This window comes from Takifugu flavidus, chromosome 7 (genome assembly GCF_003711565.1).
Source record: "Takifugu flavidus isolate HTHZ2018 chromosome 7, ASM371156v2, whole genome shotgun sequence".
NCBI classification, from domain to species: Eukaryota; Metazoa; Chordata; class Actinopteri; order Tetraodontiformes; family Tetraodontidae; genus Takifugu; species Takifugu flavidus.
The window spans coordinates 2990788-3249244 of NC_079526.1; the positions used below are offsets into that span (position 1 = coordinate 2990788).

The 258457-nt window shown below is 44.3% G+C and overlaps 18 protein-coding genes, 3 long non-coding RNA genes and 1 other non-coding gene across 41 annotated transcripts in view; 12 read left to right on the forward strand and 10 right to left on the reverse strand.

Annotated features, from left to right (window-relative positions):
- The first annotated feature begins 4686 nt into the window (after positions 1–4686).
- LOC130529296 (uncharacterized) lies at positions 4687–11183 on the forward strand. Its single transcript, XR_008951543.1, has 2 exons — positions 4687–6575; positions 8258–11183. It is a non-coding gene; the product is annotated as an uncharacterized LOC130529296 (long non-coding RNA).
- Positions 11184–18167: 6984 nt separating this feature from the next.
- On the forward strand, positions 18168–31159 carry tprg1 (tumor protein p63 regulated 1). 3 transcript variants are annotated; one of them, XM_057038733.1, is made up of 6 exons: positions 18168–18320; positions 18895–19206; positions 20096–20187; positions 21864–22040; positions 28932–29085; positions 30098–31159. In XM_057038733.1, the coding sequence occupies exons 2-6, from the start codon at positions 18913–18915 to the stop codon at positions 30290–30292; spliced, it is 912 nt and encodes a 303-aa protein (XP_056894713.1). In that variant the 5' UTR covers positions 18168–18320; positions 18895–18912; the 3' UTR covers positions 30293–31159. The 3 variants fall into 3 exon arrangements, with proteins under 3 accessions (XP_056894713.1, XP_056894711.1, XP_056894714.1); XM_057038731.1 differs by lacking the exon at positions 18168–18320 and adding an exon at positions 18509–18662; XM_057038734.1 differs by lacking the exon at positions 18168–18320 and adding an exon at positions 18561–18669.
- Positions 31160–45963: 14804 nt separating this feature from the next.
- On the forward strand, positions 45964–51743 carry LOC130529051 (tumor protein 63-like). The gene is made up of 4 exons (XM_057038947.1): positions 45964–46348; positions 49194–49328; positions 49404–49533; positions 51726–51743. The coding sequence occupies exons 1-4, from the start codon at positions 46296–46298 to the stop codon at positions 51741–51743; spliced, it is 336 nt and encodes a 111-aa protein (XP_056894927.1). The 5' UTR covers positions 45964–46295.
- Positions 51744–53702: 1959 nt separating this feature from the next.
- On the forward strand, positions 53703–69394 carry tp63 (tumor protein p63). Of its 2 annotated transcripts, none has more exons than XM_057038018.1 (12): positions 53703–53874; positions 56915–57172; positions 63326–63512; positions 63589–63704; positions 64079–64188; positions 64290–64426; positions 64591–64673; positions 64775–64899; positions 66455–66600; positions 66873–67020; positions 67765–67858; positions 67967–69394. In XM_057038018.1, exons 1-12 carry the CDS (start codon positions 53833–53835, stop codon positions 68261–68263), a joined length of 1743 nt encoding a protein of 580 aa, XP_056893998.1. In that variant the 5' UTR covers positions 53703–53832; the 3' UTR covers positions 68264–69394. The 2 variants fall into 2 exon arrangements, with proteins under 2 accessions (XP_056893998.1, XP_056893999.1); XM_057038019.1 differs by having other exon boundaries at positions 64290–64414.
- On the reverse strand, positions 56828–59461 carry LOC130528529 (uncharacterized). Its single transcript, XR_008951319.1, has 2 exons — positions 59150–59461; positions 56828–57206 (listed from the first exon to the last, which is right to left on the reverse strand). It is a non-coding gene; the product is annotated as an uncharacterized LOC130528529 (long non-coding RNA).
- A 215-nt stretch (positions 69395–69609) lies between the features above and the next one.
- Positions 69610–75825, reverse strand: zbtb11 (zinc finger and BTB domain containing 11). Its single transcript, XM_057038017.1, has 10 exons — positions 75307–75825; positions 74615–74847; positions 74283–74514; positions 72861–73867; positions 72341–72646; positions 71837–72251; positions 71576–71693; positions 71300–71458; positions 70436–70611; positions 69610–70354 (listed from the first exon to the last, which is right to left on the reverse strand). Exons 1-10 carry the CDS (start codon positions 75617–75619, stop codon positions 69825–69827), a joined length of 3489 nt encoding a protein of 1162 aa, XP_056893997.1. The 5' UTR covers positions 75620–75825; the 3' UTR covers positions 69610–69824.
- A 737-nt stretch (positions 75826–76562) lies between these two features.
- Positions 76563–87421, forward strand: LOC130528530 (uncharacterized). 3 transcript variants are annotated; one of them, XR_008951322.1, is made up of 3 exons: positions 76563–76880; positions 79869–79968; positions 86881–87421. It is a non-coding gene; the product is annotated as an uncharacterized LOC130528530 (long non-coding RNA). The 3 variants fall into 3 exon arrangements; XR_008951321.1 differs by lacking the exon at positions 76563–76880 and having other exon boundaries at positions 78928–79968; positions 86881–86952; positions 87044–87421; XR_008951320.1 differs by lacking the exon at positions 76563–76880 and having other exon boundaries at positions 78928–79968.
- Positions 82932–86534, reverse strand: dpt (dermatopontin). Its single transcript, XM_057038020.1, has 4 exons — positions 86178–86534; positions 83849–83974; positions 83658–83765; positions 82932–83559 (listed from the first exon to the last, which is right to left on the reverse strand). Exons 1-4 carry the CDS (start codon positions 86450–86452, stop codon positions 83493–83495), a joined length of 576 nt encoding a protein of 191 aa, XP_056894000.1. The 5' UTR covers positions 86453–86534; the 3' UTR covers positions 82932–83492.
- Positions 87422–96174: 8753 nt separating the features above from the next.
- Positions 96175–103344, forward strand: atp1b1a (ATPase Na+/K+ transporting subunit beta 1a). The gene is made up of 6 exons (XM_057037878.1): positions 96175–96462; positions 99145–99273; positions 100408–100563; positions 100678–100862; positions 101831–101911; positions 101997–103344. Exons 1-6 carry the CDS (start codon positions 96369–96371, stop codon positions 102252–102254), a joined length of 903 nt encoding a protein of 300 aa, XP_056893858.1. The 5' UTR covers positions 96175–96368; the 3' UTR covers positions 102255–103344.
- On the reverse strand, positions 103268–121247 carry nme7 (NME/NM23 family member 7). Its single transcript, XM_057037877.1, has 22 exons — positions 121149–121247; positions 120630–120731; positions 120219–120385; positions 119743–119853; positions 117700–117750; positions 117323–117518; positions 117141–117246; positions 116521–116585; positions 116191–116259; positions 116010–116111; positions 115144–115251; positions 111899–112000; positions 111384–111550; positions 110848–110958; positions 110000–110050; positions 109633–109840; positions 109278–109383; positions 106518–106582; positions 106298–106366; positions 106123–106224; positions 103824–103931; positions 103268–103416 (listed from the first exon to the last, which is right to left on the reverse strand). Exons 1-22 carry the CDS (start codon positions 121245–121247, stop codon positions 103384–103386), a joined length of 2298 nt encoding a protein of 765 aa, XP_056893857.1. The 3' UTR covers positions 103268–103383.
- A 4521-nt stretch (positions 121248–125768) lies between these two features.
- LOC130528774 (serine/threonine-protein kinase pim-2-like) lies at positions 125769–127528 on the forward strand. The gene is made up of 5 exons (XM_057038472.1): positions 125769–125951; positions 126218–126265; positions 126379–126585; positions 126691–127141; positions 127259–127528. Exons 1-5 carry the CDS (start codon positions 125877–125879, stop codon positions 127375–127377), a joined length of 900 nt encoding a protein of 299 aa, XP_056894452.1. The 5' UTR covers positions 125769–125876; the 3' UTR covers positions 127378–127528.
- Positions 127529–130813: 3285 nt separating this feature from the next.
- zgc:172121 (uncharacterized protein LOC337599 homolog) lies at positions 130814–133395 on the forward strand. The gene is made up of 8 exons (XM_057037617.1): positions 130814–131088; positions 131368–131435; positions 131534–131721; positions 132101–132204; positions 132522–132683; positions 132759–132964; positions 133067–133158; positions 133230–133395. Exons 1-8 carry the CDS (start codon positions 130984–130986, stop codon positions 133316–133318), a joined length of 1014 nt encoding a protein of 337 aa, XP_056893597.1. The 5' UTR covers positions 130814–130983; the 3' UTR covers positions 133319–133395.
- LOC130528354 (basic immunoglobulin-like variable motif-containing protein) lies at positions 133345–137527 on the reverse strand. 2 transcript variants are annotated; one of them, XM_057037616.1, is made up of 10 exons: positions 137383–137527; positions 136467–137020; positions 136229–136358; positions 136017–136112; positions 135835–135939; positions 135670–135764; positions 135358–135490; positions 135091–135174; positions 134913–135009; positions 133345–134820 (listed from the first exon to the last, which is right to left on the reverse strand). In XM_057037616.1, exons 2-10 carry the CDS (start codon positions 136966–136968, stop codon positions 134527–134529), a joined length of 1536 nt encoding a protein of 511 aa, XP_056893596.1. In that variant the 5' UTR covers positions 136969–137020; positions 137383–137527; the 3' UTR covers positions 133345–134526. The 2 variants fall into 2 exon arrangements, with proteins under 2 accessions (XP_056893596.1, XP_056893595.1); XM_057037615.1 differs by lacking the exon at positions 137383–137527 and adding an exon at positions 137260–137378.
- A 198-nt stretch (positions 137528–137725) lies between these two features.
- On the forward strand, positions 137726–140134 carry si:ch211-201h21.5 (uncharacterized protein LOC555526 homolog). Its single transcript, XM_057037618.1, has 6 exons — positions 137726–137844; positions 138598–138786; positions 138853–139035; positions 139095–139206; positions 139282–139418; positions 139493–140134. Exons 2-6 carry the CDS (start codon positions 138604–138606, stop codon positions 139856–139858), a joined length of 981 nt encoding a protein of 326 aa, XP_056893598.1. The 5' UTR covers positions 137726–137844; positions 138598–138603; the 3' UTR covers positions 139859–140134.
- A 131-nt stretch (positions 140135–140265) lies between these two features.
- tmem131 (transmembrane protein 131) lies at positions 140266–160271 on the reverse strand. Of its 2 annotated transcripts, none has more exons than XM_057037614.1 (41): positions 159980–160271; positions 158044–158105; positions 157699–157739; positions 156261–156329; positions 155462–155582; positions 153091–153207; positions 152894–153016; positions 152736–152816; positions 152510–152660; positions 152230–152286; positions 152085–152146; positions 151359–151467; positions 150733–150841; positions 150498–150651; positions 150244–150414; positions 149805–149915; positions 149064–149198; positions 147736–147840; positions 147569–147655; positions 147336–147488; positions 147181–147256; positions 146985–147099; positions 146737–146875; positions 146544–146653; positions 146387–146459; positions 146094–146245; positions 145872–146014; positions 144699–144885; positions 144042–144227; positions 143808–143963; positions 143249–143679; positions 142991–143175; positions 142759–142889; positions 142565–142683; positions 142330–142479; positions 142089–142239; positions 141773–141888; positions 141617–141698; positions 141433–141536; positions 141189–141337; positions 140266–141115 (listed from the first exon to the last, which is right to left on the reverse strand). In XM_057037614.1, the coding sequence occupies exons 1-41, from the start codon at positions 160149–160151 to the stop codon at positions 140849–140851; spliced, it is 5412 nt and encodes a 1803-aa protein (XP_056893594.1). In that variant the 5' UTR covers positions 160152–160271; the 3' UTR covers positions 140266–140848. The 2 variants fall into 2 exon arrangements, with proteins under 2 accessions (XP_056893594.1, XP_056893593.1); XM_057037613.1 differs by having other exon boundaries at positions 142330–142482.
- Positions 160272–162826: 2555 nt separating this feature from the next.
- Positions 162827–169093, forward strand: cnga3a (cyclic nucleotide gated channel subunit alpha 3a). Of its 3 annotated transcripts, none has more exons than XM_057038789.1 (9): positions 162827–163749; positions 165080–165204; positions 165290–165379; positions 165645–165815; positions 166183–166233; positions 166644–166826; positions 166960–167061; positions 167143–167249; positions 167329–169093. In XM_057038789.1, exons 2-9 carry the CDS (start codon positions 165104–165106, stop codon positions 168723–168725), a joined length of 2202 nt encoding a protein of 733 aa, XP_056894769.1. In that variant the 5' UTR covers positions 162827–163749; positions 165080–165103; the 3' UTR covers positions 168726–169093. The 3 variants fall into 3 exon arrangements, with proteins under 3 accessions (XP_056894769.1, XP_056894770.1, XP_056894771.1); XM_057038790.1 differs by having other exon boundaries at positions 165690–165815; XM_057038791.1 differs by lacking the exons at positions 166183–166233; positions 166644–166826 and having other exon boundaries at positions 162831–163749.
- Positions 169094–169197: 104 nt separating this feature from the next.
- Positions 169198–175322, reverse strand: ube3a (ubiquitin protein ligase E3A). The gene is made up of 11 exons (XM_057038788.1): positions 175079–175322; positions 174120–174166; positions 173241–173515; positions 172032–173170; positions 171806–171950; positions 171148–171353; positions 170880–171044; positions 170644–170799; positions 170500–170573; positions 170261–170404; positions 169198–170155 (listed from the first exon to the last, which is right to left on the reverse strand). Coding segments are annotated over exons 2-11 (2427 nt in total). The 5' UTR covers positions 174122–174166; positions 175079–175322; the 3' UTR covers positions 169198–170034.
- A 1368-nt stretch (positions 175323–176690) lies between these two features.
- Positions 176691–176762, reverse strand: trnah-gug (transfer RNA histidin (anticodon GUG)). The gene has a single exon. It is a non-coding gene; the product is annotated as a tRNA-His (tRNA).
- A 3133-nt stretch (positions 176763–179895) lies between these two features.
- atp10a (ATPase phospholipid transporting 10A) lies at positions 179896–201458 on the reverse strand. The gene is made up of 21 exons (XM_057038299.1): positions 200251–201458; positions 198163–198367; positions 197586–197671; positions 196220–196326; positions 195999–196130; positions 195720–195850; positions 194704–194956; positions 194407–194624; positions 194139–194333; positions 192430–192988; positions 187872–187975; positions 186765–186891; positions 186488–186672; positions 185902–186262; positions 184547–184623; positions 183596–183721; positions 183316–183516; positions 183144–183224; positions 182935–183039; positions 182190–182377; positions 179896–182034 (listed from the first exon to the last, which is right to left on the reverse strand). Exons 1-21 carry the CDS (start codon positions 200673–200675, stop codon positions 181503–181505), a joined length of 4398 nt encoding a protein of 1465 aa, XP_056894279.1. The 5' UTR covers positions 200676–201458; the 3' UTR covers positions 179896–181502.
- A 9982-nt stretch (positions 201459–211440) lies between these two features.
- Positions 211441–234780, reverse strand: gabrb3 (gamma-aminobutyric acid type A receptor subunit beta3). 6 transcript variants are annotated; one of them, XR_008951295.1, is made up of 12 exons: positions 234209–234780; positions 223919–223966; positions 222979–223070; positions 222838–222905; positions 217186–217406; positions 216520–216602; positions 215862–215999; positions 215288–215440; positions 213732–213976; positions 213198–213272; positions 212302–212778; positions 211441–212267 (listed from the first exon to the last, which is right to left on the reverse strand). XR_008951295.1 is itself a non-coding variant. In XM_057037768.1 (11 exons), exons 1-11 carry the CDS (start codon positions 234301–234303, stop codon positions 212431–212433), a joined length of 1566 nt encoding a protein of 521 aa, XP_056893748.1. In that variant the 5' UTR covers positions 234304–234780; the 3' UTR covers positions 211441–212430. The 6 variants fall into 6 exon arrangements, 5 of the variants coding, with proteins under 5 accessions (XP_056893748.1, XP_056893753.1, XP_056893750.1 ...); XM_057037768.1 differs by having other exon boundaries at positions 211441–212778; XM_057037773.1 differs by lacking the exon at positions 234209–234780 and adding an exon at positions 224472–224582 and having other exon boundaries at positions 211441–212778.
- On the forward strand, positions 223073–238507 carry gabra5 (gamma-aminobutyric acid type A receptor subunit alpha5). Of its 5 annotated transcripts, none has more exons than XM_057037777.1 (12): positions 223073–223326; positions 224711–224818; positions 224959–225063; positions 225574–225658; positions 225819–225937; positions 226921–226988; positions 227068–227288; positions 229588–229670; positions 233027–233170; positions 235352–235504; positions 235631–235842; positions 236577–238507. In XM_057037777.1, exons 4-12 carry the CDS (start codon positions 225576–225578, stop codon positions 236865–236867), a joined length of 1374 nt encoding a protein of 457 aa, XP_056893757.1. In that variant the 5' UTR covers positions 223073–223326; positions 224711–224818; positions 224959–225063; positions 225574–225575; the 3' UTR covers positions 236868–238507. The 5 variants fall into 5 exon arrangements, with proteins under 5 accessions (XP_056893757.1, XP_056893756.1, XP_056893755.1 ...); XM_057037775.1 differs by lacking the exon at positions 223073–223326 and adding an exon at positions 224004–224021; XM_057037776.1 differs by having other exon boundaries at positions 223308–223326; positions 224711–225063.
- A 2744-nt stretch (positions 238508–241251) lies between these two features.
- Positions 241252–258457, forward strand: part of LOC130528429 (gamma-aminobutyric acid receptor subunit gamma-3) — a 33158-nt gene continuing 15952 nt past the window's right edge. For both annotated transcript variants that reach the window (XM_057037779.1, XM_057037780.1), the window contains exons 1-3: positions 241252–241544; positions 241781–241926; positions 254500–254567. In XM_057037779.1, the coding sequence (XP_056893759.1) occupies positions 241492–241544; positions 241781–241926; positions 254500–254567 (267 nt within the window). In that variant the 5' untranslated portion in view covers positions 241252–241491. The remainder of the gene's footprint in view (positions 241545–241780; positions 241927–254499; positions 254568–258457) is intronic.

Sequence of the window (258457 nt, forward strand, 5' to 3'; positions counted from 1 at the left end):
TTCGCTCTTGCTCTGTGGCTCCCCGACCGCTCTTTAGATGAGTTTGAATCACCTGCTGAACAGAAATCCTACACTTACCACAGTCTTCCGAGCGTTCATGTGGGACAAAAGTTTAATTACGCACCGATTTGCTGTCACCTCTTCTTCTTTTTTCTCGGCTCTTTCGTTCCCCCCCCCCCCCCAAATCATATGAGCCATCAGCGAAAGTGCTCAGACGAAGTGTGCTTCCTGTTGGGATCGACGTCAGGGAGGGGTTGGAATAATTGAAAGACTTGCTGAAATTCCTGGAACGCTGCATTCCCGGGACGCGCTTGATTTAATCCTCTCCGTTTGGCCCCTTCGCTGATGCGTTGCAGCGAAGTCGTCGAGCGTTTCGTCTCCCTCCTGCCGGCCGCCGGATGGAGGGAGCAACCAGACCAAGGGAAGGCAAAAAGGCTCTTTTGCTCCCATTAAAGGTGCCGATCAAATCTAAATATTTCTCCGGAACGCCCCAGTTGTCGCTCTGCAGCCAGGATCAGCATCTTTTCTACACCATGGCAGCCATGTGGAGGCTTCCTAGTAGTTTTTCCCTAAATTTGCTCGAGGTGACGCTTGGCCCGCATGTGCGTGCATGCGCACGCACGTGTGCGTGAGAGACAGCGGGCCCCTCCGGCATTTTAACCTAAGACTTGCGTTACTGCTCATAAATCTGGTGTTTACAAACAAATTGATGAGTGATGGGCCCTCCGGCCAACATGATGTATCCTCCAATTTCTTCCTCTGCATAATATTCCTCCGCCGCGTCTCCAGGGCCCTGCTTTAACCCCCCCCTCTCTCTCTCACAATGTCTTCTTCTAATACGCGGAATTATGGCTTGAATTATTTACCGGGAAGCAGCGATCAGCACGAGGGAGCAAAATGGGACAGTATCGCATAATCTCGTGCACTCCGATTTAAATGGAGCTGTCATACGGTCAGATTTACATAACATTACAATGTGGGCCCACATCAGGGTGCACTGAGCTTAATGTTATTAGCTTTAAAGTGAAAACCCACTGTGCATTTACATCAAGAGCATTGATTCCGGGCGTCCTTGAGTTGGCTAAAGGCCGTGATGTAATCTGTGAGTCAGTGTTGCACTCTGTAAAACTTACTCTACGACACAGATCCCATTTGGAACGATGTGAAGAGACGAGTGCTTTTGCTTGTTATTCTGCCCCGCCGTGAGGATCGGAGGGGACACGCCGAAATCGAGGGTGTCTGAAGACTTCTCAGCCCGACGTTGGGCCCGTCTGAACTGCTGCAGATAAACATTACAAGAGCAGTTATCTTCAAGGAAAAGCATCTGAAGCTGCTTCTGGCTCTGCTTTTCTTGTTAACAAGCCGCTTTGGAGCGTCGCGCTGTCCAATTTAAATAGACGCGCGATCCCATTTCTATCCAGCGGAGGCAGCATTGCGCCCACAATTTCGCCCGTCAGATGCTTATTAACAGAAAATTAACAAACATTTTGATCCTGGATGACAAGGTCCAACCAGATCAGGACCTCCGGGCATTGAAAGTAGTTTACGCCTCGTCGTCAGGACCTTGAGAGCTGATCTAATCACTTTGGAACACTTGTTAGCGCCGATACAACCCGGGGGTTTAACCTTTAAACCCATCAGCTCCAGTCCACACAAGCGACTTTATAAAGTGACATTTTCCAGTTTTCACCTTTTTAAAAAAAAAAATTACCTTTAACATTTAGTTAATTAACCGCTGCTGTGATGGTGAATAAACCAGATCACAAGTTCATAATAAGGAAACAAAGACTGTGGGGACTTTTGTGATCCAAACAGGAACGCTCCTGTTCTCCTGTCTGGGGTTGTTGTTCACCAGGAAACCGCTGCAGGAGAGTGGCGAGCTGAGAAAGCCACTTTAGCTCGTTAGGACTGATTCAGGGTGAAGTAGCTGCAGTCGTGAATGCACCACGCTCAGCGTGCACCTCCGCTCCAAACATTCAAATGGACGGAGCAAACAGCCTCAGCATGGAAATGACTGAAATACCACCTTCTCATCCCGCTATTCTATTGCACCCGGCTACTTATTCAAACATAAATTACAATTCTAATGTCAATATAAACCTGCATCTGTAACTTTCTGGCTCCACCTTTTAGTTCTTTATTTTTTTATTGACCATCTTGACAGTGGTGACAAAGCTGGATGTAACCGTGGAGACTCTCATCCCAATCTGACCCTTGTATGACTGGAAGGACAACACCACACCGTCATGTGCACACACACACACACACACATCCTCCCGCTCTAGAGGGGCTCATAAGTGGAAAGCAGCTGATGTCTGCTTTATATGCAGCGCGGGGAAGGCCCCAGATCCGCGTAAGTCCGCAGACTTTACTGACTTAGTGGAGGTGCGTCTCTGCGGCCGCTCTGAAAGGTAAAGCGGTTCTCATGATTTAAGGTTCTCTTTGAGCTGTCACCCCCTGACCTGAGGGTAAGAGGCTGAGTCGTCCGTGGATTTCATGCAAACGCTTGTGTTTCGCCGTGAACTTCCATTCTCACACCGAAGGCGGCGGCCCGATTAAGCCGGCGGAGGTTCGTGAACACCAGGACGCCAAACAAGCGCCACTTCCTTTCTTGTTGCCTTGACGGTTGGTGGGATTGTTTGAGTGCTGCTAATTAAACCTGCAGCTCCACAGAGACTTTATTAACGGTTACCATGTGAACCGAGCGGATTTTTTAGCCTTACAAGCGGTTGATGTGTTAAAAGTGGGGGACTGCACCGCCTCAGATTTACCTCTGTGTGTCCATCAGGTTGTCCGCACCCCTAAAATGTCTTTTCCGATACTGTAAACACGATCGAGCGACTCTCCAGCTATGAGGTATCGAAAGATCGCCCCCGCCCTCGGTGGCTAACCCTAACGAGACGCTCGACTTTACACAACAGCTCGCGTTTATCGATGCAAAACAATCTTTTTTCTTTTCTTTTTTTTTCTCGCCGCGATGTCGGAGTTTCGAGATAGCTGAGGAAATAAGGCGATTTGGCTTTTCTTCACAGGAGGTCGTTTAATTGAAACTCAGCCTCGGGGAAAACACCAGAGAAGTTACCCTCTGACTGAGGCCCACAGGCATCCATCAGTCGATCTCTCTCCGGCTCACCAGCCTTTAATGAAAGTGCATTTGAGGTGCCTGAATTCTCTCAGAAGTGCCGAATTCAAATGGTGTTTGGAAACTCCAGACATCACAGAGTTCAACTGTTGACGCCACGAAACCAGACGCCCCTTGATCGCTCCTGCCCCCTATTTTCCGCGAGTGAATCCGTCTTAATTAACATAGCGTCCGTGTGATGATCACACATGAGATAAGATCGGCTTTCCAGAATTATCTAAACGGAGTCTTTGCTCTTCCAACTCTAGTTTTGCATCTTTGTAGCCGTGGCGGCTGCTGCTGTGTCGGGATGGAAGGAGAGGAAGAAGAAGAAGAGCGTGCATGTGTGCAATCTCTATTTCCTGCCCAGACGCCTCCGGAGCAGCTCTCAACAAAAGAGACCTGCAGATTAAAAATGAACAGAAGAAAGAGCGAATTTGGAGCCCGAGTTGGCTGCAGCGTGCGTTTCCGTGGCAGCTCCGAAATCTGAACTTTTATCAAAGTAAATGCTGGAACGGATGAATGATTGATCAGCGTTGACGGCGGCGGCCGAGACAAAGCTGCTGGTTTTGCAGTATTAACATTAGAAGGTGATGGGGGGGGGGGGGGTCCACGCGGCCTCAATTACTTAGATTGGTGGAAAAAGCCTTTTTTTTTTAATCCCAAGCCTGAGAATTATTTGATCACTCATAATAAGTCCAGCCACAAACGCTATTAAAACTTAAAACCCAGATCCTTTTGGACCCAGAACAAAGGCAGCGGAAACATCAGTGATAAATTATTCACATCAAACTTGTCGCCCCTCCTCCCCATCACAGTTTCACCCAGACACTCCAAACTAATCCAGCTCTGCCTCCCTGGCTTGAACGACTAGAGAAGAGACTTAAGATGTCTGAACTTTTGCACCTCGGCTGTCGTAAAGTTAGCGTGCGCCGCACTTGGCGTCTTCTTTTACTGCTTTTATGAAACTGATTTTGGCTTCTGTCTTGACCGGATGCACGTAGCTGACCCGAGCTTCCCGGCTGCTCTGTTTCTAATGCGGGCTGGGCTCCGGAGACTCCATCCAGCTCCTGATCCGAAATGTTTTAGCCCAGAACTGATGCTAAAGTGTGAGGTCGCAGGTCGCCTTCTGATTTTGCTTGGTCAGATCAGGTTTATTTTGCATTTATTTCCACACGACAACACCTGAAGCGTCTCCACCATGTGGAATTTTATTTGATCTCTCCTAAGAAAGAACTCTTGAATGCTTTAGAACATCCCTCTTCTTTAATCCTCCGCCATTTCTGCTGCGTATATTGAAATTGCTGTGATTTAATTGGGCACTATTTAACTGTACTCAGGTTTCATGTCGTTGGTGGTGACGCAGCTTCGTGTCTGTGAAGTCAAACGTTCTGTTTCAAAATCCTGTTGATATAAAATGCTACATTTTTCATTTAAAAGAAACAAGTCCTGCCCTGGCCCTGCAGCTGGAACCCACCTATAGCTGCACAGCGTTGGGTCTCAGAGTGTCAGAGATCCAGTCAGACAGTCCAGAAGAAGATAAAGGTGTGTTTCCACTGCGTTTATTTCAGGGTAAATGAGTGTCCCAGTAAATGGTTAGCACCACACCGGGATGCACAGGGATGCACGGGAGTCATGGTCTCTGCGGTTTCATTAACCTGCTGCTTCCTGCATCCTCTCACAGACTGAGGTCTCTGTTTTTCACCCCCCCCCCCCCCCCCCCCCAACGAGTGTGTACTTCAGACGGTATTTGATTCGGGATCAACCGGCTGTGATTAAGGGGATTTGGATGAGGGATTTTGTGGATTACCTCGGCAACGTTTGTGTATAAACAGCCGAATGTCACCGGTTGTGCGCGCTATCATCAGCCCGTACATTCAATTTGGAGAGTGGATTAAGTGAAACTGCATCAACACGCGGCCTCTGCCACAGAAACGGCTCCTCTCTGAGAGGAATCATACTCATTCAACACCCCGAGATCAGTTTAAACACATTTAACAGTCCTTTCTTTTCTTTTCTTTGTGAGTGAAGCAGAAACTGTTTCTCGGAGGTGCTCAGTGCCATCGATTTTAGGCCACGCTTCCCTTTCATCTGATTTTACTCTCTTTAGACACCATGGAGAAGATGACAGTTGCTGAATCACTTGTGCCTTTTGTGCTCTGCATCAGTCTTTTATGATACACTTAAGTTCTATTTAGTGATTTACCTTTAAACGTTCTGTTTTTCCCTCTTTTTAATGCCTGTATTGTTAATTTTTTTTAACAAGATTTTATTAATATAGCCAAAACTGTTTCCTCCAGTAGCTCGTTCTCCTACAATCTGCGCATGAGATTGATCAGATGCACTACCTGGTGTGTGTGAACGGACCAGAGTGTTTTCTTGTCTGTCGCCTGGTGACAGCTGGGATGGACTCCAGCTCTGAAAGTGATTCAGAATTAGTGGCACTAAACGGATGATGAATGTCATTAGAATTTAACCGTTGCTGCTGCTGCTTAAAGTCAAATTAAAATTCTATTCATGGCAACGACAGTTGGGTTTTTACATGAAACAGATTCACAACAATACCAGTCAAAATGGCTCTCAGGGGCTCTCAGAAACCAACACTGTTGTGAGTCATGTGGCCGAAAATACATGGAGCCAAACTTTACCGGCTTCCTGGTGATTGATTGGCACTAACGTGAAAGGTCAATGGCTTTTTTCACTCTTCATATTTGGGTTAATTGTGGTTACTTAATGTGCGTGCACGTGGCCCGGCCCTTCTGCGAGTGGTTGTGAGTCAGTGGTGACGGCGGGGCTGTCAGCAGGAGTTTTTGCTGGGTTTTTGGTTTTATTATAGTCTGCATATATTACTTCCATTTCCAGATTGCTGCCCAGCTGTTTTGCTAGGCTTCTGTTTTCTGTGTTTCTTTTATTAAGATGTTCGAGCCATGCGCGCACGCTTCCTTCATCAGACCCTTTCATGGCAGAGTGCTGTAGCTGGAGGCCGACTGTCAGGCCAGAGGAAGCTGGACAGTGAACAGATTGTGTTTAGAAGGTTACTGAATTCTCTTGTGATTATATCCGGTTTTAAATTCTGACCCTAATTAAGGACCTCAGATCGGAATTTCTGGCTTTAAATTGGTTCATTGCTTTTGATTTTTGGAATTTCCACACCATCTTCTAGGAATGGGCAGGGAGAAGAATGCGATACATGATTTCCATCTGTTTGCCCTGTTCTCCGCTAAAGGTCAACATTAATGCCTTCCTTGGGCTCCTTCTGAAACGGTCTCCTAGCAACCTGTTGTTCTCGAAGGTGTTTCAAGGAAATAACAGGAAGGTGTCATCTCCAGCTGTTTCCCTTTGAATCTGAAAGTCAGTGCAGCCACCGAACGCTCAGGAAAAGACTGACAGCAGGGATACGATCGCAGGCGGATCTCACATCCAGTTGCACTGGAAAAGGCTCCTTTCGCCACAGGTGAACATGTTTACGTCTCCAGACGCTATTTATTGTCAACACCATCAATATCTGTCATTTGTGCTGTCGTAAACGACCTAGTGTCGAAGTGGAAGTGTGGTTTCCTGTAAAGATTGACGGCCCCAGTTTGCTCTGTAAACTATTGACGTATGAATCTCTTCATGCTGTGATCAAGTCTGTATAATAATCCCTGATGCAGCAGGTGGGAGACTTGGGTGGTTTCACTTGTTATTGTTCATGTTTGCATGTAAAATCTATAGATTACCAACATGATTACCAACAAATGTTAAACAAAATCCCTTTTTTAACTGATTAATGTTTATCCAACCGCTAACTTTAAGTGCTTTTTAGGTTTCCAGGATGGCCTCTTCAGTGTTGTTCTCTTCCCCCTCCTTTTTTTTTTTTTAAAACTTTAATCAACTCTTTTTGGCCAACCAGGCTCTCCATGTTTTTAGCATCCGCTGCCTCATTGCTCGCAGGCCACGCGTGTTCCTCGCGCGCTCTGTCACGCACATGATCAAAGCCGCGCTGAAGATTGAAGGTCTGCACGGTAGACGGCACGCTCCCGCTCCTGGCGCACTCGCCCATTCTCACAACATCCACGCACAGCGCCGCTCGCAAACCCAATTTCTGGCTTAACCTCAGATTTACAACTTGGAATGTGGCCAGAATGGGCAAGGTGGGGAAAAGCGGGCGATCCTGCCTCGCATTTGAAGAAATCATTAACAATTAAGAGCAGAAGTACGAGAGGACTCGAAATGATCGCAGGGCTGCACGGAAGTAGCGATGGCAGCTGAAATAGTAATGTGCTCTCCTGTGCAGCTGTCAGCTCACTTATTTCATTCTCTTTGAGCGGCAAAGACTTGATGTGGGATTCTGACGCCATGGAGGACGGCCCTGCTCTCACAGTGGCTTAATGGGACTACCCAGCCCAACGTGGACCTCACATACGACATTCCAGTGTAGTTCCACGTCAAGATCTAGTTCCTGCTGATTGAACCGCTGTGCTTGGTGTTTGGAAGAGAGAATCTGGAAGAGCGGAATGAATGAATTATTTGGCCTGTTTCTTTAGCAGCTGGAAATCTTCAGGTTGGAAGGTTAGAAGGTTATAAATCACACTTTGGCACTTAATATTTCGGCTTTTTCCGAAGCCGGTGCTCACCTCTCCCTCGCAGTCGGCTCATGTTTTATACATGTCACCCTTCACATTGTGTCTTCATCTCTCGTGGTCCTCGGGCTTACATAGCAAACCTGGAGAGACGCTTTGTTTGGGTCGGATTTTTGTCTGCAGGGCTGAGTTTGGCCGGTTTAATGATTGTGGATACGAGCAGGAGCGACGTCAAGGTCTCTGAGCACCCGCGGTAATGTGGCCACAGGCCTGTGTTGATGCTGCAGAGGTGTTTTATAGACCTACAGGGAACTCGGAATCTTCAAATCACTCCAACTTTGCTTTTAAATGTAATGAAAGAGTGCATGGGGACTAATCCGCGCACACTCTTGCGTTATGGCTGGAGTGTTGTGAAGCCTCTTTAGGCTGAAGTGCACCTGTCTCATAAAAATGACATGAACACTTAGTTCAAATGAGGTTTAAGTGAAGTATCTACAATTCATGCTTAACATTTTCCTATCATCTAGATATTTTTTTTCTTTTTATCCTCGCCATTGTGTTCTTCCACGCAGAGTGACTCGGTTAAGGTCGTGCTGTCATTTCCAACTTCATGAATGGCTTAAGACGAGGGTCAAACGCTCAAATAACGCCAGGAACCAAATTAACTGAAAAGCCTCAGGTGAGAGGCTTATATTTATTCACTTACGTACTTGACAACAGCAGTAATGTGTGGTTGTGTGTCCTAAAGACGCGATGGGATGAAAGAAGCATCTTCCTGCAGAAAGGCTGAAACCGTGATGTCGCTGAGACGTACTGTGATAATCGATATTTCCTGGATAAATGATGCTAATTGCAGTGAGGTTTTGCGTAAACACTCGGGAGACGACAGTCGTTTTAAGTGACACTCTCCCTCTGCAGCCCTGTGCCGGGTGGAACGCGTTTAAATCCTCAAAATGGGATGTGTTGGATGTTGTATTTGGCCGAGTGTGCACGTGGTTCCTAAACCATCAGCCCCCAGGCACGGATCCCAGAGGAGATGAGGGATAAAGAATAGATGGCATTCCGAGCTCTGCAGCCTCACGCACACTCTTTTTATTGCTACCCTCAGAATTCTTGGGAGCCATCTGTTCAAACATTTAGAGAATACCTTAATCTCGGCAGCCACTGCGGCTTGACCAGCGTACGTTATGAAGGTGCTGTCGAGTAAACCTTGCTCTCGAGGTAGGCGTGTGTACGGGGAGAGGACACAAGCATCTCCTGCTGCAAGACGTCAAAGGATGCGATGACATTACCAAAGAATTGCGTGTTGTTCCGTACGGACAGTTAGATTCAAACAGATTCCTGCTGTTTTGTTTTTTTTACAGAGACGACTTTAATGCACACCATTGTGCATCCAGGAAACCTGTCATGACATCCAGTAAAAAAGGAAAGGAAAGTACATGTTTAATTCAATGTTCTCTGCATATCCCGCTCTGAGGAACAGACCACCTGATCTCTGTAGCAGAGCAGGAATGTACGGCTGAGGAGGGAATATTAAAGTCCTATTATCTGTGCTACTGTAATTGAACATCACTGAAGCTAGTATTGTTATCAGAAGGACTTTCTTCTCCTAAAGACATGATTTCTTGCTTTTCTCTCTTTGTTCATAACTGGTTTCCTTAAGAAAAATGGCAGTTTTTACAGACAAAAATGGTGACACTCGGCACCTCCCCGAAGACCTCTCTTGCACTTTCTGAGAATGCCTCCGAATAGATCCCGACAATCCGCTACTGTTCTCCACTTTCTCTTGTTTATTTCTATTTACAGCAGTTAACAGAATTATTCCCAGTCGTGACCTATTTAGGCGGCGCCTGCTTCCGAGCCATTAGCATTCAGCGAGTCTACAAAGTTACCGCGTTGATGGATTTGAGAAAGGAGGTTGTGTTTTTTAGTGCGAGCGTAGGTGGCGGTTCAGAGGCCTCCTGTTTGTCTTCATTTAACTGATTTTCTGTTGCCATAGGAGCAGGTCGGTTTTTGTTTTTTTTCCTCTCGCTCATGAAAGTGCAGCACTTCAGAGCACGCCGCCTGGATTCAGATCTGCAGAGGTGTCAGGGGAGTTGTCCAGGATTTTACACTTTATCATCACAAACATTCAGCGACTTGCAGCTCGCTTTAAAGGAAGTGTTTAGTTCAGGAGGTCTTTATGACTGCAAGAACAATTCATGAGTACATAGTAATGGGGATTTAAAAGATCTTTGAAAAACATGTGGTGCAACGCGGGGAGAAGATAAATCCGAAACATTGCCAAGTCGATTTCTTATCTCTTGTTTTGTCAGTCGCGCTCTTCTTCTTTTGAAACACTTTTAAGGCTCTCTTTTAAAAGCTCCTCTTCTTGTCTTGCTGTTGATTTATCACTCTGCCCAAGAGGAGTCGATAAATCAGCCAGACAACCAAAGAATGCATCAGCAGACTGCTGGATACATGCCTGTAACCAGTCTGATTTGGGCTGCTCTTTCCTGACCCCAGTGCAGAAACACACACACACCCACACATGCACTTTACTTCTATCTTTGTGAGGACTCTCACAGACACATTGGAATCGCTATTCTTTTACCCCAAGTCTAAACCGTACCACACACACACTCACACACACACACACACACACCACACACACACACACACACACATGCACTATATTATTCACCATGAGTTTTTTTTCATACATTTTGATCTTTTGTCTATTTTGTTGTTTACAGTTTTCCCACATTTTCTACATTTATTTGGTCTTTAATAAAATGAAGAATATTTTTTGTTTTGTTTCATTTTACAAGCACAAAAGATGGTTTGTTTGTTTGTTTAAAACCCATCATCATACTGTGTGTCCATATGGCCTCAATTATTTATATATTTTGGAATCCAGTTGAAGATAAATTGTATTGGCAGATTTTGACAAATCATTGAAATGATTTTCATGGCTAACAAGAGTGGTATGAGCAATTTTGTCTTTAAAGGAACTTCATTTAATTTCAGGGTCATCTCAGGAGCGTGTGCTGCAGCACTGACACTTGACCAGTTTTTGTAGCACAACAGGCTTCAGCGACCAGAGATGGGCTGACATTCTTCCCTTTATTACACATAAGTATAATTTCTCTTTTTATTTTTTTTTGTGCCACACCATGTTTTCAACCTTGAGCTAACTTGGTTTTGAATCACTCCTGTACTGAGTTCTGCTGTCAAGACAAAAGCCAGAATAACTATAACAAAGATGCTTATGAAGCTACTCCTTGGCCCGGTGGCTTCATCCTATTAAGGAACACTTTTCAGTGCTGTCCATTCAAACAGCTTCACGTCAGTGGAGAGGCCAAGATGAAGCCATGACCCTCACAGCAAACCCTCATAACGACCTTTCTGATTGGTGGAGGAATGAGAAGCACGTTACACGAGATGTCACCGAAACCAAAAGAGGAGGACCGGAGGCTTCTATTAAAGATTTGTGCTGTGCAATTTGCTCCTTTTAACAATGCTGATGAATTTCTTGAAGAAATGGGTCAATAGAGCTATTTTTAGTAGCCATCGTGCACAAACAAGCAGGGCTGATGCGTCACCCGGCTGCTCTGAACTAACATTCTGAGGGAACAAAGGTGTTCTGCTCCGGGTGAACTATTTATCTGGTTTCAAACTTTACCTCTGTGTTTGGATGAGAAACTGCGTGCGGGCATGAAATGGCTGAACGTTGGGGTGTGTGTGTGTGGGGGGGGGGGGTATGGGAGGGGGTTGCCTGTTGGATTGACTTTGATAAACTGGGGACTTGTGAGATTTGTAGGAATCTCTGTTCTAAAGTGGGCTTCTGTTTCATCATCTCCAAGTCCCGGAGCCTCGCGTGGCTACCTTGTTGTAATTCCATCTCATTTTCTGGGTTTCTTTCGCACGCTGCCTTTTATTCCCAAAGAGATGGCTTGAAAAGGAAGCGTTTTCCGCCGTCTCCTCTGACAGAAGTGACACTGTGGGCGATGATGTGACAGAGGCGTACCAGAGACAACATCCTCACATGCACCTTCCTGGTTTAATGTTCCACAATTGCACCAAAAAAAGTTTGTCAATGCAGCAGAGCACAATGAGACAAGAATCCAGGCTGAAATCCATTTCAGAGCGAAATGAAGGGAGTGAACAATAAAGATTAGGCTTGTTTCAGCATTATAATTGTTAATTATACCAGGGAAGAAGCACTGGCAATGCAATCAAGCCCAATAAATCACATAAGGCTGTGCACTGCCCCAACAAACGGGGAAGAGAATGTCAGTGGAGCAGAAAGGGATTTTTCGGCAGAGCAGAAAATGCACTGTATTCCTACAGGCATTGCATGACAAATCTGTGAACTTGCCGCTAAGTAGAGGTGGAGCATTGTTTGTTAGAATTCCTAAATGTCTCTTTTACCCCAGGCCAACCAGAGATGATGGGAGCATCGTCCTCCGAGACTAAAGTTCATTTCAGTTTCTCTTGATGTCTGATAAAGGTGAATAGTAATTAAATCTTAATATAAATGATTTACTAAGTGTTTGTACTTTGTACTTGTCCAGTTCACACATGATTACCTCTTACACTGACTGTCACTAACATGCCAGTGACACCTCGGCACCACGAGGGAACCATGTAATGCCATTAATGAGAGTAACATCAGTATCGCTATAGCAGCAGCGGGTTTATTTAGCCGTCCTTCCAGCCTTGGTGACAGAGGCGGCGTGTTTCCTGGAAACCCTGAGAATCTGAACAGTTTCACCTTAAGTGAAATCCTCATGATGTACGATCCAGTAAAGCTGAGAAGTCGGAGGGAAAGGGCAGATCCTGAATATGCAGAAATGAAGGTTCCCACAAACTTGTGTGGCACCAGTTATGACTGCGTTGGTTTTGCGGACGTTTCTGTTGCCCTTTTTCAGCGCCACGCCGGCTCAAGGCAAAAGATATATCGGGATTTATCCCGAATCAGGTGACGTCTTATCTCTGCCTCAGAAAGACTCCGTGTCCACGGCGAGACAGAATGTCAGAGAAGAACTGTTTGGATCTGTAACGACAGCTGCCAGGAGGCCTCGGCTGCTTTACAGTCAGAGGTGACGGGAGAGATACGAGACAGAATCAGGATGGCGGGAGAGGAATGGACGTGCGCGGAAGCGTGTTGACAGTCAGCTGAAACGATCGATATGTTGTTTGTCAGCTTGTTGACTGATGAGTGGATACGTGCTGAACATATTGTAATCACATGTGGGACATACAGTACATGCTGCTCCCGCTGCTCCTGTTCTCCATGTTCCACCGTGTGGCCCCAGCACTGGAACAACACTGCCCCTCAGTGGCTGCAATACCTCCCGCTCCCAACTGCCGAGAACAAAGTTGGATGCAGCTCTGCTGAGTTCATGGCCCTCCCTGGTATTTGCACCACAGTTGAAGCAAGGACAGTTTTAGGTTTTGCCTCATTGGGAGAAGCACTTTGTATGATTAAATGTGGGGCACGAGCAAGAAAGACACGACAAAAGTCTGGTTTTGGCTGCATTTATACATTTACATGACTTTCTTTTAGCAACTTTGTAGTATTTACACAGTCTACAAGTCTGAGTGTTATTTTCTGACGCTGCACTGTAAAATGCATCTAGGGCTCAGCCTCAGGAACAATACCAGCACATTAAAAGGCGTTATTGCTTCTCATCGACTCTTTTCTGGCTCTCATTTAGACATTAATTGTTTGTTTCCTTTGGAACTCGTAGGTGCTGCAAGGTTGACCTGCTCTGTTATTTCATTTTATTATTTTATTTCTGTCACAACTTCATATAGGTGCTTTAAAACTGCTATGTTGTCTGTGTTGAACGCTTCCAAACGCACAAAGCATTTTTTGTTGAGTGCTTTTGTGCCAGTGTGTTTAGTTATGTATTTGAGTTTTTCATTTCCATCGTTCTTTCTCATTTGCTTGGTGTCGATCGGGCTCACAACACCTGCTTAGAGCACCTTGATTTATGTTTTTACTTTAAAATTCTGCACTTGTTCCTCCCACTGACACCCAAAAGCTGCAGTCAGAAAAGTTACATGTTGTTTTTCTTCTTTAAAAATAGTTTCGGAAAAAAAAAGATATCCTGCTGACTTTAGCTTTGCCCTTAATGTGACCCCTGTGAACTACAAACTATTCATGCAAAACTCCATCTGTGATCTGAACACTCGGGGTCGTGACCTTAAACCTTTCGTCTTGGAGAAATGACAGCCGCATGTCACACTGATTTCTGTCTGTACTATCACTTTCAAGCCTGCCGAACTGCCTCCTCTTCAACTCTCCATCATTGACCCGAGACATCCCAGTGAACCGCACCTGACAGGCCCGGTCTCGGCCTGCTGGTCATAATGGCCAAGGTCAAGTGAAACAGTTGTTTGCAGTCATCTGGAAGTGGAGCCCCTGGGTAGTAAACACTGTGGTCACCTCACGGTCACCATGTGCCCACGCCACAACATTGTCTGCTCCAGACGACGCACAGTGGTCGCGAGACGCACGATACTGTCAGATACGATTAAGTGTGGTTCATGTGAAATGCCAAAGTTCACTCCAGATTAAAACTAAAATATTATTTGAAATATTGCAATCGCATGTATTGGTGCGTCGCGTGTGACAATTTACCTCACTTTCACTTTCTGCATCAAAAACGGGAGCTTGGACGCGTATGTTTTGGCATTGCCTCGTATGGCCTCCATGGGGCTTCTCCTCAGCTACAACAGTGAAGGTTAGAAGTTTTCCAGCTCATCAGCCCTCAGCTGAGTTAATGAACCCTCGTGTCGAGCCCCCTCCCCTCTGGTCGGAGCATTATTTCTGGGCTAAGCGGGGGAGAAGAAGCCGCCAGTGTTGTTATGTATTAGGAAGCCACTGCACACACAAAGATCACGACTGTGGAAGTTACAGGGTCACGAGGGCTGCGCAACATCTGCTGAAGCGCTGCGAGATCTCAGAAGAGTTAAATCAGGCTTTGCTGCATTATGGATAAACAAACAAAAACATACTGGGACATAATTGAATTACTTCCACACGACAAGAACATTGAAGATAAAGTGTGGATGCCTGTGGACATTTGTTTGAGCTGTTGAGTCAACTCATGTCATCTCACAGAGAATTCTCTGGCTGAGATTTACTCCACACCATGAAGAAATGTTTGCAGTTGAAACTGTTCCCTAAAGTTTCCTCTTCAGTTAGTCTGCAGGATGGTTTTGCCCCTGTGACACCAACAATGTTTGTGAAATACGCAGTTATTCCACAGCAACTGCAGCACAGCACTTCCTGCCATAACCATTCGGACCAGCATGGGAACTGGAAACGGACATTTCTGGCACCGCCTGTAATGTAAAAGATATTTGGAGGTTATGTGTGGTGAGCACTTTTCTCCCCGATGTCAGTTGCCTGATGAATTTTACCATCTCCTGAGGGATGTTCTTGAGCTGCTTCACATTTTCTTCCCCAGTAATTGTTTTGTCTAAGTCACATTTGTTGAGCGGGTTCCGTGACCTGGCAGTCAGACCGGAGGGGAAAAACAAAGACCTCATTTCTGTGATGCTCCATACAGCAGAAGAGAGGGATTACTCATAAATCTATAGTGTATTATGTATGACCTCTTTTCACATTACGCTATCTAAATAATATAAAGCTTATTATAGCAGATTTAGGTCAGATCACACAGCCTGTACAAGAATTTTTATTTTAGCTCCCTTTTACATATTGGCAGCGCACGCATTATACATTATACTTACATTTTTTGAGACTCATCAAATGCCTACGAACCATTCAAGTAATTGTGAACGTTGACTGCACTTAGCTATAGATGAGAACATGTGCTGTGGTACTTAAAACGTAGGGCACCACATACACAACCATTTCATCTAAAACCTCCACCACAAACACAAAATGTATTATTTAAACTATTATTAATTCATGGTAAATTTCTTAGCTGATAAACATTTATGCCTTTGGAAAGCATCTAAAATGGATGGAGAGACTGTAGCAGAATACCGTATATCAACAAAAACATGTGGAGCTTGGCAGCAGTGAACATTACAGATCTGCAGTGTTGATTACTTGGCCTAGTTACACCCATATGGATTATTATGATCCAGGCATCTCCCACTGAGGAGACACACGAGGGTTGCTAAGTTCACTGGTTTACACAAAGCATCATCAACACAACAGCATGTTATTGCACTGACACACTCAACTTTCTTTAAGACCATCAGGTTTGTGTTTTTTTGCCCCTATTTCGCTGTCAAACATACAAAAGAGAGGAAGTGTTTATAGATTTCACTTCAATTTTTTTTCTCCTCCGTGAACCATCACCTTATCGTGGTGGAGGAGTTTCCGTACCCTAATGAGCCTGGGAGCTCTGCTATCCGGGGCAGTTTGGCATTGCCCCCTGGTAGGGTCTCCCAAGGCAGATTGGTCCTAGGTGAAGGGTCAGACAAAGAATGGTTCAAAACCCATCATGGAACATCTAAAAGGGAAGCCGCGTACCTGGCACGGAGGGTTACCGGGGCCCCACCCTGGAGCCAGGCCTGGGGCTGGGGCTCGATGGCGAGCGCCTGGTGGCCGGGCCTACGCCCTGGGGCCTGGCGGCCCAGCCCGAACCAGCTATGTGGACACTCCCGTCTCCAGTGGACCCACCACCCGCAGGAGGAGCATGAAGGGTCCGGTGCAGTGTGGATGGGCGGCGGACCAAGGCGGGGGTCTTGGCGGTCCGATCCTCGGTATGGGATTGGCTTTTGGAACATGGAATGTCACCTCACTGGCGGGGAAAGAGCTGGAGCTTGTGGGGGAGGTTGAGCGCTACCGACTAGATATGGTCGGCCTCACCTCACACATAGCGTCGGCTCAGGACCCAAGTTCCTGAGGGGGTTGGACACTCTGCTACGCGAGTTGCTCAGGGTGAGAGACGGAGAGCGGGGGTGGGCTTTTCTTTTTGCTTGCCCAGACTCTCTAGTTCGACGTTGGGGTTCTCACGGTCGAGCGAAAGGGTTGCTTCCCTGCGCCTTCGGGTCGTGGAACAGGTCCTGACGGTTGTTTGTGCGTATGCACCAAACAATAGTTCAAAGTACCCGCCCTTTTTGGAGGATCTAGGACGGACGCTGGACAATGTCCAACTGGGGACTCCATCGTGCTGCTGGGAGACTTCAACGCTCACGTGGGCAACGACAGCGTGACCTGGAAAGGCTTGATTGGGAGGAACGGTCTGCCCGAACAGAACCAGAGTGGTGTTCAGTTATTGGACTGTGCTAGTCGCAGTTTGGGCCGTAGGTCAATGATTGACTTCATAGTCGTGTCAGCTGATCTGCGGCCATATGTTTTGGACACTCGTGCGATGAGAGGAGCAGAGCTGTCAACTGATCACTATCTGGTGGTGAGTTGGATCAGATGGGGGAGTACTCTTAAAATACATTGTTAATACATCACTGAAGCAGAAACCCTCTGGTTTTCTTATAAGTAATTACTTGCCTGCATGACTAAAATAAAAGTAAATGAGGTCTGCGCTGAAAGCTAGTGGCCATTCACGCATCAGTAAAAAGCAGCTTGCTGTCCGTGGGAGTAGCTAAGCAACCACTCTGAAAGGCGGCTTTTAGAAATCTGTCTATATTTCTTTGACGGCAGGAGATTAGAACTGAATTGGTTTTTGAACTTCCAACAAGGCACTGGAAAAGCTTCCTGACTGAGTTGTGATTGGGAATGAGTGGCCTTACAGGATGTCAGAGAACATTAGCTCAGACGCAGACTGATGTCTAAATGCCGCTGCTATTCAAGGATTTGTGGGAGGGAAAAGTCTTCCTCGCTTTCACTGATCTGATTCATCCCACAATTGTGTTGTAGTCCAGTTCAATCGCAACTGTCATTCACTGGTATTTTAGGAAAAGATGTGGAGAGAACGTAAGCCCGAGAGAGGAAATCAAAGAGAATTAAATCTTTCATCAACAGTATGAATAGTGTAAAGCAAAAACCTGTGGGGTTAATGTAGGCGACAGCCAAGTCTGCTTCATATTTCAGCCTTGCTTATTATTCTTCAGTCTTGAGCCTGTGACGCCACAACTGTCACCCAAAAACTACTGATGCAAGAAACAAAGAGATCTGGTTGGTGTCTGTGGTGAGTATTTCAAACTCTAATTAGATTACGTGAGTATGGCATAGTTAAAATAGGCTCTCCCACGTATACACAGATAATACCTCACCCATCAGAAAATAAGATGTGATACGTTATGAACAAATCTCCAGAAATTTCTTAGGGATATTGATTATAAATAGCCAAGGTAGCCTACAGTCAACACAATTTCAGTCTGATCTTTAAATCTGTCTAAGCATGTATGTATGTATGTATGTATGTAATCATTGGAAATGTTTACTAATTATCCTAGAGGGTGTAATTTAATTTTATTTCAGTCACCATACTTCCAAATTTTCATTAATCACTTTAAATTTATATCAAAGCTGCACAACCCACAAACTTGGCAGAGACAGGTAAATGTGAGGAAGTAGAGAAAGCGAAACCCTTCATTCTGCATCCATTCGCACGGTTTCCATTTCCTCTTCAGTATTGTCTGCTACTTCACACAGGCCTGGCTCATAGGCACTGGTAGAACATCCCATTGTGCATCTTAATCGGGTCAGTATAAACAGTCCACTGGTGAAAGACCAGATTTTCTACGTTAAAAGATAAGCAGTGGCGATGCTTCCTTTGACTTTTAAACCAAGGATCAGGGTTTGCTTGGGTTAGGCTGCATAATTTAATGGAGGTGAAAGGCTATTTGAGTCTACCTTTGTTGGGTACTTAATACAATACTGGGGCCATGAACTCTTGCTCCTCCGAACCGCATAGTTTCAAACGTTGTTCCACGCATATATCTGTGTTATCTTCATGCGGGTTGCTGCGGGTGAATCAGGCGCTGCTCTGAGAACACACGGAACAAGGAAGTGGTGCACCTGCTGCCGCCTCTCTGCTCTTTAGGTGAGAGGTCTGGTTAATACTTTATTAATATTATATCAAAAACCATCGCTTAAATATGTATGCGGTTCACGGAGCGTTAGTGCGGACATTGCCGGGGTTAAACTCGCCAATTATCGGTGGTAAAAGCGTCTTCGCTGCTTTGACGCACTTGAGTTGAGCGTCCGACGGACGGACGGACAAACAGACGGCGCGTGCTGGATTTAAAAATGTTTTTGTTGTTGTTGTTGAAAAGGTGTCGTGAACCTCCAGGATGGAAGAGCCACAGAAGGAAGCAGCAAACGAAGAGCAGCCGCATCGTTTCAGCTCTTCTCCGGCTGACCCGGAGAACCCAGGGAACCCAGCGCCGGCTGACCCGGGGAACCTAGCGCCGCTTGAGCTGGCCAGCCCAGCGGCAGATGACCCCGGGAAAGCAGCCCCTGTTGACCGCCCACAGGACGAGGGGGAGCGGACAGTGATGGGCGATGAGGACCCCCTGGAGCTGCCCTCCGCCGGCCCCGCAAACTTCCTGCCCCACTTCAAACTCAGGAAGTTCTTCGTGTTGAGGGTAAACACTTTAGCTGGGTTTTCTCCCAAAATGTGTGTGATATCAGTTTTAACACACACTCGCTACACTCATATTGTTACATTAAGTGTAAATATTAGCCAATGTATTTGCCATGCTACACACCTATACTATACTGTACTATACTATAGTATTCTGCACTATTGTTTGGAGGACAACACAAAGTTCTATTAACACTATATATTGTTACAGTGAGTCTAAATATTTGCCCCAACAAATTATCAGCCTATATTTTACACCATTTTATTTGCCACAACAATAGTCTACTATAGTATTCTGTACTTTACAGGACAATATAAAGTTCGGCTGCTATGTTTGTCTTGAAGCCTTTTTGATTAAGAGGTGAAATGTCTTCAAGAACCCCAAAAAAGTCCAGTTGCCTTCACCTCCGGCACTTATGACTGTCATGACCTGGGTGACTGGGAAACCTCGCAGAGACATTATGGCAGCGCTACACAGGCCAGAGGTCACAAGAATAAAGGGTTTGGAATCACATTAAAACTCTCAGGAGCCCTCAGAGTGAACTTTTGATTTTGTTTTTTTCTCTTTTTCTAACTTGGCTCCGAGATAGCAAACCACAAATGGCACAGATACACTTGCGCAGTATAGGAAGTCTCTTTAGACAACAATTCCGCTGCATAGTTTTTTTTGGTTTTATTTTTTTTTAATTTCGAGTCATTTCAATGTGATGTCACATTTGTATTTTTATTTTGCTTGACACAGACGTTGTGACACAGCCTTTCTGACATGGAGTCCCGGTCCCCGCTGCATTCCTGTCTCAAAGATTCTCCCTTTAAGCTTTTCATGCGCACATTGTGATTGTCACAGTGGGTAATTATAAAGTGACACCCGTGCTTTTTCCTCTCCTCAGCCTGGCACTCTGAATCAAGCCATAAAAGACATTGAAGCACTGGTGGATAAAGAAATAGATGGCAGCATTCACAGCATCTGGCTAATGGCAGAGTGAGTTTCTGATCCGTTTTTTCTGTTGAAGGTTGTTATCTCAGTGTTGAATTATGGTTTATAGTTTTACCTGCACTTGTATATTACACGTTTATTGCTGTTTCAAGCAAACACTTTTCAGGTTACATAAAACTCCCTCTCTGAGCCCCACCTATTTTACATTTTAAATACAGGAAAAGAAACTCAACACAACCCCACTAACTGGTTTGTTGGAATGTAGGAAGTATATTGTAATATAAGTTCTTCAAAATCCTAAATTAATTTCACTGTTAGAGCAATGGGGTGTAGGCCATCACACATGTGTATAACCATCACAAAACAAAATAGAATATAAGAAAACCCCCATAGTTTTTTAGTATTGCATAATATCAAAATCTCCTGGTTCCTTTAGAGAAACTAGCAAAGTAAACTTTAAGACTAAAATAATAGACAGTTTGAGAGTAGTGAAACGATCCTAAATGGACAATGTTTACAGTGTCATTGTGCTGCTCATTCATAATCCAGCAGTAGCATACGTACCCTATATCCCACTCCAGCGGGCGACAGCTAAATTATACACACATTTAGACCGTTGAAGCCACGATTGTGGCATGAATCTGTGCAGTAATGGTCTCACTCAACAGCATGGAATCATACATTAAAAAGGGAAACCAAAATGTTATTCTGGATCAAATGATAGTGGAGAAATAGGTTTGCAGAGGCTTTTATCACCGTGAGTGTGATTAATTCAACAGGTTATTTAACAGGATCGCTGCCCGGTATGGCCAACACAACAGTGCTGGAGTCACTTTACCTTCATGTTAGAAATCATGTGTGATGTAAGTCCACCTGTCCCATCAGCCACAGCTCTTTTCCTCTTGAGGTTGTCTTGTCAACACAAAAGCTCCTCAGTCGCACCTCTCCCATGACGTGTTCAGTGAAGTGTCTTTTTGGCCTGCAGCTGCCAGTAGAAATTCTCTTAGAGTGGGCAAAATTAAGTGGGGCGTGAGGAAGAAAGCCACTAGGAGAGTCTCTGCCACCATGAATTAGTCGAGAACATTGCAGTGAAGGACACGAGTTCGAGTCCTGATGAAACAATGCGTTTTGGAGGACTTGGCAATTCAGGCATTTCCACACAGGCGTTCAGGACAAAAGTGCAGCCGGTGCTTTGCTGTTAGAAAGGTGTTTCTTTGATTAGATTTTTTTTTCTCCTTTTTTATTAAACTGGTGGAAAATTTTGCCACTTAGAAACACTTGCATGTATATTGCATGGTCCTCGCCTGCGGCATTTTTGGGAATGCTGAAGCTTTTATGGTACATAATTGAGCAGCTTTGCTATACATGTTTTTTGTACGACCTTTAAATAACTTGCTGAAAATGCACTGAAACTGCACTCGACACAAAAACAGTTGAACACCCAGTTAATGCGTGGGTGTGCCAAGTATATGTGTCTGTCTGTTCTCCAGAGATTAAAACTTAAATCATTCCACAGTTAAATCATTATCACTAAAAACAGAACGTAACCAACCCATTCATTCTCCACCTTGCCTCCAAGTTTGCTAGCAGATCCTTGGTGCGGTATGTTTAATCCTGCTGAAATAAACAATAAACGCAGCGGTAAATCAGCAATGGTGATGAAGGGATTCTAAATAAAAGTGAAATCACAGCCAATGGATCTCTTCTTCTGATGTTTTCAGGGTGGATCACTGGAATAATGAAAAAGAGCGTCTTGTTCTGATAACGGACAACTCACTCCTGCTCTTCAAATACGACTTTGTCATGTTAAGATGCGACCAGATACAGAGGATCCCTCTCAACTTTGTGGACCGCATCACCTACGGAGCCTTTGTCTTCCCAAAGGGCTCACTGCTTCGGTATGTAGCTCTGAACCTTAAAAATCATGTCCAGAACCCTGTAGTCCTTAAAAACACAAACTCTGTGTTCAGTTTAGACCTGCATATTAGAGAACTGATAAGCAAAGAACCAGAAAGTTCCCATATAGTTACATAATTGAATTATTTTCATGGCAAACTAAACAAATCAGCAGCTATCTTCAGGTATCGTCTTGTCTTTTTTTCTCTTGTGTTCTCTAAAGTTCACAACATTCACATCCAACATGCTGACTATTTATATTTTATATTTCTTTACAGTTATGAAATTATTGGCTGACTAAATCAGAAGGTAATTGCTTTCACATCATGTCACAGAAAAAACTAAATTAAAGCCTAATATCTTGTCTGCAGACATGCTAGCATTTAGCAACACTTGTTTATTTTAATTTTACAGAGCTTAATTTGAAACCTACATTAACCCGTTGACATCGCTTCAAAACTCTTAAAAGAGTGTCTGTGAAAATCGGGAAGACAATTAAAAATGTAACAGGCAGCCTTTTGAATAACTTTCAGAAATTGTCAGAGTATGCATGATTGAGTAAAAAGAATGAAAGCTGATTTGAGTCGTCAGTAGAACAGAGAGTGACGCGGTGCTGAGGGCAGCATCAGACGGCTGTATGGTGACAGGCGAACATGCAGAGGATCAGCACAGGGAGCAAACAGGGACACACGGAACAGCTGCGTGGAAGCAGCCGTGGCACAGAGAGGCGACTGAGACCAGGGTTTTTCTGAGGGGAGCGAGTGCTTCGCTGTCACTTCGAGCTGTCGCTTAACTGATTAGTGGCAAAATTAATGTAGTCCTTTCATCTAAACCTTTTAAAGACGGCTCAGGGGATACCAAACCAACTAAAACTAATTTGATGAATAAAACGTAATGTGCTGTGAAGAGCTTAGAGAGCGCTGCCTTTATTGGAGGCTTTATCTCTGCACATTACGTTAAATTATACATAAAACCCTGGTGAAAGCCACTCGGGAGTCCGACAGTAAAGAGACGGCTTCAGATGAGAAAGACTTGAGCCTCAAACACTTCCCTGTCTTCATCTTTGCCACATATTCCTCTTTTTTCCTTGTCTCCCCTCTCTCTCTGGATTTGTTTTCTTTTTTTTCCAGGTCATTCCATCTTACTTTTGACACAAAGTGATTAATAGTGTAAATGAGAATGAATCCTCCCAGCTTCTGTACCAGTGCAGCGCAGGAAACTTTTCCTCATCTCACACAGACAAATCGTGTTCTCACAATTATCAGGCTGCTGCGTAAGAGTGCAGCAGACAAAAACAAAACCACTGATGTCTGCTGCCCAAGTGGAAGAATCCAAATCCAAACTACCCACCCCTTTTCTCCGGATATCCTGGAGATTGTTTTGGCAAGAGTCTGCACTTTATGCACCTTGATTGTTCCCGTCTGACTGAACTAAAGATCTATTCCATCCTTGTGCGTTTGTCAATTGTGCACAGCTGTTTTTATGATATAAATTAGATACAGGCCCAGTAGATGCAGTTCCCCAATGTTCTACATAAAGGTTGCACTAAACTTTGGTTGGCAACTAATAAAACCCATCAAGCATTCCTCAACTCTAACACATACCTTGAGAGCAGATGATTGAGGACATGATTGTGCTCCCTCGTGTTGCAGCTGCTGGAAGATAACAAAGCAACCCTGCAACAGCTGCGATTGCTTCCAGTAATTGTTCTTGAAAACAGCTTGTAGGCCCCATTAAGTAAAGATGCGTCAGTCCTCCACATTAGCTAAATCAGCTTGCTTTTTCAGCCGCCATGTCGGGACGCATCGCTGCCACTCGGAGGGATTGTGGCTCGGTTGGAGGCCAGTGAGATTACGGGATCCCTTTAGGTGACGCTTGTCACTTGGCCACTTGATGTCAGCGTGCACTCAGTGGAGATGGTTCGCGGCCAGATGGAGCCACATCACATTTCCTCATTAGTTTCATGTTGTCATGGGAGACTCCTCGGGTGGTAATCAGTCCGGGATTATACTGTCCACATCAACTTGTTTACATGCAGCATTAACAAATCTGATCTGAAGCTGACAGCAGAGGCGGTTCATGCTTGATGAAGCGCCCAGGCCGTGGAATTATACTGCAATAAAGTGATCAGCTCTCCAGCATAAGGTATGATCGGTAAAGCTGCCTTTCTAAGAAGGAATAGGTGATGTTTCACTCCTCTGCAGGCAGTAGAAGTTTGCTAAGCAGGAAGTAGCCCCTGGCGCTAAAATGGCAAATAATAGAACAAACAAATATGATCTTTTCACATTAAGAGGGAAGGAGAGACTAAACATCATTTGCATTGTTGTAAAGCACATCAGTTTGTTCAGGGGTGGCCTCATGGAGGGATGAAGAAAAGGAAAATTCCCTTTCTTTCCTGCATCATTTGATTGTATCCTGTCTCATAAAGCAAGCTCAGATATTTTTAGCCGTTTTGGACAACGCGCATATGGAATATATCAGATTTGAACTCGTGACATAGAATCGCTGCCACAAACCTTTGACCCCGAGTCCTCAGAGTGTCCCAGCTGTAATACGGAGGATCCCACTCCCTCTGAGCGCCATCGTGCCTGGCAGCTCTGCCTTTGCCCGGGTTTCAGCAGCCTCACCAGCAGCTCTGTGTTGCCAAGTGAAAGTGCTCAGGGAGCGTCAGTATTTTTAGTCCTGATGGTTTTGTTTTCATCACACATCCTCCAGGTGCACCTCTGAAGAGCGTGCACGGTATATTCTGTATCTGTGGGGAGACATGTGCTTTAGGTGCCTTCAGTCTAGACAAACTAATTACCGAATTATATATTTTTTTGCAGTCTGAAAACTTGGGTGAGGAGATTTAAAGAAACCCCACTGAGGTAACTGTGGTTGGGAATGTCTATTTATGAAAGCAGGAAGAAATACTCCCAGCACTGCTCAGCTCTCTCTCACTTGATCAGATGTTTTATTTTATTCATTTATTTTTGTGTGCGTGTACGTGAATAAAAACTCCAGGGTTTATACCATATTTATCACTAACTTTTTCAAACAGTTTCACTGTACTAGACTCCCCCACCCCCCGCCATCTTATATATTTTTCATTTTTATCTGACACACACACCCACACAAAATCTTAATATCCTTCTGAAGACACGCAGTGATTCTCCTCACACCAAGAACAGATGCAGTTCCCACATTCGGACAGTAGAGGGCAGTCAGCACATAGTAATTAAGTTATTACCATCAGTGTGATGTGCTGTGGGGTTATATGAAAGTGGGCAGAGGCCAGGCTGTAATGATGTGCGTGCACGCCGACACGTGTGTGCTGTTTACCCATTTCTGATTGTTGAGGTCGAGGTCAGAGTATTCTTATTGACTTGACACCACAGCTAAATATCAGCACAGGTTATCCAGAGGAGTTGAAGTGCAGCGTTAAAACTTTATTATAATGTTGAATTTTTTTCCCGCTTGGATTTTAATCGAAGCCAACATTTACATTTCATGTCGCCTTTACTGAGGGCAAACTCTGTTTCCAAAGTAACTCGTAATATTCTCTCCCTTTGCCGCGCTATAAATTCATAAGTCATTTGTAGTAGCTGTTAGCATCCATAGAACAAAGGCTTCAATGCCACCTTCAATTTTTTCCTACATTTCCCATAATTCACCCATATTCCTCATGGTTTAATATCAATTTTCTTATAAACCCACGAAGCACAGAGAACACGTCTTTTGGTTCTTTCTGATTAGTTCTGTTTCATTATCCCAAAGGTGTCCACACCACATATGATGATGACATCATCTTAAGACTCCTTTGCCAGGAGTCTTAGAACATGTTTTAGAAGTATGAATTCAGACATCTCCATGGCTGCTTGAACTTGGAGAAACTTTCAGCCATCTGCTTGATGAACCTATTTTAGTCGGCACCCTGCAGCTACTCTGTCACAGCTTTTGCATCTGCACAATGACGGGGGGGTCACGAGTGACGTCTTTGAGACTTAAATACGCCAAGGAATTTTTGCTTCATACGTTGAGGTCTGATTATCCTTTGTTTCCCTGTTTTTCAAGTGCTTTCACATGAATGATACTGTACTTTGCTGGGAGGAAACAGGTATGGATGGCTGACAAAGCTGCAGGCTTTATTAAGCAATCCGACCAGATTTGTTGGCTTGGGAGATGATGTGGGACAACTGCCATGACTGACTTTGGCGTGATATTTATCTTTGTGTGTTTACCTCTGATTTTGAACTGCTTGAAAGCCCTAGGGGAATTTTTCTTCACTTGCCCTTGATGTTTGTGTAGTGTTTCTCCCATGCACGTGTACATTCGGACTGAACTCTGTGGAGGTTGTCGACGTCCGCTGGACACATGGTTAGCAGTTCCTCAGTTGATGCTAAGCTAGAGGATTTTTTTTTTTACAAATATATTGGCTAAAGTCGGCTGATTTAAGAAAGGCGTGAAAAAGAAGGCATAGGCTGCTTTCACCATTTAGGTCTGTAGAAACCTTATTGCTCACTGTTGGGCACAGTGAAAGTCCAAACCCACGTATCTGCAACACAAACATGGTGAAGAACTTCCAAGGCCTCTGGCTGGAAAACCCAGCCCCGCTCTGCCTGTTTGGGCCGGTCCCTTCTCCCGGTGATAGCTTACCTAAGGAATTTACCAAAGCTTTTTAATATCCCTATTTATACTGGGCCAGTAGCTGTGTGCTTGTACAAAGGGCAGTGTGTACAAATGTAAACCCACTATCCTCACCCACTTTTGCTGCAATATAATTGGTCTTTTAGCCCGGGCTTTTCTTTTGTACCAACTTCTCTCTCTCTCTCTCTTCTTTACCTGCTCTATAGTTGACACACAATGCGGAGCATCATTGTGATATTGTGATTGTGGGGGTACTTGTGTAAACAGGGCTGATGATTGCATTATGCTGCCTCCCTCCCCGGGACTGTGACACATCCGCAGCTACAGCACCGTTGTTTCACCTCAGGTATTTCATTTTGAAAAGCAGGAAATGTTCTTGCACAATATGTGCAGTAAAATGAGCACATCTGTGTGATGAAACACACTCAAATCACAGTTGGTAATTTTTAATAGGCGCCTGCAGATGCATTATAGCGTATGTAAAAACTAGAATACAGGAGGTGATAACAAGACAACAAAAATGTCACTTTACGTGCACCTTTTTCACAGTTTGCTTTAAATGGCCTCAAATTGCCTCTTGAAGGTTTCCTCCAGAACCTTCCAACATGATTGTGCACTGAATAAACCCAGGTGTTTGCACATCAATGTCAAATGCAGAGGCTGCACAGGCAGCAAGGACTGACTGATGTGTTGGTTTGTGTCAATACTCCATTCTCTGGGTTAAAAGTATGTAGAAAAGCAAATGACCTATAAAAACATCTCAGGAGAACTGTTTTAACACTCCATAATGCCAACAGATATTGTGAAATCCCACAGGGCGTTAGTGATATTGAGTGTTTGCACTAGGGCACGCTGGGGTATTTATCTTAACTTCCAGCTAATGTGTTAGTTCCCACAAGAAAACATGGTGTTGTCCAAGGGAAGGAGCTGCATCAGATACGGACAAGCCATCACTCATGGTTTCCAAATGTTAAAATAAGTTGAGCAGAAATACACAGTAGGCGTCCGTACGTTTGGGCTCATTTCTGCCTCTTGTTGGACAACAATTGTAACAGTTTCGTTTTGTGTCCTTCATTGTGTTTGTACTGAATGAGGAGTCAGACCTGTACTTACGGGTTTTTCTTGCTTTGCAGGAGTTGTTTACGCACTTTAAACAGCTAAAGATCAACTGGCATAAATGCTGTTACCAGCAGATGACCTGCTTTGTTTTTATGTCTGTAGTGTGAATCAGTGCCTGTCGTAATGGGGCCTAGGGCCTGAGGTAGTGATGCAGTCAGAAAATAGTCCCACCGCCTCAACCAAGGTGGAGCAGCTAATCCAGAGCAATGGCCGCTCTCTGTGCGGCTCTAGTGTTGGTCAGAGACCGATAACGAGATGCAGAGAGGTGCTCTGACAGTCAGGCAGGACCTGAAAAAGACTGTTTGCAGCTAGTTAGCACTGAGGGCCAACACTGTAGTATTCTGTTATATAACCTCTGTTTTGAAAGAATATTAAGTATGATGATTGAATCCTCTTAGCTATTGAAATATCAAACCTGAGACGCTGTTGCAACATCAGTTTTTCAAACAACAAATGTGTAATAGTGCAAATACAAATAGTTTTATTTTAGGCATTTCACCTTAGCTGTAAATGTTCTCCAAAACAAAGACCAATCCTATCCCCCGTGTAAACCCTGGACACTTAAGGTGGGTTTAGCCTAGCCAATTCACCGAGTGCAGCCTCCTTCCAGGCATTCTGCTGTTTGATCCGAACAGCATCAGAGCACAGTTGATGGATAAAGAGAAGAGAAGAGACAACACACACACACTGACTTTTAGGGGGCTGAAATACAAGCAGGCACTGCTCACATGCCTGCTTTTATATCCTGCCATGTGTTTGATAAAATGTGTCTGTTCTTGAAGAATGTCTAGCTTTAAATGTCATTACTTTTGTTTACCTAATACTGTATGACCAGAATGGTCTATAGCTGGATTAATATCGGCATTCATCCCAGATAATCTCTTTAGCTACAATATAAAGCGCTGTCTTCCGCTGACATTCAGTAGTTGGTGTATCTATTGTCATAGCATGCTTTGCCTCTTTAGATCCCTTTGCTACAGACCTGCACCATAAAGGTGACTGAGGATGACGGCGTATAGGTTGCTGCTATATTAAAATGGGACCCAAGGCAGAACATTTATATTCCGTCTTTGCAGTGTGCTCATCATTGGGTAACAAATGTCTTTTTAGAGTCGAATGTGATGTGCTGTTCCCGTCTGTGTGTTCAGGAGGGAGGGGGAAGGGCTGCGGATCTTCTGGGACCGGCTGAGAGAACCCTCCTTTACCTCCAGGTGGAACCCCTTCACCACTGACTTCCCCTACACCACCTTCACCTACCACCCTGTGAAGGACATCAGCGACACCTTCACCACTATCTGCAACGTACGTGCATTAATCAGTCGGGGAAACTACCACAGGTTGGACTTTTCAGGACAGAAGAACGCCACACACTCCTCCTGAGGCTCGGAGTCATGGACCTCTGTAGGAAAGAGAGACTTTAGTTTGGGTTGCAGCTGAGCCGCGGTTCTGTTAATTACACACTGCTAGCTGAAGGAAGGCCGTTCCTCTTTAGTTTAGAAGTCTGCCTTGGTTAGACTGTTATGACGAATCTAAGTGGAGGTGTGTGCTCTGAGCTCCAGGAAGACAAACGCCTTAGCAAACAGCCGCGGTGACATTCATCCTGTGCTCCAGTGATTCATCGCGCATAAAAGACGTTACGGGAAAAACATCCCATCCACGTGTGAGCCATCATATGTGAGCCCAGTGACACATGGAACTGACCGGTTGGGAAACGGATCACCGCCAAAATATACAGCACGAAAGGGAAATAAAAGATATTTAGCAATCTTTAACATGTGACACATGTCCGTTACAGTGTTTTAGGACAGGTTTAGCTGCAGGGAATATCTGGAATATTTGAATTTTGGACACATCAGATGAGCACTTCCAGAGCAACAGTGTGCAGGATAAACGGGAGCTACATGATCTGGTCAGTGAACAGCGCCCGGTCGTGCGCACTAGCTTTGGCTGCTTCAGGTCATGGCAACATTCTAAAGCTAATGGTGAACACAACCACAGGATTTGTGGACAGGTTCTAAAGGGTTGTTTCCACACAGCTCCAGGACACACCCTCCTTCTGTCTTTATTGTTCTCCATCTTAACACCACCATTGTTTTTTTTAATTATTGTTGTTTTTGTGGGTGTATTTACTCAGGTGACCAATTCTTGTCCAATCAAATTTCAACTGGTCTTCCTGCAGTTTGTCAAAGACATTTCACGTCTTATCCAACAGGTTTTTCTCAAGCCAAGAATTCTCCATGACCCAGATGACTGAGAACGTTAGAGAGTGACAGGTGCATTTACCTGACAGATTTGTTGTGTGTCTTCCCCACAGATCAATAAATTCCGCGAGCAGCTCATGAATGCAGCCCAGAAAGTCCACGCTGTGAAGCCTGTTCCTGGGAAGGCCAACGGCATTCTGCTCCTGAATCAGAACATCCAAATCGAGGCGTATGTGGGCCTCATGTCTTTCATCGGGAACCAGAACAAACTGGGGTACTGCATGGCTCGAGGAAACATCGGCTTCTAAACCCGCCTGCATGCTAGGGTGATTTGTCATTGCTTGATTTAGAGAAAAGGGTCCAACGTGTGCCGTTTATACTGTTCATCCTCGTAGAACTTCAAGGGAAGCAAAGACATTAGCAGATGAAGGTTGGCGGTATCGTGAATCCTGGATCCTCCGGATGTTCTGTTTTACAGACGTGTGTGTTCCTCCTCCTGTTATCACCAGTCTGGTGTCTGAGGACTCACACATTCCACCGTTCTTCACCAGCCGATGGATCCCTGCTGTTCACAAGGAGCTTTATGTTTGCGCCTCAGTGATATGGAAATTCATCTCCCCCCAAACGGGACTCCTTTCTTTCCCCCCCCAGCCGTTCTTTTAAAAGCCCGGTCCCAAACCTCTCTGCTCTGTAGAGATTCACAGAAGCGGGGAGCACATTGTCAGTTTAGCTCTGTGCTTTCTGCTGCATTTCTACATTTCCAGCATTTACTGTTCAGGATTAGATTTTTTGTGTGTTTGCATATGCGGAACTCTGTTTTCCTTTGGAAACACACATTCCTCTTGAGTAGATTTTGTCTTTCAGGGTGTTAAATATGCTGATTTTAATACTAATCCCCATCCCATGGTGCCGGTCAACTGTATAACCATCGATTTTGATCATATTTTACATCTACTAAAGATGAGAAACGAAAGGCTGAAGCATAAAAGGTCTCTTCTCTAAAATTACCTTTAAAATAGTATCTGTCATTTTGGTTTCTGCTGTTGTTTTATATGAGTGTTTGAATTTTACCAACACAATTTGATGAGTTATTTCGATATTTTGAATGAAGCTTTTTGGTTGTGCTATTTATAAAAGCCTGTGCTGACAACACAATAAAAGACAAATGTCTTCTATTATTGTCTTCTTTTTTTAATGTTCCAACAGCTCAGCACTGAAAAATACCGATTGTGTAATGTGTAGAATTGTGATCAGATATAAATCGGGTATAATGCTTCAAATGGATCGTGATGAAAATTAGCAAAGCTGTGATGTCATTTATCTACAATTTGGAGCCTGAAGTCTCCATCAAACGTTTCACGTTCCTTCTGTTCAACTGCGGCAAATGAGACCATTAGAAACGGCGTTTTCTGAGTGACAGTGACAAGAGGACATAGAGGGATTAAGGCAGCAATATTTAGTTTCTGTTTTCTCTTCAGGAAACAGGGTTAAGTAGCGAGTGTTGCAGGACTATGTGCAGCTGCAGTTGCACAAGGTAAAGTATATGTTTAAGTTCAGCACCTTTAGTATCACGTATCACGACCTCAGGGTTTATAGGGTTAACATGTGTCCTCCCAGGACCAGGACGTGTCTCTAATCCTGGATCAAGCGCTTCTTTGGCCTGGAGCAAAGTGTCTTTTTTTCTCTCCATATTTTTGCTCTACGAGCTGTAAAAGGTGATCTTTAGGAAACGGGATTAACTGGCACAGAAACGAGCACTCTCGGCTAGCTTAGCACGTTTAGCTCTCTTGATGACTTGATTACTAGGAACAACCATCCCACCGTGCGAATGTAGGTGGCTTCCAACTGAATCTATCCTTTAATTGTTATGAGTTAATGTCACAGCTGTCCCCAGGAACAGCGTCCTGACAGCCGTAATACGCCCGACCTGTCCCGTCCTGTCGAAAATGAGGAAAACCCTGGTCGTCATCGCCTCGTCTCTGTCAGCCCATCTTTATTTCCCAGGTGAAAAGCATCCTTCAACCCAGATGACATTTGATTTAAGGGCTTGCTGTTAATGCCGGAGAGGATTTGGACTGATGTGCGTGCAGATGTGGGTGTGATCCTGGATCTGTCCTCAGACGCTCTTTATTATTTGCATTGGAGACGATTATGTTGAGCCCTTGAGGAATTTCACTGGATTTGTTTGAACGACCTGGAATCAGGGTTTCCTGAAGTTAAGGATTTTAAGTTTTTATTGGTCTGTTTGCCGTTATTGTTTCCCTCTATCACAGTCGGAGTGAACTATGCAGCTGAAAGTCCTTGGATAGACAAAGGAAACTGATGAGCTTCCAAGGAGTCCAAAATGTCCTGGACGTGACAGTTTTCCACATTTTTAAAGAGTGCGTTTAACCCCAGCTGCTCTGATGCAGACCTCCAGGCTCTCGCTTCAGGCCACGTTCTGGACTTTCTGTGGAGGTAATAAGAGAGGAGCATCTCCTCTTCGATTCTGATTGATTGGACCCGCGACCTTCAGGTCAAAAGCCCAATTCTCCAACCTTTAGGCCACCGCTGACCCAGTGGGGTTACAGGCAGAAAGGAGCTGTACACTCCACAGTGTGACCGATACAGACACCTTCGGAAGCTTCTGGGTCGCTTTTATTGTTGTTGTCATCCTATTTACTTGTGGGTTCAGGCTCTTTTTCATAACCAGTCCTGTCAGTTTTCAGCTGGAGGTCAGCAGAGGGAACAGATCCATGGAGATCACACGTTCTCTTCTCCCGTCAGCCGCCGCATTGTGGCTAAACGCCAGATTTCCATCAGCCGGTGACGTCTGCGTCAGATCTCCAGACTCCCAACTGGCTCTTTTCCTTCATGGTGCTGATACCAGTTGGCTTTCACCTGTCCAAAAAAACCAAAACCCGATTCCAAAACTTCAGAGACTTTGCAGATGTTTTTACATAAAGCCTGACCTGACCTTGCTGGAGAAGGTCGGGTCAGGCTTTCAGGCTGGGACGCTTTGCTTTGTAAATGATGATGAACTTCCAGTCATGGACTGCTGATAAGGATTTGCTTTTGATATGATTCAGTTTCCCAGTGGTTTTTATTTGGTTTCTCCTAAAGTGTTGCTGGTTTGGAAATAAATGAGAACTGGCCAATCGTGCATTTAAAAACTCATCAATACGTTTGCAAATGATAACAAAAACTCACAATCATTTAATATTGTTACTGTTGACTTCATAGTTTTATTTCATTTTCTTTACCTTCGTGGTCATTTGAGCCAAACGACTATTTTAGTCCCTCAGCAATAAAACTGATGGAAAACATTAGGAGTTCATCTAAAGTTATGAGATTAAAAGCAGCACTTGAGACGAACGCAGTAATAAACTACTGTTGCCACCATTTAACTGATGGAAAATTGTATTTTTTTAACAAGCAGCCATTTTAACCGAGGTTCTTACGTAGGTTTAAAATATTCTCTGCCGGGTTTCTTTCTTCTCATAATACAGCAGACTAAGAGTGTGTGAGTGCTTTTTTAAAACACACACACACACACACGGGCTCACAAGATAAATGACTTTCAAACATTCCTTTCTGTGAAGGTAGGTCAGGCCCGAGGCAAACGAAAATGACTTTTCTACTTATCATCAGTTGATTATCAAACGAATCAACGCCTCGTTCCTGAGCGGACGTTGAAAAGTGAGAGAAATCAGCGACGGCTGATCTTTTGGGTGGGGGGGGGGCATGAGAAACACAAAAATCCCGTGTGTGGAAAAACAATTGAATGAACAATTACCAAATTAGCCAGCGCAGGTGAAGCCTGTTGGTGGGACAAGTGCTTTTGTTGGAGGTCAACTCGCAGGTCACGTCGGAAGTCTCCATGTGCATCCCGACAGTTCCAAGTGGTTCTTTGGGCCGATTGTGACGCGAGCCTGTTCTCCTGCTGCCCTGAAGTGGAATGTGAGCAGGAAAGTGAGAGGCTTAGAAACTGCCCATCGGTGCCTGTGACCCCGCGTGGCCCCGGCTAACAACCAGAGCTGCTCGGGATGCTTGGGGCGAGTAACATAAGACAAATTCTGCGAGACACTCTTGCGATCCTGGTGTGGCACGCAGTCTTCTCATCTCTCCGAAATACCTTCAAAGCCCTCAAAGATATGCCAGCTTGGCTACCAGGCTTCTTTTCACAGGTCGGGCAACCTCAATTCACCGTTTTCGCCTGCCGCCGCGTGTTGTTTGTTTGTTTGGTAAACACGCTGCACCTGTCACAGGAACGCCGGTTGCTAACGGGCCAAGTCCAACTGCATTTATCTCGCACTTCCTCCTGCCTCCCGCTTTTTCCATCTGTTGCCCCCGCGTCAGTAAGTACGCTAAGTGCGAAGCAGTGAATGTGCGAGGGAAGGCGTGCGCCGCGGCGGAGGCTACCGGGTTGTTGTCAAGACTGCTGTAATGGAGATAGAGATGCTGTTTTTATTTATCCAACCTCCCCCCCAGCTGTCACTGTTGTGTCTGGAGCGAGTTCGCTGAACTCGGGGCTCTGGGTGCACTTGGAAAACTGTCAAATCCACAAACCCTCCCAACTATGCAGAATGTTAGAGGGCAGCACACACCCTGCGCTCTTTTTATGGAAAACAAAAGCTGAGTGGAGGATTTCAGCAATGCGTAACCTTTAACTTCCAACCAGTCCAACCGTCAGAGATGTTTTTCGGGGAAAGAGGAGTTACCCTGTGTGATTTCCTGAAGACCTCAAATGCTCTGAGACTGGCTGGTAGACAGGAAAAAATGCTCATTTTTAAATGATTATCCCTAATATAATACTATTATGCACATGCACTCTCGAAAAATCACCAAAACATTGAGAAAGCACCTTTATTCCCATTTGTAGCAATGACAAAAGAATGAAATCCCCCTTAAGCAAACCATGTTTAGGATTTCACTGCTTTGTGTACTATATTTCCATCAATAATATCATTAATAGGTATAGAGCAGCAGATATATAGACTATTAATGATAAAATTGTTACCACTCTTGCCAAAAAGGCTTCTGAAAATGTCAGAATTGGCCCAAAATGCATTATATCACATAAAGAGGAGAAGCACAAACTAAAACAAAGCATCAAGCCAGAGAAAACATGCACATGAACCGACTCACCTCTGACCTCTGGACCTGTGACAGGACACATGCCACCATCACCTGTGACCTCTGGACCTGTGACAGGACACAGGCCACCATCACCTGTGACCTCTGGACCTGTGACAGGACACATGCCACCATCACCTCTGACCTCTGGACCTGTGACAGGACACAGGCTACCATCACCTGTGACCTCTGGACCTGTGACAGGACACAGGCCACCATCACCTGTGACCTCTGGACCTGTGACAGGACACAGGCCACCATCACCTATGACCTCTGGACCTGTGACAGGACACAGGCCACCATCACCTGTGACCTCTGGACCTGTGACAGGACACAGGCTACCATCACCTGTGACCTCTGGACCTGTGACAGGACACAGGCCACCATCACCTATGACCTCTGGACCTGTGACAGGACACAGGCCACCATCACCTGTGACCTCTGGACCTGTGACAGGACACAGGCCACCATCACCTGTGACCTCTGGACCTGTGACGCAACCATCACCTGTGACCTCTGGGCCTGTGACAGGACACATGCCACCATCTCCTGTGACCTCTGGACCTGTGACAGGACACAGGCCACCATCACCTGTGACCTCTGGGCCTGTGACAGGACACAGGCCACCATCACCTGTGACCTCTGGACCTGTGACAGGACACAGGCCACCATCACCTGTGACCTCTGGACCTGTGACAGGACACAGGCCACCATCACCTGTGACCTCTGGACCTGTGACAGGACACAGGCCACCATCACCTGTGACCTCTGGACCTGTGACAGGACACATGCCACCATCACCTATGACCTCTGGGCCTGTGACAGGACACAGGCCACCATCACCTGTGACCTCTGGACCTGTGACAGGACACAGGCCACCATCACCTGTGACCTCTGGACCTGTGACAGGACACAGGCCACCATCACCTGTGACCTCTGGACCTGTGACAGGACACAGGCCACCATCACCTGTGACCTCTGGACCTGTGACAGGACACAGGCCACCATCACCTGTGACCTCTGGACCTGTGACAGGACACAGGCCACCATCACCTCTGACCTCTGGACCTGTGACGCAACCATCACCTGTGACCTCTGGGCCTGTGACGCAACAATATAATCGGTCACATTTAAGCACTAAAAGCATTAAAAGCATCTAAGTGGACACTGAAGGCCTCCAGTTACTTCACATTAAACTTGGAAATGGACTTTTTATGTTCCTTGTCTGTTCTGTAAAATGTCTGATCCGCATAATCAGCAGTTTTTTGTTAAACAAAAATGTTTGGAATATCCCTACTGGAAAATTTGGTAGTTTTTCTGCCCTTGAATTAGTCATTTGTGACTGTAGCTGTGAAAACATAGTAAGACAAGCATGTAGGTGATGAACGGAACTTTTGCTCGCAGTAACCATGAAGACTCAACAGTTATGATAAACTTAGTGTCAAACAGAAGAAACTGTCCAAAAATACAGGAAGTAAACACCTTCTTCCAGAAACTACAGCCTGAGTGGCCGACACACATGATCCTCATGAGAACGGGTCAAAACTCCAGACTCCTCCGTGGCTCCAGTCTGGCACTAATGAAAATCTCCCGCCTGGCAGGGCTTCAACCCTCGGCCATGTTTCACATGTCAGGCAGTGAATCTGTGTAGCCGTGTCAGTCGTCCAGATACTTGTTTTAGGACGCCCGCATTAGCCGGCGCGAAGACGCTCAGCAGTGGTGAGATGTGAGTGCTGATGAAAGCTGCTGGAGAGGCTGGAGGAAGAGCGTGCACACACACACACACACACACACACACACACACACACACACACACACACACACACACACACACACATTTTAAAATCCCACACATGTTTATCGTAGCTATTTGCAATCTGATGCTCACAATATTATTATTGCCTAAGTACAAAAAAAAGGTCGATTTGTGTATATTTATGTAGAGCCATGATTATACTTGTCTGCTATTTATCTATAATTTGTTTGTTGCTCTTTTTTTCTGTTTGTCCCTTTATTTGCAGGCTATTTTTCATGCCATAAGGTCAGACTGCTGGACATCTTGGTCCTATTCGAGTGGAAAGACGACATATTGACGTTGATTTTCTTCCATAATGTGTTTCCTGAACTCGTTAATGTGACGTTTTTCTCTTTGGCTGTTGGGGACTTGAGTGCATTAGCCTGCGCCAGCGCCTCCACTTGGGCTCTGCATACCCACCGAAGCTCATTTAATGCCGCCAGACCCTCAGAGCGTTTTCATTTAGGGGAAGTTCTCAGCAGAGTGAGGAAACCACATCCACTGCTTGTGAAAATGGGAGTCATACAGAGAACGATCAGCTTTTAATAAAAGAATTTGAATGTTTTAAATGAGTAGAGCATTGGCAAAAGATGACTCAGAGGGAAAATGCATTATTCATGTTTGCTGATTAGAAAGTAGCTTCATGGTAATGTTAGAAGTCCTTAAAGCAGATTTTTCTTCCAATACCTGAGATCAGGAGCTTGTTTTTATGAAAATCATTATGAAAGCAAGAATCAGTTAATTTGATGAAGAGACTGCTGTGATGAACACCTGTTTTTAAACCTTCTGCTGCAGAAGCTTTGACTCGTCTCTATGTAATCTTTACATTGTTATTGTGTTTATATGCCAGAATCTCTCTGGGCTTCAGGATGGAGAGAGTGCAGGTGGAGCGCCATCGTCCTGGCAACGAAATGTTATTTTCAGCACCATTTTCAGGGTGTTTTCTTTTCCTTGCATCTGTCAGACTAGATTGCAAAGTGAAAATGGCGGTACTATAACAGCACGCCAAAGCACACTCTGCCAGTGTGAAAACACACACGAGCTATATGTCAAAATAGTGTTATTATCCCCCAAGAATGTTAATCACACCAGTCAGCGCTGTGGCCATTTCTGCCCCAGGGGCCTGTTTCCTCAGCAAGTGGAGCAGTTTATGAGTGAGTTTAAGATGTCGGCCTGCACTGGTTACAGGCGGCGCTCCTTTAATTGTCCCCCAGCTTGACCTGCGGCCCACAAGGGAAGAATGCGATGGCCCGGCTCTCCATTTCCTTCTGACCTCCTCCACCCAAAACCAGCAGCCCCCCCGGGCAGTTCGCCGAGTCCCAGCCGACCTCTTCCCAAATATGCCCCCGATGTGGCTGGCATTTCGTACGCAGATGTCGCCGCGGCGGGAGATAAATTTGAGCGCAAGGAGATGTCAGACCGCCGACAGCTGTTGGTTACACTTTCACCAGGTGTTGCTAAACCTCAGCAGACGTGAGCTGGCCACCTTCTGGACGCACTTTACACGCGCGGTAAATATTTTTTCAACGCGCTAATTCGAGACGAGAATTTGTTTGTCGCACCTCACGCGGCCGCGGCCTTCGGGAGTTTGATTTACAACATCTGGAGGCGCACGGAGGATCTACAGCCTGTAAACGGAGCTGAGCTCAGAAATAACTGGGGAAAAAAACCCTCAGTCAAGAGCATAGCTCTGCCACCCACCTCATTCTTGATCTCTGTGCATTTACACACACACACACACACGCACACGCACACACATGGATTTCAGAATAATTTATTAGTTTTTAACTATGTTTCAAAACTGATCCACAGCCATTTTAATGAGCCCAATGTTGCCCCGGTTTATCCTACAATCCAGGACCCACCTTCTGAGTAGCACTTTTAATTAAAAAGTTTTTTTGTCTGTTTTGAATCGTAAATCAATGGCACAATTTGCATGAATAATGTCAAGAACGGTGTCATTTGTTTTTGATTCTTCAGTAAATTAAATGAAACCCAGTACAGCACTGACATAGAGGCGTGGTAAATGTGTGAGTGGTGTCAGGGAGATTCGGGCAAAGGTGGAGAAAAGTGAGTCGGGAGATGCTTGAGCAGATTTGTCAAAAAGAAAAGATGCAGATTCTTGTTGTCCTTTGTCCCACAGTCCTGCTGGTGGAGCTGTGATGCCTTGTCATTGGTCAGACGGCACCGGTGTGTGTGGACGTGCTTTACATTCCAGCAGTGTTCCGTCGGGCCCTCGGACGCCGTTGACCCACCGACGCTGCGGCAGCGTTTCCTGCTGAGCGGTCAGGTTCTGACTCAGAACGCGGCGTGGGCAGGGACCCTGCCCCGCTGGTGAAATCCCTGAAGGTACATCTCTGCCCTTCCAGAGATTGCTGAAATCTGTTCAAAAATCTGTTTAGATAGTTGGGATCGTGAAAGGTGGTGAAAGAAAGGCGTCGTTCCTTTGTGCCATGATTCTCTCTGACTAATACTGGCAGGGAGAGAAGAGGTGTGGTGATGCCTCAGTGTGTGTGTGTGTGTGTGTGTGTTTTCACACCTACACCTACACTGAATCACTTAACAGTGAATTCTATCACTTCAAGTTTTTATCTGGAATTCTCCTTTGAGTTCCTCTCCATCAGGAGTGCAGGCCACCTGAGGGTGTTGCAGTGTGTGTGTGTGTGTGTGTGTGTGTGTGTGTGTGTGTGTGTGTGTGTATGTGTGTGTGTGCTGAAAGTGAGCTTTTGGCTAGGGTGGGGCTGAAAAGAAGCAATTTGGCGACGGCAGATTACATGGAGACCTATCTGCCACATTTTCCACTCTTCCACCTTGTTTTATCGTTTTCTTTATGCCGAACAAATCCAACATTGCAATATCAAGTAGCATCCACGACGCCCCTGGACGCATTTCTCCCATCTTACCAGCTTCTCGGCAGCTCCGCGTGTTTTCTTTGGCGGTGAAAGTGTCCAAGGTTTCCAAGTGAAAGTGCCACGAATGACTTGTCGCTGCCTATGAGCGTCTGTCAGGGCTTTGGCATATTTCAGATGGTTCGAGCAGCCCGTGTAGGAGCCTTAGGTCGAGCGTTGTGGAAAAGTGAGGAGAGGCAGAGTGCAGGATGGGATCAACAGGCCCCTGAGGCTCAGCAAACCTGTCCTGCAACCTTCTCAGCCAGCCTGCTGTGGTTTTAAGAGCAGATTTGTTTTTCAGACCTGTTATTTTCCTGCTTGGTTAAATCTGGCTTTTGTATTATCGAGTAAAAACAAACACTGGCGCTAGCACCAATGAATTCTATACTTTAAAGGCATTGAACATTAACTTTTCGGCCAAATTAAACTGTTCCTGTGCGCCTGTACATGTGTTGTTGGTTTATTTGGTGTTTTTATTTAAATGTATGATTGTATTCACACAGTTTCTCCTGGGACCAAATCAGGCATCTCGACTCTGCAGCGTGTTCCTGGAGTTATTGGTACCTCCGGCTGTAACTCACAGCTGTCGCCTGCTGAGTTGCGCAACAAAACAGCAAATATTTCTTGTGTTTTTTTCGAAAGCTGTGTAAAAAAACTGAGATATTGTCCTAGAACCATTTGGGCGTCGTTCGTGTTGAATGACTTTCATTTTATCGTGGATGTTGTTATGATAGATGACTGCTTAAAACGTCTTCTGTGGTACAGAAATGAAGCCATGAGCAGAGGTGAAAACATAACAGAAGTCCAAGTGACACAGAAACAAACTCTTTATTTGGTTTTGATAATTGAACATTGCCACGCTTCAAGGATTACATCCAGTCTATCATCGGCCCACCAGTAGGGGGCCATTAAGGTGGTTTTAACATTACTCAAGCGGGACGGCAATTAATACTTTTGAAACCATCAAACCTATATGATAAAGTTGGACTCACATGTGTTATCGGCTCCATGTGTGTGAGGGGAAACTCCGTACCATCTCTTGCAAATGTCTGGTGGGTGCTTTGAATGCCAAAAAGGAGCAGATGTCTGAAGAGGCAGGTTTGGTGGTGGTGAAGGAGAGATTAGCCATAAGAAGGAGTTTGGCATGAAGTCTCCGCTCTAAACCAAGAACGGTGACTCAGACTTCTTTTTCCCCGTTATATAAGCATCAGATGCGAATGGCTCCTCTATGGATCTGCAGCGCCAACCGTGAAATCCTTTATCAGCAACTCTCTGAGGGAGAGCTCATGCACAGGCTTGGGGAGAGGAAGTAAACTGAGACGCGCGGACCTGCTGTCTAACGTGTTGCTGTGTCTGCTCTCCTCATGCTACCTAAACAGAAGCACTATCACAAACCAGCTTCTCGGTATCAGAGATGGAAGTATGATGTTATCCCACAGGAACCTGGTCTACCTGACACTGCAAACATTCCCGTCCCATGCTGCCGCCCTCTTCCCCCGGATCGCTTTTCATATGCGGTCATCGCAATGTAAATTCTCTAAGCCTATCAATTAGGGAAATGACTACAGTCGCGCCAACGTTGCCACATGAAGAAGTGGCCGGTGTGAAGGAGCGCCAGCCACAACTCCCAAGCACTGTCACCACGGCTTGGACCGAGGCTCGGGCGGCCGAATCGCCGCTTCACCTGCAGTCGCCATGGCGTTGTGAGGAGGCGCATTGTTGTGGGATGTGTGATGGCTGCGGCGTGTCGGAGAGGAACCAACATCCAACCACTCGAGGAAGAAATGCCTCCGAAAGATCCACTTTCATTCATGCAGCCCAGGACATCGACAGCGTGTTTTATTTTTAAAGCATATCCAGTGACAAAGGACACTTCAGTCCTTCACTTAGATTACATGTGGACGAGTGTAAGCTCATGCATGGGGGGGAGGTTAACGTGTCTTTGAGCTGCCCCCAGGCATCATTATGTCCTACATGCTTTTTAATGGCTTGAGGGGCAGACAAATCACACTTGTCAGCCTGTTGCCGGGATACTCGGTGGTGTGGATGCTAAACACCGCTCCACGACTTTTACATCATGGACTATATTTCTGAAAGTTAGGATATGAAAGATCGTGTTACCTTACAGAAGTGCTGAAGCAGGTCCCGGGAACACCTGCTCTCTCGGTGTAAAAGGCCCCACCCTGTTTTAGGCCAGCTCCGAACTGACGTGGTGATCACGACGTATCCTAAGAAAACGTCCGGCTCGGACGGGTCGGCAGGTCAGAAGCACATTTGGATGAAAATCTCCCATATTTGCTTTGCTGGTAATAGCTCAGCACTTATATTTGATAATAACCAGCAAACTGATCTTCAACTTAATGTCAACAATGTCTGTTTTCCTATTAACAACATGAAATGACTCAGCGTTCCAGTAATGGGGCACCGTCAGGGACGCTGACCGACATCAAAAGACCACAAAGACCAGTACAGCGCTGGTTTAGCCCTGATTGATGGTTTGTGGTTTACTGCTTGGTTGGGAAGCTTTGATTTTGTTCCCCAGATGGGATCCTGCTGTTAGCCTCTGAATGGTTTGGGTGCGCTTGGAATGAGTAAGAGTGGGATCCATGGGTGGTTTGAGACATTTTGTGTTTTTGTTTAGTCTAAGTGCCCCATGGCCTGCAGAGTGGACCTCCCTACTTCCTGTAATGCAGTTTTCTGGTCTTTTTGTCATTCCTTCATTATAAGTCATAGCCAGACAGATGAATTTCAAGCACTAGAAAAAAAAGTAAGCTCATTAAATGTAACGTTAAATGTTTTTGGTTGTTTGTGTTCCTGTAGTCCAGAGCTGAGAGATACAAAGCCATATAAACCTCACATAATTGCGGCCTCTTTGGGTTTTTGCTTCAAATTAAATCATTTTGTCTTTTTGAGCGTCTGCTGTTGGCTAGTTCCGTCTGTTAGCTATGCTGTGCTGCGCTATTGGCAGTTTATCACCTGTGATCCCTTTGAAACATAACTCTCAACTGACACTGGTTATGCGGGATTACTCAAACCTGGCCTTCTGCCTTCCTGTCACCGCAGGCAAAATTGATTATTATTACGCCTATTATCCAATCATTGACCAAAATAAAACCAATACGTACACATAAACTGAACCATCCCGTGGGAACACACCAGCCTTTGTGTCAGAATCCAAACATTACTGTAAATGAACAGAAATACAGGTTTAACTGGTCACATTGGAAAACATCTTTATGCTCCAGTTTCCTTCTGCAGGAAGGTTTTTTTTCCCCGTGTACCTTTTCATTCTTTTTCCTCTCCTGTTTTTCAGCATGACTCCTTTTGGCCAGTGAAAATAACGGGCCCCCTGTTGTGAACAATGTCAAGTTGCTGGGCAGTTTAGTCCATAGGCTGTAAATTATCACTTCGCAGACGTTGCAACGGACACTGGTAGTTTTGACTCATCTGGATTTCCCCTGCATTAGTCACCAAGTGGAATATACACACAGACGCACACAAGTATGCCCACATAGCCCCCTCACAGCGAGGGTGATTGGACACAGCGTGGTGTACAGTATATGACTGACACCGATAACACATCTCTCCATAGTGCTGGAAGTGCCAGAGCTGCTTCAGCTGCTCCGCCAACTGCTCCCTGGCATCCCATATGTAAACTCTTGACATTAATAAGGCTTTGAGTGTGAATGGAGGCCTCATAATTCCTTCAGGAGAATGAACACACCAAAATTAATTGAGATATTGGGTTGTATCGTCACACAGGCCGGTTGCCACCTTTGGCGTCACTGCAGAAACGGCACAATTGGAGATTAAACCAGATTAGCGCTCTCAAATCGGAGCCTGGCTGGGATAATAAGCACATTAGGTGCATGTGTCCTCCTACTGATGACAGTCCTGGAGATGTCACTGACGTAGCTGCTAACTCATAAACACACACATGCATCTCAAATGAAGTAAGAGCAGTTTGGTGACTGTTTGGGCCTGAGAGTAATTAATGATGTAATGGTTTCACATGTCAATGTAAATATCAGATTTAATGACTCGAGGTCACTTTGTCCTTGTCATGGTGACAGTGGAGGACGGTCACAGCAGCGAGGTGTGCAAAAGGTTTATTAGTGGAATTTTTTTTTTCTTTAATGAATAGCATCCTTTTGTAGATACAAGATGCATCTGTGATCACAAGACTACGAACCCAACTTGATTGGACTTTTTTAGAGAGGAAGAAAAGGAAGAAAGATGGTTGACCTGTAGTTTGTCTCCGTGAGCGATTTCATTTTATTTGTGAAGGAAGAAAAATAGTTAAACATCGTTGTGAATTATTTCAGCGGTCATATATAACTGTCCAAATATAAATAATAGTGCATTCTTTATCTTTACCTCTTTACTTTTCATCCATATAATAAATAACCTTAAATATCCAACTGTTATTTAATTGTTTCACTTTATCCAAGTTGTTTCCAACAGTGTTCAAATTAATATAAAATATGTATTTTTTGTTGTATGTTGTAGACAACTGTAAATAATACTACGTACATGACTATAAATACTATCATATTTTATGGCAACTTACTGACTTTTGGCACTAAACTGTATATTTTCACTATAAATTGACTCTAAATAATATGGATCCGTTCATGTTACTGATGGGTGTTGAATCAGAATTGAATATAATTCCTTTCAGGTGTCACAACCTCCAACTTTTTTACATCTTTCTAAATAAAAAGCTGTTGAAAATAAATTAGTAAAATCTGAATAAATTGTTACATTATTGACATTATAGATATTTAAGTAACGGTTATTTCAAGTTTCTATTTCAAAGAAATGAGGATTTTATTGGTTTATTGTCAGAGGACATTAAGTGTTCTATGGTTGCAAACTTAATGACAGTGTCAGAGAGACATGGACAGGGACATGGACTTGGACATGGACATGGACATGGACAGCAGAGTGACCTGCAGCCTGTTTCAGACCAGGGCTTCAGAAATCCAACCAGTAGCTTGTGTGTAACCTGGTTTCCTGTTTTGAGGTGAAAGGTGAGGCCTCTGTGGTCGTTCTACATCTCTCGTCTCTGCCTTTTTCATCAGGCATTATACGGTAGTTATTCTGGGTCTCTGTTTCTATACGGTCAAACCTGCATTTGTCCTCTGATCTCTGGCTTCAGAGATCGTCAAAAACAATGTAAAATAATTCAACGCTGCACCTTTGAATGAATCCATGTGTCCACTTCTAGCCATAAACTGATAAAGTCTTTGCTTTTGATGAAATAAACAACAAAACGTGTCTTTTTTTCCTCCCATTTCTTTCCTGCCAGAGTTAGTATGAGCAATGTTAGCACAGCCTGGGCTACTCATTCTTTTGTCTGTGATTATCTCAGACTGGACAACCGCCCAACTGTGGTCATTTTAATACAAAGTGCGGTTCAGCAGCAAACGCTCGCAGCTTGGAGCGACAGCTGTGTTACTACAGCTTGGCGTCACCAGGTTGGCCATGAGAGTGCATGTCTGCAGGGCACAGGTGCACAGAAGGCCCAGTGAGAAAGAGAGAGAGAGAGGCTGTTATGTCTTTATTAAAAGTACAAGAAAGCAGCTTAGACGTTTGTGTTCCCTGGATACACCACATCTATTTATTATCATTCCCCTCGCTGTGACCCTACTTTTTATTATAGCCTGCTGATTCATCTGCAGCTCATCTTTAAAACCACACTTGACCTCTAGCTTTACACTGACAGAGTCTGATGTGGTAAGAATGTACAAGGATGTGGCGCTGTAACTGTGCCAGGAATTTCAAACTGCAATATTTAGATTGTGTGTCCGTATCTCCCCTGAAGCTCCAGACAACGTTAGCGTAACTCATTCATTACACTCCAATCGCACCGGACATCCCAGTCAAAGGACGATTGGCTGTGATTTTAAAAAAAAAATTATTCCTCAGCCTTTGCCGCTTCTTTGCAGATTGTATTCAGTCAGATAATCGACCGTCGCCCGGCTTTCAGAATGTATTTATGGCAATGATCAGCACGCCTTCGCTATGTGGCACTTGGTGAGAGGAATGATGCAACCAGCATGCCATTAATCTGTGAAGCCACTTGAGTGGAAATGTCAGAAGTGGCCAGCAAAGCATGAGGGGAGCTTTTCAGGATAGTGGCAGCCTGTGTTTGTTGGGCGAGAAGGCTCGGGCTGAGGTGCAGTTTCTCGATATGTATATCCTAGCAACTGAGAGCGAGTGATACCTTCAAACCGTAGCTGGGGATTGGTCAGAGAGCTGACACAAGCCCCTCCTCTTTGTGGGTCGCCTAAGAAAAAAATACCTAAATTCAAAACATCTCTGAAACTGTCTCCACTCTGCACTGTCGCTTCTGGCACTTTAATCCAGGCCTGATTGTTTATTTATAAGTATTCCTATTTATTTATTTTTTTTGGTTAGCTGTTATGGCCGTTATGTACTTATGAACATGTTTCTGTGACTAGCTAGGCATTTTGAAGGTCTCAGCAAATTGACGCTTGACATAGCAACATGAATTCACCTTACGCAGCTGTCCAGTGTTACCCAGAATTCCCCTTTCATCGGTAAGTGTGTCAAAACTGTGTGAATTGTTGACTTGCTTGATTATTGTCCTTACTTAAAACATTTGTTTGTTTTATGCGAAGCCTCAGCATTGATTAGTAGCACTACCTGGATGTTTAAATCCATCGCACATGTGCGACACTTGTCCCACTGTTGGTATTATGGTATAGAATTATGTTCTAATAATGTATTTATCATAATTTGGCTGTACGCTCAGATTGAACCATTTCACGGCACAGTTGTCGATGCAGCTTTGGGAATCTCCCTTCCTTTTGTTAGAAGCGGATCGCCGCTTCACAGTCTGGAGATCTGAAGGGACCTGAGAACAGTTGTGTGTGTCTGGGTCCTCAGCTGCTGCTCAATCCTGATATTTTTATAAGTGTAGCACACATAGGGCGGCAGTGCGTGTGCCAAACTGGAGGCCAAACTGGCGGACAGTTGCAGTTTGCATGACAACACGCTTGTCCCACATTGAAAAGGTGCTGCAGACCCTCCAGAACGATGCACGTCTACCACAGCAGCTATCTATCTATCTATCTATCTATCTATCTATCTATCTATCTATCTATCTATCTATATCTATCTATCTATCATCTATCTATCTATCTATCTATCTATCATCTATCTATCTATCCATCCATCCATCCATCCATCCATCCATCCATCCATCCATCCATCCATCCGTAATCATAATCATGTTTAGTAATTAAATAAGGCTTAAAGTACATTCTGACAAATTAAGTCAGATAATTCCAGTCATAAATTCATTATTTAGCCAACTTGACAAAATGTCAGCCTATTTGATAATAAAGTTAAATTGAAACGTCTGCTTCTGTGACTTAGTAATTGATCCAATAAACGGGTGAGCGACATATTTATATCTAACTGAAACTTACAAAAGGCCTTTTAATTGATTCATAAGCGAGAAAATACAGGGTCTGTTCATATTCTTTGGATTTTAATTATAAGCGTTTCAGAATTTAATACACCCTTATTTAAATAACGTCTGTTACAATCAAAATTGCCCCTCTGCGCTTCACAGAAACCCAAAGCCCGACACCCAACGAGCAACAACACCATACAGAATAAAAGAAAGGTCTCATTATTTTTTACTTTGACTTCCAAACATTTGTGCTGGTAAATTTTGCCCCTGAGGGTTTGACTTCAGATAGTTTCGCTTCTATAAACGTAAGGGGATGAGAGGAAGGGAAACTTTGGGGCTTTCTATTGTTTTGTAGTCATGTCCCTCTTCCAGCCGGGGCTGACAGATGAGGGGGGAGAGGGTCTCAGGCCTTTGAACAAGTGATTAATAAAGACACTGGAGAAGCGAGCTGATCGGCTGGGCTGTTTGTTTTGATTGCATTTTCATCGGTCGGTGTGCCCAACCTGCCAGGAGACAAAGGCCGTCCCTGTTTAGAGCTGACCTCTGGCCCAGCCTTGTCTGGAGGCGCTGCAGCGTCTTTAAGTGGATGCTGAACAGCCTTCCCCTCAGGCCAGCTGGAAAACTCTCTGAGTAACCCGACACCCCAAAAAAAAGCAGACAAACAACAGCGACAAGCCACCAATTTCAGCGACTTAGAGAGTAAAACGTCGGATCGTGTTGGATGAAAGTGTTGGATCGATACGGCCCAGGCGGAATTGTTGACGATTCCCTCTGATTATTTCTCCTCTTTGATTTCATCTACCACTAAATAGCTATGACAGTTTATACCTTTTTGGGTTTGGGTCATTAAAATCACATTAGCAAATCCAACAAGTAGAGATCTGACGAGTCCAACTCAGCAGCAAGTGAAGATGCGGAACAACTATTTTTATGACTTTAGCTTTGTTGTTGTTTTGAAAGAATACCACAGGTGTCCGGTGTTTGTGTGGTTAAACTACGATGCTAAAGTATGTCAGAAACAAATGCAGCGATGTATGCTGGACCCGAGAGTTCGCTGATTATATGGTGTCACCATTTAGAATGCGTACATTTTACACCCAGAATAGTTGAAATAGAATTGTGACTATTACCTGTTAATATCTGTACGAATAAATGACTCCGGCAGTCACACGTAATGGTAAATGTTGAAATAACAGCAACACCAGCCCTGGGTTTTGACTGTGGGCCAGATTTATTATTTACTTTAACATTTTTCTTCCATTTGTGTCCCTGAACAAGTGAGATGATTTGCTTCATTACACGTGTCTGTGTTTGTACGGCAGGTATTAATATCATTCATCACACTGCGTTGGGAAATTCCAAAACTTAAAATAGTGCCAGCCTCAGATTAATGTCCCCCCAACGTGCACACACACAGATACACAGCCCCCCCCCCCCCCACACACACACACACACACACACAGAGCCCCTCCAAGTAAGTCCAGCTGTACACATACCAGAAGTTGCAGTAGTGCTATCATATAGAGCTGTTGGGGGTGGCTGGTGGTGGTTGCTGAGGGTGGGGGTGGAATTCCGGTGGTCTCAGACTGCAGCGTGCGCCACTTCAGCAGGAACAATAGCAGGTTGAGCTCTGAAGCAGGTGTAATGTTTCAAGGCAGCGGGTCAAAGAGCCCCCGTCTGAATGGTGCATAATCACCATTATGGGTAGTACAAATATTCAGCATTATGCAGGCGGACTTCCTCACAATGGTAGCACCCCCCCCCCCCCCCCCCCCCCCCCCGGGCAGGACACCTCCTCCCCCACCCGACTGGGTGGTCACATCATTCTGATCTTCCCATCACCGGCTCCGCCGAGTGTTTGCTCACATCGCATCTCTTCAGAAATGCTTATTAAAGCAGAGGGGAAACTTTGATGCGAGCCGGGTCGCCGACATGATGGTGGCTGTCCTCCCTCTTGTGTGCAGGCTCAGAGACCCAGCGTCTCGCCTGTCCTGGAGAGACAGCTCATTCCTCACCACCATGTCCCACAACCAGTCCTCACAAACATCCGACTCCTTCAGCCAAGATGTGTTCAACCAACTCTTTGATATGTTGGATCAGTAAGTGGACGGTGGCACGTTCTCAAGGGCCAAGTGCACGTTTCAAGTTTTTAAAAGGTCCCGTTCTCCTTTCAGATCGGCCATTCATTCAGTCCAGCCCATCGAGCTGAACTTCACCGACAGTCCGAGAGATGGTTCTGCAGGGAACACCATTCAGATCAGCATGGACTGCATCACCATGCATGAGCCCGAGGACACGTTCACTGTAAGTGTGTGACGGTGACCGTGACACCGGCTGGATAAAACCGGTCACGCTTTAACCGGTTTATTTAATCTCTGGACATCTTTTCCATTCTGTTTTATGTGGTCAGTTCATAAACGCACCTTTGATGCCACTTTAACCAAAACAACCACAGTGGGAAATTTCCCATTGTTGAATTATTTTCTTTCGGTTTCCATATTAGTAGTAGAATTTTCTCTGAGCTAACTGTGGTTCACAGAAGTTTGAGGGGTTATTTACAGAAGTCTGGTGCTTTTTTTCCCCTCATTTGGCCCAAGTTGTGGCCAAAACGACCCTGAGATGCCGTCAGGGGGATCTTGTCAGTGGTGTGTTTAAGGTGCAGCGGATCGCAAAGCTCTAACTGTGAGAATGTTTCTCATGGGCCGGGAGGGAAGAGAACCTTATATTTCTTTGATAAACCTCAGTTTTAATACTTATAATGTCGCCCTTGTAAAAGATACTATAACAACTGCCTTTGCAATGTTTTCCCCTCATCTCTGCACTATAATATAAGAATATTACATTTTTAAAGTGTCCGTTTTGTAATGTTAATGATCATTTTGATGCAAATTCCCCAAACCTCAATTGATTTTATGGTGTCTGTTATTTTCTCTTTTCTTCCCTGACTAATACTCTGCTTCAGCTTCCATTCCACCAATTTTGAAAATCAAGGTGCACAGTCGCACCAAACCTCTGCTTGAGTCGTGCTCATGAGCCAACACACAACACTCCCCCAACACTGCCGTTGCTAAGGGATTTACGCTCCAGCATTCCTAACCGCTGGGGCGAATATGGAGCCCTGATTGCTCCAGTTATGCGCTTTTATTTTAAACACTCTCTCAGCAGATATATTGAGAAACTTCAAGCGCTCAAAGCGAAAAGGTGCAAAACAGCATGTGTACCGACGAAGCCCCCCCCCCCCCCGACCTGCAGTGGGGAACGCTTCTCTGCCATTTCGGCAACAGGAGCTGGTGGTGATGTGCACGTTCCCCTCCCACTGTAGGAATGTTGTTGTCCAGCCAAGGTGGAAAAAATAACAATCTTTTTCATGGAGCTAACTAATGCTGCCCTGAACTTCCCCCGAGGGGGGCTGTGCTCTCCTGAACTGGTGATTAATGGCCCCACCCCACCACCCACTTTCCTTTGCACTAAAGAAGGGCGTGGCGCTCTGATTGGCACGCCAGCAATCCTGGCAGCATCCGTGCGCGTGACTGTAGTTCGCCGTTGTGCTGACTTGCCACCAACCCCGATGTTTCTTACTGTGTCAGACCCCCCCTTCCCCCACGCACCGGTGTGGAGGTGTGGCTCCTTCATGTGTCATTAGAATGCAGCTCTCTGTTTGGTACCCTGGGGGGGCTCATTTGTATTGTGTAAGGTTTATGTTTAATCTGAAATTCCTTTTTTTTTTTTTCCCCGTAGCTTCGGGGCAACAATTCTGCACAGCGCCTGCTTCGCTTGCAGGAGTCCCAGCTCTCGTCTATCAGTACGTGTCCTCTCTATATAAAGGTGGGGGTTGGGGGGGGGCAACCAGAGAGTAAAATGACATTAAGGAATGCAGCAGAAATAGTGGCAGGAGAAACGTTATATCCTACCCCAAACAGCTGATTTTGCAGCCAGATAAAGTTCAGATCAGCTGTGTGTGTGTGTGTGTGGGGGGGGGGGGGGAGTGGGGGGTTCTTTTCAGGAAAGAAAGGGGGGAAAAAAGAATTGCAACAACTTTACAGCAGAGTGACTCAATCAACACGCAGCTTCTCAGAGATCTGGTTACACGTTGGTGTTTGCGCCTCCCGCCCCTTCGTGTGCGAACGCTGCTGCATCCTCGTCAGTGTTTCCAGCAGAATCTCAAGCAAATCAAACTCTGTCACCTCTGGAGAATCGGAGCCGTTATTTCCATTGTGTCAGTATTTTAATATAGAGTTTTCAAGTTGCTGTGATCCACCTCCTTGAGTTTCCCTTCTAGATGGCTGCTAAAAAAAATAAATAAAAAAAGCGGCTTCCAAATTACATTATTAGATTTTTTTTTACATTTTTTTAGAGGATGTAAGTAACCAGAGGTGCAACTTAAAGCATAAGTTCATTTGTGCTATTCTCTTAAATCCAAAGTAATCCAAGATAAGTGAGTTGGCTGTGCAGTAATTACGCAACCATAATAAGCTCTCTCTTTTTTGCTCCACCAGTTTGCCTCCAGCACCTGAGCTGTGTAGCGCCAAGAAACAAATAAATGCTCCACCTGAAGAAATGTGGGTCTGTGGATGCTGAGGCATCAGCCCCCTTATCTGTGAACTGAATACAGCTCACATTATTCTTTCCTTTACTACTTTACCTGCTACAGCTGTCATTTAGTGCCTTTCTCAGTCATATTTTGGCCATTTTTTACTTTACTTTTACCTTTTTTTTTTGCATTTGTGCTTGCTTGTTTTAAGAATGGAGAACACTAAGTTGCCCTTGAGATATATTTTTAAAATAGTCAGGTGAGTTTGCAGAAATGCTGAGCAAATTCAGCATTTAGATGCATTTTCAACGTAAATGGAACCTGTAATAAAGTGTGTATGGGCTAACCTATAGGTCCAGGACAGAGCCCATAAGGTAGATTTATTCATGTATTGTGTGACCATAACGGTGTCATTGTTATTCTGTTTAGCCTCACGCAATACACAATTGATGAGTTTGTTTCAATGAATTCACATCTTAATTAACTTAACTCGTGAACCGTTCACACCCGATTGTGAGGGTTTTAAGAGTTACCACCCAGGTGATGCCCTGCGTGGCAGCCGATGGGGGATTGTGCTGCATTCAGGGCAGGTGTCTGTGCTTTTGCAGCCACTGCCGACTGACACTTGATACTAAACTAATCCGGCTGACTTAAAGGGCCGACGCTTTAAAAGGAAAACCTTTAGCAACCCTCTTTTGTCTGAGCCCCTGGATCTGCACACCGTTAGCCACTACCTGCTCTCAGTTTGTCCCTCCCGACGATGCTCCCCGTGTTGGTTCGCTCTCCCTCCGTGTTACTTTTGCACATTCATTTGTATTCGTGCCATCTTAGCGTCAGCTCAGCGTCTCTTGTAGTTACCTCCAGACTCGCGTCAGCCTTGAGTGCTCTAACTTCTTTTCGCATACCAGTGTGGTTTTAACGTAATTAGAAGTTTGTTTAGTTAAACTAATTATCATACTCAGAAGGGCTGACCAGCTCTTCGTGACGCCTGTGTCCCTAGGGAGGCCGTTGAATCGGTCTCCTTAAAGCGTTGATTAGCCTTTGTGACAGACTGACCTGAAGGCTCGAACAGGGTGCGGCTGCTGATTGGAGACACTGACCTCAGGCCAAAGATGTGTTTAAGACTGCTCTCAAATCGTTCTGGCCATAGGGCAAGTGGTTCAACCCCCCCCCCCCCCCATGCTTCAGTTCCTTGACTGAGTTGCACCACACTGATCTCTCTGCTCTCCAGCCTTATTTGCATCACATTTCTCACACAGCTGCTGGTAAAATTATAATCATTTGGTCGGAACGAATGAATCTAAACTGGATTTTATTCTGCGGCCAGAAATAAACCTTCGTTATTTTTGAGGGGCAGTTGGTCCGAGCGGGCTAATTTACACTATCTGAGCGAAGATCATTGTTTCCAAAACAGATCGACATCAGTCATCTCTGATAGATACAAGCATTCTGCGGGAGACATATTGTTCCTCTGGGGCTCCCACATAGCATGGGCAATAGCTCAGAGGCCTGCAGGGGGGATTCTTATGCTAAGTAGCTGCTTCAGGTAGACTTTTCTCTCCCAGGCTTGACGCTCACTCTCAGACAGGAGGGTCTGGTGGACTTTCCACCTGGGGATTTTTAAAAAAAAACCAAAACATTCTTGTCATTAGTTTTCCTTATTTGAATAAACAAGTGGGGGGAAAATCTGAATAAATAACAGCAACACTATAAAAAAAAAATTTTAAAAAACAATGCAATCTGGGTTGTCGCTTAAAATGATTGAGATTTAACGTTCAAAATGTGAGCAGCTGAATAAAGAAACACTGCAGCCGCACTGAAGAGGCCTGCAGAGCCTAGGAGACTCCTGAAGATGGGTGTGGACTCAGGTATTGGACAGGTACCTTCTTAGAGCCCTCCCCTCTCTTCCCGGTATATATGACCATCCCATATTTTCCTATAGAAGCTACTGCTCGTCACTTTGCATCTGTAGATCCCATCACATCACTCCTGTAGAGTGAGAAAAAGAGATCCGTGGAATCCTGGAGCCAGTGGAGCAAACAGCAGCAGCTCTGCTCAATCTCAGCGCCAACATGTTGTACCTGGAGACAGGAACCACCACATCTTACAGCGAGGTAAGAGCAGCGCCGAGCTGCTGAGGAGACATCTGCCGCATTCCTTTAGTTGGTCCCCCAGACTCCCACGGGAGAGAGGACAAATCCCAAGAGAGGAAAAAAGCCCTGGACAAAAGTCGATGTTCCATTAATCTCCTTCATGGTTCTAACTTACTGGATTTATGTTTTAATGTGATCCATAAATAAGAATTAATCCATCTGAAATGTACTTTTTTATAGTGCGTTACCAAAAAAAAGAAAAATGCAGAGGAAATTGGGATGTTTGCATGTGATTTGTGTGTTTTTAGTGCAGCAACGGGAGGATGTGAACAGTGACCTAGCGCTCGGTCTCTTTTGGGTGACATGGCTGCTAATGCGCTGGTTTAGTCAGCGGCTGAGATTTACAATCCTGCTTTCCTGTTTTGTGCCGTGAAACGTTTGGGGTTAGAAGTGGGCAGAAACAGGCGCAGCGGTCCTTCATTTGTTGGGATTTTAATTTATTGGATGTTCAACATTTCTGTCTTTCACTAATGTAATGTTTTACACTGCACAAATTGGATTTGATTGGGTAATCTGCATTTTCAAAATGTTTTATTTAAGATTAACATTGCAGGGTTATAAAGATTGATAATATTACACCAATCTTTAGCATTTTTAATGGATAATAAAGGTACAAACAATGGAATACATTTTTAGATGGATACGTCAGTCTATTGCCAACGAAATATTTATAGCTTTAGAATCAATGTCTTCCTCTTCTGCGCTGGTGGCTGCTCAGGGAACGACGGTGTCGCGCTTCTCTCCTGTTTTTACCAGCTAAATCCTGCAAACGCCGAGCGAGTGAACGGTGACAGATTCTCAGATTGTAGGGTGCAGATAGCAGGTGTGTCAGGTCACTGTCTTTTAAGTTGGTGAGCAGGGGGTCTTTAAGTGGTGTCCGACTCGATCCTCCCAGCGTGCGAGGTATCAGGTTCCCCCGTCCTCAGTCTCCTGGGAGCCGCTGGGGCCATTAGAATGCGACTGGCCAGGCGCTGCTGTTTAGTCCAGGGTCGTAATTGCTTTAATGGTGTGTTGATGCAGATACAATCACCTGCTCTGCCCACCCCAGCAGGTATAAGGTGTAGATAGACCCCCACCCAACCCCACCTACACCCCTCAATCCCTGAGCCTTTAATGCCTCCCTCCCCTGTGGTCACTAAACGGTTTTATATGGTGGCTGAAGCTATATAGAGCAGGTTTGGATGGAATGGGACCCGTTCCCCCCTCAGGCCAGGTCTCCTCTGCTTTTTGTTATCTATCAGCTGTACAATCAGATAATTCTGTGTTCATCTTTAAATTTAAAGCAACTTACTGATGGGATGTTAAGAGCGTGGTTATATTCACACAGATTTAGAGAGACATTATTATACATATAGACAACATTCAGATGAGTCCGAAGGTGGAATGCCTCTGCATTGACGCCGCTCTGTTTGAGCCGGATATGTCGTTTGAATATCGAGGTTCTAACCTGGTAATCTGATGCCATTAATGTGAACTTCATCAGCCTCTCTCGGCTCTCGGTCTGAGATACTTCCCCCAGCATTTATCTCAGACAAACAGACAGCTTAAACCTTCCAAAAAACTTTATTAGAGGCTGTTGAGGATGTCAAAGCTGCTGATTTACTGTGTTCCTGCTTAGCAGCCTGACATCCCAAAGGCCTAAACACAGCGTTGGCTATAAACAGAAGGAATTTTTAAGAGCAGCTAAAGTGGTTATTAGATGGTTGCTGTATTATAGTGGAATAAGATCTGATGAAAGGAAACGAAAGGGAAGGCCTGAAACTCCCTCACACAAACCTTTTCAAGGTTGGTATCCCACTTCCAGTCAATTAAACACTAAAACAAGATGAGTTTGGGTGAGACTCCACTATTGGGCCTCAGTATCAGGTCAATTATGGCTTTATCCTTAACTTTGATCCTTATATTCTCTACAATGGAGCTTTACCAATGGACCCCTATTTGATATGACATATTCGATGTCAGGCCTTTTGCTGTATGTCTCAGCTTTTTTTTTTTTATTATTGCGTGGCCTCTAACCGGCAGAGAGCTTTTCTCCACAATTAGAATTTGACATTGATAATTGGTGCCTGTCACGGGCATCTTTGCAGTCAGCAGCATCAGATACCAGGAAAGTCTGCGTCACGGCTGAATAGCTGAGCACCCTGATGCCGCTGAAGTGAATTATTCCACAGTTCAAAGAAAGTCTGTGATGTCACGCCTGCCTGATCCCACACCGGGAACAACTGGATCGGCAGGAAACTGTCTCATGGCGTTCCCATGAAAAGCTAGGGATAAAAACTTACTGGAACTCGGTTCTGGTCGCCACGGCCCGGATGCACCGGCCGCCCCCTCAGCCAGATTAACCCTTTAGAAGTACATGCGAGCAATCGGCTCAGTGTCAGGAAGTGCGTGTTTTGGGAAGCCTCTCCCTGCTGAAAGCTAAAGTGGAGTTTTTCCTTTCTTTCTTTTCGTCTCCCGTTTGTGTGTGTCCATCACAAAAAAAAAAAACAACACTTGTCTCCTAACACCTGTGTGCCCAGCATAATTGTTCCCCAGACAAGCTCTTATAAGCCCTGTTGTTATTGTTTCCAGGGGGGTTAAGCAGCCTTGCACCACACACTGACCCTTATACTGTGAGCCCCCACCCTCCCGTAGCATTGTTGCACAAGTATGCTGAGTTTGACTCGGCTGACCTCTCTCAGGTGTGCGTGCGTGTATGTGTGTGTGTGTATGTGTGTGTGTGTGTGTGTGGGGGGGGGGGGTGTAATTGTCTCATTCACGACTCTGATAGCTAGTTTGTGGGTGCGAGCTGGACGGCCTTCTAGGATCTGTGGGGGCCAGGGCCTCAGGAAAGAGGCGTTTATAATTGACTGATGATCATGTTGCATTTTTATTATTTCTCAGCGTGACAGAGCAAAAGGAAAACAAAGAAAAAGGCTCTTAAATCAAGTTTTTAATATTTTTCCCCATGTAGTTTCTCCGTAAAAAGTCTCTTTTGTGCACGTTTTCCATTTTTCTGCAGTCGCAGTACACAAACCTGGGGCTCCTGAACAGCATGGATCAGAACATTCAGAACGGAGGCTCGACGTCCACCAGTCCGTACAACAACGACCACGCGCAGAACAACGTCACAGCCCCGTCGCCGTACGCTCAGCCCAGCTCCACCTTCGACGCCCTCTCTCCCTCGCCGGCCATCCCGTCCAACACAGATTACGCCGGCCCCCACACCTTCGACGTGTCCTTCCAGCAGTCTAGCACAGCAAAATCTGCCACCTGGACGGTAAGACCCCCCGCAGAGAGGCCTTCGTTGCCCCCTGTCAATCATAAAAGAGTACATTTGGTTAAATTTAGGGGGTTTTCCATCATTCGTGATGAACATCTTGAATCCACTGGGGTTTTGCTCTCATCTTTTGCTTTTTTTTATATCAATAGAGACATTCTGTGAAATACGCTGACCTATTTTAACTAATAATCAGATTAAATAAATCATTAAAAGCTAAGAGCTCAGAAAGATGTAACTTTGTTGAGGGTAACCAGACCCACCCACACGCATCACAGGAGCTCATCACATTTCAAGTTTGGTCTTGTTTTTGTCCACTTACAGAAATAAAAGTAGAAACGATCAAAACATTGAAAAATACAGTGTCGGGAACTCACCGTCACGTTTATACATTCAGCAATTCAGAAGAGTAATGCTAGGAAGTGGCAAACAGTTTAAAACATAGAAAATGTTCATTTCGTCAAGATTTCCGAGGCATGTTTTTACAACCAGCTGTCATCAGATCCCATCACACCGGGCCATGATTCGTCAGAGGAGAGTTCAGAGAAACCTCTAGTCATAAACTCCTTATCTGAACATCTGCGCTCCAGGCAGGTTTAGGAGCATGTAATGTGCAAATCCTGAGTTGCACAATAACACCTGGCACGGACAAATTTCACTCGAAATGTATGTGTAATCCCCTGACATCGGCTGTGTGGCAACACCTGAGCTCAGCTCCTCTTCCATATTTAACTAAGGACTAAATTATGCAGATGTGATGCTTGAAACTGCTCAGACGTACCTGCTCTGACCTCCTGGTGATTAGGTGTTACTCATGTTCGAGCTCCTCTTTACTCACACCCAGTCAGGGCTCAGCGGTTCTTCGCTGATGACAAAGGCAGCAGGCGGCCCAGGTGTGAGGTGCCCTGAGCGGCTGCATGTCACCCTGTGATGCTCTGGGAACCTGCGCAACCCGCTCTGTCATTATGCGCGGAGCGACAGCTGTTGCGTCACAACTCCGCCTGATTACTTGTTTACTGATGGGCCACGTATGTTCAGCGTGTTAATGCTCCCTAGTGGCCGTCCCAGGTGCCAGATGAGGATGACATCCCCGCCAGAATTGCCTCTGTCACAATAAAGTGATAAAAACATTTGGGTTAAAATGATTTTTTTCTGCTATGTCCCTCTTGGGGGAGGGTCCTGGGGCCTGTCCCAGTTAAATCTGGGCAAATGAAGGGTACCTCCACCAACATTTGGGGGTTTAATGCCTTGCTGAAGGGCATTTCAGGGCTGCTCTGCAGGTGTTCTGGTACCTCCCCCTACTGACAGACACTTTCTGTGTTTTGGCCACACTGGGTCTTGAAGCAAGAACCTTCTGCCTCTCAGCACAGCCAGCTACAGACCAAACTAGCGCCACCTCTGGGCCAAAGTTGTGATGTAGAATTTGAAAACGAGCTGTAAATGATCTCAGCTCGCTTTAACGGGAAATGCACTTCCTGGCGGGTAACCAGGCTGATTCAGGGAGTGCTGGGCAACCTCGCCGTGTTCCTTGGCCACGCCAAGTGTGGGACCGTGACACTTGCAGATTTCCCACAGTGCCTCAGTCATCCCTGTCACAGTCCAAAAACAAAAGTGTTTGCCTGCCACGCAACTGTGAGCAGGTTAGGAGTGTGTTTTGTCAGCGGCACGCCCCACAGCCTGAACAACGCTGGTCTGGGACACATCCCAGTCACAGACACAACCAGCACAACAGACTGGTCCCACAGTCATAACATATGACATAACTGGTTGGTTTGGCTTAGCATGGAAAAGTAAAGGATTTATGTTTTCGCTAAAATCTTGAATTTAAACCAAAATGAACTGAAGACAGGACATAATAACGTGGACATTAGTCAGTTTCAGTCTTTGATCATCTGAAGCAGAGGAAAGAACATGAATCAGGCATCAAGAACTAAGATGCAGCGTGGAACTATGAAGTGGTTCCAGCAGAGTTTTTACCTGTCTGCTGATGGTCCTTAATGGCATTTAGAGATGGTCATTTTCCCCCTGAGCTCCATGTGCAGCCAAGCGATTTGATAAACATTGTGATTATAGCGCTGCTTCACATCCCAGAGAAGTCTCCCCTCACCAGATCTCAGGATGTCTTTCGCAAAGCTCCCATAATCTCCACCTAGTAGCGCGGCTGCTGGACTGACGGACCGATGGCAGAGCGCCACCGAAGGTGACCCCACCCTACAGATTTGCACCGTGCATAGATGTGCTAATTCCCCTTTTTGAAGGCCTTTGGGATGTGCCACAGGATTTAGTGGACTGTGTATTGTGCTTTTTGATTACTGCTCTTCTGGAGACACACCTAATCCCTAACCCACACCTTAACCTCTTCCTGTCTAGGACGGCTGTGACACACACGCAGAGGCGCAACACGTCACCATTCCCCACAACTGCTCCTACTTGGTTTCCTTCTTTCATTATTTGCTTTAAAAAAAAAAAAGCCATCGTCCAGGTGAAACCGCGGGCCGGCGTCTCATCAGCTTGGCTTTACCGAATTAATGGAGTGTCGCGAATAAGGCGGCTATTGTCGGCCACTGATGCAACTATTGTGGAGACGGAAGATTGGTTGTGTTTGCAGAGCGTATTAAGTGCCACCATACATCGCAGTCAAAGGAGAAGACTGTCATGGTTTGAGCTATCGCCGGTGTGATGTAGAGCCGGGAGGATTACAGTAATGGATTGTGGGCCTGTAGATAATACTTGTGTAAATACTGCGTGCCTCTTTCCTGAACCCTGCGCTCCTGCAGCGGGCTCAGCCTTATTGAGAGAGTTAAGCTCGATGGTTGCATTTCACATTGCGCCAGAGGAGGAGAGCGCTTGAACGCTCAAAGGGACGAGGATTCTAGCGAAAGGCCGGCAAGACTCGGCTTGCCCCTGGAACATCTGCGGGCCCGTCCCACGCCTCACGAGATGGGGCTGAGACTTGTTTGTGTCGACGAGCCTGTCCCGACTCGCCCATCGCAGAGAGACAAGCCCTGAAAACTAGAGATGGCAAAAGGGTCGAGGGGATTTCTGATTTTTCTTTTCCTTCTAAAGACAAACTTGAAAAGGGTTGAACGATACAAGGAAGGTGTTTTATTTTCATAATCTACTTTAAAGGTGGAATGTCTGGCAATTCATTTTTTTACCCGGGACGAAGCGTTTCACACCCAGTCATCTGCACCAGGCGTCGCGCTGCAGTCGTATAAATACAAAAACATCAGTCTGTCGTCAGGAAAAGATGATCAAAACTACCAAACTCCTGGATGAGTGTGCGGAGCTCTGCACACCACAACCCATGTTGTGTGTTGACGTTAGACCCACACAAACATCATCACAGGTTCAAAACTCAGGTGAAGGCAGTCTTTTTTCTTAATTAGAAGCATTTAAACTGATTTAAAGGACCCATCCTTTGCTTCTCATGGTTCATGGTTCTATCCTTTGACACTGGGTAGCCTATCAGGACTCTGTGAGCATGGGCTGCCTACAAACATGATGCCACATGTACAGATTTGCCCTCGGACAGGTGTCTTGACTAAGATTGCCCGTCAAAACTGCTGATTTTACACCTTTTTTTGAACAAAAAAGGAGTAAAATAGTCAATCAGTTATATTCAAGTGGGTGTTTTGCTCAGGTTTTAAAGAAGGAAAAAAAAGGCACGAACATAACCTCCTTTGCATTATTGTTGTATTAAACGAGTTTGGGAGTAGCTTCAGGCAAGACATGACATGTCAGGTATGAAGAAGACAAGACCAGAGGCGCCAAACGGTGCTTGTTTAAGGCCTGATGTTTGTCAGGACTTGACTTCTGCATGCGCCCGCAGCGCCTGTCACGGAGAAAAGAACGCTACAGCTGTGGGCCTGCCTCAACCTGCGCCCAACGGGAAGTGTGTGTTTGGGTGTTCAGGTCTTGTAGATGGTAGAAAGTAATTGCACACATGCAGCAACTGTACAGGCATTAGAACAAATTGTACGTTGCCCAATGTCGCATTATGATGAAACATAATTTCATTAATACTCTTACAAGGGAGGTAGCTGTATCCCTGCTGCAGAGTGGACCAGTGTTTCAGCCACACGGGGGGGTCATTCGTTGTTTCCACATGTGCACGTGTGTCACGTGTGCTCCGAGCAAACACTCGGGAGAAGTTTTCTTTCAGACGATTGTGATTAAGCGGCCCCGTATTGTGCTTTTGTGTGTTCTTGGCTGTGCAGTTCACATTGTGACCAGTGAAAAGACTCATAATTACATGTTAACACCTGAGCACCGCACCCTATGCGAGCCACTGAATCCCATCAGTCAACTGGGTGTCCTCCACCTTGAACAGTGTTAGCTTTAGCTCGCTGCTGCTTTCAGCGCTCGCTCGGCGGCAGCAGCAGCGGCGGCGGCGGCTCTGGCTCTCACTGCTGTGCAAACACAGCAGCAGCAGCAGCAGCAGCAGCAGCAGCAGCAGCGGCAGCAGCGGTGGTGCTTAAAGTTTGTGGCTTCAGGGCTGGGAGGGTTCTTTGTGTGTGTGTGTGTGGGGGTGTGTGTGTGATCTAACCAACCTTTGGTTTCTCTGCCTCTATCATCTGTGGTAAAGCCTCACTGCTCCTCAGTGCTGTTTTTATTCGTTTTGGACTTTTTTTTTCTTGTTGTTTGTTGTTTTTTCTACCATTATCTGCACAAACCCAGCATCCTGTAATTATCTCAAACACCACATCCTAAACCCCTCACACAGCACGGCTTCTCTTTGCTTACGTCTGCTGCTTTTGCTCCTTTGCCGTCTCCCGGCTTGGCTTCTCCACCTCATTTAGTTGACTGACAGGGGCGTACGGGGAGTATCAGGTTAGGAACCAGGGGACAACTTCAACCATTTATCTTGGCCTTTTTTTTTTTTTTTTGGACAAAGACCTTTTAGCTTTTGCTTTGATTTTTTTTTTTTTTTTTTTTTAAGGCAGAGTCACTTCTGTGGTTTTGATGACAGACATGTTCCAGGGCTGTGACTTATAACTTGTTAAGTCTGTCTAGTAAAGATAAATCTATGTTCATAAAATCCCCTCCACTAGCTGATTTTTAATATACATAAATATTCAAAGATCACTTGATCGTGTACATACAGTATATTTTAAGGTCAGATGAGGGAACATGTGTAGATGTCTTATTAAAACTTGTTTATTAGAGGATTCCATGTCAGCAGTGTGCGTGTGTGTGTGCTTGTGTGTGTGTGTGTGTGTGTGTTTTGGGTTTGTCTTGATGAAAGGAAAGTTTGTGCCTGGGGAGCAAAGTACAAAGTGTTCACGCCAAGTTTGTAATATTTAAAGGCAACGCAGACAGGTTCTGGGATGAGATCCTTTTCTCTTTAATAATGGTGATTTTATGTTTCGTTGTTCTCCAACGCAGCCTCCAGCACTTTTCCCAATGTCGTCTTTCTCTTTGCTCAGAAACCAACCTGACAAGCAAAAGTTCCCCCCGCCCTGCGCGCTGCGTCCGAGGGGATTTGAAGCTGTGCTAACACAGCAGTGATTTGAATGGCGTGTTTGCACAGTCTTGTTGTTATTAGCAACAATTCTGACTTTCTGAAGGTGCGGTGCTTATCGATTCGAACTGTGTCATGGATCAGGGCGCAGTCGTTACACGGGACGTCTGGTTCACAATTTCTCGAAGCTGAGCCGCTTTGAGGGAGCCATCTTTACGTTCTGGCGCTCCTCTGACACCCGAGTCGACCCCACCAGTGGAAGGAGCGCTCGTGTCGCGCTGCCAGTGTGGTTCTGTGTGATGAGTCGCCATCAGATGCTTCAACAGAATAATCCTCCTTTAAAGATGAAAGCAGGCCCAGTTTAATTGCTGCTGGAGGCGGTCCATTTTATGGAGCTCCTCGGAAGTCCCAGAGGCTCCCTCTGAAACAACTTTGAGGTTTCCCCATACAGCAAATCTGTGCATGTGTGTGTGTGTGTGTGTGTTGATTTAAGTAGGTCATAATCACAGTCTCACCATGAACCCTTTTTTTGCCTTAGGAGAACCAGAAGTAAAGAGTTCGTGCAACAGGTGTTACACAGATCTTAAAATGGAGGCAAAATATTGTTTGGCTGCCTCGCAAAAACTAAATAACACGTGTGTTTTATGCATTTGTGGTTACATTTTTGTCCCGTGTGTCGTCTTTTCCAGTATTCAACCGAACTGAAGAAACTATACTGCCAGATCGCCAAGACGTGTCCCATCCAGATTAAGGTCCTCACCACCCCGCCGCAGGGCGCTGTTGTCCGAGCCATGCCCGTGTACAAGAAAGCCGAGCACGTGACTGAGGTGGTGAAACGCTGCCCAAACCACGAGCTGAGCCGCGAGTTCAACGATGGTCCGTGTTTGTTGCGCTGTATTTTTTGGGGTTCTGCTAATCTCACATTTAACGACCCCGCGGCTGTGTCTTCCAGGCCAGATGGCTCCTCCGAGCCACCTGATCCGCGTGGAGGGGAACAACCATGCCCAGTACGTGGAGGACACCATCACAGGAAGACAAAGTGTCCTGGTGCCGTACGAGCCTCCGCAGGTGAGCCGCCTGTCATCGCGGGGAGAGGCCGGCTGAACGCCCCGTCAGCGGCGCCTCACCACCTCAGCCTGCACTGACAGATAGAACGCTGACAGAATCCTGACATGTAACAACCGCTGTCCCTTAAAGCCCCCTCAGACTGAGCTCCATCACGGCTCGGGGCCCCCAGGCAGCACACGGCCTGTGGAGCTCAGGGGTCACGTTACAATATGTAATTTACAGCCACATGATATTATCGATCTTTGACCACGTGTCTCCGCTCAGAGGCATTCATCAAGGCAGTTTTAGAGAGGTTACAGCCGCGCCCTCTGACCTCTGACCTCTGCGATGAGGACGACGATGTCACTCACACTCACAGTTGTGTTGTTTTGCAGGTGGGGACGGAGTTCACTACAATCTTGTACAACTTCATGTGCAACTCCAGCTGCGTGGGCGGGATGAACAGACGTCCCATCCTCATCATCGTCACTCTGGAAACCAGAGAGTAAGAGATGAACCTGCCCGTCAGGGGTCTCCTCATTCCCCCCCCCACCCCCACCCACGGATCCTTCCTCTGACCTGTTGTGTGTCTCCACCTCCTCCCAGCGGTCAGGTACTCGGCCGCCGGTGCTTCGAGGCCAGGATCTGCGCCTGCCCCGGCCGAGACCGGAAGGCGGATGAGGACAGCATCCGCAAGCAGCACGTGACGGACGCCACAAAGAGCAGTGAGGGTACGAAGCACCGTAAGTAGGGCTGGGGCAGGTGGTGGGCTGACAAGCTGCTGACACCTGGTGAATGCTGCCAAACTGTCCCGGCATGTTTCCCCTCCTGCTCTGCTCTGTCTTAAGCCTTTTTAGACAGACAGTCAGTAGCACTCATCCACTTTTTTCTCCCCCCCCCCACCCAGCCTTTCGCCAGGTCTCCCATGGAATACAGATGTCCACCATCAAGAAGAGAAGATCTACGGATGAGGAAGTTTTCTGCTTGCCTGTAAGGGTTCCTTTCTCAAGCATGTTGTTAAGGTTTAACGTTAAGTTATCGGTGCGAATAGAGTTGTTGATTCGTCGCTGTGTTTTTTACCCTCCTCGCAGATCAAAGGCCGAGAAATTTACGAGATCCTGGTGAAGATCAAAGAGTCGCTGGAGCTCATGCAGTTTCTACCGCAGCACACCATAGAATCCTACAGACAGCAGCAGCAGAACCTGCTTCAGAAACAGTGAGTACCTGTGCAGAACCGTGACCACGACGGCGGTGATCTCTGACTTTACTGCAGGACCCCTCACCCCCGGGAGAGGTTCCTTTTTCCTTCTATTCCTCCTCACCCCCCTCCCCACTCCCACTGAATCATAGCAGCAGGAAAATCCGAATAAATGTAATGTGTTTTTAAATGGGGGCGATTGCGAAACTTTCATGATGGTTCCACTTCAGAGGAAGAACCTTGTAGCCAGAGGTGCTCTGCTCTGCTCTGCTCTCTCGGGACAGGAGCCAATCCGAATGAGAAAAGTGCTTGGCTGCATTTTTTATTTTTTTTGTTAAGGCGAGGCTTCCATGGTTTACGCCTTTGGGTGCCTCCCAAGGTTTTTGCACAACAGCACCTTAAAAAGCCTCGGCTTCATCTCTTCGTTTGAGGGTAATTAAAAGTGCACGCCCACCTCGCTGTGAGCTAGGGGAAAAGATGACAGTGTAAATGATAGTTTGACAAGTCCTGATGATAATTATAACTTGTGTTATAGTTTCCCGTTGGGAGACTGGCAAACAGCCTTGTTGCTATCAGAGCAGCAGATTTTGCATATTGGCATTTGCGGCGCGCGCATCTCGATTGCGGCGTGCAGGAAAAACCTACCCAGCGTGTTATTCTGTGTCAGTGTCCAGTGTTTCCAGCGCAGCCTTTAAAAGCAAAGGTTTTTTTTATTGTCTAAATAGCTGTGAGAAAAGCTGTGATCTGTGTTGGTAGGGCTCCATCTTGTGGACATCGTGAATAGTGCAGTTACACTTGTGTTGACTTCTGGGGGGGGGGGGGGGTCATCCATCGCTTCTCCTTCAGTAAGCTCTTTTCTCTGCTTTCTCTCTCTCTGTTGTTCTGGTTCTTCTCCTGCAGTCTGATAAAAACATGTCTTGGTAGCCAACTCATGGAGCCGGCAGGAGCGCAGAGGCGTCACTGCAGCCCCTCCTGAACTTCTGCCCCCCCACATTCGTCCTCCTCTGGACCTCCTCTGCCTACTTTATGTCAGCCTTGATTTCGCTGCCACTCTCCCTTTTCCTCCTTTCCCTTTCCTCCTCCCTTGGACTCTGCTGAGGACACTCGAGCTCTGCAGTCCCACACGCTGGACAGAGACTTGTTTGCATGCAATATTTGTGTTAAAATAAAGGGGATTTTTGTTGGGTTGCTTTTTGATGACTGAGCCTTTTATCAGAACTACAGTTGGAGCGGAACCAATATGAAGCATCTGTTTTTATATCTTACTTGACCTCCTAATGAATGTATCACGAGCTGGACTCACTCTAATGGCATTAATGTGAAACTTTTCCTAATGCTGGTCATGATTCGGAATGTCCCTGCGGGACAGCTCGTATGTTTAAAGCTGGGATGTCGAGCATATTCTGTTTGAAACAGACTCTTTTGTGGCAGTTTTTGTCTGTAAAAATATAATAAATGATTTTATTGTGCTTGAATTGTTGTCCTTTTATTTAAAATGAGGTGGGGGGGATCTATAGCTTTATTGACAATAGTTGTATTTCTTCGCGGTAACTTCCTGTCCGTCCCTCCCCAGGACGTCGGTGCCGTCCCAGCCCTCCTACGGCTCCTGCTCCCCAACTCACGGGAAAGTCAACAAGCTGCCCTCCGTCAGCCAGCTCATGAACCCCCAGCAGCGAAACACGCTCACCCCCTCCAGCATGTCTGGCGGCCTGACTGACAGTAAGTGTACCTTGTCTTAGTTGAGCTCTGCCCCCGCCCCAGGGCTTCTCATAAACATCTCACCAGCATGTCAGGGCAGGCAGGAGGGGACCAGAACCCTCTCCTCTGTGACAGAAATTTCCCCTATAATAAAGAATGTGATCCCTGTGAGGTCCCCGACCGCCCCCTCACACCCCCGCACACCCAGCCACCCCTCGTGTGTTTCCCTTAGACGTTGTGTAAATCTCAGAGCGGTCGGACGAAGCTCACAGCAGCTCCTCTTGTCTCTGCAGTGTCTCCCATGATGGGCACTCACGTCCCCATGAACGCTGACATGAGCTCACTGAGTCCCACTCACGCACTGCAGCAACAGCTACCCCTGGTGCCTTCCTCCCACTGTACCCCCCCTCCTCCATACCCAATGGACAGCAGCATCTCCAGGTACCTCATCCGTCCGCATGGGACACACGTGCACCTTACCTCAATTTACTCGGTTAAAGGAGATCTCTCTCAAATACGTTAAAAGAAATCAACTGTGCACGTAAATCAAGGAGCACTCCCAAGAGTCATATTTAATTTGGTAAAAACAAAAAAAAAATCACACGATAAACATCAGTATGAGACCAAAGATGGAAGTTTCTTGACTTCCTGTCTTTGTGCTAAAGTGAAGCCACTGATTGGCCGTTTTGTACCAGTGACATCATCCTCGGCCAGCCGCAACCAGGAAGTGCACATACAGCTACTTCCTGTGGTTTATTCGTATGGATTTCTGGCAACAAATAATCACAAAAACAAATGAACTTTGTTCGTTTTTTAAAGAGGCACTTGAACATGTAGGTGACATGTCCCTCTTAAAAAAAGTAGGAACCACGTTTGGACAAATTTCACGGACAAATTTACATTATTCGTCTGGATTGAGGTCAAACTAAAAGAAAAAAGGAACGAGGGAGGAGGGGCTGAATTCCTGTACTGCAGCCTACCACCAGAGGGCATTCCAGATTAATCTATACACAAATTTGGAGCTCTGTTGCCTGCAAACATTCCAACTTGCTGGCCAACCTGCTGTAGGAAATGCGGAGTCAGCTGTCAGAGAGAAGTTCTGCTCTCCTCCCCGTGCTTTAACATGACTGATCTGACCTGAGCCGGTGGTTTTCAGCATGTTTACCTGTCTGGTGTGTTCCACAGCTTCCTATTACGACTGGGCTGCGCCGGCTGTTTGGACTACTTCACAGCACAAGGTCTAACCAACATCTACCAGATTGAGAACTATAACATGGAGGTGAGCCATTCCCTATCCAACACGAGTCATTTGCTGGGTTAGAAAGAAGAGTGGCGGCTCCCTCCCTCCCCCGCGAATACTAACCCTCCCCTGTGTAATGACCATTAGGACTTGTCCAGGCTGAAGATCCCCTCAGAGTTCCAGCACATCATCTGGAAGGGCATCATGGAGCACCGACAGGCCATGGATTTTTCCCCTCCTCCCCACATAGTGCGCACCACCAGCGGGGCCTCCAGCGTCAGCGTGGGCGCCACCGAGGCCCGCGGCGAGCGCGTCATTGACGCCGTGCGCTTCACTCTGCGCCAGACCATTTCCTTCCCTCCCCGCGACGAGTGGTCCGACTTCTCCTTCGATCTGGATTCCCGCCGCAACAAACAGCAGCGCATCAAGGAGGAGGGCGAGTAAAGACGCGCTCCTGCGCTCCGGTTCATCATTTCACCCCGATGGGACGTTTCCACTAAATACTGCTGAGAACCAACCGCATCTTCAGATTTGAGCTGCACTTATTTGCATTTGTTCGAGTTAAAGTGCGTTTTAATGATGTCCTAATTTCTTGAGAGCACTTAAGAAATGCTACGATTTCAGGATTGATTTAAGGTTGTTGTTATTTTTCAAGTTTTTTTTTTTTCCAAGTGTTTGCGACGCATTCATTCCCATATTCGAGCATGACTGCAAACAATACTCACATTAGAGGGCTTAGTTGGGCTTCTGTTTCTGCTATGGGCCATAGCAAACGTGTATTATCATTTTTATATGCATCATTCTTGTTCCCATTAGTCACCTACACTGGTGTTCACGTGTGACACGAGTCAGCATTGATTGTATACATTTCAACTTTGTCGGAAGTATTAATGTTCAGTGACGGGCAGTATGATTTCCTGCTGTATTTTATGTTTTTGTATGTCTTTTCTGAGACCAACATGCGCGCGCGCACGCACGCCAGCCTCTCAGGTGGTGTTTAAGTGACGGATGGAGGCCTACATGCCTGTTACTGCCCCAGTGTTTTGTAGTACTATGACTGATGACCTTTTAGTCTTTGTGGCTCTTTTTTTGTGTTACTGCTGCGCAAATGGCTGGTTGCATTTTCAGAGCAGGCTTTTCTCTTGCTGTATGCTTGGCACAATTATCATTGTTGTTATTTTGTTTTGTTTTTATTCAAATTCATGAACCGTGGTTTGGTAGAGGTTTTTTTTTCATGTCATAACTGGCCAGAATCCTTGATGTTAATGTATATAAATTTGTATAGTTTTTTTTCAAAGTCTCCCTTAAAATGCATTAAAGAACGCATAGTGAAGTGAATATTGCCTACAAATTTTACCGGTGACAAAACAAAAGAAAAATGAATTGAAAACAGCATAAACCCGTGTTCCCGCGTTTGAGATCCTAGTTTCAACTTTTATTTCAAGAAGCCAGAATTGTCAGAAAGCTGAAATTCTGCATTTTCATATTTTTGTATGTTTTGTAAATATATTGCTATACTGAGGGTATTTTGATATAATTGAAATAAATATCAATACTTGTTGTACTGCATGTTAATACTTCCAAGTGTCTGATTATTTTGTCAGATTTATAGAACTGTGAACTCATTTTAACTACAAACCCCAAATCTCAACCACATCTGAGCTTCAGTCAAGTCAAATATATTATAAAATCGGTGGATGTATATAGTTTTTTTTTTGAGTGATATTTTAATTACTCACCCTTGACCACCAGGGGGCGCACAAGCATCGGTAGAAGTCAATCACCAAACGTCTGCAGCGATTCCTTTATTATTCAAAACCTTTGTGTAACCCAGGTTATCCACTTATTTATGTACACAATAAACACGCCACTCGCCAAAATTAACTTATGTACATTACAAAATGAACATTTGCCAAAAAATAGTTAGCTGCTAATAACTTTGAGTTACAATTTTTACAGAGGGTTTGAACAAACATGGATGGTTTTGTGGTGAAGGGAGGAACGGTCACTCCACTTCTGCCACGTGAGCGACCTCCACCTCCATGGTCTGAATCAGGTCAGGGGCCCCTTCCGGTTTGGTCTCCGTCAGGGCGTGCTGGGCCAAAACATAGTTCACCACCTGCATGATTCCCTGATCCGAGAGAGTTGCCATGGAGCCTTCTGCTGCCTGCACGGCCTCCATGGTCTCCACCGTCTCCTCGGTGATCAACACCGTCTCGATCTCTTCTGCGGGTTGGTGCTGGGCTGGTCGCAGCTCTGGGGGCAGATCGGACGCCAGAATACTGACGGCGTGCTCCACCTGCGTGCCCTGGTTGTGAAACTGGAGGGTGTCTTTCTCCAGCATGATCTTTCCGGGCAGATTGTCCACGTGGTACTTGGCCATGTGTTTCCGCAGGGTGCGCGCGTCGATATGGGCCTCCTGGCACAGGGGGCACACGTACGGTCGCTCGCCTGTGTGCGTGCGGACGTGGCGTTTGAGAGAGCGGGCGTCAGCCCAGGCGACGCCACAGGTGAGACACTCGAATGGTTTCACTCCTGCAAACATAAATAAGTAAATAAATAGATAGATAAATCATAAGCAGCTTTCAGTTACTCATGTCAGGCCCAGAGTCTCACCCTGGTGGTTGTTGACGTGGCGTCTGTATTCCCGGAGCTGAGTGAACTTCCTCCCACACTGCTCGCACTCCCTCACCAGGTTCTGTTTGACCCGGCCCTTCTTCCCGTGAGTGGCTTTCTTTACATGTCTCCTGAACAGAGCCTTTTCATAAAACTCCTTTCCACACACGTTACACCTGCAAGAACATACGTGATCAATACGCAGATTCCAGAGCAGGGATCAGTCCCAAGTCTGCTAACAGGTGCTCCTTCTCCTTTATGAATGTACGGTTCTGGTTTCATACGATTCCCGACTATAAAACAGCATTAAAATGAGCCTGAGTGTATCACATTTCTGAGCGAGCTACATCTTGAGGCTAAACTATCACCAGGGCGATATCTTATCAAGCTTCTCGAGTCAGGAATTTAAATACACATATTTAAGGCAGTAGCTCGGTCTGTGGCTGAGAAGCGGAGGGTTGTCGGTTCAAGCCCCGGTGCGGACAAAATTTAGGAGGCGTTCTGGTAGTAGGGAGAAGTGCCAGAACACCTTCAGAGCACAGCTGAGGTACCCTTAAACAGTTTATTCAACCTTTAAATTGCTGACAAGGGGGTGAAACAGGGGTACGCTGCCTTCACCCATATACAGCTGTACATACAAATAAACCAGTAAGAGTAACAAGGAACCAGTATGAGATTAACTGGTGGTATTTCCTGAATGTTATCCTAAAGTACAGTTGTGTAATTAATCACAGTAAATCCTCTCTCGTAACAGCTCAACATAAATGAGAAGCCTGTTTAATAATTCCAGCCACATAATAATGTAACACAATCAGCAATCGTGAGTGTGGGTTTGGATCATGCGGCTCAGACTTCAGGACTTACTTAAAGGGCTCCGCGACGCTGTGCGACTTCACGTGCGAGTACCAGTCCTTCTTCCAGCTGTAGCACTTCCCGCACACCTGACACTGGAAAGGCTTCAGACCGATGTGCTTGTTCATGTGCTGCTGCAGATCTTTTGCCTCATAGAATCTCTTGTCACAGCTGAGGCGGGAAGACAGGACGGCACTTTAATAGATGAGCTCAGTGACTGGCTCAGAGATGATGATGATGATGATGATGATGATGATGCTGCTCGATCCGATGGAAAGTGTTACTCACTGAACGCAGGCGAAGGCGCGCCCGGTAGGTTTGGGCTGGTGCTTCTTCAGGTGTTTGCTCAAGGCCGAGGCTCGGTGAAAAGTCGCTCCGCACGTGTTGCACAGGTACTTTGATTCGCCTGTTATATCCAAGCAGGGAAACAGCAAAAGAGTTTCAACTCAAGACTCAAACCGCAACCGGGAATGTTTGAATTCCTCTTCATTACTGCAATAACAACACGGTTTGCTACTGAGGGATAAAGAACGTGGACAGCAGGCTGACCTGTGTGGAGGCTGGTGTGCTCCTCCATGCCCCTCTTGCTTACAAATAACTTCTTGCAGTATTCACACTGGAACTGCTTGGTGAGCCCGTGCAGCGTGCGGTGCACGCTCAGGCTGTGCTTGTTGGTGAACGACTTGCCGCACACCTTACAGGAGTGAGGCCGCACCCCGGTGTGGTTCAGCATGTGGATCCGGAGGGAGTACAGCTTGGGCAAGGTCTTGCCGCAGATGTCGCAGACGAATTCTCTCTTGGTGTGGGGCGACTGGGCCTTATCCTCCAGCTCGCCCTCGCCCTTCCCCTCCGAAGGGGGTTCTGGCGGGGCTTTGCCGAGCGCCGCGCGGTGGCTGCTCTGCTGCTTGTGTCGGGCCAGGTGAGGGCGGAGCGAGGCCGCATACTGGAATTCCTTATGACACAGCTACAGTAAAGACACAGAAGAGTGGTCAGTGGGGTTTTTACCCCCCCCCCCACAGCAATAATGAACAAAACATGCTGGTTGAAGCTTACGTTGCACTTGTAACCGCGAGATTTCTCGTGCTTGAGCGTGTGCATGATGAGGGAGTATCTCCTTTCGAAGGACATGCCGCAGTCAGGACAGGTGTGCTCGCCGGTGACGGCGCCCTCCCCCCGGCTCTTCTTTGCGGCTGCAGCCTCAGAGTCCGCATCAGTTTTGACCTCTTCCACCGCCTTGCCGTCCACCGAGTGAGCCTCTGGGTCTCCCTCTGGGGGTGCCCCCGTCTCAGACTGTCCTGCGCCCGGACTCTGAACTGGATGCTTCGGTGGTCTTCCCCTCTTGCCCGGTCTCGGAGCAGCCTAAAACCAGATTCTTGTTTAATGTATCTATCTGTGATTACCTTAAGTTTAAACATTGAACAACAGTTTGGAAGATTACAAGAATAAAAGTCTGACAGATGACTGCTGTTATCATTTGTGAGGAACAAACCTTCATTTTAAACCCTGAAAGTGTGTTATGAGACAGCCGTGAGCAGTCTAAATGTAGTTTGGCCGTGCTGGGGTGACAGCATACCTTTGGAGTGACGGCACGTGGAGGAGTTGCGCCCTTCTCCTCCTCTTCCTCCTCAAGCCCCATATGGAGACGAGCATAACCGCCCTCGGCAATGGATCGCTGCCTCAGTCGCCTCCTGTTCAGGTCATCTGAAAGGCTCTCCTGCTGGTCTCCTTGGCTCTCGTCAGCAGATGGGACCTCTTCCTCCACGGGCGCAGGTTCCAGCTCCACATCCTTTTTCACTTTAGCCGGACGACCCCGTTTACGCTTCTGAGGTTTAGGTGCCGACTCGGCATCCTCCAGAGGCGCGGCCGTTCCGGGCGCTGCGGCAGACTCCAGGTTGGCGGCCTCTGACGGAGCCTTTTCTGGGTCCACGTGAATGACAAAAGCTGCTGTTTCGGCGGCTGGGGGCTGCTCCATGGCCAGGCAGGCTGAGACCATGGCCAGAGACTCGCTGGCTCCGGCCTGACCGCTGTGGGTGACCACGGTCATCGTCTCCGCCTCCATTCCCTCAGTGCCGCCTGTGATGAGTGTCACCGTCTCTCCCGGCTGAACCTCGGCGCCTTGAGTCACCAGGGTAACCGTGTCATTTTGCACAGCCTTCCCATGATGCTCTTCGTCCCCGGCAACGGCTTCAGCAACAACCGGTGCGGCCACGATCATCTGCTGCTGGATGTAGGCCCCTTCTGGAGTCTCCACAAACGCCAACTGCTCCCCAGCTACAGCTACTCTGCCCTGGGTCACCACTGCCTGGCCATCATCCTGCAGCGTGACCACGTAGGCCTCGGGTATCGAGTCTTCTACAGGAGCCTGCTGACCCGATACAACGGTGTGCACGTCTCCTTTTTGATACACCTTGATTTTCTTCTCTTCCACCTGTTTATGGACGTGCTCGCATATCTGCAATACTTCCGTCATCAGCAGATGTCTTGCCAGGTTGGCAATATCTGCCATTATACAGAAATTGAATGTGAGCGTGGAGGTGTAGGCAAAATCGAGCAGAGGGAGGAAGCTGGCTTTGGAGAAACCTGCAGGAAGAAAAACATTCTATAAGTCTTCTGTTGAGGCAGGAAAACATTATTTAATAAAAAGCCACTGAACCCAGAAGCCCAGAAGACCACACTTGAGATAGACAGATAAAGTCAGTCACCTTTTACGTTACTTAAAGTTGATTTTATATCGTTAAGAGTATCTACAGATCTAATATTAAAGTTCTATATTATCATCTAGTATTATATGAAGAAGAAACTCCAACTACAGGTTTTCTGAAAATGCACTAAGGTACTGAACTTAAACTTTATTTTAAAGACTTTTACAGACCTTTATTCTTATGGCCATTGTAATACCTCCATATTTTGCTAATTTTTCCATTTTTAAGGTGTCTTGTTGTCAGAATGATGTGGAAATGAGTAGTACTGCAAATAGGACAAAATGGAGTCTCACCAGAGAGGTCCACCACAGCCTCATGGGTGGAAGCAGCACCCCTTTCAAAAAAGAGTTCATGGAAATATTCACTGCACGCCGCCAGAATGGCTTTGTGTGCACGAAACTCGTCTCCTTCAATTAAGAGAGTGATGTCACAAAACTGATTACTGAGGCGTTGGCGGTTGAGCTTTTCCAACATAGTCTGGCTGTGTTTGGGCAGGAACTGATTCACCTCGCCCTTGCTGTCCACCTAAAGAGGAAATACAATCAAAGATTAGTAAAGATTTACTGCAAAGGGCACAAAAGGGCATCTCTGTAATCATAACATCTTTGAACATTTCAGAACGTACAAAGACCAACTCATGTTTGGTGGCTGTTTTGGAACCCTTTATTATTGGCTGAGGTGACGAGTCAGCTGAGAATAAGAAATCCGCCCCCTCCTCTTCCTCGTTTTCATCACTCGCGCCCTCTTTGCTTCGGTCTGATCGAGAGGTGACCCGGAATCCCGAAATATCATCCGCACTCCGTTTGCTCTGGCACTGAGCACAAGCTTTGACGTGGTCTTTGACCTGCTTCAAAACACCTGGGATGTCAAATAAAACAGCAAAATTAGGAGGTAAGTCAAAGATGCAGAATTATACATATTAGGAGCTCTGTCAATGTCAACAATTTCCTACTTAGTAAAAAGGGTAACAGAAAATACACCAAGAATACGCTTAGACAATTCTGACATTATTGTATACATGATATTATTTAAAAACGAGATACTTTAATTTAAAAAAATTCTCATAATTAAGATTTTTTTTATTTCACGATTGACAACCATGCTTTTTTAAATTATTATGGCTGCTCTTGAAGCATAATTTTCGTTTTTGCGGTAAAACAAATAAGGAATGTTTGTTCTGTATCAGTTTAACTCGCCACTAGAGGGAGACATAATTACACCTACAGCTGAAGCTTTATTTCAATTTGTGCCTCCCCTATTTGCGTGCCAAACTCAACTACTTACAAATGCTTTCAATTTTCAATTAATACAGATTACCTCTCCACCAGTACTTGTGCGAAATTGCCTCCCACGTAAGTTGTTGATTGAGGTGCTCCCCTCTCTCTTTCATAACGTGCGCCTCGTCGATAAGTTCCTTCCTCCGGCTGTCCTGCAACACCACCTCCAGCTCCGTGAAAGCATTCTGGCCTTTCAGTCGACGTTGATAATACAAAACACCGTTTCGCACAACATAGCAGGCCGCTGCTTTGCGTATTTTCCTTTTGGTATTATTAGACGTCCCCGGTGCGTATGGCTCTCGATCATCAGTCAAATAGCGTATGATGGCCAAGTAGCTTTCTTCAGACGACATGTCTCTGTCCTCTTCACGGTATCCACGTTGAATTGTGATTTAATATAGAATCGAATGCGACCTAAATTTATTGATGCGATTTTTTAAAAACTACCTCAGGAATAAGAATTCCCCAATACAAACGTTATAAGAACATTTTTAATTGTTTGTCCAAGTGGAACTGCAGTATCCGTCAGACTTGCTAGAACAGACAAAATGGCTGCTGCACAACCGGAAACAGCGTAATCAAAAGCGGATGCGCGTCCTTTGCACAAGCTACCACAAGAGGGCACTTGTGGACTTATTAATACCCCTGCTGTTGAACTTTAATGTTACGTAACGCTTTCTTTTGTATAGCAACAACACATATTATTGTTTTTGAAGGAAGCCAACGATACAGTTTGATGCCTAGTTTCATATTATCGGTTTTTAATATATGTTGACCATTTATTCCTCTAAAAGCAGTACTACACACTGAAATAAAGCTCCATCTTGTTAAGGGGCACTAGCTGCCATTAATCACAGCAGACAGCTACATATGATGACAGTGTAATTTATCCGGTTACTACATTATTTATGATTGGCCTGCATATTAAAATGAACACTGCAGTCTTTGAAATGTTTGAGCATCCTACCCATGCACATTTATGAAGGGCAAAGGTGTAAATATGGTTCATTTAGGATCTCAAAACAAAGGTATTTTTTATCTTCTGAAAACCAGCATCTTTAATGTCTTTCTGCCTGCCTGCCTGCCTGCCTGCCTGTCTGTCTGTCTGTCTGTCCATCCATCCATCTATCTGTCTATCTAATGCTATAACCACTGGCACTGATGTGACACTGCATGTTTTACATTTCTATTTTTTATTTCTTGAGTTTGTTTTTTTGCTCTTTCTGAAGTTTCTCTTGCTCACCCACATGTCACATACCAACCCTGACATCAAACACTGGTCAGTAATGTGTGTCAGCACCGCATTCCACACTGTCTGGGATGATATGCTGAATCTGGTACTACTGGTAGGACAAGTACAAAGTCTTCTGTGGTCTCCACAAGCATATAGCTGCAGACACAAACATGCCATTTCCTCCTTTCTCTGTTCAGATGGACTGTGTGTTTACTGTCAACTCTCACTCAATAAAACTCTCACTGCTGCATGCAAAGTATGTGTTGGACTGCTAGTTTATCTGGTTTCCCTTTTTTGTCTTGTTTAACTGCCTGTAGATGCCAGATCTAATGTTTGTTTTTTTCCTCTTTTGCTGTCGACAGGCACCTCACCATGTGCAGGTGAGTCCTTACACAAACACTTGTTTGTGTAAGAGAGGGTTTTTTTTGCTTCCAGGCTTCAGGTTAGTTATCATAGACATTTGAATGCGATAGCTAACCGTTGGTACTCTCACAATCAGACTCAGCACAACTCATGCCCGTTCTGAACATCATGCTGCAGCTTCCTTGCACTTATTGCCACTTCCTCATCATTGACTTCCTACTCTTTGTGTGCACTCCATTGGGTTTTTAAGCCTCTTGCTTCAAAGACAAAAGGCATTCATGAGTCACAACAGGAAGGCTGGCACATGCGTCAGACTGATTAAAAAGAAAAGGTCGAGCGCAACAACAAATGAAACGTGACTCTCAGCATCTGCATGTGTTTTGTTTTTTAAAATAAGCGCTTATGCAGCATTTCTATTGTTTTTTTATAACGTTTGGTTAATCTTGTGGTGGCTTTGTGGCACAGCTGGAATTAACTTTCTGTCACTGCTTTTTCTAAAACCTTCCGCTCAGTGTGATAAATGTCTCGATTTGTGTGTTCAAGCTATCATCTTTCTCATCCGGTATGTAGGGTTTATATGATCTCTTACACCTCTTCACTCAGTCCTCACTTAAGTCTCTTTGCTTTTTGGCATCACCACTGTCACTTGTCGAATTCATATATTCTTGCATCATCTGTTAAATATATTTACTATCATGTGACATCTAGGAAAAGCAGGGACAGGGTTCACCTTAACCATAACCTTCAGATTATGGATGAGTTCCCCTACTACCCACACGGTTAACCATTTGACATTTGGTTTTATGCTTGGTGCTGAGTATTTTTGCCACCAAGCTGAAGCAGGCTATTGTTGACTGTCCACAAGTACAAAGACATCAAATACCATTAGAGGCCAAGATTTGACCTTCATGTAAAGTGAGTTTTTTCAATCGGAAGAAAATGCCATTTAAAAGTTATTATTTGTCCCGATTTACCGTGTGAAACTGAAACGATTAGAAATAATGTCATTGTGGTTTCTCGGCTTCCATCTCCGAGGCGTTCATGTGCTGAAGACACGGCGTTAAGATGTTCAGGAGCCTGAACCACCACGAATGCTGCAGTGTTTAAATGGCTTTTTTACCCCTGTGTTATTAAAGAAACACCCCCCGAGAGTCCAGATATGCTAAACATCGAATTTCCATGTATTTCCATGGTCCTTGTTTTATTGTTTGCTGTTATTTATTTTCAAATCAAATTTATTTTCTCCCCTGTGAAGCTTTTAAGGTGGCTCTCAGTCAAAAATAAATATTTAAAGTTCCTTTTCTTTGCATCCCAGAGTTCAGACACATCATTTCAATACAATTTGAACATCTCTCACCCTTCACTGGGCTTCAGGGGCTGCTTTTCCTGCCTTCGTGCTAAACTAACTCAATTACTTCTAAATACTACAGACTGCAAAGTGCTACTACTTGCAAGCAAAACTGTAAAGGATGCTTAAAGCAGCACCTAAACGAGTTAAACTGATTTATATGTTCCAAACGGATCTTATTTTCTATGAAATCCTGAGTAGATTGCTAAACCAGATATGAAACCTTTCAGGACTACTTCTGTAATCTACTCTCCTGCCGTTCGTGGGCCCAAAGTGGACTTTAAAGGTAACCAGAAGAATCTTGTGTCTGACCCAGACTCCAGAGCGAGATAAAGCACAAACGCAGCTGGGGGAACAGAGCGAGCGGAGACAGCCTTATCTTTCATTGTCCTGTTCCCGCTGCGTCCAAGGCCAGACAGTAATAGAACGGCTCTTCCCATACTGGAGTACTTTTCCATTACACACAGGCTGAGGAGAGTCTGTGTAGTACAGTACAGTACAGTATATATGAGTGCAGCTTCCTTTCAGACATAAATAACAAAGGACGTCATTTAATATTTCCCTGTGTCTTTATCGCCTGTGTATAGAGAAACGTCAGATCATCTGAGATGAGAGTTACCTTCCACAATCTTTTACATTCTCTCTCCTCTCTCTCATGTAATACTGCTGATTTTTCCATCTCTTCCATCTTCCGTTGCCCTGACCTTTGTGGGCCCGTCAAAGTTTGTTCCTCCCACTCGTCCCCATCACCTGTCAATGTCATGCACACGGATCGATCGGACCATTCAGAGCGTAAATGAATCTCAGTCACCTGTCGTCAACGGCAGACCGGGCAGAAGCCGAAGGAGACACATTGTCGCTGCTTTAATACATCATCCTGCACTTTATAACACCTCTGACCTTCATCTGCGATTACACCTTTCATGACGGTCAAAATCCTGATTTTGGGGGCCAGAACTCATAGCGCAGTCCTATTACATCACACCTTCAAACAGACGTGACCTTGAATTTTGTTGACCGTTGTCATGTAATCAATGCTGCATTACAGAAAAAACTGCTTTTTATAGTTACCTTATTCTTGTCGACAAAGTGACCATCAAAATGTAGTTAAGTGACCTCTGATCGAAGCCTAAATAAGAAATGTCCATTTCAGAGTCTCGCTGTGGGGAGAAACACTTGAAACCTGACTGCACCATACGTGGGTTGTTAATACAGCTTCGATATGCAGAATCATAAAACCACGTTAAAATTACGTAAAGAGAATAATCATAAAGTTTTCAGCAAATCCCAACATCAAGGATGTCATTTCAAATCCTCAAATTTTGAGATTTTTTGTGATATTTTCTCCACCGTGAGAACCTGTGAACCTGTGCACACCGGGTCTCCGTCAGGTTTGACACAACTAAGACACGAGCACGTGCTTGGTGGTGTGAGCCGAGGCCTGTTTTTGTAACACAGTGTTGTTAGACTCCTGCACTTTCCCTGCCCGGGCCTCTGGCCAACAGTCCAATTAATGCTCTATCAAGCCTCAGTGCGTCTTTTACACTCACAAGCTTGACCTTTCACATACGGGCGATGCTACAAAACAAGAGGATCAGCACCCACACCCCTTTTAAAGCAAACACTCTGTCTGACGCTCCTTTTGTTTCGTTTCCAGGCTTCCATGAAATCAGCCACAAAGCCAATAAAGCTAACGAGGGAGGAAAAACTTGTTATTGGAAATACTGCGATGCAAGATTTCCCGCTCAGATGTTAAGGTGATTAATTCATCCATTCAGCTCAGGCCATCACAGGCTGCAAAACTGATTCTGTTTCAAGGCAAGAGTCACTGGTAAAGAATCCAAAAGCAATAAGGACACAGTTGTGTGGATGATCACTGTGAGCGGAACCAGTAGGGAACCAGTAGGTCACTCAGCTCAACTTACACCTCATGTTCTCACAATGCTGCGACCGCCAAATCAAATCCCAAACTTTCCGCTCTACATACCCGGAGGGGAAAAGGTGGGTTAGCTGTTGTTCCTCTTGTTTAATCAAAAGTAGCTCCTATTATCTGTCATCATTATTTGGTTTTCCCATGACAAGCGTAAGTTGACCGTGTAAACAACTGTAAACAAACTGCATAAAGCAGAGCTCCCCCTGAGCACTCGATGCAAAGGCTCTTTCCCACCAGCCACGGCTACACCCGTCATCTTACGGTTCACATTTATTCCCACACACGTGCTCGTCTCAAAAATCATCCGCATTCTTCTCCTCAAGTTTTGCCTCAAATTAAAGTTTGGAGTTTGTTTTAATACCGTGATGAAATCCCGATTGGTGAGCCGTAAAATATCAGTGAGACTGAGTTGTGTTTGCCCGAGCTTCCACTGCTCCATTCGTTGTCCAACATGAAACAAGGCAGCTGTTTTCATCCTCGAGTGAGAGCAGTGAAAGGGGCCAGAGGCTCCCTAAAATAAACAGGCCATCTGTGCAGCCCCAGGGATGGGTCAGGGTCTCGCTCCATGGTGCTCACTCACTAGGCTCTCACTGCTCGTATCCAAACACAGCGGCTCTCCTCTCCGCTGGATGAGAACGTTTTGAATTGAATTAAAAACAGCGTGATGGAAAATGACCAGCCGTAAAGTTTGATAAATCCCTGGAGCCACTGGGATGACTTCTCATTCCATGGCAGGTGATGTTTGGATACACAGTCATTTAATGGAAGAGCACAAGTAAACATCACTGCCAATAATAACTGGAAACACGTGATGGGAGGCCTTACTTACACTCTGTCCACTACCTGTAATAATCCTGTTTTTTTGGCAGCACCCATCCACAACCTCCTTATACGTTGAGTCACTATTTACATTATTATTTTTATTTTCCATAATGCACATAATCATGAAGATTCAAAGGTTTGTATCAGCCACGTACAAAGTATAACAACTGACAGGATGCCGAGAAGTGCACAAAGCCGAATGCTAACATAGCATAGCACGCATCATTTTCAAAAACAAATATTTGTGATTACCAACATCAAACAGATATGACGCGGGTGTTTTTTGCAGTGTGCCTAAGCAATGCCTCTAAATAACATCTGTCACGTTCAACAGCATTTCTCACTGAACACTTAATACTAGTCAAGTCAGCCAACACGGTGTAGCTGTGGCGGCCATGTGTTAACCAGAGTAGACACTACAAGAATGTCACTTAGTGGCCAAAACTATTGTCAGAACATTTTGAAACAATCAGGTCTGGAATTTTGCTCACGTGAAAGTATACAGATCCAGTTTGTGATAGTAGTCCACACGTGGCATGTGGTCGTATACACAGTAACAGCAGACAGACAGGAGTCGGACACGCTCCATAATATGGATTCTGTCAGTTAAGGACTCTCTTTGCATCAAATGACGTAATCTTCCATCATGAACAGCATAATGAAAATCAGAACCTACTGAACTATAAACCACTGACACCAAACTTCTATTTAACCTAATAGAGTTAAACCTAAATGCTGCAGCTAACTAATGACATCACTGTAGCACCTCACATTTCCACATATTTTCACATCATAACAACATTGTTTGAGCTTTTATTGATCTTCAAGAATGTAAAGCTGTTGTGCAGTGTTATGGCAGCATTTTACGGCCGTCGTTTAAACATACATGTAGCTCAAACGTGCACAAAAATGCAAAACTAAAGCCAGCCCAGCCTGCTGTGCTGTTTTACCACAGGGCTAATTCTGGAACATGTCAGATGTTGGACTGTATGTATGTAAATATGCAGTAGAATTGGACACCTGCCCTCTGTATACTCAGGTTATGTATTCTTGTGTCAAAAGTTTGCAGTAGGAGGTATAAACTGCTAATAAAACAGGGTAATATCGCGAACATGTTTTCATAAGGCTGTTGCCATGAATGTAGATATTTAGCTCTTAATTATATGGTGATAAACTCCAGGTCTCATGAGTGATTGCAGTAAGGAGTCTTTTCCAAACTATGTGGTGCCACTCTAATTACAGCCGGTGTGAAGGCTGTTTTGAAAGGATTGTTTTTTATTCAGCTGTAATGAAACACGTTGGAGGGGATTAGGGCTCAGAGCTGGACTCCCTGTGTTTCCCTGCTCAGGCTTCCCGCACAGTCACAGTGAGTCCCTGGGGGCAGGAGGCCTCCGCAGGCGTGTGGCCCGCCACCGTCCCAAGGCTCAGGGGACAGCTGCGTCAGTCTGGCCCTGTGCACCGAGACAGCAGTGGCCATAAACAAACTGTGCTGAAAAGCCACTGGCTCCGTCCACGGATCTTTTCAAGACTGCGCAGTGAGGCGAACGACCTTTGGCCAGCTCCTTTCATTAAGTTTGAATAGACTTTAACCCTTTCTGGGAGAGCTGAGCTGTGAGGAAATGCAGCTTGGCCTGTCCAGATCCAGCAAAATGAGCACAAGGCACTTTATTTTTCCACATGTTGTTACCTTGAATCCACGTATGCAATGGATGTGTTGGTCCAAAACACATTTGTGCTTGAAAGGTTTATAGGAACATTCTTAATGAAGTGGGAAAGTTGGAGGCTGTTTGGCTTTACAGGATGAAAAACTCTCATGAGTTCATGGTCAGAATGACTCACGTTATTGAAAACAAGCCCACCTCACAGTCCAGCTGCTAGCTCTTTCCACAACCACAATTTGCTCCGTTGTCTGTTTTCCACCTGGTCAGATTTGCACAAAGCACAAAGAGTTGGTCTAAGATGAAGTGTAGCGGTAAAAGAAGACTTTAATAAAAGAGGGATATACAGTCAAATGAAAGCAGGTGGGGGCTTTTCTTGGTGCATGCAGAGCTGAGTGTGTTTCAAGTCTTCTAAATTATACACGGTTGTTCAGAGCTTTACTTCCAGGGAATATCAGAATCAGCCCGCAGGATCGGTTATGACTTTAGAAAAAATCCATTTTGTTTGGCTGTAACTTCAGTCTGACCTTGAATAAAAGGACACGGAGATGCAGCGTGTTCCATCACCTCTGTATCAAAGAAGCTCCGTCTTGTTTGGGAAACCTCTTGCAAAGACTTCCTGTTCCTGTCCCTCCCACAGCTATAAGACCCCCCCCCTTCCCGATCCTTTATTGAAATCCACTGCAAGCTCTCAATACTGATGACATTTTGTTAAAACCTCATAAAAACAAGCATATATGACAAGTTTTAGTCACAAATGAAAACACAAATCATCACTATTGCATAATTCCAGGATAATGTTTATATGTGAGAGTAAATGTATTTTAGGAACAAATGTTTATAGATGGGGGGAATAGCTGCCTCTTGACTATAAATTTTGAAATTCACAGTCAAAATCTGTCATTCTGCACAGGGTGTACTTCCACTGTCGGTCTCTGAAAGGGAATACAAAAGATCTGGTAAATGATAATAATGACCATTTTTGTCTGCCAGTAAAATCTGTCCATCTGTCGAGATCTTTTCTTCTACAAACCTCAACACCCCACTGAAGGTGGTCTGAGCCCCACGGATGAAGTAGCCATAACTAGGAACCACCAGCTCCCCCTCCTCTCGGTACTGCTCAGGGACATCAGAGGTCTTCCTGTTAAAAGAAACCAAGTCAGACCTGAGGTTCTTGGGAAGAACAGCAAGAACATTGTGTGAAACTCAAACTTGAGGACGTACATGCAGGAATATGGGCAGCGGCGTTTGTAGAAGCAGCAGTAGAACTGCCATTCCCGGTCAAGGACAGATTCAAAGTACTTGCTTTGCACACCGGCTACCAGACCATTGCGACTGCACGATGAAGTCCTGCGAAGGGAAACAACCACACAGATTTATTACCAGCGTTTATTTATCACCTTGACCAGGATTATCCCACATTCCTGCATTCTTACACAATTTCAGCGGACGGGGTTCACAGTGGGAGGTGGGACTCTTCAGGGGCTCTTAAAACTGTTCTATAAATGCTTCTGTTTCCATAAAGGGGAAATAACATCCTAAACATTTACGATTATATTTAGGGGGAGTATATAGCTTTTCGCCTGATCTCCAAGAGTCTCTGGACAGATCTTCTGCTTTTTTACCCCTAATCTGCGCAAGTGTTCAAGAGAACCATAAATCTCAGGATAAAAGACCATAAGCATGATCACACACATATGCCTCAATGTTAAACTGAGAACATGAATGCTGGTTGCCTAAGAGTGGAGTTTGTTGATGGCCCATACACTTCTCTGTCACCAAAACACACCAGGACCAAGCAGGAGAAGCCGAACAATGGCTGGAAGTTTGTCACGGCAACATGTTGCCATGCACGGGTGTGACTCCCCGTCCTGGCTAGTTTACCTCACACAGATGTCGAAGGGGGGGTATAGGGGTGTGTTAGTGTGATGACAACTAAAGTGAAGACATCCACATGGCAGGAAAAATTCATGGTCTGCTTCTTTGTGTGATCCAAAATTCATGCAGACAGGTGAGGATATAAGCAACACAGATCCTTTCACCAGCCTGTATCTGTAGGAGAGGGTCGGGTGAAGATCTTTATATGAGGCACTGAGAGACAATATTAGAACAAAACTGGAGATCTGCTGTAGAGTTTTGCTTTGTTGCTCTCGGATCTAAAATAAATAATATCTAACCGCTAACATAATCTCAGCCTCAGGCCTGTTGGATTAGAGTCATGCTCAGTGTCTCATATGAAAATAGGCACGGCTGATGTAGAGTCAATCAGACCCAAACGACCTGGTATAAACCCTAGTTTTACAGATTAAGGTGGATGTGTTTGTTTTCTGACTGTCTAATACTGACAAATAATCAAATTACACTTGTGTGCATCCCGTTTTCATGCTTTGTTGTGGTTGCAATGTAGGGATCCATTGGTACGCTTGTTAGAATGAGACATTGAGATCCATCATCTCACCGGCTAAATAATTGCACTGTCAGTGTGTGGAGCAGAACATTCATTTCAGCTGGTCACAGATATTCTCCGGATCATCTTTCATACGTGCTTAGGTCACAATGGATTCTGGACGGCTGCTGTGTGCCGGGTTTGGCAGAAAAAGTGCACAATTTAAAAAGATTTTGAATAAACACAACGATTCTATCCAGGGAAATGAAAATACACATTTTCTTTCTCAAATATTTTCATCACGTACACCATAATCTTCCCAAGTAAATAGATTAATTGTTACATTCAGTTAGTTTCTCCATGAATCCACAAATGTATCAGCGAATCCAGAAAACACCGCGCCATTTGACGACACCATGAGGACATAAATTAGAGTGGCTGGGGAGTTCTACAGTGGCTACACAACGCAACATTAGTATTGGCCCTTTATTGGTTGACATAGTTATGTTAGCTTATCGCCTTCTGTCTTATGCTTGAGATTTAGTTTTGTCTGACAGGAGCTTGTGTAAAGGAAGTAGCAAGTTAGCAACTTTGCTGGTCTGTTGTCTGGTTGCAGCTGTATTATCTTTGGGATCCCCCCCCAATCCCCCTGTAAAATCATGTTTTCCTAATCTCTCAAACAAGCTTCTTGCATTCCCTTGTTGCCTACTAACCGCGATAACCTGCACCCTTGGCCAAATGCATGTGCAGCAGCATTTTTTTGCACTTTGTGTGGATGATTTGAACAATATGGATTGCAGATTTGCACATGACGTCATTGTGCCAACAACCACCCTGTAAGAAATGCCTGATGGGCAACCCATAAGACCAAAGGAACAAAATGAGCAAATCTAAAACAGGCCGCTGGAAACTGCCAAAGACAAGAAATAGTTTACTGAAACATCATCTGCATGTGTGGACTCAATTAGATGTTCTTAAATGACGAACCCTAATGCTAGGATGAACCCTTCTGCTATACTGTAAATATTTAATTTGTTTTTTCCCTGTCATATAAAAGAGGAAATTAAACAGCACGTTGTCAACGAAAATTCGAAGAAAAACTGAATTGCTGCATTCTATCAATTAAATTGTCAACAGTTCAGTAACAGTGTTTGCTGGCACACCTACCATTCCATACCAGCACGGTTGATGTCGTCCCACCAACAGTCAGAGGGCTCCCCCAGACCCTCCGGCGTGGGCTGGCATTCAAATGACCACAAGCGGTCGGATCCATCCTGCTCGCTGTAGTAGCTCCTGGCTGCAACAATGACCTCTCCGTGGGGGCACTGGAAGTTGAAGCCCTGGCGGTAGCCGTTGACCCAGCCCATGTCGTGATGGTCGTGGGACTGAGCTGCCGCAGTCGCCAGCAAAGACAACGCCAACACCACGGGAGCAGGAATCATGCTGAAGAGGAATCGGACCGTCTGCTGAACGTTCACACAGCTGCCTCACTTCAGACTCCTCCAAGACTGTTCAAGTCCAGATGTTTTATACCAGTAGTCATGTGTAATTTCTCTGCTAGCCAGACCAGTCCAAAGGGGGCCGCAGTTGACATTTTAAGGTAGACTCTGAAACACCGCTTTAGAAAGCCTGAGCCCAGTCAAGGGTTTACCTTAAAAGAGCACATTTTACTCTCATGATTAACACATCTGTTTTTGTGACATTCTGAGGATAACAAAAAAATATACAATCACTCCTATTGTTTCACTTATTTGTTATAATGTATGTTGTTATACCTTGATGCCTTTATTATCATCTTAGACGTTAAAAGGTGTACTTTAAATCATACTCAAAAATGCTGTTAGGTAACATTTATTCAAAACATAAACAGGGGGCATCGTCACAAAAGTTGAGTTCTGCTCATGCTGTGAATATTCACCAGACTCCAGTTCTACTGTCAACAGTAAGATTTTTGTTGTTTGGCAAATCACTCACATTTTTAAAATATGACTTTCCTGAGGAGGAGCACTCTTCCATTATTTTATATCCACCAGATTCCTGGATGAACAGATGCAAGAAAAAAATCGATGATCTTCAAACATCAAACAGGTCTGTTTAAAATCAATGAATCCTTTTTCATCCTGGGCCAAACCTTCACTTCTACAGTTGAACATACTTGTTACCAGTCCTCCCAGTCTGTGTGCAAGATGTTCCTTGGAAAACTAGTTTTTTCTTTTCCTTTAAAGTAACTTCAGATTTTTAAGGTTGTTTCCCTGAGCATCTCAATAGCATAATGAAATATTTGGTATAACTGAAATAAATTAAGATACACGGAGAACATTTAATCACCAACTTCATGGCTACGTGAAATAATGAAAACACAAAAAAGTCTACGAGCACTGGCTCCTCTTGATTAAATGTTTATGAACATCCCAGTGATTGAATGATTTATTTAACACTCATGGAACATTCTCCTACATTACAGAACAACACATGTTTAATTCTTACTTATCTATCTTTTGTTCTTGTGTCAAGGTATCAAGGTAATGCTTTGACAACTGTGCAGAGAATGATTTTACACGTTTCTTTTAGTTCTTGTAGCACTGTATCCTTCTTGGAAGTTAAATACGTACAAAAAATGCAAAAAAGATAGAGATTAGTCATCAAGTTGAGACCTGTCCAAGTCCTGAAAAGAGTCTTAAGCCCTGTGTAATAGGGACAGAGGTCAGAGACAGGTCAGAACACAATAAAATGGAAATAAACATTTTCGAGATCTTTTGCTATACATATTATCTTTTTCATGTCTAATTGTATAGGTTACGCAGGAGACTACTGATGTTTTAATAACCTGTACCTGTGAACCTGCAGAATCATGAATCTGTTTTCTTGACTGAAGTAAGAACAGTCCCACACGTTCTCCGGCTCCTGTGAAAAAATGTTCTCAAAAAAGCTGACTGGCAGCCAAGTTAGACTGCAGGATCACGAGTTCATGTTGTTAATGGTGTCTTTAGTTCATGCATACATTAGTTATCATTTAATAAAATGTGTTGGAGTCTATTACTGAGGACTTCCCTGGAGAATAATGATTCCTTTTGATTGTTTAATGGTCCTGACAAGCATGACTCTGATTTCTGTGGAAACTGACCATATCTCTGCAAGCAAATGTCAAACATTTGTCAGTGGAGTTCAAACTGGACGATTCTTTGTGAATGAGTAATGCAAAATGAAACCGATGCAGGCCTCAGAGTTTGTGAGATATGTTTGGATTTGGCAGATCATAAAGTCATTTTTGCTGTAAAATACAAAAGCTTATTAATGGAATATGAATCCAGCAAGAACTTTTATTAGTTATTTAAGATTCTTCTGATTAAATCTTCCATCCATGGACTTAAAGATGTTCTGCTCTATACAAATGATGTTCCTAGACTTGCAGAGCATTAGCAGCTCAAGAGTGTGTGTTGAACATCAGCCCTTCCATCAGAATTACTGGGTACTTGGTTCCCACTTCCCTTCCAGGACCTACTGCGTGCTTCTGTCGTCTCAATGTTGTTTGCATTTCAACAGCAAACACACCCTGAAGACTAAATTTAGTCCAGTAATCTAAGCAAAGAAGCACTGCTGGCTTTAACCTTGGTTCAGTTGTCATATACTCATGAGCAAAATACCTGAGCTTAATCCTGGATGAGCACACGTTATTTAAAGATGCTCTTTATGGTGGCCGATAAACACCTGATGTGCGAATGATAGATTCTGCAATAGCACCTCAGTCAACCGACGGCACCTTATTTACAATGATTGTTTTTGGCGGCTCTCGTGAAGCCAGATGAGATTATTCACCTCTCGTCTGAGAATTTGATCCTATCGTCCCGACATCGTCCTCAAAGTATCTAAAAATAACCCTCAACACATGGTTGGGAATAATGTGTGAGGAGGAGATCCACATTGTTAAAATCAAGAACTAGGGGGGTATAAATAAACCCTGTTATCTATTTAAAAATCTCTATTTAGAGTGGACTTGCTGGTATTTGAGAATGAAGGGCCTCATTCCAAACACTTTGTTCTGACTGACGTGCAGATTGTACTCCTCCTAAGACACGCGGTGGAGGTAAACACATGCAGGTAAACTTACGTAATGTTCATGTAACATCTGCTTGTGTTGCATTCAGGCGCTGCTGAATTTACAGAACTAACGCAGGAACCCTACAGAGGCTCTGAAAATTACACGAAGACAACATATTTGTGTCAGATGTGCGCAAATGAATGCCAGCCTTCTGTTAGCGCAGTGTTTGGGATCTACAATGCACATCTGCTTCGTATTAAGTCAAATACCAGGGTGCTCACAGTCTTGGTGTTACAGCTACACTCATAACTCAAATGGCCATTAGATCAGCTCTCAAAAGTAAAAATAACACATCAAGAATACTGAGCACAAAACTACACAGCAAAGCATGTTTTCACTCAGTGATGGTGACTTCCCTTTCAGTGATGACTTATATGTACAGTACTGACACTGAAACACAAGACAAATGACTCTTTTCAGTTGTTTTTTGGTGTTTTTATTAGTTGCAGTATGTTGGGATCTCTTGGCCACTGTGGAACATCCAGTTGTGACATCATTCACTCAACTTCTCAATCTCTACATTAGGATTGCTTTCAGCTGTTTCGGCCCAGTTTCCATTGCTGCAGTTTTACAAACTTTAAGGTCACTTTAAAAGGACTTTTGTTGGCAAAGGTAGAAAAACAGGTTTTGTTTCAGGCCTTAAATGTATTTATATTATATAAAACCAAGTTTACAAGAAGAAGCAAGAATATTCAAGTTTTTTTTCCCTCTGAAACATCATTAACTGCAGATGAGAGCAGCACATTATATAACTACAAAAAAAAGCACGTGGAGAGCGCAGACTGGCAAACAGCTCATTTCCCCACATATTGTGACTTACACCCATAGTGTATATACAGTATATAACAGACAGGCAAACAGAACCTCCTTGGTAATAAAATGGCAAAAATAATCTGAAGTTGGAAAAGGACACAGCACTTGAGTGTCTAGCATGGACCTGCTCTCTTTTTAAATATCACCACCTAGAAGGCAGGGTAAAAGGAGCGGCGTCGGAGGAGGTGCGAGGCGCAGCTTTGAATAACATCTCTGATCAAACGTCATCAACACCTGCTGAGCAATCCAGCGGGAAAATCACACATTGAGCACAGGTCTGACACTGGAATCCAAAACCTGTCTGGATACAAAGACACATGATTATGGTTAAAAATGACGTTATTCATCTGCTGACAACTCTCTAAATCTTTTTACTGTCTGCCATCCTCAGAAGCAGTGACCCTAAGATCCCCTCGAAAAGTTCTCATCAGTGTGTTATGTATAATAAAACAGGATGATGGACATGCAAGAGGCATAAAACTGTCGTTATGGAGGTCAATTGGTTTCATGCCTGTGGCTCACGAAGGTCAGGCAGGACACATGACATCAACCTTATCTGCATTCAAGACAGAAAAATCATCAGTGCCTCAATGATCGTGTCTGCTGACTGTCAGCAATAAATGTTACAGTAATGTCATCTTCTCGATTACTTCATCTTCCAATCTGCAGCAAACTTACTGAAATCCTGTTTTTCTAACCTGCCTCACATGTCAGTGTCTTTTATAAAAGACACCAATTGTGTAATATTTTGTATCATGTGGCACCACATAAGAAAAATAAGCAGCCAACATCATAGATGAAAATTTGTCTTTTTTAAAAATGCTTAATAATGTCAGAAATGAGAACAACGGGGGAAACATACATTCAGATTATAAACAATACTGACTGGTATTAGAGGATTAACAGTGATGCCAACTGCAATAGAAGTGAAACCCTTGTCACCTGTATTCCCATCTGTTCCTCTTTTTGGGAATATTAAACCTGTCTGAATTACCTCAATATGACAATATACAGGCTTTAGAGGCTTTTTTAAAACCTCATATATTTGCCCTTTAGGGAATAATACTGCATTTATGCCTACATACTATATTAAGGAAAGAAATCTTGAAGCACAAAGACATATTTTCAGAGTTCAATCACTGGCTGGAGCCAACCTTAAATGTTGTTCAGTTCTGTCTTTAGACTCCCGGTGAGGCTGAAACCACCCGACTGGCTAATTACTGTTATTAACAGGGTGGAGGTACGGTAATGAGGTACTAATGGTTCGCTTACCAACAGATCAACAACACTGGACAACGTCACTAATATACACTATAAATGATGCATATTTAGAACTATTTTCCTGTGACACACAGGACATAAACTGTCTAATCTGCTACTAAATTGTCAACTTTTTTTTAACAAATACATTGGAAATCATTAAGGTTTCAAGAGTCACGTCAGGAGTATAAATAATTCTTGAGTCAAATTTTTTGTTAAATCGGATTTTGAGACTGGCTGTGTTGTCAGAGGGATGTTTTTCTATCTTTCTTGCAATACACTTCTCAAAACTTGACTGTGAGTGGAATGCAGGATTACATAAGTGCCACTGTGAGGATCATCCCTCAGCATTCTCTAAAACCTTTGTTGCTTAATAAGGCTTCACTGATGAAATTAAGGGGCCAGCCAAAAGGCCACCTTAATAATGTCTTGAAAACAAATCACTTTACTTGAGGCCTTAACTTCATTAGACCGATGCATCACGGTTGCCGGGAGGATGTGTCTGACCCATGGCCGGTGAGGCAGCGATAAGCCTTGCTGACAGCACTGATAATGGAAGACTAGAATGAATGATGTCGGGAAAATGATCACACCCAAAGCATTCCAGGCGTGGAATACCTGCTGATATATTTGACCGTCACACCACAAAACTTCTCCCTCGTCTACCTTCAAGGTTAGACAATGGACAGGGGTCAAGATGACGGAGCAAGGTCATTATCCTTTCTTCATTATGAACGCCTTTATTTCGTACAGTATGTTGTCGAAAGTCCTTGTTAAACTCAGCGAGTGGGTTCGTTCTGCATGACAATCCTAAACTAATCAATACATTTCTGTCATTCTGTGACAAACCCTGGAATGTAAAACTACAAGCCCTGAAACAGCCTGAATAGTAACATACCGTAGTTGTTGTGGTCTGGGTAATTGTCAGCTAAATTCAAAATAAAAGTGTTAATTAAACATGTGTCTGTTTTGGAGATATTATTGGGAAACTGGGGAATAGAACTAATTAGAAATAGCCAATATTTAGCCCCTCAAATGAGCAAACAAATAAACACTACAGTACAAGGTCGTGAAACAGTGAGTTAAAGGAAAAGATTACAAATGTAACAGATCAAAGAGAAGTAGCCTGCTCATAATTTACAATTAAACAAGTTTCCTACCAGAAAATGACGTGAGAATATTTGTAATCGGTTTAGCTTTAACTAATGACATCAAGGCATCTTTTCTTATGCTGTGTAATGTTTCACATGACTTTACATATTGGCCCGATCCCCCATGATTCATTTCTGCTTTAGAATTAAAATATCAGTAGTTTTAGGCCTTTTTTGGGGTGAATGATGACAGCGAAGATGATGTGATTCGCTAGAAACGTTTATGGTTTCCTGCTTGCTGGTCAGAGACAGAAAGAATGGTCTATATAATATGTATTAAGATGTTTATAATCTAAAAACCTTAAAGTAATGCTTGAATTGTTTGATTACACACTATATACAATAAGGAAACAAAATGGCAAAATCCAAAAGTCCCATCAGTTATAAGGGTTTTACGCCATCATGATTAAAGGTTCTCTGTTTAACAAAACTATAAACCTAATTTTGTGGATTTATAGCCAGTGTTCCGAGAATATTTAACTTTTCCATTAGCAGATAGTAGTGAGTGCAAAGACCTCATTCTTAGTTTTTTCAATCCATTGAGCGGCTGAACTTTTGCTGTGGTCACTGTATGGAAAATAACGTGACGTGCAGCTTATTGATTTTACCATGTAACTCAGACTGTAACTCCCCCATTTCACCCTGCAGGCTGTATTCACCATCGACATGCTCCACATCTAAAAGTGAAGCTGCAACATGCAAAACTACTACACTGTGCAGATCAAATAGTAATTTAAATGTCTGTCCTGCAATCTAGTTTATAGAAATTAAAACCTTTTCAAATTTTCCATATACTATAAAAGGAAATACATACCACTGTGGCCACTGTTTGTTAAAGCTAGATGGGTCTGCATGACGATTACAATGTTCACCAGTTTGGGTACAGGAAATCTACTTGTGTAACATGTTTTTTACTTTGATTAGTCCAGAGCAGAAAATGGCTGAGGCAACATCTATAATATGTATAGCAATAGAATATTTGTACAGGCACATCTAATGTTCTTTGATTTATTTGTTGTAGCTTTTTGAAAGCTGGGTATTTGCATATAATTAGGTGAGGATTGATGCTGTCATGCTGCATTTGCAAGCATTTAACAGTCAATTTAAGCTTGTTGGACAGTTATTTAAACAGATGGCTTCAAAGAGTATAAAGTTTTTGGTATAGACTTAATGCATTTCTACAAGTTGCTTTTATTCAATACATTACTGATGAAGTTTGTAAGTGTATGTTTTTCCCCCAGTAAATAAATGAGCGCTGTGTGTTTTATGGATTTTAGTTTACGTTTAATCCTTGTTGGATTCTTCACGGGCTTCAATTAATGATCACCCTGAACATCAGGAACATTTAATTTAACAAGTGCTGAACTGCGATGAGACTTTTAAGATGTTATTCCAATGTTTTTTGTAGGATTCTTATTGTGTGTATATGTTAGTGTGTATGTTTATGTGATCGTGTGATGAGTTGTGCTTATTCACCTGGCACAGCAAGAACACTGGGACAGGGCTGCTTGACAAATATCAAGGTCAAACGTTATGACCTCAGCGGGCCCACATGTTCAAGAAGTCAAGGAGAAAGGATGTTCTGGCCCCTTTTTGGGTAATTCTTAAACTTTGCATTCATTTCTCTAACAGACACGAAAGGTCAACTGACATGCTTTAGATTTAAAATGAATTTTATCCAACTGTCTTAATTAAGAAATTTAAACACCCCCAATCATTGAAATGAAACAGTTTTTTTTTTTTTTAGAGTGGGGGTATTCTAACATGTCTTGGTATTTATACACTGTGTAGGGGCTATCCTTAGTGCAGCACGCCACATAAAAAGAGCTCACACATGCCAGAATCCGTCCACAACCTGTCTCAGAATGCTGCACCTCCAGGTTAACCTCATATGTGCAAATCCCGGCTAGGTCTGTTGTCACTTTAGGATCAATAATCTCACAAAGCCGTGCACTGCAATGTTTACTTTAAGCAGCCATTGGCTGGTTTTCTCCTGTCTGAATGTTCTGATTACTGCGATAAGGAACAAAAGATACACACGAAGAGTGTTTCAGATTAGGAGTCATTTAGATAAGCGTGTTTATGAGGCCATATAAATTCACAGCTATCAGAGCTGCTGGATATCTGTGACAGCCTATCTACAGTTTTTGGTTGATTTTATCATATTGTTGAGTACCAAAATAATTGATGCTACTCGTGTGCGTTTTGATACATTTTTGTGTTAGACTGGATGAAGCAAAAATCTTACGATATAGCAACGTTATTATGACCCTCTGACTTCTTAGAAGGTCATTTTGCAATCAACAAGCTTGACTACTAACTGATGTGTAATCATTAACGGTCACCTCTTTACAAGTCAAATATTCCTAGTTGTTTAAATCCCCCAAATATTTAGAGACGGGTCAATCTTTTGTGGTGTGTAATTTAGGGTTAAAAGGTTTAGGTGTCTTGTGTGAATTCTGTGTGTAGAACAACAGCAAGTACTACATATCTGTGATGAAAAGGATCGATCATTGTCTGGGGTAAAGATTTTCATCCCCCACTGGCTGCTCATGTAAATTATGGCCATACTTGTTCTTCCAGTCTTAAACAGTGAAACAGGTGCTCACATGCACACTACATGCTACAACCTTTTTTTGTTTTGTTTTTTTTAGCAACCTTGTGTAACTAGACTACTTTTTGGGAAATTAAATGGTTTATTCATATATTGAATGTGCACAAATGAATGGCAAAAGCACCACTATTACATTGGCAGTGGTAAACAGTCACTTAAGTTCCAATACTTGTTTCAGTTATTTGGAAGGATGTAATAGGACTGCTATCACTGAAAGAATGGATGTTGTTTGGTGGCTTAGAACACAGTCGCAGTTATGTGAATGACTAATACTGTATTAAATATATAGTTCTTTCTTGATCCTTGAATGGGATTCATGTTATTTGTAGTTCCTTTAAGGGTATTGTAGTTTATTTTACAGCAAAGATTAATGGATAGTTACTTGTCCTTACAGTACTTACAATGGTGGTAAAATAGAGGATAATGTGACTAAACTAAGTTGTGTGGGTGGATTAGCATGTTAGCAGCACCCCCGGCATGGAGGCATGGCTAACTTTTTGGGAGTTTGCAGGCAGTGTTGCTAACTTTCTCGCTAAATCTGGCGAGTTATATTGTCAACAGCAACTAACGACCGATTTATTGACTATTTCTGGGGTTGTTGGAGACCTTTTTTTAGCTGTTTTGGGGACTGACGTGAAAGCACGTATTGTTCGGCCGTGCCGGTAGCCAACGAGCAGCGGGCGCTGCTCTGAGCTCATCCCCGACATGAAGCGCTCACAGGCGGCCAGGACCTCCCGCAGCAGCCCCAGATGTAGTCAGGGCAGCGGCACACCGCGCATGCGCAACACCACCGCTGATCCCACCCTGGCGTTCAGAGCGGAATCGAACGTAAAAGTACTTAAAAAGTTTCGTCACTGTCACACTGTAATGAGAATTACGGTAAGAATCGTATCCACGATAATAAGAGCACACAAAAAAGTCAACTGAACTTTGATCTTTCAATAATCGAAGGCGTTTTGGGTCCGACGCAACAGACTGTTTACAGCGGTTACATTGCGTTAAATCAGCGCTATCGATTAACTTCGAGCCAGTCTAGAAAGAAACACAACTAACAAGGTGAGCCACAGAAACCAGACACTCTAGGTTGGCATCAACGGATAAAAGTAGCGACATTACTCCTCTCGCCATGTCAATAACGCGCAAACGAAAAAGGGGGAAGTATGCAAATGGGGCGGTGACGTCACCCGCCGAGTTGGAGCGACTTTTGTTCCACCAATGGCGACTTCGCTTGTTGAGGAGTCGGCGACGCCGCGGGGCCGCAGGCGGAGCCGCGTTTCTGCGAGAGGTAAATTGAGTGCGGTACAATTGGAGGAGTCGGCTTCAAAACTGTCCTTTCTCGTTTTCCGGCCAGGCTCCGTCAACAGTCCGCACCGATTAGCCAGATAAGCCGAGAAGCGGGGAAATATCACCGGGAGTTTAAAATGTCCAGGAATAAAGACAACGACGGAGGATGGAGGACATTTGTGTGGAATTCGGAGAAGGGAGAGTTTCTCGGACGAACAGGATGCAGTTGGTGTGAGTATTGTTTCTGCTTAAAATCAGCCGGTTCCTGAGTTATCCGTCCGCGGCTGCTGGGGGACCCTCGTCTCGGTGCTTTGGGGGGCGGATAGCCCAGTGTTGGGGGGCTTTTCTTGGGTGGGTGCCGGCTCAGACAGCACCTGTTAGAGCCTTCTCCGTGATGTCGTGACTTCGCTTCTCAATGGAGGCTGTTGCATTAGAAGTTCGGTTTAATCGAGGGGGGGAAGGCATGGAAGAGGCCCGTGTCACACACTTGGTTCTGGAAGTCAAAGTGGACCTTTGGTTCTTTTTTTTTCTTTTTTTAATTCAGTGAAAGATTCATTCGTCGGAATAAAAAAAAAAAATCCAAAACGCCCATTGTGTGAATTCTTTCTCGTTTTCGCCATTTTCGAATGTTGTGTGGGTTCTGATTCTATCAGACGGCTGGGTTTTCTCCTGGACCGCTGCAGTGGGCCCAGGCGAGATGGGAACGTTCATTAACAATCGTCCTTTATGAAAAGGTCACCCTGAAGGACACTTTTGCCCATCGAAATCAGGGGTGAAAGTTGCGTTTGGTCGCTAAAATCCCTCTGGGAACACTGGAATACTAAGGAGGGTTGCAAGAGAATCTAATTATTTGATGATCTTCATTAAGACTGGACAGCTGATGAATTTAGGCCTGGTTCTACTTTCTCCCTTAAGCAACATTAATGGATCCAGTCCCAATTCGACCCGTTTGGTCGCCTAAAGTGCGGAGGGATCCTCGCTTTACGGCCGCTCCGGTTGATAAAATGGCTCCATGTTATTTTCTATGGCAGCATTTGGGCTGAATAAACCATTTAACAGCGTGTAAATTGTGTTTTCCCCCCCGTGAGTCGTGCTGGTGGAACCGATCACGACTCACATGTGTGACGGGCCGCCCATCTCCATCTTAAACTTGGGTTTTTCTGCCCCTGATGAGGCAACTAAAGGTCGTGCGCGTACGAAACCGAGCGGGTTCGACGTCTTTAATAAAGGAAAGTCTCGTTTGGGTCGCTGTCGGAGGAGCGTCGCCATCGCGGCGAGGCTGGAGCCAACTTACTTTCAGACCCACGTCGGAACCGAGTGTTCTAAACCAGCCTGTGGTGGATGTGGGCTTATGACATGTAGTTACACAGTTATTACGCATCTATCACGACCCGCTGTTGACGAGGCGGCGATGTCGCACCAAGTAACGGAGCCGTAATCACAGCAACAGGTCCCCCCCCCCCCCCCCCCCCCAGTCAGGTATGACTGACTGCAACAGCCCCCCAGTACAACAAGCCGCGGACTTTAATGTCGCTGTTCCAACTATTTGGGTGTGAATTGTCGGGGTGAGCTAACGTGGCACGCGAAGCGCGCCAGTCCGCGGCACGTGGCTGCGCTCTTCCGACTTTTCACGTCGACGGTTTCGGTCGGAAACTGCTGGTAACCTCGAAGTGCTGACGGGAGAAAATGTCCGTAAAAGAGCAGAGACTTCGTTGAAGTGCGAATGTGGCGATGGCCCCCTTCCGACATGGTGCAGAGGTAGTCTGCTGGTGGGGGAGGTGCTCTCTCCATTCAGAAGGGACGATTTTCTGGGCTATTTGCATGTCTCTCTGAACCTGATGTCTCTGGCCGCTCCGAAAGACTTTAGGATCGTGCTATTAAAAGTGCACATCAGTGAACATAGTGTCACTGGGGGGGGAAAAGGCAATTTTGCAGACACAAACCACCCTTCAGGGCGCTGATTGCTATATTTCTTCAAGGGCCACACAATCGACTTGATTAAATGTCTGCAGAGCTCCTCGAGCGTCTCAAAAGGTCTGTATTTTGTCCAGACCTTGAGACACTGCTGAGGAGCTCTGCAGAGTCTCAAATGGTCTGGACCAAAAGCATATTTTATCCTCGTGTCTAAGTTTTTATGTCCGTACATCGTTGTGACAGTTTCCAAAGCACAGCTCTCACCTCCTGTGGATACGATAGAGAAACGGGCCGAAAGGTTGCTCGACATTATTAGTCTAACGCGCCCGAGGCTGTGGACTTGAACTAGAACCTTTCAACCCACCAAACCGGTTTCACCCTGTTGCCTAATTTGAACAGAAAACTGATTGTGATGAGCCCTTTTTTTCTCTTTTGTTAATGTGCCGCGATGAAAAAATGTCAGAGTTTGCTGACGACGGACACCTGGAAGGCGCAGGTAGGTTCGCTATGGCGACGGACCGGGGGCCGGCCCCTGGGTCTGGGGACGCTAACGTCAGCCAACGTCTGTCACAGCAGCTATGCGGATAAACACGGACGGCGGGAGCGAAGTATTGTGACGAGCGTTGAGTTTAGGTGAAACCTGTTGTGTGTGTGTGTGTGTGTGGGGGGGGGGGTCGGTGTGGGGGAAGGGTCCGCGTGAGGCTGATGCTGCCGAGTGACTCATCCTGTTCAACTGGAAACTCCTGCTGTTGTGTAATTGATGTACATTTTAAATCGGGTGGGGGGGGGAAAAGGTTGCTTGGTCCGACTCCATGACAGGAAGTTCTCTTTCATAATGTTCCCAACATTAGTGCTCATTTATTTGAGTTTTTTTCCAGAACTTAATGCAACAGGAACATTTCCTGAGCAAACGCCCTGGATAAAAAAACACTTTAAACCTGTACTGAATTAAAACTTGCTGGCCCATTTGTCCTAACCATCCGACCTTTTCACCCACAGTCAAGATCTTGATGTTCTATGTGATATTCTACCTGTGCTTGGCTGGAATCTTTGCCGGGACCATCCAGGTCCTGCTGCTTACCCTGAGCAACTACAAACCGACCTACCAGGACAGAGTCGCCCCTCCAGGTAAAAAATAGCCTCACTTTTTAGCAGTACTACCTGGTTCCTCGGCTGTGGTTGAAGCTGGAGTAGAAAGAGCAACTTGTTTGGGCCGGGTCACACGGGCGAGGTAGAAAAGCTCTCAGCTGTCAACAGCTGTATGCAGCTCGTGCCGTTAAGAGTGACGGTTTGGGCGTGTCTTTAGGCAGCTATGCTTTCACGGGTGCTTCTGACCTTAAAAAGGTTCGGCCATTTTGTCCTTCACTCCTTTCAGCCAGTCAATGTTTCCCCCCTCAGGCTGTGGCGGTTTACAATCGGACCTAAACGACTCATGTGTGTCGTTTTGTCACAGTGACATGGTTAAATGTACCGCGCGACGCCCGGCGCGTAGGAAAAGACATAATAATACAGTTTATCTGGAGCACGTAATGAAAACAAATGGAGCCTATGAAAAGCTCTGGACTGCTCGGAGACTGGGTGCATTTTAAGAGCTCAGTCTTGTGCCAGCACTTGTTTGCACAGCACATGCTTGAGCCTTAGCTGTATTTTTAGAAGTCATTGTAAATGGCTGGCTTCATACACGGGGGTTCGCTTGCCTCCCGTGGAGTCTGTCAGGAATCAGCGTGGCCCGGCACCACTTTGAGCTCAAGCAAGTTTCCAGTAGTGGCGAGATAAAGGAAGCAGGCAGTAGTTAGATTTTTTTTTCTTTTTTTCTGGCGTTAAAGCCTGCCTCTCGCTCTTGGGGCTAAAAGTTTCCATTGTGAGCCAGACCCACGTGAGAACGGGTGGGGGCAGGGGATTGGTGGAGTTTCACAAGCCACTACTGAAATTCAAATGACAGAAAGTTGGTTCTCTGTCGCGCAGACGCCCGCTGCTGCAGTAAATAAAGCAGACAAGGGATCTCTCCTTTCACTCCTCGATGCCGGTCGCGCTCTCTTCACGCCACGCCTCGCAGAGGCCGGGTGCTCAAGGCCTGTGGAAAATTACTGATATAAAGAGCTGACACCATGTGAGGAAATCCTCAAGACCGCTACAGCGCGTGTCCTCCTGAGATAATAGAACGGGTCTCAATCAAGAATCTCTCTCCACATCCTCAGAGCTCTTTTGCCAACGTGCGTTCTTTCTTGTTGTGATCGTTACAGTGTCTTTTATTCTTAACAGGTCTGTCGCATTTCCCCCGCTCTGAAAAAGCCGAGATTTACTTCAGCCTGTCAGACGCCGGCTCATACCAAACCTACACCCAAAGCATTGAAAAATTCCTGGACTTGTACCAGGACGATAAGCAGCTCGATCAGCTGAACTATGACGACTGCGGAGGCAAGTATGAGTTGCAAGGCGACCGAGAACCGTTCTGAGGCGCTAGCAAGTGCGTGCTGCCAAAAACAAGGCGCTTTGTTGTTTATTTACTCGGGGTTTCCGTGTCATGCGCAGCTGCTCCTGGGACGTACACGGAGCGGGGAAGTTTGGAGAGTACGGAGGGCCAGAGGAAAGCGTGCCGCTTTAGCAAATCTCTGCTTGGTAGCTGCTCCGGGGACGGGGACCCGACGTTTGGCTTCAGTCAAGGGAAGCCCTGCATCATTGTCAAGCTCAACAGGATAGTCAACTACAGGCCAAAGGTGGGTTTGAATGGGTTTGCTGTCCTTACGGGACAAGTGTCCTTACGGGACAGGTGTCCTACAGACTGTTTGGCTTGTGTATATGTTTAGATTTGATGTCACTTGAGGGAAGAATAATCTGTGGTTACAAAACATCAATGCTAAGCGAGAGCTTTAACATATTAGAGGAGCAGGTTCTTTCCATGTTTGAGCTTGTTTGAGATTATTCCTTGTTTTTGTCACAACAACTATGTAAATAAGAGGTTTTGCTGTGTCTATAGATTTACGACACGGGTGTCCAGACCGACTCCCTGGGGGCTGCAATCCAGCTGGGATTTAACTCCTTCTAGGCAAAAAATGCTTTTATCAAAGAAAGTGATCCCAGGTATAATGTCATCAAAGGATTTTCTGCCTGGTAGGGTGGAAATCCCGGCTGGATGGGGGCCCTGGAGGACCGGGTCTGGGCGAGCCGTGAACGAGACCCTGAGGGCTGTGAAACAAATGTTGCGTTTGCCTGAACAGGCTGAAGCACAGGTGTGCTATATGCACAGCGCCCAGTCGATATAATGCACGATAAAGACACTGTAGATCTATTTTTAACGATCCACAGTTGGTGCACGGCTAACAGAAAAAGACGGGGATCCTTCAGGAAAGCTGGATGATGTCTTTTATAGTTCGAAAGAGACTTGCTGATGTTTCTTTTCCCTTAAACATTGGTGGATCATTTTTATTTGTGTCTTTTTATTTAAGCTGGATTGAAAGAAGTATTGCGCAATATGGGTTAGGGTTGCGTTGGCTAACCCTTGGCAAAATAACACAACTACGCTAAGATCCTGTCACAAACAACACAGAAATGTAATTTGATTCCTTCCAATCGTAATTGAATTAGTCGTGCTGCGCTGCTCAGCAGACGCTTTCTGCCTCAAACCTGAACCTCAGTGGCACCATTCTGCAGCAGATGTTCATCCCAAAAATCCTTTTCTTTGTAGCCTCCTTCTAACGAGTCCCTCCCAGAGGCCCTGCAGGGCAAAGTGAGCCCCAACGTGATTCCCATTCACTGCAAACCCAAGGTATGACCAAGTCCACTCTCTCTAGACCGACTGTCTTTAGGATTCTCGTTGTTGAACCAATTTTAATTCCATCTATTGTTTATAGCGAGCGGAGGATGAAGACAGGATCGGAGAGATCAATTATTTCGGCATAGGCAACGGTTTCCCTCTTCAGTACTACCCGTACTACGGCAAACTGTTGCACCCCATGTACCTGCAGCCCCTGGTGGCCGTCCAGTTCACTAACGTCACTTTGAATCAGGAGGTGCGCATCGAGTGCAAGGCTTACGGAAAAAACATCGACTACAGCGACAAAGACCGCTACCAAGGACGCTTTGACATCAAGTTGACAATCAGCTCGTGACCTCAGCCACGATGAGCACTCTCAAATCGAGACAAATAAAATGTAGAGAGAATATAAGAGTTCAGATAAACACCACTAGTCTTTGAACATTCATAATATACAGGACCTACACTTAATCTGTGTGCTTTACACTCGCTTTTCTGTGTGTCTGTCCAGGGTTAGAATGTAAAATAGCAATAGCAAATATTTATTCTACTGTACAATAAAATATTCCTTGAGCCATGGGATGTGTTCATCTATTACTGTAAAACTGCAGTTCCACTACTGATGCGTCATGAGCTGTGTTCCTGTCCCCAAGTACTTCATGCTAATGTAGTTTCTACAGTATAGATTTGTCCGGTGCCGCAGTCCTGTTGTAATCTCTTCTGTCTGCTTTAATGGTCCAAGGTGTGTGTGTGTGCGTGTGTGTGCACTTGTATCTGTGTGCAGGTGTGTAGTTACTGTGAGTGTGAGAGCGTGTCAGTGTGCTCTGACTTACTGAAATAATAGTGTGGTACTCTGAACAGTAAAGGCCCATGTCTGAGTAAATAACTGCACTCCATGGATTTTTCTTCTTTTTTTTTTTGTGATTCTTTATCCAAGTTGTTTGAATTGTCTGTGGAAGGATGCTTGTCCGCCTTTTCTTTGTTGTTCACCTTTAGCTGTAGGATAATAAATGATGACATTTCTGTTTGATATTCTGACATCCGTTCATTATTAATTGATAGTGTAGAGCTTGGTGGGTCCAGCCTAGAAGACTCTCACCTCTGAGGAAACAGTGGCAACTCAGCGCTTTGAAATCTGTTTTGCTGGAGACGTCACACGGCGTCGCGCTACTTACTATTGAATGTTTTAGCCATTTCATGGTGGAATTTTATATTTATGCAGTTGTAAATTTTTTTTTTCAAAGTTTAATGTGTAAATCCAATGCTAAAGTCGCTGGTCAAATTGTCAGAGAATATCAGGCAATGCAGTACCCCGTCGTAAGAAGATGTTTAGTTGGTGTGAAAATAATTCAATGTTGAAGATCAAAACACTTTTCAGGAGACTGTTTTCTGTCACTTTATTTAATCTGCATAAGGCTGAAACAATAAACAGGAAAATGCCACAAGTGTTGATTGTTTGATTCCAATAAGCCGCCTGCTTTCATCTACCCGTCCAGAATCTTAAAGAAATACTCCACCTGTCAAGGGGAAAGAGGAAATGTATCAGCCCTTCAAATCAAAGCGACGTTGGGAAAGTTCCCGTTTGGCACAAGCCGCTCTGGCCCAGTCTTGGGAAAATGGCAGCTCAGTCATTCACAGGCTAATGGTTAACAAGGAGCTGTTTGTCCGAGCCGCAGATCAGGAGTTTTCCTGAACAATGACGTTGGACGGGTCAGACCCACTCCCTGCGAAACAATGGTTCTGTTTCAAATTCTGCCATTCTTTTGCTCCAAAGCAGCATGCCCACAGAGCAGAGTCATGAGACCCGTCTGAGGGCAGCTTCACAGACCAGGTTTTGTTCAAGGCGGTTATACAGGTGTGGGATGAGAGGAGCTGCGTACGTGTGCTCCTGCGGGGGCATCACATGACCCAGTGTGGCACCCACCTCTAACACGCGATCTTCAGGAAGGTCTGTGCAGTGCACGGCGTTTTTCACTTTGTCTTTGCCGAAGAGAGCGCGCAGCGTGTTTGGACGGAGGAGACGTGAGACTTCCTGTTGAGTAAAAACAGCGAAGGTGTGAATCTCCCGCTGGTGAAACGTGCACAGCCCAGTGTCACGCAGGATTACACAAGACTGTCCCAGAGTCGTGTGAACAGACTCAAACACAACATCCTGTTCTGCTATATGTCGCTAAGCAGTTAGCCAGACATGTGATCCAGCAGAGGAAGTGACAGCGCCCTCAGCAGCCTTAAACACATCCGTATACATTTGAACGTGAAATCAGCCTAAAACACTGCTGAGAGCTGTGGAGTTCCCATGCTCGAGGAGATTTTCTCAGCACTACGGAGGCTCTCGTTTCTCAGGGATACTTTTATCCCAAGTGTCTGTTTCCTTTCTGCAGCAGAAACTCTGGAGGTCAGAGCTTTCTCACCTCTGCTGCTGCGTCCCAGCATGAAACATAACCCTCCTCCGACCATCCTACCAAGAAATAACACGCGACCGATATCAGGTGGAGGGATGCACCCAACACAGATTTTATATAGGATTCAAAAACATGAACAGCTCACAGCTGTTTTTAATAGAATATTACAAAATAGTTGACTATTACGTGCGCCTGTGTGCAAGACTTGAAGGCTAGAGTGGCTGGATTTCATGGTCTTTTAATGTGCAGCTCATGAAGCCATGCTCACCTTATTAGGTTATACACAGCACTAAATATAGTTACAAAAATGGAGAAATATGGAAGTGATCAGCTTCCTTGTGGTCGGCTACACGGTCCTGATGTCAGAATCTTTCCTGTTCTTATTATGCTGAAGGTTAACAAGTATTTTCCATAAAGAGATCGTAGCGTTGTATCCAATGTACTGAAACCCGATATAAAAAATAATAGTAAAGCATTTTCTCATGACATTAGCATGCAAATGTCCTAAACCTCAATTCCACAATAAGGAGATACAATTTTTGATTCATATTTTCCCCAACTACATACAGAAACTGGTTTTAAGTAGTCCAAACTTGATTAACTTTTCTTTAATTTGGAGTCGGGCTGTATCCAGTGCACTACTCACACGTCAAACATACGACGCTACGCTAAATTTAGCATGGAGGCCAGCAGGGACAGCTGATAGTTAGGCTGCGGAGGACGGGACGGAGCTGCTTCAGAGCTCAATGAGGGGATCCTGATAGTGGAACACCAGCCTGCAATGGCAGGTTTGAATCTTCATGAAAGAGGAAGTCCTGGCTTCAGCCAACACCTGCGTTACAGCGCCACAACAGCCCAACCGGGACAATCTGACTGCGCAGCACTAAAAATACCGCTAAAATGTAGCACACTGATGCAATATAAAAATCAAACACTCTTTGGTAGCAGCACAAGCCACCACACACACACACAGGCGCTCTCTCTCTCCCTCGGACTGCTGGTGGCCCCAGCTGCTGGTGGTGATCTGCTACTGTCACACTCAGTGACCTGGTCTCAGCAGTTCTCCGCTGGGATTTTCCATTAGTCTTGTGTATTAAATGACAGAGCTACAGTACAGGGACGTGCACAACAGTCCGATTATTTGGGAACTGGCTGATCACAGACGCTGAAAATGTGACGTGAATTTTGGATTTAAACACATCGGAACGTTTCAATGAAAATATCCTGCGCCTAATTCAACGGCTCAGCGCTAAGGACATGAACAGCGCAGTTATTTTGCACAATTGATACGAGGATGGGACAGATATATGGCTTCTAGGATTGTTAGCATCATTCATGTGTGTCTGAGCTTTTCAAAGAAAAGCGGAAATGATCAGCACAAGCTCTCTGCTGGGTACACGACGCGCTGGGATTAAGAGCTTAACTTTCACTACAACATTTTCTAAAAAGGATTAAAGGGGGTTAGTGGGGGGACAAACAACTTATCATAATGGCCAATTTTCTGTTTAGTGAAGTGTAAAATGACTTAGAAACAAAACCGCAAATATCTTTTCATCATATGTCGACGGGTTCGCTGAAAAGGTTTTCTAGAACATTTACAAATGAACACGAATGTGTTTTTCGGGAGGGGAAAGGGCCCAGAGCCACATCAAGAGAGGGCCTTTGTGCCTCTCTGGGACAGATCCTCAGTCAGTTTCTCCTCATGAATGAGGATTCCAGCTTTCGGAGGTTGATCGTTAACAGCAAAAACCGTAGATTACAACCAAGTTTTCAGCTGCCAAGTTATGTCTGAGACTGAACTCTTTAGTCAAGTGGACTCACGGGATCGGCCGGCCCACAGAGGTCTCTGAAGGATTGTTCTTGGTCCGTGTCAAGGATCTCGAGGGCCATGCAGGCTCCAGAACACAGTTCGTTCACCATCCCCTGCAGGGAGACTGGAGATTTAGTAGAGCACGGAATACGTAGGCTATTAAAATGCTCACCGCCGTCTACTCACATTGTATTCTGGGACGACACCTTTGTAAACCTCAAAGAACTCCTCAGCGTTAGCTCGATCCATGTTGAACTGAAAAAAGAGAAAAAGCCTTAAAACATTCATTCATTCATTAATGTGTGCACGTGTGGACTAAATGTGAGCGCAGAACTCAGCTGACATGGTGAAGGATAGTGGCCATATAGTTCCACCCAGAAAGGAATATTACTGGTTTAATATTTACCATCTGTAGCGCCAAAATTTCAAATCCAGCCTCAGAGATGGTGTTTAGGATCTTCCCAGTCAGACCTGCAAATGCATAAAAGCAATTTATCGTTTGTAGGAAGATGTTTAGTGCCGGATCAAACCTTATTTATAGAAAAGGCCAGCAACTGTCCCAAATTTATACCCTGTAATTTACATCAAATGATGACTTATTTAACCTGGTCCGACGCCCACGGAGACATAAATCTCCTCTTAACTGCATTATCAGTGTCATTTCTTTGGCCTAAGGAAGTGTAATGTGAAGAGATGATTGTTTTAAAGCAGAGAGGAGCTGTGCTGTTAATCAGTGTGACACGCGTTACCACGGCAACGGTGAAGGCAGGATGATGAATGTGTGACAAGGACAGTTAAGGTCAAAGTGAGACGGGCACATCACCGAAGGAGCTCCGGTCTGATGATGTCATCCCGACATCCTGATAAAAACGAGCTCATTTAGCTAATAGACAGCAGGTTCTTTCTAAATGCGGCTCCGTGTGTGTGTGTGTGTGTGTGTGTGTGTGCGTGCATGCGGAGGTGTTTGGTCTAGACCAGGTGCTGCAGACTGCCTGGATCCAGAACGGGGGGACTGCAGCAGGTAAGCAACTACCTTTCCGAGCCGCCTGTGGCTGAACAACGTCACGCATCTCAGCTCCCAAAACAGCTGGTGCTGTTGCTAGGAGATCTTATTCTGGGTGCCTGGCAACAGAAGCCTCTCTATTCTGGTCATGTCTGATAAGATTCTCAGTCATCATGTCCTCTGTCAGCGCGGTAACGTCCCTGCTCCCTGCACAAATGGCCACAGCTCCATTTCATCCTCAGCGAGTGACATCCTGAAACCAACTGACCGAGTGAGTTTAGTGGCACCAGTTTGTCGCTGGACAGGCAAACGGTCCCAGTTTGAGCTCCGCTGGCCCGTCCTTTCTTTGATCGGGCTCACTATCTCAGCCTCCGACAGTGTCACCGGACCTCTGAAGGGAAACGTCGCACACAATTGCTGACAGCTATCCAAATAAAATAGGGCGGCTCGGCTTGATTCTGGGAGACGGAAACATTAGATGGACCTGGTGCATTCAGAGTGGTGGGAGCACTCACTGGCGGTCAAACCTGCAACCCGGCGCTGCCACCTGGGAACCCTCAGCTTGAGTCAGGTGACGGTCACGTTTCAGAGGCCTCATTCAAGCATTTAAACCAGTGTGTCATAGACGATGTTATCGTTAATGACGTCCCTCAGTCACGAGGTGGAAGTCTTTGACCTCCAAAATGGAATCAGTCCATTTGGGCAGAAATCTCAAAAAACCCTTTAAGCTTTCTTCACAATACCACATATTGTTCTACCCACTTCTCTAGAAGGAACCACACATCCTGTTTCAAATAGCTTCCAGACTACAACCTTTATATAGAGTCTCATCTACTGCTCCTCAGACCGATGACTTATGACCTTCAGGGACCCGTTTGAATATGGAAATGGAGGAAATGCAATTCTAAATGATTAACCCGACTGTTTGCTTAGGTGTAATGCAGCTTTACTCCAGAGAACGTTGAATAGTTACATGTTAACCTCGATTGTGTGCTGCTCAATTTTTGCCCTGAGGTCAAACGTGTTTTGATGGCTTTTCTCTCACACACTTTTCTCAGGGCAACTATTTTCAACATGTCATGGCAGGAAACACACACAATGCAAGCGCGTAAGAGGATGGCAGCAAATCAGCAAGGTGTGGCCAACAACGTGCACTATACACACACTATACTTCCAGAAACTACGGGTCATATAAAAACCTTTCTATGTGTCGCAACAGTCAAAATGTCTGAGGTTTAGAATGTCTACATACTTGGAACAACCTTCAGCACATAGATATTTGCTTCTTTTGCTCACCTTTATTTATAATGCCACTTGAATAAACATTGCAAGCAGGGACACACATCTCCCAAATAATGGAGCTTCGGCAATTTTTCTCCTTGTCGTCTTTTAGGACAAACAGAATGAGGAACGCTCACCTTCCAAACGAGCTCTTTACTATGGTCACGACCTTCACATGCATAAACAAAAGGGCTAATTTATAGAAACTGAAACCAAGCCTGGTCTAATTCCGACACTAACCACGTATCTTCCAGATAAATCTGATATCAGCTCACGTGAATGATTTTATTAAGGCTTAGATGTCCAGAACTAGCAGCACAGTTCTGGCTGGTCAACAAGTTTCTGTGCGCATACTTCAGCTAAGTCTGGTGAATTCCCATTTCACAGGTCACAGCTTCAGTGGCATGTTCCTTCGACAGGGATCAAGGCTGGGATTTGAATTAATCCAAAGCCAAAGTTGGTAACTACGTGCTTGATTAACAGCCATAGAAAGTAGGGAGAGAACCAGCAAAGGGACATGTAGTTAAATCACTTTATGGGAGTATGATCCTGATTCCGAGGGGTCTGTGTAAAGCATGAATACTACCAGAATGTATGTAATTCATTACAATTAATATTTACACCGTCAAGCTTTGTGAGCCAAGAGTCCATGCAGTTACACCTCTTACGTAAGAGTGTGTGAGACACACAGTACTACACACACCCTTGTCTAAACTCCACCTAGTTGCAAAAACACAATTTTTAGTATGATTTTCGACAATGTTTTATTGATTCTTTACCCTAATTGCCCTCCTGTGTTGCTGGAATCTCATTCGTATCTACAGATGCTGCTTGATTGTTCTGTTACAAATGCAACTGATGAGTTGGGGTACGTTTCCTTACCTTCAGCAATGGCGTGAGGCTTGATGATGCAGCACGTGCTGTCTGTGTAGGTGGCCGTGTTGGGCGGACCGTAGCCAATGGTGGATGGAAAGAAGAACTCAAGCTCCTGATCAGACAAACAGAATAAATATACTTTAAAAAGTACCTGTGGTATCAAAAAAACAAGATTTCCTTCACTATTGTACACTGGTGATACCATCAGTTTGGAAGGTCACTTCCTGTCTGGCACCTGATCACAACACCAGGATGTTTGCCAGATGTGGTTTAGGGACTTAATATCAAACATAAAGGTGGAGTTGAGAGCGTTCAGAGGGTCTGAGACTTGTGTCATCATATAGGTTAGCCGCTTCCTTACTCGTGCTGCTGCAGCGAGGGAGTCGGAGCCGTGGCCAAAATTTCTGATGCCATCTGTTCCAAACTGGGCGCGAGCACTCTGCGGAGCCTCCCTCTGCGCCCCAGAGGACTCAGCAGGACCAAGAAACTTCTTCCAGGCAGATACAGCCTCATCACCCATCAGCTCCATGGCAACCACAGGGCCCGAGGACAAAAAGTGCACCGAATTACTGGAAAGCAAACCAACGGTCAAATCATCATTCGGAGGACTGAAACGCAGGCAGGTGGCCTGAATGAACCATAACGCTACATTATTGTCGTGGGTTCCTGTAATATACAGGAGCTGATATCACAAACGTTGTGAGCAATGAAGCCAAACGGAAACTCACTTAAAGAAAGGCTTTGACTGATGCTCCGCATAAAAGTCTGCCGCTTGGCTCCTGGAACAGAACAAAACCATAACAGAGTTCATACCAGAAGGACAGTTTGTACCAGAAAGACAGTTAAAAAGGAAGTTTGCAGAATCTTTATTCCCATTTTTCCTCTCTAAACAGTAGAGAGACAAAGGAAACAATAACTCTGAGGGGACGAGGCGGGACGGGGAACTATTTTTTTGCATGATTTTTATTTTTGCACTATTTATTACTTTTAATATTAGCTGTTAAAGCGAACATTGACTTGTGCCTGGGATTTTAGCCGTTGATATACTTTGGTATCACATGACTGGGATTAAATTATGCTTTATTGTCATTTAGATGTATATGCAAGTGCAGACAAAATGAAAGGGTGTTTCTCAAAGAACCAAAGAACGAAGGTAATTTCGAGCAAACATACCTATGCTGGCACACCCACACAACCACCCTGAGACATGTAGCAGCAGAGTTGTCAGTAAGGCAGTTTCATGCAGTGAAATGTCCAAAGTCACGCTGGCCAAATAGCTCCAAACACAGCTCCGACAGTCAGAACAGTAATTAGAAATGTGTGCCTCCTCAGCATCACCTTAATGTAAAATTGCTTTTTAATGCGCCTGCTATCAGGCGAGGATAGATTTTATTTTAATAACTAGCAAGAAGAAGCGCCTCATAAACCCCCCAACAACCTGCCAGCCTAAAGTGTGTGAGACAACAGAGGCACCTGAGCAGACGTGGGTTCATGTAAGGACACCAGACAGCCTGTGTCTCTGCAGTCAGAGTCGTAGTTTAATGAAACACTCCCAGCAGGGAAGCGTCGACCTTACCATGTAAGCTTCGTCATTTTAGCTTTGGTCACAATCAGGTTGGAGGCGTAGATCTTTTCAAGGACTTCCCCAATCTTGGTAACCGCATCAGGTTTTATCAAAGCAAGAGTTCTGAGGATAAAGAATAGAGTAAACCCAATTATAAACGAAAGACTCAGCAACACTTCAAGGTATAATTTTATGCATAAGGTATAAATCTATTCAGGTTATCCTTAAACAGCTTGATTTAGGTCACTTTTATATTCATAATAGTGTTTTTCAGGATATATTTACTGTGTGTGTGTGTGTGTGTGTGTGTGTGTGTGTGTGTGTGTGTGGCTGTTTTCTTTGTAAGTAGGTTATTTCCGGGGACCATTTTTGACCAAATATTTTAGGTCATTGCAATAGGACATGGATTTCATCACACGCTACTATTAATTTACCAAAATAGCTATCAGCTAATCTAATTTAACTACATATTTATCACTTTATCAACCAATGGGACACAAAGAATGTAGGTGGACAAGGCCAGGCGTACCTGCCCCACGTGTTCATACCGTTCTTTTTTGCTGCCCAGTTTGTTTGCTGTGTATTCGTCTCCATAGTCCACCAAATTCAGCTGTCGCGAGAACACTTTCACTCGATTCCCAATAAACAGGTCCTTAGGATCAAGGTCATCGTATTTGATCCTTTTCAAGAACTTTTGCTGCTTTTTCATATCAAACTGTGAAGACAAGTGTAGATGAGTTAACAAAACGTATTAGCAGTGGTTCTCAACATATGTAATTGATGCTAGCTGTGCTGAGAAATCACACGGTGGGAATTATCTCTATATAATTAGAACTAGTTTTTCACAATTTAAAAAAAAACAACAAATACAAAATTATTTCGACATTTAAAAAGTTATTAAAAATAAAGATACATTTTCTGTAATTATTTTAAATGACATGAAAATGAATTCTTCTTCTGTAACATAGACCTTACAGCAACAGACATATTATTTTATGTTGGGATCCTCTTTATAAAGTGCTACAGCTACATGCAGATGATTGACAGCAGATTAAACGTGTACCATTTCCACCGAGCCGTCGTTGGGATAGTAAAAGAGTTGGAAACACCGTAGAACAGCTGCGATCGGGTCGAACCACTCGGTCAGGAAAGCATAGCGCTCCTCCTAACAAGAAACATGGTTAAAATCAGCAAAATCAGGCAGGTTTTTAATAATCTCACATTATGAATGAGTGTGAAATTCTCTATTACCGTGTAAACAAACACATGTCATGATTGTGTCATATTTTGATGCTATTATATTTTTAAGAAGCAACTTCATTTAAGATTAGTTGATTGAGTAAGTCTTGGTTAACAGAAGGTTAAAGGTGTTAGTTGAATTGTACCAGGCCTGATTCCATCTCACACATGCAGATAGTGAAAAATGCAACATGTGGCTCAAAATGGAAACTGTTGTGTAGCACTAAAAGGCAAATCCATCCCATAATGTAAGGTCAACTCAGGGGACTTGGGCTGGTCTCAGGTGTGAGTGACTAGACGACCTGTGGCACCTTGTTTTCTCCCCACTGTTGAGTGTAAATAGAATATAACCTGTCTCTTTTACTCTAACTACGCAAATACAGCAATGCTATCAATTCTTTCGGCTGGATCCTGGGCTAAAAGGTTTATTCTGGGTTGGACGGAAACCCATAAAGTACCCATATCAGTGTTTTGCTCCTAAGAAAGAAACATTTTTAAAATTTTGAAAAAGAAAGGAAAGCTTGATTTATCAGACATGTATTACGATTCTGAACCCTGCTAGACTATTTTACAAGACTGGCACTGACCAACGATGCTTTGTTAAATCTAGAAGTTAATAGAAATCCTCAGGGTTAATGTATAGAGACTAAACTTAATAGGAGACGAGTGGAGTTATCGTGTGCTATGCTAGCTAGCTAGCTAGCTAACACGTAATTATTGTTTGTACTTAAGACGACGTTCTAAAACTAGCTAAGGGAAATTGGAAGAATACAACTCACCATTTTAGATAAATGGCAACTTATGTGAAGAGTTATCTGTAGGCCTTACTGTTTTAATACAGTAGATAAATATCAGCCACTATCCTGCATGTTTCGTTTCTATAGTAACTCCCAACCTCACGGTATTTCCCAAAATAGTGAGTCTGCTTTTTGAAGCGAATTGTGATTATGAGTTTACCACTGAGCCAACTGTTTATTTCATTTTATTCGCACCAATAAAATTAGAAACATGCATTTCAATATCAGAGTTATCTCAGGTCACTTTGAACAATTCACATCAAGTGCCGCCTTGAACGGCTGAAAGCATGTTTTTGTCTCAGTCATATTACAAAACAATGACATTCCCACGCTTCTTCAAATTGTTGATTCAAGCATTATACCCGTGCTGTAAATTCGAGTTTTAATGTAAAATTACAATGTAGACTCATTTTAAATTTGTTATGGATCAAAATTGTTGAAGTGAGCTAAATTTTCCTGCTCGTTAGGACGACTTGAATTTCCCACAGAAGCCATGATGCATTTGCGTGTAATAACAAAAATGGAATAATGTTAAAACTTGCTTGACCGAGTATCAATTTCTTAGCCTTGTATTGAAAAAATGAAGTAAAATGCTTCAAATGTTTTAATCCACAGGTAAGATGTGGTTTTGGAGTATTTTCCTTTGGCGAGACCTTGCAACAAACCTTGCAATCAATTACCATTGATTACTTTGCCATCTAGCGGTTGAATAGTATTATCGCGACGTCTTGAATTGGCCAAAAGCTACTTTTCCCATTTTTTTAAACGCACCTTTGATAACCTGGAACAACAACAGCAGTTCATGAGCGCTACGAAGTTTCAATATCTTGGCGAAATTGGTATTATTTGGATAGTAAATGAATCCTAAGGCATATGTATCCAGATGTTCTGGATACATCTGTACTGGGTCATAATCATGTCCAGTTGGTTCAACTGGCCAAACAGTGAAGAGTTTTGTCTCTGAACCTCATCCTAGTAAAACTGCACTGTCTGTCATTATATACATATTCTTTTTTCGATATAATGGGGAAAAATATTACATAATTGTAAATTATGAATTAAGTGATTTTTACATTTCTACTGCTGTCACCTATATAGGATGGACTAGATTCATCTAAGTTATCCCAGAACAGCCTCCTGATTTGTCCAACAAGAAAGGAAAATCTTCCCTATGGTCGACCTGATGACATGCGCAGCATTCCAAAATTATATGCACGGAAGACTATTTGCGTGAAGTTCTTGAGGAAGATCATACGGTGAGAAGACGGCTTTATATGATACAACTTCAAATGGGAATATTCCTTTTGCATTCTACCAAAATACAGAAACATCTCCTGTTTTTTGTTTTCTTCCTCCTTTTAATTTGTCTTGCAATGACTGTTAAGAGCAGCCTTCTGTCCTCTTCACTGCTGTTGGCTTCTACCTATTTTTAGAATAGAAACAAACAAATAGAAACAAACATTTACACCCAGCTTGTGCAAATGGGGCCTTAGTGTTTCATTAAGGCTTCCAACACCTCCTGAGGGCTCAGCAGTCCCAGGTGTCCCTCCCTGACTGTCCTCCTCAGCAGTTATCTTGCAGCCTAGCTGGAGTCCCCATCATGATCCACAGCCAATGGCTTCTTTGTTCCAGAGCTTCTGAGAGTGACTTCCCTGCTTGTCAGTTGACAGTTGTAGTCTTGGCAACAGACCTTCTGCACCCATCTTCTACCAGGAACACCTTGTATGCTACTTGTTTCATTCTGCCTTGAGCTGATATAATGTATAAATTCAATGCTAATGTCGCTGGTCAAACAGAGGCAAAGCAGTTGCAGGTAAAAAGTTTAGTTTGTTTAAAAATAATTTAGTGTTGAAGATTGAACACTTTTCAGAAGACTGTTTTATGTCACCTTATTTAATCTTCTTGTGACTGAAACAAAAACTAGAAAAATACATTTTATATAGAAGTGCCTTTCTGGACACTTGTTTAAAAAAATCAGTAAGTCAAATCAGTGGACAACAAAAGGTATAAATGAAGCAAATGTACAACATGATCAGTTGATTGTTTACTTTCAATCTTCCAACTGCTTTATTCTCATCTATCCATCCAGAATTTTAAAAAAATACTCCACCTGTCAAAGAGAAAATATATCAGCCCCTCAAATCAAAGCAACATTGTGTAACATCTGGCCCAGTCTTGGGAAAATGGCAGCTCAGTCATTCACAGGCTAACGGCTAACGGCACTCCTGCGGGGGCATCACATGACCCAGTGTGTGTGAGGGACAGCACCCACCTCTAACACACGATCTTCGGGAAGGTCTGTGCAGTGCACGGCGTTTTTCAGCTTGTCTTTGCCGAAGAGAGCGCGCAGCGTGTTTGGACGGAGGAGACGTGAGATTTCCTGTTGGGTAAAAACAGTGAAGAGGTGAATCTCCCGGGAATGAAAATGTGCAAGTTGCAAGATGTTTTTTAATTACCACCACATTAGATTATAAACAAAGCTAAATACAGTTACGTAAATGGATAAATATGTAACTAATCAGCATCCGTGTGGTGGATGGAGGTTCCTTCGGTCCTGGTGTCAGAATGCTTCCTGTTTATCTGTATTGCACTTTTTATGCAACAGCAACTCAAAGTGCTTCACAGCAGTGAAACATGCCAACCCTGGCAGCCCACCAACCTCCTGGAATTTAAACTACATACACCATCCACTTTTATCCCGTCAGAATTTAAGTTTTCGTTAATCTGCGGTCAGAGTGTATCCAGTAACATCAGTGTGCCACTCACACATCAAAGCTACAATGCTACGCTAAATTTAGCATGGAGACAGCAGCTGATAGGCTGCAGAGGAGGATGTTTCAGAAATCAAAGAGAATCCTATTAATGGAACACCATCCTGCAATGACAGGTTTGAATTTGTGCTATGTAGAGTGATCATCATAAAGCAGAATGTTTAGATTGAGCTGTGTGCTGTGAGACTGTCAACAGCTTTACTCTTGCTCCTTCAACGTTGAGTTTGTCGCGTCTGAAGCTGGTAGGATTACGCGTTTTCAGTTACCATCCCTAAAAACCACCAAGTTATGTCTGAGGAGAATAGCTGGGCAGCATTTGAAGACCACAGTCACTCTGAGACTGAACTCTTTAGACAAGTGGACTCACGGGATCGGCCGGCCCACAGAGGTCTCTGAAGGATTGTTCTTGGTTCGTGTCAAGGATCTCGAGGGCCATGCAGGCTCCAGAACACAGTTCGTTCACCATCCCCTGCAGGGAGACTGGAGATTTAGTAGAGCACGGAATATGTAGGCTATTAAAATGCTCACTGTTGAGAGCGCACACTCACAGGGTATTCTGGGACGACACCTTTGTAAACCTGAAAAAACTCCTCAGCGTTAGCTCGATCCATGTTGAACTGAAAAAAGAGAAAAAGCCTTAAAACAACAGAGACATTTACAGCTTGATGTGGGTAGGCATATGTGTTACAAAAAGATTGAACTGCTCTAGAAATGTGGATGTCTGTAATGGGACATTAAATAACTTGGGTGGAGCCCAGTCACAGACATTAATGTGTGCACGTGTGGACTAAATGTGAGCGCAGAACTCAGCTGACATGGTGAAGGATAGTGGCCATATAGTTCCACCCAGAAAGGAATATTACTGGTTTAATATTTACCATCTGTAGCGCCAAAATTTCAAATCCAGCCTCAGAGATGGTGTTTAGGATCTTCCCAGTCAGACCTGCAAATGCATAAAAGCAATTTATCGTTTGTAGGAAGATGTTTAGTGCCGGATCAAACACAGCTGATTTATATAACTGGCTAGTTAATTGGAACCTTCCTAATTTATCACCTAATTTATATGAAATGTTTGCTTATTTATCCCAGTGTGATGAAAACATCACGCATCTCAGCTCCCAAAACAGCTGGTGCTGTTGCTAGGAGATCTTATTCTGGGTGCCTGGCAACAGAAGCCTCTCTATTCTGGTCATGTCTGATAACATTTTTAGTCATCATGTCCTCTGTCACCACAGTAACTTCCCTGCTCCCTGCACAAATCGCTACAGCTCCATTTCATCCTCAGCGAGTTAAGTCTTAAATACGCACTACTCAGGCTTGGTTTTGTGCTTAATCCTTTAAAGTAACAAAAGCAACATAACTCAAAGTTGTAAGCAGGATAATCATTGTTTTAGTCATTCTCTACCCTGAATTTTGCTGGAATCTCATTCGTATCTACAGATGCTGCTTGATTGTTCTGTTATAAATGCAACTGATGAGTTCGGGTACGTTTCCTTACCTTCAGCAATGGCGTGAGGCTTGATGATGCAGCATGTGCTGTCTGTGAAGGTGGCTGTGTTGGGCGGACCGTAGTCATTCTTGGCAGGGAAGAAGAACTGAAGCTCCTGATCAACAAACATAATAAATACAATTCAGGATAAATCTTACATTCTGGAAAACCACGTCTACCAGTTTCCTTACCTTAGCTGCTGCAGCAAGAGAGACGGAACCGTGTCCAAAACTTTCAGTGCCGTCCATTACAAATTGGGCGCGGGCCTCCCTCAGGGCATCCGTTGATTCCACATATTCAAGAAACTTCTTCCAGACAGATACAGCGTCATCACCCATCAGCTCCATGGCAACCACAGGGCCCGAGGACAAAAGGTGTACCGAGTTACTGGAAAACAGATCAAACATGCTCATTCTGAGGAGTGCAACACAGGATAGCAGCAGGAAGATCACATGAATTCATGTTTTAATGTTTCATTATAATCATGGGTTCTGTTAATATATGGCAGATGATACCACAAATGCTTTATAAATGAGACCAAAAAAGCCAAACATTCACAAAAACTCACTCAAAGGTTGGTTTTGACTGTTGCTCCGAGTAAAAAACTGCCGCTTGGGTTCTGTAATGTAACAAAACCATAAAACAGATTAATTGCTGACCCACACATGCCTGTAATTATTTGTACCAGAAAATTTTAAAATCAAGGGGCTGAATTTTTCCCTCCACAAAGAACAAACAACAACTAAAACAATTACTCTGAGCTCATAATTCATTTATTTCACAATAAAAACTATTTTCTTTGCAATTCTGGAGACTCCTCCATAAACTGCCACCTTTCTTTTGGTGGAGGAGTTTGAGTGGCCTAATGATCCTAGAAGCAGTGTTTACTGGGACATTTTGCCCCAGGTAGGTTCTCCCAGGGGCCATTGCAAATTGGGGAAGGGAAGGGCCAGACAGTGTGATTCACAAAGACTCTGATGAGAAAATACAAAATCAAGGACAAGTGCACCCTACAGGGCGGGGCCCCTGGGGGGCTAACGGGCAAGCACCTGCTGGCCTGGCTAACCCCAAGGAGAAACATGGGTCTATCATCCAGCAGACCCACCACCTGCAAGAAGAATTATCAGAGACTGATGAACTGTGGATTAGGTGGCAGGCCAAGGCAGGATCCTTGGCGCTCCCAATTCCCAGCTGATGAATCTGGCAATTACAACACGGAACAACACCCATGTGGCAGGAAAGGAGCCAGAGCTTGGGGAAGAGAGGGCAACTTTGAATTGATATCTTCAACGATCCCTCACCATATAGCACTGTTTCTGAAAGCAAAGTCCCCAAGATGGGTTGGACTCTCCTCTAGACTGGAGTTCCCCCAGGTGAGAGATGAAGAATCAGTCTGGGCTCATATTAATAGCCCCCCCAAATATCTGCCAGTATGTTGGAGTTCACTACGGTGGATTAAATGGTAGTTTTCCTGCACCTTTGGGTTGTGGAACGGGCCCTGACTGTTTGTGCAAGTCTCGGAAATTTGGAAATCACCAAAATTTAATCAGCTCTTCCTAGATCCATTATAAACATTTTACAAAAGTTTCATTAAAATCCATTCATAACAGACAGACAAAACAAATACCGAGTTAATTACTAACATCATGCCCAAACTTCAAGATGTCCATAAGTGCGCTTGTCATCAGGACATCCAAGGCCATATATGAATGACTGATTTTGTAATGGTATCATCTGATCTGAGACCATATGCTCTGAACACTGGGCAAAGACAGGAGCATAACTGTCAACTGAGTTGGATCAGATGGAGGGGAAGGAAGTTTGTCAGTCCTCGTACACCAAAATAAATACAGTAGTAAGGCGTTGCTGGAAATGGCAGGCAAAGGAACCTGTCAGGATGGCCTTGAACTCCCATCCCCACTTTCCAAGTATGAGGGTGGACACAGAGACTGGGCGGTGTTTCATGCTGCCATCTCTAAAGTGGCTGTCCATAGCTGTGGCCATAAGACTGTTGGCACTAACTGTGACATTCGATTGGACACCTGAGGTTGAGTGGTCAATCTCAAGGAGGTCAATAGCTCATAATAGCCTGTGGGGTTTTATGAAATAGGGGCCTGGTCCTGCTCAAGGTTTCTTCCTGTTAAAGGTGAGATTGTTCTTGCCACTGTTGCTTAGGGGTCAGGCTTTAGTTCTAGTAAAGCACCTAGAGACAATTTTGATTATAACAGATGCCAGATGGGTGGGAAGAGTTTGCTATGGTTATGAAGAAACACTTTCAGTTGGCACCAACAGTGGAAGTGTCCCTTGAGGATAGTGCTAAGGAACTGAGGGATGGGTGTCTATGGAGCAAAGCTCACTGGGGCAGTTAAGCAACTCTGCAGCAGCAGTAGTGCCCTGCCGGTGGATGAGCTCTGTCCTGGGTACCCTAAGGTTCTCGATGATAGAGGTCAGTCCCTATAAAGGCCTAAAAAAGTGCCATCGTTTTGCCAAATCTTCCTAATGTGTGTGAGACAACAGAGGCCCCTAGGGAACATTGGTTTGTATAAGCAGACACCCTGTGTCTCTGTGGCTGGAGTTGTAGAATAATGAAACAATAGCAGGGAGACTTTACCGTGTAAGTGTCGTCATTTTAGCTTTGGTCACAATCAGGTCAAAGGCGTGGATGAGTTCAAAGAGGTCACCAATCTTGATTATGGCATCAGGTTTTATCACAGCAAGAGTTCTGAGGATAAAGATAAAACAACCCAGATGATAAGTGAAATTCACAGATTCACATAGTTCCCAAGCTATTTGGTTAACTTGGTTATTCATCTAATATTCATTCAGACAGGATACAGACATTTTATGAGAGCCACCACTTTTTAAAACAAAATGCTTGTTATTAAAAATCAGGGGTACTAGTTTTATGGCATTTCCTTGCCAAGGTATTACCAATTTGTCAAAATAGCTAGTAGCTAAGTTGCAAATTACTAGTTGGTATCAACATTTACTGGCAGCATATACAGTCTAATGTAAAGGGAAAATGTAGTAATGGAATTTAGGTGGACAAAGCCAGGCATATCTGCCTCACGTGTCACGCAATCATACCTTTCTTTTTTGCCGCCCAGTTTGTTTGCTGTGTATTCGTCTCCATAATCAATCAAATTCAGCTGTCGCGAGAGCACGTTCACTCGATTCCCAATATACAGGTCCTTTGGATCAAGGTCATCATATTTGACCCTTTTCAAGAACTTTTGATGCTTTTTCACATCAAACTGTGAAGACAAGTGTAGATGAGTTAACAAAAGTATCAATATATAGTTCAAGATTATTGTGATGAGAAATTACATTGGAACTCATCTATATATATTTGGAACAAAAAATATCATTTTAAAATCTTTAGTTAATTCTTATTTGTAACAGAAATTATATCAACAAATATCTCTTATATCGGGCTTCTCATTTGAAAAATAAAGCTACATTCAGATTATTGACAGTATTACAGTATTAAATGTGTACCATTTCCACTGAGCCATCTTTGGGATAGTAAAACAGTTGGAAGGACCACATAAGGGCTGCAGTTGGGTCGTACCACTCAGTAAGGAAAGCATAACGCTCCTCCTAATAAACAAGACAAAAATACGAGCAAAATCTGACAAAGACTCATGATCTCGGATTGGACATTAATGGGATAGTGTCAATTACTGAGTAAACAAGTGTTTATTGTGATTTTGTGAACAAAAGTTTTTACTGCTTAATAACAGTCTTTCCTTTTGCAATAATTTAATCAAGAATTATGATCTGGTGAAATGTAACATAGGACATTTTTTTGAAGTTGTTGGTACTGTTCATTGTTACTTAAGTTACCTCTGGTGTGTATATATATGTGTGTGTGTATAAGCTTTTACACACACATGTATACATTCAGGATATTAAGTATATGTCATTTAGAGACATTTTTCAAACATAAAGGTTGATGAGGTGGAGTTTAGAGCATTCAAAGGTTTTAAAACTGTTATAGGTCAGCTGCTTCCTTACTCTTGCTGCAGCAAGTGAGTGGGAGCTCTTTCCAAAACTTCCAGACTGGGCGCGGGCGCTCTGTGGAGCCTCCCTCCGTGCCATAGCCGCATCACCCATCAGTTCCATGACAACCACGGGGCCTGAGGACAGAAAGTGCACCGAGTTACATCAGATCAACAATAGAATCATTCTGAGTGCATCAAGTTAGCAGCAGCACTTGAAGTAACAATGTTTTAATGTTACACTCTAATCGTAGGTTCTGTTCATATACAGCTGCCGATCCCACAAATGTCCTCTCTTTAAGAAAAGCTTTGACTGCTGCTCTGCACTGGTCAAAGTCCCATGTATACACTCATTTCTAACAGATATTTAAAAATTAAGAATCTGTATCAATGAAATTTTAAGCCGTTTATAATCATGACCTTATCCTTCATTCTAATTAACTCTTTTTAGCATTGACACATTTTTTGTTAATATAAAATGCCTCATTTTTATCCTTCAAGTACATCATCATAGAAGGATGACATCTTCATCACAAGAATTTCCCCTTAAACAGAATGTAAACAATCACAGTATTAGTACTAACCTTGGGACTAAACTATAATTGGGAGACACTTAAAGAATTTGAATATGCAACACTTTTGGAACAATGTGTATTTCTTTCTTCAGATTCTGAGTGTGGGTGAAGTTAATTAATGGCAATGGTGTATAGGGCCTTAACATTGTTATAATTTAGTATGTTGCTTTGAATCAAAGCTCCATTAACCCTTAATCAGCTTTTCTTTTTAAATAATGGTTCTGGGCATACTTCTGAGTCAACTATTTTAATTCAACTATTTTGTTCAATTTTATAGGAATCTATTTTTATGATAGCAGCCCCCCAGCAGAGTTTTGTCACGTACTGTTAAAGAAAAAATAAAAAGCAAGACACCTCCCACTGAACAGGATCACTCGTGTCCTTTGTTTTATTAACCCCGTTTAGTATAGCAACCAGAGTACGTGCTGTAAATTTCAGATGTAAACTAAACTTAAAGTCATTAAGGGACAAAATTACTGAGGTGAGCCTTCACCCTGAGAGTTTGCCTTTCAGACCCATCTCAATTTGTCCATGGTGACAATGAATCCTCAGCTCCCATGATGGAGGACCATGGAGTTCCACAAGGCCTCAAAGACATAAGGGTCTGGATGAACAGAAATTTCCAACAGTTGAACTCAAATAGAACTGAAGTTATCACAGTAGGCCCAAAACATCTGAGGAACATGTTCTCTATTAATGTAGCCTTGCTGAGTGGCATTAACCTGCTCTCAGTACCACTGTAAGGAACCTTGGTGTCTTGTTCCATCAGGATTTGTCGAAAGATATCCATATTAAGCACGCCTCACACTCAATTAGTCGGTGTGTTTATTTCCTCCAGGTTGGATTATTGAGATTCACTTTTATCGAGTTGCCCAAACTGCCCAACTGCTGGTACTTTTTTAATACACTCGCACCTTTCTTTCTTTCTCTGCTTCCCCTACCCTAAACCAATTATTCATGTCACATTAATATACATATTACTGCTGGAGCCTGTCTTGTTTTTCTCTATTCTTGCTGATCCTGGACACAGTCTAGAACAGGGGTGCTCATTACGTCGATCGCAATCTACTGGTCGATTGCGGCGTGACATTAAAAAATATCAGCCTATCATTCATCCCGTCACTTGATTGATATACATGGCAGCCAGTTAGATGACAACTGAATTGACATTCATTTGACCAATCAAGCGCAAACAACGGCGCTAAGTGCAGCAGAACTTACGATGTCAGCCTATCATCAATCCCGTTACTTGATTGACATACAGGGCAACCAGTCAGATGACAACTGAATTTTGACCTTTAGGTCACCGCTCATGTGCAAACAACGGCGCTAAGCTATTCAGTGAATTACCTCTGATTTTAAGCCAATAAGTTAATTATTATGTGTGTTTTGCAATATTGGCTCATTCGGTTATGTTATGTTTTGCATTTTTGTGGTGGGTAGATCATTTTGACAGTAGCTTGCATGCTGAAAAAATGCACAGACTTGTAATGAGCAATATGGATTCATGTAGTTATGCGAGGTACACCAACATATATGGATCATATAAAGAATTCTCAATATATTTATAAATAAATGTATGTTTTGCAAATTTATAGTAGGTAGATCTTGACTTGGTCATTTGAAAAGTAGCTCACATGATGGAAAAGTGTGGGCACCCCTGATCTACAGGTATCGCCGCCTTCAGAGCTGCATACTGACCTCCGACCCCGTTGACCCACTCAACTTGACTCTACTGGAAGCTTACTTTACCTAATATAATGTATTTCTATATGTATTTTCTATTATCTCTGCCTATTCTATCCTCTACCTGTCCTCCCCCTTCTCCTCTCTCTCTACCCAGCCCCCCATCAGCAGGAGGGTCCCCCTACATGAGTCTGGTCCTGCTCAAGGTTTCTTCCTGTTAAGGAGGAGTTTTTCCTTACCACTGTTGCTTGTTTGGGGTCAGGCCCTGGGATTCTGTAAAGCGCCTAGAAACAATTTTGATTGTAACAGACACTATATAAATAAAGACTGATCATAACCTCGTGATGGATGTCTTGTTTTTCCTGTATGAGGAGCTGCAGCGTCCGATAGATACCTGACTGTTCTCTCCAATAAACATCTCTTATAACTAAGTCGGATTCCTTCCTCAACAACACCTCTCTACCACCAGAAGAATAATACCACATACTTCCAGCTACTGAGGCCTCCTGGTGGACGGGGTGGTCAGTCCACAGGAAGACAATGAAAGGGACACTCCATATGACACACGCTCAAACTAATCTCGTGATAAACATAAAAATCTAATTCCAAAATCACAGCACAACGGGGGAGGGGGAGATGTTACCATCCAGGACACCAACACCACGGGCACTCAGCAGCTGAAAGAAAGACAATAAAAACACATTAATACAGAAACAGAAAACAACAAAATCTTACACCAATTAACATAACCAAACCAACCTAAAACATAATAATTAATTAAAATACCGACCTAAACCATTCTTATAAAAACCCTCATCAGGTCACACACTCCTGCACCACGAATTCACACACTCAAACACCCAATGTCCGACTGTGGGCCTGGATTCCGTCGATCCATGAACTCAACACAACCAGAGACCCACGATCGCTGTCCAAGGGATGCAGAAGCTGCAACTTTTACCACCCAATCTGGTGATAAATCCCGCCGCCAACGAGGAGGAGGTGCAAGGAGCCCAACGAACGCACCAGGTCAATGTCCAGCAGGAACGGCAGCCACCAAGATGGGGAACCCCCGGCCACCAGATGAATCCAGCTGTCACCTCCGCACCCACGGGCCTGGAAGCCAGCGAGCCAGCACCAAATCCCTACACGGCAGCCCGCGTTCATCAGTCCTGTAGCCAAAGATCCACAACACCAAAGGCAGCACTCACCGGCAGCCACCCGATCAGGAGCAGCGAGTATCAACGAAGCAGCTACTCTCCTGCGCTCACCTCTCGATGGACTCCACTATACGTCCGGACCAAACCCTCAGGAAAGAAGCACGTACCCAAAGGCGATCACACCAGTGGTCAAACAATGTCTTTCCTGCTGTGACACAAATTACGAATGCTTTAACGACCCGCAGGACATTGTCAACCAGGGACCAAAACGTGATGCGGCACCCAGAAGGCCGACGGAAAGAACCACCCAGGAAAGGTCTCAGGGTGAGAGCAAGGGAGGTCTCAGGGCGAGCGACCGACACGCGAGTGTGTGCTGACAGGGCCTATTATAGCCTCCCCCAAAGACTATTAGGCTAGATTGCCAACTAGAGGCACGTGTCTGGCCGAGCTGGGGGCAGGTACTGCTACACATTCTTTCATTTTGAACAACAGGACAAATGTCTGAGCAGCAACATCCCCCATAACATCCCATTACAGCTCAGCTTTTAATACCATTGTTCCCAACACAAGCTGGTTCTGTCCATAAATGCAAACTGGTCGTCCAAATCTTGCAAAAGGGCTATATTTTGTACCCAGCGAGTTCAGAACTGAAGAAGCCTTCTGGATAGAAGGCGAAACGTCTTCAAAAGAGAAGAAAAACAGTCCAGTTGAAAACTACCTTGAATAGACACGCAAAACACAACAATGGCTGGGATCAAAGCATATAGACTTTGTTCAGAGTCAAAACATTAAAGAAATACCAAAGCCATTTCAAAAGACATACATGAAGACGTCAAAGTCAAGATGAAAGAATCTTTGAATGAAAGATAAAGGTATAGTCAATAAGGTTCCCCTGCTCAATAAACTAACAACTAACAACTGTGCAACATTGGCTGTTGAGCTGTCGTACAGAGCAGAAATGGGCGTCTCTTCACATAAACGCAAACATGAGGAATCCTCAAAATCAGGTGACTGCACCATCAGGGAAGCCAAATCCATGTTTTTCATGCTGGTCTGATTCACTTATACAAAAGTTTAAAGCAGACTGGTTTTACCTCACAATCAGAGACCAGCACCAGTCCAACCACCAGCAGAGGGGAGGACGGTAGGCCGGTGTGCAAAAAGAGGAGGGTCGGCTCTGAGTGCAGGCGAACGGTTTGTAGCAAACCCACTACTCGACGAGGACCGAAGGAGTGTCTAACCGGGGCACAAAAAGAAAGGCCCAGTCAGACCTAGAAGCACCCAGGAAGAGACAGAAGACTGAATCAGTGACGATTCCCCACAATGTGTTCTCTTTCCCCGAGCTGCGGCCATCAAGCACAGCAAAGCCCCAGCATGTCTTGGTGCCCATCAGCAGAGGTGAGGTTATTGTGGAGGGTGTATGTGTGTGTGTGTGTGTGTTTGTGTTTGTGTGCACTACAGCTGTAGTAAATCTGTATTTGCAGAAGAATATGAGAAACAATACAGAGAAGTTTCACAGCTGGGAGAAGGAGGTTTTGGAACAGTGTTTAGTGGTTATAGAAGGCATGATTTATTTCCAGTAAGTATTTTAATTTGAATCACACCAAACACACATACACATATAATCATCACTGATCTCCTTGACACATGATTCTTTCCTGCAGGTGGCAATCAAGCACATTGCTAAAGACTTGGTCAAGTACCAGCCAGTGGTAAGGCTAGCTTTGATGCTACCATCAGCTGTTGAACTTAGTGTGGAGCTGTTCCTTTTTCATTGATTACCAGCAGTAAACCAGAGACGAGCATGTTGTGTTCCTCTCTTCAGGTGATAAACGGTGAGCTCCACTGCGCCCCACTGGAGATGGTACTGATGGTGATGACAGCAGGGGACTCTGTAGGGGAAAATGCAGTGGTATCACCATTAGCATGGACTGACCTGGATGATGAAGTCCTATTGATCATGGAGATGCCAGAGAAGTGTATGAACCTGTTTGAGTACGACAATGGCCAAATAGACGAAGGCCTGGCTAAGGTAATAATGCTGGCTATCATGTTACGGTGGACCGCCTCCCACCGCTGCAGAGCTCAGTCTGATAATATCTTTGGATGTTCTTTAACTCTTCTTTCTGTCCATCAGGAATTCATGAGGCAGCTGGTGGAAGCTGCAATTCAAATACATAAGGCAGGCGTCTTCCACCGCGATCTAAAACTGGAAAACATTCTCATCCAGTTCTCTGATGCTCGGCTCATTCCTCGAGTGCGCATCATTGACTTTGGTTGTGGCTGTTTTGTGATGCCGGGATATCGAAGCTATGCCGGTATGGCTGAATTCATGCTGACGTCTGATTTGGAGCTTTTCAGTGGACACTTTAATTCAAAACCTTTTTCTTTTCTCACAGGAACCCATTGCTTTAGGCCTCCAGAGTTTAACCACCGGGGAACCTATGAAGCTGGCCCGACCACCGTCTGGCAACTCGGCTGCATCCTCCTGGAACTACTGAGTGAAAATACTGACATGTTCACAAAAGGGATGCAGCACTGCGAAAATTTCCTCACCCAGACCATAAAGAAGTTAAAAGTGTCTGAAGGTAAAGAGATGCTACTGCTTCCTTTCTTTATTAATATTTTGCAATTGTCTGAACTTGTAATTAATGAATGCAGCTTTCGTGCTAACGGTCACTTTTCTCTCCATCTACCCTCCTCAGACTGTAAGAAGTTTTTGAAGAGCTGTTTGCTCGTCAACCCTGATCAGCGTATTACCCAGGAACAGATGTTGTGCCACCCGTGGTTCCGTTCAAGTGTCCTGCCAGAAGCACAGCCCTGAGGGCATTTGACAGCTGATGTCCCTCTATTTGTTACTGATGTTACTCTATTTTATTTTCAGGAAATGTGAACCTTATAATGATCTGTAACCATTTATCATCACTGCCTAAATAAACACACTATTCTCCTACATCTCACAATACCTGAGAAAATGACTGGTGTCTGGTCTCTGCTTTGTTTCTAGGTAACTATTTTTATTATACACCCAGCCCAGACGGGCCAACATGGGGACCATGTGGTGGACTTGGGGCTGGGGGAATGCTTTTAGAGGTTACTCAATAAATGCTACCCATGTTTTGGTGTCGAACTGCTGAAAAAAACAAGTCTTCCGAGTCTGAGGCTCTGATCCAAAAGAAACCCAGTGTTGTGGCTCGGGTTTCTCGCCTCCTCCCCCACCTGCAGGATCGGCAGGCAGGGGCGGGCCGACTCTGATGAGCGCGGAGCCTCTGGCGCACCTGCAGCGCATTACCGTAATTCAGCGGCTACTTAAACTCCCCTCTCTTTGCCTCCGGTGCCGGATCGTTGTTTTGCCACAGCGTCTAGCTCCTCTGTGATCTCCAGTTTTTCGCCTCCTGTTTTCCGTGTTTACTTCCAGCGTGTGAGTTTGTTCCACTGCCTCGTCACTGCGTTTTCGTTTGTACTTTTTATCGACGGTTTTTCCCTGTATGGTGATTTTTAGTTCGTACATTTTCTGTTGTTACTTATTTCTGGTCTCAGGAGGCACCGGGCAGAGTTGTTTTCGTTGCTACTTTGATTGATTCTTTCGTATTGCAGCTTTTTGTTGTCAATAAAGAGCCGTATCTTTTACTCTGCATCTGGGTCCAGGCCTCCTTGACTTTCCATAACACCCAGGTGGCCTTGACAGACATTTATTTAGTGTAAATTTTAATAACGGGTCATTAATCATTCTAAACATTGAGAAGAAAAAAATTCAGGCTTTTACAACTGTATGTTGTTAATTCAGTGACCAGAGGAGCATTTGTCAGGACCAGTGTTAAGTGTCTCTCCTGTACAGGTATTTGTCCCTGTCTTCATCACGTCCTGTTTTATTTTGAACTCTGGTGGGTGTCATCTGCATCTTCCTCATGTGTAATTGGGTAACGTCTGTGTTCCGTCTCCCTCCGCCTCCTCTTTTTAAGCCGTTTCTTCCCCCCTTTCATCTCAGATCATCTTGTTAAAGGGGAGCTTTTCCTTGCCACTGTTGCTTGTGGGGGTCAGGCCCTGGGATTCTGGAAAGCGCCTAGAAACAATTCTGATTGTAACAGATGCTGTATAAAGTTTGATTTGCTGTAAAAGCACTTTGATGTGCTGAAACCAAATCATGATTTGATAACCCCTGATTTACATGTCTGTCTGCAAGATAGTGAACCCTAAATTTGGTGAATCCGAAAAGATTATTTCCAGAAAGCTGTTTTTATGCACAACATTTGCTTCTATCGCCAATACAAGCGCAACTTAATAATAAAGCTAAATAACATTTCCTCTGCTAACACAGCAAAACTGTCACTGCAACAACATGAATCCTGCAAAATTTCTTCAAATTTCCTCCTTAATTCAGGAAAAATTGAAGTCGTGGTGTTTGGTCCTGGCGGCACGGTGGTGTGGTGGTTAGCACTGTTGCCTCACAGCAAGAAGGCCCTGGGTTCGATCCCCGGTTGGGACTGAGGCTGGGGACTTTGTGTGGAGTTTGCATGTTCTCCCTGTGCCTGTGTGGGTTCTCTCCGGGTACTCCGGCTTCCTCCCACAGTCCAAAGACATGCATGATTGGGGATTAGGCTAATTGGAAACTCTAAATTGCCTGTAGGTGTGAGTGTGAGAGAGAATGGTTGTTTGTCTATATGTGTTAGCCCTGCGATTGACTGGCGTCCAGTCCAGGGTGTACCCTGCCTCCGCCCATTGTGCTGGGATAGGCTCCAGTCCCCCCGTGACCCTCAGTGGAGGAACAAGCGGTAGAAAGTGAGTGAGTGTTTGGTCCTGAACCTCTCAGGGATAAATTAGATCACATGATCACTCTAGATGGTATCTCATTAACATCTAGTATCTCTGTGAGGAATCTTGGAGTAACCTTTAACCAAAATCTGTCCTTTAACTCACACATTAAAACAGTCTCTAGAAGTGTCTTTCTTCACCTGAGAAACATCACAAAGATCAGGAAGCTACTGACATGGCATGATGCTGAAAAGTTAGTCCATGCATTTGTTACTTCCAGGCTGGACTATTGTAATTCTTTAGTATCAGGGTGTCCAAACAACTCTTTAAGAAGCCTCCAGCTGATCCAAAATGCTGCAGCCAGAGTTCTGACAGCTATTGACAAAAGAGATCACATTACTCCTGTACTGGCGTCGCTTCATTGGCTGCCCATTAAATTTAGAATAATTTTTAAACTTCTTCTTCTGACTTACAAGGTCCTCAGAGGCCTAGCTCCATCCTACCTGGAGGAGCTAGTGATACCTCACCAGCCCAATAGAGCGCTCCGCTCTCAGAATGCTGGTCTACTTGTGGTTCCCAGAGTCTCTAGGAGTAGAATGGGGGGCCGAGCATTTAGCTACCAGGCCCCCCTGCTGTGGAACCAGCTCCCTGTCCAGGTATGGAAGGATGACTCCATCTCTACTTTTAAAATTAGGCTTAAAACCTTCCTCTTTGAAAAAGCTTATTGTCACTAATTCTGTAGTTCCAGTTACTATTATAGACAGACAAATTATCATACTTAGGGGGTCGTCAAATTATTAGGTCAACATCTTAGTTATGCTGCTGTAGGCCGAGGCTGCCGGGGTCCAGAAACATGATCACCTGACAGGCCTCTGTCACCCCACTGGGAAATGGTCTCTTCTCTTCTCTCTCTTCTCTTCTCTCTTCTCTTCTCTTCTCTTCTCTTCTCTCTTCTCTTCTCTCTCTCTCTCTCCTCTCCTCTCCTCTCCTCTCCTCTCCTCTAGAAAGTCTCATAGAATGGGTGGCCAGATCTCTATGAGGACATTTTAGGATGCATGGACTCATTTCTATATCAGTATATATTACTGATGTTATTGTTGATGTTTTCTGTACATGGAGCATATACTTCTCTATCCCAGGAAGAGGGGTCCCACATTTTGGGCTGTAAAAACAATAAACTTAAACCTACCTTAAACTGAGCGAAATTGTCATGCTCTTTAAGATGACCTAAATTTCCCATAGTTCTGGAGCGACAAGCTATGATGCATTCGCGTACATTTACTAAAACTAGTTTACTTTCATTTACAGCATTTTAAGTTTGAGTAGTTTTGATAGTATTATTATATTGGGCAACCTTGCAAGAAGAGAGTCGGTCGTGAGTTAGACAACATCCAATAATTCTATTTAGCTGCATTTTCATTGATTGGTTTGCCATCTAGCGGTTTTACAGTATTACTGCGACGTTTAAACCAGGCTACATTTTGAATTTCCTATTTCAATAAACGCACCTTTTTATGACCCGGAAAAACAACAGTTTATGAGCGTTACGAAGTTGATTTTGAACCTTAGCGATTTGTTTCAGTTCTTTTTTATGACATACGCAGCACATTAGAAACATATTATTTCGGTCTAATATTGTCACCTATAGTGTGACTTTAGTTCCTTTTTGAAAGTTTCCATGGCCTCCTCTCCCCGCATAAGACATTATTTGTATGATGATGGGCCTTTAATTTTGGATGGAGGACTAGCAACTGAACTGGAAACGCAGGGATTCCATTTACAGGTAAGCATGTTATAGATATAACCTGTCAACAGAAAACAGTAATATGACTAGAGTATGTCGCCAAGCTCCAATAATGCATTAGACTAAATAATAAATAATCAAAGCAATTATAAACCATTTTGAATTCAAGCAAATGTCTTGTGGGTGTGATATTTATCTGCTAAATATTGGAGCATTCACATGCCCTCAGGTTCCTGAGCTGTCAATTATATCGATCAGATGCAGAACCCTCAGCTTCTATAATATAAAATCAAAACAATATAACATTTTCTTTCCTAGGGAGATCCTCTGTGGAGTGCAAGGCTTTTGCATACAAATCCTCAGGCAATAAGAGATGCTCATGGCAGGTAGATGCATCACAATCAATAATTAGAAAGTAATGAACATTTTGATGTATACGCAGTCAGATTTTGATGAAGCAAACATGGATGTGATGGGTCAACAGGTTTCTTCTCAGTGGTGCTGATGTTATATCAACAGCCACCTACCAGGCCAGTGTTGAGGGCTTTATCCGTCACCTGCACGTGAGCTCTGAATGTGCCAAAGACCTGATCATGTCCGCCGTTCAGCTGGCCAAAGAGGCGGTGAAGAGTTTTGTCTCTGAAACTCATCCTAGTACAAGCGTGCAGTCAGGTGTGTAATTAGATGGAAGAATATATAAATAAGACTTCTTCAATCATTTAAAATGAAGCAATGGGGAAAGGCGACTGGAATGCAGAATTCTGTAGTGATTTAAACGATTTTAACATTTTTAAATTGTATTTTCTTTGACAGATGAGACTTCCAATTTTTAGTTACAGAATACAGACGAAGCCACAAACGAGCAGCGACCAAAGGCAGCGGTGCTTTTTGTGAAATGTTTCAAATGAAAAGTGGATGTCTGGATTTCAGTCCCATCTTGTTCTATTTCAGAAACATTGTGCGGATTTGTTTCATTTATTTTCTGAAAAGTGAAAAGCTAAAATGATAGACACTGCAGTGCCAGCTTTCCTTCCTTCTAAACCCTTTTCAGGTCAGAGATGTCCCTTGGTAGCGGGCTCTGTTGGACCATATGGGGCCTTTCTGCACAACGGGTCTGAGTACACTGGGGATTATGCAGAGCAGATGAGTGTGCAAGTGAGTCTCTCAGATTTACACAATAGCCATGTTAGAATTTAATAAATACTTTGTGAAACTGAGAATATCGGTATTTGCATAAAGGCCAAGTTTCCTCATTGATTTACTTTTGTTTCGGACACCTGCACCAGTATCAGAGAGACCAAGGAGACAGAAATAACTGGATGTGCTCTGTTTGTGTAACACATTGTCTCAGTTAAACGTTTGACACAGCTCAACACATTTACCGCCTTCCTAATTAAGTGATCAGATATTCCGTTTGTAAAATGCAATTGTAGAACTTCCTGTTTTTCGTTGTGTTTTCTCTCTCTCCCCAGGAGCTCAAAGCGTGGCACCGACCACAGATCGAGTGTCTCGCTGCAGCAGGAGCTGATCTGCTTGCGTTTGAAACCATCCCCAGTATCAAAGAGGCAGAAGCTCTGGTTGAGCTGCTCAGGGAGTTCCCAAACACAAAAGCTTGGCTGGCTCTCTCTTGTAAGGTAGAGTCTGCTGCCGTGCAGGAGCCACCTTAGTCCTGCTGTTGATACCTTCTGCAGGACTGCTGCTTTTTGCAGGACGTGAGGTCTCTATCGGACGGCAGCCCGTTCGCAGACGCGGTGCAGATGGCCAACAGATCACAACAGCTGATCGCCGTAGGCGTCAACTGCTGCCCACCACAACTGGTGGAGCCACTGCTGGAATCTGCCCGGTGCCTCCTGAGACCAGAAATAAGCTGGGTGGTTTACCCCAACAGTGGAGAGGACTGGGACTCAGAGCAGGGGTGGGTCCGTCTGTTAAAGGATGTTCATCTTTCTGGAATGAGCCAAGTTGTGTTTTGCATTGTTTTTCCTTCTTCCCCAATGGTTGCTATTTTTTAACAAAGCTGGCACGGGGCGGAGACGGAGATGGAGACGGAGTCCTCCCCACTGATTGAAATGAGCCGTACCTGGATGAAGCAAGGTGCAGCGTTGATCGGTAAGCTGAATGATTTTCTCCTCAACTTTTGCTGAGTTTTTCCTGCTGAAATCTGCCCGTTTGTCCACCAGGAGGCTGCTGCAGAATCAGCCCCGCTCATATAGCCAAGTTACGCCACCACCTCAAAGGAACCTGTGAGCCTCCATCCTCTGAACCGTGAACACTGATAAAAAGGTTTCAGTTCCATTCATGTAAAATCTTATTTTATTGGAAAATAAAAAAAAGTGCTACAGCAAATGACACAATGTTGTGTGTGTGTGTGTGGGAGGTGCAAACTCCGGCCGTACACAAACAGTAAAGGGAACCATGCAGTTTTAACTTGTGGTTTACAGTTTGACTGATGGCGATTCCATTCGGTCTGCACGCCTCCGATCCTTCAAGTACAAAGGTCGTCTACATGACAGATTCACAAAGCTTCCACAACACCAGAACTTCAGGTTTTTTTTTACTGAACCCATTCAGGTTACTAATAATAGAAATTTACAGCGAGATGTGTCCGTGTGGCGTTTATTCCTGACAGCAGGAGTTTGTAAGGTACTGCCGTAAAGATGTACCATTCAAAGAAATAAGAACTGTGCTTTTGTTTCATGGGATGAAACCAAGAATGCTGCAGAGAGCTACACATACATCAAACAGTAGAGTTCAACAGTTGGTTCATACCTTGTTAAGAGTTTGTGACCCTTTTCCCTTTTTTATAATCCAGCAGCCTGTCAGCAGACTGCAGGTCACTGACACAGTAAGCAAAACTTTACTATTTATCAAGTCAGACCTCATTATAATGGGGTGCTTAAGAAGGGCAACAAACTGAAATTAAACAGTTAAAATGTAGTGCTTATGCATTATTATTTTCTCATGGTGTGCCGCCGTCAATAGTGTGGCTGCAACTATGGCAACAGGCCACAGTGTTACACCAAATTTGTCCATTTTAATTGCAAGCGCGACAGGCTGCAGCACTGCTAGTGTTTTTGGCCACACGTATACTACCTACATGTATATTTAGACCTAAAACAAATTTCTATGGGATTGTCAGAGATTAAAGCCAGTTTTCCAGTCAGTCAGACGCTGAGCGGCTGGTGCACTTTAGCAGTTCTAGTAAATCCTGGAGAGCAGGAAACCTCCAAATAAAGCTGATATTGGAGAACTCGCTGGCAGATGAATTAGGATGTGTGCTTGAAGGAAAAACCAACACACTTAGTAACTGTTTTTACTGCTTGTATCAACTGTCACAAAGTTGTTTGCTGAACGTATTTGAAGTGGTAACGGGCCAATGTGACAGATGTCAGGGGAAATTAGGGGTTGTTCTTGGAGAGGAACTGTATTGTAAATCGGGCCTGCGTCCCTCCCAGATGTGTGTCTGAGCGAAGCGCTCTAACCCGTGACGTCTTCTTCCAGGTCGCTGTCGGGGGAGCTCCTCTGTCTGTACTCGGCCGTGTTGGACAGCCGTTTGCGGTTTGCATCTTTCTGGCTGCCCATGCTCTGTGAGCGGCCCAGGTTGGCCAGGCGCCTGGATGACGGTCTCTCCTCCGTGACGCTGCCTTGGGCCTGCTCGCTGCCAGAGTGATGGAAGTCGTGTCGCAGGTTCTCCAGGTTGAGGGTCCAGGGGCCGAACTTTTGCCAGTTGAACCTCTGAAAGGCCATGATGCAGTGCAGGTTGCCACTCACCTGTGGGCCAAAGGAAAAGCACGACAGTGTTTTCAAAGCCAGAGACACCAAAATGTGCAACGTTTTTAATCAACAGGCATGACTTGGACAACCTTTTTGGTTTTACGGTGCTGAATCCCTCTCTCTGTGTGGCGAATGTCCAGGTATTCGGGGTTTTGCGTGTTCAGATCAGTCACGATGTCAGCCCATCTTTAAGGAAAAGCCCCATGTTCACCAGCTCAAATACAACAGATATATAATATAGCTGGGAGGGAGCGGGACAAGACTTACTTTTTACAGTGGATGGCAGGGTGTTTCCTACTGGGCTCACCAATAAGAATCCAGTATTCCATTTCATTTATAGCAAGGGGTCCCCTTAACACACACAACAAAGCAAATGAGGGTAGATAAGATTAATGAACCAAAAGCATTGAGGTTAAAACCATCCCCTTAAGGCAATGTGTTCTTTTAAAATGAACCTTTGTAATATTTAACTTTCTTTCTACAGCTACACACTCACATACTCCACAGGGTTCTTGCAGCTCTTACGTGACTTACCTGTAAGCTTTGGCTGCTTTGAATGGGGTGGCTTCAAAACCCACGGGGCAGAAGTAGTGGTTCTGGCAGTGGTAGATGTAAGCCATGGACTCATCCTTCAGTCCTTGTGTGAGTTTCATTAATGCTCCCTCAGCTGGAAAGATGTGAACTGTTATTGAGCGGCAGCACCAGCTAATAGCTTTGTTAATCAGCCACCTTTAAAAGTGAATTTCTGGTTGCCTGGAAGTATATTTAAAGACAACAACGCCGTGCTATCTAAAGATGATAAGTGTCTTTTCAATCCTAATCAGATGTATTGGAAAATGGACCGGCCTGTTTCTCCAGCTGTTTTGTGTTTTCCATGAGGTTTGTACAGAATGTAGGAGCAGCCTCGCACGCGGAAGTTGTCATTGAGCTGCCTGAACCACCTGCAAGACAAATCCCCTGATCTGCATGCACTTTTAAAACTGTTGTTCTGTTTTGTTTTAAAAAGCGTACCGCATTAGCGTAGCGTTGCCAGTGAAGGGGCCAAACTTGATTTCCTCAAAAGGTGGCTGAAAACCCAGAATGTGCAGAGCCTCCTCCTGAGAGATGGGTGGAAGGCTTGCAATACAGATAAAAACCAGGATTAAAGTTTCTGCTTGATGGGGCGGGGGGGCTGGCTTATTTATTTTGCTCACCTTCCTGCACCCAGAGTGCTGTACAGGAAATTCCAACAGGACACTAAGGAAGAGATTCCACATGAAGTCTTGTACTGTGGTCGGCTGATGCAGTACCTGGGGCAGAAAATAGACCTCAGAACGTACAATTCCTCAGTAGAAACTACACAGTGACTGCGTTTTATCGCATGTCTTCTGTTGTAAGTCCAAGGATGAGATTTAAATATCTTTACCATCTCCTGAGGTCAAACACTTTCCTCTGTCTGATCTCTTCCAGGGAGGCGTGAGGGGACACGTCTTGCAGATTCCGGCTGGGTCTCTCCAGCGGTTTCATCTTCTTGCTGGCACATTTCTTTAAGTTGCCTGGAACGTAGTATGAAAAAAACACTCCGTCTGGCAATGGAATCAAAAAGATCTGTAGTGTTTTGAAAAGGAACGGTTCCGAAACAAAAAGGTCCTCGTTGTCGTTACCTGCTCTTGTTTTTCGAGTGAGCACTGCATTAAAGTCAGTGGTGTCAATTTCCCAAGCCAAGATCGGCGCCCTGTTGCCAGAGGATACTTCCATCAGGTCACAGTCGACCTCTGGTCCCAAAAGGGCACCACCAGAAGGGGCAGCACCCACCTCAGCAGAAGGCTTGGGCGTCCCAAGTGACTGGGCATCGTCCTGCTTGTTTAACACCAACTCCCTGTTTGTGTTGGGGGGGCGATACACAGAGGCAGCCTGGTTCAGGAGTGCGTGGTCGGAGCACACGGTGTAGAACTTCTCGCGCGAGTGCGTCACCGGGCAGGTCCACGGCAGGTGGAGCTCAGCACTCGAAGCCCTCCTGCCTCTCGCAGCATCCCGAGCAAAGGAGCCGATCAGGCCCCGTTCGTCCTCCACATCGCTGGGCCTGTGCAGCCTGGACGGCTCTGCTGGCCCAGAGAGATGTGCCCCTTGACCTTCGGACGTGTTCGGCATTGGACCGCCTCTCATGTGAAGGTGATTGTGATGCCGATTGTGAGGTTGAGTGGGTTCGCTGTTAGTTCTGTGGATGAAAAGACGTTGGACTTTTAGGGGTGCACACATTTTAAACTCGCAGATGCGAGAGGGACAGATCCCACAATCGATCCTGCAACATTTATCCCAGCAATAACCCCTGGAAACCGCACAGCGACCTTAGACGAGATTTTAGATGGCACATCGCCTCTTTAACTAGTCACCTATTAACAGAACACACAAACAATGACTGATCTCTGCTGTGCTGCAAGGTTACTGGACACGAACTTGTGTTGCATTTTTCTGCGGACGTAGTCGAAAACAGCGCAACCCGCAAGACATCAGTGTTGCTTTGGAGGTAGCAGGTGTAAGAACGACACCTTGTTGTCAGCGTTTTACTTGACACCATACCTTCTCCAATGTCTAAGGCCCGAACATGGCTGAGGAGGAGTAAAAAGTCAAATTGACCGACTCTAGATACACATTAGCTTATGGTTTATTTAAAATGAACGGTAGTAATTCCGAGTCCTGCTGACCCACATCTTCTTCCTGTTCAGCCCTGTAGGACTATACCATTCTACGAATCCGTAGGGGTGTAAAAAGTGTCTATTTGGTATTTAAAATACCAAGCTGATTGAGCTGGTTGAATAAAATTTGACTATGAAAGAAAATTGTTTTGTTCTCATACAAAATATTTTAACTCATTTCTACGAAACGGGGTGGAACCTATATACAGCATTGTCACGGAGTAAACACCCCATGTTAGTGCAGAGTGGCATTAACCTATAATTCGAGCCAATCACCGAAGAGACTGTTGCACGTCCGTGTTGAACGCGAATCAAATATTACTGATTTATCGACCTTCTCCAACATGTAAGTATCTCTGAAGTAAAGTATATCAAGTTTGATTCTACTTCGTTAGTTAGTAGAAGCGATGTCATGTTACAATCCTGAAAACTCCAAACTTTTAGATGGAAACGTTGATCTCCTGAAATACTTTCATAGAAGGAAAAACAACAACCTGTAAATCAGTTATTGCAGGAGAGAGTTTTTATTCTAAGGATCCTCCTTTTCACTAAACTGTACAAACTCTCCTATGATCAGTTTGATTTGAAATGCTTTTCCCTTTGAGATTTGCAAAGAAATGACAAAAGTAATGTCAAGAAACTCATTCTTACCCCTTTATAAAATCCTTGTTTTGATTATTTTTAAAAAGTATGTTTGATACTGGAGAAGCTGCCAGCTGAAATGACCAAAATGCTGCTTCTATAGCTCTGACAGAGAGACAATTTTTTCCCAGTACAGTACTGTCTTTAATTCACTGAGTGCCTCGAAAATCCTGAATAAACTGGTCCTACTCAAGGTTTCCTCCCGTTAAAGGGCAGTTTTTCCTATCATGGCTGCTTCCTTATGCATCAGGTTCCAATTTTCTCTGTTTATAGGCAATTTTAAATTGTTGAAATGTGCATTAAATTGAAGAACCTTCCTATTTTACATACATGGAACTACATATATTCACTCTCAGCAATTTTCCTTTTATATTTTCCCTGTGTCATTTTAATACACTTGTTGTGTTTCATGATAAAGAAATTTAGAGTGACTGTTTCTAATCTGCTGATTTTGCAGACGACCATGTCAAAAAAGCAGGTGATCATCGACACGGACTGCGGCATCGATGACGCTCAGGCTATACTGATGGCTTTGGCAGCGCCCAACATCGAGCTGCTGGCTGTTACCTGTGTGTTCGGCAACACTGCAGTGGAGAACGTGTGCCAGAATGTTCTGAGGGTTCTCTCTGTGTGTGAGCGTGAGGGGGTACGTTTCATTTGAACCCAGAAGAAATACAAATATATCACATAATAACACACACACGCCCTACAGATTCCAGTCTTTCAGGGCTGCGCTGGCCCCCTGGTTGGAGCCAATAATCTGTGTACCGACCACTTTGGAAGTGACGGACTTGGGGATGTGCTTGAAGACAGAGATCCAAGGTGGAAAGAGAAGATCCAGAAAGAGAACGCAGTCAACGCAATGATCCGCCTGGTGACTGAACACCAGAACCAGGTGAGAGAGCGGTCTGCAGGGTGCCGTCAGGCGTGGGGCTACTGACGTTCTCTCTGCAGGTGTCCCTGGTGGCCCTCGGCCCCCTCTCTAACCTGGCCCTGGCAGTCAGACTGGATCCGTGTTTTCCACAAAAACTCAAAGAGCTGTTCATTATGGGGGGCAACATGGAAGGTGACGCCCGCACGGTTGATTTTCTTTATTTTTTTTAACCCACCAACTTTATAAATCAACTTTTTATCTATTTAGGAATAGGAAATGTGACGCTGTGCGCAGAGTTTAACTTTGCGATGGATCCAGAGTCAGCTTACGTAGTTCTGGAGGAATTTCTCTGTCCTACCTATGTGGCCTCATGGGAATATTCCTGCAGAAATTCACTGACATGGGTAGGCTGCTTGTTCTTCTAACCAGGCACCCAAACCTGCAGCCAGGTTCTCACGTTGCTGTCTCTCTCACGCAGGAGTTCTTTGAAGAGCTGATGGGTCAGGACGAGCCTGCCGCAGCCTTTATGAAGAAGATAACGTCTAAATGTTGGGCATATTCTAAAGAGGCTATGAGGAACAAGAGAGACGTCTACTTCAGTCCCGGCTTCGTCTCGTACGACGCCTACGCCATGGCAGCCTGCGTGGACAGCAGCGTGGTGACGGAAACCATCCGCTGTCCCGTCCGTGTGGAGCTGCAGGGCTCCATTTCCCGCGGTATGATGGCACTGGATCGCACCAACGAGCTGAAGAAGAGCCACAGCGTGCACATTTTGACCAAATGCGACGTTGAAAAGTTTGCTCGGTTGCTTTTAGCTTCTGTCCAACAGCCCCAGAAGAAGTAACGGTACTGAAGATACTGGTACCATAAACCTACTTATTTTAAAACATATTAATTAAGCTCCGATTTTTTTCAAATCTGCCGAGGTGTTTTAGGTTTTCATGTTGGATATCGATGAAGTGTAATTATTTATTGTATTGATCAATATGACATAGGAAATCCATGCTGCTTTATCTGACAGTCACTAAAAAAAGGGAAAGATCTTCACGTTATTCATGTAGTGTAAAGAAATGAAATTAATAATATCTTGTATATATGAATAAAACCATTTTTGACACAAGTGTTCGTGTAAAGGTTAATCAAATGCTGGAGAACAGGTGATTTAACAATTGTTCTATACAGTAACTTCAGTTGAAACAAGTATAAAACATCATTTACTGTAACTAAATTTTAAAAACCAAACAAAGCAAGTCTGCTCAAGTCTTTTATTTAAGTCGCTGGCAAACAGAGGTAGTGTACCATAGGAACCACCAACTTAAGTGTTGTGGTCTCATGGCCAATTTAACTGATCCCGATGTAACGTGGGTAACAGTGTTGGAAAGAACCATACGTCCGATAACTAGGATCCTTGTACAGTAGCCAAAATAAAGTTGACAACAAATATTTAAAATCAATTCTAAAAGAAACCAGTCAGAGCTGAAATGATTGTGTTGGCTCCTGATGTTTCTTCCAACATTGTTTAACTTAAGGGCTTTAGGGCCATGAACCAATCGGAGTGCAGCCATTACCAGAATTTCTATGATGGCGACATGTCTGCACTAGCATTAGCATACCATGTTAACGCCACGTTAACACGGGGGCACCTGTTAAAACAAACTCAAATAAAACGCTTTCAACCCCCTTAATAAAAAGCAGCAGAGTACTAAATGTAAAAGTTGATCACATCCAGCACTGCGTTAACAAACACTTCAGGTCACGTTTTCGTTGGCTTTCTCTGATTAGGAGACAATTCGTTGTAGCGTAGAAGCTCCTCTTAAGTGCGCTCAATTGTTGTTTAATTGCCATTGTCGGAGGAGTTGGGCCAGGGCTCCAAGTTGCGCCTGCTCAGGGTGGGCCTCCACATGTTCCACGGATTGTAGGTGCGGCTCATCTCGGCAGAAGCCGGAGGTGACGTGGGGGGGCTGCTGACCAAATCGGTCAGAGCTGCTGAGTTGGTGGCTGCAGGGAAAGGATTTAAGGCTGAATCTGCACTCGTGGACCAGATGGAGTGCCCGAATGGGGTGCCTGTAGACCAGGGGTTGCTGGTGTTTCCCAGGAGTGGCTGGGGATAAAAAAGGAGAAGAGGTTGTGTAAATGCAGCACGGTCGCAGGAAAAGGCAACGGCGGGCTCTTACGGCCGTTGGGGCGGTTGACGGGCTGGAGCTGCTGTGCCAGGAGTGCAGGGAGTCGCTGCTCGGAACGTCCCAGATGGAGGAGACGGAGGAAATCTCAGACCAGCTTTGCCGAGGCTCCAGTGACTTTGGGGCATTCATTCCGCTAAAAACTACACACACAAAATCATGGTGTGTGAAGAACAAAGCGCTGATCAAGGTCCTCAACACGCTTCTGCTTCTAAAACCCTCGAGCTGCAAAGGTTACCTCCTGTCAAGTTGAACGTATTACTGGATCCAAAAGCAGAGAAGGAGTTGGCAGAATGGAAGTTGGGACTACTGGCCGTGTCCATGGGGCTCCATAATCCAGAACTGTAACAGAAACAGAAACCTGCTTACGGGGGCTGTGGGGGGAGGTCATGAAATGCTGCTGTGGTGGTTCCACACATCACCTGTCAGAACTGTCACTCTCCACTGACGTCATGTGGGACAGACTCTTTCCTTGGGTGTCACCTTTACCTGGGCCAGAACCGCCTGAGAAACACCGGGATCAACACACAACGCCAACGGCCTCAACGCTCTGACCGACGGGCTCGTTCCGAACTTACCTGGACTTTTATCGTAACCAGCAGCTACGGCGGCGAAGGTGGGGGTCCCATTCTTGCCTGGATGTGGCGCGGCTGCAGATATCTTATTTCCGGGGGCCTTCTTTTGGCTCACTTCACTACAGGAGGCAGAATTAGAGGATAGTAACAGTTCTACGCACTTTCAGGCCAAACAAGAGCCAATTTAATTCATTTAATTTAACTTCTTGCCTATTTTAAAGCTCTTGAAATCATAGAGCTTTGACAAAAATGAACATTTTATAAGATTATCCTGAGAAATATTGAATGAACGGTGTTGGACTCGAGCGTGCTGGCGGACCTGTTATAGTTGAGGACGCTGCTGTAGCTCCCTCGGGTCAGTAAGGTGGGGGAGGTGGGTGGAGGGGAGCAGGTACCGGCGGGGAGCGCTCGCTTCAGGAACGGGTCCGCGTTTAAGGTCTGGAGAGAGATCTGCTGAAGACTATCTGCTTCTGTGGGGGGGGGGGAGGAAACAAAAGCAAACTTTGCAGCATTCGCAGTGATCGGACGGATTTAACGGCTCATTTGGGATCTTGTCTTACGGAGGCTGTTCTTGGAAATTGGCATGTCCCACTCGGGAGGGGCGAACTCCTTTTCCCCCTCAGAACCGCTGCTGTGGCCCAGTTCTGGCACCGAGCTGCTGGACAACAGCTTGACTAAGAGCGAGGGACGGGACTCTTCCAGCTTTCCATCTACTGTCAGATCAAACATGTCAGAGGCCCATCCGGCGCCGGGGCCAAGGGCCCAAATGGTGTTTAGGTCGCTGCGGACACTCACGTCTCTGTTTCTGCACCGGTCTCGTCTTTGGGATGTTGGCGAGAGGGTAGAGGGCTTTGGATGCAAAGCTCTTGCGTTGTTTGTTTTCCAGGGGGGTAACATAGGGCAGCTCCAGGGAACTGAGATCAATAAAAGAAACGCAAATAAACAAGAAAATAAGGCGCGACTCCCAACGATGTCACATGGACACACACCTGGACTTGTCTGTCTGGGTGTCCTTTTTTGTGGGGGCTTGTTTCTTGGGTTTGGGTTTAATGGGGAAACTTGGAGACTCCTCTTTCACCTTCTCCGAGGCGACGGTCCGGCCTTTCTTTTTCACTGGTTCCTGGAGCGACACCAATTTACATTTTTCCAGTTGACAAACCCAGTTAGACGCTGCTTATGTCACTTGATCTTGAGAGACGCTCGATGAGGAATTATGGGTACCTCTTTGATGTTTGCCTCCACATCTGGGTTGGAGGTCTCTGTGGTGGTGGAGGAGCTGTCGTCATTATCAGCCAGGTTGTCTTTGAGATCGTCTCCCGGGGTCTTTCCGCTTATCTTCTTCTCTCTCTCTTCCTTCTTTTTCTGGGCTTTGGCTTTACCCCGCAGCTTCCCTTTGGATTCCAACCCTGCAGGTGACATGAACAAACATCTTGGTTGCTGCCTACAGAGCGCCCCTCCTTATTTGACGTGCATCGTTACCTTTGTTTTGTACCGTCTGGGGGCTCAGTTCCACTAGACTCTCACTTGTGGGGGGGTCTGGACGATCCAGGTCATTGTCCATGGCTCCTATCAGGCTGGCGTATTCTGCATCTTCAGGACCGCTGCCACTATTAGGCAGCGATGAACTGCATAAACTTTGGCTCTGAACATCCAGCTGTTTGGTATTTCGAGCCTTCCGATTGGTCAGCTGACAGGCCGGAGGGCCATCTGGACCTGAGTTTGTACTTCCTTTGGTCTGCTGTGAGGAAGTAACTTGCATAGATGGGCGGCTGTAGCTGATCCTGGACCTCTTGTCTTGGCTGTCTGTGTCAGATAACAGGCGTCCGTTACTTTGCCGGCCCCGAGCTGTTCCGTTGCTGGTTGCATACGCTGCTCTGGAGTTCTGTGGCGAGTCACTGTAATCATTCAATCTGAATGATGAAAGAAAGAAGGGTGAGACGAATGTCAATGCAGCAAAATGTCATTGCTATTACGCTACATTAGCAGCACGATGTACGTACAGGGGATGTAGAAAAGCCATTTTTACAGAAACACTCACTTTGAATCGCTGTGGATTTGTACTATTTCCCTGAGATTAAAAGGCCTCCCAGTTTCTAAAGTGGAGTTTGATTCCACCGACACGCGTCTCTTGAACGGCTCCCATATGCTGTGGGCCTCCAGATAGGCCGTGGCAATCACCAGCAAAAACATGAAACTGCAGAGACAGAACCGTATATATGATGAGATCCCACTTTGTGTTTCCCCCGTGGTGACGGAGGCCGCAGCATAATACCTCATAATGAGAGACACGACGACGTAGAGCTCGATTTCCCAGTTGGGTCGGGGCAGACTCTCTGCACAGGCGGCCAGCATGTGGTAGGGCAGCGAGGCGTTGAGGACAAACACGAACTCAGAGCCCCCGCAGGATACCAGTTTAAGCTCGCGGATGACTCGTGATGAGCTGAAGTCAGGGGTAAACCTGCCGTAAAAAGGGGGAAAACATCCATTTAGTGACCGGAGTCCACCTCGACCGTGGCAGTCAAGCTGGTCGCGTGTGTGCCGGTGGAAACGTGCACGTCTGACAAAGAGGAGTGCAGCTTAAAGAAGAGCTTTTTGATTCGGGACGCGGAGCAGAACAACAGAAACAAAGCAAATTTGACTGAAATGAGACTGATGAACATCCTAACTTGGATGTGCCACGTGCACTTTGAGCACAGATTGGAACATTAAAGGAAAAGAGAGCCGAGGGGACGGCGCAAAGACACAGAGAGCCAATTCATCCTCTTACCGAGGGCTTACTCAGCGAGAGGATGAAGACACGTATTAATAGACCCTGTGGCTGACGGGGGAATAGTGAAGGCAGTTAGTGCACCGACCTTCCTGGAGCGGCACATGCTCATCAAACTCCAGCTCCATATTAAACACATCCTGGTACTACTGAACAACTTACAGAATGATGAGGTCTTTTGAGGAGTTTGGCTTTAGTGAAAATTCTTGACAGTTGAGGACTTTGAATCCGTATCCTTCGCAGGCTTGTCCATTGATTTCTGTGGATTTGATGGTGATGGGGAGCAAGCCAGTGTTCTCCACTTTAAAGATCCGTTTGAGAGTAAAGTTTGGCTCCTTCACTTTTGTCTCTAGAATAAGAAAAAGTATTAAAATGATTATATTAAACAAGCAAAACATTTATCACCAAAATGATTACAGTGTAATAACAACAGGCCCCTTTTTGCAGTAATAATGCAACAAATGCACATTTTGCTGAAGAAGCTTCGATAAATAAAGCGCAACACTGTATTTGAGCTCTGCTACGGTTGTCCTCTTCACGCAGGGCGATTAGAAGAAATGTGTAAAGTGCATTTGCAATGCAGAGAGGGGCTTCATTGTTCCCACTGAAAACATTAGCTTATCTGATTTCTCTCAAAATTTCCGCCCTGAAGGTCACATTCGGAAGTTTCGCTTTGAGGTCATCTAAAGTCTGTAAACAGGAGAACTCAAACTCTTTGGGTTTCGCGTTAAAACCGCAATTTCACGTCATGCAAATTTAGCCTGAATGTGGAATATTTCACCAATAAAAAGTTTTGTGGCAGAAAACACCTCCATGGAGGTTTGTTTCAATATCAACAAAATAAGTCAAAGGAGGTTGGAATGTATTCTAATGAAACGTATTCCAAATTATATGTATTCCAATTCAAGAAATGTTGATTATGGGCCAAAAAAGAGCTGCAATTTTGGTGATGTTGACAATTCCAGAGGGACTTTAGCCTTTGATCTTCCTCCAAGGGGCTTTAATAAAGCCACCTACTGTATTACATAACCTTGGGTCATCACTGCCTATATATATATACACTATCCTATGGGTGGGAGTCACAGTATGTGGGCTAATGAGCTGCTTGGCTGAGGTCTGTTCTCCCAGTGCTTTATTTTTATTATTCTGTCTATCAGCTTCTGATATAATAAATATAAATGAAGATTTTGTTCCATCTAAGTGTGTGTGTGGCAGTAAATCTGTCCATCCATCTATAAACCTATCATAACATATCCTGTTGGAAGAGATAATTAAATCTGAATGGTCAGGACATCTCAGGACATGAGTGAATGAGCGGGCGAGTGCCAAACTCACTCTCTGTGCAGTCTTTCAACAGAGCCTCGGTCATCTTAAACCTCAGTGAGCTGCCTTGTCCTGGAGGCTTCCCCGCCACTTTCAGGCTCTCGGTGGTGCCTTGACCGTGGAGGACGATTGTGTCGATCACAGTCAGGTTATTCCTAAACGGATGACGGACACGGTATCAGAAATGAGCCCCCCTTGTGTTCTTAAGGGATTATTGGGTTGTTCCTACATTACCTGACTATGAGGAGGGAGGAGACACTTCGGTTACTGATGGGTGTGAATCTCACATTGAATGACTTGACCTCTCCAGGCTGGAGGAGGAGGTTGTAAACAAATGGTCTGGTGGAGCCCTCGATGAAGCCTGTGCTGCTCTTGGTTAGGGATGTCTGACAAACACAGAGTCCTGTTAGTGGTAAGCTGCTTCCGCGTGGTGCCTCTCACGGACGGGAGGACGATGTAATTACAAGGCAGCCAGCTGATTCTCTGAATGCCTGGTTAATGATGGGTATCACGCTCGCGGCACTCACTTGATTTCTGTGAACCTGAAACTCTAAGGTATTAGTGTCAATGTTGATGTTGGACAAATTTCCTAACGGCAACCTGGGAAATCAGAAAAAGATCAGCGTCAGAGAAAGAGGAAGGGAGAGAAAACCAGACGCCGCTGCAGTCGTGGCGACGTCTCACCTGTCGGACAGCTTTCCAGAAAACACCGAGGGGTTGGGCATCAGGGCCAGTGGAAGAACTTGGACGTAGATGGGAACATCGGCGGGATTCTGAAGAGTTACCAGCTCATCCTGCAGGAAAACCTTAAACCTCAGACATGCCTTAAAATACCCCTGCACGTGTTAGTAACAAGAACAGGATTGTTTGTACTCACAGAGGAGCCATTTGTGTTGGTCAGAGGGAACAGAATATGTTGGGAGGAGTTGACCACGGAAGGCCAGGTCAGCTGTGCCGTTACTTTTGCCTGCACGTTCTTCTGAAGGTCCGTGTTGACTTCAAAGACGGCTTCAACCCTTTAACAAGAATTGACAACATCTCGTGACGCTGCATAAATGACCTGCACGGCACAACTAATTCAACAATGCAGCACGACGGCTAAAAGCTAAGTGCCGACACGCGTACTTGTGTCCCGTGTGCTCTTTCAGCTCTTTCCATCGTCGGAGGAGCTTCTGGTGAAGGTCCACGTCAGCGTCCCAGATATCTTCCTGCAAAGCCAGGCCATGGGGCTTAGACTCCGCTGCCAGAGAGAAAGATTTCCCTTTAAAAACTTTGTTCAGGAGATGCACATGCTCCGCAAGGGAAAAAAAGAACCTCTTACATTTAAGCACAAATGGCAGCCCCACATAACAGTGATCACCACACTGCAAGCTGGCATCAAAATAAATATTTGCCACCTGAAAAGGATGGAGGAAAGGAAATAAGCATGTGTTTGTAAAATGTGTGTGGGGCTCACAGACGGGGATGTAGGACTACCTTGGATTTGCGTCTGGGCTCCAGCTCGTCTCTGTTGTTGCGGAGTCGTTTGTAATAGAACCGGATATCTTCTGTCAGGGAGCGGATCTGCTGGAGCCTGACTTTTTGTGTAAAGGAGCTCTGGATGCTGTAACTCTGATGAACAACCTTTCCCTGTAAACAAAGCCGCACAACATGTTGTTATCCTGCCCGCAGGTTTACAACAGGTTTACAAAATCTTAGTGGTTACTTACAGGAAATGACGGTGGTAAAATGATGTGTTTAGGGGCGCTGCTTAAAGTTCCTACTGCAATTACAGCTTTGATTGGGATAGTTAATATCTGAGGGGAAAATGACACCACAATTACAGACTCCATCATTTATTGTTTAAAGAAAACAGAAAATCTGATAGGATACCTACCTCATAATCCGTGGTTATATGTATTGCTCCATCATATAAGCCCTCCAGGGCTTTAGCCACGAGGGTTACTCTAAATGCTGCATAATAGCCAGATGCTAATATCACCTATCAACACAAACACACACTCACAGTTCAAAAGATTCAAAAAGATCATTTGTAAAGAGAATAGCTAAGCAACAAAGATTACTCCAAGACAAATGGTGGAACAAAGGGCCAAAGCATAATGCAGGAACTATAGAACTCTTTCACCGTGGCTATTGAGTACAGCGTCATAAGGAGAAGACAAAACAACCGTGGTTGGGAGGCTGCAGGGGAAAAGACGCAGATCCCCAAATAAAACACTGCTGTGCATCTGTGGTTGGCTACAGATTATATGGACGGGCCGGTTTGCCGTGTTTGGGACCCAAATAGAATATTACAGCTGTCAATTTTAAACATAACATTTCAGAATGTGAAAGAGAATGCGGGCCATTTAGCGAGACAAGAACAAGAACATAGCTGGTTCCTCTCAAAGAATACTTCAAATCGACATTTTGGATGGAGCAAGTTAAGAACTTCATCCAAACACAATTTTGTGAAACCAGCATTTTTCCATGGAAGGATGAGAAGATGAGGCCTTTCTGGTAGCACATGCTGCAGTTCTTCCTCGCCTATTTTATGGAGCCAAAATGCAGAAATCTGCTTTTACTTACAGAATTAAGGGATACGCCAAGTAGGATGTTTCCCCAATGTATCGTATCTCAGCCCAAGCAGCTGGTTCATTCTTATCTGAACTGCAGCCACGACAACATTCAGTGCAGGTCAGGTTGACCGTTGCTGTGCAGGGGCCTTGAAACAGCCCATCCTCCCTTTCTGTGTGAAGCTCTTATCTTTTCGCTCTCAAACATATAAATTAGACACCTATAAACCACCACTCTCAGAAGAAATAATCCCCTGGTATGCCTATTTCCTTTGTAAAGCAACACAGCTACAAAGATGGCAAAATTTAGAATTTTTTTTTTAAATTAACATACTCATTTTATTGACACAAATGAAGCAAGTGCAGTGTTGTTGGTGAGTCCCAGCGCATGTGGGGAGTAGAGTGGAGCAGATTTATATGAATAAAACAAGAAGGTTCTTCTTGCTTGGAATTCAGACACAGCTATGATTTGTAGTAAATTAAATGAAACCACAGATACCCCGTGAGTGATCTGATTAAAAACCAAATGCCAGCCATTGCAACATAATATTAAGCATGATGTTGCATGTTGCAGATAGAACTGAGGATTTGAAACACATGTATTATAAACTTTAAGCTAATCTGATATGGAATCCCCCAGAGGTCTTACCGTTCTGTGACTGGAAGCTGAAATGTTCTGCAGCTGTTCCAGGCGACTCAGGGCCGCCGTTGCGTTTCCTTTCTCAGTCTTCAGCAGCTCCATTGACAGATTTTCTCCCGTAATGAGCCATGACTTGATCTCCAACTGCACAATAAAACATGCACAGAAAATAAGAAAAGCATTCGCTGCTGCTATTCCAAGTTACACGGCGGGTCTGTAAGTGATATCGCTGTCACTGACGCCTGCGTTCCCAAGCAGCTCATTTACGTCTGTGTACAAGGCCTGTAGGAGCCTGTGCCTGATTCCCATAACTTGGGTCCTCTAATTGACAGTATAAGCAGGATAAACATCCCTCAGCAAGGCCAAACTCCTAGGATCTTAAAGCTAATGCATATATGTGGTATCAACCAAAAGTCTTTTTCCTTTTTTAAAATCAGTGAAAGGGTTTATTGTCCTCATGCTACAATAAAAGAAATTACTTTAATTTTTAGTTCTTTTCCCTCTACCTTTCCAACCGTTCCGAGCCGCCTCATAGATGAACCTGCACTCGAGAACAAAATGTTCTTTGTACAAACTGCTTTATCAAAAAATCCCGACAGACGTGAATGTGTTTGCTTTTAGAATTGTTTTGCAATGCAGGCAAGTGTAGAAGAAATAGGAGCAAGTCAGCATATTCAAAGTGCTGTAAGGGTCCGATGTGCCTTCAGTTCAGTTCATTTTATTTCAGTGTGTGAAAGCTCATGATCTCACCTCTATGGGATTACTGTTAACCACCACAAATATGATGCTGCTGGTGTGTGTTGCACTGCGAACACCAAAGTCCAGGAGGTTGTCCTTCAAGCTGGGTGGCAAGACCAGTGGCTGGCAGAAAAACATGCGTTCAGTTTTAGACAGACTGTTTGCTTGAATCTACACAAGGGTTTTACCACATACTGCACCACTAAAACGGCAAAACACCACTGTTAGAGCACACGTTTAGGTGCCCAGGCTACAATATCCAACACCCACCAGAGCGTCTGTGCAACATGTATTTATGACTCAGCCATGATGACTGTATGACTGTATTTTGAGGATGAAATATACAAATTTACATTAATTATATCACCGTATAGAAGTATTTGCCACCAGTCACCTTGGAATATCAACAATTTTCCCTAAATTCTCTGTTAAAAATGTGAGCAACGTGTACCTCCAGGAAGCCCGTGTACGCCCTGACAGGAAGGTGAAACTTTGATGCATTTGTGATGAGCAGGATGTTGCTGTCAATGTGGATGGAGGGTCGAACAGCCCGGAAGAGGAGAGAGAAGATGTAACGGGACTCATGTGGGGGAATAATGATGGGTGCGCTGAAGTTCTGCACCTAGAACAGAATCAGGAAAAATCGTTACGTTTTCATAAAAACTTTGCATCCCATTCGCAATAATTCCTTCTGCGGGACTCCACCGTAAACATGGTTGTAGCCTCGTCGGGCAAGGACACGTCATGTATCCTGATGGAAAAACTGAAGGCATTAGTGAGGAAAATGGGTCTGTCCAGAGGGTCAACAGGACTATCCCTGATGTGGAACAGCGTAGCCGTGTGGTCAAAGCCCAAGTAGCTGACAAAGAAAGAATATCAGAGTGAGATCTTCCATAGTCCAAAAAATACTCCCCGAGCCCATAGAGCTGGTTTAACTCACCCGTCTAAAACTTCTGCTTGGTATGGGATTTCAAGCTTGGAGTAACTCTTTTCTTTTGCTTTAACAGTTATTTTTCCAGAGAACTGATATGATCTTCTTGCTTTTGAGGCTGTGTTTTAAGGAAAACAAGATGAAAACAGTTGATAAATGTGCCCCACCAACAGCAGAAAGTTGTGCAACACTGATCCAACAATAGTAACACATTAACAGAGTGAGAAGCTTTAAAGGAAATGAAACTTTATAGATGCATTCAATATATAGGACAAAATGCTTGTTTTTAATTTTTTTGTGTTTAAAGTAATAAGTTGCACATTTGTTGATTTTTTTCTCATGAGATCTTGATTTCTCTTCCTTTAAGATTATTAGTTGAGGAAATGAGGCCTCATTTCAGTTTACATTTACGGTAGTAACTGAAACTACGCATCAACGCTTGTTTCAGTGGAAATGAAGCATCTGTCTATATTAAGATACAGCATTCATGCGTGACTGCTGCAGAAATCCAAAGTTAGCTTTGAAATGCTAACTCTCTCATTTGCATTGGCTATTATCCTTCACAATATTTGTTTAATTAGTAGTTAATTTAAAGTCCGTGTGTGAAAACGTTACCGTGCAAGATCACTACTGACCATCAAAACTAATACTTGCAACTTTGGTATATCTGCTTTCTCCAGCCTTCAGTGTGACAGCTTTGAAGTCTATTGTGACGGCTTCGTTGGATGGTGTTGTACGGACACTCTGTATAGTAAATACAAGTGACGGGGTTACATACAGCTTGTAACACTGATAGTACATTCATACATTCACATTTTAATCGAGCAAAGCTCAAAACTTGACTTCGGCGTCTTCAGATTTCAGTCCTTGTTTACATGCAAGAGAGAAAATCAAACAACTCCTCCAAAATAGGGGGTGATGTGTGTGTCAGTGGGTTTTTCTGGATGACAAATGACGGCACGTTAAAAAAAAAAAAAAAATAATTGACTGGAGTCAGGTGGCAGCCTGGCATTTTGAACGTCAGAAAGATAAATAATGGGACAGGATTGCAAGCTGCCCCTTCTGGTTAGGGCCGGCTTTCTTGAATGTTTCAGGGTCACATGCCAGAGGTGGGCTGTGGAGCTTACTCACATGCATTGTCTAGTTTAACTCCGACGAAGGCGTTTACATACCGGAGCAAATCAATATCCAATCGCATTATTCAGGTGTCTCAGCCAAATAAGGAGGAGTCCGCTATTAGTCGGACTAACGCTTTTACGTACACTTCAGTTGTCCAGTTATATGTGGATTAAAAGGCAAAAATTCTTTTTTTTATATAAACATACTGACTGAAAGATATAAAAGCCCCCCAAAACACTCACGGTGATTGGAACATCTTTTGTTCCTGAATTTAAAAGGTGTAGATTCAATACTTTGGGCCGATCTGTAAGAGCAAGGAGAGAGAATGAAGTCAAAAAGAAACTGAAGAAAAAGGGAACAAGCATCTCCTATTTTAAAACTTCATGCCTTGTGATCGCAGGGTGCCAAAGTCAAGCATCTCTGTGGAGGAGTATATTCCAGGGGCTGCAAAACAAAGCACCCAGATAAGTTTACAGGATACAACGAGGAGGAAAAACATTTGGATTTGTGGCAGAGACTAAAGAAAGAGCAATGTCTGGTAATGTAGAGAGTAATATTCTGGTTAATATTTAGTCTTGTGCAAATATGAATGATGCGGCCTTGAGTTGCACTTTATTGCGTTGGCTCTGATAAGTGAATTTAGCCCAGGTGTTTTTAGGTAGCGCACCTGATGTGACCTCGACCTCAACAGGAAGGATGATGAACTCGTCCTCGTTGGGGGCATTGGTTTTGATTCTAATGTAGGCCGTATGGTTGTCCACGTCTCTCGAAGAGAAGCTGGCTCTCATCACCCCTTTTGTCTCAAAAGGAGGAATCTCCTGGAGGAAAAAGAGCAGCTTGAGTGACAGGCTCAATCTTATCAGCATTAGCGCTTTAAACAAACTAGAACCCACCCATAATTTCCCAGTGCCCCCTTGTTGACCTGTGGGAAGCTCTAAATGTAAATCTCCTCCACTTGAATACATCTCCACAACCTGGGGAAATAAGATCTTTTATGCAATTGTCAAATCCAAAACTAAGCCGAAAACACTCTCACTTGTGTCTGAACTACCTGTAATGGTTCACTGTACGGGTTGTGGATGTGAATCAGGGGTGAGAAGCTGCTGTTTACTGGGACGCGCGCCCCGATGAAGGGCCGCAGTCTGTATGGATTAGGGATACCAACACCAAAAACCTGGGAGGGCAGAGAAATGTTAGTCCTGGTCCTAACGACAACGGTGGGGCTGCTAATGTGATTCAGGTCTGTACCTGGTATGTGAATACTCCATGATGTGATGTATTAATAAATAAAGTATTTTCTACATTTCCAACTACTCGGGCAAGAAATACAACGTCAAATGACGTGTTCCCTCCTGGTGGTATTACCTGCAAAGATAAAGGAAAAACTATTTAATAGCATGCATCCACAAAGTGACTCCTAACTAGCTGCACTAAAGCATTAATTCCCAAAAGTTCCAACATAAAAGTTCTTCTGGTAGAAAAACATTGCAGCCATGCGCTAACTTTAGTATTTTGATGTCACAAAGACCAACAGCTCAGTGGTTTTGTGTTTAACAACATAAAGGAACATGAAACATCTACTAAAAGACACAGGACAGTCCATCTTGTCCGCTTCTGTAGACTGTAAAGACTATGAAAAATGCAGTATGAGGAGAGCGTCAAAGGATAGAGGAATTTTAGAGTTATTTCATGGTCTGTTATTTCATGGATAAACTCAGTGGCCACCAGATAGCCGGGACCAGAAGTGTGTATTCAAGGCTCTTAGGACTCTTTTCTGTGTATTTGTGTAAAACCACAAAGAAGAACATGGCCTTTCTAATGTGCTAAAACCAAAAATTAAATTTAACCTAAACAAGTTTTGTTCTGCCTTTCTAGATGGAAATAAAATGACAACGTCCTCAAAATGTAAGGCAGTTTCTGTCTAAATAAGAGTGTGTGTAATCAGTGTGTCAGGGCAAAACAAAGCACACAGCCACACTTAAACCTGTCAAGTCTGATGTTTGCCGTTTTCAAAAGTGACAGAAGGATCTTTCTGGTAAAGACAGTCTTAAAAGCAGATGGTTAATGTTGCTTCTTGTCAACTGGCAGGCAACATTTTACATCTTCCACCAACTGTGTAAAAGGTCTTCAAAGAAAGTGTTCTGTGTTCTGGGCGAACAAAGCCTTTTCTGTACGTCGGGCTTGTGCGCCGCGATGAAATTAGATGTACAGGTTCTTGCTAACTGCTTCCACCCCAGTATGACTGAGCTGCAGCACTTGGGGAACCCGAGTGTTGCCAGCACGTCAGAATGATCCAAACACTGTAACACTGTAAATAAGTTTTCTGTATCACACAAAACCACAACTGCATGAAGCATAAAAACAATTCTGTGGTTTTATCACTGTATTTTCCTCATCCAACCAAAGGAACACATGGACAGCACTTAGAAAACACCATTCTTCACCAAACTCATCGATAAATCCTTGCTTTTATATTAAAACCCAGGGAAAGAAACAGACAGCTTTGTTTACTGGTCTATTCAGTTGTTCAGTCAACAAGCCAGAACTGGTGTTCCACAGAATCAAATCAGCTACAGATGTGTCAACACTTCTAGCATGTTTTCATGTGCACGGAGCTAAGCTGCAGAGGGAACGTGCGCGGTGAACTGTGCAGAATCATCCTGTCGGTGGAAGGACACGTGGTCTAAAGACAAAGTGAACAAAACGAAAGTTACAGCGGATTCTTTCCCCTGCTGAGAGTTCTGCAGTCCTTCCTAGGGTGGAGCTACTCAGCTAAAAAAAAAAGGTAGGGGAAGTGGAGCTGCTGCCATAGAAACATGCCCACTCCCTGTCAGATGACTAAAGCATAATCACAGCCTTTAGAAAATGTGATATATTGTTCAGCTGTACATAAAACTTCCAAAAGCTCAAACTAACCACCAACATCATGAGATGACTTTCCATGACCTGGACTTGTGCGATAAAGCAAATGATTCCATACAATATTTGCTTGTAGATCTCTTGATAAAACAATCTTATCAATACACACGTGTGCTTCAAGGCTAAGAAATGTAAAAGTTTATGCGGGTCAGTGGGTACACCCAAAGATCACGACTGGTGCTTCGCAGACCTCGAATAATCCAATTTAATTTTATACCGACAGAATTTTCAGCTCCTTTAGCAACTGAACTAGAGCTTCGCTGCAAGCTAAGCACACGCTATTGGGATAATGTTGAGCCTCTGTTCAGCTTTAAAGAAATATTCCTCAATCTTTTCCTCTGATAAATGGTCACCACTTTGCTAATAAATTTCAACAGGTTAAAACAATTTAAAATGCAACTACACCACTAGGTTTTGGCAAATGTGCGTCCAAGCTGGAGATTTGAGAAAAAAAAGCCTTGTTTGTTGGTGCGGACTTATGGAACATTTAAGATACACCCAGCAACTCTCCAAACACCACTTCAAAAGTGGTTTCAAGGTGCAGTTTACTCGATTACAAGAGAATAAGTGAGAAAGCCATTACAGACAGAAAGTAAGGACTGGGGGAGCCATAGATTCTGAGTTCTGCTTTAAATGTAATGCAACAAAAATAAATTGGTGTAAACAGTAGTATTTATACTGCTTGGTGTTTTGTACTTACCCTATTCTGGAAAAAGGATGCATGAAAATGTGCTGTTGTTGCTGATATTGATATCAAACTAATTTGTTCTGAGCTAGGATTATGTAAATAAACTTTCTCCATTTTTGGCATTCCAACGGGCCTGTAAATGAAGAACAGAGGTCTGTTAGCACACATAAAAGCCAAGATAAGGACACAAAAGCAGAACATATGGTTTGAGGACAAAACCAGACGTAAAGCTCAAACTGGACTTAAGCAGTGAAAACTCTGGAGACTTTATCTCTGGCCACGAGTTAACCTGGCAAGCGCCATCAGAATCAAAGGCTGTCGATGTTTCTATTTCAGTTTCCAGTCTGGCCTTGCAGATGTTACATCAAATACTGCATTTGCCAAAATTTAGATGCCTGGAGTTGACAAGAACCACAGAGCAGGCTCAACGCCATGGATCATTATCTAAGAAACTTGCCAGATGAGTGACGGAGGCCCCAAACCAAACAGAAACCACTCTAGATAGGAGGGACAAAGGAACATTTTCTTCCAAGAATTTTTTGGTGAATCATTAGAGTCCCTCCACCTGTGAGCTGGTGTCAGGGTACACACATTTTCTTAGGTCATCTCTCAACTTTATTAATGTGGTTATACATCATGAGTGTGCACCTGCTGTTGCAGTGGAATGCAAGCTCTGGCCCTGGCTAGGCTGGGTCGCCTTGTTTAAAGAATACTGCTCCCTCGAGACCTTTATTGTTAATAGCTCAAAGCAGCTTGTTCTTTTTCTATTATGTTTGAGAATGCAGCGTGGATCAAATGTTATTACACTTACTGTTCATGAAAGTCCAACATTGGTGGTTCGAATCGTATAGGTCGACAGTTCCCACGGTGCTTGGATGTGCTGCGACAAAAAGGAAGACGTGACAGCAGCACGAGGAACAGGAACCCACCCACGTTTGCATACATTTTAAACAGATGACAGGCTAAACGCAAAAGCACGCCACAGCCTGTGGCCTGGCTTTTTCGTCCACCATTAAATTAAAGCGGCGCCACTCCCGTCCCCACTGCTCGTTATCCACAGAGAAACTCCATAGAAGATCCATGAAAGATCAAATAAAAGCGGCCAAAAAAGAGCGACGCTTCGTCTCGCCACCTTCGCGGCGCGGTGTTGTTCGCACGACAACCTTTAGAGCGTCTGCCCTGCAGGCCTGCTTGTGAGGCACAACCCACCAAACCAGTTCCTCCACAGGTGTAGCACACAATAGCCAAGGCTGTTTTTGATTTGTTTGCCTCTGAACTGATAGGGTGGTACCTATCACTCACTTGGTGAACCATTACTCAGATCAATTCCAGGCCTTTGCTGTCGAGCCTACGGGAGTGTACAATAGCTCTACCAATAGCAGAGCTGTCTGCTGCCAATGGGATGAATTCCCACCCCCTGAGGTGCGGGGGGATCCGGGCAGAGCCTCAACTGTGAAGCATTCCCCGGATCATCAGCCTATCCTCACTGCTGAAATTTGACTGGCCAAAAAATCACGTGAGATAACAGGTCCAGTTGAATGCAGGCGGCAGTTTCCTCCCAGCGTGTCGTGGCGTGCTTCATAACCGCCACGGCGAATGCTGAGGTGTAATACGAGAGGCTGAGGTGACAGCGAGGGGTGGGGGCTCGGCTTCTGGCTTCACAAGTGCATACGTCCTCGGTCAGACGAACCTTAAGAAGCCCCAAAGCGAAACTGAAAAGCATTCTGACTCATACGAACGTCAGGCTGATCATCTTTTCTTTTTTTACGGGAGACGTTCTGCCTGTTAGAAATACATCGGCGTGCACATAATGATCGAAACATAACGCGATGAAAGCCAGTTTACAGTTTTGAAGTTGAGTCATTGGTACTGGAGCAGGAGGTGTGCGTCATGCGTCACAGACAGCTCTGCCCATCTGGGCCGATACATCAGCTGACGGCCCTGCTAGTCTGATTTGATGTGCGGTCTAACAGGTGACACAGAGGACGCCAACTGTTTCCCGAGAACAGCTCGCAGCCTTTAACGACATTCTCTGTCAGCAGACAATCCTAGAGTCTTTGTCACCAATACCACTTAACCTGTTTGTGAAACTCAGGGCATTTGGTTGGTGTCACAGCTCTTAACATGACTCATTTTACGCTCCATGGCCTCCTTAGACACCAGCTTTGTTTATGATCCTAATCAACTATGCATTTGAGGTAGGGCTTATAAAGCAACAAGGAACAATAACAATAACAATCAGAACTTACCTTTGTTGCTGATATAAACTAAAGTCAATGTCAGACTCTGCCTGTAAACAGAAAGGAGTAACATAAAATTACTGACAACCTCTATGCGCACATTTATTACAACGTTTGGTTTCATTAAATCAACCTTCATTAAATCAAGTCTTTCAAGATGCAGCTTTTCATATTTTTCACTATGTCCGTTTCAGTTTTGACACAGCTGCTTTTTGTTTACATTTTTTATGGCATCTGCCACACCATTGTCAATAAAACTATGACCTAGCGTCACAACATGTGGAAAATGGTGATTGTAAACACGCTGTAAATGCATAAATGTAATAGCCAACAAAGAAAGAACTAAGTACGCACCTGTAGAAGTCTTCCCTCATCAAAATGTAAAACTTCTAGAATTGTGTCTGATTGAATGAATGCTGTAACACAGAAAGACATTTGAGGATTAGCACCAGTATCAAAGAAGATCGATAAAATAACTCACCATCATCACATCTACCTGAACCACAAAGTTCTATTACACCTACCAATAACTCTAATTGACCTTTAACCTCTCGTGCTATGCGGGCAGACAGAAGTGAAGATCGCTGCACCGCGGACTCTTTAATTTTGACTAATAAGAGGAAGAACTCGCATGAAATGGTGACCACAGTCTGCTGCGTCAGGACTTTATAAGGTGTCACCTCACAGCTAAAGAATTGTGTATCTTTAGAAACTAACTCTGTAGACTCCTATCCACTGCATGTGCGCGTTTAAAGAGAATAGAAATACATATAGCAACACTTTCTAGACTGCACCTTTCTTTCCAAAGTGACACCAATTCCTCACGTTGAGATAAGCTACAGTCAACTGTGGGCCCAACGTTTAAACTTTCACTCTGCTGAGCAGCTTTTTCAGCTGACGCCACCTAAACAGCCCGGCGTTAGCCGCGCCATCAGCACATTATACTCCCAGCAGACGTGATGCACTTGCTTAACTTTAAGGCATATTTGACACAGGTGCATCACCGTTGACGCTACAGGATAGCATCATAGTGTGAAATTCTGAAACTCAACATGACCTTACAAAAATCCTAAACACTCAATTTAATTAGCCAAACATCCAAAGTGAGCCAGAAATAGTGACAATGACTCATTAACATTGAATGGAAGCACGTAAAAGACAACTGTACACTCAAATATAATTTAGGCATGAACTAAAAAGGTTTCTACTAAAACTTGGAATGTGTTTGAAAAAATCTGCAGCGGTCCAACTGGTGTGGTGATAAAGGTTTGGTTTAGTCAGTGTTCCCAATGTCAAATGGCTCCATCTTCTCCCCTTTAAAACCCAAACCCTCGTAGCTGTAGCAACTGCACCACCGCCAGCACTGATCTCCTCTCTATATTGATTCAGTGAGCAGTGTTGACTCGAATAAAAGCAGCACGTCGTGTAACATGTTTGACAAACACCACTTGGAAGGATCCGAACGCACATCTTGTTGATCCTGTCGCACGTTTGCGGGTCACTGTAAACAAGCCGCAGACACCGTGTTGGGAGTTTGGCACAGCTTATCTCGGATGGGGAGCACAACTGGCCCCTCACAACTGGCTTCATTATCACCCTGACATAACCCCTCCGGCTCATCGCACAACTGGACGCGTAACAGGAAAAAAATAATGACATTTTAGCGGATAAATAATAGACTGCTGGTATTTAAACGGTGGCCGCGGCCAAACTGGAAATACCCCAGGGACAGAATCAAAACGAAGCCACGTTTGCAGTCACTTGGTTGATAGGATGCCGTTTCATTCAGACGAACTACACCTTATTAGAAATAAGGACAAGTTGGCAATTTAACAATAAAATACACTGTTTTCAGGCAGCAGCATTAACCTACGTTAACGTCGCTATTTGGCATCATGCTAACAAGCTACTGTTTCCGTCTTTCTGTTTTGTGGTGTGTGTTTAAGAAGCTACGCTGATTTCGCTTTATGCTAAAGAAGTGAAAATATGACAACCAGTATTATTGGAAGCCAAGGCTTTAAAGTCAGTACTACAAACAACTTAGCTTCGTCAAGGTAAGGTAGCAGTTTAAGGCTGAACCGAGGCTAACATTACGCTATTAATCGGTTTGGAGCAGATGTGTTGCAAATTCTTTAGAAAAATGTCACCGTTTTACACAAGTGGAAATGCGGCAATGTTAGCCTGGAGAGATAAAGTTGACCCATGAAGGTAACCTCAACCACACACTTCGTAGAAATGTCTACGGAAGTTAGCGCTAGCTAATGCGGACGTAGCGAGCTAAGTTACAAACCTTGATTATTGGCCCGCGTTGTGTGAATAAAAGCAATAAATAACATCTTCATTAATCCGATACATGAGGTTCTTGTTCTTGTGCCGGAGTGGCGAGAACTTTGGGCTCCTTCTCGGCTCGCCATACTGCAGATCTTTGTGTTAAGATAACGACCGAGCGAGTGTAGGGACATGCCCGTGTAAACCTCTGCTGACTCTGTCAATCATAGCCGTGGAGGAAAAAAAGTGGAGCTCAGCGGAGCCGAAGCTAACTACTGATCAGGACGACGCTTTCGCGTCTTCCTCTGTGCTGTGGCGCCGCCGCCTCGACGCGCCTTGAACGTGCCGAGCCAATACTGCCACCTGCCGCGGGGGAGAGGAACTGCACGGACATTCACCTGTCCGACCCAACCCATGAGCACGGATTTAGTCGTCACACAGGCGATCCGATTTTGTTTTGTCAGAAGCTTTGAGATATTACACTTTTAATCGGCTTTATTAACTTTATAATGTTGAGGCAGGACATGGACAGTGACATTAAAATGTTTGGTTTCCCAGCGATGTTGTAGATTTATTGCTATTGAAGACATTCAAATAAATTCTTTTATTGTGCTTCTTTTTTGCACGTCAGTCATACTTTGCATACAGACATTATACTGATGATGGCCAATACACAAAACAGAGAAGATAAATATTCAAAAGTGTGTGTTGAAACATGAACCATGATTAACATGGATATTTCATAGGTGCTATTGTAGTCCCTAGATTTTTGGTTATCTTAATTTCTCCTAATTTCAACGCAATAACGTTCCAAAGAAGTGGCACAGATACAGTGAATATACAGCAACAGTTGTTTTATTTAGTACATTAAGTTAGAATGGTTAAGGTTAATGATTGACAATAACAACAGATAATTCCTGACAGAAGAATTGGCATGTTTAACTAAGATAACATGAGATTAACAAATCTAAAGTGAACACGATCTGCTTAACGTTGTTGTTCTTCTGCATTGTTCAAAGTCTAAAAGGCGTTATCTATATATTTTATTTAGCAGCCATATAAAGTGGCTTGTAGATTTGCCCTTTCATCATAACAGGGCCCCACCCTGTCAGTGTCAGGGCTCAGACACCCATAGGAGCATGTTAAACATTCCCCTGCCTGCAGGGCGTGTGTTTGTTCTGATTTATGACTGCCTGACCTCAGTCGCAGCACAAGAGCATACATTTTAATATCCGTTCATTTTTTTTGTCACATAGCTGTTAAGCAACATTGACAGTGACACACAGGCATGAGTGTTTCTAACCCTGCAGTGTGCCACGCCCGACTGCAACTGTGAATGATTAATGACACTGCTGACAAGCTCATCTTGAAAAACAAATACTACAGCGTGTGAGGTATTTCCCCTTGCTCACAGCTTTGAGCTAGAAAGGCCGGTTGACAGCACAGACTTCTGCCAGGCGAGGTTGCGTTGTGATCAAAGCCTTTTGGTCTTTGATCGGGGCCCACGTTCTCTGGAAGATCAAAGGTTAAAGTCTTTCCGGAATCCCGACGCCACCAAAATCTAATGGTCTGTTCCCTGGCCCATCAATAATTCATGAAATAACTCATTCAAATCTGTTCAGAACCAAGTTATTTTGTCCAGACAGGCAGACGCTGGCTGTCACAGAACCTCCTTGGTAGGTGTAATTATTGTTCACTGATGGATGTGGTTTCCCATCACGCCCACAGAGGGCAGATTTGCATCAGTCACACTCCAGACCAACAGGATTGTTAACCAAGTCATGATTCCATGTTCACCAGTGTCCTGTGGACGTGGCTTGAATGGATTTTTTGTCAGCATTGACACATTTAACAGTAATATACACAACATGTAAAAGTCACTTATGTGAGCAGCTACAGTGCATTCATATCTGCCATTGCTTTGCACTGTAATGCAGTAACTGAATGTGCTGAGGTCCAAAAATTAATGGACACGGCCCAGGGGATGGAAATAAAGAGCCTTATGCAAATATTAAGCAAGTGCTCACGTTGGAAAATGAGCAAAGCAGTACTGATGACAGTCACAGTGCTGTCGGAGAAGCATGTGTGGAAACCTCATACATTCATTGCCTGGAGTGGATGCCGTTGTAGAATTTCTTCTGTTGGGTTTGAGGTTGCCACGGGAACCCATGTCTAGTGCAGGGTCAAGCAGCGTCCCTGTATGGCGTAAAATAATGATATAATGTGAGTAATCATCCTCCAGCTTCTGATGAACAAGGCCGACCAATCAGGACAAGGGGTCTCACAGCAGCGCTGCGAGCACTTAAGTTAAACAGGCCGCAAAACCACAGCTGAGGCCCCACCTCTCATCTATCCATCTATCTATCCATCTATCTATCATCTATCTATCTATCTATCTCTATCTATCTATCTATCTATCTATATCTATCTATCTATCTATCTATCTATCTATCTATCTATCTATCTATCTATCTGCCTTGATGGATGGATGGATGGATGGATGGATGGATGGATGGATGGATGGATGGATGGATGGATGGATGGATGGATGGATGGATGGATGGATGGATGGATGGATGGATGGATGGATGGATGGATGGATGGTGCACTCTGGGACAGCCACTTCTTAGGATGTGGTCATTAATGTGCCTGCTGGCAAAGTTGCAAAGAGGATTCAATAGCTCTGTGCATGTGCCCCTCAACCTAATGAGGCACGCTGGACAGAGTGATTGCTTCGCCACTTTCAGACAATTTTGTTTAATAAAACACTCAAACATTTTTTTCCAAACTTGATTTAGTCGGTGACAAGCACTCCCAGTCATCCGCAGACGTCCTGCAATCATGGCTTTAAATGTCAGAAGCTTTGATCAAATGTATTTACAGAATAAACCATTCCAGACTCAACAAAGACAACTATAAATTTAATGTTAATGTATGTAATGTGATGGCGTCGACCACTCTTACTATTAAATATAATGATAATGTTGAATGCTAACAGGCACGTCGTCACAAAAAAAACTAGCGTTCTAAAAAAGAATATCTTAAAGTGAGGGGGCATTAGGTGGCTGAAATAGATTCTCAAGTCTAAGCTGGGATTAGTAGTGCAGCTTCGTACAATGCCAAGGGATTTCTCTTTTAACCTTATGCCTCTAGATGGTGTTGGGGGGGGGTGTCACTTGATGCTACATGGATGTTCCTTCTCTGGATTCCACTCTGGTTTCCTAAATTTCCCAAAATATCAACGGTGAATGCTGATAACATTTCTCCTGGATTAGCTGCACGTTACTGAGGGAGAGAGCAGACTCAAAAGCTTAGATATTCTTTATGTATTTCATGTTGGGGGGGATCTTGTGAAGAATGAAAATGTCTCAAGCAAGTTGAGCCACAGCTTCAACCATATGATAACACAGGTTACACACATCTGTGACATCATGAAACGTATTGATAATTGGCTCAGGGAAACACTACAAACACCCTCAACTGTTGCTCAACCGATATGAGATCTGGCTTTGGAAGCCCTCCTGCGTTCTCGCTGCAGTCCCGCCTGTGCTGGATCATGCACACGTCTCCTCCCCCATCTCCATTGAGTTGATCCTGCAGAGCCGCAGCTGCCAATCATGGAGCACCGGTGATGCTGCCTGCGGTGGCGCTGCACTAGAGCGAAAGGATCGGAATTCTTCTGGCCCTGGGGAAAAATTGTTCCATTTCTGAATGTAAAGATGGGATTATACAAAAGCAGCCAGAGGAGCTCCGCCTGCTGCCTGGACGCGGCGTGAAAAAGGCTTCGGACAGGTGAGATGAGCGGGACATCTGATGTTTTGTTTTCCATTGTTGTAAAGAGAGTTTTTGAAGAGTTTTTTTTTTTTTTTTTTAACCACAGCTAATTATTGCAAGTACAAGGCTGTAATTGTATTTAAAGTTATACTTAAGACTCTGACACATTAAATTAAGACTCTGACACATTAATCAGTCCATACTCAGGCTGATGTCATGCAACATGTTGCCAGACGCTGTTGAGGTGGCATTGATTGATAGTGAGCTTTCTATTTTGAACATGTTTGAGAAAACAAAGAGAATATAATAAAATAGACATTAAAACATTGGTCATCGTGCTCAACAAGAGTAGGAAGAAGGAAATTCTAATATGGTCCTACCCCCTTGCTGTTGTGTTATGGCGCAAGATAGTGAAATTATGATAGATTGTATTAGTAAACAATGTTTAAATGAGCCAAATTCTCGAGAGAATCTCAAAGGGTGATTCAGCTCTCTGCCTGCTTGCTTGAATGATAAACAATGAAAGGTTTCCAATCTCTCCCTTGCCTTGTTTCAAAGGGCAACGCTCGATCTGTCATGGTTCATTTTGGGTGGTGGTTTTCATCCAATATTGAGAAATAAATGACAGATATCCTGAGAGCAATAAGGTGTTTGTTGTGTTGAAACCCACTGATGGCTTTCTTTCCTTGGCATCATCTCTTTTACTTATTGTCAGATGGGTTTAATTCCGTGGGGGTTGGTGAACTCCCTGGAATTAGCACTAATCTGCATTTGTGCACGTGTCACCTCCACCGGTGTTCCCCAAAAGATCAAGCAACCTATAATTCGATGTGATTAATCATCTTTGAGCTGTTCTCTCAGTGTCAGAAATATCAGTATTAACATCTACGACTCACTTTTGCCCCAACGGTTACTTCAGTTTTGTTTATTTTATTTTTGAACTCAGTCCATAATTTAATATTTCTTAAAGATTCCAACTTAAACGTCCCTGAAAATCCCTGTGGTCCCCAGGTACAATCCCCAGATATTAATGGCTCTACGCACCTAATGATTGGGGACTAAAAAGTTAGTGCTAGTTCTCTCTGTTCTTTAAGCGGTGTCCTAATAGACTTAACCTTTTGCACACACAAGGCATGTAGCAACCCAACGTCTAGCAGTGTAGCTTAGTTCTTTTAAAAGCAAGCTGGTGGTTCACAGCGCTGATCCTGTTTAGTGTTAAAGACATAATGAAGTTGTATTTTTAGTTTCTACGCTCAACAGTGAAAACAGTTGCCACATGAGCAGCACGGCAACCGTCCGGGTGCTGAGGCGGCAACGTAACGACGTCTTTCCTGTCTTTGTGCTTTAGGCCGGCAGAGCCAAACGCAGCAACATGGCGAAGATCCACAGCGAAAACTCCTTTTTGAACAGGCAGCGATTGACCAGCAAAGCACCCGATGAGGAGCTGGCTGTCATCGAAAATGGAGACAGCAGGTCTGGGGTCGCCTTCCAAATCAGTGTTTGCTGGTTTTACGTGCAATGATACAACCTGCTATAATTTCCCTCTGTTGTCCTCCAGGGCTCAGTCTCTCTGTGGGGACATCTCAGAGAGAAAACTGTCCTCAGAATCCAACAGAAGCTCATTTACAGGGGCCGGGGCTATGGCCAGGTAATCCTCTACAACCAGAAAAACAATTTTAAGCGACCTTTTGGGTCTTAACCTTAATAGAGCTCATCATTATTGACAATAACGGGTCACCTGACTGCTCCAGTTACACCCTTAAAAATCATTTAAAGTAAACAAGGATATTGTACATAGAAATCTGAAAAGTTATCCCAATGTTGATTTTAAACACTAATAGCTGTGTATTTGAACAGTCCAGATTAGACTAGATGCCTGTCACTTTGTTCCCTCTCACCTGCTAACCCTCTAGGGTCTCTTACTTCTTCTTAATGCTGTGGAACTGGGCATCTCTCAGAGAAACCCCTGTGACAGCGAGACACGACTCCTTCCTGGAGCGCTTTAGAGGCCCTGAGCTCAAGGACCTGAATCATGACGGCAACTCAAAGGAGATGGGCCCCGATGACACACTGGGTCACAAACAGTAAGTGGATCTGCTGCCGATGGTCCGAGCGTTGTTTGTTATGTTGGACAGTTTCGACAATTGCAACGAAATCCCAGATAATAGCAGGTGAATCCTTGAGGATGGTGGATCAGAGCCTGGGCTCTGTTTTGAGGAAATAGATGGGAGGTTTTAGTTATCCAGTGCTGGCTGCCAGGTAAACCTGCCTCACCTGTGCTGGTAGAAGAGGAAGGAGATACTGGCTATGATCACATGCTTAAAATGAGACAAGGAAACCCGGTTTACCAGCTTATTTAAAGAACTGATCATTCTGAGAATGTAAAGAGTCATGATGTCAGATGTCAATTTGCAAAAACCGTGTTCCACATTTCTTTCCACATCTTACCAGTAAGTGGCCACTAGCTACTTACAACATGAATAACTGCAACAACACAGACAAGTAAGTGTGTGTAGTCTGTGTCAGGAAAATAGCAAAAGAGTAAAAGTAGAACAGAAACAACCCATGAATGTTAATAGATGGTATCTTACATTTATTTAGCATGCTATCACTGCTAGCCTGTAGAATAGCATTTGCAGAGAACTCCTTAATTCTTCCCTCACTGCTGCCTCCTGTAAATAGAAATGAATCCTTTTCCCCATCCTTTTGGATATTTGAAACGTGCTAGCCTGAAAGAAAACATGGAAGGGACATGTTTCCATCTGCTGGACACATACAGTCCTGCACCAACTGTGAATCCTCCACCAGACCCTCCTCATGTCCTGTCACCTTGTGCTGACCCCCAATAGAACAATTCCATCCCATCTTAGCCAAAAATAAATAAAAAAGATAACTGAGCTTGTGATCGATAGCAAAAAAGAGGAGATTAAAAAGGAGGAGAAGCAGGAGGAGAAGAAAGAGGAGAAGAAAGATGGGGACAAGAAGGAAGACCAGAAGGACGAAAAGAAAGATGAAAAGAAAGAGGAAAAGAAAGATGATAAAAAGGATGATAAAAAAGATGATAAGAAAGATGACAAAAAGAAGGAAGAGCCACCGTAAGTGGGACACACACACACACACACACACACACACACACACACACACACACACACACACACACACACACACACTCATGTATATTTGGGTAAATGTTTGCAAGAACATGAAGGTGTGTTGTTGTGTTTTCAGGAAGGAAATCTGGATCATGGACCCAGCTGCAGACCAGTACTACAGATGGCTCACTGTCATCGCTGCTCCGGTGTTTTATAACCTGATGATGATCGTAACGCGGTACGGTCCACTCCAAATTCTGTCAAACAGCACTCGGAATGACGTCGACAACGCTGAAAATACATTCATGTTGTCTACCAGGGCCTGTTTTAACGAGCTCCAGGACAAATACACCAGAGTCTGGCTAGTCTTGGATTACACCGCGGATTTTATCTATTTCGCTGACACATTTGTGAGATCGAGAACAGGTCAGATTCCAGCAAGCGTCTTATGGCCGAATGTGTTTTATCCCCCGCTGTAACCGAAACTGTCACGTTTGCCCTGCAGGTTACCTGGAGCAAGGCCTGCTGGTCAAAGACTCCAAGAAACTGAGAGATAAATATCGAACCACATCCCAGTTCAAATACGACATGATTTCAATGATACCCACCGACCTGCTGTTTCTCAAATTTGGATTTAACAATCCAGAGTTCCGCTTCAACCGCCTTTGCAAAATCTCAAGACTTTTCGAATTCTTTGAAAGGACTGAAACCAGGACCAGCTTCCCCAACATGTTCCGTATCAGCAATCTCGTGCTTTACATCCTTGTCATCATCCACTGGAACGCTTGCCTGTTCTTTGCCCTTTCGAAGACCATCGGTTTTGGGAGTGACACGTGGGTCTATCCCAATATCAGCCACCCAGAGCACGGCCGCCTGGCCAGAAAGTACATCTACTCCCTCTACTGGTCTACGCTGACCCTCACCACCATCGGAGAGACTCCCCCGCCGGTCAGGGACATCGAATACCTTTTTGTCATTTCTGACTTTCTCACCGGTGTGCTGATCTTTGCCAGTATCGTCGGTAATGTCGGTGCCATGATCTCCAACATGAACGCGTCTCGTGCGGAGTTCCAGGCAAAAATCGACTCCATAAAGCAGTACATGCAATTCCGGAAGGTCTCCAAGGACCTGGAGGCCAGGGTCATCAAGTGGTTCGACTACTTGTGGACTGAGAAGAAGACCTGTGACGAGAAGGAAGTCTTGAAGAACCTCCCGGACAAGCTCAAAGCCGAGATCGCCGTCAACGTTCATCTGGACACCCTGAAAAAAGTGCGCATCTTCCAAGATTGTGAAGCGGGCCTGCTGATAGAACTCGTGCTCAAGCTGCAGCCGCAGGTGTTCAGCCCTGGGGATTACATCTGCAAGAAGGGCGATATTGGCAGGGAGATGTACATCATCAAGGAGGGGAAGCTCGCGGTAGTGGCAGACGACGGAGTCACTCAGTTTGTAGTGCTCAGTGATGGGGCCTACTTTGGGGAAATCAGCATCCTGGGAATCAAAGGCAGCAAAGCGGGCAACAGGAGAACCGCCAACATCAGGAGTGTAGGCTATTCGGATCTCTTTGCTCTGTCCAAAGACGACTTGATGGAAGCTCTAACCGAGTATCCGGATGCTAAAAAGATTCTGGAGGAGAAGGGGAAAGCCATCCTGATGAAAGACAACCTGATAGACGAGGCGGTCGCCAACGCCGGCGCGGACCCCAAAGACATGGAGGAGAAGATCGTGAAGCTGCAGAGCAACCTGGAAGAAATGCAGAGCAAGCTCGCGAAGCTGATGGCAGAAATGACCTCGAATCACATGAGGATAAAGCAGAGGGTGACGCAGATGGAGGCCAAAGTCAAATCCGTCAAACCAGAGGACCTGTCAGAAGTGGTGGCTGACAAAGATAAAAAGGTGCAGTAATTTAAGGGGGACTCTGCCGGAAACCAGGGATTTGGAGCATTACAGTAGTGACACTTTGTAAAGGCATGTTTATATCAATTTATACTGTTTAATACCGTCTCATTATGCAGTGTTTGGAGTAAATATAAACCTCTGTGTGTACGCTACAGGTGAAACCATGTTTTCAACTGTCATTGTTAAATATTTGTTCCATAATTATACAGATAAACTGCATTATAATATAATATCCGTGTGAAATGTAAATATAAGAGATGCAAGCGCAGTTCGGCTTATGTTACTCGGCATAAACTATCACCTATGCTGTATATGTGAATAAACATGTAAATGTTCATAAAGAAATAAATAATGTGTTTCTATATTAAATCCAACCTTAAATAGCTCGTTATGTCCCTTTAGTTCAATTCAAAGTCTGGTCTCTTTATATCAATGTGACCTTGTTTTTCTTATCCGTGACTCAGAAAAATGCACAATGTTGTGTTTTATAAACTTGATTTACTGTCTGTGTTGGCAGAAAGCACTTCTCAAGAATGTTGACACTTTAGCAGTAAAGCTTGTGCTACAATTTAGAAGCCGATCAGCCATAACTGGACTCCAAACACGGACTAATTCATATCAGCTACTTGGGATATGATGCAGCTTGATGCAAAGGTTGATTCCAGCAGGTGAAATAAATAACATTTAAGCTTTATTCAGCTTGAACCAAAGCCTTTACATTATTATTTAAACACTCTACTCATACCTGAGATATTTGAATAAATAAATCATCTGATTCTTTTCTTTTCACTCACACAGCATAAAACACAGTTGTGTCATCAGAAACCGTGACGTGCAAAAAACATCCAACAAAAACTGAGGGGGCAGAAAAACGTATTACAAAACCGTGCAAGCTGTTAAAAACAATACTGATTTAGTCCAAAAGACTGCATTTCTCAATTCTTACACACCGGACATCTCACAGTATGTTTGGGGTGGGCGTGTGCTTCTCCTCAGAGGAAAACATCTCAACATGTCACAAGTGACAGTACTGTAAAAAATGAGCACCATTATGCTGAACAGAACCTGAGGACTAAAAGCATAAAAAACACACACACACACACACACACACACAAAAAACCTCCACAGACTCATTAGATTTACATTTGTTTGTAAAGTGTACCTGTGTACCGTAAGTGCACTTTCACAGCTTCCCAAATTAAAGGCTGTGCACGTTTGCCCAGAAACACAAGCTAAAGAGCGAATTATGGAAATGTGGGGTTGTAATTTGTTGTTTTCCTACGCGGGTTGAGTGGCTGGACTGGACAGGAGTCCGTCACATCATTCCGAACCCTTTAGCGTAGGTGATGGCCTTCAGGAGTCTTTCTCGCAGTTTTGCTTTGGAGGAATATTCTGGAAGCAGCAGGATGTTGTAGCAGGTGTGAGAGGTCGGCAGCCTGAAATGAGGTAATGAGAGAATGTTAAAGGCTGTAGCAACGGTTGTCGCGGTGCCGGGCACATGCACCACTGTGCACGTGCTGTCGAAGACAGCCGCTTTGTACCTGTCTGTGTCAGAACCGTTCTTCGCGATGGTCATTTTGAGCTTTCCGAGCCCGCCGACGGGCGCTCTGACCGTCCCGCTGATGAACTGAAGGAACAATCGCTTCTGCTCCTCTTCGAAGGACCGAATGGTTTCCCAGAAATCTCTGTGTGCAGAGAGCAAAACGCACACGTACATAAACACGGGGCGCCAGTGGCCGCTTGAAACTCGCGCTTGGATGGTGAAGAGAAACAGGCTTACTTGATGATCTGAGCGTCTTTGCTGTAGCCTCCGTCGTACTCCGTCGTCTCCTCCAGTGCATCAAAGTCAAGTTTCTGGAAATGGACATTTTTCTGTGTGGATCAACCAGCTCCAAAAAGGACAGCATGACGGCGTGATTCTGACCTTGCTACCACAGATGAGCAGCTCTAGTTCCTCTGGTCGGAACAAATGCTTCAGCGGGGACTCCTGGGTGACCATCAGGAAGCCTTTTTTGAAGGCCTTAAATTGTGTCTCCACGCTTTTGTTCAGCATGTAATCAGTGTACAAGTCCACAAACTCCTGATGGAGAGAAAAGGAAGTATTTAGACAGATATAAAGAAAAACAGATATTACGGCTATAAGGAATTCAACATTTTTACTTGTCTATTTTCTTTGGTAACGGGGATCTGCTCTCCGTTTTCCTTTAAGTCGTATAAGACTGGGTTGCCGAACAGGTCCGTGTGTGATATCTGAAAGGTGAGCGACATGTCCTCCTCAACGTTTCCTGCATATTCAAGCAACCCTTTCAGACTTTGACTGAGAACCTGAAGGAAGAAACATTTCCAACTTTAAAAATATTTCTAAACATGTTTAAAAGGAGGCTTAGATGAATGTATACATTTTCTTTTTTTAAAAAAGTTACTGTACTGGATGCGAGTCTGACAGGTCCATGTAGGTCCCTTTTTTCCCCATCAGTTTCTTGTAGACAATCATGGGGAAATGGAGATCCAGGATGCAGTTGTTGTAAATGGCGAGGCCCAGGACCAGTCCAATGAGGGTGTACTGCGCTTCATTTTCCAGGGAGGATGAATTAAACCAAAAGACTTGGGTCTCATCATCGTAGGTGAACATTCCTGTGGAGTGATTCAGTGGTGAATTACTCGTGACAACAAAGGGCAGAAAGCTAAATGAGGTGACGCGCAACAGCGCCCTCTGGTGGCGAGATGCGACACAGGCGGGTCAATATTTATTTGGAACCAATTCAGACCAATTAAAAATGGATGTACAGTATCTGAAATAGCAGACATTCCTGCATTATTTAATTTTTGTGGAGGATACTTCTTTCTTCAGTGACCATATAATGTGTACTACAAAAGATCATAGCTTTTAACGTTAATTCTGGTCATTTTTTAATGGTTTTAAAAAGAGAAAAACACTATTGAGCCTTCCACGAGCTGGCAGGCTACTTTAGCTAGTTTACTAATCAGTGTTACACAAATAAATATGACTTTTCTCACACGAGAGAGGAAAAAGAAAAATGTTTTTGAGTTGTTGTTGTTGTTGAGTTATCGATGGAAACTCTTACCAATGTCAGGGTTGAATATTTCCTCCAAGACCAGCTGGAAAAACTCCTTCGAAAGGCCTCCCTCATCGACACCTTGCTCTCCCTCAAACTCCACAAACAGCTGTTTCTTCAAGTCAGAAGGTTTCTCTGTGCTGATCAACTCCAGCTGCAACAAGGAAGTGGTCAGCAGGGAGGAGGACGAACATCCCATGCATATGCAACAGTCACACACCGCGCACAAACTCACTTGGACGAGGGCGTCGTCGATGATGTGATCCCTGCGCACTTTCAGTTTAAGAAAAGGGTTTGGTTCCGTATCCTGGGTCATGCTGTAGAAGGCGGCGCGGCGCCGCTCACTGTACATGCTGATCCTGTTGTCGTAGTACAGCCCTCTGCTCTTGTTGAACACAGTGAGGATGAAGGGGCAGCTCTGGAAGGAAAACTTGACCTCTTCATTGACTTTAAAGAAAGTGAAGTCCCTGTCCACCTCCAGCACTTCATTCAGAGACTCGTTAACAAAATCCTCAAAGGGAATGAGAGGTTTGATGCTGTCGATGGGCCTGAGGTCCAGTTCTTTCTCCAGGGGATCCACCCATGGACCCTTCCGGTAGAGCTGCTCCTCACCGAGGAGCTCGTGCAAGGTGAGCTCATCGGACTCCCAGTCGTCCTCTTCCTCTTCGCTGTTCCCGACGTCTAGCTCCCCGCCCTGTATACTTGCGTAGAAAGCCACTTTTAAACACCGAGTTGCAGCCACCACGGTCTCGTCATCGTTCACCAGATTCTCCGCATCGTATTCGTTGCTGACGACAGTAAAAGTGATGAGCTGCTGAAAGGTTTCCATCACATGGCGGATGTGGGGAAGGCCGGAGGTGGACCACACCTTCGACAACCTGGCGAGCCCCGACACTGGCAGTTTAATCAGGGCTCTGCAAAACTGAGGCAAGGCCTCCTCCAGGTATTCTGGGCTGTGCAGGTTACTGTTCTCCATAATAATAATGAAGATATTCAAGTAATCTGGGTTCGTTTCATACGCGTTAAGATATTCCAGGTCAAGTTCCATATTCGTAGACAGGTGAATGAGTGCATTGACAAAAGCTTGCTCCACCTGCTCGATGGCCAGCAGCCTGTCGTAGACTCTCCTCACAGCACGCACGTCCACCGTAACCTCAGAGAGGTCAGACGCCTCGCCGGGGTCCTCGTCCGGTAACGCCGCCGCGGAGGAAGCACCCAGCAGCTCTGTGGGATCATCTTTTCTGAAGCTCCTCATCAGAGCATCGGCTTTGGAGAAAATCCTGCCAATGACACGCACAAGTGCAGAGTAGTCCCCTTCCTCCTCACAGAAACTCAGGATCATACATACAGTGGTCTCCGTCAGGTAATGAACATCTGCACAGAAACACATCAATTAACAGAAAGGAATGATCTCAGCCAGGCTCCATAAGAACTTTAACACTACCTGAGAAATCTGCATCACTTAGCTCCAGTTGAGAGTATTCACTGGGACCACAGCCTAAACTCGGGGAGTGCGATTCTCTATTGAGTGGGGGAGGCCTGCACAGTTTGGCGTTAATCTTGAACAGCTCCAGCGCCTTGACAGCTGCTGTGTTGTTATCCAGAGGCCGAAAATCACGACACGATGCACAGAACTCATTTCTGCAGTCAGCGTTTCCGCAGCCTTCTGTTAACTGCAGGAAGTAGTGCTCAATCAGATGTTTAGCAGCGGCCCTCTTCCTGTGTGAGATCAACAGAACGCAGCTTGTTAAAAAAAGGAAGATCCAAGAGCTTCTGTCTGAATAGTGAGTCAGTTCTTTTTTAAAATCCTAATTTCTGCACACAGTCCAGACATTTGCTGGGGCTCGTGTGTGTGTACCATTAATCATTAATAATAAAAATCTGTGCAAGCTAATATAGAAGTGATGTGCTCTTATAGTTTAAACTTGCTAATTACTGTTCATCTTTACTTAGAATGGAAATATATAATAGGTCATATGTCTACAGGTGCCCTGAATGGACAAACAGACTTAATTACTATTATGCCATGTCATTCCTAATCTGAAACCACTAGTCAGGGTAGAAAAATTGCATTTGAAATGGGACTGCGTATTTGTAAATATATGTAAATATCTGTGTAGACTCCAATGCTGTTGAAATGGAAGGAGTGGAGGACAGTACTCTGAATTTACCCTGCTAGATTAAATAAACCTTTTGCACCAGAGCGGATACTCTGTGCTCATTTATAAACTATTGTTTTAATTGTGGATTTGGTGACCATTTTCAGATAAAAACCTCACAAACCTACACTTTATAAGCTATGTTTAGAAATACAGCAACTCACATTCAGATGGTTTCCGGGATCGTCTAGTACGTCCAAATTAATGTATTCTGAAAGAGACAGTAACAAAAATTAAATAAAATACACGATAATAAAATAACACGGTGCCTGATTCCACTGGTTCATTAGTGTACAGTTGTATCCAAATTGTGCTCTCCGTGAAAGCATTAATTTAAAGCAAATTTAAAAACCGTGACGTGTCAGGGCTTCGGACAAATGGACAGTAACAAATCAAACCTTAGTTTCAGTAATTTCAGGAATGTAAAAACAATATGTGTGCTGCTGTGTCGCGCCCTCTCTGCAAATATATGGCTAGTGATGCAGTTTACAACTAGAAATAAAGTACTTGGAGAGTACGGACCTCCACCAAGCGGGTAGTTCCCAGAATATTGTGTTATACCCAAAACTAATACTCCAATTACTTGGAATCCCTTCAATGAGCAAAACCAGCTCTTTTCCCACATATTGTGAAGCCCCTTGGCTTTGACCCTGGCCCATGGTTGTTGGATGATCAAAGTTGACCACAGCATCACCAACAGTTAATGAGCTCTTCCTCGAACCATTATCAAAATGTTCTGAACATTTCATTTAAATCTGTCCATAAAATTTCGAGTTATTTTGCTAACAGACAAACAACAAAACAGGGCGTCCATAACCACCTTCACAACTATTTATATAAACTGAGAAAAACAGTAATATATTTGAAATGGAACCTTCTGAGGTTGTTTCACTGCTTCTATGTAAGCCATCACATAAATGCACAAGGAAGAAAAATAAATCTCAAATTTATTTTAATCTGAACATCTGACAGCATGATGTTGCAAATGTTGACAGCGGATCTATCACATGGAAATACGTTCTACTTTCACATTTGCTCACTCGAAATGAAATGAATTGAAATGAAATAAGCAGTAAGGAAGTTTACTGGCAACGACACGTGTGTGTTATTGTGGTGTACTCACCAGTGATGACTGCAGACGCGGGGTCAGTGACGGTGCACAAACACTCCCGTGAGTGGGACAACTTCTTTTTCACTGCGTTGAAACACGTCGTGTTATCTCAGTGGCGCCTCAAAAAGTAGCGATCGAACACAACAATATTTAGAGCTCTAAATAGTTTTTCTTATGCGTTATAGCACAATTTCTTCCTTGATAACGGCGTAAACAAGAGCGCGATATATCCCGGCATGCAGCGCGACAATGTCAAACATCATATCCCCCCGCCCGCGTGCCCCCACCCTCACAGAAAGACACGCGCTGGCACGCTGATTTGTTTGTTTGTTTGTTTGTTTGTTTGTTTGTTTGTTCTCGATGAAGCTAAATGTAGCAGTAAACCATTCATATATATGTGCCTAAATCTATTTAAATTACAAACTGGCAAATTTCTGACAACTTATTATACCAATTGTGTATTTTATATGAAACGATTATTCTTGTCTACATTCTTTTCTTGTGTTTCATGTATCAATAGACTGGTTTAATCAGCCAATCTTTTTTAGACAGTCAGCCTTCATTAATGATATATGATAAATGGCATACAAAAAATTCACAAGCTAAAAGAAGTTATAGTCTCACTTTGTCCTTCATTCTCAGCCCTGTAAAAATGGTTCTTCTTTTAAATATTATTACTATTACCAGAAAGAGAATTTTAGAGTTGAGAGTTTTTTTTTAGTTCATTTCAATATTCAGTATTTCAAAGTGTTGTGTGTATAAATGCAGGTAGGAACATACAGTCAAATACCTGGAAGGAATGAAACTATTGTCACTAAAAAGGGAGTGGAGACAAAGGTGAAGGAACCGAGAAGTAAGAGTACTGGACTGGAGAACTCTTTCAAACATTATTCCATGTTGTCTGTTTCGTGTATTTCTTTATAATAAATGTGTGGTCTTCAAGTAGCTTGACTGGATTGGAAACCTCATCCAAAAATAATCCAATGTTGTCTACTCAGTATATTTCTTTATCATAACGGTGTGGTCCTCAAAAAATTGAGTTTTTTTAAAAAACATTTCTCCATGATGCATAGAGGTGAGCAACAAAACACCTCGGCAAGTACTTTTGTCAAGTAACACAGAGCTTTCTTGCTGCGTACTGCCGTGACCCGGATTCAAACCGGGGTTGCTGCGGCCACAACACAGAGTACTAACCACTATACGATCACGGCTGGTCAGGAAGAGTGGCTGCTCTGGGTTGAAGACCACAAGCTTGTCATCTTACCCAGAAAAAATAATAGTGGTGCGCATGTCTCCTTTAGTTCATTTCAATATTCAGGATTTCAAAGTGGTGTGAATAAATACGTTTAGGAACATACAGTCAAATACCTGGAAGGAATGAAACTAGTGTCATGAAAAAGGGAGTGGAGACAAAGGTGAAGGAACCACGAAGTAACTTGACTGGACTGGAAACCTCATCCAAAAATTATTCAATGTTGTCTGCTCAGTATATTTCTTTATCATAACTGTGTGGTCCTCAATAAATGGAGTTTTTGAAAAATTTCTCCATAATGTATTGAGGTGAGCAACAAAACACCTTTGCAGGTTCTTTTGTCAAATAACATAGAACTTTCTTGCTCCACGCTGCCGTGACCCGGATTCGAACCGGGGTTGCTGCGGCCACAACACAGAGTACTAACCACTATACGATCACGGCTGGTGGGGACAAGCGGCCCTATCAAGTCATCCTGGCATTCAGGTCAAGGAGTCGTCTCGCATGATGAGGTTTTGTTAGGTTTTTACATTGTTGTATCTAACCCAGTCCTACAGTTCTGGATGTTTTGCATTCAAGTTTTTTGTTCTTCCAGATAGGTCAACCATTATGCCGAGCTATTAATGCAATCTCTAAATCACAGTCTTGAACCACATATCACATGTGTCATATACAGCAGGTTGCTCTGCTTTCTCCATCTGAAATAGGAACCTATAAATTAAGTTTTGTGTATTTTTTTATAATAAATATGTGGTCCTCAACAAATGGAGTTTTTCAAACAAACTTTGACATGATCATAGGTTGGCGTCTTTGTCAAAAAATATTGATGTGACTCTTTCTACCCTGCCGTGACCCGGATTCGAACCGGGGTTGCTGTGTTGTGGCTCAGTATTAAAATATGTGGCTCAGTATTAAATATTTGTCTACGTCTGAATGTCTGCACGAACCCGTTCTACCGCTTGGGGTCGCTAAAAGCGCACAAACTGTCCACTGACGGACCAAAAACATACATATAATTTAGAATCATACTTTGTCTCATGTGAAATGTTTCGTGATATATAAAGTTATTAATCGTGCTGTCTGCGTGTTGATGTATTTATGGTTCCTATAAGGCTTGGTAGATATGAGAGGAAGAAGAAATGGACGCTGCTATCAATGAAATTAGTTTAAATACCTAAATTTATAATAAGATCTAGATTTGTATGTTCTGCTACTGTTTTGTTAATCATGGTCATGTTATACATGTAAATTAAGTCACTGCTATAAAGTTGCAAAAACAAAGCCGTTATTAAATTATTTACATACTGCCTGGACCAGCATGTCTGCTCACTTGTCTCCGAAACGTGTACAACAGCCCTTAAAGACATGCCTGTATTAATGCACCCCGCCACTCAAGCCCAGCAGCAGCTCCATCAATCTGCAGTACTGGCTGAGCGTTACACTCCAGCACACACAGGAACCTGCTTCATCATTTCCCAGCAACCTTTGTGCTCAGCTCCTTTTAAATTCAATTCTTCCAATGGAGGAAATTCGACCAACTGAGTCAGCACCCTTAACTTGAAGTGCTGTCCATTGCTTTGGATGTAGTGATGGCGATCTCATTTCCCTTTCACTTCATTTGATGGCGAATGTCATCATATTAAGAGTCATTTCCTGAAACGCATCGGTCATGTGTATTTTTGGTGCTTTAGGGGCGTAACTGCAGGGTTCAGGATGGTTGCGTGCCATTTCTGCTCTGATCCTGCCTCTAAAGTAACTCCTTGAACTGCCCCATGGCCCGCAGTGCACAGAGACAGAGGTCAGACGAGCAATCGAGCCACAGTCCACGTCTTCTGGGAGCCGGATACGCGAGCGCTGTGTCCTCTCACCGCCGCCTTCACAAACACATTCCAGCACTTCAACAGAATACGAGGGCTGACACCCAGCAGGACCATGAAATATTCATGCGCTGCAAACAAATATTCACATTTCTCTGTGAAGTAAGGTCTGACTCCACCCTCTTTGGCATGAACATGCTCTTTTTGTGTTTGCCATCTTTCTGTTGTGTGGTTTCAGCTGCTGTTGCTCTTAAATTTGACCTTTATATTGACTTGAGTCTTTAGTAAGTCCCTCCCTCATTGCACATGCAACCAGGCTAGAAAGGAGAGAGAAGCAGATTTATAGAGGAAAACAGAAAAGAAAGAGTTAGAAAGAACATTTGCTCTTACTTTCTACAAGAGCCTGACAGGGATGTTACAACGGGTCGGATTAGTACCGCTGCAGGGACAAAGGTGGACCTCATCAGAATTAAGGCCATTGATAGCAATGAATGTTGATTAACAGGAAGCTTTAAAGGCACACCTGAACAAATATTAGCATTGGAAATCAAAGAAGATAAACTTTGGCTGCATAATAATAAATCCATTAGAGAGACGGAAAGAAAACACTTCGGGAGTGGACTGATAAACACTGACTGATAAAAAAAAAGGGAAAGAACCTCCTTTATAATTCTAAAAGCAGAACAGGGTCCAACCTGCTGGGACCATTTGAGAGGAGGAAGGTCAGATAAGACCTGGTCTAAAATCCTAATTTCATCTATATGTAATTATGTTTGATGCAGTTTTGGTGCATGGAGGTAAAAAGTAGACACCAATGGATCAAGATGAGGTTTAAGGTTTTTAAGAATGGAAGAATCTGCCTGACTGATACAAGAATACAAGACATGGTGGGAGACCAGGGTAGATTAGTGGGTTGTCAATGGGTCACGGAGCTTCTAACGACCACAATTAATGACACTGTGATGACAAAACTCCAAATCACACTTCATTAGCGCCATCATTAGTTTGTCGCCTGCAGGCTGCCCAGGCAGTCGTCACGGGAACTGAGACAAGAATAAAGAGTGACGAATCGTTTAAAAGAAAGCACAGGAAGTTTAAGGTTTAATTCCAGGGTCACTATTTAACACATCACGTGTGCACAATACCCCCAAGCTCCAACGTTGAAGCGGCTTTTACGCTGGGGCTTTAGAAGAGATCGCATCCCTGTGAGGACAGAGGAGTCATCATTATCTCTGCTTTCAGACGAAGAGCGGGATCTCCAAAAGTGCAGCGGTGGTCAGTAATTTGGCCGCTCCGCTGCAGCATCAGCATCAGCACGGCCTGGCCGGTCCCCTTTCCTCTCACTGGGCCTCAACAGCAACATTATTACCTCTCTGTGGACGGCCCTCACAGATGCTTGGCGACCGCGCGAAGACAAAGTGGTATCGAGGATCATCCATCATCACCTGTGCACGTGTGAGCAGACGTGAAGTCAGGCCTCAGCTGTTCCTCTAAAGGTTCCTCTCAGCTCTAAATAACCAAAGTAAAATAGGACTTTCTTGTGTTTATTACACGTGTTAACACTGTCCATGGCCTCTTCAGAAGGAACTGTAGCTTTACAAGTTTCGCTGCATAAACTGGACAAACTTTACGGAATGAGTGAGTCCAGATTCACCGATCACACATGTAGAGTTGGACGACGCCCAGAAGTGACCATGACAAACCAACAAAATTTGGTCATTTTAATTAATTCCCTAGGGGAAAAAAGGGTGTAAAAAAGGGATAATTTATCACTTTATTTTGTTCAAAAATTTGCCATGACGCAGGATATTTCCACTTGAAGGACAAAGGACAAAAAAGAATAAAAAAAATGTATATATTACAAATTCGAAATATGCCTTTCAAGGGTTGCGACGTCTCGCTGCCATCGGGGGCTGCAGCTTTTCAGGGTTTCTCGATTCCTCCCAACATGAGAGCGAGAGGTTTTGTCCTCTGGATTTTACAGCTCAGACGTGATGTTAAACAGCACAGAACCTGCAGCAGCTGAACATGGAAACCAGACGATGACTTCAAAAACGCTGATATGTTTACAGCCGTAAACGCTGCCGTGAGGAATTCATGATAACTGGTAAATAGCATCAAATACAATTCAATCCAGCACATGATGTGACCCACCTCCCTCAAAAAAATAAAACAGAAAACCCCAGAAGATCTAACGCAAACACACAAGTCAGCATGGCATGGAAACAGACACTGTGTGCCAAAAAAAACCACACACACATCCACCTAATAAATATCCCAACATATCACAATCCTCGCGACAGATGTTCGATTTAATATTTGTCATTTCTCATCCAGTGTTAAGGAACATAACTGCTGCACATGATCTTTGGTCAGTGACACGTTTCCCAAGAACCCGACTGGAAATCAACCATTGGGACATTTGAAAGGTGCAGTTACTCCAAGCGAAGAATCCTGTAGGAGTGAAGGAGGAGCGACCGAGGACAACGGCCACACCAAAAAAGAGAGAAATTTCAAAGTGCAAATTCAAATCTTAAAGCTTACATAGCAGACAGAACAGTTCGTGATTGAGCTCTTTTGACAAGAGGTTCTATCAAATAAAAGTCTCGACGGTATTTGGGTGTCAGCTTATCGTGGGAACGTGGTCCAAAATATATTTACTCTGTTCCTAAAATACATGACACTGGCACCACTTTACAGATTCTACTCCTTATATTTAGCATCTCTTAGTTTCCAGTGGAATGGATGTTCTCAGGACTGAAACTATGCCTTTCTGAGAATGTCTTCAACAGAAAGAAAGAAAAATATATGGATATTTAAAGGAATGTATAGAGAAGACGCCTTGAAACCCCTTTTTCCTTTCAAATTCAAGACGTCAATGCCACTTTTTAATACAACAGGAATCTCAAAATGGATGTTTCCTTGGTTTCTTATAAAAATTCTGAGGAATATAAAATGTATAAAAGTTCTGAGGAATATCAACACGAATTCAAGGCCACTGTAGCTGCTCATGAATGTGTTTCAAGGCAAAGCTGAAAGAATGAACAGAATGAATACCATTTCCATGGGAGGAGGAAAAACTCCAAACAAAGCAGCGGTGGAATGTCTCTACTCTGGTATTCCTTACATTCAAACCTGAACATGAACTGAGATGCCGCGGGATAGTAAACATCCCAGGTTAACCAAAATGAACGGAAGATCCACTTCTTCCACATCAAAAAGCCTCAAAAATCTCTTTTGCTTTCAGCATCTAAAATATAAAGTACCTATTTCTCTTATATAAAAGAATCTTCTTCAAAAATACAATTAAATTATTTGTAAAAAAACAAAAAACTATCGTGCAAATGACAGTGACGTACTTCAGACGTCACAAACTGGTGTGCAGCAAGTGTTCTGCCAGCGGCTCCGTCCTCTGTGCTGGCTGAAAGGTGGGCTCACCCTCAGAGGTCCTGGTGTATCTGACGCGCTGCAGATCCCCATCGGGGGGCAAGGTCAGCTGGACGCTGTCCGTCTGTGTGAGCAGAGGTGTCGAGGTGATGCAGCCGGACAGACTCAAGCCCGACGTCTCTAAAGTCTTATCGAGACAGTCCGGGACTTTGGGAGGAAGCTGAGGCTCGCCTGAGAGCTGAGGGGGGTCTTTGGTGTTGAAGAGAGAGTCTATTTGTGTTGGCACTAATGAGCACAGGCCCTTCTCGCTCTGATTACAGTCCTGCGACGCAGACCTCCGCGTTGTCTTTGAGTCTTTTTTATTGCAGACTTTAGGGGAGGGTTTAGTGAGGGACAGGAAGGGCGACTTGGGGCTTCCGTGGCTGCGGATGTTCCTGCTGGCTTTATCCAACAGCCTTCCCATTTGGACCGGACTGGGAATCAGAGAGTTCTGACACGCCCTGTAGAAATATCTGAAGATAAAACAGAGCCAGACATTAGGATACACCAAAACCCCGCTGGTGATTAAAGCCAGGCCGCTGCGGTAAACACATGAATCACGAGGTGCAGCTGGAGACGCACGCGAGTCTAAATGTCTACGTGGATTTAAAAGTCCAGCAGCGTGTACCTGGGCAGCAGCGCGGTTACGGGAGTGATGATGCACAGCAGGTAGAAGAGGGGGTCCTTCAGCAGCGTCTGCATGGTCCAGTAAGGGTTGGAGGGGGAGTAGCAGGTCGGACAGGAAGCGTTGTAACACAGAGCCACTGTGAAGAACAGGGTGAGGCTGAAGGCTATGGACGACCAGTTGATCCAGGTCTATAGGAAAATAAACATTATTAGGAAAAAAACACTAATTTCTCTGTGAGAGCAGAGTCATCAGAACAAAACAGAACATCAGTGGTGAGCGTCAGTGTGAGGGAACATAGCTCGAGTCAAGTGCTTTTATGTTCTCTGATAGTCTACAAACTACTAATTCAATAAATGAGTTGCTCCCTTGCTACGGATTAAAGATTATATTTTGAGTGCAAGAAAGCCATTTCAAAGCAGACTTTCAAGTGTTTGCCAGGCAGTTCCTCATTTGGTTTATGGCAGTTCTGGACAGGGCAGGGAGGTCATAGCAGGGAGTCCTAGACGGATCGTCAGTCAAAGCTGATAACATGGCTTCCTGAACAGTTAATTACTGCCTCCGAGCTGCTGGGGAAAAAGAAATAAGTGGTACGTTTGGGTGTTCGCCATACACGTCTGCTTTGATCGTAGGATGCTTAGAAGGCAGATTAGATAGAGCATCGGTGAATCCTGACGTATAAAACTGGAAAATCTAGAACGTTGATAGCTGATAAGCCGGCTCATTCTGGAGGTCGAAGCATATTCACCCAGGTTTTGGTCTCAATCCCCAAGTGCACCAGGATGGTACATAGAGCCAGGGTGATGATGGGGGTCCCCCACGTAAACAGATCTACATCAGAGTCAGCATAGGCCTGCGAGGGACACGGAGGACAAAAGGACAAGGAGAGCAGCAAAGATAAGTTTACAAGCCAACATCAAGTGAAGACACTCGTGGGGGATTCAAAGTGAGACTCACAAAGTAAGGAATGAAAAAGCAGACCAGGCTTTGGTAGAAGGCATCGATCATGTTCATCCAGAACATATATGGCTTATATTCCTGCGAGACACAGATTTCCTGTCATAACCCTGAACGACACATTTACAAGCCATCCTAAGACAACCAGGAAGTGGACACAAGCACAGCTGACCTCGGAGTTCTGGCCGTTTCCATAGAGATGAGGTAGTTGCTGCAGGGTCTCTGCTGACACGTCTTTGTCCAGTGTGCCAGTGATGAGTTGTGGGAAAGCCGAGAACATCAGGTTGAAGAAGATAACATACCACTGGTCAATCATGGCCGACCCTGAGAATCCACAGTAGAACTGATACCAGAAGATCAGAGCCACGAACATCTGCGGGAGCGAAGGACGACAGAGTGAAGCGGACAGGAACCATCGCGATAGGAGCCGTGTCCGGGGGAAAAGCGCTTACAGCATTTTTGTAGAAGAAATACAGGATCATGTTAGCGAGTCGGGAGTAGCACCAGTGTCCGTGGACCAGTAGGAGCTTCTGGAGATACCGGAAACGTGGGAGGGCAAAGTCGCTCGCCATCACCGCCTGCAACATACCAGAAGGACCCAACGTTCAGCCTCTGCACCTTTCAGTTATTAAAATACAACTGCGGGACAGTGGAAGGTCGGTTTTAATGAGTCTTCGGTGGGCGTCAACTTTCCAAAGTAATAAGCCTTAATCGTGCTGGCCACCGCCTGGGACTCATCGCGAGCGCTGCAGGATGTTGTCAGTGTCACCTGGTGGCATTTAAAGCCAAACTGGCTGCAGTCCCACCCTTTTTTACATCCCACTTACCCCCCACAGCACATCTCAGCTGTCAAGATCGCTCGTCAACAAGAAAAATGACCAGCGGACGTCTTGTTGGGTGGCAATTTAGCCTCTGCTGTGCTCTAATAACCGGTTGGTAATGAGTACACAGGGATTCCAAAAACACGCGTGTCAGCGCACCTCAGAATCTTGAGTAGTGACCGCTGTCTCATTAAGAGCAAATTTGATTAACAGTGATTAATCTTGTGGGCCACTTAAGTGCAGCATAGTGAGCCTCTAATCGATGTGCGGCGCAGCAGCACGCCTCCACAGCCTCTCCTGAAGTTAATTGGGACCCTCCATCAATGTTTCCAAGATAGTCTTCCTGGAAAAACGGGCGGTCGGGTCAAATGAACAGGAAAGCAATGTCAACTAAATTTCCTTAACCATTCTTTTTACCTACTGACCTCAGACAAGCTGGAGATGCAGAGACTCCATCTACGTAGATACACACACACACACTTCCTGACTCAGCAAAACCTTCAGCTTAGGTGCATGGATCTGGGCTGAAACGTGCACTTTAGGCTGATACATCCCTTAAGCCATGCTGTTATCCTTCCTTACCTGCATGCCTTCCTGTCCTGAGATGCCCACACCCACGTCTGCCACTTGAATCATACTGACATCATTGGCTCCATCACCTGGAAGAGAGAGAGACACAGAGTGAGTGTGTGTGTGTGTGTGTGTGTGTGTTAGAGAGAGAGAGAGAAAGAGAGAGAGAGTCCCGAGCGTCAGTGCTGGACCAAACAGCTTGTGCAAACTACATTTTTTACAGAGTTGCTTCTATTTTAACAGGTTTTAAGTTGATAACTGGTAAATATCTGATAACCGAACCAAATTTGTATATCATTTCGATGTTGTTCTTTTTTGGCATATTTGTGTTGAGCTTTTGAATCCCAATGCTACATATTACCGGTACATGTAATCCCTTGTTATTCTGTACTGTATCACATCATCATATTTAAATAATAGACTGTGGACACTACCACTTAATTGAGAGCAAGTTATTAATATTGACTTATATTTAGAACATTTATGGAATTCCCATCCACCAAGAAAAATATTTGTACGTCCTGTAAAATCCCTAGTTTTCAAATTCCTCCACTGAATGTTTTCCAACTACTTGATGAGAAATGTCAATGGTAAAATCTAAAATGGACCAAAAACGGAATAAAGGTGCGAACAATGAACTGAGAAATGGAGCCAACAAGAAAAGATCGTCACGGTTCAGACTATATTTCTGTTAACTAAGGACGACGACCGCTGTGACATTCACAGGTCTACCTCAGTCTGAGACACGTCTCTTTCCTACTGTAAACATTCCGAATTGCTGGAAAAGCAAATGCTGAAGGTGCTGTTTTTGTCCACGATAATGCTGAATGGAGTCTGGAGCCATCATATCTAGCAGAGCTCCGATCTTACAATAATCTCTTCATCCTATAGAGATTTAAAGGAAAGTTTGGGACGGCACGGTTTCAACTCGCTGCAGGAGCGTGCTCGCCCGGCAGCAGGCAAAAATAAACACAACAATAAAGATCAAAACGCACAAAGACGGGAACAAACCCAACCATCGACATCCTCACGCCACCTCCACTCTGATGCACCGGTGTTACACCTAACGAGGTCTGAAAATACCATGATTGATTCTATGGTATCGTTGAGTGTGCACCTCTGCTCGGAAGCTTCAGCACCAGCAGCCACATAAACAATAAATAATATACAGACTACAAACAGAATATTTTACTACGGCCACCCAGATGGTTGCTGTGATCTGGTAAATGCTTCTAGATTGATTCCGCCCATGATGAGCATGCGAGACACATCTGCTGATGTGATTTATGTAAAGTCTATATAATAGCAGAGGAAATGTTTTGCATCCGTGGGCAGGGGTGTCATGCATACGCTTGATCTTTCCATACCTATCGCTAGGGTCATGACCTTCAGCTTGTTTCGCACCAGTTTGACCACCATGCTCTTCTGCAACGGCGTCGACCGGCAGCAGAGGACCGAGCGACAGCTCCGCGCCACGGCCAGGAACCTGTCCTCCAGACTTTTATCGAGGGCGTAGGCCAAGGTGCGCCCGTCGATGACCAGGCCGAGCCGGTGCACCACAAAGGGAGCGTCCTGCCAGGAGGAGGTCGAGGATGTAGCGGAGGAGGGATACGTCTGAAGGGGCGCCAGGCCGCTGTGATAGGCCTTGGCTGTTGGGTCTGCAGTGCTGCAGAGGAATTTAGCCTGTAGATAGTGCAAACTCTCCTCCAGTAACAAGGCACATGCCTCCTGGTTTAGAGACAGACACAGAGAGGTTTGGAATTCCGGAACATTTGTTTTTAATGAGGTGCACATCTGGTGTGCAGACGCTGAATCCCAACCAAAGCCAGTGCAGCTTATCCTTAAATGACCTTTCTACTCTGACAACATTAGAGCAGTGTTTTATTAAATCTATTAGACTCTATTAAGCACAAACAGGAACAAAGGTCATTAACAAAGCCCATTTCAACTCACCTGGGAATCAGCGTTCAGTGTCAGGATCTCCTCTTCCGGGTCCAGCAGCTTGCAGGCATATGCAATATTGATGGCCGTTTCTTGTTTGTCGCCTGTCAGCACCCAAATCTGGAGGCCAGCCTTGCGCAGGGCAGTGATGGTTTCGGGAACGCCGTCCTGCAGCCGGTCCTCAATGCCCGTCGCTCCTGAAAAAGAAGCAACCGACAACTTGTGTATATTCAAAAAAATAAATCCCATTTTCAGCTACATTTGTGGACTGAAATCATGAAAAAGTTACCTAGGAGATGGAGGTTTGTTTCTAGTTGCCGGGCAGACTCGAAGAGCAACTCCTCTCTGTCCTGGATGGCCGTCTCGGCCTGCAGGTGATGCTGGAGCCAGCAGGCATACTGTTCCTTGGTCAGAGTCTGACACACAAGGGTTCATCACACTTTATCACGAGGGAGGGAGCTTATTCATCCTGCAGGAGCTCTTCTAATGAGGAACTGGAGATGCTAACGCCACACAATCCCACCAGGGTGAGATTAGAAGCAGCAGGATTCCAGAAGGAGTCCATTCAATGCTGAGCTTTACATGGAGAGGTGTGGGCTGAAATATGTGCATTCCAATCATTGCTATTTGGACTTGAATGGCTAAACATGAATAATTGCATTAAAAACCAAATGTGAAGCACGCAATTTGAATTTGTGGTGTATTTGAATCCTCGCATTGAAAAGGTGAATCTGAACAGTATAATATGATCTGTTGTATTGTTGCATTCAGTTCTCACATTTTAAATTAAGTTCTCAAAATTGTACCTCAATTTGCTTTCGACATCCAGATCAAGCGCTGAAGAGGAGTCGTGTGCATCTCTACACTATATATAGAGGATCCTACATTCATGTAAATCTATTGGACTTTGGTTCCGAACAAATAAACTCAATTTCAAATGATACTATTCAGATTCAGCTTTTTGATGCAGTGATTCAAATTTAACAATACAAATTCAATATATGTGACTCCATTTTTTTTAACCATTATTCAAGGTTAGCAATTCAAATACCGGTATAAATATTTCAAATTCAGCTTCTCGGGGCACATATTTCACCCCCGAGACGTACCTCCATGCTTTAATACTGTACATCGATTTCAGATCAGACAGAAGATTGAAGCCATTCAGATTCTGAGGCATCGCTCTTGTTTCGCACATGCAGAGATCCAGTGAGGCCAGATTGGGAGAGTATAAATTAACAGCCTGGGAAAGCGACAGATTGCAGACTGAGTCACAGAGAAGTGCCTCGTTCATGTGTTCATCTGCGCTGGGTTACAAACGCAGCCGGAGAGGCGTCGCCTCCAACTAAAACTAAACTTTAGGCTTCTCCGCTCCCCCCGACAGGTTTCTGGTTACCTTTTTTGCGATGCACAGTGTCCGAAGGCCATCTGCAGCGTACAGGTTCAGGTAGGTTTGAGTCCGGTTGATAATCTTCTTCAGGCGTTTCCCTTTGGAGTTACCTTCGAAAACAGCAAAGAGCAGAAGCATGGATGGATGGATGTTTGTGTTGCACCTGTAGCAACGGCTTTAGCATTCTGGACCCTTGTTACAATATAGATTTTACAAGGATTCAAGGAAACATGTGTGTTACATCATACTATATCATCCAGATTAAAGAGAGTAATTTAAAACAAGCAAAAACTCTACATTTTACAAGCAAAAATCCCTTTTTAACATGAATATTGTTTAGAAGCATTTCTTGCTCGAGCGTCTCCCTGGCACAGAACCCTGGCCATCATCTTGGCAGGGGAACACAGCACAAACAGACGGGCCTAATCGGCCTCCTGACAGCCAACACTGTGGTCGTCTGTCATGTGATTTCACCGATAACATGACAGCCTGGCGGGCACCACCCCGCTAAATGCATTCCTGCTGAAAACCCAACTTGTGCACAGTTGGCTCAACAAACTGCTGCTTCCTTTATCAAGTCAGACTTTATACACAGAGATACCAGGGTTCAAAGCCTCCTAGCCACCCAAGCTGCCCGTCTTCATCGCTTAAACAGGGTACACACGTAAAGATAATCTGGCTGTTTTATCCCAATTTCACCCCCCGTCCCAACCAAGGATGGCAAACCCCCGATTGTCTTATGTCTTATAAGATTGTCTTGTGGCCTGAGGTGTGTTAAGAGTGAATCCGTCCCAACTTTCTACACTGCAGTTGTTCTTCATTCGGTCACAAATCTATCAGTTCACAGCAATTCTGCAGTTAGTAGCGTTAATTGGTTGCAGATTTTTTAACTGTAATTATCAAACTAAATTAAACTCCGTAAGTTATATCCTGTAAATGTCTCTGTAAAGATGCAATTTAATTTCAGAAGGTGAGAGAATGGTGTATGGATAGACCTAAAATTCCACCTCTAGCTCTGTTTTAAGAGAGATTCTGAACAACTTCATCATCTGAATGGAGCCATTATGGAAATAATGAGCCAACTCATACCGCAGTCTCATTGGCTGGTTCCACCCAATAGGAAAAACCTACTATAGTGAGGAGTCACATATACCGGTACACACACACACACACACACACACACGCACGCGGGAGTGTGTGACAACTGTACCCAGGGCTCTGCAAAGAGAACACACAGATATTTGTAATAAAAGTGATGTTCAGCACAGCCCTGAACTTGAATGGAAATGATCAGTGGATTCGTAATGGAAAACCCAAACTACACGTGCACAGGGTCTGTATGTAAGTCAGGACTGTCAAAACAACGTGGGACTGTTTATTCTCCACTGACACACCACAGTAAGTGTATGGTAAACACGAGTACAGCCATTTGTAAAAGGCATCCTGATAGAGACCAAGTGCCTCCGTCTAATGAATTATGCCTCCAACTAGTTAGGTTGGACACAGGGTTGGACGGCGTGTTTTATGAGCCGGCGCCACCGTGTCCACATTAGTGCGTTTATATTTTTAGTTTATCTGGCATTTTAAGAAAGAACTCAACTGGCATCTATACTTGTGGACACCTGCTGACTCAGCAAATCGCACCATAAACCCTACGTTGGCAGACCTCTTCAGTTGTACTGTAGTAAAATATGTAAGGTCCTTTCTAAACAATATGACAATATCCACAATAGCGAAAACTTCTAGAACAGGAGTCGGCAACCCAAAATGTTGAAAGAGCCATATTAGACCAAAAAAACCCCAAACAAATCTATCTGGAGCCACAAAAAATGAAAAGCACCACATGCTGTGAGTGTCTATATTAGCTATATTAGCCTACTTTTAAAATGATAATTAGGCTACAAATACATAAAGAGCATTCGTGGTTACATGTTTATTTTCCCTGCAGCACATCCTGGAGAGAATGACGCTCCACGCGACCAGTCTGCTGCACGATGGTGCTTTAAGTTTAACCCCCATTATAATGAGATGTTGAAATTAAATATTTATGATACACATTTTCACAGCATTGGAAAACTTTAAGAATGTTTGTCATGTTTTTCCTCCTACAGAAATTATATTAAAACAAAAAATAAAGTCACACCATCTTTTTCCATTTTCATATTTTTGAAAAAGCTCCAGGGCGCCACTAGGGCGGCGCTATAGCAGTTAACCGTGCCACACAGGTTCATCCTTTTTAAATGATAAACACTGTGTGTTTAGGCTGCAGGAAGTCGAGACGCCGTTTCAGGCACGCACGTTAGAGGTGACATGACTACTGTAATTTGGATTAGACATTTACTATGTCTGACAACAAGTATAAGGCAGCTAAATATCATAATAAAAAATGCATCAGTGCTACCTTAAGTCATAAAACCGTTAGGTTCCTCATCTTTTTTTCTTTAGGTTAAATGGCTCACTGTGCACATTTTACGGTCCATTTCTTTAGACCGCAGGACAAACTGATCCTAAAGACGCAATTACCCCAACAGAAATTAGACACCGTTAATAATAAATGACGCCTTTAATCATTCATCAAGATGGGGGAAATTATTTCCCATTTGTGATTCTTCAACTGTAAACTTTAGCAGACTATTGTCCTGCACAGAAGGTGGAGTCATGAAAGAACTCCTCTCTCAGCCTTCAGTTTATGGGCTGGAGCAGCTTGCCGGGTGCCCTCGGACAGATGTCTGGTGACTGTATACAGCAGCGCCGGTGAGCAGTTCCTGTGTATCTCTCTGTGTGCCTGGAATACTAACAACCCTGTTCACGGTTTCCATTTGCAGGTTTCAGGTCATCAAGAGGGAGGAACAAGGTTTCGAGATCTAGGGTGCCAAATTTTACAGGCAGGGCGTTTTGCAGCAGTAGCTATTAAAATACTCATTCTTATGTAACATCCTATATTATGGCTTTACATCAGTGGAAAGTATGAGAGCATGCCCGCTATATAAAGACTCACTGTGCAGCCAGAGCGCAGGTTCTTAGATACTGAAGGATTTGTTCATTTACATCGTGAAAAAAAAAAGTTGTCATAAAAATAAAAACAGTGGTCACATCTTGATTCTACACAACCCAAAAACTCTTTCAGCCAAAGCTTTGTAGAGCAGAAGAACCTCACCACTGTGGATAAATTCATTCATAAATCCATCGGTTGTCCTTTTTTTATCTAGGTTCTGAGGTGAGTAGGGATGGACCTGAAATCATCTGTGTTTTTTAGCTGAGATATGACATGTTTGTTTTTTATTCAATATGTTTCCTCTCAGACACACATTTGTGCGTCTTTTTTAAAGACATAACGCCTGCCCCTTATTCTAACTATCACAGCCTTCAAATCCCACTTTCCCCCTTAAACAGAGTGTGGACCAGACAAAAGGTCCTCCCGTTTTGTCCACAGAATGCTGACTGAAGTTTTGCCAGGCTCTCCGGGCAACCAGGGTCAACCGAATTCAACAATTCTCCAAACCCATCTTGACCGACAGAAGGGAGCCGTGCCCTTTTGTGACGTGCCAGTGCTTTAGTTATGTAACACATCAGGCCCAAAAGGCTTTTTGATATTATTCTGGCTCAAATGATATTTTTATGCTGCACATCTGACTGGTTCAATCCAAAACACCAAAGAATTGAGCTACTTTCTGAAAACTGCTGAACCCGTCTTGCTCGGTTGATTGCCCATCTCTGATATGTTGCAGCATACAAGACATGTGACTGAGGCTTGAAACATGTGACTCAGCTAAACCTTCTGCAAACTTAGCATTTTTTTAAACGCATATTTCTGCTCACCATGACAAGATGAGGAAATCTTGTGGCTGGCTTTGAAGCGATTATAGCTCAATAAATAAAAATGAACAGCTATTAATGACTGTTTTTCTGGCATGAATCCTTGTTGCTGAAAATTAGAAAACACTTTTTTTTTTTACCTCCAAGACCTAGAATGTGTTTCTCAGGTCAGTGGACAGCCTGGAGTAGGTTTCAGCCCATCATTTATGATGCTTCAACATATATTGGTCAAACCCCTCATCTATGAGGAGGTTTGTGCTTCATGTTTGTGCTTCATGTCTTGTCATGATTTCAGAGGAGAGATTCATTGTTTCCACTGCAAAAAGCCACAACAGCAATCCCAACATTATCAGACGACAATGACAGCGCCAGAAATCATCTGCACGAGCTGCAACTTCACTTCCTGGACAAACTGTCATCCACTATTTGGGAGGTTCTTCACCCATGGGTCAACAACAACAAGCAAAGGCCAAAAATCAATATGTTAGCGTCTGAAGCTGAAGTCGACTATATATTCCAATTTGGTATTTCAGAAGGTTTCGTTGTGGTTAAAGAACTTGTCTGACTGGTGCTGCATTATCCACATTTGTACGCCATGCTACCTCTGAACCTGACAGATACATCGACAATACAAATCAGAATTCTCAGAATCTCAGATCATATCATTTGAAATAAAGCATTTTGCTGCACCGTTGAGCACCACCGCAGGCTCATGTAATATTAGAGTATAAAATGGTTGCTTTCCTACCTGTGTCGGGGGGTTTAATGAGGTCCATGATGACAGAGTCCGCTCCTTTAGTGTATACTGTGATCTGATCCGTCAAGGGGTGTTTAACCACTACAGACATGCGTTTCCTGGTGGAGTCAAAGCCCAGCGTGTGCAGCAGCTCAAAGCTCAGCTTTCCCAGGTGCGGAAGTTCCACAGTCACTTGATCGGGGAGGCGTCCGACAAGGGAGCACTTGTAGGCCCTGGCAGCATAGACCAGCGCGGCTTCATCGGGCGACTCGGCCTCGTAGCGCAGCTCGCCCTCCTCCAGGTTCCAGGCCTTTCCATTGTTGCATGGTGGGACAGGACTGAAGGCCTGCTCCAGGTCCGAAGGGCGCCGCTCCTCGGCCAGCTTGGTGAGCGTGCTCTCTGCTGAGGGGGAGGTCAGCAAGCTGGAGCATCCTCGGTTGGAGGAACGGTTGGTGACGAGGCTGGAGGAGCTGCTGCTGTTGGACCCGGACGTCAGCCGGCTGGGGGTGAAGCGTTTGATGAAGTCTTCGATGGTCTTAACTGGTGACTTCAGTTCAAACCTCATCCGGACCTGAACAACAAGGAAACCTTAGTAAACCACTTAAAGTAACAGCAAATAACCAGTTTATCTGCCGATTACGCTTTTGAACCAAGACTCCTTTTATGGTCTTTGCAATTCAACTCCTTCATCTTTATTTATAAAGCATCTATTACAATCAAAACTGTCTCTAGGTGCTTTCCAGAATCCCAGGGCCTGACCCCTAAGCAACAGCAGCAAGGAAAAACTCCCTTTTAACAGGGAGAAACCTTGAGCAGGCCCAGGCTCATATGGGGACTCTCTTTCTGATGAGAGGATGTGATGCTGACGTCCTGATGTCAACAGCGTCACCGTTATCGACCTTTTGGGTGCAAGGACATAGTAAAATGGCATTCTCACTGGGACAAAAGCTCTTAAAAATGGCGGGTTTGTGTGAAAGGAACTTTTCTGCCACACAATTCTGGTTCCTTTCAACTTATCAGATAACCTCCAAACGGAAACACAGTCCCCATAAATAATGCAGCGCTCGGTGAAGGTTAATCTTAAAGGCTTGGGACTTGTGACTGGCAGGACAGTGAGCCTGTGCAGGAGGAGAATGTGGGACCTGGAGGGGATATCAGATGTGTGCAGGAGAACCACACCCTGGCTCACATAAAAGAAAAAACAAACTACGGATATACAGCTGTGAACGGCAACAGCACATCAAAGATACAGGCAGCAAACGGTGAAAGCTACGTGCAACTGGAGACATTGTGAACCTTTTTATTCTTCTTGGAAAAGAAGCCAAAATGAATTGGTTTTTTTTGTAAAAGATGGAAACTAGTCCCACTTTGTTCATAAAAGCAAAAACAAAAATCAATGCAGCCCTGGGGACACCACGCTCTGGCTCTGGGACAACATTCTCTTTAAATGTTCTATGTAAACCTTTGTTAGGCAGACTCAGATGTGGAGGTTCTCTATTAGATATTTCTAGAATTTTTTTTTTTTTTATTACACACTCCGTTAAAAAAAGACAATTCACACTTGTACGTATGTATATTGTTTAAACAACACATAAAACTGCAGAGTTTAGGGGATGGAAGCTGCTGGGGCTGCGTGTGCAGGTGGAAACAGGGCTATATATACCCGCCATCTTAACCAGCACGTGATTAGACTCAATAGACGTTGTCAAGGGAAGGTGTACCTTCTGTCTGGGCTGGTTGGGGGAGGACACCACCACCGTGTTGCAGATGGTAAGAGCGATGAAGAAATCAATGATGTCCGCCAGGTCAGAGGGCAGCTGGGACACGGGCTGGCTGTGGTACCGCATGAAATCCATCTGACTGCTGCATTCATTGAATTTGTCCAGGAGCTGCGGGTCAGGGGTGATGTCTTTCTCCTGCAGGACAAAGAAGGGATGAACAGCGGAGTGATAAGAGCGCGTCGGCATTATGAAGGCTGCGCGTGCTGACCATTGGGCTGCTGAAGGCTGTGTGCTTGGACAGGATGCTGGCTCGCTTGGCTTCTGCCCTGCTGCCTGTCCTGCGGTGGGACTTGGTGCTGTGGGAGCGCAGCACCACCCGGCCGCTCTGGTGGCTGGTTACACTGTCCCGCCGGGGTAAAGTGCCACCGTGAGACATACACTCTTCCTCTTCAGAGTCCATCTCTTGGTACATAGCTATCCTTTTAGCTAGAGCACACACAGAGACAATTGTTCAGTGTTCATATTCATACGCGTTAACGCACGCTACTTTGTCGGATTGTCTCACCATTTGCATCATGGGAGTACTCCACCCCTGCTACGGTGCAGCGGCGGAACACCATCTTGTTCTCTGTCAGCGTGCCTGTTTTATCAGAGAAGATGTACTGCATCTGACCAAGATCCTCTGTGATGTTAAGAGCTCTGCACTGCAGGTGAGAGTCTGTCTCCTCGTCATATAACTCCACGTCCTGATGGATGAAGTACACTTGGCAGATCTTGACGATTTCAATAGACACGAATAGAGAGATGGGTATCAGCACCTAGACGGAACAAAACACAATGGAGAAAGACGGTTATGTTTACTAGTTACACTCTTCAGGATAGTACTTTATTTATGATTACAGACAGATGTGTAGTAATTGAATTTGTTTAAAAGAAATAAAATATTTTTAAATATATAATTGGCTGTTAGTAGTGTAAAAGTCATTTTTAGGTTAAAACCTACAGAGAATCTATGTGGCTAAAGTTTAATTTTGTGTTTGAGTCTTATAAGGAGCAAACTTAGATCATGAAATGAGAAGTGCAGCTTCTGTTTTCCCATTGCGATTTGATTTGGATGTTTTGTGGAAATGAGTAAGATTTGCTTAAATAGACAAAATATCCAAGTTTGGCACTAAACTGGTAGGATGCCAACACTGATCATTTGCACAGTTTGACCAAACCGTTTATAGTGGCTGCAACTGGCGGCAACATCTGACACAGGACAGGGTGACATTTCCACTGACGTTTATGGGAAAAGCCAAATATTTCCACTCAACCCAAATCAACAGCTTTTAGGTATCACTTTCTACTGTTTTTGTCCTGCATTCTAAAGGTTATTTAGCTGCTTTTAAAACACTTCCAGACTGAATATAAAGATAGGGATCTAGAGATCTGACACCCAGGCTCGCTCAGACTACTGCCAGTGTTATGATTAATAGCAAAGATTCTGCGTTATGGGACAGTGAGACATTATAAAACCATTAATGCTGTATGGGATGTATACTTCAGCTTAGCCGCCCGTCTCTTTCTCTCTTTCCATACCTGGAAGACTATGACCAAAGTGAGGAAGAGATAAATTGCAGATGTGATGGGTGATAAGGCCGTCCCCTCCGGACTTAAAACGTCGAACACGGGTCTCTTATCTCCATACTGGAACATCCACAACCCGTGACCTGCAACAGCAACACTGCAAGGTCAACTAATGCAAACGCTGGAATAAATAAACACAAGGGACATTTTCTCCACAATCTGCCATCAACAGAAACATTAACATGGAGGTAATTGCTCAATAGAGAGCAGATTGTTTGAGCCGTTACCCACCGACAGCAGCAAACAGGCACATGACCAGCAGGATGATGACACACCAGAACACGTCTACATTCATCTGTCTCTCCAGTTTGCTGCGCTTGTAGCGCGGGCCGTTGTTGTTGAGCATGGCTTTGGTCTCGTGACCTGCAAAGACAAGAGCGTGTTAACAGTAGCACGGCAGGGCATTATTACAGAGCGCTGCGGCCAACAACATGCTTATTTTGGTGGCTAACCTGCATAAATGACTATTCCCACAGCCTCCTCTGTATTGCGGATGGTACAGCCTCGCAGCAGCAGGTTTTCGTTGTAAAGTGCATCTCTCCGGCCACTACGGTGAATTCTGTCAGGTTGGGAGACACAAACAGTTCTGAAAACACGAATGCAAAAAAGTTCAGGTGACCAATAATGTTGCTGGTGGAAAACAGAGCACATCTTTTCTGCAGAGTCGACAAAACCAAAGCGGTTGTTTTCCTCGCGGAGCACCTCAATCGATCATGCTCAAAAGCATCATAATCTTATCTCAACAGGAGCCCTTATTTCAGCACAAATTCCATCTGATATAGAAGCGCCGGCCCTGTTAGCCCCTCCACTCAAACCCCTCGGGCAATTGGGTCTTTCATAGTTTTGCTGCTTGCGATCAGATTTTAGTTCTCTAGTTGCTGGTTTGCTGGTCATCAGGTTTAAAGGTCATCAGGTTCATTATCAGCACCATGAATTTAGTGATTAGACCGCGGAACATGTATGTTCAAAGGCTGCAGATAAGTTTGGATTAACCGAAGGTGAGATGTGTGCTAATCTGATTACAGATCAAAGGTTTTGTTTAAACACTCTTCAATTTCATTACTGAATTAAGAGCCAGCCAACAATCTTAGTCTACAAAACAGCTGTAATCTGTCCAAAAGCCAGTTTCAAAGTCCACCAACAGGAATGTTTTGACCTTTAAAAGCAGGCCAGCAGGTCAACATGCACATCGCTGCTATTGTAGAGCAACTGTGTCCAGCAGCTGGATGTCACCACTCATCCTGGGTTTAACACACTAATAACGCTCAGGGATGCCGATTGCCTTCTGTGCCGGTAAACTGGTGACATCAGACTGGTCACCGTTGGCTATAATGCAATAAAACACCCCTGTGCTGCACTGTAGCCTGGCAACTGAATACCTGCAGCATCTGGTCTCCTTCATAGCAAAGAAATAAATGTCAAAATCATTCGAGGGTGTGTGTCAGCACTGTCACTTCTCCCATTTCTCGTGTTCTGCCTCACACAGCTGATCCAACATGGAAAGCCATGGGAAGGCAGGCCAGAGAGATCAGACGTGTTCCCGAGTAAACACATTATATCTCACCAAAGCCTGGATACACAGCCCGGCAAGTTCAAGTTTGAGCAGAAACACACAAAAGCATTTGTGAAGAATTTTCCTTCAGTCGAGTATTGAATCAGTGCCGCTCTGTGCACAATGCTCATGACTTAGATGCTCACTGTTCATTTAAGTCTCATAATTGTCAACTAAGTTTCCCATTAATGCGGCAGGAGCTTAATGTGACTCATGTGATCACATCAATTTACAGTGAAATGAAAGTAAAACTCAGAAACACTTACATGTAGCCTCTGAATCGGTTCAGGTCGTTGTTGGGCTTCTCACATTCAATAATGCTGTTGTATTTCAAAGGGTCGAAATCACAATCCTGCAACACACAACCGACAATGGCTCAATATAAACTCAGACCTACTAAAGTCTGGACATATATTAGAGCATTTTACGCAGGCAAAAGTGCTTAAAATTGTTCTTTGCATGCCCACCCCACTGAAACGTGAAACAGCAAGTCTCGGCAATAACTTCGTGGATTTTTTTTACCCTTAAAATCTACCGCAACTCGCCCGAAGGAAGGCAGGTGGGACAGGCTCCAGGTGAAGCAACAGTGTTAGTGAATCTCTTCTCTTTTTGCTTTCCCATATTTCAGAAAGAGATCCTTCCACCAAAATTATTTTCTAGCATTTTCACACTCAAACTGCCAAATTCTGCTCCGGCAGCTTAACGCCTCCTTGCATGGATGAATATTTCACCAGTGTTTTTGGACTTCAGATAAACTTATCAGGTCAGGAAATGTGTTAGCTTACAGACACCCAACTCTCTGGCCAGTAATTACAAGACGGAAAGAAAAAACAGCTTTGTCACCAGGTCAAAGAAACTGCGGACAATCTGCCTCTGTTTCAGATTGGTCTCTCCGTCCAGTGTGGCAGTTTCTATGTGGCACAGGCGGTCAGGATCGCTGGAGCTAAGCAGCAGAACGTCGGCCGGCAGGATTTCATTACATCGCAGCCTGATGAAGTCTCCCACCCGCGCCTCTTTCCAGTACTTCTCCACATAGCGCCGCTCCGCTCTGCAAAACAGCAAGAAGGCAAACGTATAGTTTAGCCGAGTCATATAGGTCAACATATAAGTCAAGGAATGTGTCAAAGAATCCTAGTCACAGCCAGATGCAAACATAAGAAATGATGTTCTGGCCTTTTTAGGTTTTTCACTAATGTAGAAATACTAATCACAATAACAACCTGGAAGCTGCTTTTATATGCTAATAAAATAAACCAACACAACAAAGTCACAGAAGACATACATATTTATATTCTGTAGGGTATGTCCTAAGCTCATATTCCAAATAAGCATGTTTATTGGGGCCCCATAGAGAATGTTTTCATGCAATTATAAAATAATAACCTTTGCATATGGCAAAGTTTAGAGACAAACAAAGGTCTACAGCTTGATAGTAGCTCCAAGATGGTGATGACAAACAAAGGTGGTTCTGAGGAATTTATAATAGCGGCGTCTCTCAGACAAGTCAACACACTGTGAAGCAACCTGGGTGTTTCACCTATGATATTCAACAGCTGCAATATAACAAATACCTGGACATTTTCAGGTTCTTTTGCTTAGTTCATGGGTAAAACTGTTTGCACTGCCATGGGAAATTTAACTACACATGTGTGGTTAATTTTTTTTGCTGTTTTTTTAGGCTCCTGCAGCAAAGCTGCATTTTACTTTATTGTCTTGTAACACCAATAAACAGCAAAACAGCTTAAACTCAAATAGAGAGGACAACAAATTGGACTCAACTTGACCTAGGTTCTGGTCCCATTCACTACCATAATGTTAATAATCACCTGGAGTGATCTTATTATTTACAGCCTTTGTTTCAACACCTCATGATCACACTTAAAATGAGTGCAAACGTTTCTGCCATAAAAACTTGAACGTTTCGATAACTTCATATGGTTATGATTTGGAAAAATGAAAAGCTTAGCCAGACATCATCAGTACAGGTTGCTAATGTCTAACTGGAGGTCTGAACACCAGATTCTGGACAGCAGTGGTTGCAGATGTTGTGAGGATGACAAACTGATGTAAACAAACCTGTTGACATTCCACTAAAGTCAACTGCTGAAGCAAATATCTCACATGATGCAGGAGCAGCCTGCAGACTCAATTATACAGTGTTTCTGCATATGACCGTTCCGAGGATCAACTAAGTTTCCTCTGCTCAGCCACATCAAACACCTGTGCAAGGAAACACTGCGACACAGTCTGGCGCCTCTCCAGAGTGAGTCTGTGACTGGGAAATGGTGCATTTAAACACAGAGAACACAAGATTATTCTTCCATGTTGTCAAGGCAGACATTTGCAACGTGTCCGTGATGTTCACAATCCCACCACAGAAAGACAAAATTCAATTATGTCCAACCTTCACAGGGCAACCTGGGCCGTGTCAGCAAAAACTGTGAAGCCACTGAACAGTGAGGCTTTTGATTACTGTGAATTATGCTCTGTACATGCACAACAGTGCTGCTTTTCATTAGCAGAATACACAGCACACACACACACACACTCAAGAACATAGAACATAGTGGTGGTAAAGTCCAGAGCAAGCAACAGGTTGCCAGGTAACTTGCTGCCTCATTATTAATAGAATAATAGCACCGTGGCCATATCTATATTGATGGAAGACCTCATTGATCTCACACCTTCACTGACAGGACGGAGGGTCGGAAATTGACGTTTTTGTGGACTTCTGGACTACTCGTGTGGTTTATTTCATCATGTGTCGGCCAGCTTTAACCCTGAGGCCTGAGGAGTCATTTGTTTGTCCAATTTTGTCCAGAAATAGGTGGGCTAGACGGCCCAACACAGACAAAAACTTCAACTCTCTTGGCATCAACAAGATACCCGACAGACTTAAAGCTCGCACAGCAGCTAGAACCCGGTACTTACACGCTGTACACCAGACAATCCATGTGATTGATTTCTTTATCCGACCGGTGTCTCCTGTAATCCTCCCACAGGTCTTTGATGGCGGTGACAGACAAAATAAAAACGACAGGAGCGAGAGCAAGTTCTGGCTGGAAAGCGTTGACAACTGGGACAAAATTCAGCAAAGCGATGAAGACGAAGTAGACGTTGGCGAACCTGTGGAACTGCTCGAAGAGGTTCTTTGGTAGGAAAGACAGCACGGTATACTTAGTGGTCTTAATCTTGTTGTTTGCATAGTGTCGGTTTGGGTTTTCTTCCCCTTTGGCGCTATCGTATAAAATGTTGGCGTGGACAATCCTGGTTTTGTTCTCCTTTGTTTTCTTCTTTCGTCGCCTTTTGACTTTAGCGTCTTTGGCCATCCCGGGTTGGTCATTCTCTCGCGCCATAGCCAGTCCCGACTTTAAACTTTCCTTCTTTCCAAGTTTTTTTTTCTCCGTCGTTTCATGTAAAACCAGCGACACGTATCGGCTATGTTATCATTCTTCTACCGTGCGAAGGTTTGTGTCAGTCCTGACGTTAATTCAAGCGGACGGCTCTGGCTCATTCATGTCGGCGGCTCTTATCGCGACTCGCAGGAAAACTTTTGCTCTCTTTTCGCTGGGAAGGATGCTGAGATAGCTGGAAGTCCGAAGTTGGACGTGCGGCAGCTGGGCGGCAGATCTCTAAACCACACGGATGGACTCGCGACATGCGTTCGCGTAGGGGGCGGTGTTTGTAGATCTGCGGCTGCGCACAGGCTGCGCATAAACAGGATGTGAGGCAGGGGCGCGTTCCTCTCGAAACCTGACCCCCAGGCCCCTCCTAAACCCAGCCTGTTTTTTGAGTCTTCTAGTGCCACGCGTATTAGACTTTATATGAATCATGGGAAGGAGGCGAGAGTCTGCAGCGAGGGGGCGTGTGTACTCTAGTCTACATCCAACCTCAAGTCGTTTTTCAGTACGGGGAATTTAGACACGCATTACTATACAAGACAACTACGTACAAATAAGTTACCATCAAAAGAGTACAACTAAACATATGCAAATACTTTTGCAAAAGGTTGTGAATGCAGTAAAAACAGTATATTATAAAGATGCAAAGTTAAACTATATAACGGGTCAAGTGCTTATAATACGTAGTCCAACTATTGAACTTTTTTTATGATTGTCATAATTACTGTTGTTTTATTTCTTCCAATAAAATACTTTTGCAACTACTAAGTATGTAGGTATCTCCGATTATACCAAAACAATTTGAGGAAAAGCCAATATATTGTAGCAGAAACTTAAATCAAATTTCATGGGTCATTACAACATATGGTGTCAATGCAGAAAATAGTTGCAATCATACTGTTTTAATAATCTTATCTGTCATTGTTATTATGACATCATAATGTGTTATAATATAAAACAATCTGAATTAATGTTGAATTGTCTTTCTCTTACCACATAATTTATTTAAGGGTTTAAAGTTGCTCAGTTGTTTAAATCAAGGCTTGCTACATACATACATACAAATATTATTTATGTTTAATATGCATGAACATGAAAGTCACTAATTTGAAATAATGGCCACTGAGTACTGAAAAGTTTCTGTGAAACCTGATGTAAACTATTCTATTGTAGGAAAATGTTCCATGTAGAAAGATCCTCTTTTTACTCCTGCATTGGGCTGAATGGACCCCAGACTTAGAGCGCTCTACCTGCAGAGACGGACGGCTCGCTTGGACAGCAAGTTCCTCATAAAGCAAAGGCCTTTCCCAGAGCACTCTATGGCTATTTGTAATCAACAATAACTCAAATTCCTTACGATAAATGGTGGAGTCCATGAAGCGCGGCTGGCCCGAGGTGAGGGTGCCCGAGACACCGGACTAAAGGTTCACTAGCTGCAATTTCTATAGCAAAAAGGTTTGATTAAAAAAAAAAGTATCTGTTTTTAGGGAATATTTGTTTTGGCTCTCATATTTTCCCTCATCACAAACTTAGTCCATTAATATTAGGGAGAAACAATCTTTAGACAAAAGACACACAATTCATTACTGAATCATGCAAAAGTAACACTTTGGAATGAATATCTTATTAAAAAAAACCTTTATTCAATGACCACCAGAAGAGGGCGTGCTTCCCCAGTCTGCATCCGTGAGGCCTCACTGGTTTGCCAGCCAGGCAGGTTTTGCCCACAGACACATTTCTTCTTTCATAGAACATTTGGCCCTGAAGATGGTTCTGGATGCGAACAGTCTGACTTGAGTGAGTTCCATCACTGTCTATACTGAGATGCCTGTTGCCTAGAGACAGCACCCTGCAGCTCAGTTTATCTGAACTGGTGTGATGGATACACAGAAGCCATACATTTAGAAGGATAATTCACTCAGCATCACCCTTCTTGCGGAGTTACTGATGTTACTGTCACACTAGAACTTTTGCACAAATTTCACCAATTTTGCCTGCACTTACATCGACCTGTGAACCTGTGAATGAAGGGAACACGTCTGGTTTAGAAAGCATGCTGGTGCACTGGCCAGCAGGTCTTTCTATGTTTCTGAGGTTTTGTCCAGTTTTCTCATTAGGTTGATTGAAAAAAGCCTATGGGAGTGTGACTGTAACCCCATTTCCAGCACCCCATGTAACCCATATTAGGAATAAGATAACTGATGCTGACGTTATGGCAGTACAGCATAGGTACAGAGCGATATCATGTGTGACTGAGATATGAGACTGAGATTCTCCCTGTCCAGGTACGGCAGGCTGACTCCATCTCTACTTTAAGATCAGACTTAAAACCTTCCTCTTTGAAAAAGCTTATTGTTACTAATTCTGTAGTTGCAATTACTATCCTAAACAGACTAATTATCATACTTAGGGGGTCGTCTAATCATTAGGTTAACATCTTAGTTATGCTGCTATAGGCTTTCTGCCGGGGTCCAGAAACATGATCACCTGACAGGCCTCTGTCACCCCACTGGGTCATGGTTTCCTCTCCTCTCCTCTCCTCTCCTCTCCTCTCCTCTCCTCTCCTCTCCTCTCCTCTCCTCTCCTCTCCTCTCCTCTCCTCTCCTCTCCTCTCCTCTTTGAGTAGATCATTGATGATGTTATTTCTCGTGTAATTTCTCTCCCCCCTCTGTATCCATCAACAGGTCTAGCTTCCTTTATAGCTGTATGCTGGCCTGCCGACCTCCGACCCTGCTGACCCACTCTACTCTTATACCAGCAGCTTGTATTATTAATGTATTTTTATGATCCCTACCTATTCTCTCCTCTACCTGTCCTCCCCCTTCTCCTCTCTCTCTACCCAGTCGGCCATCAGCAGGAGGGTCCCCCTACATGAGCCTGGTCCTGCTCAAGGTTTGTTCCTGTTAAAGGGGAGTTTGCTTGTTGGGGGTCAGGCCCTGGGATTCTGGAAAGCGCCTAGAAACAATCTTGATTGTAACAGACAAAGAATGATTGATTGATTCATGTGTGTGATGCTCAGGATTTTGCACAAGATTAGACATCAGATTTTACTCTGCCCCTCTACTGTCTGAGACGGTGGGTAATAATAATAATCATATCATTGTCACGAATCCTATTGGAAAAAAGAGACACTGTAATGTTTCAATGGGAGTATTCGCAAGAGTTAAGCAGGAAGCTGCCGGCTAAGCTGCCAGAGTTCCAGACTCTCCAGATTCACTCAATAGATGAAACTAGTGAGCGGGTGTGAATGTGCATCTGTCTCCCTGACTGCAGATCATTTTATCCACTCTGCTTCATTATTAATCCAATGGATGGATATTATGCAGATAAGAAATGACTCTGGAACCTGCTGATTTCCAATACTGAAAACTTGCTGATTCGGTTGTAAAAGAGATCGATCAGTCAGAATGATGTGGCTCATGGCCGTTGTAGCGAAGGTAATACCTTATTAGAAATGGCATCCGCAGCTCTGGAGACAGGGATTAGTGGTGCAGCAAACATACATTCGCATTTCTCCAGTCGCCAATGAGGCCCCTGCAGGCAGCATCGTGGCATCAATCCTTCAGTGTATGTCAGCAGAAACAGACAAACTGGATCCAGCCGGCCTCCAGTGATCAAGTGTGTGTTATGATCAATCGCGAGTCACCAGGATCCAACTGTAATGATTCAAAATGCTCCTAATTGATGAAAAGGCTGTTACATCAGAATTCCAGCCTGGAGGTCAGCTGCTTTCATAAAAGGAAAACTGATGTGCGTGTGCACTGTATTGTAGATCTGAAGGATTTTGCGTGATTGTCTCCTTTTTGTGTGAATCCTGCACAAAGTTTAAAATGTCAAGATAATGTTATTATCTTACGGACATGCATCAATCAGATAAGCATCAACCAGCTTGGTTCAGATGAGTGGATCGTTGCAGTATCACCACATTTGCAATGTCCCAGATTGATTGCAAATGGTTTATTTCTTGGCAGCATTCCCAAATTTCTCCCACGCCTTCTGTAATGTCTGATCCCAGTTCCCTCTCCTGTGCCAGCTTATTAGCACAAGAGCGCATCCTTTTGTAATTCATGCTAATTGAAACTTCTCAGTACAGAAAAAAATACATTTTCCCACTGTCAGACAGATGAAAGTCGTCCACTATAAAGGTCTGTTTCTCTCCTCTATTTCAACATAATGTTTTATCTGAAGTAAACAAGTAGGTTGTCTCTTTGTGTCTCTTCATGTTTTGGGTGCATAAGTGTACACAACAGTGAGACTCCAAAATAATAATAAAAATCAGATAATAATGATTAATAGGATTAATATATGCAGAATATATGACATGCTGGCTAATACACAGACGATGCCTGATACCACCAAAGGATCATAAAAATTCCTAAGGATATAATTCTGTCCAATCATGTCAGTCTAATCCAGGGGGGCCCTAATCAAATCTGTCCTACCGGGCAGACACAGCTTTCACCTAGAATCCCACCTGCCTGGTAGGACAGAAAACCCGGCTCAAATGTAGCCATCAAGGATTGGATTTGGGCACCCTTCTCTAATCATATGTTTCATCAAAATAATTATACTCCAACACTGGTCTTTATTTTCCCTTTAGAATACATTTGTAGGGACCTGGGGTGAGAAGCGGAAGGTTGTCGGTTCAAGCCCCGGAGTGGACGGAATTTGGGAGGTGTTCTGGTAGCAGGGGGAGGTGCCAGGACACTTGCAGAGCGCCACTATGGTGCCCTTGACAAGATACCAAACCCCCAAATAGGGCCCTGTGATGAGCTGGGCAAGTGACTACAAAAGGAATATAACGATAAGAAATGAAGAAACATCTGGGTTAACTTTGCACATGCAGCAGTTACAAAAAGCAGTTCCGGCCCTTTTTCGTCTCTTCTTGCTCCATTTACAAGTCTTATCCCAATAATTAACCTACGTATTCTCTGTTCAGTTTTGTGCCAACAGGGTCCAAATGCTGCTGAGTGGAGGGACAGAGGTGAACACTGCATACGTACAATTGTCTCATTAATTCAACGGCTTTCTGGGCTTCCTTCCAGCCCCGGTGAGGTATATGCTGACGTAGTAGAGCATCATGGAGCTGATGTTATTTAGAGATATTACAATGATGTACGCGCTTCATTACAGGTGTTTATAGAGGGGTTTTATACAGTGAGAGCATTGCTGAGCCTCTGTTCCAACACCTGTAGTTTGGTGAGCTCAATGCAGGGGTTTATCTGATGTTGGATGAGGAATCTTCTTGATCCTCCAACATCACAGCAAAGAGCAATATTGCAGACGGTTTACAAAGTTTAAAAACCATAATTTGCTACTTCCATGACTCCACGTGAGATGTAAACTCTGATCTCAGAATTCCATCCCTGTGTTAGCACAACATAGCTTAATTAAACAGTGCTGCGGAGTTTAAGCTGAGAGTCAAGCAGCTGGTATGAAGATCAGCCCCTTTATGTCTGAGGACATATTTCTTAGTCCGAAAAGACCTCATTGCCCAGTTCCTGGCAGAGGAGAAGTCCAGTTAAATTTTCTTAAGCCAACATTCTTTTAATATGGCTAATTAATGCCATAAGCAGGACATATATTTGCTACACCGTATCAGAGTAGCTGCTATTAAAGCTGTTATACTGTTATATATAGATGAGTAATTATGGATCTACCACTTGCTTGATTAGGGTGGGGGTGGGGGTGGGGGTGGGGGTGGGGGTGGGGGGGCATCTCTCCAGCCTGGTTCCAGGTTGGGAGATGATATCGAGGCCGGGGTTTATCGAGAAACATCAGAACTAGTAGAGACAATTTATATATAAAGGTCAATATAAAGTTCCTTTGGCTTATTTATTTATATGTACATTATTTATTTATTTACATGTTCACTTATTTTTAAATTAGCGTATTATTTTATTCAGACATTTCTTAAGAATGAGTTCAGCCCCGACCGATCAATAAGCATAGAATTAAACAAACAAACAAATTATTAAATAAATACACGTCCATATTCTTAACTAGCTGCCCAAAATGCATATTGACTAAAATGTATTTATTAGGCTCAAGTCATTGCTGCCAATAGGTTTATTAATAAAATAATTCAAATTTGCATTAGTTCGAAGTATCGGGTGTTTAAAACTTACTTCAGATTGTATATTGTAATAGGTCCTAGTCACAACATCACTTTTAGGAGCAGACTGAGAAACAAGTTCAACTTTAGAGTTAATATTCCCAATAATCTCTATAGGTTCAAACATGTTTTAGGCTAAACCGCCACTCGGATAATGTAACAAAACAAACAATATTATTCCAGGAATCTTCATCTACTCCAATTACATTTTTTAATTACCCTAATCCACCGTCAGCTAACATACCAGATAAAATAAACCTTCCCTTGAGCCTCATAATAAATGATTCTGATGATCATCACACAACGTGTTGATTTCTGACAGCCCTTCTAATTAGATGTAATTATGTCTTACAAATCTATATCGGGTCAGTAAATACTATTAAGTTACTCCACACCAGTCTACAATTAGAATCAAAGTGACTTATTAAAGCATTTATTGATAGCTTGTTGGAACTTTTTTTTTACTGTCCATAATTCTTAGGTTTAAACTGAAAATGTTTAATGTCTCAGTGGCTTGTCACGCATCTCCTAGCAACGGCGTTCTATTGACAGTTTTGGTTCCTGGCAGCAGTTTCTCTTTCACTTTCAGCCAAATGTTTGCTGCAGCTGCATTACCCCCACCCCCACCCCCCCACCCTCCCGACCCCCTGCAGCTGTCCGGTCAAATAAAGGTGTAAACCATCTCTAAAAATAGAACTCTGCAGCACAAAACAATTGTGCGTTCACATTCAGATTTCCACGCATTTGGTTTGAGCATTTAAATCCGTTCTACCAGCATCTCAGAACATGCAGCCTGTGCTGCTTGGATGAACCTGGGGGCCCCGCTTTATTTCTGCAGCGTCTCGGTTAGTGAACCACCTGCCATCAGGATATCGCTCGCACAGCAGCTGTTATTGTTCCACCTCCAGTTTTAATATCTCTCATTTAGATGAATTACCCCTCATCAATGTACAGATATTTAAGCTGTCTGTCTCATTATGGCTGAAAATTTATTATTGCCTCACTTTCATTAGTTTCCCCCAGGACATTGTCAGTCTTTGCTTCCTCACTCATACCAGCACTTGCAGTTACATAACAAAGATCATTTTCTAATCTATTTTCTAATTTGGGCTGATCCCACTCAAGCGACGCCTTCTTTCATTGCTTTTAAGCAAGAACACATTTCCTGTATATGATGAACTGATTCCCATTCTATTCTACTCTATTCACAACTGCAACAAGCTTTTGTTTCCTTCAGATATTCACGCAAAGGCACCTCAGTAATCAGAATACAAAATGTATCTATTATAGTGTAGAAAGAGGCCACATGGACAGTTTCTGTCCAGTCATTGATAACAAGTCATCACCTCTATAGGCACAATTTATGTGGGGGGGGGGGCGGGAGCCCCGGGAGCCCCGGAGCCCCGGAGCCTCCGGTCTGTCCGGGTCGGGGTGGTCTTTGTGGCGGTACCTGGTGGGCCCCCAAAGGTGGCGTCTCCTTCGCCTCAGGTCTCAGTGCCCAGCCATGTCTCAGCTTGTTTGTGTGTGTGGGTGTGTGTGTTTGAGTGTGTGTATGCATGTGTGTGTGTGTATCTGTGTGTGTGTGTCTTTTTTCTTGATTCTCTTGTTTCTCTTTGTTGTTTTTATCCTTTGTGAGGCACTTTGTGCTACTCAGTGTATGAAAAGTGCCATATAAATAAAGATTGAATTGAATTGAATTGAACCACTCCCAATATCACATCTTAATGACTGATAATTAATGGTGTTAATGTGGAGGTTTCCATCAATTTAGCAGGAAAAATAGAGATGGTTTTCCATGAGATATCCCGACAGACAGGCAGACAGACAGACAGACAGACAGACAGACAGACAGGCAGACAGGCAGGCAGGCAGGCAGGCAGATAGATAGACAGACAGACAGACAGACAGACAGACAGACAGGCAGGCAGGCAGACAGGCAGACAGGCAGGCAGGCAGGCAGGCAGATAGATAGATAGATAGATAGATAGATAGATAGATAGATAGATAGATAGATAGATAGATAAATAGATAGATGGATGACCGACAACAGGGACATACGAGCCGCTGATTCAGATATCAAATCAGCCAGCACACCCTCATCCCAAGTTTGTTTTTGTAAAGAATTGGGCCAAATCTGTTCCTTCCTTTCAACAATTTTGTTTGTAAAATTTCCATGACTGCACTATAGTGCTACTTTAAAAGATTTTTTTTGTCCCCACCGTGCCGACATCTGTTGCAAAGTGTCATCGTTTCTCAGCGAGTCAGGAGTTAGAACCCAGAAAATGGTGGAAAAAGCCCCTCACACGTCCATGCAGTGAGTGTATATGCTCATAAAGGGACTGATGCAGCTTCACAGCTGTCTTCTGTTGTAGTCAGGCAGAAAGAGGACTCTAGACATCCATCAAGTATTTAGCTCAACAAGGGCTAGCATCAAGAGGGAGCAGAGTTATAAGGTGCTCGACTCTAAGCAGACAGCTTTAGCAGGACCGACCCTGCAGAAACTGGAAACACCTGCTCACTGGGAAAACCCATTCTGTGGTGGATGAATACCCAGAAATTAGCACACAGTTGATGGCAGTTCAACTAACCATGTTCAGATTCAGCTACCAGTGCTCAGACTCAACCACTAATGTTCACACTCAGGTACCATTTTTTTTCATTTTGAACACTGCTTCTTTTTCTTTAATTGATTTTTCTATATTTAGTTGGGGAAAATGTAAAAAAACGACCACTTTTATTGAAAAGGTTGAGTAAATAAACAAAGTATATGTTCTTGGTTTCAAGGTTTTTTTTAAAATTCCTCAACAAAATATTGCACACTCTGCTGTAAAGTACCGGATCATTAATTAGTCACGGTGAAAGTATCAGTATTGAATACTTTTAACTCTGAGACTTTAAATAAGCAATGACAAAAAAGACGAATACACTGTTTAACTGTCCTCAGATGCCCCACCTCAACCCCTCCAACCTAAAGTTACGCCGTTAATCACCCCTATTGTAAATACAACAACCCCCCCCAACACACACATACACAAAACACATTTTCTTTTCATGAATCTGAGGTGTATTACTAAATCAGTCATTTGTCAATTCAATTATTGCTCCTCCAACAGAACCCGGCGTCCGTCCATCCATCCACCCATCCATCCATCCATCCTCCATCCATCCATCCATCCATCCATCCATCCATCCATCCATCCATCCATCCACCCATCCATCCATCCACCCATCCATCCATCACCCACCCATCCATCCATCCATCCATCCCGCCCACCCACCCATCCATCCATCCATCCTGACCACCCACCCACCCATCCATCCATCCATCCACCCACCCACCCACCCATCCATCCATCCATCCACCATCCATCCATCCATCCATCAGCCATCCATCCATCCACGCACCCATCCATCAGCCATCCATCCATCCATCCATCCATCAGCCATCCATCCATCAGCCATCCATCCATCCATCCATCCATCCATCAGCCATCCATCCATCCATCCATCCATCCCAGTCTGCAGAAACATCAGAACATGAGCAGGAGGTGCAGAGCCTGACCTCAGGTCAGAATGACTTATGGCTTCTTGAGATATAAAACAGCGCAGGACGCACAGGCAGAATAATGGAGACAATTGTGCCGATGTTGCTGATATGAGACCTGGCTGCTGCTGATACACACGCAGTAAAGCACAGATCACCTGGCTGTTATTGGCTGATTCCTCTCAGATTCTGCTGATGAGGCCGCACAAGGAAATGACCTGTTTTAGAGGTTTTATAGTATTCGCTGCCGCAGTGGCTCATTTTGGCCATGACTTTATTGCTTGGTAACAGTAAATATATATATATATATATATATTCTACACAACAAAACCAAGTGATTTATGACTCCTCTGGTCAGGTAAATACATTAAGATGCTTCCTTTGCATTTCGAGCTGCGCTATTATCACCATGAAATAAGGTTTCAGTGTATCCTGACAGGCAGATTTACCTGTGCAGTTTATTAAAAATCATCTTTCTGAAAACCTATAATTTGGATATAATATATGTCACAATGTATTACATTCATGGCCAATTTACCCTTTATTTTTAATAGTGAGATAGCAACGATAATGAGGCAGGTTCAAGTAAATCCATCTTAATTCTTTCTGGAGATGCTACTTGGAGTTCTAAATCTGTGACACAAGCAGTTGACTCTAACCCAGGCTCATCAGAAACACATCAACTTTAAATGAATCGACCATTTCCTTGCTGGATTCCTTTCACTGCATATAAACACCAATTCCTGGGAGAAGAGGGGATGTTCAGAGTGGAACACCTGCAGCAGATAAAAGCCTCCGGATGCCATCACAGAGCCGAGCAGCAGTCCTACAGGAACGATGCATTAAAAGAGCTTTCATGAGGACACGTCCGTCTCTGATTTGCTGTGGGACGTTGGGCTCCATCAGGGCGTCGCTGCGCTGCCAGGACTTCTGACAGGTGGTGTCACTCCCACGCGCTGCTAAACATGCGCTTGTGTGGTGCAGATGGCGCGTAGATGGCAACACTTTGAAGGGTTCTTTAAAGCCAAACTCCTCCATCTCGGAGAAATAATGAAAATAACTGCAAGGTGTGACATGGTGTTTTATATTTACAACACAAATAGGAAACGATAATGACTAAAAAATACAGCGAGGCCAGAATTCGCCGAGAAAAAAAACAAAATAAAAAAAAACATGGTTGACAGAAATGGCATGTGAAAAGTCCACCTGAAAAAAAATGTACACTGATTTATTTTTAATAAATCTGGAGGAGAACTGGAATAGAATCAGAATCTTGATGATGTCTGAAGTTCCTGTTTAAACAAATAAGTTGAATATACAGTATGTTGCAGAGAAATACTCCTAAAACAAAGCAACATGAGTGATGGACTGTAAACCGAGCAGATCTGGATTATGTGCGGGAACATCTAGAAACCATTTTGGACATAAACAGAGACATACGATGAAACGATGACCACAAGCGAAACCTGTTTTTCTTGCCGAGAGTGAGAAATGCAGCAGCCAGTGCATCCTGGTTCAGCTAAAACGTCCATGTGTCTTCAACTCAGTTATATTGCTGAGTTTGTGAAGAGAAATTTATCTGGACGAGTTTTAAAGCATTGTAGATCCAGACTCCCTGGTAACAGCAAGAAAGACATATATATATATAAAAAGTATATAACAATTGTAAATAATGGTTAATAAATGTTGGCCTTTTGACACAAGTGTGTGGTTTTTTAATGTGAAATACAAACAACAGCAGCATCGTTTTCTATTATTGCCTGCTGGAAGAACGTAACCCGAGCAGTTAATGTCCACATGTGAGGACCGCTGCAGTAAAAACACTGCAGAGACTGTCCATGGTCCAGGTTCTGCCGGGCCTGGCTGCAGCTAACGGGCCTGGCTGCAGCTAACGGGCCTGGCTGCAGCTAACGGGCTTGTACGGCAGCTAACACATCTGACAGGTGCGTCTTCGCTTGCTGTGATAAAATCATTTTTTTTGGAGATAACAAGGTTGTGTTCAGTACACAGTGGCATTAAAAACAACAACGGGGACGGGGGACGTCGGCACCTTAGTTGACGTAGTAAAGCCAGTAGATGACGTTGAAGAGGGAGAAGGAGAAGGGGAATATTATCCGTGACCATCTGTCGATGGCGTTCACGTCGGTCAGGTCTGGGATTTTGATTTTGAGCTGAGAGGAGCGTCTCCGCAGCCGTGTTTTCTTCAGGTGTGTGTTCCTGTCCAGGCTGAGGCGGCCGGCCTCTCGTGCTGAGCTCGCCTTCCTGTACTGGAGCCCCGAGTTGTCGAACACCATAGAGGAAGAGTTGTGGATCTCGCTCAGGGTGGTTGTAACCTCGTTTGTCCCCACCTCGTTGTGGATCTCCAGGGTCGTCAACAAAATGTTCCCCTGGGAGTCGGCCTGGGCGGGAGAGACAGGAGGGAGGTTAAAAAATGGGCTCCGGTGAGTGATTGCGCACGGGTGCCGTGCGTGAGGCTGCTTCCAGACAGCCTGACGGATTGCAGCCGTGGGAGAGCGAGAGCGACCTTCATAACCAGGTTTCCGCTCCCAAACTTAAATTACGCCACACAAATCAGCTCCAGGTTGTGGTGGAAAACTGGCAGCTTCCACATGCAAGGGATAAATCACTCACATACATGTCAGGAGCATGTACAGTCATATAACAATGACAGGACAGGAGAAGAGATGGCAGATTTATTGTCTTTGTAATTCACAGACAGATGAAGGAGCCCTGAGCGGGGGGATGGGGGGGGGGGTGGTCGAACGCCTTTCCCTTCAGGCAAGTTTCAGCTTTTGCACGGGGAACATCACACACTCACCGGTCGCGAATTACGCCGCTCCTGATTGGATATTTTAAGAGACGAAGCCTTGCAGTTGCCCCCCTGCAGAGAGGACTAACCGGGAGAAAGAGAAGGAGAAAGAGAAGAAGCCGTGGTCTGAACCGGGGGTCATGTGACTGACATTCAGGACCAAGTTGGTTGGTTGCACTTGCAATCACAACAACTAACTGCTGGACCCGACGGTTATCTCACAGAAGAGGATTTGTTTAGCAAAGCCTATTTTAATTCTTCAGAAATCAAAATAATATCCTTAAAATTAGTCTAACCAGAAACCGGTTAGGTTGATTTAAAACTCTTGAGAAGGAAAGAATGTGGAAGCATCCTTACAGAAGTATTGATGTTTAGACAATGTTGAAACCTGCCGCTGGATAATCCAGCTCAATATGGTCCTAATAACTCACAATAAAGTCAGATTAGCCAAGTCCAACCATGTTCACCTGATTGTAAGAATGAATTAGGCTTTTTTTTTAGCTAATCACTGACCCTATTGTTCCCGTTTACGAGGATTCCTACCTTAGGTCTGTCGAGTTTTTCCCGGTCGTTCATCGCCTTCTGCGCCTTCTCTGCCAGTTTCTTCTGCATCTGAGGACCTCGTCCAAAAAAGATGTAGTTGACAAAAGCATATTCCAGAAGAGCCAGGAAGACAAAGACAAAGCAGCCCATCAGGTACATGTCTATAGCTTTGACGTAGGGGATCTTGGGCAGAGTCTCTCTCAAGTGTGTGTTGATGGTTGTCATGGTCAGGACAGTGGTGATGCCTGTGAGGTAAACAACAAATCTGAATTACAATCGGCATGTAGACCTTTGCAAACGTTCAGGGCTGTAGCAGAAAACTACAGAGGGCATCCCGGTGTCATACGTGCACCATTTACAGATGAGAACGCCCGCAGAGAGACCACCGACCGGCAGCGTCTGTTTATTTCTGTGGACCCGTTCTTATGTAATTAAAACACAAATGTAGCAGCGCGCAGCTCAGGACAGTATGTGCATGTGTGTGTGTGTGTGTGTGGGGGGGGTGTTAAGAGCAGTGTGGGCTCAAGGCATTGACTTCCGCAGAACAAAGAGAACAGCAAAAATAAAATCTGTCACAGCTCAGAGAAGGTTACTTAACAAATACTGGAAGAAAAGAACTTTCAGTGCAGAAAGTGCTAAATCTCTCTCACTCCCTCTGTGTCAAGCTAGCAAGTCAAGTGGAGGCAGATGGTCTCTCTCCTGCAGGGTCTGCTCCGGGGGATCCAGGAGAAAACGAACGGCTTCTCCCCACAGTTCCGTTGTCACTGCAGAACCTTGGGGCTTTATTATTAACTACATTCATAAAAAGGTTTCAGGTTGCATGAAGAGCAAAATGGAACTAAAGTGACCGCTGCTAAAAGAAGAGGTGTTTTAAAACCCTCTACAGGAGCATTTCACTCCCTATAGACGTTGTCGCTGCAGTGCTGCCCTCTGCTGGTCGGCTGCTGTAGTTTAATAAACTCCTCCCATGGTTGAGTTTACAGTCTGTTCAAATTATTTCTGAAATACATGAATATTTTTTTCTTAAATACAAAACTGTTAAAGAAAATATATCAGAACTGCTTCCATGGTTGCATTTCTATCCTCATAGACTTTATAGTTACAAATTTAGTAACTCTTAAAAAGGAACTTAGAAAGTATTAATTTACTATTTCGGACACTCATGTGAACATTTTTTTTCGTGTCTGCAGCGACTGTTTGGCACGTGCAAATAAATATCACTCTTTCCTTGTTATTTGATAAAAGATTGTTTGCACGTGGGATGCTGGTTTCCACCATCTATAATACTTAAGAGCAACAAACATGGCAACAAACATGTGAGCAGACATTAATCAGCGCGTCCATGACACCTTCCACTGAATCTCTCTCTTCTTTTAGGAATTTCTTCATTTTGATTTCAGCCACAGATGTATTTAATGTCTATTACATATTAAATATCAATTCAAATGTGTTTCCTGCTTAAGAGTACAATTTAAATGTCTTCTGTCTGGCACAAAGTATAACTTATGGCTGAAGAAGAAGGTTCGGATCAATCTACAGCAGGAGTCACATCATACCTAATGCAACTCTGGCAGCTGATGCGTCATAATTGATCCAGAATGACACCCAGGATAGGATGGTGATGAGGATGGAGGGCATGTAAGTCTGCAGGATGAAGTATCCGATGTTGCGCTTCAGCTTGAAGCTCAGAGAGAGTCTCGGGTAGGCACCTGCAGGGGACACAAGTGACCGGTCAGTTCAGGAACAACAGGAATGGCTCCACCGTGGAGACGTGGGAGCCTCATTCATAACATGTATTATCTCTGAGCAGGAAGGGACCAGGAGGGGCCAGGAGCACTGCTGAGGTACCCTTGAGCAAGGTACCAACCCTTAAATGATCAGATAGGACCCTACAATCAGCTGGCATTCAGGTGCACCGTGCCTTGGCCCATATACAGCTGGGATAGGCTCCAGCACCCTCCCCGTCACCCCGAAAGGGATAAATCGGTTAAAAAGACAAGACGAGAAGATGATTCTACATTTTGAATGCAATTTTAAAACATTTTCAAAGTCCAACATCGCCAAATCGACTTTCGGTGGATAACTGTGTACATGAGAAACAGAATCCAAGTGTCTGAGCGAGCACCTCACCTGTGGAGAAGACCACATTCCTGGAAACCAGTTTGTAGTCGACGATGGAAAACTGAGGGAGCTCGATTCGCGTCACCCCCGTCACGGCGGTGTCTCCTCCTTTCCAGTAGAACTCGATGTCATCTGTGGTGTATCCATCTGTGGACGAGAACACGGGAGACCGGGTTTGAGTCCCTGCTGATTGGAGACGGCTAATTCTGATCTAAAATTAAGCTGCACACTTTAGGAGGATTCATCACAGATTCATCCTGTGAATTATGCACAAGTGAGCAGATATAAGTGCTGATTGGAGGAGCTGTAAATCTTCAGGGGCAGGTGTGACACTGCAGACACTTTAGCAGCATTCGTGGAATCTACAGCAGAATCTGCAGCAGTTTGGGGATCGGACAGTCAGAAAGGTCATCAAGACTGATGAGGGTTCGAAAAAGACTGCGGTGAAAATCTTTCTGCGTACGCAGCCGCTCCTTTGGTGAAGCTGAGGCAAAAGAAACAACCTCAATGACATACAACATCTTAATAAATCAGAAGCAATTCAGTCTGCGCAGTTTCCAGCTGGGGAGTGGGAGAACCTTTTATCATTTAAACACCGCAGTGTTGCTCCTATATTTCACGGGGAGGAAACGTAAAGCTGCCTGCGGTTTCACCACCTCGAACTTACAACTCTCAATCTCCAGAGTGCAGTTCTGCTCGTCTAAGGGGTACCTCCTCAGATCCATCATGCAGGCAGCCGTCGTTGTGATTCTGAAACGGAAAAAGAGTGAAATGTCAAACAGAGGTTAACAAAGCCCACGTGTGGCATCTGCAGACACGATAAAACAACAGTGGCATTCACTGTTCCAGAGACCCTGTTAATTAGAGCTAATGGCACTTCCAGGCTCTCTGCAGCCGCACTCACAATAAAAGCAGTGCAACAAATCAGTGTTAGGACACCGCTGAGAGAACGGCACCTTAAATGGAGTTATATCATCTCAGTTCTATGTGCTGCAGATATCTATAGTGCACAGAAAGGCGGTACAAGTTCAGATTTGTCACGCCTGAGATGAAAATTGGTGCCTGGTTTCTCCACCACACAAATATTTGCAAGAGATTGACAAAGAGAGATTTAAATGCATGGGAATAAACCAAAAGATATATAGTGGACGCCATTATCAACTAGATAGGAAAACAATAGGAATGTGAACTTATATTGAATTGCACCAAGAACATAAAATGTTGGAAAAATGTTCAATTTTCCTGCTCTGCCTCATGATAAAGGCCTGAGTATGGATGGAAATGTAGTCAGGGTCTATCTGAGTATTGGTTGGAAGAAACCAGAACAGTTTACCTGAGTCCGTATAGAACGGTGCCGTCCGGGTGTAGTCGAATCATGCGGTTTTTCACGGTGACGCCGTGGACGAAGGACTTCTTGTCGTTGAGGAAGTAGGTGTCTGGAACCCACAGCTGGTCTGCGACTCTGTTGTCCAAGGTCAGATTGAGAGGAATTCCAACATATGCTAGTCTCTTGTCTCTCCAGTACTGTTGGAAGTACATAGTTAACGTGTAGTCCTGTGGACAGAAGGGAAAACAAACAGCATGGCATCAAGTCCAAATGTAAAGCTTCAAACTTACATCCGATTATAGTCGTAAATCTACCACATCGAACTTTTCTAACATTGTTACATATTAGCAGCCACACATGCAATCACATGAGGCCATTTTAATAATTCAACAGTCATTTATTTGCAGGTAGTTCCACAAAAAAGAGAAAATCACAAAAAGCTTTGAAAGCCGAGGCCTCTAATGGAGCTCTTTACCAGCTGGCTTGGCCTTTTTTTGCTGACTAATGCTGCCTTAAATAAATCAGCAGGTATCAAGAAATAAACAAAGAAACATGGACCGTGTTGGAAAATGCCTACATTTTAAACCCTCAGTTGCATTAAAAGGCTGTTGGAGACGCAGAGAAACGACCAGGAGCTTTTAACATGTGAACTTAATATTACTGTGCACTTCGTCTCGCTTGAAAACATGACAATACAAATTCAACGAGAAAATTTTGAGTGTAACTCGTAGATTTGTGTCACTTTGTAAATGAATTTATTGATGTAGTTTTTGTATGAAGTAATATAGATTCATGCAATTCTCTCTATATGTAGTTGTGTTGTCTCTATACGTTGATGATCTGTGGCTTTTCGCTTCTAAAATAAAACTGGTCAGAGGCGTTATTTTTAGGACATCAGCGGAGGTGTAGACTCTGTAGTAAGGCAGTATGTAAACCCCTGGCATGAGACGGGTGCTACATATTTAGGAAGAGATGCCTTGCCTCCCTATTTCTCGTTCCCCCGTGAACAGAAGTTGCCCTCATTACACTCCCTCCCTCCCACACACACACACAGGTGTGGGCTGGGTGAGTCAGCTTTACACAACAGCCTTCTACACTACACTCTTCTGCCAACACTCACTCAAAGGCTGGAGCCCACCTCTATTTTAGTCTTTGTCGGATCCTCACATTGCAGCGCAGCAGTTGTCCTTGGCTGCCTCACAGACAACTTCAACGTCTCAGCACAGCACCAAACCACATAACTCTCAGCGTACACACTGTACAGCACGCCCATCTGCTCCCAGTATATGCTGAGCAACCTGCCGCATCCCACAGGACCTCATCGTGAGCCTCAGTGCGTCTCTAAAGACAGAACGTATCAAAAAAAGCTAAAATGAGGCTAACATGGGCCTTTACATCAGTATGTTTTCTATTATTTGTTGTATGTGAAACCAGTGCAACTGTTCAACGTGCAGAATAATTAATAAAGAATGAATTTTAAAAAACAAACAAACAATTTGAGCAAACTAAAACTCCTTTACTTCATGAACAGTTTAAAAAAAAGAGACTTGAATTTTTATTAGGGTTTTAAAAAAAGGCCATAAAATTACCACAACAAAAGAATACAGAACACATAATGAAAGGTGATGATTGTGCAGGAGAGCAGGAAGAAAATATGCTGCTACAATGGTTCTTTTATATCTCATGTTGCATGATTATTTTTGTTAAACACAGAAATGGCAGCAGGGATTCCTGTGCGTCTAATGGAGCCGACCACTTTTTCCAGACTTCCAGGCAACAAGACCTTAGAGATCGAGGAACATTTAAAAAAGGTATTTAATGTAAACACTCTATTTCAGCTATCTATTGTTGGAAACTTGGAACTCCATCAGGAGGAAATGGTTAAAAATATTCCTCCCCTGGTCTGTAACTGGAATAATTAGTGGTCCGTGAAAGCAAATCCTGGAAATTCGCCCTTCCAAATCAAAAGAACAACCCGGGCTGGGGTCATGTCAGGCTGGTCTTGTGATTGTCGCTGTTATTCGCGCACCCTTAAGAGTTCTGCTGCTTGTTGTCTGAAATGTGGCCCACAGGAGACACAGGAGTTTGTTCTAAATGAGCTCCAGTGGGACGAGCAGTCGCATCATCTTCGCCTCGCAGAGTGCTCCGTCTCAAACTCAAGATGCTGTTACCGTGCGCCACTCAAACGTTCTCTACGTAACACAAGGAAGTCTGCTGGGAATACAGGAATGGCGCCTTGTGCGAGAGACGGAGGCTTTTCATCACTCGACTCCAAAGCTAAGCGTTCCCGGTGGAATCCAAGTGTATGTTTGACAATCCGTGCATTTAATCACATCACATCAATCTCTGCATCCTCCCACACAGATTTAAATGCATTCATGCTATGGAAGCCTACATGGAAGAACTATTTATCTTGCAAGAGTGGATCTGGAGTTGAGATGGATAAACAGAGCTTTACTAAGACGTTATGCATCATCTGAAAACACTGAAATAACTTTCCGTCAAGATCTAAACTACAGCAACTAAACCTTTTTTTATGTGGATCAAGGCTAACATTTAAAACCAAAACACTCTCTATAATAGAGCTATGAGAAGGCAATTAAGATTCCTTTAATTCCTGTCTCTCTCAACACCAATATTTACGCGGCACTTTAACAGATCCCTTTAAATATTTACTTGAATTTAAATCCCCACTGGACAGTAAACTACATCTGGAACCCTTTTGACTGCTTTTGAGAAACAAAGAAATCACTAAGCCAAAAAGGAAATGTCATTCATGTGCCCATGCTTTCCTCTTACTGTGCCTCAACATACAGCTGAGGACTCGCTTCCATAATTAAGGGTTATAATTAATCTGAAGATGCGACAATCTGGAGACACAACAATAAACTGCAAATATACAGGTCAAAAGGTGCTGATTTTGAAAAGGCTGGTAAATTACATCTGAGGAAGCAAAAACAGAGGACAGATCACATCTAGTGTGCTTGGCTGGAAAAAAGAAATCATTTAAGATAATATTAATAGAGAGCAGTCGGTACAGACAGAAATAAAATAATTTAGTCTCCTCCACAAGAGACTGTTGCGGCTCGCCCACACAGGCTACAGCAGAACAAGCCAGTCATTTCTGACTGGGTCTAAAGCGTGCTGCTAATGTAAGATTTAGGGTCCTTAACTAGCTATAATTTGATGCAAGTGAACCCGGAATTTAGAATAAGTTTAGAATAGAATAGATGGTGGATAGTTTTTTTTAAAATTGACATTCAGTTAACTTGTAAATCAAACATCTAGAAATGTCAGATGTCTGATATTTCGACAGTAATGATCTATGTAGAATGGGGCAGGAAATGGAGTTGAATAAAAATGTATAGATTACACAGTTTACAATAATTGAACCGCTAACCTCAACCAACCCTTTGAAAGAGCAATGGAGAATCTACGGTGGCTGCCAGGGACCAAAATAGTATTGATTAGTTCCAGTCCGGAAGATTGTTACATTTTTGTCATTGAAACTCAGTGGTTTATACTCGTGCTGCTTGTCTGTTACCGTGGAAACACGAAGTGGTTGTACTCCCTGCTGCACAGGAACACCATTTTTGGGCTACAGTTGAATGTCAGTAAACAGTTTCAATCAGAATTTAAACTCCCTTTTCATAAATGTTTTAAGAGGAGACAGCTTCCATGCGTCTTTGCTTTATCTGTGATAAAAGAGTCAAGTGCTGGTAAAAGAATCACGATGAGCCGCGTCAAAAGTGACACGAGCCACGCCGCAGTGCAGATTTAATCTGTCTGTTCCCTCCGCTCTTAAGACGAGACTCTAAATTAGGCGCTGACAGCTGCTGGTGATTTACTAAACACAGTGTCTGATCCCGTTAACAGCTTAAAAGTTACTAAAAGTAAGACAAGACAGCCCATGAGGACAAACTGCAACTAATCAGAGATTTATATCTGAGCAAAGGAACCCTAAGTGTATGCAGGACTGTACTTTCCATCACTGAAAGGAATTTATTTCAGTTTTTATTCCTGATTCTGTGATTCTGGCTGTTGACAACACAGCATCATCTTTTACCCTCTAAAGACATGTGGAGCCAACCTTACTTATACTGCAGACATAACACGTTTAATCCAGATTGAAAGTGACCTGTTTGACTCTACAAAATGCTTAATGAATAACCCATTATCATCTATATCTGCAGCCAGCAAATAAAATAGCTAAGTGCACTGCCCACATATTCTAGCACTCCCTGGGTGAAAAAGAGAAATAGCAATATTCAGGTTGCGCTGTAAAAACACACATTGGTGACGATGAAGCCTGAGTGTGTCCTGCTGTTAGGAGCTGGTTTGGTAAACTGCATGACAATTAGGATGGGGGAGTGATAAACAAATAAACAAATAAATAACATGCAATGTAACTGCTGGTACGAATGGTCTTGAGAATGTTCCACAGAGCCACCTGCACCACATAAAATTGTTGAAAATGATAAAAACCAGAACATCCCCAAAACAAATCCAACACAAAGGAGAGCCAGTGTGACGTTTTTAAAAGGTTAAAAGGTCAAAAGCTGAATTCTCAGTTTATTCTCTTCTCATCTTAAGCTGTTGGTATACACACAAAAGTTCGTTCTGTTGATACCGATGCTCCCGCCATTCCCCAGGTTGTTTGTTGGTCACTTTCTCGCTTTAACTTTGCACGTTTGCACATGAGCATTTACAATTTTTCTTCTCAAGGACAAGCACTATCAAATAAAAGCATTTTAAACTCTGCCATTTATATAGCTGTGGGTTTCTGTAAAATACCATTAATTTAATTAATACCTAAATTGTAGAAGATTTGGATTTTGCAATTTGAATTTCAGCTGAAGTTAATGGTGTGCATGTCTGTGGTTCTCACTAGGTCACCCTCTGGTTTTGCACAGATGCATTTGAACGCACCACGGGAACATTTCTTTACACGTACTTGTCAGGACAGCATGTCAGGGACTATTTCCTCTCAGTAGCATATGACAGGACATCAAGCTCTGTCAGCAGTTTAGACCAGTGATAGATGGCATACATGCATTACACTGTAGAAATCATGGTGTGCCAGGCCCAGCTTGCGTGCGCATGCACACTGACACATACAGGAAGGTTGAAAGGTGAGGACAAGAACACAGACAGCGCAGTGACCTCATGTTGCCACATCACTATAAAGCATCTCCAAGAGTCAAATATCCACTGGACCAGGATGTAAACCCATGCCATTAGCCAGAATCTATAGAGCAGATGACCAAACCACTCTGCAATGTGAAAGCTTCACAGGAAACTTGCTTTTGGTCTTTGTCATGAATTTACCATCAAAACCAATATCAAAGTAGCGTCATATATAATTGTCTATTTTTGATTTTTATTTTATATGTTTTTATCATTGACAAAGCAAGAATACCATATTGTCAACCAGAATAAAATTCTAAAGTGGAAAAACTACTGGTAAACACAACAATAAAAACAATAAACTGAGTTAACAGAACTACCTGGATCAAAAATAACTAATAAATTGCATTCTAAAATAAACAAAATATACTTAATCAACCAACTAATTTTATTCCCATCATGATTCTTTTACCAGCACTAATTTTATTCCAAATAGGGAACTATATAGTTTTAACTTATGAAACATCTTACCATATTGACTTCTGACACCATGTCTATACTGGCCACGTCTATACTCATGCCAACAGCAACGGGTCGACCTGCAAATACACAAAAATAAAGTGAACTCTGCACCGCAAATCACGAAAAGTCATCAGATGTCAGTCGACGTACCCCCAAAGTCTGGCCGGAGGCGGATGTCGTATCCTTTCAGGAGTTTGTCCACGGTGTCTTTGACGAAGGACATGTTTCCAGGCTGGTTGACGCTGGAGGAGAGCAGACAGACACGGTTCTGTTAGCGCGGACGGCCGCGGCGGAGGGCTCGGAACCACAGCCTCACCTCTGAGACCGCAAACGCATCACCGCCACGACCAGCGGTGCCGCGAGCGCGCTAAAGAGGCGCGAGGTCCCCCACATCCTCTCTGGAGTGTCCGCGTGGAAGTGTGACGTTTGGGGCTTCCGATAAGTGTGGGAGCGCTGAAGCCCCGGTGCTCCGCGTCCCACCGAGCTCCTCCAGTCCAGGTGAGACTCTTCTCACACCCGGATTCCAGCCCGTGTTAACGGGCTTCACTGTTCACTATATAGAAGACCTAAAAGACTATAGTCCGACTATAACATGTTTATATTTATAGATTCTAATAGGACACCGGAGCTGTATGTTTTTCGAGCCTTTGTTGTTGTTGATTGTTTGTTACGAGGAGAGGAAGTGTGAGACAGCAAATACAGGAGAGTGTTGGAAACTTTCCCTGATAAAGTGTGAACTCAGTCAGTTTACATTTTGTTTTACTCCAGACATATTTACTTTAGTTAATTCAGCCATGCTGACGTGTGTTTTCAGTGTTTACGCTCCGTTGAAAATAGTCCATTTCGATTTTGGTTTCTGTCCTACATCTAAACAATCAAGAGTAAACAGATATTTACAAACTTGGTGTTAAGGCCAGCGTGTTCTTGTGCACACCCACAAGCATTGGCGACGGATGCAGATGGCAAAATGGTGGTTTGTCCTGTTTCAATTTGAGCGTATTCCTCTAATTGATTGACATGACGCCCCATTTGCTGTCTGCAGTGTTGGACTGGGTGTAATTGTGTGGGTGTGAATGAGAGGGATGCTTACCTTGTGTCATAAATTGCATACAGCTTTTTGTTGCCACCAGCAGCGTTCCTGTGATGAGCAGAAGAGAGGAATCACTGTAGCGAGCCCAAATTCATCGAAATGCGTGAGTCAGTTGAATGAATAAGCTTCTAATTTAAGAATAAAAATTCCCTCTGAGTGACTCATTTTTAGTTCTGGCCTTTTTAGAGATGCAAAATGTAGAGTTTGGTGGCAAACTTGACCATTAGCCAAAACCTGTTCGTGTCCCATTTTTGCAACTGCTTTCCCCCCTGTTTCATTATTTATTCCTATACAATGGCATTAATCCAGAATGGTTTAAATGTGCGGACAAACTAGGGCACTAAATTATGCAGAGATAACACGAGGTATGCACACACACGCGCACACACGCACGTGCAATGCTTAAAAACTCCCACTTTAAACAAATTTATGCTTTAGGCATTAAAAACCCCTCCAAAACAAACATCCGAGAGGAGACTAAAACCCTCATACAACAGTAGGGTCCCACATATAACGTCGTTTCCTCTTTCTCATTTGCACTCTCAGTAATCACCTGGGCAACACGCTGTGGTGTACTGCTCAGTTATGGATCATCCATTGTTAAGTGCTGTCGTGGAGATTCCTCCCTCTGATGGCGGTCGCTGCTACTACTGATCATTTATCCCTTTACCCCCCCCCCCCATCCTCTCTCTCTCCCCCACACACACTCTGCTATGTCACCCCTCCTCCTGTATCTCACTACATCATCTCTCTCCTCACTTGCCATGCATCCCCCTTATTTTTTTTCTGCAGGCTTGCGTGTTTCATTTGCCACCAAAGTGTCTCTGCTGCTCCCTCTCGCCGTTTTGGACCCGGGCGCCGGTCCCCCCGCTCCCCAGAGATCAAACTAAAGGATGACCGGTCAGCAGAAGTGTTGGGGAGCCTTTGAGTTTTTCCTTTTCATCGCTCTGGGGTGAAAGAAACCTCGCTGACAGCAAAATTAGCCCATCTCTCTCTCCCTCCCTCTTTCTCTCTCTCTCCCTCACTTTCCCTGCCTCCAGTGAGTGCACACGGATGGAGGCGTCATTCCTCCGACACTGAATAGCTTCATCTGCGAGCGAGGAATTCTGGAAATCTGGAAGTTTGACTCCGCAGCAGTGTGTGGGGTAAGCGTCTGCAGCACGGGGGTGTTATTAGAGCAGCGTGTATGTAGTGGGCTGTTCACGGGAAGAGCAGAGTACAGTAACGCATCAGGGGTGCACCACCGCCGCTGCCGGAAAGGAGCCGCAGAGCGGCGTCCACGCTTCCTGCTGAAGGGAATTTTGACGGGGATGTGCGAGGAGGTCATTGGGGAAGATGAGTTAGACGCGGTGCAGGCTTGTGGGGTAACAACAGGAAGGATGGCTGGAGGCGCCCGTGGGGAGCGCAGATGAAGTGCGCTGAAGCCGAAAAGAGAGCTGGGCGTGAAGAAAGATGAAGTTTGCAGGAGTTCGCTGCCCTGCAGAATAAGGATTTATTATCTTCCGACCCACGTGTGCGCACTTGAAGGCACCGCAAGCTGCGCACAAAGAAAAAAAAACTATTAAAAGGTTGCGAGCGATAGAAGAGGGGGTCGTATGAGATTAAAAAACAAAAGGCTGTTAAGGTAAAAACCCATCTTTGATTCTGGTGTTCAGGAATGGGCGATGGGATGTTCCACAGCTTGACAATGAGAGGTCTCTGGGTCCGGCTGCTGCTTGTGAGCGCCACCTGCTGTCTGAGGTGAGGAACCGACTCGTGCAACTTTGGACACCCCGCGTCCCAGTTTTTAACGTTCCCGTTTCCCGCGCTTGTTCTCGAGAGGATGACAGACCTCTCTCCTGCCGATGGAGCTGGTGTTTTCTTCTGAATCGTGTTATATTTGCCATATGGTCTCATGCAGCTTTTGCCAGGACGTAACTCCCAAAGAGGCTGAAATAAACGACAACATCACCATCTTCACACGCATTCTGGACGGTCTGCTGGATGGTTATGACAACAGACTGCGTCCTGGACTGGGAGGTAAGACTAATGTAGCTGCTCCGTTTCAGCATTTAAAAGTCTCACGCGTGTTCACTCTGTCAGTCGGAAAATATCTTTGGCGGAAATATCTTTGGAAAATATCTTAAAATATCTCGAAAATATCTTTGGAAAATATCTTTGGCGGAAATATCTTTGGAAAATATCTTAAAATATCTCGAAAATATCTTTGGAAAATATCTTTGGAAAATATCTTTGGCGGAAATATCTTTGGAAAATATCTTAAAATATCTCAAAAATATCTTTGGAAAATATCTTTGGCTCTTTCGAATTCGAGGTAAGACGTGGGTTCCGATGCATGAGGGATGACTGTCCTTCACCGCACGCCCAGAACAATGCTGCAACATCTGTCTAACAAAAGAAGACTCCAGCAGCTGTTAACGTTTGCTGTAGGTGTGATTTAATGGCACTGGGAATGCGCGCGGAGCGCCGGCGTGACCTTGGGAAAAGCCTTTGTCATTACACATCAGCTCCAGTGGATGCAGGTCAATGTAGACAGCAGCTCAGGTCAAGGTCACATTGAGTTGTGTTAAAGGTTTACAAGCATTTCTGTATTATTCTGACTTAAACTCCTTTAAAGTCTCACTTTTATGTTAAAATTGTGCATCTTTGTTCTCATTGTCGCCAGCTAAACTGCTCATTAGTTTGGTTAGAAATAGATGAGGGAACTTGATAATTCAAGTTTTTTCACCATCCTTTTTCAGCTTTTTATGCCTAAAACAACACAATCGTGTTGGGATGTGTTGAATTATCCATATTGAAATGAAGTAAGGAGCTCATTTACGAAGAAGCCCCATGAATTTCAAAGATAAAAGTGTCTTTACAAACAGAATCATATGTTAATAAGAAAAATTCTGAATTTCTTTGCAAATGAAAGGGTGAACCTGCTATTTAGACCGGCTCTGTCTTTAGAATAACAAATGCCCCATAACAAACTGACACACATCTTTGCTCTATATCCACAGAAAAGGTGACAGAGATCAAAACCAACATCTTTGTCACCAGCTTCGGCCCAGTCTCTGACACTGAAATGGTGAGGAGCTTCTTTCACCTTTGCCTGTCTGTCACAGTTTGTTCCACCACGTTTACTGATTCAGCCGCCGATCTCGCAGGAATACACCATTGACGTGTTCTTCCGCCAAAGCTGGAAGGACGAGCGTCTGTGCTTCAAGGGCCCGATGGAGATGCTCCCCTTGAACAACCTGCTGGCCAGTAACATCTGGACTCCCGACACCTTCTTCCTCAATGGGAAAAAATCCATTGCGCACAATATGACCACGCCGAACAAGTTACTGCGGCTGAAAGATGACGGCACTCTGCTGTACACCATGAGGTGAGACAGACTGAGCACACACCTCCACCTCAAGCTCTAGCTGATAAGAGTGTTGTGTAATCAATTTGGAAATGACTAAACGGTCTTATTTCTGGAGTAATGGCTTTTAAGACCCCTGCTGCTCTCTTTGCTGGGTCTCAGTGGTGCATTGATGCGTCATGGCGCCCTCATCCTCATCCAGAGGAACTGGAATTGTTGGGCCTTCCCCTCAGCATATTGCTTCATGGCGGAAATCTTCACTTGCTGCTCCTCTCCCCCACTTCCCTCTTCCTAAAGTCTTGATTTAAACGTTACAATTCACGAGAGCCGCTGCGAAAAGTGGAGGATATACTAAAGAGTCCATTCGTTCCTGGTGCCGAGAGCAGCTGCCTGTGAGGGCAATAAAAGATATCACACCCTTAATGGAAACGTCTCCTTTTCCTGTCAGATTCGACGTCCTGCCAGCCCAAATTAATCCTCCACGTCAGCCCCAAACTGAGGAAGTTGCAGGAAGTGGATGCTTATGAAAAGGGGCAATAAATCTCCGATGCATTTTCAAAAAGATGAGCAATTAGGGCTACATTCATGACGGCCCATTAGTGGGTTTTTTTTAAAATGTTCTGACAACTGGGATGGACATTTTATGTGTGGATCAATCCACACACTCAAGTATTGCACAGTGTTCTCACAGGTACATCTGCAATAAACTGCAACAATGACGCAGGCATTTTTTTCTTTTTTTTTTTGCTTCTCTGTAATTTTATGTCCAGCTCTGCACCGTCCTTCCTGCTCATTATGATTTATTAAGCAGCCACTACCCCATATATCTGACTTCTCTCATTAAAACCATTCACAGGCAGCCGAGCCCCCCGGTGAACATTAGTCACGGTGCTCTGCGTGACAGTAACATTAGTTATATTTACATTCAGCCAAATCTAATACACTCTAACTTTAACAAAACAAAGCTGTAAAGTAGAATCAGCATCCCATCCTGCAGTAGATACTAGATGAGAGCGGTTATTTATGCACGCGTCTGGCGTCTGCACATTCCACATCCTCTATAAGCAACCAGGAGTTTTCTTTTATGATTGTTGTTCTTTACCACTTCTAAATTAGCTTTAAGGCGTGTAAAAGTCTGTGTTTTATTTAGCTTGAATAGGGAGAATTTAAAAGGCCACAAACAAGATTATATTCACAGTGATACACTTATCTAGTGATTGCTGGCCAATTTAATGATTTAGTCACCAGCTTAGTCTTTTTATTCGTCTTTTATTGGTTTCTCAACGCAAATGCCAAAAAATCCTCTGTTTCCAACTGCTGCGGAGTTCAGTGTCTTTATCCCAAACACACTTGGGTATTTGTCCTCAGAAATGATTAAAACATTTTGTGATTATGAAGCTGCCAATAAAACACATTGAACCTGTTCTGGACGATGGAAGTCCAGTAATTCACAGTGATCATAGACTGGAATCACACACTAATCTGTTGTGTTGTGCGATCTAAAACACAGTTTGTCTCTTTCTACCCCCATCACCGTGTTCATGACTCACATATCCAGGCTGGTATTAGAATGTGAACCATATTTCTACTCAAAGTGCTGAGGCAGCAGTTGGCCTTTAATACAGAGAATTCCTCCTCTGCAGCCAATTTCAGATTTTAGAAAAATCGCGTTGTCTCCCTGACTTCTCTAAAGCATTCTTTTGCCTACTTTTGAAAGCTGTGAGTATTTATCCAACATTCATCTCTGCGGTTCTCGCAGTTCAACCCCTTTTTTCTGTTAATCATGAAACATCGTTGCATAAAAATGAAAATATTTGCTTTGAATACAATTCTCAGGAATGTATTTGGAAAAGCAGATGAAAGTAGCGGCATGTTTCCATGTTTCCATGGTTGCTGAGGTGGACTATTATAGCAATGTGAAACGTTTTAATGCACGGTGAGTAAATGTGTTTGTCCACTAGATGGCAGCAGTAGACAAGGATGTTTGCACGTGCATACGTGTGTCCTTCCTTTTGCATTTTCTCGTTCATTCCCTTGCTTTTAAGGCAGCATTTCTCTATTTAACATCACTTGGTTCCTTTCTGACCATCATTTCTTCCCAGCAGGTATCACCCCCCTCTTGTGGCTCACTTGTTTATTGCACTGTTGCCCACTGCCTCAAACACACTGAGTGTGACTTTCATTGGTTAATAAAGGTGTGCAAGATGCAGCACTGGCCTAAATGAAAACATGTTCTTTATAATAAGAAGACAGCTCATAAAAATGACAATGATGAAGCTGATGGTGATATTTTATGCTCTGATTTCCCGTTTGCTTCCAGGCTGACTATATCAGCGGAGTGCCCCATGCAACTGGAGGATTTCCCAATGGATGCCCATGCCTGTCCCCTTAAATTTGGCAGTTGTAAGTAAAGCGACAGCATTTATTAATGCAGGAAATGGTACAGCACAGATGTTAGAGGTCAGCATCACAGGTTGCCCTGGGAGGCTTTCTTAATCTTTCCAAACACTGGGGTGAGAAAAACAAAGAATACAGTTTGGACGCGGTGTTATTTCTGGCCTTCGTATCCATGCACAGAATGTGAGGGCGTCCTGCATGTGTTCGGCAGCGTGTGTCGCTCAGGTGAAAAGCTGTTGGTGGCGGTGCAGCGCGGCGGATGTCGGCACTGACACGCTGCTCCTGATTAAACCATTAATCAACATGTCAGGGCTCCTCTGCTGCAGCCTTCACTGTTAATGGAAAATATCTGAGACTTGCTGAGTGGAAATAACCACACACACACACACATACGCATTTACCACCAAGGTCACCCGGTTCATACAGACAATTTTGCTCCTGCTCAGACTTCTAAAGCGATTTATGTCTTCTCAGGAAGTGGAAACACCCGGGGATCTTGAGATTAGCCTTAAGGGCTTCCCCGTCACTGACGTATGGCGGAATATCTCCCAGCAACATGCTTACACATGCTAACAGCTACCACAAAAAGTCACCACACCTGATTTGGTAATGGCATACTCTCCGGTGAAGGAGAGCAACACCTACACTTCAGATTGCTCAGGTTTTGGCATCCAACTACCTGAGCTTCTCATGCAGGATGACTAGTCGAAGCCGACGCCGGATTACTGACTTATCGCAGTTAAATCACACCTGAGCATAATATGAGTGTTTTTAGCAGCACACACTTATGTCAAAGGAAAGATCCCACATATATAAAATATAAGTTGAGGTTAAATGTAATATACATAAAATATATCACAGTTGGGCAATTCTGCAGACTGTCTTAGACATGTAAAGTTACATTTGTTCTCAGCTTGGGCTGCATTTCTAGCGTATCCATATATATTTATATCATAGTTGCTGCGTTGCAGTCATCCTGTTTTGTCCGACTCCATTAACCCGAGCTAATCCTCTGACCTGGTGGACAGCACTCACTTGTCAGCTGAAGCTTTCAACGCTACCTGTCCTTTGCTCTTGTGTTAATCACCTCTCCTGAACTCTTCCGGCAACGAGTTTCTCGTCTGCGTTCACGCACAATTGCCCAAGGAAGTGCACGAGTCGTCCACGGTCTCCACAGATAACAGGGCGGCCGTGTGGGCTACAGAACTACGGCTCCAGTCAGAACAGAATCCAAAAACAAATTGGTCTTGTCGGTTTTCGCCGATACATCTAATCGCTTAACCGGGAGCATGTGTGCGCACGTTAGCTCACTTCTTTGCTTCTTTATAAACACAGTTCATCTCTTGACAGCCAGCGTTTGTCCGTCTGTCTGTTTAATCGTGAACCAAATAGCATGAAAAGTTACGAGCAGGTTTTAAAGACATTCTCAGGAAAGAGCTGAAGGAACCGATTTATTTTCTGGGATGTTCTTCTGTTCTTCAACCTTTGCTGTGATCATAAATGGTGTGTAACCTGGGGTTACTACTGCCTATATCTACATCTACATAGAGTGTAGATGTGCTCTCTGAGTGTGATAAAATCAGTGTCCTTAAACATTTCAGCTCACATTTGTTGCTAGACTTCAACATAATTTCAAGTAGACGCTTTATACCCGGTATATGTAGGCAGAGGCAGAGAGGCAGAGAGGTCTGAGACAATGCAGAGCGTCTCTGAGACAATAATCCGCTGACTGCTCCTCGGAGGTCAATCTAAATTGCTCTGAAGTCTTCACACCACGGTTGCAGGATTAGTGCAACACTGTTAGATTGGACAGTGTCAGTACAGCCGAGAGCTGAAAGAGCCGCCCAGACCAACCCAACGGCTCCAGCTTTCTGGGATGCTTTCTCCTCTTCTTCCTCAATTTGGGTATTGAATTAGTTACAGTTGATTTCAATCCTTATGCTGGCAGGATCCAACACAAGAGCCACCAAACTGTGAATTGGAGGAGCTAAAAGGTGAAACTCTGGGCAGAAACCCGAGGAACTGCGCTGGCAGACCATCCCACCATTAGCAACATCTGCCTGCAGCTCATCACAAACACGAGTCTTAATGCTGACACGGGGTTAATCTCGTGTGTAATGAAACAAAGTGGGTGAAAGTTCAACCCCCCCACACATTTACCGACTGGAGCAACAGCTTAAGAGCGAGTAACACCAGCGTGTGATGTAATGTATTAATATCTTTTCATATTTTATTCGCCCATACTGTCCCGTGTGTTGTTTGGAGTCAGACATCGTCTCAGCACATTGTGTGAGGGCTGCAACGCTCCCGAGATTTAGCAGGAAGTGGGTCAAAACAAAAGGCAGACGGCGGCAAATCATTTAAAGCAAAAAGAAGTTAAAGAGTCGCACAATCTCTAAGTATGAGAAATAAGAAAAGCAGTAAAGATCCCTCCAAAAATCAACATTTAAAAAGCTGAAAGGCAGCTCTTACGTAACAGCCATCCCCATGTCAACCATGTTGGGTCAACCTGGGCTCTGGTTGGGGTCAAAGGTCACAGAGAACAGGAAACACGCTCCTTCCTGGCCTAAGCTCAAAACAGTTTCATCATGGACACTGATGAGTTTGATTCAGTCCCAAATATAACAGGCAGAGAGATGTTATCCCAACAGTCAGGGGACCAATGTGATAGAATATTGGTAATATCAGTCCCCTGATCAATACAGGGGCCTGGTGTCGATACTATAAAAAGAACCGACTGCAGAATAATGGATTTCTCTCCGTTCCTTCCCATGATGCCACACTATTAATGCTGATTTTCACCATTTCCTGCCATATTTGTCTGGATCTATTGGTTGAATGGCACCGTAGAAAAGAGCACTTTCTTTCTAGAAATTTTGCGTCATAGCCTAAATTAATCCCGAACTAATCCTGATCCTACATATCCCCCCGTCTCACTGCCGGATTGTAATTTTGTTTGTGTCTTTTTTTCACTGATTCATCTGATTTGAAGTTCCTTGAGTTCTCAAATGACCCCAAAATGGTCATTTAGATCCAATAGATCCAAGTCCATGCAGTATCCAAAAGTCATGCACTCCATGATGGGACCCTTTCTTTTCTACAAACCTTTTTTGTAGGTTACATAACCAAAATTATGTTGTTTCGTAATAAATCAATCAAAAATAATTAGTTAATCATTCAGTAAAAGGTGGTAAATTAAATAGAAATAACTTAAAATAAGGCCAATATAAGGTTTTTCTGATTCTAACTGTCTGTCTGCCTGTCTCTGCCTGCCTGCCTGTCTGTCTGTCTGTCTGTCTGTCTGCCTGCCCGTCTGCCTGCCTGCCTGCCTGTCTGTCTGTCTGTCTGTCTGTCTGTCACAGATGCGTATCCCGTCTCTGAGGTGGTCTACACGTGGACCAAAGGGGCAGCCAAGTCGGTGGTGGTGGCGGAGGAAGGGTCCCGACTGAACCAGTATCATCTGATCGGTCAGACAGCTGGGACAGAGGATATCTACACCAGCCGAGGTAGAGGGGGGGCAGACCCCCACCCCACCCCCGCACACCCTCGGATTAGAGAAAACATATTCTGCCGTGCACTTAACAACCATCCTCACCTTAGCTAGAGTTCCACATGGTGTAATCCCTCTTTATCTTATATGCTCACTTACACAGCAGGTTCCTGCAGGAGCTGGGGGTGTTACGCCCCCCCCCCCATCCTCATTATTCAGCTCTGCAATATTAAAGCTTCTGCCCTCCAAAGATGTTGTGACAAGAATTCCCTTTCTTGCAAATCAAGCTGGATCAAGACAATGAATGAATCACATGGTTTCCAGAACACCTCCCACTCATAGCCAGCTGTCTCTGGGGCAGCTGGGCGAGCGGGGGGGGGGGCAAAAAAAAATCACTTATCCTTGGTCTGAGCCATTGGGTCTGTAGGGTTAATCCGCACGCAGGCCCATCAGTTGTGCTTTTACCAAGTGACGTCACGGCTCAGGGACTGGCTGCTGCCACGGAGACACGAGAAGGGGCGGGGCTTGTGTGGAATCTGCTTAACTCTGTTATGTAAAGAAGTATGATAAAACACTTCTGCTGCTTGTTCCTGGTGAGTTTGCCACATAATGATAGACAAAACTGGAAAAAGCTGCTTTATACTGCCTCTGTCTGCGGTTCATGGCAGGATAGTAGATGATGAACTGATAAAACTGTTGCAGTACTGTTGCTGACTACATATCTGTTAAATGTGATCATGTAGAGTTTAAACAGGCAGGTTGTCCGACACACAGCCAACATGGCCTTGATTAGCATATCTAATCTGAGGTACAAACCCTCTTTAACCGGCCCAGAATAGCCTAGCCAGGAGCTCACACTCGCCACAGGTGACCTTTGACCTGGCAGGTTAAGCTGAGGAGGATATATATGTCTATATATACATAGAGATATTTTTATGGGATGTGAAGCAGTGGCATATCTTATAGTTTCTTTGATTTTCAGAGTCTAGACATTTGGAAGAAAGCAATACAAAAACCAAAGCAGGAAAACTCAACAGATGGTTCCTGAACTCACCAGTTGACCAGCATGGCCGCGTTATTCTCCGCTATGAAAGGCAGTTCCCCACACGCGCTCCAACAACTACACAATAAGATCCACCACAACCTCATTTTCCCGACTTGGAGATTCCCATCCACGTCCTCGTCGCGGCGATCGGATCAACAGGCGGTCCAGTGACGCCAGCGCAGAGCTGGCTTGCTGGCTAACAGTCCCTGCAGAGAAGGCAGCCCAGGCGCCTTTTTGGTTAAGGACATGATGGTCGCCGCCACATCTGATGGTGCCTCCAAACTTTTGTCCAGACCCCCCCCCTCAGCCCCACTCCGCCTCAGTCATCTGTCCACCTGCTTGTAATCGCCGCTGATCCAGGTCTGTCGTAGTGATTCGAGCTCAGGCAGGCAAGGATGGATGTCCCCAATCAAGAGTGGCCCGGCCTGACGGGATGGGACAGACTGTCTGTTGCCCACACACACACTTACACACCCACACACTCACACTAAAACAGAGCGAGAGAGAGAGAGAGAGAGAGACGAGGAGAGCGGGAGAGATATACAGGATGCAGATTGTGACAAGGGATTAGTGAGACAGAAAAATCCGATTTTGCCGGGAGAAAGCAGCAGTCATCTGTGGATTTTCTGTAGTTTATCAGGACTCCATGGCTCCACCGGATTTTTGTGAAAAAATGAAATCTTCGGCTGATTAACAAGATATGACGATTTTACCGCCAACCCCTCCCTCTTTCCTTTTTTGTCTTTTTTCTTTTATTATTCATTTTTAAAGCAGCGTCATCCAGCCTGGAAAACTGTCCTGTTCGCTTTGTCGCTTAATCACAGCATTCAGACTACAAATTGAAATTTAATGACACCCCCCCACCCCCTCCCCCTATGAAAAAGCCCAAGTATTTGGGTTTCCCTTCCCTGGAACACACCAGAGATTAAAAAAAATGATGTGTGTGTGTGGCTGCTGTGGCAGGATGTGCTCAGTTTGTGAGGCCTAAATGCCAAAAGTACTTGAACAGGCTTAAGAATGGATCATGAATTTTCTTAAATAAATCTGTTAATCCAGAAAGTTAACTCTGGGGGGGGGGGGGGTCCAGACAGTCTGTGCAACAGTTTTCAGGCCTGATAAGTCTCATTTTTCTCTTCTGCTGGCTTGCTGCAGGTCAGTACACGGTGATGATGGCGCACTTCTACCTGAAGAGGAAGATCGGCTACTTTGTCATCCAGACCTACATGCCCTGCTTCATGACCGTGATCCTGTCACAGGTCTCATTCTGGCTCAACCGCGAGTCCGTCCCGGCACGGACCGTCTTTGGTGAGAGGGTATTTGTGGGACAAATTCCAATGACAGGATATCAAGAACGTGCAAGCAGCTGAACGTGTATACCATTTATTACGCATCAGCGTTTAACCTGACCCCGCCCCCTTCCCCCTCCACCAGGCGTGACCACAGTGCTCACCATGACCACGCTTAGCATCAGCGCTCGAAACTCGCTGCCTAAAGTAGCGTACGCTACCGCCATGGACTGGTTCATAGCGGTGTGCTACGCCTTCGTCTTCTCCGCCCTCATCGAGTTCGCCACCGTCAACTACTTCACCAAGAGGAGCTGGGCTTGGGATGGAAAAAAGGCCATGGAGGCCCAGCAGCCCAAGGTACGGCACGAGCATGAATCCGCCGCTACACGCTGACCTCTGGGTCTTCACCCCCGGTTGCTACAGTTGGAAACAGCTCGGGGAACGAGCCAACAAAATGTTATTTCAACTGAAAGTCAGATTCTGAAGCCAAGTCCAGCAGGCATGACTGTGCACGTTCTCTTGCTTCTAGGGATTATTATTGTGCACGATTGTCTCGTGCTTCAGAAGCATCAATGTCACGATTTAATCAGATCTGTTCTGGCAAGAAATCTGTTCACCCTGCTGAAATCAATGGTTCTTGAATTTACCCCCAAAAAGCATCTGTAAGTGCCTAAACTCTCCCTCACACACCTGAAACGTTGTCACGGCAACTACATGTTTGGAAAAGGCCTCGTCCCCTTCCCTGAGGGCGCTTTAAATGAATACAGAGAGACTGACGATGATGGTGTTATATTTTTTGTGATTAAATTCAAATGTGTCTCTGCATCCGCAAAGGATGATGGGATATTTTGCTTTGTTAGGCGCCATCGGCTGTACCCTGTGTTTCACAATGCATTATGGGAAAACTAAGTTCACCAAGGAGGGAACAATGACACTCACTTCACAATCAGACAGCCCTACAAATCGCTGTATTCCCTAATTAGCACACTATCTAGGGAATAGGGAGCAATTTTGGACAGTGAATGATGCAGTTTAAAGGCCCAACTTAGTGTTGTTGTTTGAGTCCAACTGTGATTATTTCCCCCCCACAGAAAAAGGACCCTCTGGCTCTGTCCAAAAAGCCCAACAACAGCTGTTCGGCCGGCATGACTTACGCCACCAACCTCACCAAGGACGCCTCCATCGCCACCATCTCAAACAGCACGGCCGTGCAGCTCAAGCCCTCCGAGAGCAAAGCCCCAGACCCCAAAAAGACTTACAACAGTGTGAGCAAGATCGACAAGATGTCCAGGATAGTCTTCCCCGTGCTGTTTGGGACCTTCAACCTGGTGTACTGGGCCACGTATCTCAACAGGGAGCCAGTAATCAAAGGAGCCGTGTAACCTCGGGTCTGACGGAACACTTGAGAACCTCAGAGCGCGATCAAGCCACGCTCTTCAGTAGGCCATCGAATAACCGCGCATGTCCGTTGCTCCAGGAAAATGTCGCCACGTCTGGCCCGAGGATCACGATACGATTATTCGTCTACTTTAGATCCCCAAGTCCTGGTCCTTTTTAGCATTTGGCCCCCCCCAACCATAAGTGACAGTACAGCGAGGCCAAATGCTATGCAAGACAACATTTTTACTCTTCTTACTAAAAAAACAGCTTTTACCTTTCTAAGACTACTGTTTTCTGTGAATAGGAGACAGACGCAACGCCGCTTCCTTCTCTCGAGCCGCTGCGCTAATGTTGTTGCCTTCAGGGGCCTGGATGAACCTACTGAGCTCCGCTGTTCGGTTCCAATAAAGCCATGATTTCTGCTTTCGAATGAATTAGAGTTTAAGAGTAGATTTTTTTTGCTGCAATGTTTTTCGGGCCCCAGGATAGTGCGTATGCCTTTTTTTGGCGTGTTTAATATATGTATATATGGCCTGCTTGTAGAAGATCATCACGAAGCAACTAAGTTTCATTTCTGTGTTACATGAAGAGAGTTAGTCTAGTGCTGCTTCATAGGAAACTCAAGAGCCGTGCAGTTTTAGCAGAATATATATTCAGCAGAATGTTTCGCTTTTTTCTTTAATGTCTTGCTCTTATTCTTGATAAATCACTTTTCTCTCATCAGTCGGAGGGACGTCTGCATTCAGAAGGCGGTTTGCTGACCTGGCGGTTGCATCTCTCCTCAGATTTTCTTCTTGACTCTCAGGCAACACAAAGTAGATCATTTAGATCTTTTTGTTGCATGATTTGAGTGCTGTTTTGTCTTTGGCTGAGTTTTGTAAGAAGATTGAAACCACCCGCGCAGAGTAAACATAGAGCCGGACAAACAAGAATCGGCTTCCATTAATACAAAGACCTGAAAAAGGGAGTCTACCTGTTTAGAAATGATTAAATTGAGGGTTTTTTTCCCCTGTGAGATTCCGAGATGAAAATGTTTTTGTCCATGTTTGAGGGTTTTTTGGTTTTTTTCATTTTGTTTTTAAAGGCGGAAACAGGCTGTCAGTAAGTTGGCTGAGGATTTAAACAGCCGATCCTCCACCTGTGTGGCACTAAGAACATGCACGATGCCCCCGCTTGACCAGCTCTTCCTTTTCCTCTGAAATGTGCTTGATCAGCACATTCCCAGATCCCCATGTTCTCCAAGGATTTGATCGGCGCTCGGATGCGAGCTGAACGTGTGACTCCTCGCCTTCGGACCCATAGTTGTGCGAATGTAAATTTTACATAAAACCTGTTTGTAAAATGCAAATGTGCGAAGCAATAAACATAAACAGGACTTATAAAAACCACCATCTCCATTGTGGTAAAGTGTGATCATCTGACCTTCATTTTATTGATGTTTTTTTATCCAGATTTGAACCAGAGTTGATCCTTTTGTTCTCTTTTCGGTCTTAATTTGTCTCTTGCTGATTCACCCCTCCCACTTTGGAAGCACAGCGCTCTCCGGTCTCGGAGTTGCGCCGGCAACCTTCAAACATCCCTGTCTTTTTTTACAGTAATTATTACGCCTACCTGATTCTAAATAAAGCCTCTTTAACTTTGAGCGTCTGCTGTGGTAATTAAAGGTTTTGTCAAATGCTTTGTGACATTTAAAACGTGGAAATATTTCAGTCCCTCGCAACAAGAATTCAAATCATTTCTCTCTGACTAATGCTGCAGTTAAAATGAGCCATTTGTTGAGGTAAAAATGAAAACCAACAGGAACGAATAAATGAAGACATCTAATGTCTTAATCTACAGGATATTAATGCAGATGTATTAATGCAGCTGATGTGATGAAAGGTTGTTTTAATCTTGTCTGATGGAACAAGGGTCTGTTTTCCCTTTGATTATACTTAGGCACATCCAGATCATGCAAGCTGCGGCTGTGTTCACTGGTAAATCCATCCTGGAGGTCTCTGTGGCGGCAACATCTGGCTCACATCTGTTTGTCAAGGATTTAGCTCCATTTAAGTTGCTTTTTCCATTCAGCATGTACATACTCTACACCAAATTAAGCTGTCACTGATAGCACCCAGTGACATGAGTCACAGTATAAGAAGCTGCAGAGACGGACCAGAGCATGCGCCTGAATGCATCACCATTGGGCAACAACACAGTCCAGTCCTACAGAATCTTTATATGCGCTTATTGCACGCAACACATAGATCCGCCTAATCACGGTGTCCTAGATTCTCTTATTTTAAGGAGGTTCGTGAGACGAATGCAGTGTACGCATGCACTTCTTAGGAAAATACTCTACAGATGGAAGATCTATAGAGCAAGTTTAGCCATTGGACGACAGGATGGAACTGACAGAAACAATTCCAGCTGGTAGAAAAACAGTTTATTAAAATTTCAGTCTGACTGATAGTTTGATATCGTCTTGTAAAATGATGATTTTGTTAATTTAAGCACAAATTTCCTTTAAGGTTCTATTGACATGTTCCATTAACATTGATGACATTTCCATTTTCTCATATGAAGAAAAAACTGATATTTGTACAAAAATAAAAATGCCAAAAGACAGGCAGCATTAATAAATTAGTGCTGAGTTTTATCAAGAGCTTAGCTTAGTTTATTTTTAGACGTGATTGACCTTTACTCATACGAACTGTTGTGAATCTTCTCCTGGTGGTAGCCGAGATGTGTTGATGAGGAAGGAAACTTCGAAAGATGTACAGAATGTTATCTCATTAACTCATAATTTGGAAATCTGAGTTTAACCTTGCATGAGATTTTTTAAAAAAAAAATGACATCAGTGTGATACCAATGCAACAAAAGAATGATGAAGCCACAAAGAAACTTTTAGTAAAAGATATGAAAAGTCTCATCAAGCTGGCAATGGAGCCTTTTAATCATCTGTAAATCTTTATCTACTCTTTAATGAAAGAAACTGTGTCTCTGGATGTTAAATTGACCAATTTGAATGACGAAAAGGTTTTAAAATAGCACTTTTTCATGATCTGAAAACTTTTCCTTTTACATCTGAGAGACCTTTAATTAGCACAATATCCTGCTCAGTCTTTATAATACCATAGAATATCTTCATCTAGAATAATGAATGCTCAGACATAATTTATGCAAGATTGTACCTTCATGTATAGAGACAAAAGACTATTTACAGTCCTTGAATAACACACGAGAGTACCCAAAATTAAACCCAAATTAAAATCGCGTCTCACTCTTGACATTACATCATTCTGGAAAGTAAAGGACAGCATGTTTCTGTGGTCAACACTTGTTTTATGCTTTTACAGTATTTTGCACAGCTGTCCAGATGTGGCACGTCTCTGAATGTACACATGCTGGTATTATTTGGTACACATTCTAATGGAAATGCTGGCTTTCATCTGGTGTCCATCATGCTACAGTATATATAGCACCAAAGATACTTACAGATCATACAGTATCTTGAAAGAAAACAATTTATTTTGCCTGCACTCATAATCTATGAGCACAAACAGCAATTTAGTTAATCAGACATTTTTTTAATGTTTGGGTTGTGTTTTGTTCTCATTTACACTCCAAGTAATGGCTGCATTTCTCTGTGCAGCCAGCAGAGGGGGCCAGTAGTCAGCGGCAGCGGCAGCCTCACGCAGAGGTCAGAGGATCATCACAGGAGGTCTCTCTACGTCTCTTATAAATTATATTTGGTAAAACAAAGTAAAAAATATGTTAAGAAAACGAGCACTTCGCTACGCAAGATACCTACTGAGAGCTCGTTCCCACTTACTTTAGTAAAAGACATTTTCTGCTTGGGAGGACAGAAATTCCGGCTGGTTGCGGCCGCTGAGGATTGGGCTCCGACACTTGCTTCATTAAAAGCTGGAGAGGTAAACACGGAGCATAAGATGCACTTGACCTCTCGAACCCGTTACCGTGACTGCACAGCTTTTATTCCAACGGAAGTTCTGCGGATTTGGCACACGATGACGGCTGTAGCCTTTTTTGTGGTGGAGAAAGAGTTGAATTAAAAAAGACTCCACATATTCATTTATGCTGTTTTTAATTCATGTCATGCAAATGTCTTTATTTAACAGCATATCCAGCAAAATACAAACCACACTTCTCGACAATAGACATTAATAAACAAGTGAATAAAGGATGCACGAAGTTTACCTTTGTTACACGTGTGACATAAATGTTTTGAAATAAATGATACAACTAACCTTTCCTCATGCTAGAATAATCCTATAAATACAGGTTCTACAGTTTATAGTGATGTGGCTGCTGCCCTGAGGAATGCCAGAAGTCCAGGAGAAAGTGCAGTGACGCAGACTTTAACCCGTCGGAGATTTGGAGGCTCTTCCTTTTGGAGCGTGCGCACCTGCGGAGCACCGTCCGCGTCCACACTCCACAAGCCTCCGTCTGTGAAGGAGGGCTTTTACGGTCCTCTGACTCAACAATGCCCGACATCCCTGCTGGATTACAAACTATGAAGCTTCTTTTTTCATCCGCGCACTTGTGACCGCCGCGTCCGCACACGGAAACGCGCGTTCCAGAGACGTCTCCAACGCCGCTCACTGTTGTCACCCCGCAGAACCATGTCAACCAGATTGTTGGCTTTTATCGTGCTCCTATCTGCCTTTTACACACGGTAAGCGGCGCACGTTTATTTTACAGTCGGCTAAATGATGCTGTGATGCGTTCAGGGAACTTCTCGTCACTTGTTACCTATAGACATTAAGTTGCCTGAAGAACTCTCTGCGATGCAATATCCATTCAATTAAATTCAGTGTCTATAGTATTAATGTTTGCATGCGTACATATACAATGCACTGCCCCAGTAGTGCTATTTTCAACCTTCCCTTTTTTAAAATGAATTTTACACAGCTCTTTGTCAATCGAGTATGAAGAGGAGTACGAGGATGTCATTGTGAACCAGATGCTCGTTCCTAAATCACAGGACACGGACACCACCGAAATCCTCAACAATCTATTAAAAGAGTATGATAAGAAACTGCGACCGGATATTGGAGGTAACTGCTTCTCTTGGCTCATTCACTGTTGTTGCAGAATTGATGACATTTAGGAATGTAAAGATGACGGATCGCAACCTTCAGCTCGAGTAATTGAGACGTCTGCGTTAATCACTGATCCCAGGGGTCAACAATAAGAATAATAAAGGGATAGAAAAACAATGGAAGAGCTGCTATGTGAGGAATGAGGTGACATCACTGCACTTTGTGTGTGTGTGCGTGTGTGTGTGTGTGAGAGTGTGTGTGTGTGTGAACACGCAAAAATTCAGCAGGATATTCACTCCAAGAAAGGTGAAAATCAGTGGTTTTAGCCGCGGCTCGTTACTTCCTGACCTCCAGAATGTCACCGGTCACACCAAGATGTAGAACACCCATCAGCCAATCCTGATGAAAATGAATGATATTTGGAGGTGGAAAGCGGAGGGAGACACAGGCACTCCTGGAATCCACTGATTCTTCTTGCCAGTGGCATTTTTCACATCACTGAGAGTATAAAAGAGAAAAAAAAGCCTGCTGCATCATTCAATTCCTGCCTCTCTTTCTCACTTGAGAGCTGTTGCTGTTGGTGATATATAGAATATAGGTCTTGTCCCAAGCATGCTGTATATTATTTAGCCTGGGTGAAGCATAAAAAGTGACCTTTGAAAGGTGTGAGGCTGTGTTGGTGAAGGCAGTGTAACTTGTGCTCCACCTGGTGGTCAGCTGCAGTATATTGCATTTAGTGAGCGTTCTTTCGGAACCAAAACCCACTGGGAGACCCAGTCTCATAACAATTCAAGGCTGATTCTGTGTTTATGTAGCAAAAACACATGAGCAAGTCAGAAATCTGTACCCCCACAGAAGGGCAGAAATTGGTTATTGTACTGAGGCCAAATCACGGAGGCCTGGCTTCAACATCAACTCAGCGTGACCCAGGAGTGTGTGTATTGGTGGTGCCTTCAGGGACTCCCTGTTTGCCCTGTACCCTGCAATGCTGCCGTCCTGCTCCTCCGAGCACGGTGCAGAATGCCGCCCTCCGGCTGGGTTGATGCTCCTCCATGGTCCAGCTCAGCTCTGTCCACTGGAACCCCCCCCCAGTTCAGTCTTACCCCTTTTTAAAAAAATCAGAATCCATTTTCGGCCAGCAAAATAGTCTCTGATTACCTGGAAATACAAGGTCCGAAATGTCCCAAATATGAGAGTGTAGGTAGAAATTAATTGGTGACAATCAAATTTGCTCCTGACTTTGAGGGGAAAATAAAATTAAGATTTAATTAGGAGATAGATGCCACGGGTGTCCACGTGGATTGGCCCCAGAATGCTGCTGCCAGGCTAGACTTTCTATACAGTATCTCTCTACCACATCTTTCAGTAGGAGATAATAGTGAAAACCTGTCTTCATCTCTCCAATCCGGGTAATAAATAAAATTAGGTTTGGACGCCACAAGGCCATCAGAGGCAATTAAAGTAATTTAAAGTGGCCCTGAGCAGAAATTTACGCACAGTCCACAGGATTCCTGCTCATCAAAGACTTGAGTTTTTCAATCCTAACAGATTCTGAGGAGATTGGGAGCAGGCACTAACAGACTCCTGCAAATCTTCTTTAAAAAAAAAAGATTTAAGAAAATCAATCACACAGATTACGGCTGCAAGACTTGATGCTCCGGCTGAAGTCAAACGCCACAAGCAGCCCAGTGGCCACTTCTGAATCTGAAGAGAAATATTCGCAGGTGAAGATGCACCCTGGGCACCCTTTTGATGTGGTCACGATGGCAAAAATGATATACATATACGGCTCCTGGAAGCAGAAACACTTGAGATTTCAGGTTTATTTTGAGTCAATATAGTCGGTTTTGTTAAAGGTGATTTCTATTTAAAATATGCAACCAGATATATAATGAGATTGATTGGAATGTGTGCTAGTTTAGGTTCATTCTTTAAATGAGTTTTAATAGTTAGTGACACTCTGAGTGAGGAAGATGTTAGACCAAAAGGGAAAGCAACAAGCTTTATTCACTATTCGGTTTATTCACACAAAACTACACCCAATACAATTAAAAACTGTATCGTGAGAGCAAATGAAACAATGAAATACAAGGAGATAGATAAAAACTAGAGTAGGAAGTGATGCCCCAGCACTGGAGGTGACACCTAGACACCAGCAGAGATGTGAAAGAGGCATTTAAACAGCAGGAGGTGAGACAGGACCAGCCTCAAAAGGGGAGACAGGAAGAATAACAAAGGAACTGACCACGGAGAAGAGAACACCACATTTAGCTCTCAATAGAACAGAAGCTTCCCACAAAACTGAATAATTTAGAAAACAGCACAGCAGGAACAAAACTAGTACAAAATACACTGAACTGAGTCCAAACCCAATGTAATAACACGCGTTATTACGAGGAGTTTGTGAAAGGAGCGCTGGAGCACTGTCAGACACCCAGATGTGGCTTGAGCATTTGTTACAGCTGTTACTATAGATACCGAGTCCTGTTGTCATGGAGCGAATAAATTCTATTATGTACGCAGGATGAGAGTGGGGCGCATTCAGAAGTGGGCCGTGGACACAATGGCGTTCACCTGTGGGTGTCCTCCTCACCTGTACACCTGCACATCTCACAGCATCTAAAGGTCTTAAATATGTGGCAATATCCCTCAATCCACCGCCAAAATGTTTCATTAAAGCACATTAATGTGAAAATTCTTCCTCATTGTGGTAGTTTTGATATATTTTAAGGACCTTGCTTAAATGTGAATGCAGCATAATATACTGACGGGAAAAATATTAATCAATTTACATTTTTTCGGCCTCGTAGTAGGGAAAAGAAATAATGTTCCTTTTATTTTATGTAGCGTATGTTACTTTTGTGGAAGCATCAGCGCTGCAGGAAATACTCACAGATTAAAGGAGAGCAAACTGACTTAAGGCCTCGGCTGATTTTAGTAGATTATTATATTCAGTCTGATTTGTGGAGCCTTGAAAGACCAGTCGGATCACATGGTACAATTATCCAATCCTGCTAATGGCAGAGAAATTAGTCCTGTCGAGGGAGAAAACAACTTCAGGTCAATCTGGAGCAAATCAGCCGAGCATCAGACTTTGAAACTTGTTCAAAAGAGGAACATGTAATAACCAGATGGAAGGGCCGATTATCAAAACAACCACGGAAAATAAAAACCTGATTACAGCTGATGCATCCCATTAATTCAGCCGTGATGGAAACAAATGTCTTTCGTAGAATTTAGAAAAGCTTGTGTCTCAATCAAAAGAGAGTAAATCTCAGGCCGGTTGTGGAGGATGAACCAATTCCTGAGCTGCTAAAGACAGAAAGCTGTAACTTTCTGATTTAGAAATTCAGTGACCTCTTCACTAAACCTCTCCCCAAAGTGCCCGTTTGTCTGTTTGAGAGAGAGATCAGTGGGGCCTGTTCATACAAATAAATTACCTTTTGGAGTTTACTAGTAATGAGCAGGATGGTAAACAGCCGGTCTTTTCTGTCACAAACTCCCGATAACTCAACAGCAGTTGCTGCTTTAACACGACCTTAAGATCATTTGACTTGATCCTTATTGCTGTGATGGCCTTCCTGCTCAAACAGGAGGAGTTTCTTTCCACATGATGGGATGTTACGAATCAAATGTCACTGAACGTGTGCTGTTGACGGTAACGAGGGCTCTATTAGCGATTCTGTGCTCCACTTCCTTATGTTGCCATGTGTTCCAGCAGCGCGGGGATCCGTTTGTGACGGATGCCGTTATTCCACAGGCAGCTTACGTTTTAAGCTTCCAACATCGTCCAACGTCACTCCTGTCCATCGTGCAGGCGGCCTCACTCTCGATGACAAGTTTACAAAAGATTACATGTGACCTTTGGCGTGCACGCTGGCAGCTCACTAACAGAAAGTCTCTCCCTGATGACCACCTGAGGATATTTGTGACTCGACTCTGCAACATCGCGTGGACATCGGGGGCAGTGCCGCTGGATTGGCAGACCGGGGTGGTAGTCCCTCTTAAGGAGGGGGACCAGAGGGTGTGTTCCAACTATAGGGGGATCACACTCCTCAGCCTCCCTGGTAAGGTCTATTCAGGGGTACTGGAGAGGAGGGTCCGCCAGACAGTCGAACCTCGGATTCAGGAGGAGCAATGTGGTTTTCGTCCTGGGCGTGGAACAGTGGACCAGCTCTACACCCTCAGCAGGGTCTTCGAGGGTGCATGGGAGTTTGCCCAACCAGTCCACATGTGTTTTGTGGACTTGGAGAAGGCATTCGACCGTGTCCCTCGGGGGGTCCTGTGGGGGGTCCTCCGAGAGTATGGGGTGTCGGGCCCGCTGATACGGGCCGTCCGCTCCCTGTACGATTGGTGCCAGAGTTTGGTCTGAATTGCTGGCAGTAAGTCAAACTCGTTTCCGGTGAGGGTTGGTCTCCGCCAGGGCTGCCCTTTGTCACCGATTCTGTTCATAATTTTTATGGACAGAATTTCTAGGTGCAGTCATGGTGTTGAGGGGATCCGGTTTGGTGACCTCAGGATCGGGTCTCTGCTTTTTGCGGATGATGTGGTCCTGTTGGCGTCATCGGCCCGTGACCTCCAACTATCACGGTTCGGTTCGCCGCCGCATGTGAAGCGGCTGGGATGAAAATCAGCACCTCCAAATCCGCGGCCATGGTTCTCAACCGGAAAAAGGTGGAGTGCCTTCTCCGGGTCAAGGAGGAGATCCTGCCCCAAGTGGAGGAGTTCAAGTACCTCGGGGTCTTGTTCACGAGTGAGGGAAGAATGGAGCGGGAGATCGACAGGCGGATCGGTGCGGCGTCCGCAGTAATGCGGACTCTGCACCGGTCCGTAGTGGTGAAGAGAGAGCTGAGCCGAAAGGCAAAGCTCTCGATTTACCAGTCGATCTTCGTTCCTACCCTCACCTATGGTCATGAGCTTTGGGTAATGACCGAAAGAACAAGATCACGGGTACAAGCGGCTGAAATGAGCTTCCTCCGTAGGGTGGCTGGACTCTCCCTTAGAGATAGGGTGAGAAGCTCTGCCATCCGGGAGGAGCTCGGAGTAGAGCCACTGCTCCTCTGCGTTGAGAAGAGCCAGATGAGGTGGCTTGGGCATCTAGTCAGGATGCCCCCTGGACGCCTCCCTGGTGAGGTGTTCAGGGCATGTCCCTCCGGTAGGAGACCCCCGGGAAGACCCAGGACACGTTGGAGAGACTATGTCTCTCGACTGGCCTGGGAACGCCTGGGGATCCCTCTGGATGAGCTAGAGGAAGTAGCTGGGGAGAGGGAAGTCTGGGCTTCTCTCCTTAGGCTGCTGCCCCCGCGACCCGACCCCGGATAAGCGGTAGAGAATGGATGGATGGATGGATATTTGTGCTGGAATCACAGCGTGACAGAAGCGCTAATGGCTGGCACGCAGGAATATGCTAGGTTTTCAACAAGGTGAGTGAAGGAAACCATTGAAGGACCGTGTCAGCTCTTTAATGGTCCTACTTTCAAAGATATAATCGAAGCTTTTGTTCGGGCCCTCGACTCAGAAGCAAGTTGGTCACAAAAGATACTGCCGGGATCTGTCAGCCTCGGTTCGCCAGTCGACAACCACTGATTCAATATTCGCACATTTTTCTTTTTCAAAACAATTCATCGGAGCTGCATGTTCAACGTTTTGTCCAGTTGTTCCTGTTCTGGGTGCAGTTAAAGCTGCCATCTGTAATTTTTGGGATGGAAAACTCTAACCCCACTGCTGTGAGCTTCAACAAAAACAGCAGGGAAGCGAAAAAAGCCCAATGTGAGCATGTAAATTACTTAATACAATCAATCAATCAATCAATCAATCAATCAATCAATCAATCAGAGGACTGTCAGGTGATCATGTTTCTGGACCCCGGCAGCTTCGGCCTATAGCAGCATAACTAAGATGTTAACCTAATGATTACACGACCCCCTAAGTATGATAATTTGTCTGTCTATGATAGTAACTGGAACTACAGAATTAGTAACAATAAGCTTTTTCAAAGAGGAAGGTTTTAAGCCTAATTTTAGTAGCGATGGAGTCATCCTTCCATACCTGGACAGGGAGCTGGTTCCACAGCAGGGGGCCTGGTAGCTAAATGCTCGGCCCCCCATTCTACTCCTAGAGACTCTGGGAACCACAAGTAGACCAGCATTCTGCGAGCGGAGCGGTCTATTGGGCTGGTGAGGTATCACTAGCTCCTCCAGGTAGGATGGAGCTAGTCCTCTGAGGACCTTGTAAGTCAGAAGAAGAATTTTAAAAATTATTCTAAATTTAATGGGCAGCCAATGAAGAGACGCCAGTACAGGAGTAATGTGATCTCTTTTGTCAATACCTGTCAGAACTCTGGCTGCAGCATATTGGATCAGCTGGAGGCTTCTTAAAGAGTTGTTTGGACACCCTGATGATAAAGAATTACAATAGTCCAGCCTGGAAGTAACAAAAGCTGGACTAACCTTTCAGCATCATGCTGCGTCAGTAGCTTCCTGATCTTTGTGATGTTCCTCGGGTGAAAAAAGGCACTTCTAGAGACAGTTGTGAGTTAAAGGACAGATTTTGGTCAAAAGTTACTCCAGATTCCTCACAGAGATTTCCCCCCTCTATAGGGTGATCATCTTCATTTCTATCAAATTACGTGGCATAATTTTGTTACTAATACATCACCTACTTTTTATCAGGAAAGATATTCAAGATCATTATCCCCCCATTTAGATTTGATGTGTTTTTGAAGTGTTCCTCTAATTTTTTTGAGCAGTGTATGTTCCAGTTTCTGTAACAGGAGGTCCAGCAGAACCATAATTGCGCAGTTTCTTCCCATTTCCAGACTCAGCCGTACTTTTAGAAAGCTAAAGCTATGCTGATCATAGTAGCAGTCTGGACCAGTATGTTCTTTTTGCAAGAGAGCACTTTGCAGAACAAAATAACATTTTTTTAGCATTGTACAGATCCGTCCGGGCCATCAGGTTCTAGAATTAGATATTTCCCTCTGCTGGGAGGTGAGCTGAAGGAGGAGGCGCTGTGGTCTAACACGTTTTTCTGCAGCACCGGTGCACCACAGGGAAGAGCTCTAGTTCCTCGGCCATCTTGACTTGACAACAAAGGTTCTTGGGTGACTCTGCCATCGTCGGCCTCGGAGACGACTAGGAATACAGAGACGTTTGTGGCGACGAGCCCCACCGGCACTGGTGGATATCTGGGGCATGGAAATCAACAGAGTCACCGCTTACAATTACCCACATGCCCTGCACAAGAAGGGCCAGGGCAGACCCCTTCTGCTGGAGCCCGAGGTCCAGTGAGAACTCCTGAAGAACTTCTATGACTCTCCGGTGGTGTCAGCCATCTTCTGGGATTTGGTCTGGCCTGGACAAGGAGAGGCTGGCCCCCATTGTGGGATGAATAAAGGATGATCTTCTCTCATATTCTCAACTCCAGGTGTAAACGGTTGTAAACGGGGACTTGCTTCTACTACTTCAAAAAAAAAAAACACTTTGATAAACACCAATAATTGTGGTAATTACCCTGCTCCAGGTTCGATTAAGTCGATGTGACTGTCTGTCATGAAGTGATAAAAAAAATCCTAAAGAAATTCTTATCTATTTGTGATTTTTGTGAATTTTGCCACAGTATGTGGGGACCCCCCTCCCCCCAGCTCTGACTGTTCCAGTCGACATGCCGCTGCACAGGCAGCACTTTCCAGTCCTAAATTATGAGCAGCTGAATTTCTCTGATAGTTTCATCCAAGAAACTGCACATCTGCGATATAAGTGACAGAACTGCTGCGCATTGGCCTCGTGGGGATCCAGGCTCTTTTTAAAAAAAATAAGAACCTTCAAAAGTGCTTCCACAGGTTTGACTAGAATGATCCAGTTTTGAGTTTCGAGCGGGCAGAAAGAGTTGGCGGTGGCGCTTCAGTAATAACGTAACTTTGGTGTCGCGCTGCTTTGTGGGTGAAAGACGATCGCCGTGGCACAGTTAGCCAAAGGGAGATAATCTGTTCTGCTTTGTGAATATTTCAGGGCCTTTGGCATTTCCTCTGGTAATGAGCCCGGACAGGGAGGGAAGTTCACGTCCTCGGGATATATAGATGCCGACTGAGAATAGATTGCGACTTCCCTTCGTTGCAGTTGGGTCAACGGGAGTTCCTGCCATGAGATTAATGAGTCCCCAGAAATGTGCAGCCGCCACGACTGCAGGGGAGCACGTGCTGGGGTTTGGTTTTGGGGGGGGGTTGAATGGATTTTGGGGGATTTTTTTGACTGTTTTGCCATCATAGACACTTATTACAGTTAAACATATAGGCACATTATTGGACAGATGAGATATCTGGAACAAATGAGATATCCAGACATCATTAATCATGATCCAATCTCCACCAAACTAAATGCAAATTTGGTTAAAGCATAGCCGGCACAGATGCTTCATGTAATTGTAGTATTTTGTGATTGTGTTGTGTCACTGATAATGTGCAATGATTAGGTTTATAAGAGAATCCTCTAACAACACATTGCCCGACACCATTAACCATTCGAGGATAAAGTGAGTCGTTTATGCCCTTTTGTTGATGTTGATCAGAGACAAGGGACGACTGAAAGGCAAACATTGATCATCTTTCTGAACCGCTATTGGGTGGAGATGCAGTGGGAAAATCCAGAAAAAGGATAAATGACAGAAGAATTGATTAGTTTGATTAGTCTCATCCACCCACTTTCACTTCTCTTTGAAAAACCCTCATTAAAGACAGATAAATGTGCTGTTTAGGTCTCTTCGACAGAGAAAAGCAGCAATATTCTCTCAATGGCATCAGGCATTAGAATATTAATTTTACTGCTTAATTAATCAGTTAAAAAAATGCATTTTAATTGATATTGGTGCCTCCTGGTTTTCCTGCGTCGTCTGTGCATCAGCTCAGGTGGAGTCGTCCAAAAGCAGGGAAGAGCTTAGCCGACTCCTCCGTAGACCCGATCATTTTCTCCTTTCTGCCTTAATAAGGTGTAAATCTCACTGGAGGTCAAGGCTTCCCTCACTAGATATCCATTTTCTCAAGTACTCATTTGCTCTTGCAGAGCAGATTACAGCCTCTGTCACCATCCGCCTGTCCTTCTGCTACTATTTAAAACTTATAACGATGCTACAACTGCCTCGACGGTATTGTTAGCAAGCGAGACAACGTCCTGAGCGGCGTATTCAGAAGAAACCACCCCGAGCGTTTCACCCATGAGTTCACAGGAAAAACAGCCCCCTTACTACTAATTCTTTTTCAGTTTATATTATATTATATATCTGTTTTGCTGTCCCCAGTTCACTGAATGACTGGTCACAACCCAACTGCTGGTAAGTGGCACCGTAGGCAGGTGCCCAATTACAGGCTGCCACACAATTACTACGGTGTGATGAAGGAAGTGATGTAATACAGCTCCGTTTCCACTGGTGCACAAGAGGATCATTAAAACGAGACCTGCTCCTTGTTTTTAGCTGTGTACAACCCACACGTGAAGCCAACAAATACAGCACAAATATGAAACAGCTTCACTTCTTCTCTTTTGTAAGGTCTATTTTGTGGATGTGCACCCGTGTGATTGTGTGTGTGACACACTACAGTTGCATGTTGGTGACTCCATGATGATGATGATGATGATGATAATGTGTGGTTGTAGTTTATGAGATAAGGCATCAGTTATTACCATAGCAACAAATGCTTGTTGTTGACAACATAATACACCCGATATTATAATTGGACCTAAGTTAAACAGGAAGAACTGATCTGATTGGCTAATACTGAAATGTGTGACACCCCTGATAGTTGTGTATTCCTCCTTCTTTACCATGTTTGAGGTGTGACGTTTGAGATATTCTGACACGTTCTCTCAAGCCACTCTGACAGTTTAGGGACAGCATTCACACTCCTGAAAGACTCCCCACAGCACAATACTGCCCTGTAGGGATGCTATTGATCAGCGAATGAGCCATGCCTGGTTTCCTCCAAAGTAATGGAGCTGAGGGGGTGTTTGGCCCGGTTGATCTTCTTATCTGGCTCCCATTTGCACCCAGGATCTCTGGAGTTCAGCCATGGGAGCCATTGGGTCCCTCTTCATGTCTCGTAAAAGGGCCTGTTTGCCCAGATATCAGTTTTGTCTCTGCTCCTTCCAAACATTTCAGAATGAGGAGACCATATCGTCCTGTTTTTGAAGCTCTCTGTAGCTCAGTGCCTCTATGAAATCCTGTCCCTGAGCTTGGAGTCAGTATTTTGACCTCAGGATTAGTGTCCACTGAGACCTTTGCAGACAGGTGTGTCCAGCCAATTAAATTTACTGCAGGTGGACTCCAACCTGGGTGCAGACAGAGACATGGAAGCTTCTCAGAGCTACAGATCAAGTGTCATAACAAAGGAGCTGAGGATCTTTCTCTTCCTATCACACACTCATCCTTGGACTTCTATCTCCGTGAGGACTTTTGTTGACTAAACCCAAGTCTAACCCCAATCTTAAAAACACATTTTAAACATCCTCTCTTGCCAAAAATGTCCTCTTTTTGCCAGTAGAATGCAGATTTTGGTAGTCACATTTGGACACACACTCACACACGCAGACACATGCACACTTATACTTAGGTTGCACAGATGGATGGGTGGGTGGATGAATGGATGGATGGACAAATGGAATGATGGATGGATCACGGCCAGACTTCCCTATAGTTTCTCAGAGATGATGACAACATGGACTTTGGGGTATTTTTGGTGGCCATCATATCTCAATCAGCCCAGTTTGAGGGTGCAAAGCTAAAGAGGATGGAGATCTGTCAGCAGCAGAGTTCTCCTGCAGAGATCATAAGGAGCTACACACTATAGGAGGTGCACATCTCCGTGTTCCACTTCTTCTGCAGCAGCATTTTGACTTTCTCTATCATCACTGTGGCTCCTTTCTTGAAAAGTTGGCTGAACATTTGCTTCTTTAATGCCTCAGTGAACAATGAGGCAGAGTGTGAAAGAGAAGAGAGAGACTGACCTCATTCACCGGCACGATCATGTGGAAGTTAGAGCTGCGCCATCATTTGGACTAAAATCCTCCCAATATCCATAAAGTAATCATCTTTGATCCACCACAGTAGGATAACTCACATCAGAGCCATTTTACTAACTAACTAAGTGTCTCCAACCACATTATATGTATTATATTATATCAGAAAAGACTTTGTAGCTCAACAGTATCAAAGGCCGATTGACGCATACGCCTCCACACAAAGGACACCGCTTAAAAAAAAATGGTCCAGTTACAGACAAACATGGACACCTGCCGTCCCTGGTTACAGTTTCTAAGCTGCGATTGGATATTCTCCTCAGGGATCAGGTTTTGCCAGGGATCACCTGCTATTCAATCAGGGCTCTTTTCAACACACTCTTGCCCGATATTTGTACAATTTCACCGTGATTGTATTTTAAGCAGAAATATGCTCTTTCCTTCCTCAGTAACGCAGAGCCGGGAGACTCATGGAGAAATGAAACGTCCTCAAGTCCAAATTAAACAGGTCCGTTTCTGAACTCGCCTGTTGCTGCGAAGGAACCTGTTGCTACGAGGGAATTCAATTAAATCCCGTTCAATCCGTCTTTATTTACGTCCATCTGTTACAATCAAAATTGTCTCCAGGTGCTTTACAAAGTCAGAGCTGAGTTGGTCAGTGGAGCCGGTTGGCAGGTGTTAACTGAAAGGCATTGTTCCCGCTGATCAATTACCAACGTCCACAGCAGGTCCTGGTGTCCCGTTGATGTCCGAATGAATCATCATGATTATAACACAGCTGTTCATTCATAAAATGTGAATCTGCAGACATGGAATCCACGTGTCGAGCTAAACAAGCTTTTATCTTAATAGAGTGATGACACAGTCTGTTACCATCGAGTGGGGAACAGCAGGAGTGCGTTGTTGTCCAGCAGGTGAATCCCTGCCTGATGTCTTCCTTGTTCTTAGGTCAAAAGACTCTGTGTCGCTGAAGATGCTGATTGTTAATGCGCACACACAGCATTAAAACCCTGCATCTACAGCTCTGAAACCAGACTCGACTCCAGCAGAACGCAGCGTGTTCTCTTTAAAAGCTGCCTTACAAGGAGGTCTCCATAGCCATTAACAGGAGAGCTGCACGTGTCTATCATGCAAATGTAGGCCTAATTGGCCGAGACAAAATTAGCTTTCTTGCAGGGAAGGTGCAGGTGCAGGCAGCAACTGCAACTACTTCATCTACAGTTTGACGCATCTAATTGATGCTTGATTTTTATTTTGATTTCTAAATCTCCGGAAATCCCACCTGGACCACCGGGGGGCCTTACAGAAAGAAGCGCTGCAGGTAAACAGCCGTCGTCTGCAGCCTTGGAAACAAGCAGGGATATGGGGGATTACAGTTGCTTTGGTGATAAAAACCCATGTGGTCTCATCATTAAGATGCTGGGATCGATGAGCTCGACCAGTCCCTCTTCAGAGGCTTCAGAACAGCGTCACATTGATCCAGCTTCATTTTGCCTCTCTTGGGCTTGAAAAGAATCCAGTGTGGAGCCTGAATGTAAAGTGCCTATCAATGATTTGTGTTTCTTTTTCCCCCCTTTTACAGTTAAACCTACTGTTGTAGATGTCGACATATTTGTAAACAGCATTGGACCAGTATCGTCGATAAATATGGTAAGTTGACCACTTCATCCTCTTCCTTTGGTGATTATGCTCTAACTTCTCATAAAACTCACTTCAACATGTCAGCCTGCACAGATTCATTGTCTTATTTTCCAATGTCACATGATCTCAAACAGCTTTTTTTACCCATTAAAATACATTCAATCTGATTAACATTCCTTCTGATGAGAGCATCACTATAGTCATGATAATGAATAAAGCCATCCAACTGTGACATATATGTCCGTGCATCCCATAATTGACCCCATCAGGGATTCCTTTTTCCACCTCTCCAAAACCTGCTCCAAAACATGCTCATATTGCCGCTGTGGTAGCTCAGGCTAATCAGCCATTAATGTGTTAGTACTAAAACTAAGTCACACATGTGTCTCTACTGGCGAGTTGCAGTGCACGCAGTGGTTGCCATGGTCACCACATAGTCACAAAGTGACCTGCAGTGGATTTCCAATCTGTTCGAGGTGTAAACCTGCCTCTCCCTGTTCGAGGTGTAAACCTGCCTCTTCCTGTTCGAGGTGTAAACCAGCCTCTCCCTGTTCGAGGCGTAACCTGCCTCTCCCTGTTCGAGGCGTAACCTGCCTCTCCCTGTTCGAGGCGTAAACCTGCCTCTCCCTGTTCGAGGCGTAAACCTGCCTCTCCCCAGTAAATGTTGGGATGGGCCGAGGTTGTTGATGGTAACGTGACCTGATTCGGAACCTTCAGCGGTTACAGGAGAAAGACGAAAGACCCTGAGACAAACGCGGGATCTGAGAGACAATGAAATTTCACGTTTGGGTGTAAGAAATTGTTAAAATATATTATCGTATTTTGCCAAGTCAGAAGCTTAAGCTCACCGCTGGGTCTTCTGGCAAGACAGGAGTGAAAAGGAATTTCTTGGTCAGTCAGAGATCAAGTTGTTGTTGACTGTCTGACCAAAGAGACAGATAGATTTTTCTTTTTTGCTGTATATAGTCAGAATAAAGCAACAAAATCAACTTTTCCCTTTTAGACATCCTCTCAATGCTGTTTAATCATTGTTACTGAGGCTGTTTCCATAATTCATCCAGAGACTCAAGATCTATAGAAATAAGAGTGATGACTTCAAATGTAAATGTCTATAAAATGGGGGGAGTTTAATGTGTATTCAAATTTTTTTATTTATTTTTCAGTATTCCGTTGCTTTTAGAATAATCAGCCGACATTTTTTGTACTTTTAAAAAAATGAATTTCTATATTTCTAGTTTTGCAGGCACCAGTACCAGAGTTACTATCAAACTCACCCCCCCCCCCCCAGAACCACAAGTGTGCTGCCCAAGGTGACAGATCCGATAGAACAAAGCTCTCAAAATTTATTTCAAACCCAACATGGAAAAGTTCAAGGTCCAAGTGTGAAATCCTTGGGCGGAAGTATCGCCACCTCAGAGTGCTGGCAACAGAGTGGCGACTGATTCATGCCATCTGCAAAAGAGCCTATGCTCCCCCATCTCTCTGAAAGCGCCCCTCACACACACACACACACACACACACACACACACACACACACACACACACACACACACACACACACTCAAATACAATAAATGTAACCTTTTTCTGGTGTATTTCAATACCAGTTTTCAAAGGGAATATTTTCTTATTCTGTGGCGACCTTCATGTTTCCAGATGAAATACTATAGTCTGAAACCATAGAAACACACTGAACCAGAGACTATAGACTAGAGACTACAGACTAGCCTATAGACCTTTAACTGTATAGCGCGACCTTTAACTTCATAGCTGCACAAAAACCTCCCATTGAGCTTTAGATTAAAGACAAGTGGCAAAGCAGAGTAACTAAATTCTTCTTGGGGAAGTAAGAACGGTGGATGTTGCGTATATAATGATGTATATAATGGTTTCCACAGCTTTAGAAGTCAGATCAGACTGAAGGCGCAACGCTTTTTATAAAAATGATTTTTATCTAATGGATACGGAACAGCTGGAAACACCAGACTGATGCAGGGAGACCTGAGAGTTCTGAACCCAATCGATCAGGATGGATATAAACGGGCTATGAACTCAGAGATCCCAGAGATTTAATCCAGATTAGACTCCAGACAGGTTCACTGAGTAATGAAGTCATTCATCATGGGAAAAGAAAACTCCATTATGAACTAATGAAACACACAGAGAGTAAACGGACACACCTCGCCGACGTGACCTGTGAGTGTGAATTCAATTATTTTAGTCTTTATTTTTGCTCATGTGAGTTTTCGGACCTTAAACAAGAGATTCTTTAGTTAAATGAAGGAGCTGAAATCCACTGGAACAAACAGCAGGAAGCGAGGGGCGAAAAGTGCCAGCGATGGACAGCGGGGGGGAGGGACGGAGGGGGGCCTTCGGCTGAGCTGGGGAAATGGATTTAAAGTCAACTCTGAAAGAACAAACAGATAAAGCATTTTTGTAGGCATCTTATCTGATCACCTTCACCTCCGCTTTATTCCTCTGCAGATAACTTTGATTTGATTCCATTGGCTAGATTGGGATGATAAATTACAGTGTGCGACGGTGTCCCCCCCGCAGGGTCATTGTACTGTTCTGCACTGGAAGTTTACAGTGTTCCGCACAACTGGGATCATCTGAGGAACAGCAAGCTAGTTTAAAACAACTTTTTAGGGCTGCTTTGATCTTTCACCTAACCAACGTTTTCCCTATCATTCAACATAATTACTCTTAACTCTTATAAAGTCAGTAACTCATATAAATCAAACCACATCATATAATATAAATCACATATGAGCAGAGGCTATATTTGGTTAAATTTGAATTTCATTTACATTTTTATTTCCTTTTAACTGCATCCGGCAACAGTACGAGACACACACTTAAAGCTTCAGACTCGCCATGTGTGACATGTTCAGCGGCGGAGAAAAACCTCATATATCAGCTGTCATGACTTCATCGTGTCGTCAGAGCAATACAGTGTCTAATTCAGGGTATCATGACTTCTCCTGGAGACGGATGGTGAATAATTCAATTTATCTTCAGCGTGAGTCACACAGACAATCACTGAGAGAATAATTAAAGGAAATCTAAAGATGCTTACTTATTCATGGTCACATGATTGAAGAAGTTTTTATTGAATCCGCTGTGGAATTATTGGGTCCCTGAACGGTTGAAGGAGCGTTATCACCACCTATTGATGGATTTCCATGACCTTTTTTTTCATAGATATCTCCAAAGTAGATGTGATGCTCTTACATGTATGTTTCAAGGAACGTCTAAACTGTGGTGTTTCTCTAAATTCCCACAAAACAGTTCCAGTTGGTTCCCTGCCACTTTTCTTATCCTGCTGAGAGGGAGCTGCCTGCACTCGCACGGAATTCCTGGATTCTTATTACCATGTTTCCCTGAGGGCTGTGGCTCCTGTCGGCCCCCAGCAATATTAATTCATAATGCTTCTCAATATTGCAGCTTTATTTAAATGTTTGGCTCTTAGTCTTAAGTTTGAACCGTTCCTTTGAATGTTTGCCCATGCAGCAGGGTGAGATTACTGGAGGTACACCTTAATGAGAAAAACGAACAATGTGATGTCAACAAACTCTCTGGGTGGGCTTACTTAGCGCTTGTAACTGAAGGTTGTAATAAGCTTCGACATTTGAGGCTAACCACAAAGAAACGTTTAGGGCTGTAGCAATATGTCCCAGAAGAACGGCACATTAGCTTTTATTGTATCATAGCGCTCCGATGACCTTTGTTTTCCTTTCTGGAGCAGCCGGTAAATGCACGTGGCTGCCTGTTTCAGAGTAAAGGATGCATGCAGCACTGTCGGATGTACTATTTATGCATTATGCGGCATAATCGTAAAGCACTGCGTCCCTCTGCAGATACATCCTTTGCCCTAGATTAAAGGTGTTTGGTGCAGC

Excerpts from the sequence above, each read along its gene's own strand:
- tprg1 (XM_057038733.1), top strand. The coding sequence starts at position 18,913 with ATGGAAGAGCCACAGAAGGAAGCAGCAAACGAAGAGCAGCCGCATCGT. Across the intron at positions 20,188-21,863 it reads AGCATCTGGCTAATGGCAGA|GGTGGATCACTGGAATAATG; the intron begins GTGAGTTTCTGA and ends TGATGTTTTCAG. Across the intron at positions 22,041-28,931 it reads CCAAAGGGCTCACTGCTTCG|GAGGGAGGGGGAAGGGCTGC; the intron begins GTATGTAGCTCT and ends CTGTGTGTTCAG.
- LOC130529051 (XM_057038947.1), top strand. The coding sequence starts at position 46,296 with ATGAATTCACCTTACGCAGCTGTCCAGTGTTACCCAGAATTCCCCTTT. Across the intron at positions 46,349-49,193 it reads CCAGAATTCCCCTTTCATCG|GCTCAGAGACCCAGCGTCTC; the intron begins GTAAGTGTGTCA and ends TCTTGTGTGCAG. Across the intron at positions 49,329-49,403 it reads CTCTTTGATATGTTGGATCA|ATCGGCCATTCATTCAGTCC; the intron begins GTAAGTGGACGG and ends TTCTCCTTTCAG.
- tp63 (XM_057038018.1), top strand. The coding sequence starts at position 53,833 with ATGTTGTACCTGGAGACAGGAACCACCACATCTTACAGCGAG. Across the intron at positions 63,513-63,588 it reads GAGCCGCGAGTTCAACGATG|GCCAGATGGCTCCTCCGAGC; the intron begins GTCCGTGTTTGT and ends TGTGTCTTCCAG. Across the intron at positions 64,674-64,774 it reads AGGAAGTTTTCTGCTTGCCT|ATCAAAGGCCGAGAAATTTA; the intron begins GTAAGGGTTCCT and ends CCCTCCTCGCAG.
- zbtb11 (XM_057038017.1), bottom strand. The coding sequence starts at position 75,619 with ATGTCGTCTGAAGAAAGCTACTTGGCCATCATACGCTATTTGACTGAT. Across the intron at positions 74,848-75,306 it reads GCACAAGTACTGGTGGAGAG|GTGTTTTGAAGCAGGTCAAA; the intron begins GTAATCTGTATT and ends TTGACATCCCAG. Across the intron at positions 72,252-72,340 it reads CTCGCGGTTACAAGTGCAAC|CTGTGTCATAAGGAATTCCA; the intron begins GTAAGCTTCAAC and ends TCTTTACTGTAG.
- dpt (XM_057038020.1), bottom strand. The coding sequence starts at position 86,452 with ATGATTCCTGCTCCCGTGGTGTTGGCGTTGTCTTTGCTGGCGACTGCG. Across the intron at positions 83,975-86,177 it reads AACCGTGCTGGTATGGAATG|GACTTCATCGTGCAGTCGCA; the intron begins GTAGGTGTGCCA and ends TTCCCTTCGCAG. Across the intron at positions 83,766-83,848 it reads CGCTGCCCATATTCCTGCAT|GAAGACCTCTGATGTCCCTG; the intron begins GTACGTCCTCAA and ends TTCTTTTAACAG.
- atp1b1a (XM_057037878.1), top strand. The coding sequence starts at position 96,369 with ATGTCCAGGAATAAAGACAACGACGGAGGATGGAGGACATTTGTGTGG. Across the intron at positions 100,564-100,677 it reads GAACTATGACGACTGCGGAG|CTGCTCCTGGGACGTACACG; the intron begins GCAAGTATGAGT and ends TGTCATGCGCAG. Across the intron at positions 101,912-101,996 it reads CCATTCACTGCAAACCCAAG|CGAGCGGAGGATGAAGACAG; the intron begins GTATGACCAAGT and ends TATTGTTTATAG.
- nme7 (XM_057037877.1), bottom strand. The coding sequence starts at position 121,247 with ATGGGTGATGCGGCTATGGCACGGAGGGAGGCTCCACAGAGCGCCCGC. Across the intron at positions 109,841-109,999 it reads CAGTCAAAGCCTTTCTTTAA|TAATTCGGTGCACTTTTTGT; the intron begins GTGAGTTTCCGT and ends TTTGCTTTCCAG. Across the intron at positions 106,225-106,297 it reads GTGTCGTCCCAGAATACAAT|GGGATGGTGAACGAACTGTG; the intron begins GTGAGTAGACGG and ends GTCTCCCTGCAG.
- LOC130528774 (XM_057038472.1), top strand. The coding sequence starts at position 125,877 with ATGTGTTCTCTTTCCCCGAGCTGCGGCCATCAAGCACAGCAAAGCCCC. Across the intron at positions 126,266-126,378 it reads TGGTCAAGTACCAGCCAGTG|GTGATAAACGGTGAGCTCCA; the intron begins GTAAGGCTAGCT and ends TCCTCTCTTCAG. Across the intron at positions 127,142-127,258 it reads GAAGTTAAAAGTGTCTGAAG|ACTGTAAGAAGTTTTTGAAG; the intron begins GTAAAGAGATGC and ends TACCCTCCTCAG.
- zgc:172121 (XM_057037617.1), top strand. The coding sequence starts at position 130,984 with ATGGCCTCCTCTCCCCGCATAAGACATTATTTGTATGATGATGGGCCT. Across the intron at positions 131,436-131,533 it reads ATAAGAGATGCTCATGGCAG|GTTTCTTCTCAGTGGTGCTG; the intron begins GTAGATGCATCA and ends ATGGGTCAACAG. Across the intron at positions 132,684-132,758 it reads GGCTGGCTCTCTCTTGTAAG|GACGTGAGGTCTCTATCGGA; the intron begins GTAGAGTCTGCT and ends TGCTTTTTGCAG.
- LOC130528354 (XM_057037615.1), bottom strand. Across the intron at positions 135,765-135,834 it reads GGCAACGCTACGCTAATGCG|GTGGTTCAGGCAGCTCAATG; the intron begins GTACGCTTTTTA and ends TTTGTCTTGCAG. Across the intron at positions 135,010-135,090 it reads CCTGCCATCCACTGTAAAAA|ATGGGCTGACATCGTGACTG; the intron begins GTAAGTCTTGTC and ends TTTTCCTTAAAG.
- si:ch211-201h21.5 (XM_057037618.1), top strand. The coding sequence starts at position 138,604 with ATGTCAAAAAAGCAGGTGATCATCGACACGGACTGCGGCATCGATGAC. Across the intron at positions 139,036-139,094 it reads TGACTGAACACCAGAACCAG|GTGTCCCTGGTGGCCCTCGG; the intron begins GTGAGAGAGCGG and ends TTCTCTCTGCAG. Across the intron at positions 139,207-139,281 it reads TATGGGGGGCAACATGGAAG|GAATAGGAAATGTGACGCTG; the intron begins GTGACGCCCGCA and ends TTATCTATTTAG.
- tmem131 (XM_057037613.1), bottom strand. The coding sequence starts at position 160,151 with ATGTCCCTACACTCGCTCGGTCGTTATCTTAACACAAAGATCTGCAGT. Across the intron at positions 141,889-142,088 it reads AGCGTCCTCAACTATAACAG|TGAAGTGAGCCAAAAGAAGG; the intron begins GTCCGCCAGCAC and ends TGCCTCCTGTAG. Across the intron at positions 141,699-141,772 it reads TGGTTACGATAAAAGTCCAG|GCGGTTCTGGCCCAGGTAAA; the intron begins GTAAGTTCGGAA and ends GGTGTTTCTCAG.
- cnga3a (XM_057038789.1), top strand. The coding sequence starts at position 165,104 with ATGGCGAAGATCCACAGCGAAAACTCCTTTTTGAACAGGCAGCGATTG. Across the intron at positions 165,380-165,644 it reads GGGGCCGGGGCTATGGCCAG|GGTCTCTTACTTCTTCTTAA; the intron begins GTAATCCTCTAC and ends CTAACCCTCTAG. Across the intron at positions 166,827-166,959 it reads AAAAAGAAGGAAGAGCCACC|GAAGGAAATCTGGATCATGG; the intron begins GTAAGTGGGACA and ends TTGTGTTTTCAG.
- ube3a (XM_057038788.1), bottom strand. Across the intron at positions 171,354-171,805 it reads AATATTCAACCCTGACATTG|GAATGTTCACCTACGATGAT; the intron begins GTAAGAGTTTCC and ends ATCACTCCACAG. Across the intron at positions 170,574-170,643 it reads TGCTCATCTGTGGTAGCAAG|AAACTTGACTTTGATGCACT; the intron begins GTCAGAATCACG and ends GTCCATTTCCAG.
- atp10a (XM_057038299.1), bottom strand. The coding sequence starts at position 200,675 with ATGGCGCGAGAGAATGACCAACCCGGGATGGCCAAAGACGCTAAAGTC. Across the intron at positions 198,368-200,250 it reads GATTGTCTGGTGTACAGCGT|AGCGGAGCGGCGCTATGTGG; the intron begins GTAAGTACCGGG and ends GCTGTTTTGCAG. Across the intron at positions 184,624-185,901 it reads GGTCATGACCCTAGCGATAG|GTGATGGAGCCAATGATGTC; the intron begins GTATGGAAAGAT and ends TCTCTCTTCCAG.
- gabra5 (XM_057037777.1), top strand. The coding sequence starts at position 225,576 with ATGGGCGATGGGATGTTCCACAGCTTGACAATGAGAGGTCTCTGGGTC. Across the intron at positions 225,659-225,818 it reads AGCGCCACCTGCTGTCTGAG|CTTTTGCCAGGACGTAACTC; the intron begins GTGAGGAACCGA and ends GGTCTCATGCAG. Across the intron at positions 227,289-229,587 it reads ACTCTGCTGTACACCATGAG|GCTGACTATATCAGCGGAGT; the intron begins GTGAGACAGACT and ends GTTTGCTTCCAG.
- gabrb3 (XM_057037768.1), bottom strand. The coding sequence starts at position 234,303 with ATGAGGTTGTGGTGGATCTTATTGTGTAGTTGTTGGAGCGCGTGTGGG. Across the intron at positions 223,967-234,208 it reads GCGGCCATGCTGGTCAACTG|GAACGCTGCTGGTGGCAACA; the intron begins GTGAGTTCAGGA and ends TGCTCATCACAG. Across the intron at positions 217,407-222,837 it reads TGGTGTCAGAAGTCAATATG|GACTACACGTTAACTATGTA; the intron begins GTAAGATGTTTC and ends TTCTGTCCACAG.